This window comes from Xenia sp. Carnegie-2017, unplaced genomic scaffold, assembly GCF_021976095.1.
Source record: "Xenia sp. Carnegie-2017 unplaced genomic scaffold, XeniaSp_v1 HiC_scaffold_21, whole genome shotgun sequence".
Lineage (NCBI taxonomy): Eukaryota > Metazoa > Cnidaria > Anthozoa > Malacalcyonacea > Xeniidae > Xenia > Xenia sp. Carnegie-2017.
In genome coordinates this window covers 6852976-7131059 of record NW_025813484.1, presented here as the reverse complement: position 1 = coordinate 7131059, position 278084 = coordinate 6852976, and the positions used below count along the sequence as shown (strand labels likewise).

General features: G+C 36.0%; 24 protein-coding genes, 4 long non-coding RNA genes and 1 pseudogene across 46 annotated transcripts in view; 17 read left to right on the top strand and 12 right to left on the bottom strand.

The window, feature by feature from the left end:
• The window catches only part of LOC124443992, a 9445-nt gene extending 5262 nt beyond the window's left edge, over window positions 1-4183 (top strand). For both annotated transcript variants that reach the window (XM_046994557.1, XM_046994558.1), the window contains exon 2: window positions 1-4183. This exon is cut by the window's left edge. In XM_046994557.1, the coding sequence (XP_046850513.1) occupies window positions 1519-4044 (2526 nt within the window). In that variant the 5' untranslated portion in view covers window positions 1-1518 and the 3' untranslated portion in view covers window positions 4045-4183.
• A 680-nt stretch (window positions 4184-4863) lies between these two features.
• LOC124443994 (kelch-like protein 2) lies at window positions 4864-23247 on the top strand. 2 transcript variants are annotated; one of them, XM_046994561.1, is made up of 3 exons: window positions 4864-6279; window positions 6374-6524; window positions 22643-23247. In XM_046994561.1, the coding sequence occupies exons 1-3, from the start codon at window positions 4926-4928 to the stop codon at window positions 22806-22808; spliced, it is 1671 nt and encodes a 556-aa protein (XP_046850517.1). In that variant the 5' UTR covers window positions 4864-4925; the 3' UTR covers window positions 22809-23247. The 2 variants fall into 2 exon arrangements, with proteins under 2 accessions (XP_046850517.1, XP_046850518.1); XM_046994562.1 differs by lacking the exon at window positions 22643-23247 and adding an exon at window positions 7342-7466.
• LOC124444005 lies at window positions 14500-24042 on the bottom strand. Its single transcript, XR_006947789.1, has 3 exons — window positions 24031-24042; window positions 21674-21678; window positions 14500-14611 (listed from the first exon to the last, which is right to left on the bottom strand). It is a non-coding gene; the product is annotated as an uncharacterized LOC124444005 (long non-coding RNA).
• A 4249-nt stretch (window positions 24043-28291) lies between these two features.
• LOC124443497 (type-1 angiotensin II receptor A-like) lies at window positions 28292-29447 on the bottom strand. The gene is given in 2 exon segments (XM_046993950.1): window positions 28292-28943; window positions 28945-29447. Coding segments are annotated over 2 exon segments (969 nt in total). The 5' UTR covers window positions 29262-29447.
• A 2229-nt stretch (window positions 29448-31676) lies between these two features.
• On the top strand, window positions 31677-55762 carry LOC124443991. 2 transcript variants are annotated; one of them, XM_046994556.1, is made up of 4 exons: window positions 31677-31746; window positions 36401-37017; window positions 48200-48203; window positions 51957-55762. In XM_046994556.1, the coding sequence occupies exons 2-4, from the start codon at window positions 36409-36411 to the stop codon at window positions 55592-55594; spliced, it is 4251 nt and encodes a 1416-aa protein (XP_046850512.1). In that variant the 5' UTR covers window positions 31677-31746; window positions 36401-36408; the 3' UTR covers window positions 55595-55762. The 2 variants fall into 2 exon arrangements, with proteins under 2 accessions (XP_046850512.1, XP_046850511.1); XM_046994555.1 differs by lacking the exon at window positions 31677-31746 and adding an exon at window positions 33746-33942.
• LOC124444007 lies at window positions 34989-45310 on the bottom strand. Its single transcript, XR_006947791.1, has 3 exons — window positions 45299-45310; window positions 41040-41044; window positions 34989-35100 (listed from the first exon to the last, which is right to left on the bottom strand). It is a non-coding gene; the product is annotated as an uncharacterized LOC124444007 (long non-coding RNA).
• Window positions 41485-44248, top strand: LOC124443993 (kelch-like protein 28). The gene is made up of 3 exons (XM_046994559.1): window positions 41485-42905; window positions 43000-43150; window positions 43688-44248. Exons 1-3 carry the CDS (start codon window positions 41552-41554, stop codon window positions 43851-43853), a joined length of 1671 nt encoding a protein of 556 aa, XP_046850515.1. The 5' UTR covers window positions 41485-41551; the 3' UTR covers window positions 43854-44248.
• A 659-nt stretch (window positions 55763-56421) lies between the features above and the next one.
• LOC124443953 lies at window positions 56422-58836 on the top strand (annotated as a pseudogene).
• A 4442-nt stretch (window positions 58837-63278) lies between these two features.
• On the top strand, window positions 63279-76466 carry LOC124444525 (matrix-remodeling-associated protein 5-like). The gene is made up of 8 exons (XM_046995148.1): window positions 63279-63485; window positions 64725-64824; window positions 70755-71108; window positions 71566-72000; window positions 72406-72693; window positions 73577-73945; window positions 74646-74918; window positions 75611-76466. The coding sequence occupies exons 2-8, from the start codon at window positions 64761-64763 to the stop codon at window positions 75979-75981; spliced, it is 2154 nt and encodes a 717-aa protein (XP_046851104.1). The 5' UTR covers window positions 63279-63485; window positions 64725-64760; the 3' UTR covers window positions 75982-76466.
• Window positions 76467-78794: 2328 nt separating this feature from the next.
• LOC124443983 (cytosolic purine 5'-nucleotidase-like) lies at window positions 78795-94177 on the bottom strand. 3 transcript variants are annotated; one of them, XM_046994542.1, is made up of 26 exons: window positions 94040-94177; window positions 92618-92748; window positions 92382-92455; window positions 92012-92088; window positions 91251-91291; window positions 90652-90691; window positions 90452-90507; window positions 89520-89559; window positions 89371-89419; window positions 89216-89273; window positions 88256-88349; window positions 87575-87628; window positions 87131-87156; window positions 86763-86823; window positions 86344-86385; window positions 86187-86268; window positions 84655-84680; window positions 84453-84519; window positions 83844-83887; window positions 83612-83679; window positions 82350-82408; window positions 82222-82273; window positions 82072-82132; window positions 81712-81769; window positions 80960-81078; window positions 78795-79956 (listed from the first exon to the last, which is right to left on the bottom strand). In XM_046994542.1, the coding sequence occupies exons 2-26, from the start codon at window positions 92704-92706 to the stop codon at window positions 79735-79737; spliced, it is 1659 nt and encodes a 552-aa protein (XP_046850498.1). In that variant the 5' UTR covers window positions 92707-92748; window positions 94040-94177; the 3' UTR covers window positions 78795-79734. The 3 variants fall into 3 exon arrangements, with proteins under 3 accessions (XP_046850498.1, XP_046850497.1, XP_046850500.1); XM_046994541.1 differs by lacking the exon at window positions 94040-94177 and adding an exon at window positions 93568-93868; XM_046994544.1 differs by lacking the exons at window positions 78795-79956; window positions 80960-81078; window positions 94040-94177 and adding exons at window positions 81127-81364; window positions 93568-93868.
• A 646-nt stretch (window positions 94178-94823) lies between these two features.
• Window positions 94824-114017, bottom strand: LOC124444765 (fibroblast growth factor receptor 2-like). Of its 3 annotated transcripts, none has more exons than XM_046995418.1 (17): window positions 113901-114017; window positions 105099-105251; window positions 101013-101297; window positions 100901-100927; window positions 100665-100824; window positions 100274-100398; window positions 99701-100075; window positions 99168-99572; window positions 98769-98936; window positions 98230-98340; window positions 97789-97988; window positions 97583-97702; window positions 97391-97461; window positions 97015-97055; window positions 96234-96330; window positions 96039-96144; window positions 94824-95564 (listed from the first exon to the last, which is right to left on the bottom strand). In XM_046995418.1, exons 2-17 carry the CDS (start codon window positions 105184-105186, stop codon window positions 95436-95438), a joined length of 2508 nt encoding a protein of 835 aa, XP_046851374.1. In that variant the 5' UTR covers window positions 105187-105251; window positions 113901-114017; the 3' UTR covers window positions 94824-95435. The 3 variants fall into 3 exon arrangements, with proteins under 3 accessions (XP_046851374.1, XP_046851373.1, XP_046851375.1); XM_046995417.1 differs by lacking the exon at window positions 113901-114017 and adding an exon at window positions 112079-112217; XM_046995419.1 differs by lacking the exon at window positions 113901-114017 and adding an exon at window positions 110720-110763.
• On the top strand, window positions 107425-108131 carry LOC124444772. Its single transcript, XR_006948013.1, has 2 exons — window positions 107425-107484; window positions 107562-108131. It is a non-coding gene; the product is annotated as an uncharacterized LOC124444772 (long non-coding RNA).
• Window positions 114018-118977: 4960 nt separating the features above from the next.
• On the bottom strand, window positions 118978-123734 carry LOC124444766 (fibroblast growth factor receptor 3-like). The gene is made up of 8 exons (XM_046995420.1): window positions 123539-123734; window positions 121872-122005; window positions 121285-121569; window positions 121173-121199; window positions 120937-121096; window positions 120339-120463; window positions 119766-120140; window positions 118978-119637 (listed from the first exon to the last, which is right to left on the bottom strand). The coding sequence occupies exons 2-8, from the start codon at window positions 121957-121959 to the stop codon at window positions 119324-119326; spliced, it is 1374 nt and encodes a 457-aa protein (XP_046851376.1). The 5' UTR covers window positions 121960-122005; window positions 123539-123734; the 3' UTR covers window positions 118978-119323.
• Window positions 123735-125465: 1731 nt separating this feature from the next.
• Window positions 125466-129888, bottom strand: LOC124444770 (STAGA complex 65 subunit gamma-like). Its single transcript, XM_046995425.1, has 6 exons — window positions 129711-129888; window positions 128897-129041; window positions 128178-128308; window positions 127588-127697; window positions 127374-127495; window positions 125466-126338 (listed from the first exon to the last, which is right to left on the bottom strand). Exons 1-6 carry the CDS (start codon window positions 129863-129865, stop codon window positions 126192-126194), a joined length of 810 nt encoding a protein of 269 aa, XP_046851381.1. The 5' UTR covers window positions 129866-129888; the 3' UTR covers window positions 125466-126191.
• Window positions 129889-129973: 85 nt separating this feature from the next.
• On the bottom strand, window positions 129974-143104 carry LOC124444763 (fibroblast growth factor receptor 2-like). Its single transcript, XM_046995416.1, has 20 exons — window positions 143044-143104; window positions 139254-139387; window positions 138661-138951; window positions 138549-138575; window positions 138313-138472; window positions 137073-137197; window positions 136515-136883; window positions 135982-136386; window positions 135583-135750; window positions 135140-135250; window positions 134699-134898; window positions 134493-134612; window positions 134298-134368; window positions 133922-133962; window positions 133151-133247; window positions 132956-133061; window positions 131791-131924; window positions 131142-131660; window positions 130614-130719; window positions 129974-130364 (listed from the first exon to the last, which is right to left on the bottom strand). Exons 2-20 carry the CDS (start codon window positions 139339-139341, stop codon window positions 130221-130223), a joined length of 3282 nt encoding a protein of 1093 aa, XP_046851372.1. The 5' UTR covers window positions 139342-139387; window positions 143044-143104; the 3' UTR covers window positions 129974-130220.
• An 8409-nt stretch (window positions 143105-151513) lies between these two features.
• Window positions 151514-158538, bottom strand: LOC124444768 (protein PRY1-like). Of its 2 annotated transcripts, none has more exons than XM_046995421.1 (8): window positions 158433-158538; window positions 156375-156411; window positions 155909-156107; window positions 155698-155803; window positions 153340-153473; window positions 152691-153209; window positions 152170-152275; window positions 151514-151916 (listed from the first exon to the last, which is right to left on the bottom strand). In XM_046995421.1, exons 2-8 carry the CDS (start codon window positions 156376-156378, stop codon window positions 151773-151775), a joined length of 1212 nt encoding a protein of 403 aa, XP_046851377.1. In that variant the 5' UTR covers window positions 156379-156411; window positions 158433-158538; the 3' UTR covers window positions 151514-151772. The 2 variants fall into 2 exon arrangements, with proteins under 2 accessions (XP_046851377.1, XP_046851378.1); XM_046995422.1 differs by lacking the exon at window positions 158433-158538 and adding an exon at window positions 156504-156563.
• A 575-nt stretch (window positions 158539-159113) lies between these two features.
• Window positions 159114-166908, bottom strand: LOC124444769 (nematocyst expressed protein 6-like). The gene is made up of 7 exons (XM_046995423.1): window positions 166805-166908; window positions 161750-161829; window positions 161498-161647; window positions 161029-161220; window positions 160740-160857; window positions 160174-160355; window positions 159114-159936 (listed from the first exon to the last, which is right to left on the bottom strand). Exons 2-7 carry the CDS (start codon window positions 161802-161804, stop codon window positions 159680-159682), a joined length of 954 nt encoding a protein of 317 aa, XP_046851379.1. The 5' UTR covers window positions 161805-161829; window positions 166805-166908; the 3' UTR covers window positions 159114-159679.
• On the top strand, window positions 162962-164530 carry LOC124444771. Its single transcript, XM_046995426.1, has 3 exons — window positions 162962-163005; window positions 163372-163673; window positions 163750-164530. Exons 2-3 carry the CDS (start codon window positions 163642-163644, stop codon window positions 164099-164101), a joined length of 384 nt encoding a protein of 127 aa, XP_046851382.1. The 5' UTR covers window positions 162962-163005; window positions 163372-163641; the 3' UTR covers window positions 164102-164530.
• A 6361-nt stretch (window positions 166909-173269) lies between the features above and the next one.
• LOC124444207 (fibroblast growth factor 5-like) lies at window positions 173270-183558 on the top strand. Its single transcript, XM_046994794.1, is given in 7 exon segments — window positions 173270-173467; window positions 173650-173695; window positions 174804-174939; window positions 174942-174989; window positions 177168-177271; window positions 179867-180075; window positions 182502-183558. Coding segments are annotated over 7 exon segments (915 nt in total). The 5' UTR covers window positions 173270-173432; the 3' UTR covers window positions 182839-183558.
• Window positions 183559-184942: 1384 nt separating this feature from the next.
• LOC124444208 lies at window positions 184943-186724 on the top strand. The gene is made up of 2 exons (XR_006947883.1): window positions 184943-185032; window positions 186464-186724. It is a non-coding gene; the product is annotated as an uncharacterized LOC124444208 (long non-coding RNA).
• A 3927-nt stretch (window positions 186725-190651) lies between these two features.
• Window positions 190652-193154, bottom strand: LOC124444276. The gene has a single exon (XM_046994852.1). It carries the CDS (start codon window positions 192164-192166, stop codon window positions 191276-191278), a length of 891 nt encoding a protein of 296 aa, XP_046850808.1. The 5' UTR covers window positions 192167-193154; the 3' UTR covers window positions 190652-191275.
• A 3449-nt stretch (window positions 193155-196603) lies between these two features.
• Window positions 196604-198942, top strand: LOC124443988 (ADP-ribose glycohydrolase ARH3-like). The gene is made up of 3 exons (XM_046994550.1): window positions 196604-197198; window positions 197325-197503; window positions 198307-198942. The coding sequence occupies exons 1-3, from the start codon at window positions 196662-196664 to the stop codon at window positions 198722-198724; spliced, it is 1134 nt and encodes a 377-aa protein (XP_046850506.1). The 5' UTR covers window positions 196604-196661; the 3' UTR covers window positions 198725-198942.
• A 4068-nt stretch (window positions 198943-203010) lies between these two features.
• LOC124444414 (fibroblast growth factor receptor-like 1) lies at window positions 203011-217260 on the top strand. Of its 4 annotated transcripts, XM_046995037.1 has the most exons (8): window positions 203011-203210; window positions 203390-203479; window positions 206252-206431; window positions 211709-212011; window positions 212269-212289; window positions 212703-212981; window positions 215119-215466; window positions 216181-217260. In XM_046995037.1, exons 3-8 carry the CDS (start codon window positions 206353-206355, stop codon window positions 216747-216749), a joined length of 1599 nt encoding a protein of 532 aa, XP_046850993.1. In that variant the 5' UTR covers window positions 203011-203210; window positions 203390-203479; window positions 206252-206352; the 3' UTR covers window positions 216750-217260. The 4 variants fall into 4 exon arrangements, with proteins under 4 accessions (XP_046850993.1, XP_046850992.1, XP_046850994.1 ...); XM_046995036.1 differs by lacking the exons at window positions 203011-203210; window positions 203390-203479 and adding an exon at window positions 204507-204953; XM_046995038.1 differs by lacking the exons at window positions 203011-203210; window positions 203390-203479 and adding an exon at window positions 205061-205115.
• Window positions 217261-219785: 2525 nt separating this feature from the next.
• Window positions 219786-223997, bottom strand: LOC124444417. Its single transcript, XM_046995040.1, has 5 exons — window positions 223836-223997; window positions 223504-223566; window positions 222813-222856; window positions 222698-222718; window positions 219786-222614 (listed from the first exon to the last, which is right to left on the bottom strand). The coding sequence occupies exons 1-5, from the start codon at window positions 223989-223991 to the stop codon at window positions 222560-222562; spliced, it is 339 nt and encodes a 112-aa protein (XP_046850996.1). The 5' UTR covers window positions 223992-223997; the 3' UTR covers window positions 219786-222559.
• Window positions 223998-226962: 2965 nt separating this feature from the next.
• On the top strand, window positions 226963-239145 carry LOC124444411 (fibroblast growth factor receptor 4-like). 4 transcript variants are annotated; one of them, XM_046995026.1, is made up of 18 exons: window positions 227010-227131; window positions 229699-229745; window positions 229984-230064; window positions 230154-230288; window positions 230773-231057; window positions 231138-231164; window positions 231915-232205; window positions 232733-233107; window positions 233853-234229; window positions 234305-234476; window positions 234890-235000; window positions 235287-235471; window positions 235555-235677; window positions 235756-235826; window positions 237232-237272; window positions 238019-238115; window positions 238188-238293; window positions 238623-239145. In XM_046995026.1, the coding sequence occupies exons 4-18, from the start codon at window positions 230222-230224 to the stop codon at window positions 238854-238856; spliced, it is 2562 nt and encodes an 853-aa protein (XP_046850982.1). In that variant the 5' UTR covers window positions 227010-227131; window positions 229699-229745; window positions 229984-230064; window positions 230154-230221; the 3' UTR covers window positions 238857-239145. The 4 variants fall into 4 exon arrangements, with proteins under 4 accessions (XP_046850980.1, XP_046850982.1, XP_046850981.1 ...); XM_046995025.1 differs by lacking the exon at window positions 229699-229745; XM_046995027.1 differs by lacking the exon at window positions 229984-230064.
• Window positions 239146-239908: 763 nt separating this feature from the next.
• LOC124444412 (fibroblast growth factor receptor 4-like) lies at window positions 239909-251242 on the top strand. Of its 4 annotated transcripts, none has more exons than XM_046995032.1 (16): window positions 239909-240054; window positions 241886-242089; window positions 244760-245044; window positions 245184-245210; window positions 245527-245784; window positions 246488-246841; window positions 247762-248093; window positions 248378-248549; window positions 248651-248761; window positions 249163-249347; window positions 249433-249555; window positions 249630-249700; window positions 249825-249865; window positions 249947-250043; window positions 250127-250232; window positions 250324-251242. In XM_046995032.1, the coding sequence occupies exons 2-16, from the start codon at window positions 242005-242007 to the stop codon at window positions 250525-250527; spliced, it is 2451 nt and encodes an 816-aa protein (XP_046850988.1). In that variant the 5' UTR covers window positions 239909-240054; window positions 241886-242004; the 3' UTR covers window positions 250528-251242. The 4 variants fall into 4 exon arrangements, with proteins under 4 accessions (XP_046850988.1, XP_046850985.1, XP_046850986.1 ...); XM_046995029.1 differs by having other exon boundaries at window positions 245491-245784; XM_046995030.1 differs by having other exon boundaries at window positions 239913-240054; window positions 241890-242089; window positions 245491-245784.
• A 1056-nt stretch (window positions 251243-252298) lies between these two features.
• LOC124444413 (delta-1-pyrroline-5-carboxylate synthase-like) lies at window positions 252299-262605 on the top strand. Of its 2 annotated transcripts, XM_046995033.1 has the most exons (15): window positions 252299-252700; window positions 253183-253323; window positions 253401-253511; window positions 256387-256539; window positions 257562-257582; window positions 257890-258105; window positions 258321-258489; window positions 258660-258703; window positions 259305-259622; window positions 259708-259845; window positions 260060-260255; window positions 260371-260492; window positions 260993-261179; window positions 261262-261357; window positions 262174-262605. In XM_046995033.1, exons 1-15 carry the CDS (start codon window positions 252437-252439, stop codon window positions 262443-262445), a joined length of 2448 nt encoding a protein of 815 aa, XP_046850989.1. In that variant the 5' UTR covers window positions 252299-252436; the 3' UTR covers window positions 262446-262605. The 2 variants fall into 2 exon arrangements, with proteins under 2 accessions (XP_046850989.1, XP_046850990.1); XM_046995034.1 differs by lacking the exon at window positions 257562-257582.
• Window positions 262606-262695: 90 nt separating this feature from the next.
• Window positions 262696-264541, top strand: LOC124444416 (ras-related protein Rab-32A-like). The gene has a single exon (XM_046995039.1). The coding sequence runs from the start codon at window positions 262967-262969 to the stop codon at window positions 263666-263668; it is 702 nt and encodes a 233-aa protein (XP_046850995.1). The 5' UTR covers window positions 262696-262966; the 3' UTR covers window positions 263669-264541.
• Window positions 264542-270700: 6159 nt separating this feature from the next.
• LOC124443561 (protein DD3-3-like) lies at window positions 270701-277698 on the top strand. The gene is made up of 10 exons (XM_046994028.1): window positions 270701-270907; window positions 271956-272036; window positions 272309-272510; window positions 272596-272751; window positions 272922-273137; window positions 274041-274518; window positions 274614-274912; window positions 275405-275449; window positions 276207-276398; window positions 277274-277698. Exons 1-10 carry the CDS (start codon window positions 270740-270742, stop codon window positions 277486-277488), a joined length of 2052 nt encoding a protein of 683 aa, XP_046849984.1. The 5' UTR covers window positions 270701-270739; the 3' UTR covers window positions 277489-277698.
• Window positions 277699-278084: the final 386 nt, after the last annotated feature.

Sequence of the window (278084 nt, the reverse complement as noted above, 5' to 3'; positions counted from 1 at the left end):
CATTGAAAACCATGATATCTCGTTGTTAACTGTCCTATTACGAAATATAAGTGGTCTACCACCGCCAGCCGGTGGATTGAATAATCCTCCTTCCCTTCAGATAACTCAGTCTCAGCAAATATTTCAAGAATAAAATCTATCGGAACAAACTTTACGGTCACATAACGCAAACTGGTGTAGATGACAGTACGTTTGAGGGCTTGTGGAACGAAGTCACGAAAACATTGGTTGGTCTAAATATCAAACAAAATGAAATAGATGAATTGAAGGAAGCTCCTCTCAGTCCTGAGGAGGTAATTTATATTGATCAGTTGAAGAAGTGGTATGAAAAAGAACAAGAGTTAATTGATATTGCTGAAAAAACCAAAAAAGATGTAGGAGATATAAAAAAGGACGTAGTGGAAAACAAAAAACATGTGTTAAAAATAGAAAAGAAAGTGGAGAAAATTGAAGAAAAGATGGCAACAAAAGCTGATATAGCGGAAGTGAAAGAAATTGCACAGGACAAAACATACTCGGATGTCGAAAAGCTAGGAAAGTGTAATTTCAAAGGTGATATAGAAATACTTAATATAAAATATTTACCAGGTACTAGAGAATGGTTATTTGAAGAAGTCAACACCTGGTTCAACAATAAAAATTCAAATACTTCTAACGTCATGATCTTGATTGCTGATCCTGGAGTTGGTAAAAGTGTATTTGCCGCCGAGGTGTGTCGACGATATTATGAAAAGAAGAAACTTGCTGCTTGTCATTTTTGCAAATATAATCGATCGGACTATAAAAATCCTCGAATGTTGATAGAATCATTGGCCAGCACCATGTGTGATACGATACCAGGTTTTAAATCTAAACTGGACGAAGAATTACGAAGAAAACATTCCGAAGAATCGATTGCAGATGCATTTCGTGTTTTATTGAATGATCCATTGCGTTACTTGGAAGATCACGAACCAATGCTTTTGGTTATTGATGCATTAGATGAAAGTCAAGTCGACGGAAAAAGTGAACTATTGGAATTGATTGAAGAGGAATTCAACAAACTACCTCAATGGATTAAGGTCTTCATCACCAGTCGTCCAGAACTTCTTGTTAAAAAAAAGTTTAAAAAAATGAATCCTGTGGAAATAAAACCCCGAGATGAAAACAACGAAGAAGACCTGCACAAGTATTTAAGATACGAATTGAATGGCCGTGAGGAAACAAATGACTACGTTGATAGCATTTTCAGGTCATTAGTCTGGAAATGTGAGGGATCATTTCTGTACGCTTATCACGCACAACTGGCTTTGAAAGAAGGAAATGTTGAACTTACAATTGAGAACATTGAACGATTAGCTCCTAAGGGGTTAAGCGATATTTACACGAAGCAATTCGAGGCACTACAGATTGAGTTAAGAAAAGAAACACAAAATCCAGTTCTTTCAGAAGACATCTTTACCAAATTTCTTCAAGTGCTGGTTGCTTGTCAAAAGCCTTTATCAATAAAGTTACTGACTTCGTGTATAGGTTTTTCTGATGACGCCACCTTTGACGTCCGTAGGTAAAATTATTGGAATAATGTCTCAAGTTTTGCCATTTTACGATGGTTGCCTGACTGTGTATCACAAGTCTCTTATTGATTGGTTGAAATCGGACGGATATGGAAAGCATCCATTTACAGTTGAACGTATTGTCAATGGGCATAAGTTGTTGAGAAATGCTTGCGAGGAAGAATTTCGCTACATCAAGTCGTTGACGCGTTTTCAAGATCTGAAGATCACTGCTATGTGTACTTATGCTTTGCAAAATGGGATATATCATATGTTGGAATGTGGCGAAGATGCTGACTTTAGTTTGGTAGTAGATATTCGTATCATCTATGCCAGTTCAAAGATACTATTTTTAGTGTCGCATCTCCAATTTTGGCTGGATCGCGTCCTCCAGCAACGACGAATGTCTCTTAGGAAAGGCGTTATAGAGGAAATACATTTCATTATCGATACCATTAGTCACTTTTCACATCACTTACTTTCGAAAGAGTTCTTTTGTTATTATCTCCAATGTGTCCTAAATAGAATCCATAGCAGTGACCAACAAAAATGCTTGGCTAGGAACATGTTGCAGCAAGGAAACTCTGCTTGGTTTGAGGATTTAGACTCCACTTATGTAACAAACCATTATTCGACATTCTCCTTGCGTTATAAAATTACATCTCTTTGTTTGTCGTCAAATGAAGAACTTCTTGCAGTAGGATATGAAAATGGTGAACTATCTATTCTTGAGCTTCCAGAATTCAAAGAACGATGGTGTCTACGCCCTGGTCTTGATGATTCAAAGTCAACGAAATGGGGAAGGAAATTCAAAACTGCACCACACATTCATAAGCCCGAAAGCATCTGTTGTTGTTCCTTCTCACCTGCCGGCAACAGACTGGTAACTAGTGATAAATCCACTGAAATAAAGTTGTGGGATGTTAACAATAACCGTTTGTTATCATGTTTACAAGCAGATGGAATCATTACCCGCTGTTCTTTTGTAGATTCTGGGTTGTTCATTGCAGCAGAATTACTAGAAAACACATTCTGTCCATCTTTTTTCACGGCATGGAATGCATTCACTTTACAAAGAGTCGATCGACGCCGAAATATTATTTCTCCACCAATTCAATGCCCTGATGGACGCGCAAAAATTGCCTTCATCAACTATTGTCGTTTTATTTATGAGTTGCCAAATGCAATCGATGTTTTTGGGAATTGTGATTCTAACGTGCCTAATGCGATCGATGCGTATTCAGAATTCCTAGCCCTTCCCAATCCGGCAATAAAAAAGCATTGGCGGCAATGTGTTTTCTATCATACCAAACTCGTGCTAGATACTTCCAAAATCGCCGAGTTAATGGCAACCGTGCATCGAAACAAACACTACAAAACATATTGCAGTGAGTGCCGATGTATCCACAGGGAATTTGAAACAGTTGCACCAATCAACACGAATGGATTGTACGTGGTGCCCTATATTTCCAAATTAAGTGTTTTTAAAATAGATAGTTATTCTGAGAAGCACTTATTAAGGTGTCGGGACCATCAAATTAAATGCTGTTGCTTTTCACCAAATGGGTCTTTCTTGGCTACTTGCAGTTACTATGCCCCAGTCTACATCGACATTTGGGCCATCCAGCACTGCACCATTGTTCAGACTGTACAAATGCAACTGGATGAAGCACTAGGATGCTGGTGGTCGAACGGTTTATTGTGGATATGGGATGGTTCTGATCATCTTGCAAAGGTATTGACTTCCTCTGATTATTTTGTTGAGTCCGCTGGGTTAGAAATGATAAATATTGGATTTAAACCCAAAAACATCTTAACATTTGGCGATGTTCTAGTTTGTATTGACCTAGAAAATGTCGTTCGAGTTGTTAGAATTATCAACGGGGAAATACAATACAACGAGAGACTTCCTATCGACAATTCAGAAGTCAAAGCAGCTGTATCACCTGACAATTCTGTCATTTTAACTGTTTGCCGTAAGAATAGCATACAGATCAGTGTGTGGAAATGGCAAAATTGTGAAAGCACAGTACTAAAAAATGTGCACATTAACGAAATTCCTGTACCAGAACAAACAGATATAATTCGCTTCAATGTCTGCTTGACAAGCGATGGTAAAAAAGTGGTTCTTGTGTTACACCTTTTTGAAATAAGTGACTCGCACCGTGCGACGACTTTTGAGAGTAACTTTCTAATTGGTGTGCATTCGAACGGTGATATAGATCATTTTTCCAATAGAATCGTCTCATTACCTACAGATATTTTACTAGCTAGTGAATCGTACTGTGTTGGAAAAAACATTAAAGATGGTTTAGTAGCTGTTCATTTTGAAAATGGTCAAGAATGTAATATGAAAATACATTATGTCCCTTGGAACTCGCGTAACGTGGGTGATGATAACATCCGTATTGCTAGCATGCATCCTGGAACAGACACTGTCGTCTTGATATCTCACAAAAGACGTAAAATTCGATTTTTGAAAGTCCATTTTCCTCCGATAAATAAACATTAGCGCAATCTCATTATCAATGCTTCTGAGCTTAGCGCTTGTCAACATGTGAAGTAGATATTGATAAAGAACAGCCAGTATTTTAAAAATTATCGTCCAACATACAATGAAGAGAATATTAAAATTTATGTTTTTAAATCTCCTTGAATTGTCATTTGTTTTGTTCAAAATTGATATAAATTATTTGATTTTTTATTCTATTATTTTATTACTTCTTGTAATGTCGAATTGCTCGCAAGGACAGGAAATATTTCGATTTAAAACTAAATTTCAGTTGTTTTATGAATCTTCTTTTGGTGCTTGTCATTGCACCGTTCTTGGCCGACTGGGTCTGATTTAATTTGCGTGAAAATACACCAAAGCGAAGACCATGTCTCAAACAAGCTTTGAATGAGTATCCTTCCATTAGAAAGAAAGCAAATTCCTTTGGAATTTAATTTTTGATATTTTTATTTCACAAATAAGTCAAAAAGTTATCCAAACTGTTACGCTATTTCTGGTTTGAAACTATGCATTTTTTTCATAACTACGGTAAAACTACCCTGGAACTTCACATTCTTACCACTTCGTGTTACATTTCTTTATCTCTTCCCTTGACAGAGTCAAAATAAAATTTATTAGATGTCTCGAAATTTTCGAAAGACCTCAGCACTTTATAAGGTTTAACAGTTACCACTGGGTAAATTTTTGTTTGGTTCAACCATTGGTTTTACTCAATGGTTATACCATTATACTCATACGGAATTTCTTACGGAAATTCTAAAGTTTTATGTGGCAACACTGATTTTAACACAATTTACATTTAGGTGTTGTGAATTGTGATTGTATATTTGTAAACATTGCATATACATCGTTTTTAAACTTCATCAGCAGGAAAAGGAAAGATGTGCTCGAGAAAATACCTTTCTTGCAAGCTTTACGACAACATTTGTCGTATGTGGGAGGCAAGACAGTTATGCGACGTTGAAATCGTGGGTCGCGATGGAAATTCTATCGAAGCCCATCGTTTAATACTGTCTGCCATCAGCCCTTACTTTCGAGGTATGTTTACAGCGGACCTGTGGGAAAGTACACAAAAAGTTGTGAAACTGGAAAGCATCGATGGGGACACAATTGCTTCTCTTGTGCGGTTTGCTTACTCTTCAAAACTTGATGTTAGTAGTAGCAACGTAGAATGCCTGTTGACTGCTTCAAGTCTACTTCAAATTAAAGAAGTGGAAAAAATATGTTGTGATTATTTGCAAGAGCAATTACACACTTCAAATTGTCTTGGTATCTGGGCCTTAGCTGAACACCAGAACTGTCGCGAGCTGGCTGCATTTTCCTTCAAATTCATCTTGAAAAATTTTCCAAGTATTTATCAAGACGACGAATTTCCTTGTCTGTCATTGAATCAGGTTAAAACGATTCTCGGGGATCCAAATTTATCCATAAACTCAGAAGAAGAAGTTTTCGAAGCCTGCTTAAGATGGATTGGATCAACTGGTACAAGAGAGGTCTGCCTTCCTGATCTCTTGGATTGTGTTTTCTTGGGCTCATTGACAGCTGATTACCTCAGAAATTCTGTTTTGAAAAACAAGTTAATATGCAACAATTTAGTCTGTAGTGAAAAAGCTCAAAAAGCCTTGAGATTTTCATTTGCTCCTCTATCTGAGAAACAGAAAAGCTCATTTGTTTTGCAGAATTCCACGAGGGTTGCAGATGGCTATGGAGACCAGTTACTCACGATTGGAGGATTAAATGGTACCAATGCTGTAAATGCAGTAGAATTATATAATATGTACACAGACTCATGGGAATCTGCAGCAGATATGCCATGTGAGAGATATGGAATAGGTGTTGCTAAGTTACGAGGCATAATCTATTGTTTGGGAGGTTACACTTCCGGTGTATTTTTAGACATCTGTGAATGTTACAATACAGAAATGAATATTTGGCAAAGCATGTGTCGTATGTTGAGGCCACGAAAGTACCTCGCTGCATCCCAATCACACAACAGGATTTTTGCCATTGGAGGAACCGACGGGATTGTCAGGCAAAAATCAGTCGAAAGCTTTGATCCATGTAAGAATGAGTGGAGTTGCTGTGCACCAATGGCAACGCCCAGAATGTATCTTGGTACGGCGAGCATTGGTGGTTTAATTTATGCTGTTGGTGGTCATGATGGCGTCAGACGACTAGAAAGTGTTGAATGCTACGACGCCAGCAAAGATTGCTGGGTACCAGTGAGATCAATGGGTATGCTTTAAAAATAAATTTGATCAAATGTCAGTTCGAATGCTTTGGACTTGTTGATTGAAATATTCTTTATATTCCTCGTCGATCGCGTTAGGGAATGAGAGATCAGTGGCAGGTGTTACAACCATGGATAGCGTTTTGTACTTCGCTGGGGGTTTTGACGGTGTTAAGCATTGTAAGGATGCATGCATGTATGATCCACGGGAAAACAAGTGGACAGCAATTGCTGACATGAACGTGCCCAGGTATTTCTAAATAAAACTTATTTGAAATATAAGGAAATACATGGAAAGCTCAACAAAACGTTTTATGATGTGCTTTAAAATATATCCAGATATTTTAAAAGATGTTACCATTAGTCTTCAATAGGCATAAGAATATTTTATAATATCCATTGGTAGAGAAGAATATATTAAAAGTGAATGGTTTGAGCTCGGAATTATCGTTAAGAGTTGGTAAATGTAAATCGTCTAGGTTAGTAGAGTTCTGAGAAGGACTGTTGGTGTTGATGTTGACTGACGTTTTGACGAACTTAGAGGCAGTCATCTTCTGAGTGCATACAGTTGACTTCTGAAAAGTCGACTGTATGCACTTGGTGGTTTTAACGGTCAGTTCCTTCAATCAGTTGAAACGTACGATGCTAGAGCGAATATTTGGGAACCTGCAGTCGACATGATCATAAGCAGAGCTCATTTTGGGGCATCTGTGTTCTGATTTCTTCACGTAGCTTCATTTCATGTAAATATCAGATAGAAACTGAGGTTGTATGGGAAGGCTGTACTTTCATTTTATATAACTTCATATAATGGTCTAGCCACGAACAAAATATTTTCTCGAATGAATGAATCGGACCAAAAACGTTTTAATCCCGCTGAGCTTATGTTGTCTGGCCAACCATTAAAATGCTTTCAAAATTCATTATCATGACTAAGCTCTCGGTATGTGATTACAAAAATAATGTTCGTAAAAACATTATTTTTGTAATCACATACCGAGAGCTTAGTCATTGATGTCCATGTTAGTGTGCCAATTGATTGGTAAATTTTATACTTTTATTCCAAGAAAAGTACGCCCCTCGTGGAGATCAACCTCAGTTGACGTGGCCAGCATGTCAAAATAAAGATTTTCATTCATTTATTCATCACGTCACGAAGTAAATATAAAGATGATAACGCTGACAGATAAAAGATTTATGATAGCAGACTCATTTATTCATGTCACGTTTTGCTTGGGGATTAACAGGCCTGGTCACAATTTCTAGAAGAGGATGAGGATCGTGTTCCACGTAGCTATTGAATAAGTTTCCTTTTTTTCATACAGCTGAATGAAATTTTTCATCAAAGAAGCAAATAATGTCGTATTTCAAGACGTAACAATCTAAAAAAGTTTGAGTTTTTATCATCCATTGAAATGGTTATTCTGAATACCTAAGATACCTTTATCTACGTTACCATCATCTTACCCACGATACCATCATCTGACCCACGTTACCAACATATGACTTACGTTACCAACATATAACCCACGTTACCATCACCTTACCCACGTTACCATTATCTTACCCACGTCATCATCACCTTACCCACGTTACCATCATCTTACCCACGTTACCATCATCTTACCTACGCTAATACCACCTCACTCACGTTACCATCACCTCATCCACGTTGCCATCATCTCACCAACACGTCATATTACCTTACTCAGCATACCAATACCTTGTTGAACAGCACGAGTTATCATTGTATCATTATGTTAACAACATTACCGATGATCCTAATACCATCTCACTCACGTTACCATCGTCTCATTCACGCTACCAATATATTCATGCAATACTCGTTAAGTTAATGCCGCAGTTTGCAAGTGACAAAATTTTGTTTGGGTACCAAACCAGTTCTCAAAACGAACAACTCAGGAAACAAAAACAAAGTCGACACAAACATGGACACTCTGGTTGATGTTGTTTAACCTAAATGAGTATTTTTCTCTATTTGACTGTTTATATGGTTTTAGCAATCTAAGAGGAAAGAGGAAATATGTACGTTTTCACGCAAGAAACCATTAAAAATATTCAAAGTTAGAACTAAAGCGTTATCCTGATAACATTTTCCATCCATTCTTGTAGTATTTTCGATCGTGACCTCTCTTAACTCCATCCTAGGAAGGAATATCAAATAACATAACGCCAGCCCATTCTTTAACTCGTTCAGCATGGAAATGGTAAGAGATACAGAAACCATTCAAACAAAGGCGCCAGAACTAATAGAAATGCAGCGAAATACGAGTTAAGTAGCGTTGCTACAAGTTTGTTTTAGTTCCTGCAATTTCGTTATGTTCCTGAAAGCTACCTATGACAATTTATTTGGTGGCGTCATCATCCAAGTGTTTGGTGTCGCTTTGATCAGAAAAGCTTGTGCGCGCGCAAGGACGCTACTGAAGCATAGAAATGCATGGTTGTATTTTGCACATATTTATTTTGAACACATTGGACAATAACTGGGAGGAGCGTAAGTACACGCAAACGTTAAAGGAATGCCAATAGCACCAGATGAAAAGTCGCTTGCAGCTAAGCTTGTCAAAATGCTATTCTCACTGCTCCCAATACTACGTGGTGTTTTTCGATTTTTCACAATATATATTACAAAACCATTAAATACCACGATCAACAGTGCGATAACTATATACGCGATATTTTTCGGATCAAAGACTCGCGTTTCACTTCCATTAGCCGTAGAATTCATGTTCATTCCCAACCTTGAATAATTTGCTGATTAGAAAAGTAACGAAGCAACGTATCAGACAGCAGCTCCAGGAGATCCTTGGGTCCACAGCTCAATTGTTAACTGTTTCGTTACCTCTAGCGCACGCTATTGTGATAAACAGCGTCTAGGTCAATCTCCGGGGCTTCGGATGACATTTTTTGGCCATAGACAGCTGTGTAAATTATTATCGCTACGATAAGTGTGTTCAAGATAATTGCTTTTGTCACCAAAGTAGGAGGCAAAATTTAAGCAAACATGCTAATGGAATAATTTATCAGATTAGCCGACAAACTCCAAAACAATCTTTTCTTTGGCAAAATGTTTCATGGAATTATATTCCGAGACAAACCACTATAAGTGGCAGCTGTACGAACTCGGATAAAATGATTTGATAAGAATAATTAAAAATAACGACATCGATATATTTTCGAAACGAACGCAAAAAAAAGTGAAGAAAAAAGCGCATGGGAAGATTCAAGGTGATGTCCAATGATCCAATGTCGACATTTCTGTCGCGTGCACAGAGCCTCAGCACCTATAAAAACAGCCTAATTAGAGAGCTTTGCGTTTTCAATGTTTGAGACGTTCAGTGAATTTTTAGAATTTAAAGTTCGAAAAATTTGTCACAGTTACAGAAATATGCGATATAACGTATTTTCAAGATAAAAATTGACGCCAAATTAACCATTTGAAATGGCCAAGTTAAAAGACACAGCCATATTCATGCTGCGAGTATTTTTAGGTGGTGAGCTTTTTCAATACTCTACAAATACAAAAGGTGAAAGCACTGTGGGATGAATTAGCTATAAGTAAAGGAAATCTCAAAATGGCTACCGCAGACAAGGGATGCTTTTTATGGATACTTGCTCCGTAGTTTATAGTCACGATGGGCCAGTTCGTTCAGTTTATAAATGTAAAGAACACGAAACGGAGGATAGAACAATTACTAATTACCCTTGTAGTTCACGGCTAATTGCTGAAATATTTACAAGACAAGTAATGAAAATATCAAGAGAAATGTTTACTTCTTTTAGCTACAAAAAAGCATTAACAGCGTACAGTATATGAAAAGGATATTTTGGAAGGAAGTTTGTTTGTTTATGATGATTTTTATCATGTTTATATTAAATTATGTAAAAGATGCAGCAGAAGTAAATTGGACTTTGGTCGCTGCTGAAAACGGCGATTCAACTTTTTGCATTTTTCTAACTCACGGATGTTGTTAGTCAATATCTTACAATATTTCTTATGGTTGCAAAGTGGGAGCACTAGGAGGCAGTCAAATAATGATTAAAGACTATAGCCTGCTTTGCGCACAGCATTTGCCTGCCAAATCGACCTTTCAGTTTTAGACCTCCAAAAATGAAGCTCTTCCGCTATACGCCGCTCGTTCGTTCGACGAGGCAATACCACACCTTATTTAGTTTAATTTTGCCTGAATAGTTTAGTTTCACTTTAGTAGCTTAGATCAAATCTCGAAACAACTTCGCTCAAAAAGGTGTCTCTCTGAAGCCACACATACTTGTCAATAATTTTACACAGGCTTTACACATAGGTAGTTTCTCTATTGTCTAGTTTTTGCCTGATGACAGCTTTGGGAACAAGTGCTTGGCGGGAAAATTCAACATAGCAGATTTATATGGACATTTCAATTTTCATGACCAAGTACGATTTCATGCAATATATTATACCTCAATGAATACAACGTCAATGAGTAAGATTTTCTCGCTATGCACTTGTATTTCATCGACAGTATTTTTGACCAAATCCGTTGATTATGAGAGAGAGAGAGGAATTTTGTGTTTAGTGTTTTCTGTTTTAATTAATTCATCCGTCTTTAGTATTGTTTTAATGACTTACACCTACATTGGAGCATCAACGCATGTGAAACATGTGAAAAAGCTCTTGTTGAACTATAATGATAACTATACGAATTTACAGTGATAAGTACATAAAATTCAAATGAGTTTCCATTTTTTAAAAGAAAGCTCAGAGTATGACAAAAATGAAAGAAAAAATCTGCAGAATAAACAAATTAGCTCGGACACTGACTTGGATTATTGATACACATATGTACACAATGGTCTTGTTTTGAGCCAACCGTCCTGGAGCAGCGGAGTTGCTCAATAAATAAATTATGAAGTGAAATAATTATCAAAGCGAAACAAAGTGACTTTGATGTTGGGATGGAGAAATAGCAGCTTTTTAGGGTTTATTCGGCGAGTTCAATTGTCAATCCATTTATTCTTTAATGATATTGTAGCGCGACTCGTTTGATTTTGAACAAGGCTTTCATTGGAAACTCTATTGATCTGTACATTTAAACTTTGTAAAGTATGATTTGTGTGCCTCCCTTATTGCTCACACTTTTGAATAAATGGATTGCTCACGCATTTCAAGACTATTGACTATCATACTATCCATAACCATAGGCGTTAATCGAACTTTAATCGAGGGGGTGCCATATTCTTAAATTCTGTAATGCAAGGCTGATTTCTTTTGCAAGTGAAATTGTTGTTGAAAAGAAAATAGCCAGGCATTGAGCAAAATGTATGAATATGGTCCACTCCACCCCCAGTTAACTTAGGATTGACACTCATGTTCATTACAGCTGATAATGAATACACCTACTCTACATGAATTTGTTGGTCATCAGATGAGGTTTTCTTCTGTTTTTTTTTTGTTTCTAATGAGACAGTGATTGTTGAATGAATACAATGTCAGTGCTAATGTGACCCAAAGAAATATCTTTTATGTATGGAAACATGGATTCTCATAAAATTATAAACTTCTTGCTATAGTCTTTGAAAACTGGTCTTCCTTGTGTATATGATTTTTTCCACATTAAAAGTAATGATTATAACCCATGTAAATTCTTTTGTTTAAGCCCTTTCTGGCTGAAAATTTCAAAGTAATTCAGCTGACTAGATCATAAATTGGTCTAACACTCAAGTGAAATGCACATCATTCTAGTTTAGGTTTGGTGCATGTGAAATAACAGATAATGATTTTGGTTCAAAATCAAATGACCTTACTTGTAAATTTTTTAACTTAAAGCATTATTCTATAGTTGATTTGTCATTCCTAGTAATTTGTCTTTGTGTATTATAGCACCTGAAGGAGTTAAGTAAATTCAATACACAGATGAGAAAGAGAAATTATTTTTACCAACAACATTTAAAGAGCAACATAAATACAAATTAAGCTTTAATTACATTAAGATTTATATGATTTTCTAAACCTAATTTGATTTATAAGAAAAGTGAAGTTACTCGCATAACCTATGATTTTGTTTAGAAAATATTATTCAACAAGTTTTATTTTAATGTTTGAAATGTATTTTCTAAAATGTACAAATAGTGAAAAAGATTAGTTAATATTAGCTGTTGCAAATAATAATTATGATCACATGTTTGTAAATGTAGATCGTCCAGGTTGGTATAGTCCTGAGAAGGACTGTTTTTGTTGTTGTTGACTGACGTTTCGACAACCTTAGCAGTAGTCATCTTCAGAGTCAAATGAGGAGTAAACTTCAGGTTAGCCGTATTTGTTATCTGGTTCTTACGTCCTTGCAGCGATGGTTGAACCAGAGTTGTTGGCGTATGCGTCTGACGTTGCTTGCAAAACGTATGTAATCGTTAGCAAGTTGTTCGCTCTGTCGTCCAAATGATCGTAATAAAGTAAATGGTTTGAACCCGGGAGTATCGTTACATGTTTGTAAAAGTAGATCGTCCAGGTTGGTATAGTCCTGAGAAGGACTGTTTTTGTTGTTGTTGACTGACGTTTCGACAACCTTAGCGGTAGTCATCTTCAAAGTCATATGAGGAGTAATCGTCAGGTTAGCCGTATTTGTTATCTGGTTCTTACGTCCTTGCAGCGGTGGTTGAACCAGAGTTGTTGGCGTATGCGTCTGACGTTGCTTGCAAAACGTACGTAGGCTGCGTTTGCACTTTACCAGACTCGCTCATCACGTCATCTTCATTTGCTTTAAAGGGGCATCTGTACGGAATAACGGCTTATTAAGTTGATAAATTTGGTCTATTTGATTGTGTTTCTGACGTTGACCAAATTCACTGCCTTTTAGTACAAAAGAATTTCAACTTGCTACGATAGTAATTCGGTATAGTGTAAACGGGGCCTAAGTAATCTATGATTATGCATTATTATAAACCTTTTTTGCTATTGATAATTTTGCTCAAAGTTATGGTCATCTATGGCATAAACAAAAATAATAAAAATCATATGCCGTATCTTTGCTTTACATAACAATCTATTCTTAAGATGATTTAACTTCCGTGACACAAAATAATATGCCACGTATCGTCTCAAAAGATATACATACAGTGTTTAATTTGCCAAGAAAGTCAAATGCGAAAACTTGAAAACTTAAACCGTCAACCAGTAAAAGGTTTGTGAGACGAAATAAACTGAATCATTATGTGTGTTTACAATGTATAAATCAGTCCATAAATGTAAATTGTTTACGATCTATTAAGCTTTTTATACATTTTGAATTAATTTTAATCTTGCTATAATGCCAGAAAGTATATTTATTATAGATTACCTGAAGAAGTATTGTATAATTGTGCAATATGTGTTATTTCACTAACTTTGTGATATGATTCAATGACATATATGCTTCACAAACCGAATATATTTTGAAAGAGTAATTCTACAGCTAATGTTGAATGGTTCAAATATTTGAGTCATTTTATAAGTATAGAAATATCGACCAGCAATTTATTAGTGATATAAACTTGTATCGCTTGTTATATATATGGTCTATGAATTTGAAGATTTTCGCGATGTAGCAAATGCCTCTCGCTTCCGTTGGTTTTCGTGACAAAATCTGCCAAATGTTTTTTGGTGATTTCATAAAAGTATATGAGTTAATGAGTATATACGCACTGCAGAAACATAGAGTCCTTTTACGGGCATAAAGCATTAAAACTTACATTTTTTGCACAAATCAATCAATTTGCTCCAAATTTAAAATCAAACATGTGGAAAACAATAAAAATTATAAGCAATATCTATGCTTTATATAACAATCTAATCTTAAGATGATTCAAATTCCGTGGAACAAAATAATTTGCTATGTATCGACTCAAAGGATACATATGACGCTCAACAGTATAAACTTGAAAACCTGAAAGTTTTAACCGTCAATCAGTGAAAGGTTTGTAAGACAAAATACACAGAATCATTAGGCGTGATTTAGGTGCTTACGTACGATGTAATATGATCATTATTAGGTACTAAGTACTATTATGTTTTTATATGTCTTGTCTATGTTTTTAAACCCTGCTATCATTATGACAGGAGATATCAATGAATTTCATAGACACAGCTAAAATTTTAAATCACAAATGAACAGAGCAATTTTTCAAACAACTATGAAAATCGATGTGAATGATGACTTAAATTCGTGTCTTCACGTTGTTAACACAGAATAACTGAATAAAAGGATATTTGATTATTTCTTTTCATTGAAGTTTGTATTAAACAATGCTTATCTCACATTAATTGGCTAGTGTGGAATCAAATCATTCTTGCTTTGCAACAGACTTCATCTGAACATATAACTGTATGGGCGCGTACGGAGGATTGATAATTGTGTAGGCTAGAGATCAAATTTTCATGATTAGGCAATTTAAGCTCTTTCAAAATCCATTGTTTTGTATGCATCACAACATGCATATTTAAGTATGAGCCCTCCCCCCAAAAACTAAAGATCAACATACACCCATTTTAGTATATATATATATGCACTGCAAATCACGTCAAATGTTCAAAGTTAGCTGTACTAAGGCTGCGTTTACACTATACCAGATTCACTCATCACGACATCTTCATTTGCTTTATTTAAGTAACCTATTAAGTTGATAAATTTAGTCTATTTGATTGTGTTTCTGACGTTGAACAAATTCACTACCTTTTAGTAGAAACGAAATTCAACTTGCTACGATCGGTAAAAGTAATATATGATCAAGCGTTAGTAGATCAAGCATTTAAATGTTTGTAAATGTAGATCGTCCAGGTTGGTATAGTCCTGAGAAGGACTGTTTTTAATGTTGACTGACGTTTCGACAACCTTAGCGGTAGTCATCTTCAGAGTCATATGAGGAGTAATCGCCAGGTTAGCCGTATTTGTTATCTTACGTCCTTGCAGCGGTGGTTGAACCATTGATCATTGTCAGTAGACTGTTAATTTATACTTTTCGAATCATTTTTCTAGATTTTCATTTTAAGTTTAAATAAATGGCTTCACTGAAGATTCGACTTAAGAAAAGAAGAATATACATAAAAAGTTTGTCATATTTTGTATAACATTATATTCTGAATTTGTAGTTTGAAAAATGGCTTCACCACCAAAAAAGCTGAAGATTGAGGCAAACGGATGTCGTTTAAGTAAGCTTTTGATAAATAAAGGAACACAAGCATTGAAAACAAAATTGCAATTCTTATTAAACTCTTGCTCATCAAATTTACCTGCCGAACTTAATGATCCTTCAACAAAGAGGAAGTTAGAATCATTAAAATTCACCATCAAAAAGCAATGGGATCTACTTTATCCGTCAACTGGTTCACCTGACATTGAAAAATTTGATATCTCGTTGTTAACTGTCCTATTACGAAATATATGTGGTCTAACACCGCCAGCTAGAGGATGGAATGATCTTCCTTCCCCTTCAGATAACTCAGTCTCAGCAAATATTGCAAGAATAAAGTACTATCGAAACGAAGTTTACGGTCACATAAGCACAACTGGTGTAGATGACAGTAAGTTTGAGGACTTGTGGAAGGAAATCTCAAAAGCATTGGTTGGTCTGGGTATTCAACAAACTGAAATAGATGAATTGAAAGAAGCTCCTCTCAGTCCTGAGGAGGTAAATTATATTGATATGTTGAAGAAGTCGTATGAAAGAGAACAAGAGTTAATTGATGTTGCTGAGAAAACCAAAGAAGATGTAGGAGATATAAAAAGGACGTAGCGAAGTAAAAAGATGTAGCGGAATTAAAAACATTGTACAGGACAAAACATACTCGGATGTCGAAAAGCTAGGAAAGTGTAATTTTAAAGGTCTTGTAGCAAATCTTACTAAAAACTTTTTACAAGGTACTAGAGAATGGTTATTTGAAAAAGTCGACACCTGGTTAAACGATAAAAATTCAAATACTTCTAATGTCATGATCTTGATTGCTGGTCCTGGAGTTGGTAAAAGTGTATTTGCCGCCGAGGTGTGTCGACGATATTCTGAAATAAATAAACTTGCTGCTTGTCATTTTTGCAAATATAATCGATCGGACTATAAAAATCCTCGAATGTTGATAGAATCATTGGCCAGCACCATGTGTGATACGATACTAGGGTTTAAATCTAAACTGAATGAAGAATTACAAAGAAACCATTCCAAAGAATCGATTGAAGATGCATTTCGTGTTTTATTGAATGATCCATTGCATTCCTTGGAAGATCACGAACCAATGCTTTTGGTTATTGATGCATTAGATGAAAGTCAAGTTGACGGAAAAAGTGAATTATTGGAATTGATTGAAGAGGAATTCAACCAACTACCTCAATGGATTAAAGTCTTCATCACCAGTCGCCCAGAACTCCTTGTTCAAAAAAAGTTTAAAAAAATGGATCCTGTGGAAATAAAACACGATCCCCGAGATAAAAACAACGAAGAAGACCTGCACAAGTATTTAAGACACGAATTGAATGACCGTAAGGAAACAAATGACGACGTTGATAGCATTTTCAGGTCATTAGTCTGGAAATGTGAGGGATCATTTCTGTACGCTTTTCACGCACAACTGGCTTTGAAAGAAGAAAACGTTGAACTTACAATTGAGAACATTGAACTATTAGTTCCTATTGCGTTAAGCGATTTTTACACGAAGCAATTCAAGGCACTACTGATTGAGATAAGAAACGAAACACAAAATCCAGTTCTTTTAGAAGACAAATTTACCAAATTTCTTCAAGTGTTGGTTGCTTGTCAAAATTCTTTACCAATAAAGTTACTGACTTCATGTATAGGTTTTTCTGATGACGTCAGCTTTGAAGTCCTTAGTAAAATTATTGGAATAATATCTCAAGTTTTGCCAGTTTACGATGATTGCCTGACTGTGTATCACAAGTCTCTTACTGATTGGTTGAAATCGGACGGATATGAAAGGCATGCATTTACAGTCGAACGTCACTGTATTGTCAATGGGCATAAGTTGTTGAGAAATGCTTGCGAGGAAGAATTTCGCTACATCAAGTCGTTGACGCATTTTCAAGATCTGAAGATGACTGCTATGTGTATTTATGCTTTGCAAAATGGGATACATCATATGTTGGAATGTGGCGAAGATGTTGACTTTAGTTTGGTAGTAGATATTCGTATCATCTATGCCAGTTCAAAGATACCATTTTTAAGGTCGCATCTCCAATTTTGGCTGGATCGCGTCCTCCAGCAACGACGAATGTCTCTTAGGAAAGGCGTCATAGATGAAATACATTTCATTATGGATATCATTAGTCACTTTTCAATTTCAAATCAATTACTTTTGAAAGAGTCGAAAGAGTTCGTTCCTTATTATCTCCAATGTGTCCTAAATAGAATCCACAGCAGTGACCGACAAAGATTTTTGGCTAGGAACATGTTGCAGCAAGGAAACTCTGCTTGGCTTGAGGATTTAGACTCCACTTATCTAACAAACCATTCTCATTCGACATTCTCTTTGCGTTATAAAATTACATCTCTTTGTTTGTCGTCAAATGAAGAACTTCTTGCAGTAGGATATGAAAATGGTGAACTATCTATTCTTGAGCTTCCAGAATTCAAAGAACGATGGTGTCTACGCCCTGGTCTTGATGATTCAAAATCAACGAAATGGGGAAGGAAATTCAAAACTGCACCACACATTCATAAACCCAAAAGCATCTGTTGTTGTTCGTTCTCACCTGCCGGCAACAGACTGGTAACTAGTGATAAATCCACTGAAATAAAGTTATGGGATGTTAACAATAACCGTTTGTTATCATGTTTACAAGCAGACGGAATCATTACCCGCTGTTCTTTTGTAGATTCTGGGTTGTTCATTGCAGCAGAATTACTAGAAAACACATTCTGTCCATCTTTTTTCACGGCATGGAATGCATTCACTTTACAAAGAGTCGATCGACGCCGAAATATTATTTCTCCACCAATTCAATGCCCTGATGGACGCGCAAAAATTGCGTACACCAACTATGGTTGTTGTATTTATGAGTTGCCAAATGCAATCGATGTTTTTGGGTATTGTGATTTTAAGTTGCCTAACGCGATCGATGCGTATTTAGAATTCCTACCCCTTCCCCCCCCGGCAATGAAAAACCATTGGCGGGAATGTATTTTCTATCATACCAATCGCGTGTTAGATACTTCCAAAATCACCGAGTTAATGAAAACCGTGGATCGAAACAAACACTACAAAACAATTTTCGGAGACTGCCCATGTATCCACAGGGAATTTGGAACAGTTGCACCAATCAACACGAATGGATTGTACGTGGTGCCCTATATTTCCAAATTAAGTGTTTTTAAAATAGATAGTTATTCTGAGAAGCACTCATTAAGGTGTCGGGATCGTCAAATTAAATGCTGTTGCTTTTCACCAAATGGGTCTTTCTTGGCTACTTGCAGCTACTATGCCCCAGTCTACATCAACATTTGGGCCATCCAGCACTGCACCATTGTTCAGACTGTACAAATGCAACTGGATGATGCACTAGGATGCTGGTGGTCGAACGGTTTGCTGTGGATATGGGATGGTTCTGATCATCTTGCAAAGGTATTGACTTCCTCTGATTATTTTGTTGAGTCCGCTGGGTTAGAAATGATAAATATTGGATTTAAACCCAAAAACATCTTAACATTTGGCGATGTTCTAGTTTGTATTGACCTAGAAAATGTCGTTCGAGTTGTTAGAATTATCAACGGGGAAATACAATACAACGAGAGACTTCCTATCGACAATTCAGAATTCAAAGCAGCTGTATCACCTGACAATTCTGTCATTTTAACTGTTTGCCGTAAAAAGAGCATACAGATCAGTGTGTGGAAATGGCAAAATTGCGAAAGCACAGTACTAAAAAATGTGCACATTAAAGAAATTCCTGTACCAGAACAAACAGATATAAGAGGCTTCAAAGTCTGCTTGACAAGCGATGGTAAAAAAGTGGTTCTTGTGTTTCTGCTTTATGAAAAAAATGACCCCCGCATGACGACGTTTTTCTTGAAAAACATTCTAATTGATGTGCATTCGAGCGGTGACATAAAAGAGTTTTCCTTTAGCATCGACTTGGAAACAGATATTTTACTAGCTAGTGAATCGTACTGTGTAGGAACAAACTATAAAGAGGATTTAGTAGCTGTTCATTTTGAAAATGGTCAAGAATGTAAGATGAAAATACATCCTTTCCTTCCCAGCCCGTTTTGTACTCTTGCTGATCTTGACATGAATCACGATACTTTCCGTCGTAACGTGGGTGATGATAAGTTCCCTATTGCTAGCATGCATCCTGGAACAGACACTGTCGTCTTGATATCTCACAAAAGACGTAAAATTCAATTTTTGAAAGTCCATTTTCCTCAGATAAATAAACATAAGCGTAATCCCATTATCAATGCAGCACTGCTGAATTACAGGCATGCCAGTGTGAAGCATATTATGTTGTGATTGTGAAAAAACTTGATTTGTGTGGAGGAAGACCGCTATTTTCCAACAAAGAATGTGGTGTTACTTCACATTTCGTAAGAGAGTGTACAAACAGAGACCAAATTGTGGCTCTCAAACCTCACCAAATTAAAGACAAAGGCGTACACTTAAAACTACGAAACCGAGACTTTTTTTTGAATTGCCATGTAAGTTTTACGGCGATTAACTCAAAATAGAAAGGTTGCTGTTGTCTTTCATTTTTTGCAAGTTTGAGAATACTCGACTGGACAGATATTTTAGATACACAGTATTTGTTGCATGTTGTATATATGACGCGTAACTCAAAACAGATAACTTCTCGTATATCGTACAAAGCTTTGCTTGTAATGCATGCCACTACATATGTTTTAAATTGTTTATAATCATTAATTTGTACTATAGCTCTTTTGGAATGTGTTGTTTTATTCATATCATACAGAAAAATATGTAAATTAGATTTCACTGTCGTAACAGTCAACAAGACATTCCCAAAACGATTTTTTTATTACAAATGAAAAAATCCAACTTCATCTCACAATAATTTTTTTTAGCTAATTCAAGGATGATTTAAGTTTGTTATTTTTACATTTTTCCCATAGCTTTTTGTGTAAGAATTTGAAAATATATTTTTCTATAAGTTTGCAAATTCCTGTGAATTTTTCTAAAGCACTTCTTATAAGATTTCTCTTTTTCTATGAGATTTCACATTGTAATAGGAATCCCTGAAGGAATCGCATACCAACTATAACAAAGCAAACAACTTAATTCAATGGTGGCGAAATCGAAAATCAATTCCTCTTCAATTGCATGCTGTTGGTGTTCGTAATGGTTGTAAAAACTCATTATCTAATGACCAAATTTCGACATGTTTTGTTGCTCTGCTTTGAGGAGTTTAATCAATGTCAGCTCGTAAAGCTGTTGTTTAAATTCTGGTAAAGAATTCAAACATCAGCAGCCTTTGATTCAAGAGATGAGATTATCATTGTCTTTTACACAACCACCAACTCCATACCACAATGCTTCGTTTATTTCATGCATTAGATTTCTAAAGAATCTACCATAGTTGTAAATTTGGGGAAAAAATAGATAACATTTCCTATATATTTCGATTGCTATGTATGTTTCTCTAATAACATTTCCAGGAGAATTTCTATAGGAATTTTAATATTCATAAAGGCTTTTAATTCCCACTATTTTTTTAAAGGATTTCCAGTCGGAATTGCAAAACAAATCACCATTATGGATTCCTATAGGATTTCCTACAGGAATTCAAATATTCTTATAGGCTTTAAAATTGCCGCCATTTTCTTAATATATTTCCTATCGGAATCGGAATAAAAATGAATTCCACTCTGCCTTCCTATAGGATTTCCTACAGGAATTTAAATATTCCTATAGGCTTTAAAATTGCCGCCATTTTCTTAATATATTTCCTATCGGAATCGGAATAAAAATGAATTCACTCTGCCTTCCTATAGGATTTCCTACAGGAATCTTATATTCCTATTGGAATTCTAATAAGATCCTATTGATAATTTTCGTAAGGGTGTTTTTGAGCTTAGCGCTTGTCAACATGTGAAGTAGATATTGATAAAGAACAGTCAGTATTTTGAAAAATTATCGTCCAACATACAATGAAGAGAATATTAAAATTTATGTTTTTAATTCTCCTTGAATCTTCATTTGTTTTGTTTAAAATTGATATAAATTATTTGATTTTTTATTGTATTATTTCATTACTTCTTGTAATGTCGAATTGCTCGCAAGGACAGGAAATATTTCGATTTAAACTAAATTGCAGTTGTTTTATGAATCTTCTTTTGGTGCTTGTTATTACACCGTTCTTGGCCGACTAGATCTGATTTAATTTACGTGAAAATTACCAAAGCGAAGACCATGTCTTTAACAAGCTTTGAAAGAGCATCCTTCCATTAGAAAGAAAGCAAATTCATTTGGAATTTAATTTTTGATATTTTTATTTCACAAATAAGTCAAAAAGTTATCCAAACTGTTACGCTATTTCTGGTTTGAAACTATGCATTTTTTCATAACCACGGTAAAACTACCCTGGAACTTCACATTCTTACCACTTCGTGTTACATTTCTTTATCTCTTCCCTTGACAGAGTCAAAATAAAATTTGTTAGCTGTCTCGAAATTTTCGAAAGGCCTCAGCACTTCATAAAGTTTAACAGTTACCACTGGGTAAATTTTGATTTAGTTCAACCATTGGTTATACTCAATGGTTATACCATTATACTCATACGGAATTTCTTACGGAAATTCTAAAATTTTAAGTGGCAACACTGATTTTAACACAATTTACATTTAGACGTTGTGAATTGTGATTGTATATTTGTAAACATTGCATATACATCGTTTTCAAACTTCATCAACAGGAAAAGGAAAGATGTGCTCGAGAAAATACCTTTCTTGCAAGCTTTACGACAACATTTGTCGTATGTGGGAGGCAAGACAGTTGTGCGACGTTGAAATCATGGGTCGCGATGGAAATTCGATCGAAGCCCATCGTTTAATACTGTCTGCCATCAGTCCTTACTTTCGAGGTATGTTTACAGCGGGCCTGTGGGAAAGTACACAAAAAGTTGTAAAACTGGAAAGCATAACTCTGAAGATGACTACCGCTAAGGTTGTCGAAACGTCAGTCAACATCAACACCAACAGTCCTACTCAGGCCTCTACTAACCTGGACGATCTGCATCGACAAACATGTAAGAATATATTTAAGACCGAAAAAAAACAAAAGAAAATGAGAACGACTACCTAAACTAACGACGTCAAATTAATTATTTAAAGCTAAAGTTACTTCGTACGCAATAATCGCCTCTGTGTTCTATTCCATAGGTCAGCTTTGTGTTTGGTCGCAATGAAAAGTCGACTGTATGCACTTGGTGGTTTTAACGGTCAGTTCCTTCAATCAGTTGAAACGTACGATGCTAGAGCGAATATTTGGGAACCTGCAGTCGACATGATCATAAGCAGAGCTCATTTTGGGGCATCTGTGTTCTGATTTCTTCACGTAGCTTCATTTCATGTAAATATCAGATAGAAAGTGAGGTTGTATGGGAAGGCTGTACTTTCATTTTATATAACTTCATATAATGGTCTAGCCACGAACAAAATATTTTCTCGAATGAATGAATCGGACCAAAAACGTTTTAATCCCGCTGAGCTTATCTTGTCTGGCCAACCATTAAAATGCTTTCAAAATTCATTATCATGACTAAGCTCTCGGTATGTAATTACAAAAATAACGTTCGTAAAAACATTGATGTCCATGTTAGTGTGCCAATTGATTGGTAAATTTTATAATTTTATTCCAAGAAAAGCACGCCCCTCGTGGAGATCAACCTCAGTTGACGAGGCCAGCATGTCAAAATAAAGATTTTCATTCATTTATTCATCACGTCACGAAGTAAATATAAAGATGATAACGCTGACAGATAAAAGATTTATGATAGCAGACTCATTTATTCATGTCACGTTTTGCTTGGGGATTAACAGGCCTGGTCACAATTTCTAGAAGAGAATGAGGATCGTGTTCCATGTAGCTATTGAATAAGTTTCCTTTTTTGCATACAGCTGAATGAAATTTTTCATCAAAAAAGCAAATAATGTCGTATTTCAAGACGTAACAATCAAAAAAAGTTTGAGTTTTTATCATCCATTGAAATGGTTATTCTGAATACCTAAGATACCTTTATCTACGTTACCATCATCTTACCCACGATACCATCATCTGACCCACGTTACCAACATATGACTTACGTTACCAACATATGACTTACGTTACCAACATATAACCCACGTTACCATCACCTTACCCACGTTACCATTATCTTACCCACGTCATCATCACCTTACCCACGTTACCATCATCTTACCCACGTTACCATCATCTTACCTACGCTAATACCACCTCACTCACGTTACCATCACCTCATCCACGTTGCCATCATCTCACCAACACGTCATATTACCTTACTCAGCATACCAATACCTTGTTGAACAGCACGAGTTATCATTGTATCATTATGTTAACAACATTACCGATGATCCTAATACCATCTAACTCACGTTACCATCGTCTCATTCACGCTACCAATATATTCATGCAATACTCGTTAAGTTAATGCCGCAGTTTGCAAGTGACAAAATTTTGTTTGGGTACCAAACCAGTTCTCAAAACGAACAACTCAGGAAACAAAAACAAAGTCGACACAAACATGGACACTCTGGTTGATGTTGTTTAACCTAAATGAGTATTTTTCCCTATTTAACTGTTTACATGGTTTTAGTAATCTAAGAGGAAAGAGGAAATATGTACGTTTTCACGCAAGAAACCATTAAAAATATTCAAAGTTAGAACTAAAGCGTTATCCTGATAACATTTTCCATCCATTCTTGTAGTATTTTCGATCGTGACCTCTCTTAACTCCATCCTAGGAAGGAATATCAAATAACATAACGCCAGCCCATTCTTTAACTCGCTCAGCATGGAAATGGTAAGAGATACAGAAACCATTCAAACAAAAGGCGCCAGAACTAATAGAAATGCAGCGAAATACGAGTTAAGTAGCGTTGCTACAAGTTTGTTTTAGTTCCTGCAATTTCGTTATGTTCCTGAAAGCTACCTATGACAATTTATTTGGTGGCGTCATCATCCAAGTGCTTGGTGTCGCTTTGATCAGAAAAGCTTGTGCGCGCGCAAGGACGCTACTGAAGCATAGAAATGCATGGTTGTATTTTGCACATATTTATTTTGAACACATTGGACAATAACTGGGAGGAGCGTAAGTACACGCAAACGTTAAAGGAATGCCAATAGCACCAGATGAAAAGTCGCTTGCAGCTAAGCTTGTCAAAATGCTATTCTCACTGCTCCCAATACTACGTGGTGTTTTTCGATTTTTCACAATATATATTACAAAACCATTAAATACCACGATCAACAGTGCGATAACTATATACGCGATATTTTTCGGATCAAAGACTCGCGTTTCACTTCCATTAGCCGTAGAATTCATGTTCATTCCCAACCTTGAATAATTTGCTGATTAGAAAAGTAACGAAGCAACGTATCAGACAGCAGCTCCAGGAGATCCTTGGGTCCACAGCTCAATTGTTAACTGTTTCGTTACCTCTAGCGCACGCTATTGTGATAAACAGTGTCTAGGTCAATCTCCGGGGCTTCGGATGACATTTTTTGGCCATAGACAGCTGTGTAAATTATTATCGCTACGATAAGTGTGTTCAAGATAATTGCTTTTGTCACCGAAGTAGGAGGCAAAATTTAAGCAAACATGCTAATGGAATAATTTATCAGATTAGCCGACAAACTCCAAAACAATCTTTTCTTTGGCAAAATGTTTCATGGAATTATATTCCGAGACAAACCACTATAAGTGGCAGCTGTACGAACTCGGATAAAATGATTTGATAAGAATAATTAAAAATAACAATATCAATATATTTTCGAAACGAACGCAAAAAAAGTGAAGAAAAAAGCGCACGGGAAGATTCAAGGTGATGTCCAATGATCCAATGTCGACATTTCTGTCGCGTGCACAGAGCCTCAGCCCCTATAAAAACAGCCTAATTAGAGAACTTTGCGTTTTCAATATTTGAGATGTTCAATGAATTTTTAGAATTTAAAGTTCTAAAAATTTGTGACAATTATAGAAATATGCAATATAACGTATTTTCAAGATAAAAATTGACGCCAAGTTAACCATTTAAAATGGCCAGTTTATGAGGAGAAATTTAACTCACATCAAGACAATATTCAAAATGTATGCGCTTATTGCTGTTTGCCATGTTTAATCGTGTTCACATATAGATGTGCCACAACTTACGATTGATTAACGTACTGAATAATTGGAATACAACGTATTTTTGTTTAAGGAAGTTTTTTGCTGCGTAAAAGTGTCATGACGCACAAAATTACAGATTTTAGTGCTCAATTATCGACAAAAAAAACACGCTGTTATTGTACTAGAAAGGACACAGCCATATTCATGCTGCGAGTATTTTTAGGTGGTGAGCTTTTTCAATACTCTACAAATACAAAAGGTGAAAGCACTGTGTGATGAATCAGCTATAAGTACAGGAAATCTCAAAATGACTACCGCAGACAAGGGATGCTTTTTATGGATAATTGCTCCGTAGTTTATTGTCGCGATGAGCCAGATTGTTCAGATTATAAATGTAAAGAACACGAAACGGAAGGTAGAACAATTACTAATTACCCCTGTAGTTCACGGCTAATTGCTGAAATATTTACAAGACAAGTAATGAAATATCAAGAGAAATGTTTACTTTTGTCGCTAGCACTTAATTTACTTTTGTGGCTTGAATACATTGCCGTAGATAAACTTTCGATTAGAATTAGGGAGTGAACACAAGGGGTATTTATTCGTATATGCAATTGCGACCGAATGGTTTCATTTGAAAGTGATTTAGTTTTAGATACCCCCCTCCCCCACCCCCCAAATAAGGTTCTAGCAACGGCCCTGTGAGAATACATACATTTCATAAAAATACAGTCTCTCCATAAGACCAAACGCCACCTTTGGAAAGTTTTTAAATTATCTGAATTTGCGTCTTGCGATACAACTTATCTGCAATAAGGATTTTAACATTACAAGAACCTCACTTAGTTTGCGGTGTTTCTTAATTTAAACATAGCAACCATATCAGTTTTATCTTAATCGTTTTGTACATGACAAAACAAGTGTTTCGATAACAAGATAACGCTTGTCGACATCGGAGAAAGGCCAAGGGCAAATCACAAAAGCCAATTTTAATAAATACGTGAGCAAAAATAATCGAGCCAGGGCTTATACAATGTTTTGCATATTCCTTAATTGCTTTTGTATTTATATTCCCATGACGTACTTGTGTGGTTTTGGTAATTGGTCCACAATAAAAGCTGTGAAAAAGCTTCCTTCACACTAAAAAAATTAGCTAATGTGTTTACGCCTATACCGTCCAAAATAATCTAAATATTGGGAGCCCAGAAAACAAAAAAAGTTCAGTTTTTGAGTATTTATCAAAATTCTCATGAGGGAAACTTTCAAATTTGCAATAAACTCAAGATTTATAACTTACATTAATGAAGAAATTTTACTTATAGCTAATTAGAGGCAGTGCATGTACAAGCAACCGAAGCGAAATATTTTCCGACTGCAATCCTTTTGTCGAGAAGATTGAATAAGTTAGCGCACTCGTCCTTTCCATTTCAAACTTTTGTCGTTTTAAAAGCTTCACGAGAGCAGAACACAACACTTTTTCAATATTTTTGTCATAGAACCATGGATTTTTTCCAATACTTTTCAACAACGTTCAACTGTTCGTTGAAGAATTTCTCATATAGCTACGTTAATTATTGACAAAAGTTTCAAGTTAACTTTAGTAAATATCATCCGATTTCAGAGAAAGCGTCTAGCGAGTGTAGCGATATAGTTATAAATATTTATTATTTTACGTTTCACTATTTATTATATGTTAAGTTCCAAGTTACGATGATAAGACTACGTAAGCAAGCATAATGGAAAAAAATAAAAAGTTTTCCTGACGTGAAAACCTGCTATATAGCTTCAAGTCAAGGCCGTGACTAGAACGTTAATTGGCGTGCGGGTTTTTTTTTCGTACATTCAGTTGTGCCCGACTGAGTTCTTAGTCAATTTAGTGGCTTTCAAAAGATATCAGTCGGGCACAACAGATTATATGAATATTCACCCCCAATTAACGCTCTAGCTACAACTAACGCCCTGCTTCAAGTATAGGCGACGCGTGTAGAATATTCACCCCAATTAACGCTCTAGCTATTACTAACGCCCTGCTTCAAGTATATGCGATGCGTGTAGAATATTCACATTGGACAGACCATGCTCATAACATTTATTCCATGCAATTCCCAGCGTATGGCAAATTGTAAATATTCTTTTATTTTAGCACCCGTGCAGACTTACACCTGTATTCTAAAAGCTTGCTCACACTCACTCTCTCTGAGTGGGGCTTTAGATCTACCTGATTACAAGATTTGAAACACACCAGAAAAGTCTTTCATTAATGTAAAAATAAGGTTGCCATCAATCAGTGGGAGAGAGATTTCCGAGTTGCACTTTAATGAGTGTAAAGCCGCAAGCTTCTGGAATGCAGGCGTTGGTCGCACTATATGATATACGCACGCATGTAAAGTTGTATATTTAGAATGTAGTTAGTATAATACAATAGTATAATATAATATTAGTTGTATATTCAGAATTGCATGGAATAATAGTTCTGCTAAAAGAGCACGTGTAAGTCTAAAAACGAAACGTACCAGACTCTGTGCCGTAGAATAGTATCCAAGTTCAAATCCTGCTATAAATCAGAATTATCATTATTCGTAAAATAGGGCTCAGAAAAATTTGTGTGAATATTTAGAATGCGGTCACCACTTTATCGTCTCTTGCATTTTGATGTTTCAATTGGAAACAAGCTCAAGTGTTACTTGAGTGGCTTTTGACGACGGAAGACAGATGTATCTTCTCGAGAGACACTAGAAGAAAAATCCAAGCGACGCAGTTTTCTTTTTATGACTTGATAAATGTCCTCTCGATAAAAGGCATAGATGAATGGATTTAGAAAGCTTGTTACACAACGTGAGAATTGCACGGCAAACTCAAGCCAGTCAGGGACATCGATGTGAACATCATGAATAGATAACAGCGTCAACACGAAGTACGGTGTCCAGCACACGACAAAAAGGAGAAATATGCCAAGCAATAGGAAGAAAATTCTCACTTCGTTATTGCGAAATCGAGCTTGTTCATTGACGCTTTTAAAGCTGCGCATACTGCAAGACCGTTTTGTGAAATGATGTACGGCTATTGCGATTCTTCCCAGAAATATGCTAATAAAGAGCAGCGGAATGACAAAAAACAGCAGAAAACAAACACTTTCGTGTACGATGTATGGATTCCACGTTTCCTCAAATCCTTTATTAGAACAAACGCCGTGGACTCCAACAATCCAAACCCAGGGAACACTAGATATAAACAGACTACACAGCCAAATCCCTGTTATCAATACAATGTTGGCTTTCTTGCTTCTTTGGCGAAGCGGGTGAGCCACTGTAAGACTTCTCTCTAATAAGAGCTAAAATATGAAGAACTGTGGAAATGGACACAAATTTTATGAAGTCGTAACTTATGGAACACATTGGACAATAACTGGGAGGAGCGTAAGTACACGCAAACGTTAAAGGAATGCCAATAGCACCAGATGAAAAGTCGCTTGCAGCTAAGCTTGTCAAAATGCTATTCTCACTGCTCCCAATACTACGTGGTGTTTTTCGATTTTTCACAATATATATTACAAAACCATTAAATACCACAATCAACAGTGCGATAACTATATACGCGATATTTTTCGGATCAAAGACTCGCGTTTCACTTCCATTAGCCGTAGAATTCATGTTCGTTCCCAACCTTGAATAATTTGCTGATTAGAAAAGTAACGAAGCAACGTATCAGACAGCAGCTTCAGGAGATCCTTGCGTCCACAGCTCAATTGTTAACTGTTTCGCTACCTCTAGCACACGCTATTGTTATAAATAGCGTCTAGGTCAATCTCCGGGGCTTCGGATGACACTTTTCGGCCATACACAGCTGTGTAAATTATTATCGCTACGATAAGTGTGTTCAAGATAATTGCTTTTGTCACCAAAGTAGGAGGCAAAATTTAAGCAAACATGCTAATGGAATAATTTATCAGATTAGCCGACAAACTCCAAAACAATCTTTTCTTTGGCAAAATGTTTCATGGAATTATATTCCGAGACAAACCACTATAAGTGGCAGCTGTACGAACTCGGATAAAATGATGTGATAAGAATAATTAAAAATAACGATATCAATATATTTTCGAAACGAACGCAAAAAAAGTGAAGAAAAAAGCGCATAGGAAGATTCAAGGTGATGTCCAATGATCCAATGTCGACATTTCTGTCGCGTGCACAGAGCCTCAGCCCCTATAAAAACAACCTAATTAGAGAACTTTGCGTTTTCAATGTTTGAGATGTTCAGCGAATTTTTAGAATTTAAAGTTCGAAAAATTTGTCCCAGTTACAGAAATATGCGATATAACATATTTTCAAGATAAAAATTGACGCCAAATTAACCATTTGAAATGGCCAGTTTATGAGGAGAAATTTAACTCACATCAAGACAATATTCAAAATGTATGCGCTTATTGTTGTTTGCCATGTTTAATCGTGTGCACATATAGATGTGCCACAACTTACGATTGATTAACGTACTGAATAATATGAATACAACGTATTTTTGTATTTGAGGAAGTTTTCTGCTGCGTAAAAGTGTCATGATGCACAAAAATACAGATTTTAGTGCTCAATTATCGACAAAAAAAACACGCTGTTATTGTACTAGAAAGGACACAGCCATATTCATGCTGCGAGTATTTTTAGGTGGTGAGCTTTTCCAATACTCTACAAATACAAAAGGTAAAAGCACTGTGTGATGAATTAGCTATAAGTACACGAAATCTCAAAATGACTACCGCAGACAAGGGATGCTTTTTATGGATAATTGCTCCGTAGTTTATTGTCGCGATGAGCCAGTCTGTTCAGATTATAAATGTAAAGAACACGAAACGGAAGGTAGAACAATTACTAATTACCCCTGTAGTTCACGGCTAATTGCTGAAATACTTACAAGACAAGTAATGAAAATATCAAGAGAAATGTTTACTTCTTTTAGCTAAAAAAAAAGCATTAACAGCGTACAGTATATGAAAAAGATATTTTCAAAGTTTGTTTGTTTATGATGATTTTTATCATGTTTATATTAAATTATGTAAAAGATGCAGCAGAAGTAAATTGGATTTTGGTCGCTGCTGAAAAACGGCGATTCAACTTTTTTGCATTTTTTCTACTCACGGATGTTGCTAGTCAATATCTTATAATATTTCTTATGGTTGCACAGTGGGAGCACTAGGAGGCAGTCAAATAATGATTAAAGACTATAGCCTGCTTTGCGCACAGCATTTGCCTGCCAAATCGACCTTTCAGTTTTAGACCTCCAAAAATGAAGCTCTTCCACTATGCGCCGCTCGTTCTTGCGACGAGGCAATACCACACCTTATTTAGTTTAATTTTGCCTGAATAGTTTAGTTTCACTTTAGTAGCTTAGATCAAATGTCGAAACAACTTCGCTCTAAAAGGTGTCTCTCTGAAGCCACACATACTTGTCAATAAGTTTACACAGGCTTTACACATAGGTAGTTTTTCTATTGTCTAGTTTTTGCCTGATGACAGCTTTGGGAGCAAGTGCTTGGCGGGAAAATTCAACATTGCAGATTTATATGGACATTTCAATTTTCATGACGAAGTGCGATTTCATGCAATATATTATACCTCAATGAATACAACGTCAATGAGTAAGATTTTCTCGCTATGCACTTGTATTTCATCGACAGCATTTTTGACCAAATCCGTTGATTTTGAGAGAGAGAGGAATTTTGTGTTTAGTGTTTTCTGTTTTAATTAATTCATCCATCTTAAGTATTGTTTTAATGACTTACACCTACAATGGAGCAACAACGCATGTGAAACATGTGAAAAAGCTCTTGTTGAACTATAATGATAACTATACGAATTTACAGTGATAATTACATAAAATTCAAATGAGTTTGCATTTTTTAAAATAAAGCTCAGAGTATGACAAAAATGAAAGAAAAAATCTGCAGAATAAACAAATTAGCTCGGACACTGACTTGGATTATTGATACACATATGTACACAATGGTCTTGTTTTGAGCCAACCGTCCTGGAGCAGCGGAGTTGCTCAATAAATAAATTATGAAGTGAAATAATTATCAAGGCGAAACAAAGTGACTTTGATGTTGGGATGGAGAAATAGCAGCTTTTTAAGGTTTATTCGGTGAGTTCAATTGTCAATCCATTTATTCTTTAATGATATTGTTGCGCGACTCGTTTGATTTTGAACAAGGCTTTCATTGGAAACTCTATTGATCTGTGCATTTAAACTTTGTAAAGTATGATTTGTGTGCCTCCCTTATTGCTCACACTTTTGAATAAATGGATTGCTCACGCATTTCAAGACTATTAACTATCATACTATCCATAACCATAGGCGTTAATCGAACTTTAATCGAGGGGGTGCCATATTCTTAAATTCTGTAATGCCAGGCTGATTTCTTTTGCAAGTGAAATTGTTGTGGAAAAGAAAATAGCCAGGCATTGCGCAAAATGTATGAATATGGTCCACTCCACCCCCAATTAACTTAGGATTGACACTCATGTTCATTACAGCTGATAATGAATACATCTACTCTACATGAATTTGTTGGTCATCAGATGAGGTTTTCTGCTGTTTTTTTTTTGTTTCTAATGAGACAGTGATTGTTGAATGAATACAATGTCAGTGCTAATGTGACCCAAAGAAAAATCTTTTATGTATGGAAAACATGGATTCTCATATAATTATAAACTTCTTGCTATAGTCTTTGAAAACTGGTCTTCCTTGTGTATATGATTTTTTCCACATTAAATGTAATGATTATAACCCATGTAAATTCTTTTGTTTAAGCCCTTTCTTGCTGAAAATTTCAAAGTAATTCAGCTGACTAGATCATAAATTGGTCTAACACTCAAGTGAAATGCACATCATTCTAGTTTAGGTTTGGTGCATGTGAAATAACAGATAATGATTTTGGTTTAAAATCAAATGACCTTACTTGTAAATTTTTTAACTTAAAGCATTATTCTATAGTGGATTTGCCATTCCTAGTAATTTGCCTTTGTGTATTATAGCACCTGAAGGAGTTAAGTAAACTCAATACACAGATGAGAAAGAGAAATTATTTTTACCAACAACATTTAAAGAGCAACATAAAATACAAATTAAGCTTTAATTACTTTGAGATTTATATGATTTTCTAAACCTAATTTGATTTATAAGAAAAGTTAAGTTACTCGCATAACCTATGATTTTGTTTAGAAAATATTATTCAACAAATAATGTTATTTTAATGTTTAAAATGTATTTTCTAAAATGCTACAAATAGTGAAAAAGATTAGTTAATATTAGCTGTTGCAAATAATAATAATGATCACATGTTTGTAAATGTAGATCGTCCAGGTTGGTATAGTCCTGAGAAGGACTGTTTTTGTTGTTGTTGACTGACGTTTCGACAACCTTAGCAGAAGTCATCTTCAGAGTCAAATGAGGAGTAAACTTCAGGTTAGCCGTATTTGTTATCTGGTTCTTACGTCCTTGCAGCGGTGGTTGAACCAGAGTTGTTGACGTATGCGTCTGACGTTGCTTGCAAAACGTATGTAATCGTTAGCAAGTTGTTCGCTCTGTCGTCCAAATGATCGTAATAAAAAAAATGGTTTGCACCCGGGAGTATCGTTAAATGTTTGTAAAAGTAGATCGTCCAGGTTGGTATAGTCCTGAGAAGGACTGTTTTTGTTGTTGTTGACTGACGTTTCGACAACTTTAGCGGTAGTCATCTTCAGAGTCATATGAGGAGTAATTGTCAGGTTAGCCGTATTTGTTATCTGATTCTTACGTCCTTGCAGCGGTGGTTGAACCAGAGTTGTTGGCGTATGCGTCTAACGTTGCTTGCAAAACGTACGTAGGCTGCGTTTACACTATACCAGACTCGCTCATCACGTCATCTTCATTTGCTTTAAAGGGGCATCTGTACGGAATAACGGCTTATTAAGTTGATAAATTTGGTCTATTTGATTGTGTTTCTGACGTTGAACAAATTCAAGGCCTTTAAGTACAAAAGAAATACAACTTGCTACGATAGTAATTCGGTATAGTGTAAACGGGGCCTAAGTAATCTATGATTATGCATTATTATAAACATTTTTTGCTATTGATAATATTGCTCAAGGTTATGGTCATCTTATGGCATAAACAAAAATAATAAAAATCATATGCCGTATCTTTGCTTTACATAACAATCTATTCTTAAGATGATTTAACTTCCGTGACACAAAATAATATGCCACGTATCGTCTCAAAAGATATACATACAGTGCTTAATTTGCCAAGAAAGTCAAATGCGAAAACTTGAAAACTTAAACCGCCAACCAGTAAAAGGTTTGTGAGACGAAATAAACTGAATCATTATGTGTGTTTACAATGTATAAATCAGTCCATAAATGTAAATTGTTTACGATCTATTAAGCTTTTTATACATTTTGAATTAATTTTAATCTTGCTATAATGCCAGAAAGTATATTTATTATAGATTACCTGAAGAAGTATTGTATAATTGTGCAATATGTGTTATTTCACTAACTTTGTGATATGATTCAATGACATATATGCCTCACAAAGCGAATATATTTTGAAAGAGTAATTCTACAGCTAATGTTGAATTGTTCAAATATTTGAGTCATTTTATAAGTATAGAAATATCAACCAGCAATTTATTAGTGATATAAACTTGTATCGCTTGTTATATATATGGTCTATGAATTTGAAGATTTTCGCGATGTAGCAAATGACTCTCGCTTCCGTTGGTTTTCGTGATAAAATCTGCCAAGTGTTTTTGGTGATTTCATAAAAGTATATGAGTTAATGAGTATATACGCACTGCAGAAACATAAAGTCCTGTTACGGGCATAAAGCATTAAAACTTACATTTTTTGAACAAATCAATCAATTTGCTCCAAATTTAAAATCAAACATATGGAAAACAATAAAAATCATAAGCAAAATCTATGCTTTACATAACAATCTAATCTTAAGATGATTCAAATTCCGTGGAGCAAAATAATTTTCCACGTATCGACTCAAAGGATACATATCACGCTCAACAGTATAAACATGAAAATCTGAAAGTTTTAACCATCAATCAGTGAAAGGTTTGTTAGACAGAATACACAGAACCATTAGGCGTGATTTAGGTGCTTACGTACGATGTAATATGATCATTATTAGGTACTAAGTACTATTATGTTTTTATATGTCTTGTCTATGTTTTTAAACCCTGCTATCATTATGACAGGAGATATCAATGAATTTCATAGATACAGCTAAAATTTTAAATCACAAATGAACAGAGCAATTTTTCTTACAGCTATGAAAATCGATGTGAATGATGACTTAAATTCGTGTCATCACGTTATCAACACAGAATAACTGAATAAAAGGATATTTGATTATTTCTTTTCATTGAAGTTTGTATTAAACAATGCTTATCTCACATTAATTGGCTAGTGTGGAATCAAATCATTCTTGCTTTGCAACAGACTTCATCAGAACATATACCTGTATGGGCGCGTACGGAGGATTGATAATTGTGTTGGCTAGAGATCAAATTTTCATGATTAGCCCATTTAAGCTCTTTCAAAATCCATTGTTTTGTATGCATCACAACATGCATATTCAAGTATGAGCCCTCCCCCAAAAACTAAAGATCAACATACACCCATTTTAGTATATATATATATGCACTGCAAATCACGTCAAATGTTCAAAGTTAGCTGTACTAAGGCTGCGTTTACACTATACCAGTTTCGCTCATCACGACATCTTCATTTGCTTTAAAGGGGTAATTTTACGGAGTAAAGGCCTATTAAGTTGATAAATTTAGTCTATTTGATTGTGTTTCTGACGCTGAACAAATTCACTGCCTTTTAGTACAAAAGAAATTCAACTTGCTACGATAGTAATTCTGTATAGTGTAAACGGGACCTAAGTAATCTATGATTATGCATTATTATAAACATTTTTTGCTAATGATAATATTGCTCAAAGTTATGGTCATCTATTGCATAAACAAAAATAATAAAAATCATATGCCGTATCTTTGCTTTACATAACAATTTATTCTTAAGATGATTTAACTTCCGTGACAAAAAATAATGTAGTAAATGGTTTGAACCCGGGAGTATCGTTACATGTTTGTAAATGTAGATCGTCCAAGTTGGTATAGTCCTGAAAAGGACTGTGTTTGTTGTTGTTGACTGACGTTTCGACAATCTTAGCGGTAGTCATCTTCAGAGTCAAATGAGGAGTAAACTTCAGGTTAGCCGTATTTGTTATCTGGTTCTTACGTCCTTGCAGCAGTGGTTGAACCAGAGTTGATGGCGTATACGTCTGACGTTGCTTGCAAAACGTATGTAGTCGTTAGCAAGTTGTTCGCTCTGTCGTCCAAATGATCGTAATAAAGTGAATGGTTTGAAATCGGTAGTATCGTTAAATGTTTGTAAATGTAGATCGTCCAGGTTGGTATAGTCCTGAGAAGGACTGTTTTTTGTTGTTGTTGACTGACGTTTCGACAATCTTAGCGGTAGTCATCTTCAGAGTCATATGAGGAGTAATCATCAGGTTAGCCGTATTCGTTATCTCGTTCTTACGTCCTTGCAGCGGTGGTTGAACCATTGATCATTGTCAGTAGACTGTTAATTTATATTTTTCACATCATTGTTTCTCGATTTTTTATTTTAAGTTTAAACAAATGGCTTCACTGAAGATTCGACTTAAAAAAAGAATAATCTACATAAAAAGTTTGTCATATTTTGTATAACATTATATTCTGAATTTGTAGTTTGAAAAATGGCTTCACCACCAGAAAAACTGAAGAATGAGGCAAACGGATGTCGTTTAAGTAAACTTTTGATAAATAAAGGAACACAAGCATTGAAAACGAAATTGCAATTTATATTAAACTCTTGCTCATCAAATTTACCTGCCAAACTAAAGGATCCTTCAACAAAGAGTAAGTTAAAATCATTAAAATTCACCAACAAAGAGCAATGGAATCTACTTTATGGTACTGGTTCACCTGACATTGAAGAATTTGATATCTCGTTGTTAACTGTCCTATTACGAAATATATGTGGTCTAACACCGCCAGCTAGTGGGTGGAATAATCTTCCTTCCCCTTCAGATAACTCAGTCTCAGCAAATATTGCAAGAATAAAGTACTATCGAAACGAAGTTTACGGTCACATAAGCACAACTGGTGTAGATGACAGTAAGTTTGAGGACTTTTGGAAGGAAATCTCAAAAGCACTGGTTGGTCTGGGTATTCAACAAACTGAAATAGATGAATTGAGGGAAGCTCCTCTCAGTCCTGAGGAGGTAAATTATATTGATATGTTGGAGAAGTGGTATGAAAGAGAACAAGAGTTAATTGATGTTGCTGAGAAAACCAAAGAAGATGTAGGAGATATAAAAAAGTACGTAGCCGAAGTAAAAAATGATGTAGCGGAATTAAAAACAAATGTACAGGACAAAACATACTCGGATGTCGAAAAGCTAGGAAAGTGTAATTTTAAAGGTCTTATAGCAAATCTTACTAAAAAATTTTTACAAGGCACTAGAGAATGGTTATTTGAAAAAGTCAACACCTGGTTCAACGATAAAAATACAAATACTTCTAATGTCATGATTTTGATTGCTGGTCCTGGAGTTGGTAAAAGTGTATTTGCCGCCGAAGTTTGTCGACAATATGCTGAAAAGAAGAAACTTGCTGCTTGTCATTTTTGCAAGTATAATCAATCGGACTATAAAAATCCTCGAATGTTGATAGAATCAGTGGCCAGCACCATGTGTGATACGATACCAGGTTTTAAATCTAAACTGAATGAAGAATTACAAAGAAACCATTCCAAAGAATCGATTGAAGATGCATTTCGTGTTTTATTGAATGATCCATTGCATTCCTTGGAAGATCACGAACCAATGCTTTTGGTTATTGATGCATTAGATGAAAGTCAAGTTGACGGAAAAAGTGAATTATTGGAATTGATTGAAGAGGAATTCAACCAACTACCTCAATGGATTAAAGTCTTCATCACCAGTCGTCCAGAACTGCTTGTTAAAAAAAAGTTTAAAAAAATGGATCCTGTGGAAATAAAACCCCATCCCCAAGATAAAACAACGAAGAAGACCTGCACAAGTATTTAAGGCACGAATTGAATGACCATAAGGAAACAAATGACGACGTTGATAGCATTTTCCGGTCATTAGTCTGGAAATGTGAGGGATCATTTCTGTACGCTTATCACGCACAACTGGCTTTGAAGGAAGAAAATGTTGAACTTACAATTGAGAACATTAAACGATTAGTTCCTAATGGGTTAAGCGATATTTACACGAAGCAATTCAAGGCACTACTGATTGAGATAAGAAAAGAAACTCAAAATCCAGTTCTTTTAGAAGACAACTTTACCAAATTTCTTCAAGTGTTGGTTGCTTGTCAAAATTCTTTACCAATAAAGTTACTGACTTCGTGTATAGGTTTTTCTGATGACGTCAGCTTTGACGTCCTTAGTAAAATTATTGGAATAATATCTCAAGTTTTGCCAGTTTACGATGGTTTCTTGACTGTGTATCACAAGTCTCTTATTGATTGGTTGAAATCGGACGGGTATGAAAGGCATGCATTTACAGTTGAACGTCACTGTATTGTCAATGGGCATAAGTTGTTGAGAAATGCTTGCGAGGAAGAATTTCGCTACATCAAGTCGTTGACCCATTTTCAAGATCTGAAGATCACTGCTATGTGTACTTATGCTTTGCGAAATGGGATACATCATATGTTGGAATGTGGCGAAGATGTTGACTTTAGTTTGGTAGTAGATATTCGTATCATCTATGCCAGTTCAAAGATACTATTTTTAGTGTCGCGTCTCCGTTTTTGGCTGACTCGCGTCCTCCAGCAACGACTAATGTCTCTTAGGGAAGACGTCATATATGAAATACATTTCATTATCGATACCATTAGTCACATTTCAAATCAATTCTTTTCGGAGCAGTTCGTTCCTTATTATCTCCAATGTGTCCTAAATAGAATCCATAGCAGTGACCGACAAAGATTTTTGGCTAGGAACATGTTGCAGCAAGGAAACTCTGCTTGGTTTGAGGATTTAGACTCCACTTATCTAACAAACCATTATCATTCGACAGTCTCTTTGCATTATAAAATTACATATCTTTGTTTGTCGTCTAATGAAGAACTTCTTGCAGTAGGATATGAAAATGGTGAAATATCTATTCTTGAGCTTCCAGAATTTAAAGAACGATGGTGTCTACGCCCTGGTCTTGATGATTCAAAGTCAACGAAGTGGGGAAGGAAATTCAAAACTGCACCACACATTCGTAAGCCCGAAAGAATCTGTTGTTGTTCCTTCTCTCCTGCCGGCAACAGACTGGTAACTAGTGATTATTCCACTGAAATAAAGTTGTGGGATGTGAAAAATAACCGTTTGTTATCATGTTTACAAGCAGATGGAATCGTTAACCGCTGTTCTTTTGTAGATTCTGGTTTGTTCATTGCAGCAGAATACCTAGAAAGCACATTCTGCCAATGCCCATTTTTTTTCACGGCATGGAATGCATTCACTTTACAAAGAGTCGATCGACGCCGAAATATTATTTCTCCACCAATTCAATGCCCTGATGGACGCGCAAAAATTGCCTTCATCAACTATTGTCGTTTTATTTATGAGTTGCCAAATGCAATCGATGTTTTTGGGAATTGTGATTCTAACGTGCCTAATGCGATCGATGCGTATTCAGAATTCCTAGCCCTTCCCAATCCGGCAATAAAAAAGCATTGGCGGCAATGTGTTTTCTATCATACCAAACTCGTGCTAGATACTTCCAAAATCGCCGAGTTAATGGCAACCGTGCATCGAAACAAACACTACAAAACATATTGCAGTGAGTGCCGATGTATCCACAGGGAATTTGAAACAGTTGCACCAATCAACACGAATGGATTGTACGTGGTGCCCTATATTTCCAAATTAAGTGTTTTTAAAATAGATAGTTATTCTGAGAAGCACTCATTAAGGTGTCGGGACCATCAAATTAAATGCTGTTGCTTTTCACCAAATGGGTCTTTCTTGGCTACTTGCAGTTACTATGCCTCTGTCTGCATCGACATTTGGGCCATCCAGCACTGCACCATTGTTCAGACTGTACAAATGCAACTGGATGAAGCAATAGGATGCTGGTGGTCGAACGGTTTATTGTGGATATGGGATGGTTCTGATCATCTTGCAAAGGTATTGACTTCCTCTGATTATTTTGTTGAGTCCGCTGGGTTAGAAATGATAAATATTGGATTTAAACCCAAAAACATCTTAACATTTGGCGATGTTCTAGTTTGTATTGACCAAGAAAATGTCGTTCGAGTTGTTAGAATTATCAACGGAGAAATACAATACAACGAGAGACTTCCTATCGACAATTCAGAATTGAAAGCAGCTGTATCACCTGACAATTCTGTCATTTTAACTGTTCGCCTTGAAAAGAGTATTCTGATCAGTGTGTGGAAATGGCAAATTTGTGAAAGCACAGTACTAAAAAATGTGCACATGAACGAAATTTTAGTACCAAAACAAACAGATATAGAGCGCTTCAATGGCTGCTTGACAAGCGATAGTAAAAAAGTGGTTCTCGTGTTAGAGCTTTCCAAAAGAAATGACTTTTCTTTGTTTTTTAGAAACATTCTAATTGATTTTCATTCGAACGGTGACATAAAAGACTTTTCCAATAAATTCGTCTTAAATACAAATATTTTACTAGCTAGTGAATCGTACTGTGTTGGAACAAACTATAAAGATGGCTTAGTAGCTGTTCATTTTGAAAATGGTCAAAAATGTAACATGAAAATACGTTCTTCCCCTTACGAAAATACAAACTCGCGTGGTATTATGGCTTATATTGACAGGAATCGCGATACTTTCCGTCGTAACGTGTTTGATGATAACTTCCCTATTGTTAGCATGCATCCTGGAACAGACACTGTTGTTTTGATATCTCACATACCACGTAAAATTCAATTTTTGAAAGTCCATTTTCCTCAGATAAATAAACATTAGCGTAATTTCATTATCAATGCTTGTCAACACGTGACGTAGATATTGATAAAGAACAGTCAGTATTTTGAAAAATTATCGTCCAACATACAATGAAGAGAATATTAAAATTTATGTTTATAATTCTCCTTGAATTGTCATTTGTTTTGTTCAAAATTGATATAAATTATTTGATTTTTTATTGTATTATTTTATTACTTCTTGTAGGGTTGAATTGCTCGCAAGGACAGGAAATATTTCGATTTAAAACTAAATTGCAGTTGTTTTATGAATCTTCTTTTGGTGCTTGTCATTGCACCGTTCTTGGCCACTTGATCTGATTTAATTTGCGTGAAAATACACCAAAGCGAAGACCATGTCTCTAACGAGCTTTGAATGAGCATCCTTCCATTAGAAAGAAAGCAAATTCCTTTGGAATTTACTTTTTGATATTTGTATTTCACAAATTAGTCAAAAAGTTATCCAAATTTACGCTATTTCTGGTTTGAAACTGTGCATTTTTTCATAACTATGGTAAAACTACCCTGGAACTTCACGTTCTTACCACTTCGTGTTACATTTCTTTATCTCTTCCCTTGACAGAGTCAAAATAAAATTTATTAGCAGTCTCGAAATTTTCGAAAGACCTCAGCACTTTATAAGGTTTAACAGTTACCATTGGCTAAATTTTGGTTTAGTTCAACCATTGGTTATACTCAATGGTTATACCATCATACTCATACGGAAATTCTTACGGAAATTCAAACGTTTTAAGTGGCAACACTGATTTTAACACAATTTACATTTAGATGTTGTGAATTGTGATTGTATATTTGTAAACATTGCATATACATCGTTTTCAAACTTCATCAGCAGGAAAAGGCAAGATGTGCTCGAGAAAATACCTTTCTTGCAAGCTTTACGACAACATTTGTCGTATGTGGGAGGCAAGACAGTTATGCGACGTTGAAATCGTGGGTCGCGATGGATATTCGATCGAAGCCCATCGTTTAATACTGTCTGCCATCAGCCCTTACTTTCGAGGTATGTTTACAGCGGACCTGTGGGAAAGTACACAAAAAGTTGTGAAACTGGAAAGCATCGATGGGGACACAATTGCTTCTCTTGTGCGGTTTGCTTACTCTTCAAAACTTGATGTTAGTAGTAGCAACGTAGAATGCCTGTTGACTGCTTCAAGTCTACTTCAAATTGAAGAAGTGGAAAAAATATGTTGTGATTATTTGCAAGAGCAATTACACACGTCAAATTGTCTTGGTATCTGGGCCTTAGCTGAACACCAGAACTGTCGCGAGCTTGCTGCATTTTCCTTCAAATTCATCTTGAAAAATTTTCCAAGTATTTATCAAGACGACGAATTTCCTTGTCTGTCATTGAATCAGGTTAAAATGATTCTCGGGGATCCAAATTTATCCATAAACTCAGAAGAAGAAGTTTTCGAAGCCTGCTTAAGATGGATTGGATCAACTGGTACAAGAGAAGTCTGCCTTCCAGATCTCTTGGATTGTGTTTGCTTGGGCTCATTGACAGCTGATTACCTCAGAAATTCTGTTTTGAAAAACAACTTAATATGCAACAATTTAGTCTGTAATGAAAAAGCTCAAAAAGCCTTGAGATTTTCATTTGCTCCTCTATCTGAGAAACAAAAAAGCTCATTTGTTTTGCAGAATTCCACGAGGGTTGCAGATGGCTATGGAGACCAGTTACTCACGATTGGAGGATTAAATGGTACCAATGCTGTAAATGCAGTAGAATTATATAATATGTACACGGACTCATGGGAATCTGCAGCAGATATGCCATGTGAGAGATATGGAATAGGTGTTGCTAAGTTACGAGGCATGATCTATTGTTTGGGAGGTTACACTTCCGGTGTATTTTTAGACGTCTGTGAATGTTACAATACAGAAATGAATATTTGGCAAAGCATGTGTCGTATGTCAAGGCCACGAAAGTACCTCGCAGCATCCCAATCACACAACAGGATTTTTGCCATTGGAGGAACCGACGGGATTGTCAGGCAAAAATCAGTTGAAAGCTTTGATCCATGTAAGAATGAGTGGAGTTGCTGTGCACCAATGGCAACGCCCAGAATGTATCTTGGTACGGCGAGCATTGGTGGTTTAATTTATGCTGTTGGTGGTCATGATGGCGTCAGACGACTAGAAAGTGTTGAATGCTACGACGCCAGCAAAGATTGCTGGGTACCAGTGAGATCAATGGGTATGCTTTAAAAATAAATTTGATCACATGTCGGTTCGAATGGTTTGGACTTGTTCATTGAAATATTCTTTCTATTCCTCGTCGATCGCGTTAGGGAATGAGAGATCAGTGGCAGGTGTCACAACGATGGACAACGTTCTGTACTTCGCTGGGGGTTTTGACGGTGTTAAGCATTGCAAGGATGCATGCATGTATGATCCGCGGGAAAACAAGTGGACAGCAATTGCTGACATGAACGTGCCCAGGTATTTCTAAATAAAACTTATTTGAAATATAAGAAAATACATAGAAAGCTCAACAAAACGTTTTATGATGTGCTTTAAAATATATCCAGATATTTTAAAATATGTTACCATTAGGCATAAGAATATTTTATAATATCCATTGGTAGAGAAGAATATATTAAAAGTGAATGGTTTGAGCTCGGAATTATCGTTAAGAGTTGGTAAATGTAAATCGTCTAGGTTAGTAGAGTTCTGAGAAGGACTGTTGGTGTTGATGTTGACTGACGTTTTGACGAACTTAGAGGCAGTCATCTTCTGACTCTGAAGATGACTACCGCTAAGGTTGTCGAAACGTCAGTCAACATCAATACCAACAGTCCTACTCAGGCCTCTACTAACCTGGACGATCTACATCGACAAACATGTAAGAATATATTTAAGACCAAAATAAAAACAAAGGAAAATGAGAACGACTACCTAAACCAACGACGTCTAATTGATTATTTAAAGCTAAAGTTACTTCGTATACAATAATCGCCTCTGTGTTCTATTCCATAGGTCAGCTTTGTGTTTGGTCGCAATGAAAAGTCGACTGTATGCACTTGGTGGTTTTAACGGTCAGTTCCTTCAATCAGTTGAAACGTACGATGCTAGAGCGAATATTTGGGAACCTACAGTCGACATGATCATAAGCAGAGCTCATTTTGGAGCATCTGTGTTCTGATTTCTTCACGTAGCTTCATTTCATGTAAATATCAGATAGAAACTGAGGTTGTATGGGAAGGCTGTACTTTCATTTTATATAACTTCATATAATAGTCTAGCCACGAACAAAATATTTTCTCGAATGAATGAATCGGGCCAAAAACTTTTTAATCCCGCTGAGCTTATCTTGTCTTGTCAACCATTAAAATGCTTTCAAAATTCATGATCATGATTAAGCTCTCGGTATGTGAGATTACAAAAATAACGTTTGTAAAAACATTGATGTCCATGTTAGTGTGCCAATTAATTGGGACGTTTTGTAATTTTATTCCAAGAAAAGCACGCCCCTCGTGGAGATCAACCTCAGTTGACGAGGCCAGCATGTCAAAATAAAGATTTTCATTCATTTCTTCATCATGTCACGAAGTATATGTGAAAATGATAACGCTGACATATAAAAGATTAATGATAGCAGACTCATTTATTCATGTCACGTTTTGCTTGGGGATTAACAGGCCTGTCTCAAATTTTCTAGAAGAGAATGAGGATCGTGTTCCATGTAGCTATTGAATAAGTTTCCTTTTTTGCATACAGCTGAATGAAATTTTTCATGAAAAAAGCAAATAATGTCGTATTTCAAGACGTAACAATCCAAAAAAGTTTGAGTTTTTATCATCCGTTGAAATGGTTATTCTGAATACCTAAGATACCTTTATCTACGTTACCATCATCTTACCCACAATATCATTATCTGACCCACGTTACGAACATATGACTTACGTTACCATTATCTGACCCACGTTACGAACATATGACTTACGTTACCATCATCTGACCCACGTTACCATCATCTTACCTACGTTACGAACATATGACCCACGTTACCATCATCTTACCTACGTTATCAACATATGACTTACGTTAACAACATATGACTCACGTTACCATCATCTGACCCACGTTATGAACATATGACTTACGTTACCATCATCTGACCCACGTTACCAACTTATGACTTACTTTACCAACATATGACCCACGTTACCATCACCTGACCCACGTTACCGTCACCTTACTCACGTTACCATTATCTTACCCACGTCATCATCACCTTACCCACGTTACCATCATCTTACCTACGCTAATACCACCTCACTCACGTTACCATCACCTCATCCACGTTGCCATCACCTCACCAACACGTCATATTACCTTACTCAGCATACCATTACCTTATTGAACAGTACGAGTTATCGTTGTATCATTATGTTAACAACATTACCGATGATCCTCATACCACCTCACTTACGTTATCATCGTCTCATCCACGCTGCCAATATTTTCATGCAATACTCGTTAAGTTAATGCCGTAGTTTGCAAGTGAGAAAATTTCGTTTGGGTACCAAACCAGTTCTGCAAACGAACAACTCACGAATCAAAAACAAAGTCGACACAAACATGGACACTCTGGTTGATGTTGTTTAACCTAAATGAGTATTTTTCCCTATTTGACTGTTTACGTGGTTTTAGTAATCTAAGAGGAAAGAGGAAATATGTACGTTTTCACGCAAGAAACAATTAAAAATATTTAAAGTTAGAACTAAAGAGTTATCCTGATAACATTATCCATCTATTCTTGAAGTATTTTCGATCGTGACGTCTCTAAACTCCATCCTAGGAAGGAATATCAAATAACATAACGCCAGCCCATTCTTTAACTCACTCAGCATGTTCGTACAATCAAGTGCTCTCTTGACACTTCATCCTATCTTAGTTGGATAGGAGCTAAAGTCGGACTCATTTTCTTTTGAAGACTTGTAATCAATGTGGTGTTCATAGAAAGGACACAAACTCGTTGATATCTATTCAGTTAGCGCGATTATTCCCTGACTTGGAATTCCCGGCTCGAAAGCCTCGCCATATTTTTTGGATTTTGTCTGCCAAATCGACCTTTCAGTTTCAGACCTCCAAAAATGAAGCTCTTCCGCTATACGCCGCTCGTTCGTTCGACGAGGTAATACCACACCTTATTTAGTTTAGTTTTGCCTGAATAGTTTAGTTTCACTTTAGTAGTTTAGATCAAATGTCGAAACAACTTCGCTCTAAAAGGTGTCTCTCTGAAGCCACACATACTTGTCAATAATTTTACACAGGCTTTACACATAGGTAGTCTTTCTATTGTCTAGTTTTTGCCATATGACAGCTTTGGGAACAAGTGCTTGGCGGGAAAATTCAACATAGCAGATTTATACGGACGTTTTGATTTTCGTCACCAAGTACGATTTCATGCAATATATTATTATACGGACATTTTGATTTTCGTCACCAAGTACGATTTCATGCAATATATATTATTTCAACGTCAATGAGTAAGATTTTCTCGCTATGCACTTGTATTTCATCGACAGCATTTTTGACTAAATCCGTTGATTTTGAGAGAGAGGAATTTTGCGTTTAGTGTTTTCTGTTTTAATAAATTCGTCCGTCTTTAGTATTGTTTTATTGACTTACACCTACATTGGAGCATCAACGCATGTCAAACATGTGAAACAGCTCTTGTTGAACTATAATGATAACTATTCGAATTTACAGTGATAATTACATAAAATTCAACTGAGTTTCCATTTTTTAAAAGAAAGCTCAGAGTATGACAAAAATGAAAGAATAAATCTGCAGAATAAAAAAATTAGCTCGGACACTGACTTGAATTATGGATACACATGTGTACACAATGGTCTTGTTTTGAGCCAACCGTCCTGGAGCAGCGGAATTGCTCAATGTATAAATTACGAAGTGAAATAATTATCAAAGCAAAACAAAGTGTTTTGATGTTGGGATGGAGAAATAGCAGCTTTTTAAGGTTTATTCGGCGAGTTCAATTGTCAATCCATTTATTCTTTAATGATATTGTTGCGCGACTTGTTTGATTTTGAACAAGGCTTTCATTGGAAACTCGATTGATCTGTACATTTAAACTTTGTAAAGCATGATTTGTGTGCCTCCCTTATTGCTCACACCTTTGGCATTTCAAGACTATTAACTATCATACTATCCATAACCATAGGCGTTAATCGAACTTTAATCGAGGGGGTGCCATATTTTTAAATTCTGTAATGCCAAGCTGATTTCTTTTGAAAGTGAAATTGTTGTTGAAAAGAAAATAGCCAGGCATTGCGCAAAATGTATGAATATGGTCCACTCCACCCCCAATTAACTTAGGATTGACACTCATGTTCATTACAGCTGGTAATGAATACACCTAGTGTACATGAATTTGTTGCTCATCAGATGAGTTTTCTGCCGTGTTTTTTTGTTTCTAATGAGACAGTGATTGTTGAATGAATACAATGTCAGTGCTAATGTGGCCCAAAGTAAAATGCTTTTATGTATGGAAAACTGGATTCTCATATAATTATGAACTTCTTGCTATAGTTTTTGAAAACTGGTCTTCCTTATGTATATGATTTTTTCCACATTAAAAGTAATCATTGTAACCCATGTAAATTCTTTTGTTTAAGCCCTTTCTGGCTGAAAATTTCAAAGTAATTCAGTTGACTAGATCATAAATTGGTCTAACACTCAAGTGAAATGCACATCATTCCAGTTTAGGTTTGGTGCCTGTGAAATAACGGATAATGATTTTGGTTCAAAATCAAATGACCTTACTTGTAAATTTTTTAACTTAAAGCATTATTCTATAGTTGATTTGTCATTCCTAGTAGTTTGTCTTTGTGTATTATATCACCTGAAGGGGTTAAGTAAACTCAATACACAGACAAGAAAGAGAAATTATTTTTACCAACAACATTTAAAGAGCAACATAAATACAAATTAAGCTTTAATTACTTTGAGATTTATATGATTTTCTATGCCTAATTTGATTTATAAGAAAAGTTAAGTTACTCGCATAACCTATGATTTTGTTTAGAAAATATTATTCAACAAATGTTATTTTAATGTTTGAAATGTATTTTCTAAAATGCTACAAATAGTGAAAAAGATTAGTTAATATTAGCTGTTGCAAATAATTATGATCACATGTTTGTAAATGTAGATCGTCCAGGTTGGGATAGTCCTGAGAAGGACTGTTTTTGTTGTTGTTGACTGACGTTTCGACAACCTTAGCAGTAGTCATTATCAGAGTCAAATGAGGAGTAAACTTCAGGTTAGCCGTATTTGTTATCTGGTTCTTACGTCCTTGCAGCGGTGGTTGAACCAGAGTTGTTGGCGTATGCGTCTGACGTTGCTTGCAAAACGTATGTAGTCGTTAGCAAGTTGTTCGCTCTGTCGTCCAAATGATCGTAATAAAAAAAATGGTTTGCACCCGGGAGTATCGTTACATGTTTGTAAAAGTAGATCGTCCAGGTTGGTATAGTCCTGAGAAGGACTGTTTTTGTTGTTGTTGACTGACGTTTCGACAACCTTAGTGGTAGTCATCTTCAGAGTCGTATGAGGAGTAAACGTCAGGTTAGCCGTATTTATTATCTGGTTCTTACGTCCTTCCAGCGGTGGTTGAACCAGAGTTGTTGGCGTATGCGTCTGACGTTGCTGTCTAAACGTACGTAGGCTGCGATTACACTATACCAGACTCGCTCATCACGACATCTTCATTTGCTTTAAAGGGGCATCTGTACGGAATAACGGATTATTAAGTTGATAAATTTAGTCTATTTGATTGTGTTTCTGACGTTGAACAAATTCACTGCCTTTTAGTACAAACGAAATTCAACTTGCTACGATAGTAATACGGTATAGTGTAAACGGGGCCTAAGTAATCTATGATCATGCGTTATTATATACATTTTTTGCTATTGATGACATTGCTCAAAGTTATGGTCATCTATGGCATAAACAAAAATAATAAAAATCATATGCCGTATCTTTGCTTTACATAACAATCTATTCTTAAGATGATTTAACTTCCGTGACACAAAATAATGCCACGTATCGTCTCAAAAAATATACATACAGTGCTTAATTTGCCAAGAAAGTCAGATGCGAAAACTTGAAAACTTAAACCGTCAACCAGTAAAAGGTTTGTGAGACGAAATAAACTGAATCATTATGTGTGTTTACAATGTATAAATCAGTCCATAAATGTAAATTGTTTACGATCTATTAAGCTGTTTATGCATTTTGAATTAATTTTAATCTTGCTATAATGCCAGAAAGTATATTTATTATAGATTACCTGAAGAAGTATTGTATAATTGTGCAATATGTGTTATTTCACTAACTTTGTGATATGATTCAATGACATATATGCCTCACAAAGCGAATATATTTTGAAAGAGTAATTCTACAGCTAATGTTGAACTGTTCAAATATTTGAGTCATTTTATAAGTATAGAAATATCGACCAGCAATTTATTAGTGATATAAACTTTTAAGGTTTATTCGGTAAGTTCATTTGTCAATCCATTTATTCTTTAATGATATTGTTCCGCGACGCGTTTAATTTTGAACAAGGCTTTCATTGGAAACTCTATTCATCTGTACATTTAAATTTTGTAAAGTATGATTTGTGTGCCTCCCTTATTGCTCACACCTTTGGCATTTCATGACTATTAACTATCATACTATCCATAACCATGGGCGTTAATCGAACTTTAATCGATTTCTTTTGAAAGTGAAATTATTGTTGAAAAGAAAATAGCCAGGCATTGCGCAAAATGTATGAATATGGTCCTCCACCCCAATTAACTTAGGATTGACACTCATGTTCATTACAGCTGATAATGAATACACCTACTCTACATAAATTTGTTGGTCATCAGATGAAGTTTTCTGCTGTTTTTTTTTTGTTTCTAATGAGACAGTGATTGTTAAATGAATACAATGTCAGTGTTCATGTGGCCCAAAGTAAAATGCTTTTATGTATGGAAAACCTGGATTCTCATATAATTATTAACTTCTTGCTGTAGTCTTTGAAAACTGGTCTTCCTTATGTATATGATTTTTTCCACTTTAAAAGTAGCCATAATTTCGTAAAAGCACTATTGCTAATGCGCATTTAATATACACGACAAGTTTTTTTAAAATAGACATGTTTTGACATCTCATGATGCCATCTTCAGTATATGTGAAACAATAAATAATATAAGGTTTATATAAAAGTAATGTGATACATAAATTACAACAATAATAAGGAAATAAGATAATTAATGGGGAGCGTCCGAGCGTATTATAAACTAAATATAGTATTGAATTTAAAAACTTGAACATTGAGGTCAGGGTTAGTTTTGTTAATGTGGAGCGCTGCTTTGATTTTAAGGGAGAATGAAGTGTCGACAGTGTTGATGATTTTGAAGCAAGAGTGTGAACAGTTGGTTTTACATGAGTGAGATTTAAGAAGGTGTCGGTAGGCGCCATTTCTCCACCAGAATCAGGGAACATGCCACAACAGACAAAAACTCTCATATCTACCAACACCTTCTTAAATCTCACTCACGTAAAACCAACTATTCACACTCTTGCTTCAAAATCATCAACATTGCCGACACCTCATTCACCCTTAAAATCAAAGAAGCACTCCACATTGACAAAACTAACCCCGACCTCAATGTTCAAGTTTTTAAATTCAATACAATATTACTTTTTAATACGCTCGGGTGCTCTCCATTAATTTATCTTCTTTCCTTATTATTGTTGTAATTGATGTATCATATTACTTTTATATAAACCTTGTATTATTTATTATTTCACTTATTCTGAAGATGGCATCATGAGATGTCAAAACATGTCTATTTTAAAAAAAATTGTTGTATATATTAAAAGTAGTCATTATGACCCATGTAAATTCTTTTGTTAAAGTCCCTTCTGGCTGAAAATTTCAAAGTAATTGAGTTGACTAGATCATAAATTGGTTAACACTCAAGTGAAATGCACATCAGTCCACTTTGGGTTTGGTGCATGTAAAACAACAGATAATGATTTTGGTTTAAAATTGAATGACCTTACTTGTAAATTTTTTTAACTTAAAGCATTATTCTATAGTTGATTTGTCATTCCTAGTAATTTGTCTTTGTGCAGTTGTATTATATCACCTGAAGGAGTTAAGTAAACTAAATACACATACGAGAAAGAGAAATTATTTTTACCAACAACATTTAAAGAGCAACATAAAATGCAAATTAAGCTTTAATTACATTAAGATTTATATGATTTTTAAACGTAATTTGATTTATAAGAAAAGTTAAGTTACTCGCATAATCTATGATTTTGTTTAGAAAATATTATTCAACAAATAATGTTATTTTAATGTTTAAAATGTGTTTTCTATAATGCTACAAATAGTGAAAAGGATTATTTTATATTAGCTATTGCAAATAATAATTATAATCATTGTCAGTAGACTGTTAATTTATACTTTTCGCATCATTTTTTCTAGATTTTTCATTTTAAGTTTAAATAAATGGCTTCACTCAAGATTCGACTAAAGAAAAGAAGAATCAACGCAAAAAGTTTGTCATATTTTGTATAACATTATATTCTAAATTTGTAGTTTGAAAAATGGCTTCACCACCAAAAAAACTAAAGTTTGAGGCAAACGGATGTCGTTTAAGTAAACTTTTGATAAATAAAGGAACACAAGCATTGAAATATTTATTAAACTCTTGCTCATCAAATTTACCTGCCAAACTTAATGATCCTTCAACAAAGAGGAAGTTAAAATCATTAAAATCTAAAGTCATCAACAAAGAGCAATGGGATCTACTTTATCCGTCAACTGGTTCACCTGACATTGAGAACTATGATATCTCGTTGTTAACTGTCCTATTACGAAATATATGTGGTCTAACACCGCCAGCTAGTGGATGGAATAATCTTCCTTCCCCTTCAGATAACTCAGTCTCAGCAAATATTGCAAGAATAAAGTACTATCGAAACAAAGTTTACGGTCACATAACCCAAACTGGTGTAGATGACAGTGTGTTTGAGGGCTTGTGGAACGAAATCACGAAAACATTGGTTGGTCTAAATATCAAACAAAATGAAATTGATGAATTGAAGGAAGCTCCTCTCAGTCCTGAGGAGGTAATTTATATTGATATGTTGAAGAAGTGGTATGAAAAAGAACAAGAGTTAATTGATATTGCTGAGAAAACCAAAGAAGTTGTAGGAGATATAAAAAAGGACGTAGTGGAAAACAAAAAACATGTGTTACAAATAGAAAAGAAAGTGGAGAAAATTGAAGAAAAGATGGCAACAAAAGCTGATGTAGCGGAAGTAAAAGAAATTGTACAGGACAAAACATACTCGAATGTCAAAAAGCTAGGAAAGTGTAATTTTAAAGGTCTTATAGCAAATCTTAATAAAAAACATTTACCAGGTACTAGAGAATGGTTATTTGAAAAAGTCGACACCTGGTTCAACGATAAAAATACAAAAACTTCTAATGTCATGATCTTGATTGCTGGTCCTGGAGTTGGTAAAAGTGTATTTGCCGCCGAGGTGTGTCGACGATATTCTGAAAAGAAGAAACTTGCTGCTTGTCATTTTTGCAAATATAATCGATCGGACTATAAAAATCCTCGAATGTTGATAGAATCATTGGCCAGCACCATGTGTGATACGATACTAGGTTTTAAATCTAAACTGAATGAAGAATTACAAAGAAAACATTCCAAAGAATCGATTGCAGATGCATTTCGTGTTTTATTGAATGATCCATTGCATTCCTTGGAAGATCACGAACCAATGCTTTTGGTTATTGATGCATTAGATGAAAGTCAAGTTGACGAAAAAAGTGAATTATTAGAATTGATTGAAGAGGAATTCAACAAACTACCTCAATGGATTAAAGTCTTCATCACCAGCCGTCCAGAACTTCTTGTTCAAAAAAAGTTTAAAAAAATGGATCCTGTGGAAATAAAACACGATCCCCGAAATAAAAACAACGAAGAAGACCTGCACAAGTATTTAAGACATGAATTGAATGACCATGAGGAAACAAATGACCACGTTGATATCATTTTCCGGTTATTAGTCAGGAAATGTAAGGGATCATTTCTGTACGCTTATCACGCCCAACTGGCTTTGAAGGAAGAAAATGTTGAACTTACAATTGAGAACATTAAACGATTAGTTCCTATTGGGTTAAGCGATTTTTACACGAAGCAATTCAAGGCACTACTGATTGAGATAAGAAAAGAAACACTAAATCCAGTTCTTTTAGAAGACAACTTTACCAAATTTCTTCAAGTGCTGGTTGCTTGTCGAAATTCTTTACCAATAAAGTTACTGACTTCATGTATAGGTTTTTCTGATGACGTCAGCTTTGAAGTCCCAAGTAAAATTAGTGGAATAATATCTCAAGTTTTGCCAGTTTACGATGGTTGCCTGACTGTGTATCACAAGTCTCTTATTGATTGGTTGAAATCGGACGGATATGAAAAGCATGCATTTACAGTTGACGGTCACTGTGTTGTCAATGGGCATAAGTTGTTGAGAAATGCTTGCGAGGAAGAATTTCGCTACATCAAGTCGTTAACGCATTTTCAAGATCTGAAGATCACTGCTATGTGTACTTATGCTTTGCAAAATGGGATACATCATATGTTGGAATGTGGCGAAGATGTTGACTTTAGTTTGGTAGTAGATATTCGTATCATCTATGCCAGTTCAAAGATATTCTTTTTAGTGTGGGATCTCCGTTCTTGGCTGAATTGCGTCCTCCAGCAACGACGAATGTCTCTTAGAAAAGACGTCATAGATGAAATACATTTCATTCTCGATACCATTAGTCACATTTCAACTCATTTACTTTCGAAAGAGTTCGTTCCTTATTATCTCCAATGTGTCTTAAATAGAATCCATAGCAGTGACCGACAAAGATTTTTGGCTAGGAGCATGTTGCATCAAGGAAACTCTGCTTGGTTTGAGGATTTAGACTCCACTTATCTAACAAACCATTATCATTCGACAGTCTCTTTGCGTTATAAAATTACATCTCTTTGTTTGTCGTCTAATGAAGAACTTCTTGCAGTAGGATATGAAAATGGTGAACTATCTATTCTTGAGCTTCCAGAATTCAAAGAACGATGGTGTCTACGCCCTGGTCTTGATGATTCAAAGTCAACAAAGCCCGAAAGCATCTGTTGTTGTTCCTTCTCACCTGCCGGCAACAGACTGGTAACTAGTGATTTTTCCACTGAATTAAAGTTGTGGGATGTGAACAATAACCGTTTGTTATCATGTTTACAAGCAGATGGAATCGTTGACAGCTGTTCTTTTGTAGATTCTGGGTTGTTCATTGCAGCAGAATTACTAGAATACACATTCTGCCCATTTATTTTCACGGCATGGAATGCATTCACTTTGCAAAGAGTCGATCGACGCCGAAATATTATTTCTCCACCAATTCAGTGCCCTGATGGACGCGCAAAAATTGCGTACACCAACTATGGTCGTTGTATTTATGAGTTGCTAAACGTAATCGATGTTTTTGGGAATTTTAGTTATGTGTTGCCTAACGCGATAGATGCGTATTTAGAACTCCTACCCCTTCCCTCTCCGGCAATGAAAAACCATTGGCGGGAATGTGTTTTCTATCATACCAAACTCGTGCTAGATACTTCCAAAATCACCGAGTTAGTGGAAACCGTGGATCGAAACAAACACTACAAAACAAAGTTCGGAGACTGCCCATGTATCCACAGGGAATTTGGAACAGTTGCACCAATCACCATGAATGTATTTTACGTGGTGCCCTATATTTCCGAATTAAGTGTTTTTAAAATAGATAGTTATTCTGAGAAGCACTCATTAAGGTGTCGGGACCATCAAATTAAATGCTGTTGCTTTTCACCAAATGGGTCTTTCTTGGCTACTTGCAGTTACTATGCCCCAGTCTACATCGACATTTGGGCCATCCAGCACTGCACCATTGTTCAGACTGTACAAATGCAACTGGATGATGCACTAGGATGCTGGTGGTCGAACGGTTTACTGTGGATATGGGATGGTTCTGATCATCTTGCAAAGATATTGACTTCCTCTGATTCTTTTGTTGAGTCCGCTGGGTTAGAAATGATAAATATTGGATTTAAACCCAAAAACATCTTAACATTTGGCGATGTTCTAGTTTGTATTGACCTAGAAAATGTTGTTCGAGTTGTTAGAATTATTAACGGGGAAATACAATACAACGAGAGACTACCTATCGACAATTCAAAATTCAAAGCAGCTGTATCACCTGACAATTCTGTCATTTTAACTGTTTGCCGTAAAAAGAGCATACAGATCAGTGTGTGGAAATGGCAAAATTGTGAAAGCACAGTACTAAAAAATGTGCACATTAACGAAATTCTTGCACCAAGACAAACAGATATAACTCGCTTCAATGTCTGCTTGACAAGCGATGGTAAAAAAGTGGTTCTTGTGTTAGTTTTTTTTGAAATAAGTGACTCGCACCGTGCGACGGCTTTCTTTAGAAACTTTCTAATTGATGTGCATTCGAACGGTGACCCTAAACCTTTTTCCGATAGAATCGTCTTTAATACAGAAATTTTACTAGCTAGTGAATCGTACTGTGTTGGAAAAAACATTATAGATGGTTTAGTAGCTGTTCATTTTGAAAATGGTCAAGAATGTAATATGAAAATACATTATGTCCCTTGGAAATCGCGTAACGTGGGTGATGATAACATCCCTATTGCTAGCATGCATCCTGGAACAGACACTGTCGTCTCGATATCTAACAAAAGACGTAAAATTCGATTTTTGAAAGTCCATTTTCCTCCGATAAATAAACATTAGCGCAATCTCATTATCAATGTTTTTGAGCTTAGCGCTTGTCAACATGTGAAGTAGATATTGATAAAGAACAGTCAGTATTTTGAAAAATTATCGTCCAACATACAATGAAGGGAATATTAAAATTTATGTTTTTAATTCTCCTTGAATTGTCATTTGTTTTGTTCAAAATTGATATAAATTATTTGATTTTTTATTGTATTATTTTATTACTTCTTGTAAGGTTGAATTGCTCGCAAGGACAGGAAATATTTCGATTTAAAACTAAATTGCAGTTGTTTTATGAATCTTCTTTTGGTGCTTGTCATTGCACCTTTCTTGGCCGACTGGACCTGATTTAATTTGAGTGAAAATACACCAAAGCGAACACCATTTCTCTAACGAGCTTTGAATGAGCATCCTTCCATCAGAAAGAAAGAACATTCCATTGGAATTTACTTTTTGATATTTGCATTTCACAAATAAGTTAAAAAATTATCCAAATTTACGCTATTTCCTGTTTGAAACTGTGCATTTTTTCATAACTAAGGTAAAACTACCCCGGAACTTCACATTCTTACCACTTCGTGCTACATTTCTTTATCTCTTCCCTTGACAGAGTCAAAATAAAATTTGTTAGCTGTCTCGAAATTTTCGAAAGGCCTCAGCACTTCATAAGGTTTAACAGTTACCATTGGGTAAATTTTGATTTAGTTCAACCATTGGTTATACTCAATGGTTATACCATTATACTCATACGGAATTTCTTACGGAAATTCTAAAGTTCTAAGTGGCAACACTGATTTTAACACAATTTACATTTAGGTGTTGTGAATTGTGATTGTATATTTGTAAACATTGCATATACATCGTTTTCAAACTTCATCAGCAGGAAAAGGAAAGATGTGCTCGAGAAAATACCTTTCTTGCAAGCTTTACGACAACATTTGTTGTATGTGGGAGGCAAGACAGTTGTGCGACGTTGAAATCATGGGTCGCGATGGATATTCGATCGAAGCCCATCGTTTAATACTGTCTGCCATCAGCCCTTACTTTCGAGGTATGTTTACAGCGGACCTGTGGGAAAGTACACAAAAAGTTGTGAAACTGGAAAGCATTGATGGGGACACAATTGCTTCTCTTGTGCGGTTTGCTTACTCTTCAAAACTTGATGTTAGTAGTAGCAACGTAGAATGCCTGTTGACTGCTTCAAGTCTACTTCAAATTAAAGAAGTGGAAAAAATATGTTGTGATTATTTGCAAGAGCAATTACACACTTCAAATTGTCTTGGTATCTGGGCCCTAGCTGAACACCAGAACTGTCGCGAGCTTGCTGCATTTTCCTTCAAATTCATCTTGAAAAATTTTCCAAGTATTTATCAAGACGACGAATTTCCTTGTCTGTCATTGAATCAGGTTAAAACGATTCTCAGGGATCCAAATTTATCAATAAACTCAGAAGAAGAAGTTTTCAAAGCCTGCTTAAAATGGATTGGATCAACTGGTACAAGAGAAGTCTGCCTTCCGGATCTCTTGGATTGTGTTTGCTTGGGCTCATTGACAGCTGATTACCTCAGAAATTCTGTTTTGAAAAACAAGTTAATATGCAACAATTTAGTCTGTAATGAAAAAGCTCAAAAAGCCTTGAGATTTTCATTTGCTCCTCTATCTGAGAAACAGAAAAGCTCATTTGTTTTGCAGAATTCCACGAGGGTTGCAGATGGCTATAGAGACCAGCTGCTCACGATTGGAGGATTAAATGGTACCAATGCTGTAAATGCAGTAGAATTATATAATATGTACACAGACTCATGGGAATCTGCAGCAGATATGCCATGTGAGCGATATGGAATAGGTGTTGCTAAGTTACGAGGCATGATCTATTGTTTGGGAGGTTACACTTCCGGTGTATTTTTAGACGTCTGTGAAGGTTACAATACAGAAATGAATATTTGGCAAAGCATGTGTCGTATGTCGAGGCCACGAAAGTACCTCGCTGCATCCCAATCACACAACAGGATTTTTGCCATTTGAGGAACCGACGGGATTGTCAGGCAAAAATCAGTTGAAAGCTTTGATCCATGTAAGAATGAGTGGAGTTGCTGTGCACCAATGGCAACGCCCAGAATGTATCTTGGTACGGCGAGCATTGGTGGTTTAATTTATGCTGTTGGTGGTCATGATGGCGTCAGACGACTAGAAAGTGTTGAATGCTACGACGTCAGCAAAGATTGCTGGGTACCAGTGAAATCAATGGGTATGCTTTAAAAATAAATTTGATCACATGTCAGTTCGAATGCTATGGACTTGTTGATTGAAATATTCTTTATATTCCTCGTCGATCGCGTTAGGGAATGAGAGATCAGTGGCAGGTGTCACAACAATGGACAACGTTCTGTACTTCGCGGGGGGTTTTGACGGTGTTAAGCATTGTAAGGATGCATGCATGTATGATCCGCGGGAAAACAAGTGGACAGCAATTGCTGACATGAACGTGCCCAGGTATTTCTAAATAAAACTTCTTTGAAATATAAGGAAATACATAGAAAGCTCAACAAAACGTTTTATGATGTGCTTTAAAATACATCCTGATGTTTTAAAAGATGTTGCCATTAGTCTTCAATAGGTATAAGAATATTTTATAATACCCATTGGTAGAGAAGAATATATTAAAAGTGAATGGTTTGAGCTCGGAATTATCGTTAAGAGTTGGTAAATGTAGATCGCATTGGTTAGTAGAGTCCTGAGAAGGACTGTTGGTGTTGATGTTGACTGATGTTTTGACGAACTTAGCGGCAGTCATCTTCTGACTCTGAATTAATTATTTAAAGCTAAAGTTACTTCGTACACCATAATCGCCTCAGTGTTCTATTTCATAGGTCAGCTTTGTGTTTGGTCGCAATGAAAAGTCGACTGTATGCACTTGGTGGTTTTAACGGTCAGTTCCTTCAATCAGTTGAAACGTACGATGCCAGAGCGAATATTTGGGAACCTGCAGTCGACATGATCATAAGCAGAGCTCATTTTGGGGCATCTGTGTTCTGATTTCTTCACGTAGCTTCATTTCATGTACATATCAGATAGAAACTGAGGTTGTACTTTCATTTTATATAACTTCATATAATGGTCTAGCCACAAACAAAATATTTTCTCGAATGAATGAATCGGGTCAAAAACGTTTTAATCCCGCATTAAAATGCTTTCAAAATTCATTATCATGACTAAGCTCTCGGTATGTGAGATTACAAAAATAACGTTCGTAAAAACATTGATGTCCATGTTAGTGTGCCAATTGATTGGTAAATTTTGTAATTTTATTCCAAGAAAAGCACGCCCCTCGTGGAGATCAACCTCGGTTGACGGAGGCCAGCATGTCAAATAAAGATTTTCATTCATTCATTCATGCCACGAAGTAAATATAAAGATGATAATGCTGACAGATAAAAAATTAATAATAGCAGACTCATTTATTCATGTCACGTTTTGCTTGGGGATTAACAGGCCATGTCACAATTTCTAGAAGAGGATGAGGATCGTGTTCCGTGTAACTATTGAATAAGTTTCCTTTTTTGCATACAGCTGAATGAATTTTTCATCAAAAAAGCAAATAATGTCGTATTTCAAGGCGTAACAATCCAAAAAGGTTTGAGTTTTTATCATCCGTTGAAATGGTTGTTCTGAATACCTAAGATACCTTTATCTACGTTACCATCATCTTACCCACAATATCATCATCTTACCCACGTTACCATCATCTTACCCACGTTACCATCATCTTACCCACGATACCATCATCTTACCCACGATACCATCATCTTACCCACGATACCATCATCTTACCCACGTTACCATAATCTTACCCACGTTACCATCATCTTACCCACGTTACCATCATCTGACCCACGTTACCAACATGTCTTACGTTACCATCACCATGTTACCATCATCCATTACCATCATCTCCATTACCATCATCTTACCATCATCTTACCCATTACCATCATCTTACCATTACCATCATCCATCCATTCCATCCATTCCCCATCCATCTTACCATCATCCACGTTACCATCATCTTACCCACGTTACCATCATCTGACCCACGTTACGTTACCTTACCATTCCATCATCTGACCCACGTTACCATCATCTTACCCACGTTACCATCATCTTACCCACGATACCATCATCTTACCTAATATACCATCATCTTACCCACGTTACCATCATCTTACCCACGTTACCATTATATGACCCACGTTGCCATCACCTTACCCACGTTACCATTATCTTACCCACGTCATCATCACCTTACCCACGTTACCATCATCTTACCTACGCTAATACCACCTCACTCACGTTACCATCACCTCATCCACGTTGGCATCACCTCACCAACACGTCATATTACTTTACTCAGCATACCATTACCTTATTGAACAGTACGAGTTATCATTGTATCATTATGTTAACAACATTACCGATGATCCTCATACCACCTCACTTACGTTACCATCGTCTCATTCACGCTACCAATATTTTCATGCAATACTCGTTAAAGTTAATGCCGCAGTTTGCAAGTGACAAAATTTCGTTTGGGTACCAAACCAGTTCTCCAAACGAGCAACTCACGAAACAAAAACAAAGTCGACACAAACATTGACACTCTGGTTAATGTTGTTTAACCTAAATGAGTATTTTTCCCTATTTGACTGTGTACATGGTTTTAGTAATCTAAGAGGAAAGAGGAAATATGTACGTTTTCACGCAAGAAACCATTAAAAATATTCAAAGTTAGAACTAAAGCGTTATCCTGATAACATTTTCCATCCATTCTTGTAGTATTTTCGATCGTGACCTCTCTTAACTCCATCCTAGGAAGGAATATCAAATAACATAACGCCAGCCCATTCTTTTACTCGCTCAGCATGGAAATGGTAAGAGATACAGAAACCACAAACGCATTCAAACAACAGGCGCCAGAACGAATAGAAATGCAGCGAAATACGAGTTAAGTAGCGTTGCTACAAGCTTGTTTTAGTTCCTGCAATTTCTTTATGTTCCTGAAAGCTTTCTACATATGAAAATTTATTTGCTGGCGTCATCATTCAAGTGCTTGGTGTCGTTTTGATTAGAAAAGCTTGTGCGCGCGCAAGGACGCTATTGAAGGATAGAAATGCGTGGTTGTATTTGGCACATATTGATTTGGCCGATCTGTGACTGAACCAACTTCTGACAACTAAAACCACGACGAATAAAACTTATAATCCCATTTCCTTTTTTGTAATTATTCTTTAATAAGAGCAAACATTTCAAATGACACAGCAAGAGAATTTGACGAGGATTACTTAGCAGGTGCTCCTTCGTTAATCAATTCCTACATGCGAATAAAAAGAACAGACCGAGATGGAAGTCAGATCTCCAACTTAGAGACCGCTGTTGTAGATATGCTTTTAACTCTAACCACAACAGGAAACTTCGTCACCATTAAAAAGTGATTTTAATCACTCAGTGTAAAATTACTCCGATGTTTTCATGGCTAAGCGAACTCAAACGTAGCTCGCAGTTTATGACAACTTCCACTCAGCTGGCGTAAAAGGAGAGATGCATTATTTCGCCACGTGAATTCTGTTATCGTTAGTACGTTGCTTAGTTTACTAATGATAATTCGTGTTTCAAATGGATAATAATTGGCCCTTTCGGCTACGGATATGTGCTCGCCTTGACAAGTTCCTCACTTTTGGAAAATTGATGTTGTTCGTACAATCAAGTGCTCTCTTGACACTTCATCCTATCACAGTTGGATAGAAGCTAAAGGCGGACTCATTTTCTTTTGAAGATTCTTAATCAATGTTGTGTTCATAGAAAGGAGACAAACTCGTTGATATCTATTCAGTTAGCGCGATTATTCCCTGACTTAGAATTCCCGGCTCGAAAGCCTCGCCATATTTTTTGGATTTTGTATATTCGTTTGTTATTGCGATAAGGAATGGAATGTGCTTGTATAAAAAAATACTCTATTCTATAATTATATCAGCTGTATTTTGCATATTTCTAACAACCAGTTTGACGCACTGTTTTGACATCGCATTAATTCCATGGTGCTTTAAATTATGAGAAAAAATTAGACATTGCTAAACATTTTCTGTAAATTTTTTAGTTCCAATACCGCACCGACAAACACTTCTGTGACGTAGGCATCCTGGATGAATAAAATAATAATAATAACAATGATATTTATAATCTATCCTAAGGGGTATCAAAGCTCGTTAAAACGAAATTATATTCCACGTTAATTTGTAAATTCTCAAAGAGACCAACACATGTTAAGTATAAGTAAAGAAAGTACCAGAAGTCTACTCAACTAGTTTGTGAGATTTTTTTGCGGCTAAGTAAAGAATGAACATTAAGCAGTTAGCGGTGAAAATCCTATTTGCAGTGAGCTTGAAGTTATTCACTTTCAATAAAGAGGCCAGTGCATGAAGGTAATGTAAAACCTATCTCAAATGACAGCCTCCGAGGCACCACCACAAATGGAGGTAAGATACGAAAATGTCTTTCGAATGTTGATGAAAATGGGACTTTTTCTCAATGGCTATATTATTTCTCATTTGCTTATACCAGCATTAAAATTGGTCGTTGTTTTGAAAGCAAACGATTGACAACACCACGGATCTGCTTGATGTAACAAAAACGCGTTGCATAATCTAGAGCGAGAGGTTTTACGTGGGCACCCACCTGCCCCCATTTTGAATTAAATAGAACGTGGGTTCTAAATGTTTAAAGTTAAGTCTCCAAATTTGTATTTATTGTCAAAGATACAAGTATGTCTATAAATCATTAGATAATGGGCCACATTGTGAATAGATAACAAACCACAAACTCGACAAACATTTCATCATTATATAATTAGCTTAACTGAAACAGCATTGAAACTCTTAAAGTAAACCACAATTTTCACTCATTTTTTTACTTTGCTCGCTGGTAACACACGTCAGTGCCACGTCACGCTTATTGTCAATGCATCAACATGAACATAAACCTAATGAACGAATGCATTGGGATATAACGACTTAACGTAGCCAAGAGATTGCCATTCGGTAATTACTCGAGAACATTCACATATTCAAGACTTTATCGCCTCATTTATAGATGCATGGATCATATTTGGTAAAACAAGTCGGCACAAACACTCTGTAATATTTGCTTATCGTTTCAACATCCATTCACCAATTTGCAAATGTCTGTGCGGAGGGAAACTCGTGTCGTTGTGAACGTATACCATTCGCCTTGCTATCTATAAAATCTTGTTTGATCAGTTAACGCAGGAGATAGTGGGCATTTCCTTCTATTCGTGGCGCCATCGCGGCGCTGGACAATAAAAGTACTTGAATATTTTAGAGCGCGTGCGTGTGTGCGCTTGTGTACTGAATGTACACATTATCAAACGAAAGCAAGTTTTCCACCTAATCAACAGATGTATCTACGTAATTATATTTTACAGATTTCGTAATGAAGAGATTAGAAGCATGTTGCTCTTTGGTGTTTAAAACATAAAATCAGATTTCTATAATTCGTGCATAGGAAGAACCTCTTGATTTATCGCAAGATGTAATAACAGGAGACGTCGCATACTATGCAAAGTAGGTCAGCGCTTCAATGCGCGCGCAACATATTCATGCAATCAACGATTGAAGGTATTTGTAGTCCGGAACATATTCCGGAAAGAGCTGTATGAAATGCACTATTCGATTATTTTGAACATGTCAACACCTTTTAATACGCAAACAGTTCACTTGCATTGCCATATAAATAGCTAGAGCAAGCGCTCGAGGAAAGACTCTTTCGCATAACAGCGTTACGAAAACCCATCTGTTCCAGGGGTGGATACGCTTAAACTAATCTTCCAAAAACGGTAGGTGTTAAGTTTACAATTTTATATTCTATTCATTAATAGTTTATAATTCTTTGTTTCGCAATGTCTGACGATGGTTTAGTTTAGAGTAAGTTGAAAAATATACCAGTGGGAAAAAATTTTGTGCATTTCTATACCGAGCTGCCAAGCATGAACTACCTTTTCATGTAAAATACTGCTACTCGGCCGTTGCTCATGGCACAGCCAAATTATGATACGGCTTACTTCCCGGAGCCGGTTGCCTGGCCAAGTCAATTCGAAATCGAATAATTTTATGAAAAAGTTCACATGTTAAAATGGCAGGCAAATCGCATGGTAGCATTACCATTGTCAAAACATTTTAATGTAACTTAACACCATTTCTTACGCTGGTAGCCTTTTTTCACTCGACTTAGATCAGCTTCATACTTGAGCGCAAACGAAGGCGCATCTAAATTCAACGCAGTACGGGATATATTTTGTGTATCAACAAAAAACCCTTTTAGTATAATTTAAAATGAGGAAAACTGCAGTAAACACGCAAATGAAAAGGAATTTTGCGGTTCCAAGCATCAGTATGATCAATCACCATTATTGTACCATTTATATTTTGTAAATCATACACGTTCTTTCATCTTCTAAATGCTTTACATGCAATTATACATATTTCTAAGTGTCATGACATGTGCGATTGTCATCATTTTCGTAGTTTATGATTTACGAAGCAAGAAATCTCCCCCCGAAAGAAGGAAAATCAATGTTGCGTGTTGCTGCGTTTAGCCTTGAAATAAGTTGAAATCTTTTCTAGCTAAAAAGTCCATGTCGTTACTACAATCGCTTGATCACTCAATGACATAGAGTTTCCTGTTTTGTCCATACATGTTACCACATGGGGTCTTATATGTAGTTACTGCGCTAACATCAACTAAGTTTTTTATTCGAGCCAATCAAAGACAACAGCAGTTATACCCGAGGCTGCGTTGCTTCTTAATTGCGCGGGCGGGATATGGGTTGAGCGATGTTCTTCAAACACAAACGCATTTCTGTTCTCAAAAACTCCCTTCGATTCCAAAGGAATCGTTCAGAACACAAACATATGTTCCTTTTCCTGTTGGAAATGTCACTATTAAGGAAGATGAAGATCTTAGAGGCGGGAAGCAAATAAAATCAGGAGTACCATATAGACAGACATAGTCCAGATTACGCAAGCACTCCATGTGTAAACTTGACTAGTGAAATACATTTTTGTTAATATTTCAGGTCGTACGAGCTGATATTAAATTTTGGAAAACGAAGATGAAAAAACTTGTCGTAATTATAATGTGCATAGCTCACATGAATTGTGCAAGACAATCTTCGGGTAGGTTATCTTAAAAAATGTTGGCAACTCTGATAAACATTTCTCTTTTAACAGAGCATATTGAGTCTCGAGTAGTACTTCAACGTGTTAAAAAAACGCGAAGGTTTGTCACGCACAAGTTGAAAATTTTATTAATCACTTGTATAAGAATTGTGTGGAAGCATATACTAAAACTTTTCTTCTTGAGCGTTCGATTAATGCGAAGCTTAAATTATGCGTACAGTCACGGCGAGCAAGGCATTTTGAGCGATCAGCGGCAGCTTCTATAAATTTACACTATGTTTGGCTAACTTATTTAAAGCTATAATATATATCAGAAAGTCTCTTTAACGACTACATAACAATGACATTCCCGAAGATTATTAGCATACTTTGCGCGAGTTCTTTCCGAAGTTAAGGAGATGTGCGTTCATCGTTTTTTTGTCGGTGGCTATATTTAGAACAGAAGATTGAATGCACAGGACAATAATCTAATAAAAAGATAAACGCTTGAAAGTTGTAAAGTGTGAAATATTCATTACCATTTTGTACTTCCCCGAGATGGAAAGCGTCATTCCGATATAAAAACAACACATATTAACATACTGTGAGTAATCCTTTACGTCAAAACACGTATAGATTTACATTTTTGACAAGACCGGCAACGCAAATGTTTCAACTGATGTAATTAGTCTTCGGTACAGTGCAAAAGCTAACGTAAATAAGCCGTTTGAGAATACCAATAATGCTTAAGCCTTTTCTACACAATGATTTTTTTATAGTTTTTGTGCTCGTTGGCCTCGAGGCACTTATACTAAAAGTAGAATTTTGTTGAATAACACCTATCAGTCTGCCACAACGTTCACTGTAAAAATTCGACTCTGCTAATCAGATAGAGAATCGTGAGTAGTTAGTTTTTAACGACGTGACGAATGACAAGTTTGAAAAGAGGTAAACTTCACAAACAGTTGGTAGCTTCGTGGTGCTTATGTAACTAACCAACAACATAGTATGACTGACCAAAAAACCAATATATTTCTGCGAATCACAAATCTTCTTGTATCTCTTGTAATTACTGAAATATTTGTTGCTGTTTTTTCCATGCAAAAAAAAGATGACAGTATTTTAGTTTTTCCTTCTGGATGTTCGCCTGAAAGGGTTAAGGTTAATTTTGCGCAATGTTTAATGGCTATCAGTGGCCGGCATAATGCTCACATAATTGAAACCAGCCAGTTTGTAGCAACTGATATCTATTTGTAATTTTGTTTCCTACTCTACTCGTTTTTTTGGGAAAGTCAGTTATAAGTTCGCCACTTAAAATGCATTCTTTGCTTTTGGGGGAGTTGAATATGGAATATTTACAATCAATAATTATCCATACGCTGTTATCAGTATCGCGTGAGAATTGTGAAAAAAAAATCCCACAAAAATGCCTAAAGTGTTTCACAAATTTACGTGTTTTGAAGCACATATAATCACGCAGGGCCATTACAGGCTTATTGTATAAAAATACAATGACGACAATACCAGAGCAATCACGTTTGCATTTTCAAATGCCACAACACATAATTTGCAATCAACAGTTGAAATATTATAAAGTGGATGAATGAGGATTAGTTTACCAAAAAATGTTCGCGAAAAATCTATTTTATCATAAACTCAGCTTGCATGACTAAATTTGTGATGGACAGAAGAAAACCACTTGATCCAATTCAAGTAAAAACTAAATCCTCTTAATGCTAAGGGTGCTTCACTTTCAAGCGAAGAGTCTTCAAGACTAAATTGACTACAAAGAATTCGAGCAATTTCTTTCAAGAAATCACTGCCATCTAATGACTGATGCATTTCTAACCAAACTACATTTCAGGGATGAAGTTAATTACTGTTTTAAATTGAGCTTGGGATAAATAAGGAACGCTTTAACTGTGAAGCATAAAAGATATTTTAATGGTACAGGGTTAGGGCAAGGTTTGATGGATTGAATGGCTTATGGGACAAATAAAGAACGCTTTAACACAGTGTAGCATGACAGAAAATTTAATGGTAAAGAGTTAAAGCAATGCTTGATGGATTGATTGAAGGCACAATAGATGATACTGTTATCAAAAGTTTGCTCTTTTCAGCTACTTCTACACAAATCTAGTAGCTATGTCGTTTGGATCATCAAAAACTGTATTTTTATGGCTAATCTTTGACGTGACTTTGAAACTTTCAACCAAAACCGTTTTAAGATAAAATATTCGCCAACCCCGGAGAGCACAAAGTTTTAAAATCTTTGGCTTGTCACGTGCTAAGACTTGCAGTCATAACTTAAGCTCGACACTCGTCTGCAAATCGTACGTATGCCACCAAATATTATCGATAAAATAGAGACTTTGTCGTGGTGACAAATCTGAAAATAGTTCTAAAGATAGCAAATACCATAGTGAATGTAAAAGTAATATAATAAGTTGATTGTTCTTAAAAGAACTGTTTCAAGTAAAGAGCACTTACCCGGTAGTTCTAAATTAAACGACACGATGCATTTCGGCAGACTACTCCTCAGGTGTTAAAATGCATCGTGTTATTTAATTTAGAACTAATGGGTAAGTGCTCTTTACTTAAAACAGTTCTTTTAAGAACTATCAACTTATTATATTACTTTTACCATTCACTATGGTATTTGCTATCTTTAGAACTATTTTCAAATATTATTGAGCAATCCATCAAATCAATTCTCTTTCCTTGGACGTTTGCAACATAAGCCAACATTCCTCTCTCAGCATGCGAGAGAGCAACGATGATTTATTGTACGGAACGCGTGTTTCAATGGAAGCGATGAAAGTTAAGCCATGCATCGACTTCAGTGATTTAGATATGTTTAATGCGGTATCATCAGGTTACAGTGCACTTGAGCTATCATCAAACCATCTGTTTTTTGCTTGTATAAATGAAGGTTAATGAGAACATACTTTTGCCACAGGAATTGGCTAAGTTTTGTTCTTTTGTGTTAGTGGTAATGTTTGTGCGAGGATTTACAGGTTAGAATGTTTTTCCAAAAAACATCAACCAGAAATTGTAAGTTTCCTTTTGGCTAACTTTTTAATCCACTAATTTCATGGCAATTACAAAAAACGTCACAGGACTATGTTTATGTAAACGATTAACTTCATTGTGGTTTGATTTGTTTACGTAATCGCGGGTTTTGCTTTTTTCTTAGGAAAATTGACTTAACAGGACTCAAAATTTAAAAAAATCGCGGCATAGCAGGAAGGACACGCGTCCTCGACACCCTGATCAACTAGTTTTTTATACCTTTTTACGATAATCAACAACAGCAGTGTTATTTGCCACGAAAGTTCTCGAAGTCGTATATCCAATTGATGAATGCACATTAAAGAAATACCTGATTAAGTGCCATCACAAGTGCGCTTGACAAAACTCGCAAAAGAAATAAACATCACGGTTGTACGCGCTGACAACGTGTTAAAAGGTTTGGAATGTCAACGCATCATGCGCGCGCAGCTTGAACAACACTAATGAAAAACCGCATCGATTGCTTCATCCGCAAAACGCATTTGTAGTAAAGGCAACTTGATGGAAAAAAACCGCACAAAAAAGGGAAGGCAAGCCTCATGGCAGGGGCGTATCAACTGCGTGCTTTTCATGTAAATTTTCAGTTTCCTTAATTATTCCATGAATTGTGAAAGTGTTATTCTTCAAAATCCAATTCTATGCTCCTAGCTTACATACTCGTTGATGAAAAATTGCCTCATGCAATTCAAAAAATATCACGTCGTTGCTCGGAAAAAATTTACAAAAGGAATTTATCAGCATAACTAAATGGAATCGTAATTTTGTATGAAAATTCGGGAAAATATCTATTTTTCTTTTCTTATTCAAACATTCCATCAACAAAGTTACATTACATGCACTTCATGCTCAGCAAAGAGTAGCTTAGGGTGTATCATGTAATGATTTACGTTTGGTTTGGGTTCACATTTTAGATAGGTTTGACTTAAATCGTGACCTAGCGTAGGTTTACACTATCTTATGTTTAGCTATATTATGGTTGAACCGACACAGGGCGACGAGAAACTTTATATTTAAGACAAGAGGGCCTTAGGTTTAGCTATTTTATGATTTAACCCGCCAAAATGAAAACTTTATTCTCGGCTATAATGACCAGTAATTTGCAACGTCTTTATGGTGAAAATGTAGTGTTGGATAATCTTGAATGTATTTATAAAAGACCCTTTTAATGTTGCAAACGTTATTCCAAAGCCATCGTCAGAGAATTAGAATTCAAGTTGAATTCTCTTTTTCATGTTTCGGAATTCGTGTTGCAAACTTCTTAAATTTTTCCAAGAGAATAGTTTATAAATTTAATGACGCCTTTCCTTATGTTAAAAATGCTTGTATAAAAAGTTTCAGTTTCCCGCGGTTGACCTAAGTGTTTGGCAAAGGCATTTTTTGTTTCTTTTAACTTCATCGTAAGATTTCTCTTTAATTTACAATGAAAAATTTGACTAGATTGTTGTTAAATGTTAATTGAATTGGAAAATGTGCATTAATGAGATACAAATAGCAAATCTTCGTGTGTCATCAACCATAAAGCAAATTCAAGACCATTTTCCTGAGAACGTTTACATTAGCCGGGCAAGCAAAACAGGAAAGATGGTTAATTATGATGGTATTGTTTTCATTGCTTTATCGACTAGCGGATGAAATATCTTATTCAAACTTCTTAATTACGACAAAGAAAAGAAAGGGAACAAATGCGGAAGATTAATTTCAACCGACAAGACGAGTATTCAATTTAAAGTATATAAGATCTAACGCAGGTAAATAACGATTTCCTGATTTCAGTCTGTATACACAAGGATTAAACAGTCTGAACAGCCCTATGTTGTGATTGATTCGAGCTTTTATTAGTTTCAGGACTTTTTGTTGAATAAACAACAAACCGATAAGCGACCCATGTCTTAAAAAATGTTAAAAGTGTTGTTCTTAGAATATCAAAATACTATTTTAAAATTACTGCAATTTTTTTCTAAAACACAACAAATTTTGCAATATTGGTCAATCCAAAGGTTGAAATTCAAAGTACAGACCCAAACGACTACGACACAAATTTGAAAATGCCAAAACTCAGTGGAATCTTCTAAGAGGAGTAGCTTATCTGCTTCAATGTGATGCATTTTTTATGATCATACATTAGTTAAAAAACATCAACAGGCCAAAGGTAGTGAGCATTAAGTACGTAGTCGGATTTACAGATGTCTTATGGGATAGCAAACGGCACATCTTGCATGCGAACGATATTGAACAAAATTTTTGCCTACATTCGATTTATGTTATTTCCACGAGATCAAGATATTCGAAATATTATCAGGTGGAATTTATAGGTAGTTAAAGTTCGGAATGCACATATAAAGAATTTAAATAAATACGCCCCATCGAGCGTTCCCATCGGCTTCATGATTCAGACTTGAGTATAAAGGTTTAGTAACAGTTAGAATTTTGAAAGAACAGTGAATCGCGACTGGTAGCTTTGTGAATTTAGACTTTAGAGAGCCCTCTGATGACATATCGTCTTTTCGTTACTTATTATCTTTGATTCAGTTTTTTGATGGAGGCCATTGTGATTCATTTTGACGGTCAGCGGTTCACTTCATTGCAGCAAGTCGATTCCGTAGGCCACACAGTGATTGAGCATGATGGCCATGGTAACAAGGAAAAAGACTTTACGAAAATAAGGAAGTTGTGTTCAACATGATTCATCCAACTCATTGTATATATTTCTTGTAGGATCGATCGTTGCTAGATTTAGGAGGAGTCGAGAGGCATATTATCTATTCAATTATCTATCGCTGTGCAGTCAATTGCATGAAACATCGACGTATTTAAGAGATGGAAATCATTTCATTAGCAACCATACAGTAACCTGGCTTTTTTTTCTTCTCCTTTAGGAATACCGACTAAACAAACGAGAGAGACAAGAACGTTACAGCCAATCTTTATAAATGAGCAAGTTGGGTCGGCAGTGACGCTGCATTGTCCAGTTCGAGCATCCATTGCCAAAATGTACCAGTATCTTAGACGAATTAAATCTGGAAGGGCTTTAGATTACAGCCGGCGAAAAATGGTATCGTTACTCGGCCTGAGGTATAGGTGGTTCAAGGATGGTAAAAGAATAAAACATCCTCGTTCTGCTTGGTTCATGAAATTTCACGAAGTGAAACTTCGTGACACAGGAGTATACACTTGTAAGGTTCTCATGGCTAAGCAAGAAAGAAGTAGAAGCTTTTTTTTGAAAGTGTTTCGTAAGTTTGTTTGTAGTTTAAGTGCTGCAGAAATAACAGAAAATATTTTGAAACGCAAAGACATATCTTTCTGGGCATATAAGGAGTAGATAGCAATTTCCACAAGCACAAACGAAGAAAGGGAACCAACGTGGTAACTGATACTGAAGATCTTAAAATCAGTTTACTGTTGTCATGCAAATTCAACCTTATTTCTTTGAAGTTTATAATCTTGAGCTTTAAAAACGTACGAATCACTTAATGGAGTTCATGACATTACACGTAGATAAATAAAAAGAATAGCAAAACATGTTCTGTCTAAATGAAGTTGATATAGAAAACAGTTTTCTGTGATGAATGCACTGGACTATATATATGTCTGTACACATATAATCGATAAAATGACAGGATATATAACTGCCTTAATCTTAATTTTCAAGGGCCTTTTTTCTTATGTACGTATGATTTTCTTTCACAGACAAATTAAGATATGGCCGACCGGTTGTCGAGTCCAGCACAAAGAACGTTTCCCTGAGAGTGGGGGAGAGCGCGACATTACGATGTGTTGGCAAAAACACACGGCATCGACCACAAATCAGCTGGGTGAAGTTAAACACACCAAACAACGAAAACAGAATTCGAGGAATTCAGATGAAACACAATGACATGAAGTCGAACGACTTTCTTCGTCAGGGAAAGGGCTTCAAAATTGTTTTTCCGAAGCAAAGGACTTCCAGAACCCACTCATCAATACAAACGAGAACGCGGCACGAAAAAAATGGCGATACGTACGTGTTTCATCTGACACTAGACAATCTGAAGGAGGAAAACTCAGGAGTATACGTGTGTATTTTGAAGAACAAATATGGCAGAAGTTATGCGAGTGCATCAGTAAAAGTTAAATCTTCTGAAGGTATAACAGTATGCAATCAATATAGTTGTTGGAATGTCAATTACATATTCAAACATTAAAAAGTTGTTTCTGAACGCTTTGTTTATATAAAAGTAAAATCTCCTAATTTAAGAAAACACTTTATGTTTATTTTTCGTTATGGTAACATGCAAGGCTCAATGACTTTTGCTTTTTGCCACTGTTCAAGATGTGTTCCTTGCCTTACCTTGACTTCACACGGCAGTTAGATATCTTGGGGGACTGGATTCTAAATCATGGGCTGCTTTTTGTAAATGAAGTATTGTGCTTAAACTTTCCAAAATAGACATACAGACACAGCAAGCAATGATTTTGTAGCTACCAATCCATCCCACTTTATCAATTTTTCAAGGATTCTACATGCATTTTATTTAAATTTTTCGTTAGGTGCAGCACCCTATCCCATCAATGAAAAACTGCGCAGGAATTTCATGGCAACACCGACACATAACACAATACGACTCAGATGCCATGCGACGGGAGCCAGCCCGCTGACATTTCAATGGTTCAAAGATGGCAAGAAATTTAAACGCAGACTGCTGGGTGAAAAAGTCAACTCCACGACACCCATTTTACGTATCCGAAATATACTTATTTCCGATTCGGGAGTGTACATGTGTCGTGTATCAAATAGATATGGTGTATACGAGCATAAGATCACGCTGAAAGTACTACGTAAGTCATCTTATGTGTTACTCATTGTTACGAATGTTGTTGCAATCGGTACTACACATTGTATTGTTGTTGCTCTTCAACCAACGCAATGCGATGTAGTACTTGAGAAATTAAAGATTTTGATTGTGCTTGCATTAGCCAGTGCAAACACGCAAAAACATCTTTTGTTTCTTTTATACAATAAAAACGATGAGAAACAGATAAAACTAAAACTAATGTTTTAATTTTTCCTCTAACATGTGTCATGATTGATTTGCAAATTCTCTCTGATTGATTTAGCTCAGACTGGTTTGCATAGGCTAAGCAAACTCAGCTATCGACCAATCAGCGCGTACGTCTTATTGTTTTATTTTGTCTACGTAATAAAGTATGACGTAAATTATCTACCGTGTTTACGTCTTGTAACACATTGCTACAAATTTTGTTGTAATCTGCGCATTGCCTTCTTGTTCTTCAACTTATGCAATGCGGTCATGCAACGCGTGACATCATTTGCTGATTGCATCAAAAAGTTTAGAATCTTACCTCGAAAACGCTTCATTCAAATAGAATCGTACCTTGAAAATCCTCCGTCGTAATGAATATATATCTTTAAAACCCGCCATCCAAATGTAAATAGAAAACCTTACCTTGAAAGCTTTTCAACCAAAAGGAAACATACTATTCAAAATTCTTCAGCCAAAAAATTTGATTAGCTTTCCCCGTTTTGTGATTGTTCTTCTTCGCTGCAATACAAATACACAAACGTTCAATAGCTGCGTCTAATGCAGCCAATTAACCGAAACAAAAAAATTTTAATGCAGCATATGTTTAACGTTCAACTTTAGGACTATTTTTTTTCACAATAGTCATAACTGCAAAAACGCGTTGATTCTTTTTGCAGAGCGCGTACCATCAGGACCAATACTTCTGGACAGCTATCCTAAGAACGTTACAGCTACATTAGGAAAGACTGCATCATTACAGTGTATCGAACTGATAAGCAATCCAATGCCAGATTACAGATGGTACAAATGGCATTTGGTGCCTTCGACATATCCATTATTGGATTTCAGCAACAGTTCGCTGTTCACCGTTATTTCTCCTATTCACTACACACCGATGCAGGTGAAAATTGGAACGAGCAGTCGCTACGGTGGAAAATTGACGATAAAAAACGTCACCGAAGATGATCTCGGATTGTACTCGTGCGTTCTTCGGAATCAATTCGGTATGGATTATGGAAGCGCGTTTTTAAGTGCAAATAAAAATGGTAAGAAGAGTTCTTAAGGAATTTTACTTTTTTCTTTAAAATAGCATTCCTTCATTTGCTTTGCTAAAAACTGATTCAGAGTTTGACGCATTCTTAAGAGTTATAAAATGTAAACCGCCTCAACTTATTTATAGATAAAAATTTTATAGCTAATTACCATGAGCTGCATGTGCTGAAGAAAACTGGAAAGTAGTAATATATGTCTAGTAATATCTATATTAGTATATCTTGTAGGGTATGTAGTAGTATATGTAGAGTATATGTAATAGTGTAGGTAGTAGTATATGTTGTAATATATCTAATAGTATATCTGATGTAATCTCCAGTAGTATATCTAGTAGTACATCTAATAGTACATCTACTAGTACATCTAGTAGTACTTGTATTAGTATATTCAGGGTAGAACCATTATATTTGAATAATGTAAGCGACTAAAAAAAAATTCGACTGAACATTTAAGATTACAATAAAATTTCAACTAGTGGGCAATGTGAACAGCGTGTGAATGTGCAAATGGTCCGTTTAAATCAACATAAATTCTTTTTTCACTCAACGAGTTTTTCTGCCAACATGACAAACAGTGAAAACACTCAATACATAGCAAAGACAAAAATTATTACTGCGTACGGACATTGTTTAGTATTGACTGCTATGTACGGACATTGTTTAGTATTGACTGCCATAAATGTTGATATTTTAGGTCCAAAATTTGATTCCAATGTTCAACACTTGTCTGTTATCGAAATACCACACACTGGGCCATTAAAGCTGGACTGCAAGGCAACAGGTGACCCAAAGCCATTAGTGAATTGGTTTAAGAATGGCAAGAGACTTAAGCAATCCGATAGAATGATTCTTTCGAATTATTGGTTGGTGCTTAACAATCTTAGACCCCAGGACTCGGGAAATTACACATGTAGTGTGCGCAACATTTGGGGATTAGTTAATCGAACGTTTGACGTTAGGATCAGAGGTAAAATAATAATTTTACGTACATGAAGTACATTGACAAACTAGCTTGTCTATATGTTATAACATTTTACTTGACTTCGTTAAATGATATAAAATACTTTGAACAATATCTACAGTCAGCTGTAAGCAAGCAACCAAAGACATTTATTACAGGGGCAGATTTTCTATGGCGGGTGGACAGGGGGGTGCGCACCACCACCACCAAACTCACAAGCAACCATTCAAAGCAAAATTCTTAAATGGTATTACGTACTGTACATGATAAATATAACAGTGTTAGAGGCTCTGAAATTGTACAGTAAGACTAAGTAAAAGTAGAAGTTCTCATTTTAAAAGCAATTATACATTTTATATCGGCACCATATACCAACTGAGTTACCACCATGTACATTTTCCTTGAAACATTAAAATTGAAATAAATTACTAAAGGCACATTTATTTACTGAAAAAACATATCAAATATTTTTAAAAAGGTATTAACACTTTCATTACTACGCAAGTTTCAATCATTTGTAAGCCCCTAAAAATCCACAAAAGCCAAAACCCCTTGAAACTTAAGCTAGGATAACGATGCACCCCCATTTGAAATTCTTCACCCCTCGTGTCAAATGAGCTTCGATCCGCCAGTAGTTTATTGCGCTATTTGAATATATCGTAGCAAAAATTTAAACTGCGCAAATCACTTATTTCCAGAATGGCTTTTCACAAGACCAATCATCGTCCCTTTGCAAGAAAAATCGTTACAACTCGGACAAAGACATGAAGTGAACTGTACGATTATTTCTGAAAAAGCGATCACCGCGAGCATTTCACGGAGCCTGGGACCTAATCATCGAAACCAAGAAATTCTAACACAGAAAGCGAGGCTGACTAAACTTGATAGGAACGTCTACAGATTAAGTTTCACTATAGAAAACCGACCATTAATGATACTGGTTTATACACATGTGAAGCTCGAAACGCAATTGGTATATCACAAAGAAAATTTAAAATTCGGGTGGGAGCATGAAAGATGCTTCTATAATCATGTGAACAGTCGAATACGTCATGTAGGTGTTTCTTAGAAGAAGCGCTGAATAAGTAGACGGAACGAACTCTTGGAGAAAACTTTTTGAAATATAGTTTACAATATAAGTAATTTGTAAATAAGTGTTTATACATATATATAAACGATTGAGCTACAGAATTCTGAATGTTTTTGTACTCTCTACTTATTATTTGAGTCAGGTTTGGATGAAATCGTAATATTTTAGAAGTATTTATGCCAAAAGTCGAACTGACTTATTTGTTGTTGTAGTTTGACTAAGTCCTTGGTAAGTTTCAAAGTTTCTACCCAAGTGTGCAAGGCCACTTATATTAATGCTGTAATATGATTGGTTTCTCTAGTCCCCTGATACAAATACTGTAGTTTGATTGGTTTATCCATGAGTTCTTTAACGAATGGAAAGTGACAAAGTCACTTTCTCATTTCTTTTTCGAGTAATGTAAATAATGTCGACCAGTTCATAATAAAATTCAAATATTTTTTCTTAGATCATATAAACCAAAATCTCCTTTGATTTGATGGTATTATATGTGTTCATATGTATACTGAAACCAAAAATTGCTTTTCCTTGTGTGAAGTTGAAAAGAAATTAATCAAAAATCTGAATACACGAAAGCTGTATATTATTTACGAAAGCTGTTCTTGTAGACTTTAAAATCATGCATCGTTTGATTTTGGTTGCCCGAGTAGGAGTTATGGTTGAAGTTTAAAGGATTATGCGTAAAAACACTAATCTGGCTAAGATAACAGGAGTCAGTGTGACTGAAATCAATTGCACATTTTTTAAAAAAAGACGACTTTTTCCGGAGGTTAAAGACTGCACTGCAAGACATGATTAGTTTAAAGTAGCGAACTGAGGTACATTTATGTAAGAAGGGGAGGGGAGGGGATTAAGCAGGGTATATTTGTAAGGGATTTTTTAAATTCGGAAAATGGGTTTGCATAAGCCAGTGCAAACATGAAAAACATCTTTTGTTTCTTTTGTAAAATAAAATAATGCGAAAAAGACAAATATTTTAATTTTTCCTCCAAAAATGCATTCATGATCGATTTACAAATTCTCTTTGACTGATTGATTGTTTTGATAGATTTGATTGGTTGAGCTCAGATGTGCTTTGCACAGGCTAATGAAAACACAGCTCCAGACCAATCAGAGTACGCGTTTCATTGTGTTTATTTTATAATACTTAATAGTGATTGGCGATACCGCTAGTATCGATTCGATACGATACCGATTACTTTTTCTTAAAAGTATCGAGGTATCGATTACTAAAGCGATTACTTTCTCAATTTCGAAAATAAACGTCTGAGTCACTTGATAAAGATCTGATAACGGAATTGCTAAAGTGTGGCCTTATATACTTCAACAATACGACGAAATTTTTATTTCTTTTGTCTTAAATTACAAACTGTCTTAACATTATTAGGAGTAACGATAAATTTTCAGAAGCTGTATAAATTCGAATTGAAAAAATTGGTTACATGTTATTATTCTGAAGGCGAGATCTCGAAGTGTATTGTTTAGTAAAAGTGAATAAAATATTAAAATAATAAAACAGAAAAAAAACAACATGTTTGTCAAAACCAATAATGAAAAAGAAGACAAACTTACATAATAATAAAATTTAAAAAGTAATCGAAGTCCTTTTTCGATACCAGGCATTATCGACTACTTCCGGATTAGACTCGGTATCGGGCGGTAGCGATACCAAGAATTCGGTAATCGCCCATCACTAATACTCAATATTGAATAATACTTTGCGATAAATTGACACAACGAACGTGAAATGTGCAAGAACGCCAAAGATACACCAATATTTAACACAAACTGAAGCTAAACTCCCGAAAATCCGAAAAATTTCAGCACATGCTACACCAAATGTGACTTTGTCGAATAAAAAATTATCTAACAAGTTGTTTTTCTTGCTTACTTTATTCTTAAAAGAAATGATACGAATTACACCTAAATCGATTTGTCTTAATTGAATTTCATAGTCTTGCTGTTCGTTTAACTCAAAATTATTTGATCAAGAAATTTATAACAAGCCAATTTTATACGGGCAACTTTTTCGCAAACAATCCCCATATCAACAATGTGTTTGCCTTACATTTTCGGCGAAAATTTCAAAATGAGTTTGACTTCGTTCTCGATGTTGTCTTAAAACCAATTACATTGCCAAAAAGCTCTTATTATTCGTTAACTGTATGTTGGCCCAACTTTGAATAAATGGAATACAAACAATTGCAATTACTTACGGTATTAAATATGAATAAATCATACAAACCTCGGCCATTTTGAACAATTCCAGCATTTCTTTCAGGTTTTCAAAGTCTTCGTTTTCGCGGAAGTAACGACGGCATTGTGCAGATAAATGTACACCACATGTAAAGTTTTTAAACTCCATTTGTATAAAGTCAAAATCCAGGTAATTTATGGTGTTTTAATCGGCTAAATGGCAGTAAAGTACATAAAGAAGCTTGTGTGTCGTCAGTTTGTCCATCGAGCCGCTTTCGTGCGGACAAAACAACTGCAATGAAGCTTTTTGAAATAGATTTCATTGTCAAAGAAACTTCGGAATGACATTAATAATCTGCCACACATTCAACTCTGATAAAGTTGTTTTATCATAAACTAAAAGGTAAAATAATATCACCACATTGTAAATTGCCCGACATTTTCTTCAACATGATGGTTTCGACAGCAAGGTTGGCACGCCTCATGAAGACGACGTGTTTGATTGATTGACATCACTAAAGGTCCGTGCTATCCCTAGCCCTCCCTCCTATCTACAAAATCACAAGCGAAAGAAGTAAGGAAGTAGTAAATACGCATTAAAGGTAGATGAACGTGTTAATTATTCGTAAAATGATTCTAAAAATATGAATCTAAAATACATTAAATATGATTTAATCCATTCTGTAAATTAAATTAAGAATTTCAGGATTTTCATTGGCAAAAAATCAAAACAGCTTGTAATCGTCGGAGACAATAATAAATGCCTAATAGATTCTAAAGTGCAGTATCCCTGACGAAAAAAGACCAACTACGAAAGAGAAATTGGGCTAAAATTCAATGAAGATTTGCGTATAAAACTTGTGTACACAGGTTATCTAAGATATCTCATTTATATTCGTCATACAAATCCTTCATCATGATGGATATCTGTGGATACTTGCGTACACAAGGTGTAGATATCTTATACAACACAATGATGTATAATTGATATCAATGGATATTTGTGTGTAATTCCAACTAAAGTTTAGTACTTAAGTGGCAAAAATGCATAACTTGGCACAATTTACGGTAAATATAAACACGGTAAATATAAACACTGTAAATATAAAGTGAAACAGTGAAAAAATCTAAGGAAGATTAGACAATGTAAAAAGCGTAAACGACAATAAAGTCATTTTCTTGTTTGAGTACTTAAGCATTCAAAGTGTCTACTTATCACTTGAGCATTTCCTATTATGATTTTTGGCCACCATTTATAAGTTCAAGTGTATTTTTTGAGAAACTGTGTTATTCTAGAGCCTATATTGTGTAGATGTGCGAACGATTTGTAAGGCTTACAGATCGCAGTCATAGAATAATTAATAATGCCAAAAAAGCAGTCAAAACAAAAAAAATAATATGAGTTCTTTCTTCTCACGGCAGTTCACTTTGTATGGGCAATAGTATTTTCTCTTTGACCATTGTAAAAACCTATGAACTTTCTAGTAACATGTGCAGCCCTACTAAATATGTGGAAATTTTCCATAATCCGTAAAACTACGGTGATGAAATTTCATCCGTCGTCGACGATTGTCGCCTAAGTCCGTCGCTTCCCGATGAATCTTCTTCGTCTTCTTCATCAAGATCAAAGTCGATGGCGTTGTTTTGATCGCCATCGTTGCCATCAACGACAAAACTTTCCCACTGATACAACACCTTCGTTCTTTCCATGTGCTCATGTGGTTCATCAAAATGTTCCACAGTTGATTCGTGAGGCATCTGAAAATCATTAATAACATTTTCCAGAATTCAATGAGACTAGATTCGGTCGGATGATCTTAAAAACTCCCTCCTGTTCTGAAATTTGCAACTACATAACGCAGGTGGGAGTGTCTAAGCTCTAATTTGCATATATATATATATGGGGACACACTGCTCCAGATGCCCGTATCATTACTTCATGTAACATGCTAAGTAATGTCGAAAACCTCATGTATAGAAGAGCCGTAAACACGAGCTCTGTTAGTTGCCAAAGGGAATTTCATTGTGCAGTTGATTGTACGATTGTTAACTTTATACATGCTGTTAACAAACAGGCTAAACAAGTTATAGATGACACGCGCCGGAGTTTGGAACTGAGTTGACAAAACTACTGAGATTTGGAATAAGCCCACTATACAATGAAATAAGACATTCTTGTTTACAACAAGCACTTTCAATATTTAAACATTTAAGTCAAGTGAACTTGGAGACATGATATGATGTGTGTATACGGTTAGTATATATGTTTCGTAAGGTTTACCAGTTACATAAGTAAACAAATGAGCAACTGGTTTGCATCTGCAACTGGAACATAAATGGTTAGCATTACGAAGCTTGAGATTACACACATTAACCATGAAAATAGATGAAAGTAAAGGGCGAATGTAATATATTTCTTGCCTGCCAGTTGAGCAAGCGAACGAAAGAGGTACACAAAGGGATAATAGAGTATATTTATTGTTTACAAGTTCAGCGTGCAAACGAAAGCAGTGGCGGACCTAGTGTAAGTCAAAATATACTTCTGACAAATATTTTAGAATAAATTTACACTTCTAAGCACCTTAGAGGCAGGTCCATTGGTAAAATTATATTCTTTAGAAATTCGAAACCAACAGTTTTTTTTGAACGTTGCTACTTTGAATTTAAAATTGAACAGCTATAATTTCTTTTGACTAAAGCTAGATCTTCTACTGAACGAAAGAGGTACGTAAAGGGATAATAGAGTATATTTATGGCTTACCAGTTGAGCAGGTGAACGAAAGAGGTACGTAAAGGGATAATAGAGTATGTTCATTGGAGATGCCGCATACACATCAGCATAACGAGTTGCTTGACAAGCGAAGAAAGTTTGACGAGAGCCTGAAATAAAAATCATGGAGAAGGATATTCATTAAGTATAATATAAAACAAATTCCGAAGAAGCAAGACATCTTGAGATTGCAAAATATGAATCAAAACAAGACTAGAAGTAAACTGTCTAACTGTTTAAATGATATTCATTAAACAATAACAAATCAAAGTCTCTCTTGTCCATTATCGGGTGAACTTTTCCAGTGACAATGAGCAATATCCGGGCGCATCAACAAATAATTCTTGGTTGTGTTAGCCATGAGAAACTAAGAGCTCATGGCGAAGAGTATACACACTGCAAAGATGGGTAGAAAATTCTCATTGAAGCTACGTTACCAGAAATCTTATTGAAGGGAAAACTGTCATCAACGTTCGCAGGTATAAAAAATCACTACATATTTTCGTCTCCCATAATAAACCTCTACGATATAAAGGCGACCAGAGAATTTTCACACACAGTATCTTATCTCCCAATATAAACCTCTACGATATAAAGGCGACCAGAGAATTTTCACACAGAGTATCTTATCTCCCATAATAAACCTCTACGATATAAAGGCGACCAGAGAATTTTCATACACAGTATCTTTGTTGATTATAGTTCTTATCATCACAATGGAAACGCTCATGAGCTTTACATACCACTACGAAAGAGACTTCCCAGTTTCCCGTAGCACATTTCCATGCGATGAGTGGTTTCCTGAAACGATCACATCGAAAGTTGGCGGGAACTTGGACGTATTGAATTACGTAATCAATAGAGTCGATAATTAAAAGGGAAAACATCACGTGGACAAAGGGGTATGTATGTATTAGAGATGGGTGGTAATTACAAATCTTTTGCCGAGTACATTTATCAATTTGTGAAACCGCGTTTGACAAAATTATCAAAACTTGTGAGTGCGTCAGCCATCAACTCAGCTTCCACGGCGTTCCCAGCAGAAGTAAAAATAAACAAGAACAACTTTGGAACTTACGCCTTGCGCGAAAAAAACCACTAACCTTTATCCTTCTCTTGATGTTTTCAACGTCAGGATCGTCAGTACTGTACGCATCCATATTACTAAATTTAAAAAACACATTTTTTGAGCAGAGTTCCAAACGGATCGCTAAGATGTAAATACAAAAAGACGTCATCACATATTTTATTACCGGTAAGCATCCGCCATTTCGACATCTAAATCTTTGAGGGTGGAAAACAATTCTAAATAAAAAGTATACAGTCAAAGCTCACTTATCCACTCATCCTTAAATCCCTATGTTTTTACGACGTCTACTACTTTGTCTCTCTGTCCAAACATCCAGCTCTTTTGAAAGTTCCGGCACAACCAGGTAAGTCCTTGATAATGCAAAAATATGCCAAAATTATTTTTGCCAAAAAAATCAGCTTGTGATAATGTGATGAATTGTCAGGGAATTGGACGGTGCTGTGGTGCCTTTTTATGCCCTTACTCCACACCTCTCTGCAACCGGTTACACAGAGTAACAACAGATTGGTCAAAATTATCAATTTTTTTGGCCACGACCAATTTTTGAATTGGTCAACCTTTGCGACAATGAAAGAATTTGGTAACATCGTAAACACGTCGGGGGCCATCGCGATTGCAGTTTCACTAACTTTAGTTATTTAACTGTTAAAAGCATCCAATACTCCCAATATCAGTAACCCCCGCTGTACTGTCTTTATACTTCATTGTCATAAATTATCCAAATATCAGTAACCCCCGGTGTACTGTCTTTAAACTTCATTGTCATAAATTATCCCAATATCAGTAACCCCCGGTGTACGGTCTTTATACTTCATTGCCATAAATTATCCAAATATCAGTAACCCCCGGAGTACTGTCTTTAAACTTCATTGTCATAAATTATCCCAATATCAGTAACCCCGGTGTACTGTCTTTAAACTTCATTGTCATAAATTATCCAAATATCAGTAACCCCCGGTGTACTGTCTTTATACTTCATTGCCATAAATTATCCTAATATCAGTAACCCCCGGTGTACTGTCTTTAAACTTCATTGTCATATATTATTCCAATATCAGTAACCCCCGGTGTACTGTCTTTAAACTTCATTGTCATAAATTATCCCAATATCAGTAACCCCCGGTGTACTGTCTTTATACTTCATTGCCATAAATTATCCCAATATCAGTAACCCCCGGTGTACTGTCTTTATACTTCATTGTCATAAATTATCCAAATATCAGTAACCCCCGGTGTACTGTCTTTATACTTCATTGTCATAAATTATCCAAATATCAGTAACCCGCGGTGTACTGTCTTTATACTTCATTGTCATAAATTACAGAATTTATACGTACACCGTTCAAGTTACCACCATTTTATAGCTTTCATAAAGTACTATAGTTAAAAATAGTGAATTTCTGGGGCTTTAATAGTATTTCACGCGAAATATTTTGTACCATATTCTCGGTCTTGAAAATATTAAAAACTTCCTATTCTATTAGCTAACAATTCCCACTTTTCTCGGCAAAATAATAAAATTTGTTACATGAAGTATGGCTTATGTACGTTACCTCCAGCCACTAGTTTTCTTCGATTTAAGAATATCTCCGAAAATATGATCGCCAACATAAAGAATATCCTGAAAACATTGCAATGAGTTTGTTTTATCGTTTAGCTGACATGTTCATAAAAAATTCTTCAGTTGAAGAAATAAGACTGCCGACACACGAGCACAAACCTATGTACACAATCACTACAGAAGACTGAACTGTATACATCACATATATATTACAAAGCGCTAACTTTTCCATCCGCTCCAATCAGTTGGCAGAAGACTTCTGATGATCCTAAAAATAATTATGAATGAAAATATATGCATTTAAATTAACATACAAACACTTGAATTCGAATTTTGCTCTCGGACATGCAAGTCTGTCGTCTAAAATAGTTCGCAACAGGTACTGTCACAGAGAAAATTGACTCTAAGTAGATGTTAAACAACTACGCATCCGAAAAGCATTCTGGGAATTCTAACAAATGACGACCAATGATGGGCGATCCACGCTTATCTCAAGATGAGACTCTGTGTTCAAGGAGAATCCGTGGTATAAAAGACCAGACCGATGACCGAGAACTTAATCAACTAAATATTTCACCCCAACGAAATTCTTTAAGTAGTTATGAGTGGAGACTAGACGCCATCTTGAAAGTTGGCAAAACTCGATATGTACAACTGTAATCTGCTTGTTCCACGTGCATACGTTTAATTGTAGAGGTGATAGTCAGATGTTTGATAGGATTGGTTTTCAAAACTTTCTTTTAACTTATTTTTAATTGCGAGTTTTCCTTTTCGCGAGTTGGTACTTAATGCAAAAAAAATTGTGTAAATTAGCTCAAGTCCGAAATATCTACCTCCCGAATATATTTGTTCCTTCATCAGTTCGCCAGAATAGGAGCCAATCTTTAATGTTCCTGTCGTCTTTAGAAAATGAAACATTAATACTTATTGTAAAATGGTGAGTCATTACAAGAATGCATATTTGTGATAATCATTCCTGGATAGTCAACAAATAGTCGCAAGTCACGTGTGTACATAGTGCTGTGTACTATTTACCTTGTCAACTTCTCTGATCAGGGTTCCTTAGTAGAAAGAACAGGAACCATTATTACATAATGAAAGACATCGATAAGCTTTGTTATAAAATAAAACATAATCCGAAATAATACGCTTTGTAAACCCAAATTTAAGCTAAAAGCAAGATAAAAGTTACATTTCAATTACATACATACGACACAAAACGACACACACGTGCTATGCTCTTTAGAAGATTACGGGGAAAAGTGTTTTCTCAAAGCATGTTTCCAAAATGACGTCAGATCTGAGCTCTCGCCCCAGTTTTTTTAAGTTTTTTAATTTTAGTCACGGTCAAGCAAATAATCACCAACTTTCTGCTCCAGAGATGCACGAAGATCAAATTTTAGAATTATGAAATATATTGCCAATATGTTTCAAATCTTCTTAACTATGTACATTTCTCAATCCACCTTTCCGAGGTAAAACATGTGTCAAAAATACGAGATCAAATTATAAAATTCGGACAATCAAATGGTCGGACATAGTATTGTAGATGTAGAATAGTGGCAATAAAATAGAAAGAAGATGCTCTTGGGGCATTTTTAAGTCTTACTTTAGAAATGCAGAACGACTAATTATAAAAGCAGAAGGTGTTAGAGTAAATAAAAGTCATTTTCCGTCAAATCAAAGGAAAGCTTGGATATTACATACAATATATATGCAGATACAAAAATATAGAGAAAAATAAGAACATTTCTAACATTGTCGCGGATATTACGAGTGCCGTAACAAAGTGTAGATGAGTTTAATATGCATTTATCAAAACAAGCTTAAAAAGACAAAGAGCATGCCAAAAATATATGATTGAAAATTTGCTAAGGGCATATACACAAGCAGTAAATTCAGCGCTCGCTCTGTTACAAATTAATTGAGAATTAATCTGAGAATGCGAAATCAACTCCACCTAATCTCCAAGTTTACGGTCATGGCAACGACAAACTGCATGTACTAGTACCGATTATAGAGTAATTAGCTCGCTCAGTCACAAATTTTCAGGTAAATCATTCGCGTATGCGCTGTCTGCTCGAGCATGCGCAGTCGACTGGACGAGCTGCCCAAGTTCATGGTCATGGCAACGACCAACTGCATCTATTGGCACCGATTTTAAAGTAAATAGCATGTTTAATACCAATTTAATAGAGAAATCATCTGCGCATGCGCTCGAGCGCATGCGCAGTCTACTGGAACAATTGTTCATAGTCATAGCAACGACTAACTATAAGTACTTGCACTACATTTGTGGCAATTAGCTCGCTTAGTCGCAAAATATCAAAGAAATAATCTGAGCATGCGCAGTAGTAACTTTTATAATACCACAACTTTCGTAAGCCTTTGAATTTTTGTATATTGGCCCAATCGTACAATGCATAAAGATGAACAAAAGTATTCGCTCTTTGGATTTATCATTTCTACAGCGTATTGTAGCTGCTTTATTGTCCTTTCAAGGAAACCAATCATAGACCCTTACATATAGGGACGTGTAAATACTGACCAACGAAACATGATTTTACCTTTCCCGAAAAACAGCGGTTTTTTGGCATCAACCACAACATAGTCAAAATACGTTTTCCAGTTTCGGTGAGGCGTGTTTGGCTGTCAAAAAGGACAGTTAAGCATGAAGTAAATACAATTAATTATTGGTCGCAATACAAATAAGAGTGCGAATACCTCGGGTCCATGTGGAAAGTCAAACAGATAGGTCATGATTTTCTAGAAGAAAAAAGAATGAGTACAAATATTTAGGGAATAAACATGCCTGCAGGTTTTGATCCTGCTATATATAAATTTCAAAACATTAGCTAACATCATTCACTTCTTTAGAGACGTTCTTTGCTTTCATTGTGGGTAAAAACACAGGAAAATTATCATAGTGGGGCTAAAGAAGCGGGCAGGCAACAACGCCGAAGACATTGTACACAACCCATTTCCAAGTTTGTTATAAATAGCTACAAAGAATCTAAACTGTAAACAGATGGCACAGCACCTGTTATTAACTATCTGCTTCTTCCCGCCATTTTTACATTCATTCAATATCCTTACCATAATGCATTGCCTGGCACCATCTTGTATATTTGGGTGAAACGTACCTCGGTGTAGTTGTAATCGCTATTTGTAAGAACAAATGTTTTCCTATTGTGTTCTTTCATCCTGCAAGAGTTGACGTACAATTTATGTAGACATTCTTATTCGACCCGATTCGTGTTTGCAATACAGGTCAGTCTATACCATTAAACTGAGATACACGGAACGCTACCTGAAGCAAGTAATTGAAGTTAAATCTTATACGCATGTGTAGAGTTTCGAGATTCTCTCGCAGGGTGGAAATTGATTGATGTAATCTCGCATGTCCGGGTGTAAGATTTGGCTTCAAAAATTATTAGGCATTTCTATTACATGTAGCGTTCCATGTACGTATTTTAGTTCAATGGTCTATACTACCAGAACATACACGCACCTGTGCAGTAACTTGGGCAATCTTGGCTAAAATGAAATAAAATACATGCAAGTTGATTACATTTCAAAAATCGACCAACTCGAAAGGAATGCTTATCTTGCTAGAGATATGAAGAAAGAAATAAAAAATTTTTAAAAACTTGCATCACTAAAAAGGTTCCCTAACACGCAATACCGCCACAGCTACGTATAGTGCCTAGCTAACACTGAACTGAATGTAACTGGATAGCTACCTCATGAGAAAATTTAAATCTGGTACTTTAACTAGTCCTAGTCTTTCCATGTACTGTCCGAGGAAGGCTCATTTTAGTATGACTGTTAGTTGGAGGAAAGTTTAGCTTCATACAAGTACAGGCATGTTTATTTAGAGATAGCCTTCCAGTTATATATTTAGATCAACGACTGCTACAAATACCACTAAGGAAATGGTTGAGCATTTGCTTACATCTTTGATGAGGTACTTTTCGATATTTTTCAGTGTTTCATCTTTTAAACCTTCCTAAATAAGATAGAGATACACGCAGTGATAAATCCGCCACGGCCACAGAGAAATAATGGTGTGGAGGGAGGGGTGGGTGGGTGGTTATGCGTTTAAGAATATTCTACCATTTTTATATCTACCACTTTTGAAATCAATTGTCATTACAGCTTATAAAATTAGCAAGGCTGTACTCCCGCCTTTTAGACATTTTTGACTTGTTAACTGCAAAGCTATAGAAATTCTAAAAATGATAATTATGAAAATGCTTCAACATTAGAATAGAGAGAGTTAACTGCAGACTGGCTACGAATCTGTGATGAAATGCCACAAAACTTGCTACACTGCCTTTAGGAACAACACTAGAACCACAAATGACCACTGAGCAACTGGGTGTGTGCTAACCACGAGAATGATGCATGCACTTGTTTTTCAAAAAAATCAGTTATATATGGCTATACATACTGAAATACAAGTGACCATCAGCCACGTGAATGTCGTGTGCAAACGAAAGAGCAGTCACGAGCACGCATCGTGCTTGCGTCAAGATCACAAGTTGAGAATTCGACTGCGCGTACGTTAATGATGATTACGACGGATGAAATATGTTAACGATAACCATGATATTAAAATGAATTTTCAACATACACAATTGTGAAGATAATCCATAGCAGCTCGAACATCTTGCTGCATACTTTGATAAGATAGAACGATGTGGTCATATTTTACACCCGTGTTGATTCTAGAAAATAAGAAAAAAATACACTAAATAAAGTGTGTCTGAGATACTGAAGTAAACTAGGTAAAATGTGTAAATGTGGTGTTACTGAAGAAAACTATAAAAAATGTAAATGTGATAATGAAGTAAACTAGGTAAAATGTGTAAATGTGGTATGACTGAAAACTAGATAAAGTGTAAATGTGATATGACTGAAGTAAACTAGGTAAAATGTGTAAATGTGGTATGACTGAAGTAAACTAGATAAAGTGTAAATGTGATAATGTAGATAAAATGGAATGGACTGAAGTAAACTAGATATGTAAATGTGATAATGAAGTAAACTAGATAAAATGTGTGGAATGAACTGGAAATAGATAAAATGTAAATGTGATAATGAAGTAAACTAGATAAAATGTGTAAATGTGGTATGACTGAAGTAAACTAGATAAAATGTGTAAATGTGGTATGACTGAAGAAAACTAGATAAAATGTAAATGTGATAATGAAATAAACTAGATAAAATGTGTAAATGTGGTATGACTGAAGAAAACTAGATAAAAGGTGCAAAGGTGTTGCTGAAGTAAAAAGGTAAATGTGTTACTGGTGCAATGGGCAAATGTGTTGCTGAAGTACACTAGGTAAAATATTTAAATTTGTGACTAAGATAAACTAGGTAAACTATGCCACTCAGTTGACCGCGCAACGTGACGTAAAAGTTCATAGCACGGACTATTCATTATAATCAACGGTGGAAGCGTTTTAAACACGCAGCCCCCCTCCTCCAACCCCAATCCCCCCCCCAAGTAAAAAATGCGCCTCCGCTCATCCATTCAGTGACAATCACGGAGGAAAGCAGAGCCTATAAAAAGTAACCAAGTTTCACAAACCTTTTATACTTGGGACTGTTGTCGAAATGATGGACTAGGCAAGCCAAAAGATAAATTTCTGCAATATATATAAAAATAAGTGCAAAACTCTAAGACAAAAAAAAAAAGTAAATAAAAGAAAGATGAGAAAATGAAAGTTTTACGTGTGTACAAACCTGGAAGACTATAGACTGAAGTAAGTTTGCAATATCGTTCACAATCGGGCTGTAAGAGATGACGAACTTTAAGATAAAAATATTTGTATTTTCCTTCGAAAAAAAAACCAAATACGAAAACGCGCGAAACATACGCAAAAATAACTCACATTGACGAATTTGTTCTGGTACGACTTTCTGATATATGAACTGCATAAAAAAACAACATGAACGTATTGTAAACAAGTTTGAAAGATCGTTTGAACTCATTTTTGAAAACCTGCAAGGGCCGATAAAATCTCTCAGTCTCCCGTCAATGTAGAAAAGTTTTTCCGGTAAACGGAGATAAATACTCTCCAATCAACGGTGATAAAATCTCTCAGCCGCCAATCAATGGAGAAAAGGGTTTCCGGTAAATGGAGATAAATACTCTCCAATCAACGGTGATAAAATCTCTCAGCTTCCAATCAATGGAGAAAAGGTTTTCCGGTAAACGGAGATAAATACTCTCCAATCAACGGTGATAAAATCTCTCAGCCTCCAATCAATGGAGAAAAGGTTTTCCGGTAAACGGAGATAAATACTCTCCAATCAACGGTGATAAAATCTCTCAGCTTCCAATCAATGGAGAAAAGGTTTTCCGGTAAACGGAGATAAATACTCTCCAATCAACGGTGATAAAATCTCTCAGTCTCCAATCAATGGAGAAAAGGTTTTCCGGTAAACGGAGATAAATACTCTTCAATCAACGGTGATAAAATCTCTCAGCCTCCAATCAATGGAGAATATTGCAGTAAATGGAATGATATAGGCTCTCAGAAAAATTGAGTAGAACGCTCTGCAACTAACGGAGATGAATGCTCTGCAATTGAATGAAATTAATGCTCTCCGATCAAAGAAACTAATGCAGTTGAATGCTATCCATTTAACAGACTTGAATGCTCTCCAACAAAATAACGAGAAGGCCTTTCCACTAAAGGATTTCAATGCTTTCCAATTGAGATATTAACTTTTCACGAAGAATGTAAATTCTCAACTGTCGGTTTTTGAAGAGGCTAAATATGAAATGGGAAATGTGAAAACTCTGACCCAGTTCACTAACCTTGTACGAAATTCAAAACCATGAACACATATGAGAATGTTTCCGTAAGTGTCGACCTAAAGGAAATATTACTAAGATTGGTGGATCAGTTCATGCATGATCTGTACATTAAGCAATGCAGATACCATGCGAGGACAAATAGTAATTTATATGGTTGAATTTTCATTTTTCACCATAAAAATATATGAATATATATATACCTTCAATAAGTTACCAAGTTCAATATCAAAGAGAAGACCTCTATGTAACAATGAAATAATTGCATTCAGAGCTATTTGAGATGCTTGCAAAGTCTACAATGCAAAATGTCCTGTCTGTTCAGAGGCAGTGCAAGATCGATAATTGAGGGTGGGGCAATATTCGCAAATGTCTGTTCTACTTTAGTTGTTTCCATTGAAATCAATTGTGCTTATGTACTAACATGGTTATGGTTATGTACTAACATGGTTATGGTTATGTACTAACATGGTTATGGTTATGTACTAACATGGTTATGGTTATGTACTAACATGGTTGTGGTTATGTACTAACATGGTTATGGTTATGTACTAACATGGTTATGGTTATGTACTAACATGGTTGTGGTTATGTACTAACATGGTTATGGTTATGTCCTAACATGGTTATGGTTATGGACTAATCTTGTGCCGTCCTTGCTGTTTAAGTTGATTGACATGATCAATGAAGGTGTGCTTTTTCTGTTACCTTAACAGACATTACTGCAACCTTTTTGAATTTGTTATCTTTGTAATATCTATAGTCAGACTTCACAGATAGCACAATTGAAAGCATGCAATACCTGACAGGAAATGTTGCATCATATTTGAATCCTTCAAGTTCCTGAAACAATCATGAAAAACAGATAAAAAAATGCAACTAAACTATGTGTTTGCAAGTGCTTATCCAATACAAAGCAAGAGCAAAGACATAAGCGGGAAAAATAAACACATTGACATAATAGGCAGTGAGTAAATTGCTTCTTAACTAAGTATGATGTAAAAATGTAAAATACTTGTGTATGTAGTATACACTACACCAGGGGTCTCCAAACTTTATAGCCATAGGGCCACATGAACTTTCATCCAGCATGTTGAGGGCCGACGAACCGTATACCGCTGGTCAAAGAGCGAATATTTTAATAAAACGAAGTACATAACACAAGCTTCATTAGTTAAGAAAATAGCTCCTTCCTTAGCTCAAAAACCCTTGAAAGCACTTTCCACAACTTAGCCATCTTACTGCAGTTTAATATGGCATGTCAACAGATTCTGTCTCAGTAGGAAGTTGGGACAAAAACTGACATAAGCCACTCTTTCTAGTTGGCTTGCGTCATAACATGAACTTTCTGCACAAAATTTATTTTGTTTAATAATATTATTATTTTTTTCTTAAGTGTCTCTGCGGGCTGGATTGAGAGGCACAACGGGCGCATCTGGCCCGCAGGCCGTAGTTTGGAGACCCCTGCACTAAACAAAAATAATTATTTGCAAAATTTGACCAAGCTGTGGAGTTGAACATGGTTACTGGTACATACCAAACATAGAATCATGAATGCAGTACCTTAGGATAACCAATTGCAACAAGTCGTTTAGCAAGCAATGAAAATGTCATATCTTCAAACTCTGGTGACTTGTAGGCTAGAAAACCACAAAAATACAAGTGTTTTTAGTGTTGAAAATTGTAGAATAATACAAGTGGACCACAATAAACAAACTACAAATTATGCTCGTTGTAATAAGTTAGATTGCAGTTCGGGAAACAGCTATACTATAATTTATTATTCAAAATAATTTATAATTAGATTGCAGTTCAAGAAACAACTATACTATAATATATAATTCAAGCATAGTACCAAAGCAAGAAACCAACACAAGTGCTTATGTGTATGATTTGATAAATGTCCAATTGGACAACTTGCACATTTATGTACCTGCCAGAGTATAATCCATGTCGAAGCCAAAAAATTTTATTTTGCTAAGATTCAAGCTTCTGTTGACAAAGATCCTGTAAAAAACGGAAACTGTCAAATTCAAATCTATAATGTAAATCTAAATCTATAACTGTGTCCCAAGTTCTCGAGTCACAATAGCGATATGCACATTGTTATGCACACTGTGTACATACACATATCTATATTTATGATTAGGAAAGTCAAATACAATTTACCTTTTGTTTCTATCTCGTTTATACTGTTTGACAATATCAGTCTGGCTTTGGAAGCCATGTTGATGCTGCGGACTTCCAGTTAGGGGCATGTTGTCATCAAAGTACTTGCTACGGCTATATTTACGCTGTCCCTATTAAAATACATGTTTCATAAAAATGTCTCTAGGAAACATATGTTGAGGTGATGCGAAGAGAGTTGATCAGTCAACACTTCACTGCCTGATGGCAATAAAGGGTTTCTCCTGTTTTCATTATTGCATCAGCTATATCCCTTTCTTGGTGTGCTGATGTTTTATAAATATTTACACAGATTAATCTCCACAACCAAAGGTCAAGAATCAATCTATTTTTAAAGCAATAAAAATAGTACAAAACACTCATCAAATGCTGCAAAAAAAATTTCAACAAAAACTCATCTGGCTCGTTATATTTACATTGCATTCGTGCAAGTGTTAAAAGAATTAATTTTTGCAAGTTGTAAAAAGCCTGTTTGATCAAACAAAACGTCAATTCACAAGTACTGATACTGAGGAGAAAGCCATTAATTCGATAGTTTTTATAAACAAATATGCAAAAAAAAAACATTCGTTCATCTTTAAGATAGAAGCTCCATTTCACAAAGATACATGAAACACGTAAAGAACTGAAATAATTTACGTGTCACATTTAGTAACGTCGCCCTTTGACACATATTAAAAAAAATTATTAGTGCAGCAATACGAAATAAGAAATTAAAGGACAAAGCAACTATTAAGCATTTTCAACGAGTGAATGGGTTCCATATCGAGCCTATTAACGTATACGATAGACTTAACATCGTCATTTTAGAATTCAAGTTTTAACAAGCAAAGCCGTAGATTTGCTAATCATATGACAACTTCTGCTTAAAAGCCCTTTTAAACACTATAAGGCAATATGTTGTTTGAAATTTTTAAAGGAAGATATGATACCTTGATAGTCCCATTTATTGTGATGGAGGGCTCTGATGCATGCCTTTGTCTTTTCATGTTGAAAGCGTTCTTACTCACAAAAGGCAAGAGAAAAGTTGGCCGAACAAGAAAACAATTAGCAGTGATGATCGATCAAGAAACAACCAATATCATATTGTTTACTGCAGGAAAACGATCAGATTTCAAAACCATTTGAAGTTTTAAACTTGAATCAAAACAACAGTAGATTGGGGTAAAATGCTAAGCATTCACGATAGCGTGAAGACTTACCGGTTCCTAACTATTTTGACAACTGTTTAAATATATAATTATGGAAATCATGTATTTATGTCAGTGAATGAATGACGCCGACACGCAAACAGGCGAACACATACAGTCTCTCATTTCCTAAGATTTTTACGGCAAGTTCTTCACACACAACATGCAATCGACTGAAATTAGACGACAATAACTTAAAGGGAAACGCTCTTACCTCCTTTGAACAAAAAATACACTTATTTCTGATCAGCCTTTCTTGTTTCAATAATAACAATCACTCACAGACTCAGTTCTGTAACTCCAGATTAAACATTCAAAAGCGAGATCAGCAATTCTAACTCGGATCAACCCAACCCAACCAGATTAACCAATTTGGATTAACCTCATACGAGCACAAGTAAAAAATACGTGTACCCACCATTTGAACTAGTCTGATTTCCTTTCTACAATCTTCTTTTTCTTTTGGCTTCTCCTCTAAGAGTTCATCTATTCTTTCCTAATGTATCCTGTAAGCTAAGACCAACCAACTTCTTGTCTTCTTTTAGTGTATCCATTCCACCTCTGGGCCTATCATCTTCCATCGTTCGAGCTATTGCTCAATAGTCATAATAAGTACAAGCATGTTTACACAAAGGTATTCTTGCAGTTACAGATTTAGCTCTCCGGCTATATCCTCTATGTGCTTCCTGATTTGCTTTCTACAATACACATAAGTAAAAGCATACGAAAAGTCAGGTTCGCTTGATAAATACACGCCAAATGCAATGATAGAGCCACTGTGCTTGCGGACAGATTGGACACTCGAGTACTTTGAATAATTTATAATATAAGTAAAGTGATAAAAGGTTTTGCAGCAAGTAAAATATTATTTAAAGAGAGGATACGACCAAGCTTTTGTTGTGACCCACCCAATCGACAATTTTGTCACGCACTCACAGAGTCACACTGACCAATTAATAAGGCGAATCATGATTGCTAATAATTAATTCATCAAATCATCGATAGCGATTTCCTTTTTATTTAAGACATTATTTCATACAAAATTTTACATTGAAAAGCGTTGACAATAACGATTATAACAATAAAATGTCATTATTTACAGAAATTACATATTCGAAGTAGCTAATTTTAACCACGACAAAACATTTACATTTAATACCCAATTTGTTCTTTGGCTTGTTTCAAACATCGCATTTTACATGAGCCGAGTTCGTTTAAAACAAAAAAATGAATAATTTTATCTCATTTTCTATTGTTTTAAATGCATTCGGCGCATGTCAAATGCGACGTTTGAAACGGGCCTTTGATTTGCAATCAATCGGGCTACATCTTGCATCGTATTCCGTGAATGCAAACGCTCTATGGTAAACTATAACCCTCTCCATGATTATTTACAGCATTTAAATCCTGTTTTCTTTGTCTATACATAGCTCCCATTGCAAGGTCATGATCGTCATACATACCATCCAATTAAAGAATGGAGAACCATCAAGATTTCCCGCGGGTGTTCACGGGAATGGAGAACGGCAATGGCAAGAGCCTGAGAGCATTCCCGGCAACATTTGCGGGTCGCAGTTCTTTTCTCATCATTCATAATGGCGGCGATGCCGCTATACAGATGCATCTTTGGCACTTGGTTTTTGTTCTTCATTGCTTTCGATAACACTGCAGCCAGAATCAGATGACAATGATTCGACTTCTTTGCGCGACGTATTAGCGGGCAAAATATCCAAATATTCCTGTTGTGAAGATAAAAAACACACACTCTAAGACAACCGCCATATTTGATGAAGAGTAATTTTTCAACCCAACTCAGAACAACCATTGAGCAGCAATCGTGGAAATAGCCATAAATAGTACAGTGGTGTGGAAAGACTGCAGGTTCAATACTGCCTTGCAAGTTCAGAGCATTATTGTTATTATTCATTTCCACACAAACATGCAATGACATAGTGATGTAGCCAGCCCCAAGTTGGTCATGCCATGTAAACTATTGTGAGTGAACAGCAAAATATTTACATGGCATCGACAAAAGCGCGGGCAGACCACGCCAAACATGTTGTTTTCACAGGATTGAACAGAGAAAAATTCGTCAAAACAGAACCAAATCAGCTTGTTGTCAAGTACCGCCACAAGCAACATTTTTTTCGTACATGTAAGCTGTTTTAAAATGCAATGTTTTTTTTTGTCAGTAGTTTGTAACGGTTAAATACCTGGTTGGTAAGGCTTGATAACATCTTTTCAAGTTCACGTTCCAACTGGGCAAATGATGGTCGATGTGAAGGATTTTCACTCCACGTTTTCAACATCATTTCGTAGCTGAACAACAACACCAAATAAGGCACATTAGCTACATCCTGGTACTCAAAGAATGATCACAACAACTCCCGTATGAAATCTACACTCACATTTGATAAGGGCAATTTTCTGGTTTTTCCATCCTGTAACCGTTGTTTAAGAGTTCGAATAATTTCTCTACTGGAATCCCGGGATATGGTGATCCACCTGAAATGACAAAAAATATATCGTTTTTGAATTTTGATCGAAGACAAAAAAAACGAAAGAGGTCACTTAATTGAATACTTAAGGGTACTTATGCAGTGGCGTAAGAAAGAAGTATTTTTTCAAGGGGCACAACTCAGCATCATAGGTGGTAGAGGACTACAGATATAAATTGTAAATATAGACAAAAAAGTCAACTTTTACAACTGCAATATACATGTGTGAAACTATACCAATCAAGGGTAACGTCTCAACATATTATCCCCTTTTGGGGAGCGTACCCCCTCCACCGCTCTTACGCAACTGTTATAAAGTCAAATGAAGTATTTTTCACGTCATTTGCTGTTATTGATAAAAAGCCAGTGAACTGTAATATAGTAACTGGAAAGCTAACTCCAAGATTATGGCTGGAGGCCGTTTTGAAGCTACGTACGTACGATACATCAGCTACCTACGATGCCTTATAGGCAAATATTATCATGGCCATTTGTGCTACTTTATTTTATGTATATCACTGTTTATTTTTTAAAATAATATCATGGAACTTCTAAAAACGAAGAAAAAGAGGCATCAGTATTGGCTTCGAAGATGGCAGTAAGTGTTCCAGTTAATATAACAGTTCATTGAATAAAGCAGAATGTTAAGAAAAGTGTAAAGGTAAATGATGCCATAGAATGATGCCATTACCTAGTGTGAATATCTCCCATAGAAGAATACCAAACGCCCACCTGTCGAAAATACAATTATCAATTCATTACTTTATTTAGATTATTATATGTATTTTATGGATTCACCATTAACAACAGTTAAGATAACTAAACATAAATATGAACCTATAGCTCCCTCTCGACTCAGTAAAGATGGAAAAGGTTGAACAAATCGATATGGGTAAGTATTTTACAACATGGTAAAGAGTTCGCACTTTTACGTACGGTTCACACAAGGGTTCGCAGTCATGCTGTACATGTTTGTTTCGGGTGGGTTAAAAATATTCTTATATTAGAAATATACAAATTTATTGTAAATGTACTGATTTATTATAAGCATACTAATAAAAACTCACACATCGCTCTGTATGGTATAAACTCGGTCAAATAGTGCTTCGATGGCAAGCCATTTTACTGGCAGCCTTCCCTAAAATCAAGAAGAATAAATTGACAATGAGCGTTTGATGTACGAAAACGAATAAGTACTTCGTGTTATGAAAAAAAAGAGAGATCAGTGTCAAACGACGCTAATATTCCTTCAAACTTACGTCGGTTGTTTTTCTGTAGTAATCCATGCGCGTGTGACGAGCCAATCCGAAGTCTGCAATCTTCATGACGTAGTCTTCACCAACTAATATATTTCTTGCAGCTAAATCTCTGTGAATACACTGGAAGACAACATACGATATAAATACAACACCGTACCACCGTATTCTGTCTTGACCTAAGATTTTAATAGAACAGCACAAGTTACCTTTCTTGCAACCAAGTGTTCCATTCCTCTCGAGATTTGAAAAGCAAATGATATGAAATCTCTTGTCGTGACCGGTGCCAGATTGCTGTTAGGATCGCATGGTAATCTTGCGTTCAGCACTGCAGGTCTGCGATTTCGAAGAAACTCACGAAGATTGCCATAAGGTGCGTACTCAACGACCATGTACAGAAAGCATGCCCCTTTGGTAACAAGATACAATCATCGTTTGTAAGAGTACACGATCATTGTATGATAAGGCATTACATCACAAACTACAAACATACGGAAGATCATCTCTGTATTGGCGGATTTTCATATTTTTCTTTATTTACAGGTATATAACGCTTACCAAAAAAACATCAATGTAGATTATCTCCAGTATGTTAGTAGGTATTCAGGGATTTTATCATGCAAATGCTGCAACAGACAAAGGGATATTACCGTTCTGCGTACAACAGCCAAGAAAATTGATAATATTCTTGTGACTGCCGATCCTTTTCATTGTTTCCATTTCGGAGACGAGATCGGCAAGCTCCACTTCGGTCGCATCATCTAAGTAAAAGAGAATTTCAATTCAATTCACTTTTACCCTTATCAACAGTACTGAAGGGTTGGGTATCGACCTAAATGATCAGGGTTTATGAGGTGTAGGTTCGAAGTACAATGCGCTAAAGTTGTACTTCACCATAGAAATAATAAATCTGAAGAGCGAATAGATAGTTAATCGCTATCCTCTGATTGAGCAAATCATTGGTATTAGTTAGATTTTTGGTAAGCAAAGGATTGTGAACGCCGGTGTAGATTATGTCAGCGGTTGGCTAGAAGGGCATGTCAGCGGTTGACTAGAAGGGGCATGTCAGCGGTTGACTAGAAGGGGCATGTCAGCGGTTGACTAGGGGGCATGTCAGCGGTTGGCTAGAAGGGGCATGTTGGCGATCAGGTTGAAATTTAAAAGATACCTACAATAAGTGTGCACTCACTTTTCAACATTTTGACCGCAACTGTGTGGCATTTTGGATGTCCAGGCAGATCAAATGCGTCGGCTTTCATTACCAACCCGAAGGCTCCTTCGCCAAGAATCTCGTCCTTGATTGCAAGCTGACACTCTTCAATCTCCCATTCCTCGTCATAAGGAAGTTCAAACTCGCCTGCAAGATATTTTCAGGGGGGAAATTAACTCGTCATACAAGAAAAAGCATGTTAAAATTGCGACGAGAGAAGCTTGTAAACTGGGTGGAACATAAAGATGGTCGGATATGATATACGCCCTGCAGTGTATATTTTAAAACAAGCTTTGAGAGCTTATCTGACAATTGTAAAAGAAAAAGACCAGATATGGCGATTTTTTAAAAAGTTAAAAAGGATCAGCTTTGCTGCACCTTCGTTCAAGTCCGCGTCAATATTTGATGGCAATCTAGTTCGGTAACTGTTCTGTCTGTGCATCAAAGGCATCGTTGAACTAGTCGAACTACTCGACTCCAATCGCCCGTTCCTCTTCAGACCAAACACTTTCACCGAATCTTGCTGACCGACGAAAACACTAGAGCTTTCCTTGGATAAATCAAAACCACGCGAATACAACACCTTCTCAACAACTTTCTTCGATAGTTTCCGCTTGTAAAATACGATGCCAATGCTGACACTGATGAAAGTGATTAAGATGCAAACAGCAAGCACTGAAATTGCTATAATACTGCTCTCTCCTATCGCGTTGGAATTGCTTCTCTTTGCTGGTGCAGTTGTAGGATTTCTTTTCACAACAAACTTATCATCCCATTCCTTCTCTATGAAAACATTAAATATATGATTTTCAGAAACATGCCTATTCTTAATAAGAATCTCATTTTCAATACAAAAAGCATGCACTTGAGAAATTTAGAAGCTTAGCGATATAATGAGATAAATAGGATACCAGTGAGCACGGTCAAGTGTGCAGTTCGCCATCCCCTGCCTAGGTTGTTACTGATCAAACATGTGTACCATCCCTGATCTTTCTTTGTAACGTTGGTAAGCAATACTCTTCCACCATATTTGCCAGCCGCATTTTTAACTTTAAACGATTGGTACTGAAGCGGGCTTATCATCTTGAAGTACGTTGAATTATACGAGGAAAGGTCCTTTAGCATTTGCAAATTTGGATAGCTACCACCTTTCCAAAACAACCATCTGTAGTCCGTTAGAATTGGACTGACGAGCTCAATGCACTGAAATGTTACATTTGATCCAATCTTTTTTGTGTAATTCTTAGGATACTGATCTGATAATATAGGAGCGACCTGTGCTTTTTCTACGAAAATGGAAGTATTTGAGCAATTAGTATAAAAATTATTGTACGAATAATATCAAGCCGAAAAGCGCCACACATGGTAATATCGTGAAAAGAAGATATTCAATTGCTTAAGTGAAAAATAATTTGCTGTTGTAAAATGGATACTCATTCAGTTGCTAGTTTCCAGACCTTTTACTTATAGACATCTCAGCTTACCAAGAATTTGCACTTTGAATTTCCGACTTGCATTCCCAAGCTTGTTTGTCACAAGACACGTGTATAAACCGTTGTCAGAAAGTACGGACATTTTTATTCTCAAATACCATCTTGTACTATTGAAGCTGATAAAAAATAGAGACAAAATTCAAATGAAGACGGTGAGATTTACTATTGTATGTCAAAACTTTATCTTTGTTAATATTCAATTACTTCAGCTTATTCCACCTTTACCAAAAGCATCAACACACAATTTTAAACATAAAATCGTGGCACTTCAATGGGCCTTATCTTGTCAAAAATTATCCACGTAAAAAGCATTTGGATGGTTGTTTCAAGGATACCCATACTTATAGAAACCATTGCAACACGAACTAAACTTCTTGCTCACCTAGCATCCAACCGCCGATGTTGCAGCGGCTTTCCATCTTTATACCATTGGTATCTAAGTGGGCGTTCACCGTCGGCGGGACATCGGAGTTTTAGGTCATTTGATGCTGGCCATGCAATGAACTGTTCCTTAGGTGGGGACTTTGGGAACCAAGGAGGACCTTAAGAATAAACACAAAATGTTTACATTTATGTTCAGCTGATGAATCTGTAAATGTAAATCAGGTTTTCACCTACCCTGTCCCTTGATTCCTGGTGGTTCACCTGAAATAATGAAAATAAAATACATTACAAAACCATCTCTACGGCCAGGTCTAATGATTAGGAACTTTATCTTCTTCACACTCACCGCCAACAGTAAGATTGAACAATTGGCTAGCATTCCCAAATTTATTTTTGATGACACATTTATACAAGCCAGCATCGTCTTTACTGACGTGCTTGATTCTTAGCAAGTGATTTTTAAAACGATATTTCTTGCTATTTTTTCGGTTTCGGATGAGCGTGTTGTTCTTGTACCAAAAAACTTTCCATTTTTTCTTGAAGCTTCGTAACGTCGGCTTTAGACGAGCGGTGTCATCTGCTTCAACCTCGACAAAAATTATGCGTTCACCCTTTACACGTGGTTTCTGGCCTGTCGACAACAATAAACAAACAAGAAAAATCATGATCAACTCTTCTGGGCAAGTCTGTGCAGCAAAAGCTATGATTTTAATTGGAAAATTATTAACGAGATCAGTAAATTAAAATGTTTTTGGTACCATGTGATAACAAACAACCAATTAGATCTCAATTCATTATTATTCCGCATGTGCTGTAAATCAACATAACTTTTTTCTGGTAAACTTTCCTAATCAATACACAACCGATCGATGTAAAATTCAAATGCTTTAATTGAAAAAAATCGTTTTAAAAATAACGCTCCGAGTTGGTCAACAAAAAGCAAGAATCAGCAGGAGTTTATAGCAAAGCTACTTTACTCTTATTTCGTTATAATCCTGTTACTTTCACGCGCTTAAGACTTGAGTGCAACGAGTGCCTGTGTCTGTATACTTTACCACCCGCGTGCGGGCGTTCTTTTGAAGATTAACACAAAGGTAAAATGGTATCAAATTTACCACCTGAGGATTGAAAGTAAATTGTGTTCTTTTAACTACAAGCAATATGAAAAATAAAAAAAAACAACCATCATGTTTATCTGTTACTTTTTTCTCTGGTAGAAAATATCCTCATTGTTGTGCTGAAGGTACACAGAAAATATACGGATGAAATACTTGGATTTGTTACCCTCATGTTTCAAGGCCAGTTGACTATTCGGAGCCCTCTCTTATGCAAAGAATAAAGCAATCTTTTATAAAAAACACAAATGACACATAGAAAGGAAGGCTTAAAATTTAACGCGACTGAAACTGTTCTAATTTCTAAACTTAATTTAATGATAATATACAGAATGGCGAGTTTCACAAACTTAGTGCGAAGAAAAAATACGCGCACGAAACCATAAATTAATGTTTACTTAAACGACAAATACAAAACTTTTAAGCAAAGCGAAAGTCAAGCGTTGACCTAGTCAATATTTATACGGAAAAGGCGTGTTTGTTTGACCTTCGACTTGAGATTAGAAGATTTGTAAAAATTGGATTTACAGGAAAGACAACTATACGGCTTAGCTATGGGCGCGACACGTAATCTTGCTCCTTTAAAAACTTTTCTATTTTCTTAAGACTGAATCGCTCGAGGGGACGCAAATCGCCATTATGAAATGAACCTCCAAGGAGATACACTGTTTATTAATGTTTGGTTGTTTTACATCCCTGAAATGAACACGTACTATTTAAACTAAAATCGTTGTTCAGCATATATGATCGAACTTTAGAACATTTAGCTAATCCGGAATGGTAAAAAGTAGAAACTAACTCTCGAAAAGTCGGGCCAGCAGGCTTCAACCTACTTACCTTACTGAGTAATCTGCCTCACTGTATCTTAAACGACTGCTTAGATTCACTATTCTTAACTGCAATAGCAATAACTTAGCCAATGAATACACCGTTGTTATATCTAATGCTTTAACTCTTTCTTCTGATTCCTACGCACGAATATACCACTAAGATCAAGCATGCAAAAGTTTTAAATACTTGTAGATAAGTCAGGTAATTGTTTCAGAGTTCATTGCTTTCCTTTTAAATATATAATATATATTGTGATTTGTAAAGGAATCGCTAATTCTTTTACTTAAAATATATTTTATTCTAGCGTTCATTCCGGCAGTCAACTTAAAAGCTGTTCATCGTTGAAATAAAGCGTCTCATATCATGTATGAAATTCTCAATCATTAAAAAAGCTGGGCTTGAATAAGATTACGGTGATTACCTTTCTGCCATGATTCAGCCAAGTTTTTAAAATTGGAAAAATAATTACAAATTGCTTAATTAAGTTATTATGATTAAATATGCAATTACTGGGGAGAGTTAATTATCCTTCGAAATGGAATAATCTATACCTCGTAGTAATTTGAGCTCAACAAATGTATTTGAAGATATTTTTCGGGATGAGACTGGAAATTCAATACCATTTGGATAAAAAAACAACAAAACTGATATTAGATAGTTTCGCCTTTTGACCAAAACCATTTTCTCTACTACAACTGACACTACTGTGCGCAAAATAATACTATACTCCTTTTACCAGTAATTAATGCATCAACCTGGACTATCAATATCTACAAACATGTCAGGGCAATCCCGAGATCAAATGATCCACTTTATACCAGTAGTATCACTTTATATCAGTAGTATCACCTCGAAAGTATTATATTCTCGACTTATTATAAGGTCAGCGCGTGGTCAATTAGACGTATAGCGTTATCAATGTGAAACGCAATGGTATTTAACAAGCTCAAAGAATAAAACAAGTATAAGAAGCATATTTTACGGTATTCTCGTTTCAACGCTTGTGAGAAACATTCAGTCTTTGAAAACCTTATCTGCTCATCCGAATAACTTTATTTGGAATGCGTGATTCCATTATTGCCACCCATTCAAACGATAAAAGCACCAACTGCGAGCGTGTCAATAACGTAAGATCTTCACAAAGTAACGGCGACTGCGCTTTGTTTTGGCCATAATGCTTTGCGCAGCGTGCGCGCACTGCGTTCAAAACGTCCTAACAGCAGGCGATAAAATTGAGTGTCAAGCAGTAAATAATAACGAATTGTACAAAGCAATTTGACGAAAAGCTGCTCGCGACAGAAATTCAAAAACCTACAAATGGACGTGAAAAGATCAATTTGTCGCAAAGAAATAATCGAAATAGGGGCAGGAACGGGAGTTTAACACACGCACATGTCTATTAGCCGCAAACTGCCTCAGTTAAATGACAAACAAAATTAAATTCACAATGGCAAACTCGCGACATAACGGCGTCAGTAATACTACATGCGGTTTGTACTAAAGAAAGAAACTCTCTCAGCCACGCAGCCATTGTCTTCAATTTCATGCAACAACGTGTAATAACGGCTGATTAAATATCTTGGATTTTTTACCGCGAAGGCATTGATAAGAACACACATATAAGGCGTGTTTCCCTGTTTTTACTATCGCCAACGCCTTCCATTGCACTTTTAGATTAGCTACGTCTAAAAAGACCTATGCGTGCAGGTTTGCAAGAACGCCTGCTTTTAATCCAGCGAAACGTTTTGAGAAAGCTCGCGAGTGCTTTTGCTACAACTTCTTTGACGAGGGTAAGCACATTTCAACCGAGGGAGCAACAATTTGTGTAGATATGCACACAAAGACCTTATTTATCAACATTAAAGAATCAAGTCCAGACTTGTTTAAGTCACTGCTAAATACTTCACCGTATCACGGCTGTGGGAATATGAAATCTCTGCGTCACAAAAAAATTAAAAACCCATTACAAGTGCAAATATAACATTTAAGTATTGGTTGCTACTCATAAAACAATACACGTTAATGTTCTGTATAAGACATGATTTTTTATGAAAAAAATTACGGCAATACTGGATAACCTCTCGAAATCTCAATAAAACGTCATTTAAACTACACTCAAAACGGCTAAGTGGACGTGATAGTCGATTGTTCTTTAGGACCAAACTCATGCTGTATGTAACAGATTTGGCGCATATTTTTAGAATAGGACGCTGTCTCTAAGTGAAATAAATTCCACTCTAAATCAAGGGACCGCGCAGAGAATCTGCAGAGAATCTTACTCACAATTTTAAAATACGCGTGGTCTAAATATAAGATACAAGACCGTTTGAATGAAACAGACTATTTCAAGCGCCAAGTGCTAAGAATGTATGATACAAGTTGAAAGGTAATTGTGTTTCCTCAAGCATATCCGACAAGAAAATAACGGAATTTATACTTTAGCACGTCTTGAGACAATATTTCAACAGTATAACAGGTGTACTTACCAAAAAATCCCAATGTCAACGATACCAACATGGCAAACACGATGACTGTGAGACGTATACTTGTCAAATAACATTCACCGGCCATCATCCAGAGTCCATACAAATTATTACCAGTCCTTACGCTTGCTTAGAGTTGATCGACAAACTGTAGCGCTAAACGCGAATAAACAGTAGCGTATTTAAACAAATGAAGTGTCATGTCCACAGAGAATATTTCGTAGATAGAAGAGTTTGCTAATTCGTAACATCCGTCTGCCCAAAACGTGAGTAAATAAAGCAAACGGGCCTCTTTCTTTAACTAATGCGTAAATTAAATAATACACAATGGACCAATCGTGGACGGTATTGTTTGCCAATAAATCTACCAACGCTGAGCTAGCGAAGAAGGATATTCAATAGCGAGTTGCTACACCAATAAGCGAAACATAAAAAATATCTTCGTCTTGTGCATTAGCCAAAACAAAAGAGTCAATGACGATTGTCAAGGTGCCAAGGCAAAACTTCTCTACCTCGGAGTGTAAATTATATGAAACCCAATACATTAAAAGCAATTAACTATTTGGGCAATATAGTCCCGCCTTCGTTCTATCAGAGACAGAGGGTCAAAGCACAATAAAGCGTCATCTAGCATTATTCTTGACTTCCGTAATACAATCATCGGAAAGACGATTGGTGTAAATGAGCGCGTTTTATGACGAGGTATTGTTAAGGAAGGACCCCTAGCAGTTGCAAGTTAAAATAAATCGTCTTCGAAGTACTGTGGTCAACCACATAATGTATGTGCAAGCATCGACAAAACGAGGCGAAAGTACGACTGAAGTGTAAAAACATGTCTCATGCATGGAAATGGACAATTTACAAAGAACTTATTGTGTTAAATAAAGTTAACTAAAAAATTAGTAAACTACTGTGGAAATGAAACAGCAAACGACATACGTAATGGCAGAACAAACAGAATAAGACTCTCTTTCTTTCGTGAAATCGGGCCATGAAATATATTTTTCTGATTATAACTGAAACGATTGCGAATTTAAAACACATCATGACGACAGAAGCTTTGCATTTCTGTTTCACAATTCTTTCACTCGGAATTAAATTTGCAAAGAAAGTTCCGGACAAAAAGCTCACATAGCTTCGCCCACACAGTTCTAGCCTACAGGTGATAACATGAACGATATTACATTGGAAATTATGCCCACATGCTTCGAAACCGTTAAAAATTTGCGAGCACGATGAGCCAAATAAACAGGCAATTACTGGTATTTATGCTGAAAACATTTTCAAAGCGATGGAGGATAATTAAAGACATCAATGAAGATAGATAGTAATTAGTGCACGCCTACATCAGTTCGAACGGTTACTTAAGAAACGAAAGAAAATGGAGGCTCCTGAATTTTTTATTCTTTATGAAAATACCTGACTGTTCTTTAGTGAATCATATTTAGTGTTCGGCTACATAACTGTGCTATACAGATAATTGGCGGTGCAATTAGAAGATAAGAAAAAGATTCTTTCAGGAAAATCACAGCGATTAGCGATACTTGAAATTCCTAAGAAAAAGCACTTGGCATTCTGAAAATATCACCGTCGTTATCTATATCAATATTGCATATATTTATTATACATATATATTATATATATATAGCTAGTTCAGAAAGTGGTTTAGTCAAGATGACCAATGAAATTGGAATTCAATTAAAATATAAAGTAAGTCTTAAATGTGCATCTCTGAACTTGAAATTTTTTCGTCTTACGTAGTTATGTTATGTTCGTAACAGCAATTATTTGATTTCTAACACATCATTGTTGATGATAATAGTAACAATACGTTAGCCGTGTATATATCTATAATTAACATATAAAAGCAATGGAAATTCATAATATTTTCATAATGAAAAATCCCATCATACTGGCAACGATAACATTGTTTATAATAACATTTTATAAATTTTGTCAATGACGATTTTCATAACAACATAATAATTATATTTTAAAGCAACATAATACTAAACAACGCGGCGACTGTAGATATGCTAACAAAAACAAATTAAATTGCTACTTTTCATTGATAAATGTTATGACTACATATCCAATGCACACATACATGTTCAATTCATTGGAATCATAATATTTATAAAGTAACAAAATACTAACCGCGGCGACCATAGACGTGCTTACATACATACAATAAAAGGTTTGTCGTGTGATTATACATCATTTGAGGTATTCGTGTCTATATGTAACTAATAAACATTGCCACATATGAATTCCGACATAACGTCCTAGCTCACAGACAAACACTCTCAATAACTCCTTCTAGATTGTCGAATTCTTTGTTCAAGAAGAATTCGAAAAGGAAACAAACCTTGACTCGACATTGTTGAAGGTATCTACATATATATGTACGGAGTTTAAAAAAGATCAGAATAACTTTGTCAAATTTATTTCTGTGATTCTTCTTAGGACCGTTTTTCATGTGATACTGGGCAAATGCTTAAGAACACGTTGCACGATTGGTCATCGACATCAAGTGGTTGCCTAGCTCACGATGAACTAGAAGTCATTTCGAAATTTTCATCAAATTACGTGCACAACATTTGCTGATCCACCTCAATCGTGATTGGCCTAAAACCTAAAAGTAGCTAATTGACTACTTTAGTTTACTGCCATAAAAAGAAAAACCAGGGAGAAAAGCGCTGATGTCCATTTTCCCTTATTATCTTCAAGTGACGTAGCTCTGAAGTTCTATAAGTTTACAATCGCCACAAATGCAAAATTAATGAAATTTGAACTTGAAAGTCCTCATTGTTAAGACGTTTATTAGACAATCAACATGACAATAAATGTTCTAAGAAAGAACCTGCGAATAAGAGCAATCAAGAAAAGTTGATCTTTTAAGCTCATTACGATTATTGACACTTGCAGATGAGCATTAGGGGAAGATTTATGACAAAATCGATGATAGTTATTTCTACTATGTCTTGTGCATTGTAAGCCTTTGAAGTGTTAATTAGAAATCTTCATTTGATCGTACGTTGACATTTCTTGTCAATAAACTATATACACTACATGCATATATAGCTTTTAATGCAAAATGGCATTGATCAGAAAGTCATATATCAATTTAAATTATAACACATGCCTATTCAACCAAGTTATCTAATCCCATGCCCATGGTTTGCATGTAGCTATAATGGAAATCATAAACTTAAAACTAGGGTTTAAGACTTTTCCATGACACTTTGAGTTGAAATTTTTGTCTATCTGACACAAGAAAAACCTAGAATGTAGGAAACACAAGTACAATTAATTAAGCCATATATGTACATGGAGAAATCGATCACTCTGGATAAAACCTTATATGTATGTTGACATTGCATAGATAACAACCCATATGTACGTATGTCATTGCTATCTAAGTACTTCATACAATAAATATGTACATGCATGAAATATGTACATGATGCAGGAGTAAGATTATTGGTAACAAAAACGTAGATTATGAAATAGTTTTACACATTTCTTCGAATACAAAAAAAAAATTTTCTACACAACATCAGTATAAATATATTCAAATGTAATGCCTTCAATTAGTGAAAAAACTAAACTAAACTATTCTGCCGGTGTCCTTTAAATAATGAAATCAATAAAAGCTTTCTGTGCAAAAACAATTAAAATATGTTTTGAGGTTCTGGCCATAGACATTATGTAGGGTTTTATGTCAACAACCACGAGAACGTTATAAAATCATCCTTTTCACATGACTAGATTACGTAGAGTATTGTATGCGAATTCTTTTTTATCAAGAGACGTTATACTTTGCAACACAATATCGATTAAACACGTGAACAAAGACGATATTTAACGCTCGTGTCTTCCGAAAATGTCAAGAATCAGGGGCAATATTATCCGAAAAATGACGTCCGATTCGAAAAGGCGGCTTCAACGCAGTTCACAAGTGTCTTTCATCAAACAGAGACTACACGCACACTTTATAAGCAGCAATCTCAATATAATTAAGCGCAAAGTTTTGAAAATGATAAAGACGTGTATGTACAAACGATTTTAAAATGGCAGAGGATGAGGTACGCTTGTTTTCTTTCCTCTTTTTAGATATCAAAAATGTAAAATGCTATCGTTATCAATTTGTTCACCTTTTAGAAAATCAAAAATCCAACCATGAAAAGGAATGTATTAATAACTATCACATTACCGTGCGGATGAAAATATTTTCATTTTAATTAGCAGTACCATCAACACCATCGCGAGCACCACCATACCTCATGGATCGCGTATTTTAATGACCAAAAATAACGAAAATTAGCGCTTTTTGTTGCCTGATTCTGCGTTGAAGAATGTATTTGCGGACCAGCAAAAATCCATAACTCAATTTACACAAAACGTAACAAATTCGGCATTTATCAAAAGACTCAAAACACATTATAGCAGCTCAATTCTACAATCAAGAAATACTATAACAAGATACTTTTGGTTTCAAATCTCCAAATAATAGCATTCTACCAATGAAACTTCCTATTAGGTAACTTGAAATGTACATACATCTAAAAATGAGCTATTTTAAATTATTCGACTCATACTGTTCCCCAACCAAGTACTCTATATACTCAAGAACAGTATGCGCTAACTTTTTTAATCAGAGAGTCCGTCAAACAAAAAACGAGAATTATATTTACATATTCCAAGAAAACAGCAACTTGTTTCGACAAAACAATAATAATAGAAGTGATGAAAAATCCTGTCTTGAAAAAAACAACATCGAACTATCAACTCAATTCTGAAATATAATTAGAAAATAAATTCTGACATAAGAGGGAGATAATTCAAAGACATGGGTGCAAGGTTAGACCTGTGTGTCGACATTCATTGACGCAATGACATTGCCCTCATTTGACTCTTTGCCATACATTAAGCATTACGCATGCGCACATGCGACCTCGTCATAGTTGTTAACGTATAGTGTTAAACAGTTTCCAAATACAGATGTCTTGCTTGTCAATATTTTAATGAAAAGTTGAAATGTGATGAATAACGCACTTGATAAGAGTTAAAGTTAAGTATGCATGGCATTCAAGAGAAACTTTGTGGTTGGTTGCTAATGACATCAAAAAATAGAACGTCTATTGCCAGACGTGTGAATGTGACGATTCATTGACTATATTCAAATATTGTAAAAACAAGCACATTATGTTACAATGCATGGGGTTGATAACAAGTGTGTTCAATCATAAAGACTTCGCGGTTGCACGGGTATTTGTGCGGATACATGAATGACCCAAAGGTTACAAAAAAGAGATTTACACTAAAAATATATAAAATAACAAAAGTTCCCGTTGAGTATATACTGCATTACGTGGGAACAGCAAATATAGGTGATGTAGGAGCGCGGGCTCAAAATATTGCCACACTTTCAACTGATTGTAAAAACGATCATGGTGATTGATTCGACACGACTAAGTTTACATTTGTTTGATTTTTGCAAACAGAATTGACTGGTGTATTGGTGGTCTAATTTTGTCAACCCTGGTTAATCATAAGTCTATTGTGTTTGAAACAAATAGAGCACAGACATTATGAAAACAGAAATATAATTAAGTTAGTACCTTAATATCTTTGAAAGCGCTGTTGGGAATCGTACTTATACCATTCGCTTCACCTTGCAAACGTAACGTGCAAGATTTCCCTTTATTTTAAAAAGAGTGCATTAGCTTGTAGTTGAACGTCATAAAAACGTGCAGCTGTGAGCTGTTTCGAAAATCTACAAGCCCATCGTCTATTTTACGATAACAATGTTTACCTATTTCCATAACAACAGCACCTATAAACTGTTTCAATAAATACGTTCTCGTGAAAGAACGGTTATATTCGATTATTTCTCATGTTTGCAGACTTATACCCTTGCTATAAGACAGACCCTATCCTCTCTATAAGAAAAATGAAGCAATTGGATTTCACAAATTATTGCATTGTATAAGACGTAAAGGAAGGATTCAACTGAACACGGTGGGATCCGGTAATCCTACTTTGTTTCTCTTATCTCATTCAACACCGGAACATACACATGCGATCGATAAGGCAAAGAAAAGAACAAATGCTTCATAACGTAAAACGAGTTTCAGGCATACAGCAGTTGATTCTTGGTTATTTTTACAATGAAGAGCAGCCTTCGACGAACATGTTAAAATCCCACTCATATTGAATAGCACATCTTTAGAAAAGATTAGAAAAGCGATCACAGAACACAGTGTCGTGAACACCTGCCATGCGTTTATGAAGTTTGAAGAAAAACGAGTTTTTTCCATTAAAAGCCATAATTGCAAATGCCATAAACGCGGAGCCGATCTCAACCCAAATGGCAAAATTTTTGTTACGCCAAATTCTAGAAGTTGTTTTATCGGCTGAGAAAATCTCAATCATGAACTCGAAAGGCCCTCATTAAAGTCATAATGACAGTTTAGTATAATGCATTTGAAAAAGCTGTGGGAAAGCGACGGGCTTGGTGTTATACAAAACTAGAACAACGCACTCTCGCTGTGACAGAGCCGTCGGGCAGGCCTTTGCAATCAATGCAGAACCGTAGAAGTTGTCACAACGCAATAGTGAAAGATGCATTAACAAAAATATTCGGTATTCACTACATGAATACCACTTCGGGAATCATTTTAATCCATCTGCACAAGATTTTAAAATATGTCACTCAGTTTTCATCTTATATCTATAGCGACATCATTGAATTCCTCGAGAGTTCCGGGATTTCAGTAAGAACTACAATACAGGATGCTCAAAATCATCAAACGGAAGGATAATCGTTTACAATACTTTCAAATGAAATCAAAGTTTCGTGCAATGTAAACAAAATCTTTTATTATACACAATACATCTCATCATTTGCAAAGATATGATAGAAAGACAACGTGCCACAAACAAATCGCTACGTATTTAGACAAACCAACTTCAGTTACCTGTGGTAGGGCTGTTAGGACCTCTCCTTGACGCCAGCTATCAGTTTACTGAGAAGCGTGTTTACACGTACAAAGCATGTATATAAATTGCCCATCTGCTTTGAGTTAGAACTCCATTCGCGACTGCACGCGAGAAATCGCTAAAGTGTATACCATCATGCATATCATAAGCACCACACAAAGCAGGAATGTGTCATATATTTCTACGCATCGCCATAAATGCAGTTGCTAGCCGCTAATAAACAAAATGGTGAGCGCGCCTCGCATATTATGCTAATCGCAAACAGATGCGTACAAGCGAAAATAGAAATTTTCCGACGCACAAATCGTTGTAATAGCGCAGTGAATTGCAGGAACTATCGCCTTGATGTCGCGCCGTGAAAGCCAGCCTCGCATTGAGCGCCGCTGGGAATCACAATATCATTGTCATAATTCTATTAACGAACATAATGGAGCTTAAAATAGTCATATATAAATTTATACATATAATGAATAACAACAAAAACATCTAGCTAAGGTCGAGGCATGCTTCTAGGTTTTCTGCGGCGCATTTTTCGCATAACGCCAAGGATTATTCACGCGTCGGGCATTTCTAAAGCAATGTTGACGGAGAACTGCTTGGCAAGAAGTCAAGATGGTTTAACTTCAAGTTACACAAAAAATCGACAGCTCCCGTAATCAATCAATGCGTTGTTTGTCTTGCTTATATTACCCATTCACGTGAAGCTGTAAATAAAAAAATCGAATCCACGACCATCATAAGGCATTTGCATGCATTACAAAAGTTGAATATGATAACAGAAGACTAACCAAAGAACACGTGTAATCAGAGATTATGCAATAGTCGAACTCGTTTTGTGAGAATATGTATGGCAAATTTTGCTCAGTCTCCGGATACATGCATGCGTACAATTCTCCGTCAAATCCTATTACAAAATAAGATTTCGTTATTGTGCAACCCGCTGTACGTACATCACTGTTGCAGTTTACCCCAGACCGATCACAGCTTGTAAAAACGAATTTACGGACAACTAATTAACGTCGAACATTACGCTATTGTTCATACCGTACGTGGAATCTTTCTGATTCTACGACGTAAATTTCGCGGAATAAGTAAGTAAAGTTCGACAACATAAATAAAACGCTTGAGCATGACATCACATGATGTTCACATCGCTGTTTGCAGATTCCATATCGATGTGAATGTCAATTTCATCAATTCAATAGAGGGATATTTTAATTTGACATAAAAGGCAGAGTGCACATAAACATGCGTCGAGCATTTGCTTCTTCTCAGAAATTGCACTGTTTCAGCAGATATATATTTAGGTCATAAGTTCGAGCACCTTAAATGTGATAAGTTCATATTTCCAAACACTTCAAATTTCCTAATGTATATCATATACGCGCTTCGCTTCTACCCCATAGCCACTAAAAATGTATACAATTTCTTTCTTAAGGTTTTCGAAAAAAAGCTTACATCTGATAGCAGTAAAAATAGGTAATGACCAAAATGCAAGTCGATCAAAATGGTTGCGTCAAAGCACAAAATTCTTTAAATGTTAACAACAGAATTCTCAACAGGAATCACAGCGGAACGATTACATCTTACATTTCCTTTACACACGTAGATTGCTAAAGGAAGCATGATTTTATAAAGACGTAAATTTGCCGGGAATTTGATTAGTGAAAAAGCAAACAGTATTGGTCATAATTGAAACATCAACAACAAATGTGTCCTTTGTGTAGTTTGCCTAACTCGTTCACGCTCACAAATCGCAGGCAATTTTGGACGAAATTGTTTAATGCAAACGAAACATACCTTGTGCTCTTGGTGTTTCAAATCAACAGTAGATTGGAAAATATCACAGGTGGAGTCATACGAGGCGTGTCGTCGTCTCTCAGTTGAATAAGAGATAGGGACTTGATATCAGAGTGCATCGTTGTTATGGAATTTGGACAGCTGGTAAATTTTATCAATTTATCGTGAGATTCAGACGTCATCAGGTAATGGACTGCAAATTGAAGCAAGGTCGCTGTCAGAGGGCAAACCTGTTTGAAAGTGATACCCGATTCATACACTGGTTCATGCAATCGAGGTAAATCATTACGCGCTTCGTAATCATCACTTGTGAAACACATACACCAAAAGGCTGGTCAGCGACAATTGGGTACTGCGCATTAAACTAAAATACATGGAACGCTACCTGTAATAGAATAGCATGATAATATTTTGAAGCCAAATCTTACACCCGGATACGCGAGATTGCACCCAAACACGCGTGTGTAGTTTACTCAACTTTTACTCCGCGAAATAATCTCGAAACACCAAACACGCGTGTCTGGGTGTGAAATTTAGCTTCAATTATTTGCTTCAGGTAGTGTTCCATGCATTTTAGTTCAATGATACTGCGTAGGGGTATTGACTTTAAATTCACAGTGCATTAAAGGACATGCATTAATTGTCACATCTACACAAAAATACATGCACATTCAATCATTCTCCAAAAAAAACTACACACATGTTTCTTCAAAAAAACACACATACATAAAATCGATCAACATTCAACACCATTCAACAAGAAAGAATTTTCTGCGCTCGACAAATACATCCTCCATTGCGGCAAATGTACTTCACTATATATTTTAATGTTTTTGAACTATGATATGATATTTTTTAAAACTGTGACATATTTTTAAACTACGACAAACTACGATAATTTTTCCGCCATGAGTGCACTTCATTGGCCAAGTCTATATTTCCAAACAAAAGCAGGGTATTTTTTAAAGAATTTTAAAACTAGTGCATGGGAGGAATAAAGTGAATGGTTTAAACCTGACTTGTCTCTGAAGATGACTACCGCTAAGGTTGTCGAAATGTCAGTCAACATCAACACCAACTGTCCTTCTCAGGACTTTACTAACCTGGACGATCTACATCCATAAACATGTCAGCATGGGAGAAATCTTAGCTAGCCTGAGCTGATTATATTTCTTCGAACCCATTTCAAGACCGATGATTCACAACTAATAATCAAAAAGCAATCCTTCAGTGTGACAATACCCTTACGAAAATTTCACATTTGATTTCATGTATGGAATGATGTGTGAAACTTATGCGAAATTGAAACACTTCATATATGAAATGTGTCTATTTCATGTATGAAATTCCAGTTTTAATATGAAATCAAATGTGAAATTTTCGTAAGGGAAGAGCCATTCTAGCAGGAGTTCACTTCTGTGGTAAAGTTATGGCCTACAGCAGTAAATATCTCAGCTGAAAAATGCCCTGAACTCAATTCAGCGACACATTTGAATTTGATCAAGCGTGATGGTAGATTCTACATTTCGTTTTTGTCTTGTTGTTTTATGCCAAGCCTGTCAACAAGACAACCAACGCATTGACTAATTACGGCGGACTGCGAATTGTCCATATCCTATATCTTAATAATAACTTGGCTTGCTTTCATGCAGTTCGAAGTCCACGATAATACTCTCACATTCTATTGCTCATTGATCGTTCAATCATGTTTACATTGTCGTTTCCGTTTTTCATATCGCGATCAAATTAAACTCACGGTAAAGTACCATCAAGTTCCACAATGTTGCCTACAGTCCGAATTTACAGCATATAAAAGTGACGAGCATTTAAACTACGAAAAATACTTTTCGTGTGATTTTTCATGTAAATTTTATGCCACCCAAAATGTCTAATGTCAGTAGCAAATTACCCTTAAATAAATTTTCACCGAAATCGAAAAATTCAAAAGAAGGTACAAGATTCTGTTACAGAACACAATTAGCCAATCAGCGCTCAAGTGTGAATAAACAATTTGATAAGGCACTCGGCGAATGATAAGTTCAGCAAAACAATTGGGAAAAAGTCATCCAATTCTCACCCACATCCTTCATTTATTGAGAACTTATCGAGCGCATTCACCCCTCGAGTTAACTTATCTGTGGAAGAAATAGTCCGTGTTACATGAATCGACCAAGAAACGTGACAGAAAAGAACAGATTGAACACACGTCAAAAGAAACAGACGGTTTTTTAATAGATATGCTTAAGGTAAGTCAAAACATATGTGTCTCGATTGATTGCGTATACGTCCAGGTCGTTTTTTTCACATGCAGCCATGCTGCGAATATAAAAATTCTCCCATCTATACGAGTTCTTATTTATAGCAAGTCATGTGACAAGCTCCAAGAGCAATGCCATTGAATTTTAAAGTCGCTCAAAGACGAGCAAAGTTTTCTTGACAAATTTTTTGTGGCAAATGTCATTTGCCCGTCTGTATGGGTCTTTTTAGCAAAGTTTTCTTTGACAAAAGTATTTGTTCGAAAGCTAGCATGTCAGCACGATGTTGATACGTGCAGACGATCAAAGAAAATTCGCCCCATAAAAATTTGTCGTAAAAAGTTTGTTGCCCGTACACATGGGCTAGCGAGTATTTGTCATAGAAAATTTGTTCGTCTGTAAGGTGCTTCAACGTATAAATTCTTCGCATAAATCTCGAATTTCACCGGGAAAACACATTCGCGATCGTGTTGGGCAACAAAAAGAGCAAGATGCGTGTATTTGTAGCTAAAGTTGCGTGAAAACCACCAAAAAACTGAAATACTTTGAGAAAAATATGATACGTGATCGAAAAATGTCTGCATCGCTCATCACAGTAAAGGTGAATGGTACGATGAAATGAGTGCAATCATTGACATTGTAGGCAGCCCACGTGCTATACGACTGTCAGCCCACGTGCTCTACGAGTGTCGCTATGCATGGTACCAAAGCAAATAGTCACCAAAGCCTCCCATCTGTCCTGCGTGACCTCAGTGCCACCGAAGTTCCACAGTTTCTAGGTGCCACCACAGCATAGAAGAAAGGAAGCAATGGTAAGCTGAACTTCGGAGTAGTCTTTTCACCATACTCCATCAAAGTATATACTAACTTTGCGGAGTAAGCTTTGAATCTTCTTGCAAACCTCTTGTGGCGATTGCTTCCTCTCCATTTTGGAAATCAGATTTCTCGTCCTAAAGGAAATACGCTGGTAGTTATTTTTACATATCTTCAGTAACATCATGAACAGTTCCCTCTACAATATACCACGTGAGTTAACGACCTTCCAAACTGTATATGTGATTCATCGATATTTCTTTTGAACATATCTTTAGAAGAGTCGGTGATATTAATGGATTGTTTTTGTATTGGAACCTCGTCCTCGCTAGAGCTTTTATCGTTGTCAACATGCTTGAAATCATTCGTGTTTTCATTGGTCCAAGAGTCATCACCCAAAAATCTCGTTCTTCAACTACGGGTGTTTTAACTACGCTCAGGTGCTTCCACTACGTTCAATTTCATAAAGCTATCTTCAACCTGGCATCTTTGTTTCTCCTCTGTCATGCTTGATTTTATTTCACTGTTGGAAGTTTCATTTTGAAGTATTTCTTCTACCTCAATCCACGAATTATAATATATATGTCATAAATATTAAAGGATTGTTTATGCACAAATATGCAGATACAAAGTTATAGAGAAAAATGAAAACATCTCTAACATGGTCACGAATATTACGAGTGACGTAACAAAGTGTTGATTAGTTTGATATACATTTGCCAAAACAAGCTTAAGACAAAGCAAAGAGCATGTCAAAAATATATGATTGAAAATTTGCTAAGCGCATATACAAGCATCAATTTCAGAGCTTGCTCCATCACAAATTAATTTAGAATAAATCTGAGCATGCGTAGTCAACTCCACCAACTCTCCAAGTTCATGGTTATGGCAACGACCAACTGTATGTACTAGTACCGATTATAGAGTAATTAGCTCGCTCAGTCACAAATCTTCAGACAAATCATCTGCGCATGCGCAGTCTGTTCGAGCGTGCGCAGTCGACTGGACAAACTGCCCACGTTCAAGGTCATGGCAACGACCAACTGCATCTACTGGCACCGATTTTAAGAGCAAGTTAACAATCTAATAGAGAAATCATCTGCACATGCGCTTGAGCATGCGCAGTCCACTCGACTAATTGTTCATAGTCATGGCAACGACTAACTATATGTACTTGCACAAAATTTGTGGCAATTAGCTCATTTAGTCAAATTATCAACGAAATCATCTGAGCATGCGCAGTAGTAACTTTTATAATACCACAACTTTCGTAAGTCTTTGAATTTTTATATATATATATATAAAGCTAAAACTTCATATAGTAGATGTCAACTAGCAATGGAAGCTGGGTGCAATTAGGTATGCAGTGGCTTAGGGCCCACACTTCGGTGGCGACCGCACTCTCCCTGCGTACCCCGAGCAAAACCTATCGCAGGTGATCTCGGGGTCTGATGGGCGGAAACTTGCTATTGCATCTCCCAAGTAGGATAGCGTGGAGGGGCCGAAATCTCCTACCGAAACGTTAACATGCGGCGTTCTAGTGCCTTGAGATTAAGAAGGTATCGGGAAGCATGCACCGAAAACGGGGTTTTTTGCTTTCGAATTTTATCTTTTTCTTCTCATAAAATAAACCAAGCAATGTTTGAATCAATTCTTCTGACACTGTGCCTTTTTCTGACACTTATAATTCAAGACAACTATATCTTTCTGATTTAACTCCCTCATTTACTGTTTCTCAAGTATCACGAGCAAACCATCAATGGGCTTCATAGCAAACAAGAACACTGTAAGAACACCTAGCCTTTCCGCTTTGAGGGAAATTTCTTTTAAAGATGGCTGTTTTGCAAAAGCCACTATGACAAAAACTTAAGGACAATCCTCAGTGTTACTAGGTGCTAACAGATTCGCAGTACCTTTTTAAGCAATTGCTGGTTTTTGCCTCTCTAACACAATAAATGGTTGGAAATGATCCAGAAGGTTGAACGACCTATGTAAATTATTTCACAACATTTCGAGTAAAGAAATTTTCCGTTGATGTCATCCTAAGAGATGTAAAGTATACTTATACAATCATTACAGTATTAAGATATATTTATTACACAACAAGGTAGATTCTTTAAAAAGTTAAAAAAGATCATGCAGCTTTACCTTCCTTCAAATATGCGTTAATATTAGATAATAATCTACTTTGGTGCTACTATTCTGGTAGAACTACTCGACTTTTAACCTTCGGTTCCTTCTCAGGCAAAACAACATCACCGAATCTTGCTGACCGACGAAAACACCAGAGCCTTTCTTGGACAATTAAAAACCACATTACAACAATTACAACTGAGCTTAATATGCAAACAGCAATCACTGCTCCAATCGCCCGTTCCTCTTCAGACCAAACACTTTCACCGAATCTTGCTGACCGACGAAAACACTAGAGCTTTCCTTGGACAAATCAAAACCACGCGAATACAACACCTTCTCAAAAACTTTCTTCGATAGTTTCCGCTTGTAAAATACGATGCCAATGCTGACACTGATGAAAGTGATTAAGGTGCAAACAGCAAGCACTGAAATTGTTATAATACTGCTCTCTCCTATCGCATTGGAATTGCTTGTCTTTGCTGGTGCAGTTGTAGGATTTCTTTTCACAACAAACTTATCATCCCATTCCTTCTCTATGAAAACATTAAATATATGATTTTCAGAAACATGCCTATTCTTAATAAGAATTTCATTTTCAATAGCAAAAGCATGCACTTGAGAAATTTAGAAGCTTAGTGACATAATGAGATAAATAGGATACCAGTGAGCACGGTCAAATGTGCAGATCGCCACCCCCTGCCTTTGTTGTTACTGATCAAACATGTGTACCATCCCTGATCTTTCTTCGTAACGTTGGTAAGCAATACTCTTCCACCATATTTGCTAGGCGCATTTTTAACCTTAAACGACTGGTACTGAAGCGGGCTTATCATCTTGAAGTACGTTGAATTAAACGAGGAAATGTCCTTTAGCATTTGCAAATTGGAATAGCTACCACCTTTCCAAAACAACCATCTGTGGTCAGTTAGAATTGGACTGACGAGCTCAATGCACTGAAATGTTACATTTGATCCAATCTTTTTTGTATAATTCTTAGGATACTGATCTGATAATATAGGAGCGACCTGTGCTTTTTCTACGAAAATGGAAGTATTTGAGCAATTAGTATAAAAATTATTGTAAGAATAATATCAAGCCGAAAAGCGCCACACATGGTAATATCGTGAAAAGAAGATATTCAATTGCTTAAGTGAAAAATAATTTGCTGTTGTAAAATGGATACTCATTCAGTTGCTAGTTTCCAGACCTTTTACTTATAGACATCTCAGCTTACCAAGAATTTGCACTTTGAATTTCCGACTTGCATTCCCAAGCTTGTTTGTCACAAGACACGTGTATAAACCGTTGTCAGAAAGTACGGACATTTTTATTCTCAAATACCATCTTGTACTATTGAAGCTGATAAAAAAATAAGAAAAAAATGCACGGATAATTTTATTCGCAAGGCCTGAGGCAGGAGCAATGCTAGAAAGAATCAAATAACAGAAAAAAAGATCGCTGGGAATTTGCCTTATGAAATAGTTTAAAATTGGTATGAGTTCTGACACTAAGGGTATCTTCAAGCATTTTAGATTTTTCTCTTTTACGCATAAAAAACAAACATAGCTAGATTAAAAAAAACACACATGAAATGTTGAATTAGATGCCTTTTCGTACTGAAATTTTGCCAGCTGTAAGCTTTAGTCTACCGCCTTGCTAGGTCGCTTAATGCTCGCTCGCTGCAGCAGCAAAATGACTCCAATTAATTTATTTACAACGAACTTCCAAGCGTGGCACTTTTGGAGCATTTTCTCGTCAAAATTTGTATGGTTGCTTCAAGGATACCCATACTTATAGGAACTATTTGAAGACGGACACAAGTTCTTGCTTACCTGGGATCTAACAGTCGATGTTGCAGCGGCTTTCCATCTTTATACCATTTGTATCTGAGTGGGCGTTCACCGTCGGCGGGACATCGGAGTTTTAGGTCATTTGATGCTGGCCATGCAATGAACTGTTCGTTAGGTGGGGCCTTTGGGAACCAAGGAGGACCTTAAGAATAAACACAATATGTTTACATTTATGTTCAGTTGATGAATCTGTAAATGTAAATCAGGTTTTCACCTACCCTGTCCCTTGATTTCTGGTGGTTCACCTGAAATAATGAAAATAAAATACATTACAAAACCATCTCTACGGCCAGGTCTAATGATTAGGAACTTTATCTTCTTCACACTCACCGCCAACAGTAAGATTGAACAATTGGCTAGCTCTCCCAAATTTATTTATGATGACACATTTATACAAGCCAGCATCGTCTTTACTGACGTGCTTGATTCTTAGCAAGTGATTTTTAAATCGATATTTCTTGCTATTTTTTCGGTTTCGGATGAGCGTGTTGTTCTTGTACCAAAAAACTTTCCATTTTTTCTTGAAGCTTTGTAACGTCGGCTTGAGACGAGCGGTGTCATCTGCTTCAACCTCGACTATAATTATGCGTTCACCCTTTACACGTGGTTTCTGGCCTTTCGACAACAAGCAAGAAAAAATATCAGCAACTCTTTTGCGCTATTTTGTGCAACAAAAATTATGATTGGTATTGGAAAATCATGAAACTATGACCAGCTGAAGAGCAGAAATACTTATATCGGTATATTTTCAATAGGTGATATCAATGTCAGTAAGTAATATTTTTGTGCATATAGCTAAATAAACCAAAAATTCGGGAAATATACTTATATAGTTGGACTTGACCGCATATTTTACTAAAGCATGATCGCACTTTATTCTAGAAATTATATCAAGAGTACAACAGGTGTAGACTTACCGAAAAATCCCAACGTCAACGATACCAATGTGGCAAACACGATGAATGAGAGACGAAAACTTGTCAGATAACGTTCACCAGCCATCATCCAGCGATTTCAAGACTGGTAATCAAAGACTGCGTAATCCTTGCAGCTATAGTTCAACAAGACTGGTAATCAAAGACTGCGCTACCCTTGCAACTATAGTTCAACAAGACTGGTAATCAAAGGCTGCGCTATCCTTGCAACTATAGTTCAAACAAATGTGAAAGAACAATACTCATGGCAGAGAAATTACTGGTCAGACAAGACCTTTTTGACTAGACGCACGAAATACCGCGTGCACAAAAGCCCCGTTTTTTTTTGGAAGGAGCAGTTTTCAGACTCCTCGTGTTTCGTTTAAGAATGGAGCAGTGGATTAGTGACCATAACATCGCTATGTGGGAGTGATATTCGACATTTGTGATAATACATCAAAGCAGGTCAATCATGGAATGAAAATACTCTCACAAGAAGCTTATGTATGTTTTTTTAATCTCCAAATAACAGAATTATATCAACCAGACAGCTGCTTAGATTCTTCGAAATGTATCCAAGAATGCGCTATATTATAAATACTGGACGTACGCTACAAATTTCTGAAAATCCTGCCTTATAAAAGAGGAAGAAAAAGTTTTAAAATTATTGAATTCAATTCTAAGTTGGAACACGATTAGGACTAATTCTGACGTATGAAGAGATTATTGACGCATTAGCCGAGATATATTGTAGGAAAAGTCAAAGAGTAGAAGTAGTTTTTCTACGACAATTTTAAATAAATATAGCTCTCAATATGTATTTTTTGTAAAATCTTCGAAAATACAAACGACCGAAATGCAGCTTTTTCATTATTACTCCATTCGTACAAGTTGCCATACAACAATCACGTTTTTACGAATGAAAACATTTGGTCTTGACCCTATGCATTGTAACCTGATGTGCTTGTTTTTACAAGATCCAAATGCTGATATTGTTTAAATACAAATGCAGGTTCTATTAATATAAGTAAGTAACTTGATATTATTGAAGCGCAAATCTCATTAAACGTGGTTTTGCTTTATTTTGAAAAGAATGTTGTTGCTTGAAGTCAAACCCAGCAAAAAGAACGCTACTGTTTCAGGAACAAACAAGATCACCATGTATTTTACATCAAAAGCAACTTACTGATGCTAGTAAAAAACTAGCGAAAAAAACAAACACATTCTTGGTCAAAGAACAACTAATTTATATAATTTTCTTTCTAAACATTAAACACCGCATTAGAAAGCTCTTTCGCTCTTCAAAAGAAAATCAAAAACTTTCACAAATCATTAGATTGTAAGTGGCAAAGGTAAGAGGAACTCACATCTGCTCGGAATAAAGTGGAATCCAATAATGTTAGTTTAATTTAACGCTCTTATCAGTCATAACGCATGCAGGACTGGTCGTGCTATGTAAGTATTTATTTTTGTTAAAACATTAATAGACTTCTCAAGAAAGAAACTTTCTATTCAAACTCAGGAACATACACTTCTCCAAATAAGGAAGGATAATCGTGTACATTAGCTTGAAACCCTCAAACAATACATTACATCGTTCGCAAGATTTTAAAAGACAAAGCGCTATACAAACGAATCGTTATATTTTAAAACAAAACAATTTTAAGTACCTGTGGTATAAAGACCTTTCCTTGATGCCAGCTGTCGGCCTACTCTGAATGATCACGTTTACACACATTCCAAAGAATAAGTATTGGCTAATGGTTTGTGAGTCAAATTTCATGCATATAATGTTTCAGGAAAGTCTAAACTTTCTTTTTTAGAGCACTGTACATGAACAGAGGGAAATTTCCCTTGGAGAGGGCTATTTTGCGAAGTGACAAAATTTTAAAGAAAGAAATTTTTAGAAAATTTTAAAGATATTTTTACAGAAAGAAGAAAAATTGAAAGAAAATGAAAAATACCTCAAAATTAGATAATCATTTTCGACAGTGCGCGTTTATGTCAGCTATTAGAAAATTTATTGCATAGATCTCAAGCGAGTCTAATTTTGCTACTACTAGAAATGTAAACAAAGAAGCCAGGCGCGTGAATAGGTGCGTGATAACTAATAAGCCAAAAATTCGTCAGCAAAATGCTTTAACGCAGAATATTGGAAGGAGATGTGAGCAGTGCTGTAGAACTAAATTTATCAGATGGGGGGCTCTCTTGACATTTTGTCAATAGTGCCCTTTTAAAATTACCCATTTCAAAGGTAGAATGGGGGGCTCCTCCCCACTTCTACAGCACTGGATGTGGGGGAAAGTTTGCCAGTTTGTAGAGATTTTTTGCGAAGATACTTTGAAAAACGATTGCCCGGTTCTACCGAGTGGAAGCACTATCACACCCACAGCGCAAGAATTTGTCACGTTATTTGATCGTGTCTGTTTTCAAAACACGAGTGAAATATTTTCAATGCATCATCAAGCATGTTTGTAATATGATGATGGCGAAATGCATAATTTAGTTGCATTATGTTTGTTTGATGCTAAAAAGACAACACATTGACCAATTCCTGTAAAGTAAACTGTAAACCATCGCTGAAATCATAGAACTCAAGAGAAGGTACAGAGTTCCGTTCGACCAATCATTGCTCAAATGATGCTAAAAACAAGACAGACAACACATTGACCAATTCCTGTAAAGTAAACTGTAAACCATCGCTGAAATCATAGAACTCAAGAGAAGGTACAGAATTCCGTTCGACCAATCATTGCTCAAATGATGCTAAAAACAAGACAGACAACACATTGACTAATTCCTGTAAAGTAAACTGTAAGCCATCGCTGAAATCAAAGAACTCAAAAGGAAGGTATAGAATTCCGTTAGACCAATCATTGCTCAAACGATGCTAAAAACAAGACAGACAACATATTGACCAATTCCTGTAAAGTAAACTGTAAACCATCGCTGAAATCAAAGAACTCAAAAGGAAGGTATAGAATTCCGTTAGACCAATCATTGCTCAAACGATGCTAAAAACAAGACAGACAACACATTGACCAATTCCTGTAAAGTAAACTGTAAACCATCGCTGAAATCAAAGAACTCAAAAGAAAGGTATAGAATTCCGTTAGACCAATCATTGCTCAAACGATGCTAAAAACAAGACAGACAACACATTGACCAATTCCTGTAAAGTAAACTGTAAACCATCGCTGAAATCAAAGAACTCAAAGGAAGGTATAGAATTCCGTTAGACCAATCATTGCTCAAACGATGCTAAAAACAAGACAGACAACACATTGACCAATTCCTGTAAAGTGAACTGTAAACCATCGCTGAAATCAAAGAACTCAAAAGAAAGGTATAGAATTCCGTTAGACCAATCATTGCTCAAACGATGCTAAAAACAAGACAGACAACACATTGACCAATTCCTGTAAAGTAAACTGTAAACCGTCGCTGAAATCAAAGAACTCAAAAGAAAGGTATAGAATTCCGTTCGACCAATCATTGCTCAAACGATGCTAAAAACAAGACAGACAACACATTGACCAATTCCTGTAAAGTAAACTGTAAACCATCGTTGAAATCAAAGAACTCAAAAGAAAGGTATAGAATTCCGTTCGACCAATCATTGCTCAAACGTATATAAGTAATCGAGCAACTATCTGCAGTTAAAATAGACTATACAATCATGCGGAATATGTCAGAAAATAAGAGAAATAGATGGTCTTTTACAGATATCTAGATGGTAAGACAAAACATATGTTTGTCCATTCATTATCTATGTCCTTGTCTTTTTTTTGACATGCAGCGCTTCCCAGAACATTGATAAAATGATTGCAAGCGCGGGGGTATTCCAAAAAAAAGGAAAATATAATCTTTTTTGAAGAGGGGTTACACCGAGTTTCCGTATTGTTCCTAAGTGTCACCAAAGGTTCACCGAAGTTCCACATCGATCTTACGTGTCACCAAAGCAAAGCATCATAGAAACCATCATTGTTCCTTTATGCTACTACTGCAAAGCATCGCAGAAGCTCCAAATTGTTCGTAGGTGCCACGGTAGCAAAACCTCGAGGACGATCCTAATTGTTCCTGCGTGCCATCAAAGAAAAGCATCGCAGAAGTTCCTATGAGTACGTGTGCCACCCCAGCAAAACCTCAAGGATGATCCTCATTGCTCCTACGTATCAACAGATCAGCAGTACCATTGTCAGCCATTGCTGGTTTTACGCCCCTTCAACACAATCAGAACTTTTTAATGGTTGGAAATGATCCAGAAGGTTAAGCCACGTATATAAATGATTTTAGAACAATTTGAGTAAAGAAATTTTCCGTTCATGTCAACTTTTCATAGTCGGCTATGAGTCTTTGATCTTCCTGCTCAAGTCGAAGAGCATACTCAAGAATATTAGTACACCAGTACCGCCACAATGCATTAAAACCTCCCATTCCAGACTCTTGAAGAGCATATTCTATCACATTCTAAAAAGCAACAGACGTAGCTAGTATATCATACATCCTAAAATGCCGTACCACGAAAAAAAACAACCAATCACAACTCGAAAAAAGATAGATGTTGGTACGTTATATCTCATGTCTGGTACATCCCTAATAATCTTCCCTTCAATCCACAATTTTGCAGGAGCATGATAATCAAGCATACAAAGAAGGGTTTATCCAATTTAACATGAACTATTCTTTATTGTATTATGCCTTGACTTCTAGAATTCGAACAAAGCTTGACGGTATTTTTGTAATCATCACCACGCGCCCGCTTTACAAATGCTGTAACCAGTGCTGTGCACCGGAGTACCGGAGGCCGTAGTTAGGCCGGAGCTCCGGCTATTTTTGCCTGCCGGATCCGGATTTTGTTCATCTCCGGCAAAACTCCGGTAGGAGTTGTTTGTGCTACAAAATACTGTCAGACTTCGGTAAACGTATCCGATAAAAATGGTAAATGATAAAAGTGCATCCACCTTTTTATGTCGGAGTAGCCAAGTTACAATATTGAAAGAAAATTTCAACGGTTTTTTTTTAAAATTATCAACATCAATTTTTGCACAGAAAAACCGCGTTTGCTCTGGTAAACATATGTACACACTGTCCGGGTGAAGTTGTGTCCAAAGCTTCGATTTCGTTTTCATAAAGTATTCTGTCTATGTCGTTTGGATAGTCCATCAAAACCTAAATTTTTATTTGTGTGTATAAGGCCAAATTTTGGAACATGACGTCTTACCAAAAAAAGCACTATAGTTAGGCAATGTCACACATGAGAATCACGTGACGTCAGAAGGGCTTAGAACGTCACACATGAGAATCAGTAGTGTCAAAAATGTATCTTTTTCACGTTATTGGTGCAAATTATTTGCATAGGAGACAGGCCAAAAACCGACTTTCGACAAAACTAAAATGAGCTTCATCGGTCATATTTTGACCGGACATTTCAGCAGTTATTTTGAGACTTGCATTTACACGAAAATGCAAAACAATTTAAAACATTTCTACGTAAGAACTTACAGGAAATCTGGATTCTCTTTGTGACGCTTCGGCATCGGTTGCAATTCGTAGAAGCCTTGTAAAACGTTTGTAAAAATCACCCAACACATCACTTAATACATCCAGCGTTGACTCGTGAGCATCTTGTTGAAAATAAAAACCATGAAATGTTGTGACACATACAGTACGTGTAAAAACAAATGGCTGACGCTTGATTTCTCCACGAGAAACTTACTTTCAAAACCGCAGTGACAACAAATAGCTGCAATAGCTTTGTATGAGAGATATCTCAATGAATCGGAGTCCAGCTCGACTGGACTGTGGCCACAGCCAGTGATAAATGGACTGAAAATGATGAAGGATCAAAAACAAAGATAATGTCAACGAATAATAATGAATTTGAATCCAGTAAGGTAAGGTTTAGAACAGGTCTAGGGGCAGACTATTAAAGGAACAGAATAAAAAATTAACGAGAGGGAATAAAACAATGAAAGTTTCACAGCAGAAGAAACATAATACAAAAGGGACACTGGAAGAAAACAGGGTAAAGCTAGTAAGCTCTGACGCACCAGACTTATTTTAAAGCATTTAAAGGAAAGAGTTTTATAGGCATATGATAAAATATCGCTGGAAGAAAGGTTGGAGGACACATTGAATTAGAACAAGAACACAATGTGAGATCAAGGAACTAAGAAAGATACATACTTTAAGTCAGTTGGGATAAAAATATTTGAGTTGAAGTTGAGGGAAATTGGCTACCACCCGTTTTAGGGTATAAACCTAAATGGAATCGGGCAAAGTGCATTTTTTTATTTATGCACAAACCTTTTTTCATCAATCTCGGGAGGATTTAATAAAAAACCTCTTTGTCTTTGGGCAACATGAATTCCATTTTTACCACAATAGGATTTTGGTGGCAAAGGTGCCGCAGGTAATTGTGGAAGATTTTCATTTTTCTAAATCATGAAGAAAAGACAAAACAAGAAGTTATTTAACAGGCCTATCCTGAAGGGATGCTACAGTTTTCTTAAAGGGAGTGGCAATTAATGCTTTTACTGATCTCTATTTTGATTTATTAAATAGTGCTATAACACATGTCAAGTATGTATTCATAACAAACTGATCTGTAGAGTTTAACTGTAATAATTGAACATCATGTAAGTTGTCAATAAATTGCAGAGTGGAAATTCCCTTAAGGATTCCGAAAGGAACTTCTATATTAATGATGACTGATGAGAGTTATGTTGCATCTGAATATGAATGAGAAAAACCAACAAGTTATATATCAATATTTGGGCATATAGGAAGGAATACAGAATTCTAAAACCCTGGTTTATTTCAAGTGAAGTTAAGACTCTGATTTGATAAGTTTCTAATGATCATGAAGAATGAATTTGCAAGAATAAAGGTACATATCAATAAGTGATGTAAACACAGTATGTAGCAAATATTTTAACATTTTTATGGCAAAAAAATTCTATTGGATTTTCCACAATATACATGGCATGTGCACATCAATTTGCATCCATCACAAAATGACATACATTTCCTCCAGCCTGTTGATGCTGGGCAGCCATCTTCATCAGCATCATTTTCCTAATATGGTGTTTGAGCTCGATACTGTGAAGCAGCAAGTTCTGTCCATGTTTGTCAACAGGAGGAGCAACAGACAACTGATAAGCATCCTCACTGGATAAAATTGATAATACTTCAAGCTTAACATGTTGCAACCTTAAATTGTGAAATTTTCAAAACGGCTGCTCAAAACCCAACAAACACTATGCCTGTATTTCAAAAATTTCATTCACACTCTCACTGCGACACAGAAATTGCACTCACACAAAGTCAATAGATACCTTAATTTAAAGATGCTTAAAAAGGAATTCGTTATTTTCAAAACTTAGATCGGTTAAGCAATGTGAAGAACTATGGTGAAAATTTCTCAGTATGGTCTTAGTTGCCATTAGCTGGATTAGAGTTTATGCAGTTCTGTGGTAAGTGACTACAGAGCCTTTTTTCATTGAATGGAGAAAGATATATTGACTGCCAATTTTAGTGGATGGTTGGGGGTAAGGGGTACAAAATACATTAAAAATATTTGAAATAGTGGGAAAATTATTAGGGTAGGGGTATATCGCAGTAAATGATATTGTAACACGTGACTTTCAGCAGTGGCATAGCAAACTTGAGAATTGGAGGGTGTTGCACATATTCATACATATGTTGTTCTGATGTAATAAATTTTTTTCTAAGCATTAAAACATTCATATATGAATATTGCCCCCCCCCCCTCCCCTTCCAAATAAACGAGTTTCCAACGCCAGACTTTCAGCCAATGGACCAAATTCAAATACTTACTCATTTGTTTGATGTTCTTGCAAATAAATTTGATGAAGTTTAAAATCAGAGCATTCTACAGCTTTTGGTTTGAATAATTCTTCATAGTTTACAGCGCTTTCGGTATCATTTTCTTCAACCACATCTCCCCAGTAAGTTTCTTCGTTCAATTCCATTATACCACAGTATTTATGAAAATGGTGGAAAATTCAAAATTGAAAGTCGCACCTCGACTATTGTACATCGTCGAGATTGCCAAAAGTTTCACAATCAGTCAAAGAACGGCAATTTATATATTTTTTATTTATTCATACCAAAAAGGCAATTTTTGCCCTTCTATCCAATTAGTTTACAAGTGAAATACTTATGAAATTGTTGCTAAATGAGTTAAAAAAATGAGAACAAATTAACAAAACTACACTTTATCTACTTTAAAATATTAAGCCACGTGATAATGTCATTGTGAGTGATGCAAAAGCCGTGTGCCATAACGTGCGTTACGAAAATACATGTTGAACTCGCAGCAGATTTCTACTTCTTTGGAGGGAAAACATTTTTGTCAAATGAACCCATCATATTTCCAGCTGGTCTATAGCGACCCACAATAAAAACGCTGTTTCCATCCGGTGACTTGGCCCAGCCCATACCAACTTCCTTTGAATCTTTCCACACAACCTGAAAAGAAAAGGTATTTGTTGTTCATTTTCGTCATTAGTGAAAAATATGTCCGTTAAACGTTTGTGATTTGTTCGCCGTAGGATAGGCCGGGATTTAAATTATTTAGAATTATGAACAGCGTCTAAAAAGACGAAATGGCGTTTATCTTTAGTTAAACCATAGTTATTAAGGTAAACCTTAGTTCTTTACTTGTGTTTGAGTAAAGTCAACATGGCGTTTACGGTTAACATATGAATTAATTAATACCTGAGTAAAATGACCCGTTCCGCTTTTGAAACCTGGATTGCTGTATTTATACTTCTTTTCTTCGCTGTACCACATGTCTACTGAATCTTTGCCAATATCACCAAATCTGAAGATTTAAATTGTTCTTGCTAAAAGTTTTTGCTTAAAACTTTGTATTCCCTGACGGTCAACTGCCCCGCTCTCCCTCGAGATTTCAGTCAATAAGTTGTTTTGTCATATACCAATTTTCAAAGAGAATAATACATAAATGAAAAAATAAAAAATCCGAAGAAACTTGTATTATAAATGATAAACATGTCTGGATTCAAACATATGAATATAGAAAATAATAGTATATAGAAAATAATTTGGAAAAATTCCCGCGCTTTAGATGTCCAACTAGTGCATCCCCCCTGTTTTCGGGGCAGTAACCACTTGGGAAGAAACAGCTTGATTTCTTCACTCTCACGTGACACACTCTCGACCAATGAAACTATATGAAAAATGAACTTTAAACATCAGGCTGAAACAATGTTCTTTGGTACTAACCTGCCACCAAAATATGCCAAATTTTCACCATCTCCTTTGCGCTCTCCTGATGATGCATGTTGCATGGTATTTTTGCGGGCAATCTTATCGGCCCAAGTTTGAGCATCACGGGCAAGTTCATTGCTCCAACGTAGGTCAGGTACTTGATGTAAACGACGGTAATGATTGTGCTGCTTCAAAGCCACTTCTTGAAAAGGACCAGATGGTTTCGCATTGGCAGTGTTTGCTTGCGGCCTTCCAGACGCTTTGTCATCCTTGTCGTTGATTTGAAGAGACTTGAACTTTTTTGAAGGGTCGTCATTCTTCAATTGACTACCTGATGTTGTTGTATAAGTTGTTGTTGTTTTGACCGTTCTTGTGCCTTGTGGAGTATTTATTTTTGTTTCTTTAGCAACAACGCGTGTCTGTTGCCGTTTCCCATCATTCTTTTCGCGCGATGTTGTCACTATGCGGCTGTGTTGCTCTTCACCACGTGACACATCGATGTTTTTCACGAAAAGCGGTGGATCTTTTGATTTGCTGGATAGAAGTACGGATCAATGATCAGTGCAAGGGAGAGAGAGTGAGAGAGCGCTCTCAGTCATTAAGCATAAAAGTATTGCCTTGTGTAGCACTTAAATGGTTTAATAATTGTTGAAAAAAAACATACTTCTTAAAGACGTTCGCTTCGAAGTCTCCCATCATATTTCCTGCAGGACGATAACGAGCAACAGCATATGTGTTCTTCCCATCTGGTGTTTTCACTCTTGCCATCCCTAGTTCCTTTGAGTCCTTCCACACTACCTATGGACAACGCACAAGGAATCAAAATAAAGCGTATTTATTGTAGGCATAAGGTGTTCTATGGCGTTCCCATGTATTCACAATCGCGCTTCCAGTATTGACAGTCATTCATAGATTTTGATATTTTCGTCGTATGATCAAGTTTTGTGAAGGTCTTTAATGAGAATATGTTTAAATACAAAGTGTTCGTAGCTGTATCTATTTTTTCGTGCTCCTGCGTGTATCCACGAGTACACTACCGGTTCAATAAGGATAATTGCGATTTGTGAGTGTCATCATGAGTGACTTTTTTGAATTGCAACAAAAGGCAGTGAAACACGTGACGTGTTATGTTCACACACACACTGCAGAAACAATATATGTAGATTTCTGAAGAAACGACTGATAATGTTCTTAAATTTACATAGCAGGACTATCACACACACGCTGCAGAAACAATATAGATTTCTGAAGAAATGACTGATAATGTTCTTAATTTACATAGCAGGGCTAAACTTGTTGCCTGGCGCTACTAAATGACGCTGCTAATTGTGATTAATCGTTTTTTGAAATCTGTGATGGATATATACATTTCCAATTAAAATATGATGTAAAATGGGATGAAATTTAGCTTCTATGTGGATAACAAAACTCGATAAAAAAGACAAGGCTACATATACTCGTTGTCTTTTCAGTATATTTTGTGCTTTTATTTCTATTATTACATCGGGGAATGTTCGTTCAATAAAATTTCTTCCTTGCAAGTTCAGAGCATTATTGTTATTCATTTCTACACAAACATGCCATGACATAGTGATGTAGCCAGCCCCAAGTTGGTCATGCCATGTAAACTATTGTGAGTGAATAGCAAAATATTTACCATGGCACCGATTAATGCGCTTTGAGATACCTACACATGTTCAAATTACTTTTATGAACAGACATATCTCAAATACAAAATTTCGTGTACAAAGTGCCATATCAACATTTTTGTCGTACATGTAAGCTGTTTTAAAATGCATTTTTTAAATTAGTTTGTAACGGTTAAATACCTGGTTGGTAAGGCTTGATAACATCTTTTCAAGTTCACGTTCCAACTGGGCAAATGATGGTCGATGTGAAGGATTTTCACTCCACGTTTTCAACATCATTTCGTAGCTGAACAACAACACCAAATAAGGCACATTAGTTACATCCTGGTACTCAAAGAAGGATCACAACAACTCCCGTATGAAATCTACACTCACATTTGATAAGGGCAATTTTCTGGTTTTTCCATCCTGTAACCGTTGTTTAAGAATTCGAATAATTTCTCTACTGGAATGCCGGGATATGGTGATCCACCTGAAATGACAAAAAATATATCGTTTTTGAATTTTGATCGAAGACAAAAAAAACGAAAGAGGTCATTTAATTGAATACTTAAGGGTACTTATGCAGTGGCGTAAGAAAGAAGTATTTTTTCAGGGGGGCACAACTCAGCATCATAGGTGGTAGAGGACTACAGATATAAATTGTAAATATAGATAAAAAAAGTCAACTTTTACAACTGCAATATACATGTGTGAAACTATATCAATCAAGGGTAACGTCTCAACATAATATCCCCTTTTGGGGAGCGTACCCCCTCCCACCGCTCTTACGCAACTGTTATAATGTCAAATGAAGTATTTTTCACGTCATTTGCTGTTATTGAGAAAAAGCCAGTGAACTGTAATATAGTAACCGGAAAGCTAACTCCAAGATTATGGCTGGAGGTCGTTTTGAAGCTACGTACGTACGATACATCAGCTACCTACGATGCCTTATAAGCGAATATTATCATGGCCATTTGTGCTACTTTATTTTATGTATATCACTGTTTATTTTTTAAAATAATATCATGGAACTTTTAAAAACGAAGAAAAAGAGGCATCAGTATTGGCTTCGAAGATGGCAGTTGGCGTTCCAGTTAATATTACAGTTCATTGAATAAAGCAGAATGTTAAGAAAAGTGTAAAGGTAAATGATGCCATTACCTAGTGTGAATATCTCCCATAGAAGAATACCAAACGCCCACCTGTAGAAAATACAATTATCAATTCATTACTTCGTTTAGATTATTATAAGTATTTTATGGATTCACCATCAACAACAGTTAAGATAACTAAACATAAATATGAACCTATAGCTCCCTCTCGACTCGGTAAAGATGGATAAGGTTGAATAAGTCGATATGGGTAAGTATTTTACAACATGGTAAAGAGTTCGCACTTTTACGTACGGTTCACACAAGGGTTCGCAGTCATGCTGTACATGTTTGTTTCGGGTGGGTTTAAAATATTCTTATATTAGAAATATACAAATTTATTGTAAATGTACTGATTTATTATAAGCATACTAATAAAAACTCACACATCGCTCTGTATGGTATAAACTCGGTCTAATAGTGCTTCGATTGCAAGCCATTTGACTGGCAGTCTTCCCTAAAATCAAGAAGAATAAATTGACAATGAGCGTTTGATGTACGAACACAAATAAGTACACACTTCGTGTTATGAAAAAAAGAGAGATCAGTGTCAAACGACGCTAATATTCCTTCAAACTTACGTCGGTTGTTATTCTGTAGTAATCCATGCGCGTGTGACGAGCCAATCCGAAGTCTGCAATCTTCATGACGTAGTCTTCACCAACTAATATATTTCTTGCAGCTAAATCTCTGTGAATACACTGGAAGAGAACATACGATATAAATACAACATCGTACCACCGTGTTCTGTCTTGACCTAAGATTTTAATAAAATAGCACAAGTTACCTTTCTTGCAATCAAGTGTTCCATTCCTCTCGAGATTTGAAAAGCAAATGATATGAAATCTCTTGTCGTGACCGGTGCCAGATTGCTGTTAGGATCGCATGGTAATCTTGCGTTCAGCACTGCAGGTCTGCGATTTCGAAGAAACTCTCGAAGATTGCCATAAGGTGCGTACTCAACGACCATGTACAGAAAATATGCCCCTTTGGTAACAAGATACAATCATCGTTTGTAAGAGTACACAATCATTGTATGATAAAGCATTACATCACAAACTACAAACATACGGAAGATCATCTCTATATTGGCGGATTTTCATATTTTTCTTTATTTACAGGCATATAACGCTTACCAAAAAAACATCAATGTATATTATCTCCAGTATGTTAGTAGGTATTCTGGGATTTTATCATGCAAATTCTGCAACAGACAAAGGGATATTACCGTTCTGCGTACAACAGCCAAGAAAATTTATAATATTCTTGTGACTGCCGATCCTTTTCATTGTTTCAATTTCGGAGACGAGATCGGCAAGCTCCACTTTGGTCGCATCATCTAAGGAAAAGAGAATTTCAATTCAATTCACTCTTACCCTCTTCAACAGTCCTGAAGGGTTGGGTATCGACCTAAATGATCAGGGTTTATGAGGCATAGGTTCGAAGTACAATGAGCTGAAGTTGTACTTCACCATAGAAATAATAAATCTGAAGAGCGAATACATAGTTAATCGCTATCCTCTGATTGAGCAAATCATTGGTAGTAATTAGATTTTTGGTACACAATGGAATGTTGAACGCCGGTGTAGATTATGTCAGCGGTTGACTAGAAGGGGCATGTTGGCGATCAGGTTGAAATTTAAAAGATACCTTCAATAAGTGTGCACTCACTTTTCAACATTTTGACCGCAACTGTGTGGCATTTTGGATGTCCAGGCAGATCAAATGCGTCGGCTTTCATTACCAACCCGAAGGCCCCTTCACCAAGAATCTCGTCCTTGATTGCAAGCTGACACTCTTCAATCTCCCATTCCTCGTCATAAGGAAGTTCAAACTCGCCTGCAAGGTATTTTGAGGGGGAAAATTAACTCGCCATACAAGAAAAAGCATGTTAAAATTGCGACGAGAGAAGCTTGTAAACTGGGTGGAACATAAAGATGGTCGGATATGATATACGCCCTGCAGTGTGTATTTTAAAACAAGCTTTGAGAGCTTATCTGACAATTGTAAAAGAAAAAGACCAGATATGGCAATTTTTTAAAAAGTTAAAAAGGATCAGCTTTGCTGCACCTTCGTTCAAATCCGCGTCAATATTTGATGGTAGTCTAGTCCGGTAACTGTTCTGTCTGTGCATCAAAGGCATCGTTGAACTGGTAAAACTACTCGACTCCAATCGCCCGTTCCTCTTCAGACCAAACACTTTCACCGAATCTTGCTGACCGACAAAAACATTAGAGCTTTCCTTGGACAAATCAAAACCACGCGAATACAACACCTTCTCAACAACTTTCTTCGATAGTTTCCGCTTGTAAAATACGATGCCAATGCTGACACTGATGAAAGTGATTAAGATGCAAACAGCAAACACTGAAATTGCTATAATACTTCTCTCTCCTATCGCGTTGGAATTGCTTCTCTTTTCTGGTGCAGTTGTAGGATTTCTTTTCACAACAAACCTATCATCCCATTCCTTCTCTATGAAAACATTAAATATATGATTTTCAGAAACATGCCTTTTCTTAATAAGAATCTCATTTTCAATACAAAAAGCATGCACTTGAGAAATTTAGAAGCTTAGCGACATAATGAGATAAATAGGATACCAGTGAGCACGGTCAAGTGTGCAGTTCGCCATCCCCTGCCTAGGTTGTTACTGATCAAACATGTGTACCATCCCTGATCTTTCTTCGTAACGTTGGTAAGCAATACTCTTCCACCATATTTGCCAGGCGCAACTTTAAACGATTGGTACTGAAGCGGGCTTATCATCTTGAAGTACGTTGAATTAAGCGAGGAAAGGTCCTTTAGCATTTGCAAATTTGGATAGCTACCACCTTTCCAAAACAACCATCTGTAGTCCGTTAGAATTGGACTGACGAGCTCAATGCACTGAAATGTTACATTTGATCCAATCTTTTTTGTGTAATTCTTAGGATAGTGATCTGATAATATAGGAGCGACCTGTGCTCTTTCTACGAAAATGGAAGCATTAGTATAAAAATTATTGTAGGAATAATATCAAGTCGAAAAGCGCCACACATGGTAATATCGTGAAAAGAAGATATTCAATTGCTTAAGTGAAAAATAATTTGCTGTTGTAAAATGGATACTCATTCAGTTGCTAGTTTTCAGACCTTTTACTTATAGACATTTCAGCTTACCAAGAATTTGCACTTTGAATCGCCGACTTGCATTCCCAAGCTTGTTTGTCACAAGACACGTGTATAAACCGTTGTCAGAAAGTACGGACATTTTTATTGTCAAATGCCATCTTGTGCTATTGAAGCTGATAAAAAAATAAGGAAAAAATGCACGGATAATTTTATTCGCAAGGTCTGAGGCAGGAGCAATGCTAGAAAGAATCAAATAACAGAAAAAAAGATCGCTGGGAATTTGCCTTATAAAATAGTTTAAAATTGGTATGAGTTGTGACACTAAGGGCATCTTCAAGCATTTTAGATTTTTCTATTTTACGCATAGAAAACAAACATAGCTAGATTAAAAAAAACACATGAAATGTTGAATTAGATGCCTTTCGTACTGAAATTTTGCCAGCTGTAAGCTTTAGGTCTACCGCCTTGATAGATCGCTTAATGCTCGCTCGCTGCAGCAGCAAAATGACTCCAATTAATTTGTTATTCAGTCAGTTCAACCATTCCACTTTAACAACGAACTTCCAAGCGTGGCACTTTTAAAGCATTTTCTCGTCAAAATTTGTATGATTGTTTCAAGGATACTGTTGTAAATTGTCATGTTATGTTGTGTAGTGTGTGAATATACTGTAGGATAAACTGTAAAATGTTAAGTCATGTATTACTAGACAAATAGGAAAATACGTATATAGTTACTAAACTGTGGTTTCAGTGGAAATCCTGTACGTAAATTCAAAATACTTAGGAACACTTTTTCTACCCAATGTGGCATTGCGGTAGGATGTAGGTAATGACGGTACTCTATAAACGGAATGGCGTGTTGCAAGTCATGCAAACGCCCAAAAATCATATCCTAATAATTATAATATAAATAAGAGCTTGCAAGCGTTGGTTCGGCATTCGGAAAAACAGACGTTGTTAGACGTACAAAAGTGATAAGTTGGAAGTCGTATCGCAGGAGGCGATAGCGTTTGAATAAGTTTCAAGTTTAAAGATTGACGTTTGTCCGTAATCTCAACGTTTCAATAACATATTTGTGTCGCATAGAACCAACGTTTGGTACTCCGTATCATAAATCGTGCACAAACCACTGTAAATATCCTATCAAGTGTTAAAATTATATATTCAAAATACAGTCCCATCGTTAGTGTGAAGTTTTAGAACAGTGAACCAGCACTTCGCGCAGATTGTGCGAAAGATACCCATACTTATAAAAACCATTGCAACAGGGACACAAGTTCTTGCTTACCTGGGATCTAACAGTCGATGTTGCACCGGCTTTCCATCTTTATACCATTTGTATCTGAGTGGGCGTTCACCGTCGGCGGGACATCGGAGTTTTAGGTCTATTGATGCTGGCCATGCAATGAACTTTTCCTTAGGTGGGGCCCTTGGGAACCAAGGAGGACCTTAAGAATAAACACAATATGTTTACATTTATGTTCAACTGATGAATCTGTAAATGTAAATCAGGTTTTCACCTACCCTGTCCCTTGATTCCTGGTGGTTCACCTGAAATAATGAAAATAAAATACATTACAAAACCATCTCTACGGCCAGGTCTAATGATTAGAAACTTTATCTTCTTCACACTCACCGCCAACAGTAAGATTGAAAAATTGGCTAGCACTCCCAAATTTATTTTTGATGACACATTTATACAAGCCAGCATCGTCTTTACTGACGTGCTTGATTCTTAGCAAGAGATTTTTAAAACGATATTTCTTGCTATTTCTTCGCTTTCGGATGAGCGTGTTGTTCTTGTACCAAAAAACTTCCCATTTCCATTTTTTCTTAAAGCTTTGTAACGTCGGCTTGAGACGAGCGGTGTCATCTGCTTCAACATCGACTATAATTATGCGTTCACCCTTTAAACGTGGTTTCTGGCCTGTCGACAACAAGCAAGAAAAAATATCAGCAACTCTTTTGCGCCATTTTGTGCAACAAAAATTATGATTTGAATTGGAAAATCATGAAACTATGACCAGCTGAAGAGCAGAAATACTTATATCGGTATATTTTCAATAGGTGATATCAATGTCAGTAAGTAATATTTTTGTGCATATAGCTAAATAAACCAAAAATTCGTGAAATATACTTATATAGTTGGACTTGACCGCATATTTTACTAAAGCATGATCGCGCTTCATTCTAGAAATTATATCAAGAGTACAACAGGTGTAGACTTACTGAAAAATCCCAACGTCAACGATACCAATGTGGCAAACACGATGAATGAGAGACGAAAACTTGTCAGATAACGTTCACCAGCCATCATCCAGCGATTTCAAGACTGGTAATCAAAGACTGCGTAATCCTTGCAGCTATAGTTCAACAAGACTGGTAATCAAAGACTGCGCTATCCTTGCAGCTATTGTTCAACAAGACTGGTAATCAAAGACTGCGCTACCCTTGCAGCTATAGTTCGACAAGACTGGTAATCAAAGGCTGCGGTATCCTTGCAACTATAGTTCAAACAAATGTGAAAGAACAATACTCATGGCAGAGAAATTACTGGTCAGACAAGACCTTTTTGACTAGATGCACGAAATACCGCGCGCACAAAAGCCCCGTTTTTTTGGAAGGAGCAGTTTTCAGACTCCTCGTGTTTCGTTTAAGAATGGAGCAGTGGATTAGTGACCATAACATCGCTATGTGGGAGTGATATTCGACATTTGTGATAATATATCAGAGCAGGTTAATCATGGAATGAAAATACTTTCCAAGAATCTTATGCATGTTTTTTTAATCTCCAAATAACAGAATTGTATTAACCATACAGCTACTTAGATTCTTCGAAATGTATCCAAGAATGCGCTATATTATAAATACTGGACGTACGCTACAAATTTCCGAAAATCCTGCCTTATACAAGAAGAAAAAAAAGTTTAAACTATTTGAATTCAATTCTAAGTGGAACATGATAAGGACTAATTCTGACGTACGAGGAGATTATTGACGCACTACCTTTTCTACGACAAGTTTAAATAAATATAGCTCTCTATATGTATTTTTTGTAAAATCTTCGAAAATACAAACGACCAAAATGCAGCTTTTTCATTATTACTTCATTCGTACAAGTTGCCATACAGCCATCACCTTTTTTACGAATGAAAACACTTGGTCTTGACCCCATGCATTGTAACCTGATGTGCTTGTTTTTACAAGATCCAAATGCTGATATTGTTTAAATACAAATGCAGGTTCTATTAATATAAGTTAGTAACTTGATATTATTGAAGCGCAAATCTCATTGAACGTGGTTTTGCTTCATTTTGAAAAGAGTGTTGTTGCTTAAAGTCAAACACAGCAAAAAGAACGCTACTGTTTCAGGAACACACAAGATCACCATGTATTTTACATCAAAAGCAACTTACTGATGCTAGCCATCATCGAAAAAACAAATACATTCTTGGTCAAAGAACAACTAATTTATATAATTTTCTTTCTAAACAGTAAACACCGCATTAGAAAGCTCTATCGCTCTTAAAAAGAAAATCAAAAACTTGATTTCACAAATAATTAGATTGTAAGTGGCAAGAGAAAGAGGAAGTCACATCTGCTCAGAATAAACTGGAATCCAATAATGTTAGTTTAATTTAATGCTCTTATCAGTCATAATGCATGCAGGACTGGTCGTGCTATGTAAGTATTTATCTTTGTTAAAACATTAAAGTTGTTATATCACGAATATTAGCCCCCCTTTTTTATGAGCTTAATTAAAAATTTGGGTTATTTGAAGAAATATGACATGTCGCTGGACGTAAACAGATAAATATAAGTTGCTTAATTTTGCCTCCAAAGTCAGGTACTATTTGCGAATTTTTTACGACGCCATATTGATACTTGTGACGTAGATAGTTGAACACGTCTGTTTCCGTCAATATAATATTATATTATAGAAGGTGATTTTGTTGTCGTTTTTCTTGTCTTAAAAACAAATAATGCCAGTATTTTCAATAAAATATTAAAAAACAAGTTGTCCGGAAAGTATGGCCTCAAATCAGTGCTCAGATAATTCGAATTCGATGTCTGAATGCGTATCTGATTCGAGCTCGGAATCCGTGGGTTATGTCGAGCATTTAAACGACTTCGCATATGACGATGAACCGCTAGCAGGAGATGGTGATGAAGTGCATACTCCAGATGATCCCGATGGAATTCTCCCTGCGACATTAGAACAACGAAGTGATGGCGTAATTCCACTTGGTGAATGGTAAGTTGTTGTTTTCTCCTGTTTGTAATATACATAAAGTTACTTTATAAACCAGAATGCTCCCACGTTTCAGGTGTAATTGTCAATGCTGTCATACCAATTTGTTAGAAGGCGCATTAGAATACAGATGCTGTAAGGAAATTGGACCAGCTTTGCAGAAAATGACATTCGATGGCAGTATTGAGAAAATATCATGCATAACACAGCATGCCAAATTTGGGCCTTTAGTTCATGAGGCTGTCGTTGAAAACGTCGGGCCACTATTGAGAGATAAGAATGGACGTGCTTATCGCCGCTAAGCATCACAATCATTAAATATGTAAGATTGTAAATTGTATGAGAAACAATGTTATAATCAACATTGTTTCATCAACAATAATTAGTCCAACCTTTTTATTTACTTCAGGTACTTGAGAGGTGTGGCATACAGATGGTTGATGCGATGGTTTTGTGGGTCTATGGGATGGGAGAATACTGGCCTTTACCTGCTTGTGTTTACCACTTTATTCGGAAAGCATATCCAAGTGGTAACACAACAGGTTACATACCATCAGAGGGCGATGATGGAATAGTCTTTAACTTGTGCACTGTAGAGACTGTTGACCTTCTTTGCTGAGTTTGGAATGGTCAGGAAATATGCCTAGATGAAACCAAATAGGAGATACATGGATGCACTATATAATTTGACATGCAGTTTAATGGTTTGAAACAAGAGTAAACAATAAAAACAAATTGGTGCAACTACTGAGAGGTTAAGCTGAAAGAATTAAATGAAAGAATATCTTTTCTTCAATGTCAGTCTGGGAAAAAAGACAAAAGAAAAAATACATGGAATTAAATCATAGCATAAATGTAAAAATGGAAAATAGCAAGCCGTTCAAATGGCGAATCGTTTGCTTCCCCAGTGCATACTTAAACATGCTCAGCTTCATCACTAGTAGATGGTACTTCCTCATTGAGAGAACATGTTTCCTTCAGCGATGGCTTATGGAGAGTATGTCGAATAATCTACAAAACTTATATCGAATTTACATATGACAAAAGAAAAATTAACATAAACAAGCGTAAACTTACTTGTCTTCGCTTTGATCGGTTATTTCGTCCTGTATGGTTCAGGAATCCCAGCCACGTCAATGGTTGGGATAGCATCTTTCTTCAACCTCTTTGAGCTTGACTTGCACGCTCAAATTAAGGTCAAAACAAGAATCTTCAAAATGCGCAGAACACAGACACGAGGTAGAGGAAGCCTCAAAACCCGGTCTATGTTTACGCACAAAATTTACTCCATTTTCTATGTCTTTGCGGCTCTGTTTCTTTTTAGGAAACAGATGCATCGACATTCCTTCGGTTTTGAATCATTGGCGCAACTAATTTGATTAGGTCCGCCAGCAACACAGTTTTTCTCCGCGTTTATTAAGATTACTAGTAGAATACGCCATGTTGATATATGTGTTCAACTTTCTACGTCACAAGTCATTAGCATACCGATCAAAAAGTTCGCAAAAAAAATGCTGAAAATCGTGACTTTGAACGTCCGTAAAATCACTTTTACCAATCCAATTTCAATTATAATTGCAGATTTAAAATCACTGAAACAAGGTCTTTCAATTTAGCTAATAAAAAAGGGGGGCTAAAATTCGTGATATAACCACTTTAATAGACTTGAAACCCTCAAACAATACATTACATCGTTCGCAAGATTTTAAAAGACAAAGCGCAATACAAACGAATCGTTATATTTTAAAACAAAACAATTTTAAGTACCTGTGGTATAAAGACCTTTCCTTGATGCCAGCTGTCGGCCTACTCTGAATGAGCACGTTTACACACATTCCAAAGAATCCGTATTGGCATAGAATAGAGAATAATAGAAGGGCAACTCGCGTCGGTAACCTTTGATGTAAGCGTGGCGCGCAGTTTGTTTCGCGCATACCGGAAATGTGACGGCCGCCATTACTCTGGCCAGTAAAGTGTACAACATTAACTATGAAAATATATGGAGTGGAAGCCGTAAAGTGGGTTAAAATGTAGATTTTTTGAGCTGTTGGCTGTTTTTGGCATCTTTTTGAATGAAATTGAAATAAAAAGGCAAGTATTTTGTATATATCATGTAACAAATGCATTTATTTAATATATTTATGGCGAAATTCAGCCGGAAAGCTTGAACAGGTTCTGAGATTCACAAGTCCTGAGGACTTAAATGAACTTGGATGTATTACATGTTAAATATATTATTGTGATATAAAAAGCTTTTGTTTTCAATTTAGCTTTATAAAGGACAAAAAATTATATGCACAAAGCCCTCAAAGGTATGTGACTTTAATGTACTTTCTGTCTTTCTTTTTAGGCCTGTTTTATACGTCGAATTTCCGTCGAATTTAATCTGTCGAATTTAATGCGTTGAATTTTATTCGACGGAAATGCGACGTATAAACCGATTATCTTCAACGCGTCGCATTAAATGCGACGCTGTCGTGTTACGCGACGAACATCCCTACCGCACCAAACGCGCGACAGCAGTTTAGACGTTGAGCTTCAGACGCGTCCATTGAGTTCTATAATAACTGGAGGGGAAACGTCAACAAAATTACTATAAATTATCAGCGCGCGGCCGCATGGTCAAAAACATGGCGGATTTTGCCACTGAGTCAGCGGAAGAGACGCGGCTCATAAATGAAATTTTTCGTTTCCACCTGGATTTACAACCACAATTGCGATTATAAAATTTCATGCCGCACAAAACTTTTAGAAATTTTTATTCAACATGCTGCAAACTTGTTTGGTATGCGGATGCCGAAGTAATGCCAGAAAGGAACATTTTCATGACACAGCAACGCAAGACTGTTCAGTGTTTGTTTGTCAATATTTTGAAGTGTGATGGCATATATTTTGTGAATTAGCTCCTAAGTTATAATTTCAGTGTTTCATCCAGTTCTTATTTGTTCTTTACCATCAAGACGAGGCAAAGCAACCAGTTTATCGAGATATGCGCATATTGTTAAACTCCTTGTCCGAGTTGAAATGGAGGATTTTTCATGATATTTTCTGAAAATTACAGCTATGCCAGACAGAGCTATTGAATCAAATGCAGTGCGGATTAATTAATGAACTTTGTACATGTCGTACAATAAAATACTCAGCTAGCCTGACACGTGACAGATTAAGGACAATCATGATGATGGTGTGTAAAGGTTTCTTTTATGCAAAGTTTTATAATACCATCTGGTAGTTTCAAATGAATTGTTTGTTATTATGTAGTAAACAGGTTAAAACATCAAAATCAAGATAAAATTGATACTGTTCAACAATGTGCTAAATTTTGTTTCTGCCTGAATATTTGTTTTCGAAATGCCATGACATACATGCGAAACATTAAATATAGTTAGTATTGCATCACTGACAAAATCCATACGTTTCATTCTCAGGTGATTAAATTACATAGATTTAATGGTTGAAATGAAGCCGAATGGAAGAAGCAAATTGATGGCAAAGAACTTTTATGTCTTTGAAGAATTACGATATCATTTTAAAAGAATGTATATAATGCAGTAAAGAAGTGACATCTGTTCAACATGAGACTTTCACCATGTATAGTTACTTTGTACAAAATACCATTTTAGATAGACCGATTTTTGTCATTCACTGATATTTTTACCAAAAGACAAAGAAAATTGCGCATAATGTAAAATTAAAAGTTTCATCAGTTGTTTGAACTCAGAAAATTAGCATAGGTACAGTAATTTGTAAGGACAAGAGAAAAGTAGCAAGAAGGTTGCATTTTAGAATTAACAAGTTCTGACATATAATAGCCATAATATTATAAATGTCTCGTACAATAACAATTATATAACATGCCAAATACCAATACTATAATTATTTAAACAGGTTTGTTATGCAGCAATACAGGCAAGTTATGTCAGAGAAACAATGCACTTTAATTTAAGAAATAGTATTTTTCAATGGAATTGTGTTCTGTTCAGCAGTAGACCATGGTTGTCAATAATAACCAGTTTCTATATCTGGCTCAAAAAGCAACCAGCAACATGATTTTCGAATTTCAAGCTCTTTGCTCTCTAGTTCAAGATATTTCATAGCCTTTCAGTAGATTATCAGAATATCATAAATACCTATAAGACACCTGCGAAATCAATCCCACCGAAAATATGTCACATATATTACAGTCGACTTAAGTCGGGTAATCCTTTTCAACTCTTTGGACATTTTAACTAAGATTACCCATCTATTTGAAAGACAGTTGCACCGCCGTTAACAGTAAAACAAAACACAGTAATGCGCATGGATCATGCACAAAGCTAACTATCATTATTGACAGTGAAGAATGCGTTTGATATTTAATTTAATATAAAGCAAGCATTACTTGACAAATATAATACGAGCTTTATTAGTAGATTTATTCTCATTTAATGTACTATTTCATTGTTCCTGAAGCATTATTTTCAATATTTTATGTTTATGGTAACGTGATTGTTTTCGCTGGTTGTCATTAATATATAATAGAGATCTGGATTAGGAGCGAGCCAAATTTTCAAGTGGTTTGAAATCGTTATTATTGCCATGTTTTGATTGACAGGTCCAGGCCCCTGCCCCTCCAGGCTTACTACTGAGCCCCAAAAGACCTGAGCAAAGGGCCTGGACCCCGTGGTCAAAACATGGCGGTAATGGCGGATTTTGGCTGTCAAAACTTCCACTTTGAGAAAATTTTTAACATCTGCCCCTCCCGAATGCGGATCTCTATTCTGCGTATATAAAAACAACCAGCGAAAACAACCACGATACCGTAAGCATAAAATATTGAAAATAATGCTTCAGGTTTTGTGAAATAGACAACACATTTAAATGAGGTAAATCTACTGTAAAATAACGTATATTTTGTCAAGTAATGCTTTAGCTATATTAGAAATAAATATCAAACGGCATTCTTTACACTGTCAATGTGTTGTTGTTTAATGCATAATCCCATGCGCATTACTTGTGTTTTTGACTGTTTGTTAACAGCTTGGTGCAACTGTCTTTCTTGAATAGATGGGTAAATCTTAGTTAAAATGTCCAAAAAGGAGTTAGAAAAAGTTAGCTTACCCCTACGACTTAAGTCGACTGGAAATATATTATAAGTAGGTATGTAATTTTTTTGAGTTTTTTTTGGTAGGATTGATTCTGGGTGTCTTATAAAGTATTATGATATTCTGATAAATCTACTGAGAACTTATGAAGAAAATATCTTGAACTAGGAGAGCAAAAGAACGAAATTCAGAAATTCTATAATCATGTTGCTGGTTCTGTTTTGAGGCAAGATATTAGAAACTGGATTGTCATTGACAACCATGGATCTACTACTGAACAGAACTACATTAATTTCCCATTGAAAATACGATTTCATAAATTAAAGTGCATTGGTTTCTCTGACATAACACTTTTCTTATTGCTGCATGAAGGCAAATCTGTTTAAATAATTATAATGTAGGTGAAGATATTTAGCATGTTGTATAATTGTTATTGTACAGACATTATTTATAATATTATGGCCTTGTGTAATGTATGTCAAGAAGAACTTATTAATTCTCAAAAATGCTAACCTTCTTGCACTACTTTTCTTGTGTCCTTACAAATTACAGTTACCTATACTAATTTTTCTAGGTTCAAACAACTTGACAAATTTTGAATTTTACATTATGCCTTTGAATTTTTGTTTTTGTCTTTTGGTAAAATATCAGTGAATGACTTAAAAATCAAGTTTATCTAAAATAGTATTTTGTACAAAGAAACTATACATAATTGGAAAAGTCTCATGTTGAAAACAGATGTCGCTTCTTTTACTAGATTGCTACTCTTATTCTTTTAAATGATATCATAATTCTTCAAGACATAAAAGTTTTGCCATCAATTTTGCTTCTTACATTCAACTTCATTGCAACCAATGCATCTTATGTGAATTTTAATCACCTGGAATTGAAAATGTATGGATTTTGTCAGATGATGCAGTACTATATTTAAGTTTACATGTCATATAAGCTTTTCTTGAGCAAATATTTCAAGGTAGGAGCATAATTTGGCACATTATTGAACAAAGTAGTTTTTATCTTATTTTGATGTACTAACCTGTTTACTACAACAAACAATTCATTTACAGAAACACCAGATGGCATTTATAAAACTTTTAGCATAAAGCAAACCTTAACACACCATCATCATGATTGTCCATAATCTGTCAAATTGTCCAGGCTAGCTGTTTAATACAGGTATTTTTTATTGTACGACATGTACCAAAGAGCTCATTAATTAATCCTGCACTGCATTTGATTTCAATACAGCTCTGATCTTAATATTTGCTTCATATTTTCAGAAAAATATCATGAAAAAATCCTCCATTTCAACTCAGTTGAAACAAGGAGTTTTAAGATATGCATATCTCGATAAGAACTGATTGCTTTTGCCTCGTCTAGCAATCGATTAAGTAAAGAACAAATAAGACTGGATAAACATAACTTAAATTATAACTTAGGAGTAAAACATTCACAAAATATATGCCATCACACTTCAAGTATTGACTTAAAACAAAACACTGAACACTTTAAATAGTAAACAATCTTACGTTGCTTACCGGTGTCATGAAATGTTTCCTTTCTGGCATTACTTCAGCATCCTTATACCAAACAAGTTTGCAGCATGTTTTAAAGATAAAATTTCTAAAGTTTTGTGCTTGGCATTGATATTTTATATAATCGCAATTGTGGTTGTCAAATCCGGGTGGGCGAAAAATTTCATTTTATGAGCCCGCGTCTTTCCGCTGACTTTGACAACCAAAATCCGCCATGTTTTTGACCACGCGGCCGCGCGCTGATAATTTATAGTAATTTTGATGACGTTTCCCCTCCAGGTCTTATAGAACTCAATGGGTTTTATACATTGAGTTCTATAATAACTAGAGCGGCTATCTCAAGCGCGGCCTTAGATATCTGATGACGCCAAAAAAATGGCGGATTTCGTCCTTTGCCGCTGAGATTTACCGAAATTGACCGCTTTTCCGAAAATTTCACAATTTCCCACCCTCCTGAGGAAAGAGTGAGGAAAATGTATGTATTTGGGATTCGGCAAGCAATTTTGATGAAAATCAAGGTAAAACCTTAAATTCATAACAGCGAGTCAACTGTGGTTGTCAGTTATCTGCTCCTACGAGGATGCATTTATAACTATCGACGAAAGACCTATATGTCGGCTACATGTATGAATGCAGATGTGCGTCGTTTTCTTACCAGCGTCAAACTTATTTGATCGATTAAACTCTTTAGTCTATACAAAAAAGTATATCATAGTTCATCTCCACGGTTCACGAGAGAGAAGTTAGCTTATTTGTTATCATTGCTATTTTGCTTCTTTTCATGCAATGGGCAATGGCTTTTCGCCACAATTGTAGGATTTTTACTTGTTTCTTTAAAAAGTACATATTAAATCTCTGGATATTTACGGATTTTCTGTAATTGAGTTTCATATGAAATTTTAAAAAGACTCAAGTCTGCATAGGTTTGGTAAATGAAAACAAACAATATTGTATAGAAATTACTTTAAGTAACCTTTTGTGATGTTCTGAAGTGCAACTGCATCAAATACTTGTAAAGTTGTAGCACATTTTGATTTTGTTGTATTGATATATGAATTGGGCAAAATGCAAATAATCATCAAAACACTTATGCTTCCAATGGTGTTTATAATTCATTTGTAGTTTTAATACTTCTACCTTTCTTTTCACTTTGTTTTGTTTTTCCTATATTTGCAATAAAAAGTGCACTATAATTTGAATGATTAACACAGTTTTCACCTCAATAATAAATTTCATAAGCAGTTGGTAGTGCATTTTGTTCTCTGAGTATCCACATCTGGTGTTTTGTTCATACAAGAATGATGAAGTGCAAGTAGATGTCATAGCAAGGCAATAAAACCAAATGAATTACATACCTATAGTGTACTTTTATGCTAGAAGCTTAAAAGCTTTTTAGAAATTAGAAAGTTATTGGATTATATTACCTCTATATCATCAATCTCATGACAAGAAATAAGAAGCAAAAAATTTGTAGAAAAGCTTTGAAAAGTGAAAAACTTTTCTTTAAAAAAGCAGCAATAATGCATATGATAAATCTCCATTCTGTACTCTAATAGGTAAATAAGCTCACACTGTTTCTTAAAAAAATATAAGAAATATATAAGACATATACAGTACAATAACTTTAAAGGTTTCATCACTGAATCTTTAATGCTTCAGTATAGTGCATTAGATATTAGTAACATTTAAACAACACTCAACTAAAGTATTTTGATAAAGATATGACATGATTTAAACATTAAGTTATATAAAACCCAATGGCTTATACAGTTTGAAGCTTCACATCTGCATCGAGTCATCATCAATCTCAGTACAAATGTTTACATAGACACAAACTTTATGGCCTTCCATTTTACATGTTTGTGAATTGACATTTCATTAAGCATCAAAACACACTTAAAAGCACTCACGGCATCCTTAGTGAATCCATTATCTCCATCCATAGAATTTGACCATGATCAAATTAAATAACTCTGGATAGGGCAGACAATAAATCAATTATCTTTACAGCATTATCATTTTTTAAGACTCTGCCTGGTCAATAACATCTTCCAGTCATCTTTACTCCTTGATCTTCCCTGCATGTTGTCAGCAAATAGAACATAACAAGCTCTGCTCCAAATCATGGGTACCGTTGGGGCTGATCATTTCTTTTTGATACTTACTCACAGAGCAAAATGTGTGCAGGGTCTTTTGCTTTAGGGAAACTATTTTGCAAATAAATGGGTAAATTTACGATTTCATGCATTAACAAATGACAGAAAAGTATGCAGAATTTTATAAACAAAACTAGGAAAACATCAGTATATTTGGCGTTCAAGTCAGTCTTACAAAATACGATCTTTAATATGTATTTTATGGCTTTTCAAGTGCATGTATAATTGCTTTTCAATCGTTGACGGACTAACAAAACAAACAACTACCTCACCTGTGAGAAGCGATATGTTCCTTTTTGTGGAAACTACGACATCCAACAATTGAACGATTGAAGTGTTGGCATTATAAAAGAAATGCCAAAAAAGATATCGTCACAGAATATGGAACTAACGATATCCATATTCTGTGATATCGTGTTTGTTTTTGAAAAATTCTTTATAATTTACTATAGACACCAGGGGGAGGTCGAGAATATTATTTTTCTGCAAAGCGATCATTTCAGCGGAAATACGTCCTTTGGCCGCCATTTTTTTGGCGTCCTCGCCCCAGTAAAGTTAGCCGCTCCAGGTATATAGAACTCAATGGTTTTATAGAGCTCAATGGACGCGTCGAACAAAATGCATTAATTTTCATAATTATTTTCCATTCCCACAATTCAGCGTTTTCTGCTGCGTGTGTTCCACGAACACATAATTTCAAAATGGCGGGCAAGCATGAAACATGTGTTGAATGTGAAACAGCAACAAAATACAAATGTATTCGATGCAAAATATCTGTTTGTAATCGTCCATCGTGCTCAGTGGAAGAAAAGAACGAAGAAGTAGAAGGCTGGCTAGAAATGGTGTGCGTTGCATACTGCAACAATTGCTTTTTCAATGTGCAGTCCATCGAGGCCGAGGGTGACAAAGACGACGAATGAATGTTTTATGCAGTGCGGTGTTTTGAAATTAAATGAGATATGATCTTCGCACTTAGCTGGACAATTTAAGCAATCGTCTCAGATATGATATTGTAACACGTGACTTTCAGCAGTGGCATAGCAAACTTGAGAATTGGAGGGTGTTGCACATATTCATACATATGTTGTTCTGATGTAATAAATTTTTTTCTAAGCATTAAAACATTCATATATGAATATTGCCCTCCCTTCCAAATAAACGAGTTTCCAACGCCAGACTTTCAGCCAATGGACCAAATTCAAATACTTACTCATTTGTTTGATGTTCTTGCAAATAAATTTGATGAAGTTTAAAATCAGAGCATTCTACAGCTTTTGGTTTGAATAATTCTTCATAGTTTACAGCGCTTTCGGTATCATTTTCTTCAACCACATCTCCCCAGTAAGTTTCTTCGTTCAATTCCATTATACCACAGTATTTATGAAAATGGTGGAAAATTCAAAATTGAAAGTCGCACCTCGACTATTGTACATCGTCGAGATTACCAAAGTTTCACAATCAGTCAAAGAACGGCAATTTATATTTTTCTTTATTTATTCATACCCAAAAGGCAATTTTTGTCCCCTCTATCCAATACGTTTACAAGTGAAATTCTTATGAAATTGTTGCTAAATGAGTTAAAAAAATGAGAACAAATTAACAAAACTACACTTTGTCTAATTCAAAATATTAAGCCACGTGATAATGTCATTGTGAGTGATGCAAAAGCCGTGTGCCAAAACGTGCGTTACGAAAATACATGTTGAACTCGCAGCAGATTTCTACTTCTTTGGAGGGAAAACATTTTTGTCAAATGAACCCATCATATTTCCAGCTGGTCTATAGCGACCCACAATAAAAACGCTGTTTCCATCCGGTGACTTGGCCCAGCCCATGCCAACTTCCTTTGAATCTTTCCACACAACCTGAAAAGAAAAGGTATTTGTTGTTCATTTTCGTCATAAGTGAAAAATATGTCCGTTAAACGTTTGTGATTTGTTCGCCGTAGGATAGGCCGGGATTGAAATTATTTAGAATAATGAGCAGCGTCTAAAAAGACGAAATGGCGTTTATCTTTAGTTAAACCATAGTTATTAAGGTAAACCTTAGTTCTTTACTTGTGTTTGAGTAAAGTCAACATGACGTTTACGGTTTACATATGAATGAATTAATTAATACCTGAGTAAAATGACCCGTTCCACTTTTGAAACCTGGATTGCTGTATTTATACTTCTTTTCTTCGCTGTACCACATGTCTACTGAATCTTTTCCAATATCACCAAATCTGAAGATTTAAATTGTTCTTGTTAAAAGTTTTTGCTTAAAACTTTGTATTCCTTGACGGTCAACCGCCCCGCTCTCCCTCGAGATTTCAGTCAATAAGTTGTTTGTCATATACCAATTTGGGAATACTGATAAATACGTAAATGAAAAAATAAAAAATCCGGAGAAACTTGTATTATAAATAATAAAAATGTCTGGATTCAAACATATGAATAAAATAGTATATAGAAAATAATTTGGAAAAATTCCCGCGCTTTAGATGTCCAACTAGTGCATCCCCCTGTTTTCCGGGCAGTAACCACTTGGGAAGAAACAGCTTGATTTCTTCACTCTCACGTGACACACTTTCGACCAATGAGACTATATGAAAAATGAACTTTAAACATCAGGCTGAAACAATGTTCTTTGGTACTAACCTGCCACCAAAATATGCCAAATTTTCACCATCTCCTTTGCGCTCTCCTGATGATGCATGTTGCATGGTATTTTTGCGGGCAATCTTATCCGCCCAAGTTTGAGCATCACGGGCAAGTTCATTGCTCCAACGTAGGTCAGGTACTTGATGTAAACGACGGTAATGATTGTGCTGCTTCAAAGCCACTTCTTGAAAAGGACCAGATGGTTTCGCATTGGCAGTGTTTGCTTGCGGCCTTCCAGACGCTTTGTCATCCTTGTCGTTGATTTGAAGAGACTTGAACTTTTTTGAAGGGTCGTCATTCTTCAATTGACTACCTGATGTTGTTGTATAAGTTGTTGTTGTTTTGACCGTTCTTGTGCCTTGTGGAGTATTTATTTTTGTTTCTTTGACAACAACGCGTGTCTGTTGCCCTTTCCCATCATTCTTTTCGCGCGATGTTGTCACTATGCGGCTGTGTTGCTCTTCACCACGTGACACATCGATGTTTTTCACGAAAAGCGGTGGATCTTTTGATTTGCTGGATAGAAGTACGTATCAATGATCAGTGCAAGGGAGAGAGAGTGAGAGAGCGCTCTCAGTCATTAAGCATAAAAGTATTGCCTTGTGTGGCACTTAAATGGTTTGATAATTGTTGAAAAAAAACATACTTCTTAAAGACGTTCGCTTCGAAGTCTCCCATCATATTTCCTGCTGGACGATAACGAGCAACAACATATGTGTTCTTCCCATCTGGTGTTTTCACTCTTGCCATCCCTAGTTCCTTTGAGTCCTTCCACACTACCTATGGACAACGCACAAAGAATCAAAAGAAAGCGTATTTATTGTAGGCATAAGGTGTTCTATGGCGTTCCCATGTATTCACACTCGCGCTTCCAGTATTGACAGTCATTCATAGATTTTGATATTTTCGTCGTATGATCAAGTTTTGTGAAGGTCTTTAATGAGAATATGTTTAAATACAAAGTGTTCGTAGCTGTATCTATTTTTTCGTGCACCTGCGTGTATCCACGAGTACACTACCGGTTCAATACGAATAATTGCGATTTGTGAGTGTCAACATGAGTGGCTTTTTTGAATTGTAACTAAAGGCAGTGAAACACGTGACGTGTTATGTTCACACACACACTGCAGAAACAATACACGTAGATTTCTGAAGAAATGACTAATAATGTTCTTAAATTTACCTAGCAGGACTATCACACACACGCTGCAGAAACAATATAGATTTCTGAAGAAATGACTGATAATGTCCTTAAACTTACCTAGCAGGACTATCACACACACGCTGCAGAAACAATATAGATTTCTGAAGAAATGACTGATAATGTCCTTAAACTTACCTAGCAGGACTATCACACACACGCTGCAGAAACAATATAGATTTCTGAAGAAATGACAGATAATGTTCTTAAATTTACATAGCAGGACTAAACTTGCTGCCTGGCGCTACTAAATGACGCTGCTAATTGTGATTAATCGTTTTTTGAAATCTGTGATGATGATATACATTTCCAATTAAAATATAATGTCAAATGGGATGAAATTTAGCTTCTATGTGGATAACACAACTCGATAAAAAAGACAAGGCTACATACACTCGTTGCCTTTTCAGTATATTTTGTGCTTTTATTTCTATTATTACATCGGGAAATGTTCGTTCAATAAAATTTCTTCATAAATCGTAAGAATAATTGACAAGTCGTGCAGTTAATTTATGCAGTTCTTTAAAAGACCTCGATTTGTTGGCTCGAAATTACGGTGTGTTGAACTGCTGGAATATTCCAGACAAAAATTACGATTTGTGGAATGTTTAATAATTTTGACTATTTTACCATCTTACCGATTAATGACGATCTTTGAGATACCTACACATATTCAAATGTACTTTTTATGAACTCTGACATATCTCAAATACAATTAATTTCGTGTACAAAGTGTTATATCATCATTTCTTGTTGATGATAAGCAGTTCAGTATGGAGCTTTTAAACATATCATTCTTTAAATTAGTTTTGTCGTGTATATAATGAAACCCTAGTCGTAAAGTATAATTTACCTTTAAGCAATTGTGGATATATTCTGCACCAAGCGCCAAATATACAAAGGATTCTACTATTCTGTTTGTATTTCTGCTTTGAAGACAAGCAAATGGTCATGCATGAAAGAAGTGTTTGTGAGCACGTGATAAATCATATTTTCAAGTTTCGCTTAACTTTGTCATTTAAATTTTTCTTTCAGTTTTGCGAGGTAGCGATAATGTACCAATGAAAATGACAAAATGGTAATTTACATGTTTGACGATTTTCTCTCTGATAACATTACGAAAATGTGAGACACAAAACTGGGCAATACGTTTCCATTATTTTTTTCGGTTATATAATGAATTGAAAGCACTTTTGCTTCTCGAAAATGTTCATCCTAATAGGTTGCTCGAGTTTTTTCATTGGCTATATGAATTCATGGGATCGAGTTATTTACGAATTTTTGTTATTGTTGAAGCTGGTTAATGAATGTGATAGAATCCAGACTATGATGCTCCTAGCTACCAGCAGGAAGAAATTTTGGACTTGTATATTTTTTCAAATTTTAGTGAATATAAAAAGTTTTGAAGATTCTACTTTACTGTGCAGTCAGTGCAGTCTTATTATACACATCATCGTTCATATAGTCAGTAAATTAGCTTGATAAGAGAGAGCTTATATGTGTATGGGTGAATATGCGATGGTGCGCTTCGTCGCGTTTTGGCTATTTAGCTCCTACGATTTTTAACAATATTCTCTCTTAATTACTCACTTTAAAACTTCTTTAACCACGTACAATATAATCATCAAATATTAGTACGTAAAATATTTATAACACAATATAAATATAAGCGAGATAATACGGATCGATAAAAAGAAAAGGAAGTTTAAAATATAATGTACTGTTTTACCTGGTTGCTGTGTGGGAGTCTCTTTATCTGATGCATTATAAACCTGGTGCACAAGAAGTATACGCGGTCATTACCTGAGTAAAATGTCCTGTGCCTGACTGAAATGTGGGCATTTTGAAGTTGTACTTTTCAACTTCACTGTACCACATACTGATTGCTTGTTCCGCCGCAGTATCATACCTGCATGGAAAAATGATCGAATGTTGCACGTAGGTATTTGAGTAAAGACAGGACGACAACTGGCGAATATTCACTGTCGTTCATGTTGATGAAGATATTACTGACCTTCCAGAAAACATCGCAATGTTTTCGCCTGCGTTTTTTCGTTCGCTTTGACTAGCATGTTTCAATGTGTTGGCTCTAGCAATCTTGTTCGCCCATTCTTCAGCTTCCTTTGCCAAATCAGGGGCCCATCTCATCGCAGGTACTTGGTGCTTTTCGCGGCATTCGTTGTGACATTGTAAAGCTTTTCTCGAGAAGTCATCTAAAGTTCAGAAAAAATACTTAGTAAAACTCCTATAGCTGCATCCACAATCCAACATACTGTATTGTTTCAAGTATATGAATGCAACAGAAAATTTGATACAATTAAAATTAATCGACGTTCTAATTTTATTATTAAACAGTTCATACATGCCTTTTTGTTATTCTATACATTAATATTAGATATTATATTCATACATACATATATTTACTTTAGTAAATAATACGTAGTTATGGTTGAATATATTTTAATTCTTCGTCGACTCACCCATGATGATCACAAGTTTGTTTCTTGTCAATGAATACTATAAGAAGAAATTTAAGAAGCGAGCTGTTAAGTTCCTATGCAATTGTAGACAATTCAAAACATTTTCATTCCATTCATATTTATTCGTACAATTAAAACGACACGCAGTTTCGTGCAATTGTGTAGAGCAGCTGCAGGTAGAAAAAAATTGTGTTGTCAAGCAAAATTGGTTTGCATTAATTCTCAGCACAAAAAGAACTTCTTTATCCCGTTTGCCATGTTGACGAATGACAACAAATTAGCCAATGAAAAGTGTTTAGATATCTTTTAAATCATTAGATAGTCAATAGAAGCGAAAGTCAATAGATATCTTTTAAATCACAACATGAATTGGCTTGCGTGGTTGTGTATATCCATGACAATCGCATGACAAGATTATTTTTGTTTTTTATGAACATTTTTGGATAATAGCAAACCTTTCCATTAAAAATATAAAACGAATTGACATTTAACGTCTGGTCTTATGTTTTCAATATGAAATTTCACGACATTTTGTGTTACTCAAATGCTACTGATTTTCTTGAACGTCAACAACGTCAAACTTATTTGCGTGAATGCAACCAGTGAGGCGATCATAATTTGCTTCGTGCTGGCTGGGAAAATATTTTTAGCAGCGAGAGCTTGAAGCCTGTAACTTTCTGTACGTGTTTGTTGATGTAGGTCGTCCTGGCTGTTGATGTTGTCGCTGACGTTTTGTCTTCCTTAGCGGTAGTCATCTTCATAGTCATGCAAATGTTCTATAGATACCTCAGTCAATACAAACACCAACAGCTAGAACACTACATCTACATTATGTAACGATACTCCCGGATTCACTTTAACTTTAGTTTTATCATCATTTTTCATAAAGTTAAAAAGTTCGCAATCCTGGACTGAGTTAAGATAATATTTGCTTTATTTTTTGCCATTCGAGCCAGCTGATGCTTATTGAACAAAAAACTATCATAAGTAAATAAATTATGATCGCCTCACTGGTTGCATTCACGCAAATAAGTTTGACGTTGTTGACGTTCAAGAAAATCAGTAGCATTTGAGTAACACAAAATGTCGTGAAATTTCATATTGAAAACATAAGACCAGACGTTAAATGTCGTGAAATTTCATATTGAAAACATAAGACCAGACGTTAAATGTCAATTCGTTTTATATTTTTTTATAGTTTTTTTTGTTATTTATTTTTGGCCATTCGAGCCGTCAGCTGATGCTCAATGCATAAAAAATTATCATAGGTAAACAAGTTTTGCTGGTTTTCATCGCCATGGTTTTTATTTTGTCGATATATCGTTCATATTATTCCTTTATAATTAGTGAACGCATTTTACATGAAATAATCCCGTGAGAGAGATGGAGAGAAGGGCGTTGATACAACTATAGTTTGGCAAAATCTTTTACTAAATTTGGAAAAAGGTTGTGTGACTAACTTGTCATGACATGTAAGCGTCAAACAGATACTCGAAAATTATACTTTCATCGTAAATTAAATCGACACAACGTAGACCTTGCTGAGTGTGTGTCGCCCATTTTTTCTGCTCCTTTGGAGCTTTGCGTGTCATATACTCTCTAGTCCTTAACTGAAGTTTTCACGGGAATACCGTCTCATCAGAGAACGACGTTTTAGCTATTCACAACTCGAACAATTTAAGTGTGTTATGCAATTAAATATAAGTATTCCTTCGTTGTTTTGTTTCTCCTCACCTCTCAGCAATTATCTTTCGTTTGTGAATGTTATAGTTTTACGTCATCAAAGGCGGCAAAGAAGCAAGCGTACATGCATGTACCTTATCTCAGACATAACCAAGCTTTTAAATTGTACAACGATCTGGCTTTTCTTAGCTAATGCTCTAGACTGTGGAAGCAGCTTTGATTTTTTGATATTTTTTCATCAAGGTGCGAAACTTTCGTATAAATATCAGTATATCCAAACAATTGAATTTTCTATTCATTTGTTTGTATCATGCATCTATGCTTCACAAATACCTCATTCTCATCCACTGGAAACCTGATATTTCTCGCACTAACCTTTTTAATCCTCACTTAGAAGTTGTATGCAAAGAATCGTGTTTATGTACAACAGAATCTACGAGGATACATGTGCACGTTTTTCCCTATTTCGCTCTTGCCCGAAGATCTTCATCAATAAAAGAACCGAAACACATGTTATGTCATCCACTATTTGTCAACCAATCACAATCATTTGTCTTACATTTTATCCATAATTGAAACATCATTTGCATACATCACAAGTATGATGTCTTCAAAACCCACGATTTAAATCCGATAGTCACAATTGTTTTTTGTTATTCCATGTAGCTACTTTTTCTTTGCGTGTTCCTCTTCACTTTGTGTGGCATTATCCATATCATCATTGGAAAGTATACGTGGCTTTCAACGTGTGATGTGAATTCATTACTTCTTTTGAATAGAAAATTGCGTGAAGTGTTTTTTACCTGTTGGTTTGTGGCTTTATTGTTTTTACTATTGCATTGCAAAATTTGCATGTCAAATTGAAGTGAATGAGCATATGGCGTCTTTGTACATGCGCGCGTGCGTAGTCGTGTGCCCGTTCGTGTACAACTTGCTGCTAATTTTTGCATAATAATCGTCAAAAGATGCCGAGGATCTTCTTTTTTTTCCGATTGAAGGAAAGTAGATGGAAACTCACGGCTTCTTCCGCGTGTTTGACAGTGACCACGTAAGCAATTAGCGCAATATTTAGTGCATATAATTTCTATATGTGGTTTTGTCAACTAACAAAGTTTAGAAGGCCGCAAATTTTGGGATAAAAAGTTATATACTACAATTACATAAGCTAAACGTAAGGATTAATTTTGATCAATTTGTACAATGAACACCTGTTCATGGATGACAAATATTGTGAATTTTTTATCAGGGATTGCATCACTGTTGTAGTCCTGGGGCCGGTTGCACGGATAACACTGGATAACGTTATCCATTGAATAGCAAGAATCTTCAAACTTGTAAAAAAGGTGTTATTATTATTCTTACGACAAAGAAACTTCGTAATCTTCGGAAAAATATTTTATTTCAATGATTGCTCAGTTCGAATCTCATAGTTTTTGATTTGTAAGAGGTTTTATAAAAGTTTAAAAAACTAGCTATCCAATGGATAACGCTATCCAGGCTTCGTGCAATCGGCTCCTATTTCTTTATGTCCTTCACATCCTCACGCTTATATTATCCAGTTCTACTACTCGATTGCTATAACCACGCTGTTATTTATTTCGTCTTCATTTGTATCCTTCGTGTTATTTTTGGTGATGTTGTTTGCCAGCATCGGGTAAAGCCAGACAGCCATATAGCTTACCAACTTGTAAAATGTCCAGTTTACTTAGCCCTCTCCTTTGGCCAATCTTAGCGTGTTTTCTTTTTGGAATTACAGTTGGTTTTCTAGGCTCCTTTCCAAATATTCTTCTTGGATAATGCATCACTGAACCATAATCGTAAGCTACTTTTCGAGAATCGATAACGTGATCTGAAAATCTTTTGAAGTTCACGCGATAGCCTTTGTAAAAGAAACGTTTTACGTTTTATACGGGAAAAAAGAAAAAAGATGTCACATGTAATGATGTTTTTTACGTTTTATACGGGAAAAAAGAAAAAAGATGTCACATGTAATGATGTTTTTTACGTTTTATACGGGAAAAAAGAAAAAAGATTTCACATGTAATGATGTTTTTTTAGCTTTGAATATAATTGAATAAAGATGTAAGATCGTTAAACTAATGCATAATAATCGCACCTTTTTTTACGTTTTTCCAATCTATTTTTACAAAATCGTTTCGATCCGGTCTGGATTGCTCGTGAAAGAATCCGATCGCATGTCCTATTTCATGAATGATATTTCCTACTGCACAACTGTGCTCGTCGTTGCCGACATTGAGACGTTGCTTTCCACCTATACGCCCCACGTATGATGAACATCTACAGTAAAACGAAGCAAAATGTCTTTGGCCTTGCTGTATACTTGTACGGGATGTACAGGTCGGGGATTTCATCGAGGTTTTCCTTTAGAGGGGAAGTAATTCTTCGTATCATGGGATCGTTATAATATGCACCGATGATACGAAACCCTCAAAAGTTGACTAGAGGGGCTAATGCATTAACGTTTCCATTTGTCCATTATCAAGTTTTAAACATTTTTTATGATTTTCAAGAAGTTCTGAAACGATCTAAATAATAACTGCCTAATGCATATACCATACACAATCGTTTCCTCACTAGCATGTAAGCATAAATAGAAGGCACTTTTGGTTTCTCACGGATCAACCTGTTTCTAACGCTTTTTCTATTTCTTTTCGTACACACCCATTTCCCTGTCGAAAATCGACGTAGTCTTTTTCCTTTTTTCTAGTTTTGAACGTCAAACATGTGTTTTCCTCCCAATGTTTGATAGCTTCTTCGATTATACGTCGTCTTTTTTTATCTAAAATTGCAGAAATTTATTCGTTACCAAAAATTCATATTTATAGAGTAATTTTCCCTTTTCAATTTGATCACCTTCACTTTCTGTTTTCTAATTTCAAGTAGCTACGACGCATAGACCGTGGATGTTCAGTTTTTTTTCACATGAGAATCTGTGATACTCGCGACTCACCTACATTTTCGTTTATAGTATATAGTACGATTCCGTCTTTCCATGTCCATCTGACGTACTTGATGAGACCTCTTGGTTGAGGCTGGGTGCTCGGTTTTTCGTATGTTCCCATTATCCGATTTAGTTTGATCATTTGATCGTCTGTCGTCAAAACATCGCCTTCAAAGTAGTTCATGCCGAGATTTTCTTCAGCTGAAAAGAAAAAAAGCCCGAGTTGTCGAGTTGAAATTATGTCGGTTTAGTTTGATGATCGTGTTAACCACGTGATCATGTTTGGTGATGAGCAGTCCATCGTGACTAATCTTGTGCTTTTTATTTCAACTTGGTTTTGATTGACTCATCAAAAGTTTTTCAAATTGATGCCATGCTGCTTATCGCTCTGACATTTTTAAATACAAGCATTACATTTTTTAGAAGATATGCTTCATTTTAAATAGCCAATCAGTGATTCTATATGTTTACAGTTAACCTTTGGAAACTTCTTCATCATTATCTGTTATCGGCGGGGCACTTTCGACAGCGCTTTTCTTGTCGGTTTTTATATTTCCAATGACGTCATCCTGCACGTAACTACTTCTTGTGCTCCCGCGTTCTTTCGACGTTTTCTCCATCGATTGTCCTTCAATGACAGATCTAGTGTATGCTGAAGCACTCAAGTTCACCACAACTTCAAGTATTTTCTCAATATCTAATTATTTCCATGAAATGAATAAAGCAATACCTCTTATTATAACTGAGCACCATAAAACGGAAAGTACGTATGATGAAACATGCATCAGTCGCCACCAGTCCACCGCAACTCTGTAATGAAAGTTAAACATGTTTTCAATTTTTTGTTTTTGACATGTCCTCTATATATGCGAGAATGAAGAACCAGATAGTTTTCAGGACTTTCCGATATTCTTAAATAATGAATATTATTTCGTGATTAATGAAACAGGTTTTCGTATTGAATTCCCTTCAGCAACTCCCAATTATTTTCTGGCAATATATCGAAAAGCTCAACGCTGCTTTTGCGAATTATGCTTATCACATTTAACAGCATCAAAACAAGTATTTTTGGCTTTGTTTTCTACCACAATGTATATCTGAATTATTATGTATCTTTTCTAGAATGTTCGGCGAATTACCATTGACGTTTCTTCTGGTTGAAGTGACTGCGTTATGTTGGGCTGCATTTTAGTGGAATCAAAATACAGTAATACAGTGCAATCAATGCAGGTTTGTTATATGCATGGCTTTGAACATTACAGGGGCCACTGTTGCTCGCACTGATCAAAGATCCAGGTATTATAAGTTATACACTCGTTGAACGATATAAGAGCCATTGCTGCTCGCACTGATCATAAATCAGGCATTATAAATTATACACTCGTTGAACGATATAGGAGCCATTGTTGCTCGCACTGATCATAGTTCAAGTATTATAAATTGTACACACATTGAATGATATAGAAGGCAATGTAACTCGCACTGGTCATTGATCAGGCATTCATTTAATTGAAATAACACTTACACTTGCAACAAAACTTGACATTTGCAGTTCACATTTTAATTCATATTGGATCCAGCCATCGGTAAGGTAAAGAAAAATAAAATCATTGATATTGTGCTGTAGTATTCAAAAAACCTAGCATTGCTGGATACAAACACTCACTTCCATCTTAGTTGTGTGTTTGTAAACTTTTGTCGCTTTTTTTCATCATACGCTATTGTGCATCGTGCTATGACGCGATTTTGAGTTTTTATAATTACGAACGTTTTGAATTTTACTAAATTTTGCAACTTGACATATTTTCTGGTTTTTTCTATGATATTTTTGCGGGGGATTTCTTAAACGACATTCCCTGCAGGGAAATTCCCTAGTTGTTGTTATTAATTGCGTTGTAAGTTGAAAGTTTTCATCATACGCTTTGGCTTTAAAAAGATTAAAGTCGCTGCAAGAACACCATTCATGCTAAATGGTTTGATGAAAAGGTAAGTTTCATTACAATGTTTATTCTTTAAAAATTGACTTTGCTCCGTTAGTTTGGGCTCCTATAGTTTATCATGAATATGGTGACGCAACAGTATATTACATTCATTTAAAGATTCGTAAGTCTTATTCCCTTCACAAAATAAACTGTCTTAAACTCACATATGTTTGTGCATATACAGTTAAACGTATTTTGTTAGTTGTTGATTGTAGTTAATTCTTCATTTTGTTTTTCACCCGGTTTATATACTGTAGATAGAACTCAGACATCCAAGCGTTAAGCGTTCCTGCTATTTTTCTTTATTTGTTACCAGTCAGGTTTTCAATTTTTCAACATGGCTTGCGTGATAGAGCCTTATTCTTTTAAGAATATTCAGCATGGACATTCTCCTCTGCCTCTGCGTTGCAAAACATGGAAAAAATACTGGTGTGATAGATCTGGCAAAGAATGGCCGCGTTTCTGTAGTGCCAGGCGGTGTGACCGGGAAGCAGATGGAAGTGCGCATGTCTTTGTGGATTGTGAAGAAGATGAAGAGTACATCATTCCAACTTGCGGCTTTCATAGAAATCCCAGCGAGAAGTACTTTCAAAAAACAAACAGAAATGTCATTGCTGTCTACATTGACAGAGACAAAATTATGAAAGAACTTTTGGATAACCTCAACACAATGTGAGCTACTCAATGGCATACAATAGCTACATAATTAGTACAGTACTTCCAATAAACATAGTAATATTTTTGTTAGGTCTAACGTTGTTCCCATAAAGTCTGGAATGAGAGTGCGCAATAAATCTGGCACTAGTCTCTGTAACGCACGCTTTTTTAGCTCGTGGAAAAAGTTTTATGTTGGCAATAAAAAGAGGAAATGGCCAGACATTTGTCGCATTAAAGGTTGCTGTGAGTCAGCCAGGAGCGGAGCACACGTAGAAATTGAAGGAGATTGTCCCTGCGTTTATATTGTGCCCATGTGTGACAAGCACAACACACCCCATATAAAGGATTGGCTTCAAGTGAAAGGAAAAACTATTTTAGTGAAAATCGAATCGGAGGACTCTAAAGGTCCAGCTGGTGTGTGTTACGAAAAGAAATGCCATTAACTTTAAGCTGCTAGAAGCCGTGGTTATTCTTTGATGCAGAGATGTCTTTCCACTGAAAATGTTTGGCTACTTTTAACTTTCTAATACATTTACAAGTTTTCTTTTACTTTTTAGATTAGACAGGATTTGCACTGTTACATGTTTTACTCCAGGGACGGATCCATATGGGAAATGCTGGGTGTGTGCACCTTTACCCGAGCTCAGATAATACAATAGCTTGTCTGCGAGGGTGTTATTGTACATAGAATTTCCTATTGTACGTAGAATTTCCTATTAAATTTACCAGGATCTGCCCTTCCACACATATACATTTCTATATGCCTATTTATCTACACGAATTTCAACCAATGTGTACAAAAGTATTTATTTTAGCTACATGCACTTATACATAGAATTCATGAACAAAAATAAATGCAGTGTTTGTTGAAATGATTTAGGTAAATTTTTTTATTGCCAAATTATCGTTTTAGAAATGTTGTATTAAGAGTGAAAACTGGTCGATTTTCGTTTTGTTTTTTTAAAGAACAGGAGGGGCTTCCATTATATCATGCATTCACAAAAGTGACTTTACAAATCATGGTCTCCCCTCCTGGGAACTCGGTCCAAAATTCTCCTGTTTTGAGCGCTTTTTCCTTCTTGGATTATTAATTTCTTAATTATAAATGCCTGTTCACATATGAGCTTGTGTTTGAATAAGTTAATCTTGTGGAAAAGTTGATCCTTATCAATGAGAACTCTTTCCTTAAAACAATCGCTTTTTATTTAATTCACTTGTTTTTGCCTTTTGTGGAATTATTTGTGTTACTTTATGGATATTTGATGGCAGTAAACCCAAAAACTAGGACTTGCTTGCTCTGTACAAGGCAGAATTGATGTGGCAAATCTAGGAAGGTATATAGCCCATTTAATGTACTGCAGGTGTAAGACAAAATTGATGTGATAAGTGTGGAAAGGTATGGCCCAATCAATGTTAAAACCTAAACTATACTTGTGAAGATAGACGCCAGTACGCACATAATACATGTGAAATCGGGAGTACCCAAGAAACTGTTTGGTCCTATTTTATTTATCTGCGATATCCCTGTAGGAATTCAAAGTTCAACTAAAATTTTCACCGATGACATGAAGATATACCGGAAATATAAAACCTTGGTAGTAGCATCTTACAAACCTATTTAAATGTTATGGTTGGTTTCTTATCTTGCATTTAAATTCTACTTCCAAGTATTGTGAAGTGATGCGTATGTCTCAATCAAAGGAGCAATCATAATGTCATTATTGTCTATCAGATGAGGGGATCAATCACAGCGTGAATACTATCTGTCACATAAAAGAAGACAAATCCCGGCCTGAACACTATCTGTCAAATAGGAGGACCTATTACAGCCAGCATACTTTCTGTCACTGTCAGATAAGAGAACAAATCACAGCTTGAATACTATCTTTCACAGAACCAAGTGCACTCTCAATACTTTTTATCGAATAAGAAGACGCCTCTATGAGATAAGAGTACTAATTACAGCCTGAATGCTGTCTGTGACATCGAATTGAAGCCTGAATACTATGTATCAAATAATATGACCAATCACCATCTGAATACTATCTATCAGATAGAAGAACAATCATAGCGTGAATGCTATCTGTCAGACACCAGGAGGAATTGCAACCTGAAGATTATCTATAATATAAGTGGTCCAATCACAGCCTCAATACTTTCTATCGAATAATAAGTCCAATCAAATCCTGAGTACTATTTATCAGATACGAAAACCAATCACAGCGTGAATACTATCCATCAGACGAGACGACCATTCCAAACCTGAATAATATGTATCGAATAAGTTGACTAATCATAACCTGCATACTATCTGTCAGATAAGAGGACCAATCACGACCTGAATATTATCTGTCAGTTTAGACACTTCAAGTCTATAAGATTTGAAATTGGAAATTCAAGTCTATTATGTTGTTGATAAAGGACCTCGTGTCAATGGTGTGGTAAAAAATATGGTGTTGGGTCATCCAACAGAAAGTCTTAATTACACGTTGTTGTGAGAAGCCGTAGTAGGGCCAATCCTACAGTATTGTACACCAGTGTGATCACCGTATTTAATGAATATCCCAGCTTTTGAATCAGTTCTGCGAGGACCGATGAGCGTCGAGATATATTTAAATCAGCAGGGTGAGATGGCTTACCTTATTAACTGTTAAAATGAAATATTTTAGGAAGAAATAGAGAGTATTTGTTTCTTGTCCAATTCTTTGTACAATTCTACAACACGATCTTTGGTTGAAAAGGAGTGAAATTCGATCATATCTTGGAATTTGTGAAACGTCAGATAACCAGATCGAAGCGAAGTTGCTTTTTTGTTGGTTAAATAATGAAGATTATATTCTCTTATTTATTTTTGTGCGATTTATGAGCGCATGGAATCCCTACCTGCAAACATTAGCTACGAAAGCAACAAACTTAGGAATTTTAAATATGAATTATGTGGATAATTAGATATTAATTAAGGTTTATTTCATTTTTAGATCAATAAGTATTGCAATTTGACCAATTATAAAACAACTCAATGTCATCAAACATCTGTATATCGAGTTGCTTATTGATTTTGAGTTCAATGTTTAGGAATTATTGAATTTTCTTGAATATCCTTACATTTGACAACAACTAGTTTTGTCTTGCATGCAAACACTTACGTTCTTCTGAAGCTTTTTTTCTTGTATCAGCAACAAAATATTTTGTGTTACTTTGTTTGTTCCGTCGATAGTTGATTAAACGTAGTTTGTGAACAAAGAGCGCGAAAATGACTCTTTACTTCCACCTGACGAAATACAACGCACCAATGGATACAGTGACTTTGTTCAACTTGTTGAAGAAACCTTGCACTATACACAGTCGATGAATATTTTTTTGTGATGAAGATCATTGTTGCCGTACATTGTCGGTAGAAATTTGTCTGGTAGATGAGGGAAGGGAAATGTATCCTAGACTTTTTCATATCGTCGTATATTCTCTGGATACAAGCTGGTGCTAAACTTTTATTAGACACTTCACAGAGAGGGACCTCAATTGGATGATGAGGGTCATTGCCAGGGCAGGAATAATTATGTGCCAACTTACGTGAATCAGATAGCACATCGCATGCATTTCAGGGATTTGGATTTTCAAGGAAGCCATTCTGGGTAAGGTTGTTTTGTAGCAGAACATAAAAAAAGACTTCGAAAGCATCATTGCTAGACTTATTTTTTCACGGCACCCAATTGAAGACAAACATCAAATATGTAATGGAGATTTTATTTTTCAATCTGCTTCGTATTTGTTTTACCATGGTTTGATAGACACTTCTTACGTTAAATGTCACTGATTTGAAAGCAGTACATGTCCACATTCGTCTGGGGGTCTCAGACAGCTCATGATTGCATGGGCTTGTGATGGAAACCACTTCTTGTGAGTGTAACTTCATCTATACACGTTATCCATTGATGAATAAGTACGTGTGAAAGAATAAGTACTCAAAAAGTTCAACAAAAAGAAACAGCTTATAGCTAATGATTGAAATAAGCATATTTGTAGGACTATATAGAATGAATAATACTATAACTACAATAATACTATAGCTACAATTTAAGCTCTATATATATGTAATTCGCCTCTCTATGATGAAACATCTTCATGAAAGCTTCTTTTTTTCTTTGAATGATTTGCATTTCTCTTATAGAGATAAAGTATTCCTGAATGAATTATCTAAAGTTTGAAATAAACTTGAAAAAAATTAGCATTCGTGAAGACTTTCTAAGCGGAAGACAAGATAATGTCATTTGGTGGAAGGTTTATGTTACAAACTTTAGTATTATGAAAGAATGTTATATGCAGTGCGGTGTTTTGAAATTAAATGAAGATATGATCTTCGCACTTTGCTGCTAACATTCTTTCATATGACATTCCTTTCACGAGAAAACATGAGCCCAACAAAATTGACCTGCTCTCCACTGTGTGACTTCATAGCTCAGTTGGTCAGAGCACTGCACCGGCACCGCAGAAGTCATGGGTTCGAATCCCGTTGAGTCACCTGAATTTTTCACGTTCATGAGACAATTGCTTTAAATTGTCCAGCAAAGTGCGAAGATCATATCTTCATTTAAACTTTAGTATTGGTTGATCGCTAGATGGTATGCTTCAAAATAAGTTTTCGTGCGTAGTTTAGGGAGAGTTTTGCAAAATCTTCGGATACAAGCAACGAGCGCTTTTTGAACCTGCAATGTTATTTTGAAATTGAAAGGTGTTTATTACTATTCTTTCATTGGTCTATCGCTTTTCCGTGTTCTGCTTTTCTCTCTCTAAATTACTATTCATTCATGAATATATAAAAAGCTACTGTTTGTAACTGCACGTGAAGTTTATGTTTTCATTATGTGAATTTAATGACCACATAAAAGTTCTGACCGTAACGAGGGCCTTATTGAGAGATGTTAATTTAAATATGGATTGTTCAATTTCTAATATTGGCCACGCGCATGTTTCTCGGTCGAATTGGCCGACAACAATGGCAAACTTTCTCTGTATCATGGAATGATTCATGATACATGCTATCAGTTTGTCCATTTACGAAATCGCCGTAGTAAATGCAATCAAATTTCTTTTGCGGTGCAGTAACTTTTCTGCTGAGCAACATGCGCCAATATAAGCAGGTAGAGCATTATTTCACATGGGCGTCATTAAGGAGACCATGTTCATATATTCTGATAATTTATGAAAGTGGAATTGTTTTAAAAGTTTGTCAGGCAGAATATATGAATATGGTCTCCACTGCCCCCATCCCCCCCTCTCCAATTAATGTAGACTGATCTTTTTAAACAGTAAAAAAATTCTTAAAAAGGAAAAGTATAAGGTTTGAATGGAGCAATCTCTGCAATAAAGCATTGCTTCTAAGATTAAAAAATTTCCTTGTCGTAACGAAAATATAAACATCTTTTTGTAAGTTTGAAAATTTTACTGTCCAATTGTTAACGCTATCCAAGTCTCGTACAACCGGACCTTAGGATGTTAAATTGGCTTCTGCATCAGAGAAAAACAAATTGCTAAGTCTTAATTAATCTTTCATGATCTGTTCTCATTTCGCAAGGTATTTTTCTGTTGAATGCTAAATGATCTCCCTCAATTTTTGTAACAATTTAGTTTAATTTCTTTGGTTACTGGCTGCTGAGGCAAGGGTGTCTGCTGGTGGCATGAACCTTTCTACAAGTTAGTGGCATTTTATCTTTCTAGTTTGTATAAAAATAGAATTTCTCACTGCTAGATTTATTGTTAATTATTCTCTAACGTCCCTTCCCCCCTTCAACAATTCATGAAGAAATATCTCAACTCAGTAAAATATTATGTTTGTCAAAGATTATTAAAAAAACTGAGGTCGACATATACAAATAATGGTGCTAATACAACTACGTATATAAGTAGAACTTGATATATTTGTATCATAGAGGTAATATGTTACGATTATACACATGCATGGTGTTTTATGCGTTTTTTATTTTATTTTTTTACAAATAATATTCTTACAAATATAGAAATATACATTTAAAGTTGAAAGTATATCTTGGATCGTAAAGCGGTCGTAGCTCGCCGCCGAAGATGTTGCGAAACTCGTTCCAGTAGATTCACGGAAACCATATTTTATGTATAGAGGGTGTTGACCCGTTGAACTAAAATACATGGAACGCTACTTGAAGCAAATAATTAAAGCCAAATCTTACACCCAGACAAGCGAGATTACACCCAGACACGCGTGTTTAGTGTTTCGAGATTCACTCGCGTAGTGAAAATTGCTTGAACTACACACGCATGTCTGGGTGCAATCTCGTGTGTCTGGGTGTAAATTTGGATTCAAAAAATTATTAGGCTTTTCTATTACAGGTAGCGTTCCATGTATTTTAGTTCAATGTCAATGTGTTAGCCATACAATTTATACAATAAAAAATGGCGGATTTATTATCATGGGGATTTAGCTAGAAGCTAAATTACCATATCAACTATATTTTTAACAAACAAACTTTTTATACCGAGGTGCAGTTTTTTAGAAAACATGTTTACAAGAATAGAACCTATTAACTTATTTTCCTGGTTGGGATTCATATTAAAAACACAAAATTGACCAACATGTATTTATATAGAAAAAGTGAAAAAGTGACTGATAGTCCTATGTTTTCTCTCGCTTTTATCCCATTTAGTTTCTGTGGTTGCTAATATCCTGTTCGGTCCATGTGTTGTGTTTTGACGTGCTCTCAATGAATCACTTACTATTTACAAAGATTGTTCCTACATGATCTTGTGGAGTGAATTATTTTCATTCATTCAATATATAGCAAGCCACGATATTTCTCGTTTAAATTATATTTTGAGCCTGCTTTGAAATTCGGTTGTCTTCTGTGAATACTTTAACCCCATTCTCGACCAATATATCAATATATATTTATCTAAGTGTAGTCCTCTCCATTTTATCGTACAGCAATTGCAGCTCTGAAGTATGGTGTACTGTAGCTACTGCTCAATTGGTAGTCCAAAACATTCCCACTTTTCAAAATGCGAAGAAGATCCTTCGAGGTTAGTTTTGAAAATGAATACAGTATTAGTGCTTACTGCAGTCAGTCTTGTTATTCTACTTACGCGTAAGGCTCTGCTTGCGTGCTGCAATATTTAATAAAAAAATCAATGTTATAAGTCGTATTTACGGAACGGATAATGACTTTTCGAGATACCTTGAGAATACTGTTTTTTGACAAATTAAGAGGCAAACTTTGTAGAGTTTGAGTGTATCAGACATGTTTTCGAGCGAAATCTAAAAAATGTGATTTGTCACATGCTATTTTTAATATGGTACGTGTGTTCTTGCCAAATTGCTTTCATCTGTCTCATTAGTTTCAGCCCAAAGTGCATGCATTTCTTGTTCACACGTCAATAAAGTAAAAGTGATATAGATATGGCACTCATTAGGATAACGAAAATTATCGATAACGCAAAATATATACGAAACGATGAGACGCCTTTTGTACCCACAAGTTAATTGACATGAATGTCCTGTTTAATAATTGTAATCATATGCACATTAAGTTCAAGCCATAATATTGGGTTTCGATATTTTGATTAATTTGTTTGTATGTGTTTGTGTATAATTTGCTTAAAACTCTCTATGGGGAACCTGTTCCGATTGTAGAAGAAGTCTCATTGGAATCCTTGCATCTTTTAGGTATCTATAGGGCTTGACTTTGAGCAAAAATTTGTTTGGCAGTTTAGGAATTTCCTCATTTTACCACGACTACTCTTACACTGGCCTTAGGGTAAATATTGTATTTACATGTATACATACATATATATATATGGCGACAAAGATATATGGAGATATATATGTACAGACAGAACTTTTTTTATCATCCGATTCCTTTTTTTATGACGCGTTTGCTTTAATCCATCAATCTAAATACGAGCACCGGCTCAATCTTCATTCATCAATGGTAAATGGTTTTCTTATCAGCTGGTATGATCGACTTTGACAAACGCATTCTTTTAGAGCTATTTAAACTTTTCCCACGGTACGGCCGTGTCTAACGTACGGACAGCATGCATGATACGTACTCAATTTACATGGGAATTATATAGCTATAGGATATTACACCGATTAATGTGCCTTGTTTAAGCTTGAAAGTCTTGCTGTTTTTAGCTTATCTTTGTTTGTTGCTTTAGGTATTAGATTTTATTAAACAAACGACGTTACTTCGCTTTAATTTTTCATTCAAATCTTGAGTAAAAAATCATTTCATATAGGACATTCAAAAGCCTAGTAGTTATAAACTTTCAAAACAAAAATTAGATGTCGATTTAAAGGGCGTGAAACTTTCGAAATTTTGTGCGTCACATGTAAATGACCATCGAGTTGCGTAGCTTTTGATTAGTTCTGCATTGAAGATGTTGTTTTTGCTTTGACTATCGCGTGCTTATTTCGTGAAATCCGCGCGTCTTTGCTTGTACTTAATATCGGAAATGGTTAACTTGTAGACAAAGTGTTAATCTGCTCACAGAAAACACGAGTTTGCTGTAAGCTTTAAAATCGCCTCAGCTTATATCCCGGTCTTAAAACGATTTCGCGCCTTCAAACCTTCAAACTAATGCGCATGATAATCTCACGTGACAACGAAGTGTGTTCACAACAAAGTTGCGTCTCCTTCTGCTTGCCGGAATGATTTTATCCGACACATGTTGATTTAAAGTTATTGAAAGAATTTGCAATAAAAATATTGGTGTTTAAGACTTGGACTGTACGTTTAATGCTATGTACTTCGCGTTTTTATAATGCCATGTTTCAAGCACACGCAAAGTCAAACCCAAGATGTCTCTGTAAAGTTACTTATGAATGAAATAGCATAGTCAATCTATACGCTCGTTTTTTGCGTATGGCGTCACTGATGTTCATAAAACGTCGGGAGTGAAGATAAACAACATTGAATAAACATGTTTATTTTGAGGAGAGCAGAAATTTGGACGGAATTGTACATTGGATAGAAAGAACGATGGCAGTGTGCCATTAGCTATTTCATCACGAACAATATATCTTCAGTGACCTCTCCCAATGGTTATACAAATGACATAAACGCGATCATTTAGTTTTCAACGTATGGGGTACCTCTCTCGCGGACATCCTAATTTCGGTCTTCTTATACAACTGAAAGTTCAAGCTCAACTGAAAAAAAAATGGATCGCGGCTACATCAAACTCCGTCATAGCAAAATCATTTACTCTGGCCGGAAAAGACAGTTTGTCATTTTAGCTTACTCCTCCTTTACAGTGTTCTTATTTGACCGTAATTGAAATGATCATCGATTGTGATCGAGGTCATCCTAACATGGACGTGGTTGATAGATAGCGTATTTAAATGTCCATTAAATGCCATTTGCCGAGGTAAATTTATATTGCTTTCAAATGGGAAACAACTATGGCGATGAAAAGTCTTTTAGCGCAAGTTTAGTTTCACAATTAATTGTGGCGAGCATTCTATTTTCCTAACAACCCACAACGCCGACATCTGACAGGAGGAAATCAAGTTACAGCCATCAACACTCCAAACCAAATTACCAAAAGCCTTCAAAAGCACTTCCTTCGCACCTTAGCTCTTGCCTCAAGGTGTCGTATATAAATAACCATCAGAGCGTCCTAAAGACGCCACAATCTTACTCGTTGGGTCATAACATCTTGCTTTGTGACCTATATATACATAAGCTTGGAAGCTCTTTGGTGAAGGCTGTTCGAAGGAGGATTTGCCAGTGCGATTATCTTACGATGAATTGTATCGCCCGAAGTCTCGTTTTGTTGTTGTAAGTATCTACATAAGTTTTTACAATTGATGTTCTATTGAAACTATCAAGAAAACGCATTAATAATAACATTATTGATACTGCACGAGGGTTGCACATGGGAACTTCATTTTGCACTTCGATTAGAATTGTTTCGATTTGTAAACACGATCAAATCATGTCTATTTATGTGCTTTACATAGTGTCGTTGGAAGTTGTACCATGATTGCAAGTAGACGTTCGTCAAAGGTACGTATTTTAGAAATCACGAAAAGAAATCTTTTAGCTGCCTGCAAAAAATTGCCTTAATTGTTTCAAATTTCTTCGGGGGATTTCGCTGACATATTAATTAGCTTCTGAGTCTGCTGATCGTCTTGGAAGGAAAGCTTTAAGGATTTTGTGTCTGTAAATTTTCGTATAGACAAGGATGCATCGCTGAAAATTAATCAGCAAATCGTGTGAGTGAGTTTTTCACGATAGTACTTGTAACAGTGTTTCATCTACTGTCCTATGAGACCCTTGGAAAATGTTGCCCACGACCTGTGACGTTGTAGCAACCAACTCTATTTTGTCATTTTCAGTATGAAATGAATGGTTTGCAAAGTGGAAGATGGGAGATCTAAAATACCATTGAGAAACAACCTCAGTCGAAGGGTTTTAAGCAATGGTTTATTATAAACAAAAGCAGTTGGATGTGCTTTCATTTTTATTATTTACTTAAATGTTTCTCATCAAAACATTTCAATTTTCACTGTTAAATTTGCTGACGCTAGCAGTATGATGAAGTAAAGGCTTTTACTGTGTCAAAAGATTGTTTATTTATATAAATCAACAATAGTATTGAAACTTTATTGGAATAGATCCTATCGGCCATAAACAGTTTCTCGTTTGTACATATAGCTTGAGGTGATGTAACAATATGTTTCTGCTAATCCGTGAATCGACCATTACCAGACGATAAGGCTTTTTTTACAAATGGCAATGGTAATGGCAACCGCAGAGTTTCAATGCCGTAGATTTATGACCACACTTACATCCACTATGCTAAGTAAGTGGTTGCTGGCAGAATGGAAATCTTCATATTGTAGATAGTGATCATCAACAATAACAAAAGCCTAGTGCAGATATCTTTAATTGTGATTTCACTTAACGTAATTGCACGCTTAAGTTAATCGTTGGGATATTTTTTTGATAACGACTGACACCGGATTATTGTCCTTGAGATCTGAAGCAATTAAGGACGTATACTTTTGAAAACGCGTGCAAAGGCGATTAGTGTCAATGTAAGGGGAATATTCTCTCAAACCCTAAGTATTGGCTCTTTGGATGTATTTAAAATTGCAAATTCTTTTTTTAGGTACAAGATGTGCATAAGAAAAGTTTTGATGATTTTTATAAAAAATCTGTGGAAAGTCCGATTGAGACTGAAATTGGCTATCCCAATCGACGTCGAACTCAACTTTATTCAAGAAACACAGGGCGTTTCGTTCAAGTTTTGCGAAAAGGAAGGTTGTTGCAAAGGGAATCGATGGAAATAAATACGGTTAGTAGTTCGATTAGTCATCGGAAATTGGCGCATTAATGAGTCTTTAGAGATGCTATTAAGATTTTCTAATGAAGGAGTTGTTTTGTGGGATGGTAGGTTCTGGCGTTGCTAAATGCTGTTTGTATTGTATCATGTTTTACATACTTATATTGTTTCGAAAATAGGTTTTTTTTGTTTCGCTTTCTTTTATCCGCGTCTGCTCATAAATTATTTTCGTTATTAATCTGATAACATTGTTTACATTGGTGTGTCAGTCTGACACCCATTTGCTTTTGTCGGTGTAGATAACATTGTTTCATACATTGTTAGTGAGTTAACTGCCATTACGGTTGATAGGATATTACGACTTGTGTTGCTAATGTATGGCATACACGCAAAAAACGTTTGGTATTAGCCAGCTCATGACAATTATTTCATAAGGACAGACGATCATGGAGCGAATTCATAACTTAAATTGTAGAAATGATTATCAGCTATCGCTGAAACGTAGGCATTAGCTTAGTACAAACTCTTGAAATAAAAAAGCAGAAATCGTGTTTGGATAATGATTATACTCGAATCTTCTTTGACCCTCAATCATTGTGATCGTAAGATCTGCTTTCGACGATGATGTTTTCAATGTTTCACGAATGGATGCTGACATTGCTATCGGATCAGTTATTTCACTTGACTGTCATCGTTGAGGGATATATTATGTACATTAGTATGTTCATAAATCAAGTGTTACTTAAAGTGTCAAAAAGCTAATAAACTTTGTTTGCTTGCATGCATCTTAATCTGTTAATTAAGACGTTTGCAAGTGCAAAAATTCTAACCAGTAGAAAGTAAAACACACCGAAAACAAGATGAATTCATATGAAAAAGAATTCTACAATTTGAATACAAAAAAAGGGAAATGGTGTTTATTGCCTGCATGACGAAGTAATGATCGTCTTTTATTCTTATTTTGATTGCTATGTTTGGATATGATTATTGTCAATTCTACACTTGAATAATGAAAAAAATTCGTTATAAAGAGGGATTTCGGGGCTCTTAGACGCGCTTCCTTTGAGAGGTATTATACCTTCTAATCCAAGATTACAGAAAATCTCACCGAAGTAGATAATGTACGAAAAAGTGTTGTAAAGAACGTCCCTCTCCCCCCTGCATTCACTCTCAATGGAACGAAGTCATTTTTAACTTACTTGTATTGGGAAAGCTTAGTCTCCCTCATACATACACTTCCAATTGGAAAGTAAAAATACTCTATTTTTATTTAATATCCTTGATACAATGTAAATGGTTTGAACCCGGGAGTATCGTTACATGTTTGTAAATGTAGATCGTCCAGGTTGGTATAGTCCTGAGAAGGACTGTTTTTGGTGTTGTCGAAACGTCAGTCAATAACAACGAAAACAGTCCTTTCCAGGACTATACGAGCGTGGATGATCTACATTTACAAACATGTAATCCTTGATACAGTGGCAAATCTAGTGCAGTGCATCTGGCGAGTTTGCTCGTGCTATGTAATTTTAGATCATTAACATTTCTGTGTAAACTAGTGAGCTAGTAAAAGCATTACAGTGGTGTTTAAACTTATTTTGGAATGTGTCCTGTTTGTACTTAGCTCCTCGCTTGTACTTAGCTTAGGTGATGCAACGATTTTTTGTGCTAATCTCTGGCATCATTAATGTGCTAATCACTGCCGGTCGTGAAGGCAGCCCGATTATTTGGTCCTGCATGGTAATCTTTCTGTGTTCACTAACTGTGAAAGCAATACATTTCTAAAGAAATAAGTTATATTAATGATCTGAAATTAACATAGCAGTAAAGTATTGGGTTTTTCTTGTGTGTGTGTTTTTTTTCTCTTGGTTTTCTTTTGAGTTTTTCGGGTTTCAGAACTCTTGGGAGCTCAAAACGTTTTTGACCATTCACTATGGAAATTCCACTTTTCAAGGCAATACTTAGATTTGTCATCACGAGAAATTATTTGTTTTATTAAACCATTAGCATTGTTTGTAAAAGAATATTGAATTTAAAATTGAGCTTTAAGGTTACAGTGTGAATTCTGTTTTGTTTTTGCTGTCATGTTATTTGTATAAATGGAATAAACGTTTACATGAATAAGTTAACTTACATGTCAAGTGAAGTTAAACTCCGCTGATGTCCAATGAAGCCCTTGTTTTTCTCTTTTAGCTGATCTGGAGATACTTACAGTTTCATTTGGCCGAGTTCATATTAAAGGCCTGGCGCTGTCTTTGTATGTTTGCTTTGATAAACGAGGACGCCTCATAGCAAAGGTAACTTTTTATTAATGAAAATATCGCTGCCCATGTCGTTTATATAAGAATACTTTGATGAAACTGAAAGTGAAAAGTCAAGGCAGGATAGTTCAGGGAAATTAAGGGGTATAAGGCACAGCCAAATTATGGGGCCTCATCTCCGTGTCTCATGAATCACAATGCTCTTTTGCCTGAAGGCCTGGAGCAGCTTGCCTTCTTCCCTACTCCCCCCTCTACTCTGAACGGATTTGACTCAAAGCATGCACGAGGCAATCATTAGCTGATGTTCACATATAACTTGGGAAGCTTATCAGCTTACTGTAAAAATACAAACAGCGTATTCCCTGGTAATGGCTCATTTTGTTGGACCCATCTGGGTAGTGCAATGTGGATGAAATATTTTTTTTCCTTTACTTTTTCCACATTTACATTGAATTAAAGACAATAATAAGATGAAATTCCTCATGTTTTTGTTATAAATACATTCGGCACATGTAAAGAAACAAGTCAAATTGAAAAGAGGATTTGTCATATTGTAAAAGAGCGTTGTTTATGTGCACGCTAATTTTAAACAAACGGATGTAGCTTCATTCTATTTATAAACTTCGAAGTGTCGTTGTTTTGCGCTCAATAAATTGTACCACGCGCATACCATCGTCAGACAAAGGTACTTGTAGAATTTTTTAGTTTTTAAGGGATGTTGCACAATTTCATATAGTGTGAAGTATCATTTTCTAGTATGTTAACATATACGCATAAATAGAAAAAATCAACTAAAGTCAACAACGCAATTGGCTATTCGGATTACTCCAAATTAGCACTTGCAGAAATATTATTATTAAAAACACTCGCCGGCTTTTCACACACGGATATAGGAATGTGTGAATGGACGATATGGTGCTGTTTTGATGTGTGTTTTTCGAATGGTTTTCTATAGCTGGTTATACATACAGGGTGTATAAAAAACTAAACAGTTAGGAAAATGTTGCTTAAGTGATCAATTTTGTTCAAGATTACAAACTTTTGCGTAATTTGACCAAACCGTACACGAATGATAGGCATCCAAATCACATATTTTTATGCATTTTTCCTTTTTTAGTTACCATTTTTGAAAACATCATCAATTATTCATAAGTTCGTCAATTTAACCTCACATTTACGCATGCATTTATTCCTGTGTACATATCCCTACTGTTTTGTGTTGATCTTCCCCACGACTGAAATGATTTAGTGAAGAGGTCAAGAAAAATATTTCAATAAGAGTTGATTGGATTTTAAAACTTTATGTAAATTGGACGAAATCTTTACATCTTAATTCTTTATAATGAAGAACCCACATCCTGTGTTTATAAAATATTCGTGGTTTGTTACTGTGCTAAATGTCCTCGCAGATTGCTGGGTTGCACGATGAATTTGAAGAAAATTCATGTAACAACTCTTTCGCTAATTCTACCAAACCAGCTATTAACCTTCAATATAAAGGGTTTCTCAAAAAAAGGAACACACAGTTTCATACATGTGTGTCGAATTAATTACTGCATAAATTAAAAAGTATTTTGATGAAAGGCACTTCAGTTTCATGTATTGACAAGTTCTCGTTGCGAACTATTTTTTATCGTGTCATGTCACGGCCAGATTTACGTGTTGGGTTCAAGGGACAAGGGCCCTGAGCCACCGGCCATAAGGAGCTAGAAGGGGCCTCCCACCAGATCAGTCGAATTACTCAACTGATCATACAAGCGACGACTACAGTACGAATAAAAATAATAATGGCCTGATAATGGTGTTGAACAACGACTACTTCGAATCACAAGTGAAATATAAAACCAATGGCTTTCTTAAGATGTAAAGGATGTTCAACAAAGTACTCGTTTCAACAACCTAGAAATAATAGAAGTCATGGGACAGCCCATCAAAAATCACCACCTTCCTTTTCTATCATTCTATCAACACAACCACATTGGGAATCTTTGTGTTCTGCTTCTTGCATGGTAAAGGTCTTATCCTTTGTTTCCAATGTCGTTTCATTCACTCGCTGTAGATGCACCTCCAAGTGTTTGAGTTTATAAAATATCAAGAGTGGCCAAGCCACAGTATAGTAAATATACAGTAGAGCCAATCTGTTGAAATTTTTGTGCCATGCATATCTTATTACGCGTATGATTGTTGCAGCCATTGACAAGTAGAAATGATGAAATGGCTAAGGGCAACCATTAATCTTGTTAAATATACAGCAGCCAGGTGCATACGACTTGTGCCTACTGTACATTCCCTATATTGTTGCGAAACCACCCATCTTTCACTCCAACAATGCAAGTTTTTCATCAAAATTATTAGTCGTTTCTTTAGTAAATTAATTCCATTCGTTGTCTTTCCAAGGATAACGTCACAAAAATATAATTGCATTGTAGAATCACAATAGAATTTTTGCACAGAACATAAACTTAGGTAAAAAAAGGCCACCCACCATAAGATGGGCCCCAGGCCTCCTGAGAGGTTAATCCTGTGCTGTGTCATGTCATGTACAAAGATTACTCGTTAGACTCAATAATATGTTCAATGGGCGTCTGTTGTGGTTTTTATATCATATTGATGTTTCTTTTACCATTTTAGAGACGACCAACTTTGGGATGTGTATTTCACGAAAAGCACGGACCTGACGCATACAATGTGTACGAGTCACAACAGTTCAAGGGAAAATATCTCGCTTTTACTAAAAAAGGAATGTACAGGCACAGAGTGAAAAGCAAGTTAGGGACTAAACCTGTGCAGTTTGTGGAGCGTCCCAGGTCAACAGTTATAAGAAACACCAGGAACTTAAGGTGGGTTCGATTGTCAACTAACTAACATGACTGTTTCGGCAAATGCTGTGGGTAGAGGCGGACACCAGAGCGGGGTGAGTGATGTTTAAATCTGAAAGGTTTTACACAAAAATCCAATTTTTTAACTTAAAGACACTATGGCAAGTTCTTTATTAAAAAAATTGTACTGAACTGGCTCTATCTGTTTGCGCATTTATGTCCCAGACTCACAGTTAAGAGTTTATTTTATGTGGGTGTGTGTGAAATATGTCAATAGTGCAACAACATACCAGGGCAGCTCAAATAATCATATCCATAATTTCAAGATTATCGACAAATTTCAGCTTTATGCTGAGCGACAGCTCTAAAAAATGACAGCTTTAATCACAGCGACAACTTTTAGAATTATTTAATCAATGTCACCTTTCTCACACAAAATTTTCACATATGTCAAAACTTCTACGACACTGTCAACTTTCATAATAACGAGAGCTTTCATGGCAACGACAACTTTTACCACAATAACTAACAACAATATAGTGACAACTTTCACAAGAGCAATAACTTTCACAACAACAACAACTTTCACAATAATGACAACTTTCACATCAATGACAATTTTCAAAACAACGGCAATTTCACAACAATGATACTTTCCCAAAAATGGCAACTTTTACATCAATGACAACTTCCACATCCATGACTTTCAAAAAAAAACAGCGTCCGCAATGACTGCAACTTTCACAACAACGACAATTTCACAACAACGACAACTTTCACAACAACGACAATTTCACAACAACGACAACTTTCACAACAACGACAACTTTCACAACAACGACAACTTTCACAACAACGACAACTTTCACAACAACAACTTTCACAACAACAACTTTCACAGCAACAACAATTTCACAACAATGATAACTTGCACAACAACGACAATTTTCACAACAACGACAATTTCACAACAACGACAACTTTCACAACAACCACAACTTTCACAACAACGACAATTTCACAACAATGACAACTTTCACAACAACAACAACTTTCACAACAATGACAACTTTCACAACAACGACAACTTTCACAACAACAACAACTTTCACAACAACGACAACTTTCACAACAACAACAACTTTCACAACAACAATTTCACCTCAACGATACCTGACATAAAATATGATCGTGACAGCTACGACTATCACAACAATGGACTTTTTTTATAAATAATCATGGTAGGCATAACCTGGTGTTTTCTGTATGAAAAAGTTGCAGCTTGGTAAAGATGATTATAAAATAATCAGAATAAAATGCGAGCGGTGATTGGTCTAGAGCTGTGTTTTTCATTAGCCTGTGCAAAACACGTCTGAGCTCAACCAATCAAATCAATCAAAACAACAATCAGCCAAAGAGAATTTGCGAATCGATCATGAATTAATTTTATAGGAAAAATTAAAATGCATGTGCAACCCTCGACCTTCGGTTTCGGGCTTGCACTGATCTGCTCTTGAGTTCTCCCAAAGGTCTCCTCGGTTTGCATAAGCCTGTGAAAACACAGTAAACTTATTTTATTTCTTAAATAATGACTAAGTAATATATCGTATAAATAGAATATATCTAGTAATTACTTTTCAAAATTAACACAATAAAACGCGTGCAGTGACTGTTTTAGAACTGTGTTTGCATTAGCCCGTGCAAAACGGATCTCACCTCAACCAATTAAATCTATCATCAATCAAAGAGAACTTGCAAATCAATCATAAATACATTTTAGATGAAAAGTTGAAACGTTTGTTTTCAATTTGCCTTTTTCGCATTATTGTTATTTTATAGAAGAAGTGAAAGGTGTTTTTCGTGTTTGCACTCACTTATGCAAACCTCGGAGACGTTCGTGAGAACTCTCGAGCATGTGCAACCCTTGACCTTCGGCTTCATGCTTGCACGGATCAGCTCTGGAGTTCTTCCAAATTTCTTCTTGGTTTGCATAAGCCTGTGCAAATACAGCAAACATCTTTTATTTCTTAATTGCATACAAAGTCTACGACGTCTTTGACGAAATCTATACATCGATGACGAAATCAACGTCTTTATGAATTGATGACGAAATCAAGTACATCTTTTAAATAAATGACCAAATTAACAACAACATCATTACTTGGAAATGACAAAATCAACAATATCTTTACACATAGATGGCAAAATCAACCACATTTTACAAATAAACGATAAGGAGAAATGGCAATTTTCTCGTAAATGACAAAATCAAAGGCATCTTTGTTAGTAAATAAATTAGCTGACTCAACTCAACGTTTTTATTAGTAAATAAACAGATTCAAAAGCCTGCCCTTACTGATGGATGAAGATTTAAAAACAGGAAATCCACCATAAGCTCATTTTTCCAATACGTAAATTAAATTATGTGCTTAAACTGTCCTTTTCAGATATTACACATCTTTGCCTAAAGGCAGAAGACAGCCAATCAAACCTTGGGAGTTTGATGAACATAAACGTAAAGCAAAAAAGATGCTGAAACTGTTCAGTCAAAATAATTCTCCTTTAAATCCTGTTGTGAACAAAAGGCAAAATAAAAAAACGCAAAAGAATGCCAACAAGAAACTGAATAAGAAAAGAAATGGCCACTCGAAAAAAAATTCCAAGAAACTTGTCTGGCAAAAGGGGGCAAGTCGTCTCATCGAAAATAATCGTTTTCCTCCCAAAAATAGGCTACGTGGCAGGGTTGCGTTGAAAAAGAAATCTAAAGATAATCGAAATAATTGATCCTAGTCATTTTGGATTAAAGCTTGAGCCATCATATTTTAATGCGACGTTGTCATTTCATAAAAAGGAATTGGTATTTATCGACGTGTGGAATTACGCCATCAGAAATTTTTTCTGAGAAATTACTCTTGCTGTCTATGGCAAGGTCTTCAGGATTCATGACTGCGATATAGCTAAGATATTATGCTGGACATAAAGTCGTTAGATTTGTCGTTTCCGTAATTGATGAGTGTTATGCCGCAAACGACATTTCTACCAACTAGGGAAGTAAACAAAGAAACTGAGATAAAGATTCTCTTTCAGTCCAGCGTTAGAAAAAATCCCTTATAATTTATAGCTAGCCTATAAATATACAAAAGGCTGTTATTTATAAATGGTGAAAGGAGCTTTGTATGTATGGAGAAGTATGGATTCTTTAGCTGATGTAGTAGCTACCATCTATTATATTAAGCATCACAAATGTATTATGTAGCACAAGATATTCTTTTACATCGAAGAATTCCACCAAGCAACCAATAACGTCAAGCGTCATTAGCGAGAGAAACACAACGTTCTCCAAAATCCAACTCTTTTAAATATTCAATTAATTTTTATTACACATAGTTTTATGGCTAAAAGGTAAAGTTTTGTAACTGCATGATTATAGTCTTTCATGTAAACTATTTGACAAACATCCATGTACAAAATTAGAAATACATATCGGAAATTCATTTTCGTTAATTGTTGTTTTGAATCGCTATTTTTAACCGGCTTATACTTTCAAGCAGGATACAAGTACGTCTTATCAAAGCGCAACAATGAAACTATAGCTCAAAAATTCTTGTCGAAAATTTTTCATTGTTGTATTAAGGTTTCTTCAGCGCTTCCTCGTTGTAAAAGCAAGACATTTATGCAGAAACAGACTATCATAATGCTCTAAACTTTAGCTACATCGTCGGACCTGCTGGTGTTGACTGCCTACATTTTTCTTTTATGCCACTGATCTAGTAGTACTGTAGGCTATCACATTCTTGTTGCTGTTTGTTTGTAAACGTCAAAACACAGTAAGAGACAACGAGAACGATATTGTCTTTCTGAAGCAAATCAAGATTTTAACACGTGGAACCAATTTTTCTTACCTAAGAATGGTGAAGTAGTCCAAGTGCCCGCAATAATTCCAAATTATTGTCAGTGGTAAACTTTGGAGTGCAGCATGAACGGATTTTCAGAGAGGGGTGCTGGTGGTGTCATAAATTCTTCGCCCCTCTAAGAAACATTTTCATCCCTCAATTTTTCGCAAAAAAATCTGTAGTACAGTTGAACTGAGCTTTCTGGGCACTGTTTCAACACTACTTTTAGTGGCTACGCTATCCGACTGCCCAAAACTTTCCACCTTACCAGCTAGCCCCCCCCCTAAAGTCTTGCACCATTCCTGAAAAAATAAGAAATGAAGTGAGAGACATCTAGGAATAGGATGAGCGTTGAACATACGAAATTTCCATTCTATCCAACACATGTATAACGTTCTATATGGGAGCTTATTGTTTTCCCACTTTTAGAGAAGAAGTTTTTGTTAAGGTGTGACTTCAAAAAGACGATTCAACACAGAGAGCAAGTGTTGTTTGGAAAGAGATTTTAAAAAAGTCATTCATATTGTAACTTTGAAAACTTTGTAATTTGCTATCTTGCTCATTGAATACCGGGAAATATTTTGTGGCCACTTTCATATCTCCGGTTTTTGTCTGAATAATGACAGATTTTGGAATAATATTACCCCATTGCGCGGTCACCTTAGTTAACTGCACTATAATACAACTCATATTAACGCTAAAGAGTGTTTATGTTAGAGACGCTTCACATTTCTTTCTTTATCTCTGGAATTTAATGGTGTTGTAAAAATAAGTTGGGCAGGATGCGCTGTATGCTTAAACTGCTTTATGGAAATTTAATTTGCTGCTATTCTGTTTTAATTTCGATTGTGGACGGAAACTCACCACGATGGATGGCGACTCAATGTCTGTAACTGATTGGCAGTAATTTATATGCATGTTATGATTGAGTTTCCGGGTTAGACGAACTTAACACATGGCAAGTTATCGAGAATGGTTTAAATTTTGAGGTTGGTGATTCCACAATTTCTTTTTAATTGAATATTTGATCACATGGACGACGCCATTGGCGAGGGTATGGTCAAATTCCTTGCATTTTCCTTCAAGTACGTGGTGTATGGTTAAAACCATGTCTGTCAATGTTAAGACGTTTAATCTTGACAATAGAAATCGTTTATATTCCGCCACTTAAGATCTCTATTGACTCTTGAATGCTCAATGTTTTTCGTCGACTAAAAAAGAACGTCTTTATCTCTGCAACAAGCTCACCTTGCTACCGTAAACAAAGGGGTTTTGGATCGTCTGGCATTGAAATTCCGTCCAATCAAATACAACAATGAGTTAACCAATGACATTTGTACTGTCATTGTTGGGAATTCTAGAAAAGAAATAGCACGCGTAGAGCTCTGACACTCTGACTAACTACCTTCATCTATATCATACGGATAAACCGTTTTCAGTAAGAACTAAAGGGGAAAAGACATATTTCTGATCATTTATCAGTCCATATGTCAACGCGTGCGGTGTCTCCGTGCTTCGACCAACTCTCGCAAAGGGTCAGGTCATGACACATGTCATATCGCGTTATCTTCATTGCTTATGATAGTAAATTCGGATATTTTGATTCTGGTTGACCTAAAAGCTGTTTGATGTCTTATTCCGTGAGACGGATGTACAAAAATTTTTACGTCGAGTAAAGCCATTAAGAAGCATATTTCGATATACTCAGGCGATCATATGATATGGAACAACATCCTTCAGTATTCCCTATTCAAAATAAATGATCTTTTTATTTAAATCAAAAAATTCCCCGCAGCAACATCAGTAACACATGCATACATTCTTATCAAAATGAAAATAGATGAAGATATGCTAATTAATGCACCAGTTTTGTTGCATTTGCATGTTGGCAAAATTTTGGCATAATTTACATCTACCTCATTGATGGCAATGTTGTTAAAGATACAAATATCGCTTGAACGAACGACATATAAACTAAACCACGAGGTTGAAGGGAAAGTAGGCCTACTTCTAGCACGTGTCGATTTGACTAGGGTAAAAGATGGATGTCGCTTGCGTTACGTAAATTGCGTAATATAAACAACACAAATACAAAGATGTTTTTAAGAGATTCAAGTAACTTCAGTAGGAGAAACAGGGAGCTTTCTAAGCAGCGTTTTGCGTCCAGTGGTAATCATTAAGTCGTAGAAACCTATGAATTCATAGTGGGTGCAGGCGAAAAACTTTTCACACCACAATAATCTCGACACCATTGCTTTGTTAACTTAAAAAAAATAATTATGATGGCACACCTTGTTCCAGCCTTTTTACCCCCACTATCCAAAATTATTTTGAAATCGGCGTGTGGAATTTAAGTGGGCTTAGCCGTTTGCCTTGAACACAGTAGGGATACAAGCACTGTCGATTTTTAATCTTTACATTCAGCTACATTGATTGACTCTGGATTACCCAAATATAGTTGGAATCATAGAGTGGTTTCCGGAAATCTCATCACGTGTCTGCGTGTTTTTGTATAGGAATTGATTCAAAACTCGTCATTAGCTATCAGAAGAATGCAAGAGGTAGGAAATGCCGTGGTCGAGGAATTTTGAGGAGGCAAAGTCGATGTCTTTGCCATTGATTAGTCTGTTTTATCGTGGAACAGTTTCAATTGTACAAACATCAGACTGATATCAGTATAGTAAAAGTCATTCTGATTACATCTTGCAAGTGTGTTGGAATTATTACTTGTCATTTTATCATAGTCGAGATTTTATATAGTTATAAGCTTCGTGAAATAGGGATGTATTTCTTTAATTTCTTGTTTACAGCATTACGCTGTTCCGGTAATCCATCAAGTTTTCTTCATCTAAAATAATCCGTCTGTCGTAGTCCGTTGACAAATCAGCGTATTATTGTCTTCAAAATTCCGAGGAAACTTCATGTAATACTAGTGATAGAAAATCTTTAGCAAACATTGAATGAGAATGTAAAAACTGCAAGGCGAGAGCATTTTTCACAATTCATATCCAATATCCATGGCAATCGTGGGAAGGACTTGCGTTGCCTAAGTTTTCATTGATTGCTCACAAAAATTTACTTGAAAAATATCCTTTTCATCCTGAAGTTCTGCGTAGCTTATCTAAATGAAGTTTTCAAAACAAGCAATGCTTAATTGTACACAACATCTATTTAACAAGTTTCTATTTGAACAGAGATAATCGGACGTTCGATAAATAACAAATTTAAGTGGAATATGACACAAGCAAGGTGTTGCAGCATATATCGAATGAATAAAACTGTGGACAAAACTTATCACTTTTTGTATCTACGTATGACATTCTGTTTAGTGACGTTTATTTCTGAAACTTATAATTCTTGACGCAGCATCGGTCAAATCCCTGCAGCCCTCGCTGTGTTTTTCATCCGATTGAAATCGTAATTGGGAGACTGTTCTTAATAGGCGTCGTTGTTATTCTCTCAGAGTAACCACAAAGTAGCTATAACTATGCTGAATATCTATTTGGACTGGAAATTGTGGAGGCGTCAAGCTCATAGATCTAACGAATGTCCGTCCATTTAGTTTCTGAACTTGCATTAATTTCGGGGGTCATTAAAAACTTCGGGGTTCTATGCATTTCCGTTCAAAGTTAGACAACCTGTTGTGTGGAATAATACCGCGAATAAGAAACGGTGTCAAAGCACATGAAACAAAGAAACCAACGACTTGCACAAAACATACTTAACTTTCGTGTTTGTCGTATGATATATTAGGAAAAGGATTTTATGCGTTTCCTTTCAACGCCATCTCTTTGAAATGGTCGACGTAATGTATAAATCTAATCTCCTTGTTACGCTTTCCTTTTCTTCCAAAAAAAAGCAATGGGATTTTATTAAAACTTCTGAACAAAATAAGGCTGGATTAGAAAGGATCATTAATACAGAAATGATCGGAAATGAATATAGTTTCACTTGATTAATGATCGGTTGTTTTGTTAGTTACCCCGTGCTATTTTGGCTACTCGGTAGCAAACCACGCAAAAAATATAATCTTTGTGTCTTTTTTGGTATTGGTATTGAAGTTTGCTTATAAAAGCCTTCGAAAACATCCACATACTTGAACAGCTATGGAGATGGTGGGCGTTCATTATTTCAACGTGCAATTATATTTAATCTTCATACGTGCATGCTGCGAGTGCGGAAAAGGAACATTCTAGAACATTGAAATCCGTACAGATGTAGTTGGAGTTATTAATAAACTGCTTCTCCGTATCAATTGCTGTTATGTCACATGCAGGATTTGATAATTTATAATGAAAGGTTTTTCGAAAATAAGTTTTAAGATTTAATCGATTTTAGAGAACTTGGTATGTTTTTGATAACGTTGATAAGATCACTGACGAACGTTCAGCTACTTCCGCTGGACAGAATTCATAACGCGTAGCTAAAATTGAATTAAACATATGTTTTACATTAGACATGGAGAATTTTAGTGTTAAGTGTTCTTTCAGCTGAATGGTGCTAAGGAACTAATAGTTATTTTTTTTTAAAAAGTGAATCATCCATACAGTGAACATTTTTTATCGTGAAATGTTGATTTTGTCTTCTTTAAGACATCAGCTACTTTCATTCTAATTCTTGCAAGAAGATTATTAAAAATTAAGCTTCATTTTCTACTTGGCACGCATGTCGTGTCATTGGATTTTTCATACATTCAATATTTTTGTTTTCTTTAATGTAAATTATCAAGATTTCATTCAGGTTTTGACGATAAACAAATGTGAAAGTGGGGTGTCTTTAGTGCATTTCTTGAGTCAGACGTTTTCCACCATAATTTATTCTCAAAACCCTTCTTTCTCCAATTGGAATATCTAAAGGGTTTGGCAGTTTAAGTAATTCATTCTGCATGCGCCAAACAACTACATGTTTTTATGAATTTGAATTTAGCTATATTTATCATAAGATCTGTCGTTTTGTAAAGTTGTTGGTGATCTATGCCTATGTTCTTTCCCTTCGTGCTCGAATCCTGCTCGAGGATACCTAATTAACGGTTTGTTCTTTGGTAAAGATTTTACTCCTATTCTTGTACATGGAGCTGGCGGTAATCCATGCAGAACAAAATTCAACTCGCTATTTTCTACCTTCCCTCAGAGAGTTTCAAGCGATTTGTTTCAACGAAAAGTTGGTTTCGCTTGTCTTCAATATTTTTCTCCAACTCATTGATATCAGTGCGATTCTTTTTTGAACAGCACTGCAAACTGCTGAAGTATGTGACCGCCGTTCGAAGTCGTTGCGTGTGCATTCAACTCCCTAAAAGGACCGTAATGATATTTTAATGGTGATTTCTATCAAATTTGATGTATCTCAAAGTGTCAATCGGTTTTGTTTTCCCTCGCCATTCATGCCACACTATAAGCTTGTCATTAAAGTCATTCAGGAAAGACTATTGAATGCCAGTTAGGGCAAGCATTTCCTTTAAAGCATTTGTTTAAGTTTATCAACGTGCTGAAATGACTACCGTATAGTGCGGTTACTAATCTCACGGAGTCGCTAGTGTATGGGTTCACGTCGAAATAGTCTCGAAATGGCTACTGAAAGCACCCGTTTCCAAAAACGTTTAATCGCGAACTTATATGGTGGCCAACAAACAGCCCAGAGGCATGCTCTCAGATAGATTTATCCCGGGTGTATATCTGTCATCGGCGGAACGGCTTTGCTCCCGGATTTATAATGAAAAGGCATTCTTTACACAAATGGCTAATTATCGCCACAGCGCATCCTCTGTGTTCAATGTTATTAGTTTAAGACGTTGTATCGCTGTTGAACTTACTGAAGGGCAATTTTTGCCTTTTGTTGCTGTGTAAGTGTCGTGCACCGGTCCAACGTTTGTTTATATAGGAAATGACCGTATGCCATATAATGGTGACAAGTAACTGTCTCTTCTGGTCTATACTATACAGGCACCTCGACAAAGCCACAAAAATCTTCTGGCTTTCTTCCAAGCATCGTTCTACAGGGCATTATAGCTTGTTGACCCGTCGGCTTTTCGTGGCTTTTCTAAGCAAAACTAATGTGGATTTGTGTGTTTTGATATTTCTTTAGTAAATATTTCGTCTCCTGAGACAGGAACAATCTTTTTCAAAGAAAACATCGCACCTCATACAGAAAGTATCTGTTACACGGTTTCAAACTCCCGCCTATATGTGTGCTCACTGTAAATAGTAGAGGTGGCGTGTTTTTGTAGACAGAAGAGTAAAATTGTTAAGTTGGTAAAAGAATTTTAGTAGTTCATAAATATTTTGTTCTTTTGACTTGCTTATAGAAGTTTAGACGAAAAACGTGGGTCCTCATGTCACTCGCATGTAATACAACGTGTTTTAGGATCTCAGGTCACAATCTTAATTAGAAAACTTTTGCTTCGTTGAGAATGAGGATAAAATTAAAGTGCCGTTTCACCGAATTATAAGCAATGTTGCAAAGCCTTGAAGAAAAAGAAATCGATTCAATGTAGAGTTAGAGGTCGACCTTCTAACAATTATAGTATGACTGTTGTCGCTAATGCAAAACTTCCATGTACTATCTCTACAAAATTAACCTCAATTTAGGCCTTATCAAGTCAAAGGTTATATTTTTCAAGCGCTTGTCATTACATGTGTCCAGTTTCAAATCATTTCTAACGTTAGGGCATTTGTCGTTTTGCAAAGCAAGTAACTTTTCGTTTGTAGTTTCCCAGTGGAATTCATTTTATTTACATCGGTAGAGTATCACAGATACTTCATTAAATATATACAGTTATGTACAAGAAGGACAAGTACTATACAAAATGGCAAGCATGCTTGTTAGCTAATATATATATATATATTTCTGTTCGCTACAAATATTATCATGCCGCTCGCGCATTTGCGTGAAATAAACGCACAACTTCAGATAAATAGCATCTCCTAAATGATATATCTGAGAAAGGTGCTATGGATGAACCTTTGCAGACTTCAGGACAAGCGCTGCTTTCTAGTTAAATACAATACGCTGCTACCTTCTTTTATTTATAAACTATAAATTACTTCCAAAACGTTTAAAAAATAAACATAAATAAATTTGGCCACAAAGAAGGCAGCTAGAATGTGTTTCAAATGCCATTTGTCTTATACTTCATTGAAATTTCATTTGTCGACAACTCCGTGCATAGCTTACAGTTTGTTAAAAAGTTTAGCGCCTTGGCTATGATCAATATTCGTAGAGTTGATCCATTACGGATACCATTTTCTCATTATTACTCTTCTAAATCTTCTTGATCTCTGTGAGTTCAGTCAAGCTATCAATAGAGGGCTACATGATAAATGGGAATTTCATTATTTGCTTGTTTTCTTCTCATTTGCTGTCGTTTTTGACTCATTCACGAGATTCCTCAGCTTTTTACAACCCTTCAATGGTGGATAGCAGCAAAGACAGGGAAATAACATTGAGAACGCGCTTAGACAACACCAACGAGGTAAACATTGACTCAACGGACCAGCACACGAACATGGCTCATCAGCAATCTGTCCTTCGTCCTCGTTATCCTTTGTAAAGTGGTAGAAAGCACCTTTAACGAAACACATACATGTACAATAGTCTAAAAGCTCTTCGCTGTCTTCCCTTTTCATCAAGCTGTGCGAAGATTGTTGCGAAACAAAGCCACTATGGCCGGTTAATTTCGCCTTTTCAACGCAGTTATTATTACACACATATTCGGAAGATAGGTACGGCCGATAACTGTCCGGTTCAAATGTCATCACTCGACCCGTGTTCTGTTGCGAGACAAGATCGTTCTTCATTGCGCGAAGCATGTTCATTGGTACGAGAGTATGACGATCCCGATTAGTACTTAAAGCCGTATGAAACGGTGAATGAGAAACTGGTGGTTGCTCTGTCGTACAACTTAAAAGTTCATAAGTTCCTTCATCCTCAGCGTCGTACTTATCGACTTTCGTTGACATAGTTTTATTTAGTTTTTCGTCCTTAAACTTCGAGTGAGGTTTAGCGAACTTTCCAAATCCTGGATTGCTCACCAGCTTAAGTTTATGATCCTTACCATAAACAGTTGAATAATATATACATTCATCATCTTCGGCAAACGAGTTTATGTCTTCTTTGTATCGTCCCAACTTAACGCCATAATTCAACGGTCTTAGACTACCAATAGAACGTTGTGTAAAACCTTGCCAGCCCTTTGATTGGCTTTCAAATCTTGTTGCGGCCATATATACGTCAACACAGCACAAGCAATACTCGAAGAAGATGTTTGTATTATACTTTCTACGTACTATATTTATCGAGTTTGGTCAAAGAGAAGTTCATGAAGCGGGCTTCTGACCGTGTCTGTGATTAGGATGAAATGTCAGCAAGTAAGGTATTAATAATGGGCTCGCCTTTCTTCGTTCCTTCCTGGGTTTACACAGAACTTCCGATAATTTTTCGTTCCCAAAACTTCAACGCTCTCGAACCCGCAGGTTCTTCAGATGTGTTGTGTTGCTGCCTATGTTTCAAAACTGCTCATTTATCTTTTTATTTGTAACAAACTTGCATCGCTGATGTAGTAACTGTAGGATTACAGATTCACAGCGATAACGCTAACGTCTGAAATTCGAGTTTTATCAGAGTGGAACTGTTGAGAAATCACAGTATGTCAGGCAATATAATCTTGTCGAATGGCTCAGGATGCCCCATTCAGACTATAAGGTGAAATACAGCAGCACGCTTTCAACACTGTGTCGCCTGATCACTATACAACACGCTATATGTCTTTAACATTAGCGACCTTTCGCTTTTCTACGCACTTTGTTTTGACTTTACAACGCACCGATTTGCCATACGCGTTCACGATACACAACACTTATGGAAATCTTTGAGCATGCAAGAGCGAATAAAAGTTACTAAAGAGCATTTCTTTATCACAGGAAGTGGTGGAATTTGAAAAAGACGTTTCCGGTGTTTGGCAAATAGTTTTAGATTATATCTCATCAACAAGTCGTACCAGTGCTTGCAGGAGTCTGTTAAGTTCAACAATGTCTGCGTATTCGACCCCAAAGTGGGCCTCCTCTCACGAGACTGACCTTACGGCGTAGCAACGTAGTTGTAAGATGCTATACCGTCTACACTTTTACCTTTCAACGCTTAGTCTTTTTGTGTTGATGACGGAAAATAAGCATGCAATGCGCTTGAGTAATATACGACCCATTCTTTCGAGTACCCGGGTTTGCTTTGAAAAAGTGAGAACAACAAAGCCAGCTTTCTCCCCCCAACTAGACATGCCGCAATATCGTGGAATATTGAATATCATCTAAGGAAGCGTGCGTCACGCGTGGGCGATCCTATGTGCTCGTCAAATCTACATAGTTTACATCTGTGATGTGTGGTTTCGGCGCATGACATCTGAAAGAAACTAGCAGCGAATTGTGCAACACGTAACTGAAGCAGTATGCAAATTGAAATTCTTGTAATATTTTGAGGTTTTCTTGAGTACATTTAGGAAGTGAACTTACCAAGGTTGTGGAATGAGGAGATTAATTAAGAAAGCCTGAAATTAGGCAATGGTTTCGTAATGAAAAGTCCGGCTAATTGGATGCGAGATTTCTAATTCTGAAAAAATTTTAAGACCTGTAGTATCAAACCTTCTTACGTAGAACGGCTGACGAACGAAACGATTTTTCAGTCTTGTTAATGATTCTAACATGACAGGAAGGAAAAATGACAACAAAGCTATACACTTATAACTTTATGCGCATTGCAGTTTTCTTGATTGTCAAAACTCATAAATGCCTATTCAGGTGCTTTATTATTCACAAAATGCACCCCTGAATGAACTCAACTGATTTTCGTTTTAGTTGGCAGTCACTTACGGAAAGCATTTCGTAATTTTCTCGGTAATTTTCCTTATTGTTGACGTTTTTCCTCATCCTCCCCCACTGTAAACGACGTCAATTTACACATGTAAAGAATTCTTTCTGAATTCAAAACAAAACATGATGTTCACAAATAATTTTGTATTAATTGGCTATTGTTGTTAAATTTTCTACTGGTTTTTGTTCTTTCTTCCTGTCTTATGAGATTGTGCAGCTGGTGTTTTACAGAATAAATGATATACATTTTTATAAAATGTATATATATCCTATGGTCTGTCATTGAACTTCAACCTATGATCTGTCATTAAACTCAATACAAATTTTGAGTTTTATACAAATCAAGTGGAATGACAGATTTAAGAGTTGGCAATCTGCATACATATATTTTATTCTTTTTTGGTAATCTCAACTTTGCTTTTACTAATCTTTCCCAAGTCGTTTAAGTAATGGATTATTCTTGAGCGTATATATTAGTTGGCCGACTTGTATAAACATAATTAAGGATAGGAGAGGTGAAGAGAAGAGAAGAGAAGAGAAGATGAAAAAGCAATCTAGAATAGAGTAGACGTGTGGTAGTCAATGAAATAAAGTGACGTAAAAGAAATCATAATCTCTTGTGCCATAAACAAAACATCCTATGCTTATATGCATGTTGTTCAGGAGTCACAATTGCATTGATAAACGTGACGGCAAATTTTTATCTAAATTGCATTACTAAATATTTATATTGAATTGAAAAATTGATGAATTTATTTCTCATGAAGTGCCTCTCAAAATCACTTCCCAATTCATTCCATAGAAGCGCCACTGCATTCAACCTTAGTGTTCAAGCATGAAATCCCGGCGCACCAAGGTCATTTGAATGAGGAAACAGGATAACGGTCAACGTCAATATAACCATAAGTCATTACCGCTCATTATTATGTCGAAGCCACGAAACTGCGTCGAAGCCATCCAACCTTTTCCTTATTTCAGAAATTAGTTTTCGACTCTTAATTATTATTTAGAGAAGTGACGTCAATCGAAGACTGTTTGTCATGTTCAGCAGTCGTTTTTGAAGGCTGGGGGTGTGCTGGCATCAACTTCACGTCAGTTATTTATGCACTAGTTGGTCCCAAGCGGGGATGTAAGTTGTTGTAGAACATTTGAAGATTCCAGCATTTTTTTAAGACGCCATAGCTTTCAGGTTCCCCAACAAAGGGCAGTCGTTTAGTAGACTTTTACCTGTGGCATATAATTGAGTTTTGAAAACGCTTTTTACCACCCAAATTTTTGCCGCTTTTTAGAACTTCCTGGGGATTATTTAATGCTCAACATGATACAACTTGAATGAAATTTGTTTTCAGCGTTCAAAGTTGGCAAACCATTTTTTAACAAAACAATGTAGCACACGAAACATTGTTTTTGAAATAATCCGTTTTGACTGGTCTCGTCACTTTCAAACATGTCCACAATAACAATATTTTTATTCAATAGACGGGAAGAGTTAAATCGAGTGAAAACTAACATGCTCTATTATGTTTTTAAACATTTCCGGCCTTCTGTTTGTGATAGTCTTGTGTGTGAAATTGTCACTTCCAACGCAAAAGCATGACAAAGACTATTCCTTTTACTAACTCATGTATTGTTGAACGATTGAATATTATAATGACCGATGGAAAAAAGTTCAAAAGTTTTTTTTAAGTATATGGAGCTATTTCTTGGAATGATTTATCTATTGATGTGGAAAAAACATAATTCTGTCATTAATATTAAAAAAGTTAGAAAAAGTACGTTTCCTCATTCTTAAGTTCATGGTATGTCATGCTATGCTGTGTCATGCTATGTTGTGCTATTCTATGCTATGTTGATATTTTCGTAAGAAATTCGAGCATTTGCTTTTCACATTAAAAGAATCTTTCATGAAAATCTTTCAAATCATCTCGAATCTCATCCAATAAATAGTTTATGATTCTATGACATGTTATACAAACGTAAATTTACTAAGTTGTACCCAGTTTAAGATGAGTTAAAGCCTGTCGCCATTACGCCATTCATATTTTAACTCGCACTTAAACCTCTATAAATAAAGCACTTTTCTCTTTCTGTATCCTAATATCCCTCCCCTTACCTGTTGCCACAGGCATTTTTACCAATTACTGTGGAATCAAATGCTATGTATGCTGTGTATGTGTAATGTCAGTGTTTGACGAGCCTCTACTTTTGTTTTTAAAGAAAGAACTTTTTTCTGTATCAACAATCATAAAGTTTTTACGTTTGTTTTGACGGAAACACGCCAAAACTTGCGTTGTTATTCTTTGTCATTCATCGCTAATTCGTAATAAACAATGAAAATTTCATTAAAGTGTGAGAAAAAATAAAGTTTCGACAAATTTGAATTAAAATGTGATAGTTTCAAGCGTGTTTTCGTGACATTTTGAAGCACAAACCGAAAGTTATGATGTGATAATTTTGTCGTCTATCATGACGTGTTACTGTTGCCATATCCTGCGCTAAGTGCAATGGGAGACTAAGGAGAGTGTTGAAAGGATATCAAGATCACGAACGAATACTTTTAAAAAATTATTGCTGCTTTTTCTTAAAAAGTCTTCCGTATTACGCTTCAAAACGTTTATTGAAAGCAACACGTAGGAGTCAGTTTTATTTTCCGTCGGAGAGTTGATATGAAATGGATGTGACTGTGGGAAGTCTTCAAATCAAACAGTGACTTTTTTAAAGGCACTACTTATAATATTTGCGCTTACTTTAGAAACTTTACTTTAGTTTTGAACTTCTGAAATGTGAGAATAGTTTTAGGCAATAATACCTTAGATCATTCTTACATGAAGCTCGATAAAAGTTTAACACAATATGCATGTTCTATTACTACCGCATGCATGTAGTATTACTTGCTCATATATACAGTATGGCGGCGGTCGCGCATAAGAATATCTTTCGAAGCAAATTTAAAGGCTGTCTTTTGGGTGCTTTGTTTGGTGATGCGTTTGGTGCAGAGTTTGAATGTAAGTATTTCCAAGAACCTGTCCCGTCTGAAGAGTTTGATCGGTTTTCAAACGAAAAACTTCGCGAAATGAAAACAAACAAACTGTTTCACTTTACCGACGATTCTGCGATGACAATGGCTATCTGTCGCTCATTATTGAGGAAAAAAGCGTTTGACATTGATCATTTAGCAAACGAGTTTGTACGGAGCTTTATGGCAGAGCCACGCCGAGGATACGGTGGCGGTGTTATTACGGTATTTGATAAATTGAGGTCGCAAACGTTAGAAGATGTGAAAGCACCAGCACGAGATCAGTTCAATGGTACTGGTTCCTATGGTAACGGGGCTGCCATGAGAGTTGCACCGTTTGCATTATTTTATCAAAATGACGTTAAGGAAGTTAAGAAAGTGAGTATTTTTAGTTAGCATATTGAACATAATCAAGGGCTCTAAACCTTATTCCTGAAAATGTAAGTTTTGCTTACAATACTTATAATGTTTAGTTCAGTTATGCTGTAAAGTTATGATCTTTAGGCAGCAAGAGAACAGGCATTGATTACTCATGCGCACACTCTTGGTGTTGAAGGTGCTGTCCTTCAAGCAGTTGCAGTGTATTTATCTCTACATACACCACTTGGAAAACTTGACACCTCAGCCTATATTGACAAACTTATCTCTGTAGCAAAGGATTTGGAAAATAAGAGCAAAATTGAGTAAGTATTACTTCATGATGTGTGTGATATCATAGATCTCTGAGACGATATCCTAGATCCTTGATTTATGTGGCTCTTTGGTTTTCTTTTCATTGTTTTCATGTTGCCTTGTCAGCCTTATCTTCTTGTCTCCAATACTCTCCCCTCTTCTTGTCTCCAATACTCTCCCCTTCTTGTCTCCAATCTCTCTCTTGTCTCAATACTCTCCCTTTTTGTCTCATCTTCTTCCCTTCTTTCTTTTGATCTCTCTCCTCTGCTTCCTCTTTTCTCCATCCTTTCTGATCCGATTTCTCCTTTGTCTGATTTTCCTTTCTCGATTCTGATTCTTCTCGATCTTCGAATTCTCCCCTCTTGATCTCGATTTCTCGATCTCGGATCTCGACTTCTCGACTGATCTCTTCGATCCTCTTTGAAATCTTCATTTTCCTCGATGTCTGATTTTGTCTCGATCTTCGATCTCGATCTCTTTGATCGATGCCCTCTCGAAATCTCGATCTCGATTTCTTTCTCGATTTTGAAATCCGATGATTTCTCTCTCTTTTCTCTCTCGATTTGATCCTCTTTTCCTTTGACTGTTTTTTGTCTCCATCTCTCCCTTTTGTTCTGATGCTCTTCTTTTCTTTCTCTCCCCTTTTTGATCTCCCCTTTTGTTCCTCCTCTTTTGTCTCTCTGTCTCAATTTCTCGTCTCGGATTTCCTCCATCTCCCTCTTGTCAAATCTCCCCATTCTCGTCTCCAATACTTTCCCTCATTCTTGTCTTTAATCTTATTCACGTCAAGCTATAATCGCCATTAAACTTTTAGTGATGACATTTGTCATGTTGACGATGAAGAAGCCACTCAATCGTTCACTACTCAACTACGACATGTAAAACAACTACTTGTGGAACATGAAGACGATTCAAACCGCCAACGTGTGATTGATACACTCGGACATGGCATTAGAGCGGCAGAGGCTGTACCTACTGCTATCTACGCATTTCTTCATAAGTCAAAAACTTGCATGAAAGATGCCCTGTTTTATTCAATGTCTCTTGGAGGCGATACTGATACTATTGCCTCAATGACTGGAGCAATAGCTGGTGCCTATTGGGGGGATGAACACATACCACAGCTGTGGCTGGATGTTACAGAGGGTGCACAAGAAATGTGCGAGTATTCTGATGAAATTTATAACATTGCCTTTGAAGCGAACCATCCTCAGAATGTCGTGGATAAATAGATGTCTATCTTGATGTTTTGGGTTTAACTAATATCGTCTTAAGAGAAAAGTGTGATTATTAGTTGGTTTAGTTGTGGGTATCATTGTAATTATTTAAGTGGCGACTCTGTAATTAATCAAGATTTGATTATGTATTTTGATATTCACTATCAATCACATAACCACATACGTACATTATATTCCAGCAATTTTTTAATAAATATTATACTAAACACGAATTTGATGCAGAACAGCTTTAATTTACCGATGTATAGTTGGTATATAGGGGTGAGGGTGATCATAACCCCACGAAGCCCGTATCTTTCCATGTTGTGTGATTAATTATGCATGTCCATGACGTAATTTATGCATGATTTTGTCAGATATATGTACTTTTGGAAAAAAACTGCAAGACTTTTCTTGCAATATGATTTGCGCTTCTGAAAATATAAATGACATGGAGGCTCTGTATATTTACTATAATTATGGCGAACATTTACTTTGGTAATAACGGACCAAAGATGCAAATGCCTTCTTTCGATGACATGGAGGCTCTGTATATTTACTATAAATTATGGCGAACATTTGCTTTGGTAATAACGGACCAAAGATGCAAATGCCTTCTTTCGACTGCGACGACAGGCCTTATAACACTACAAGTACTGTCAACAAAATTGTGAAGATTACCTGAAACAAACTATGCTAGAACACAGCTGACAAACGTCAAAAAGAAGGTTATAAGATCTCATCCATTAGAACAAAATCACAAATATATCTTTCATTATTAAATAAGTGCGGTGTGTGGTAAATTATAATTGGTTCATTCATAATCACATGACTTAAAATAAATACAATGTATCCCCTCTGGGAAACAAGTGAAAAATTGTTGTCTGCTTATTTTGATATCATAAATAAAACAGCTATGGTATCGAAAACTAAGAAAATGTTACTCAAGTTTGTTAAGCGACGACATTCAACTATTAATAGAAAAAAGGGATTCGGAAAACACTTGGAAGTCGACCAAAAATGCTATGGTCACCCTTATAGTATTTTGCAATGGAAGGATCTCCACGGAAAGACGATGGTATTTCTTAAGCTGTCGAAATCTATGATCTCTGTTTTAATGTACGCTTCCTCGGGAAATGGTGAGTTTTGTTTTCTCTCGAGTCTCGCGTAACGTTTCTCTTAACTTCGTTCCAGGAAACATTGACTCTCCTGGAAAATAAAACTCAATATTTCCCGAGGAAGCACACATTGAGTGTATAATATAAAACCTATAAGCTTCTTCGAAAACTGGAAGTTTGGGTGCCAGTTATAGCTCGTGAAGCATTATGGTATTGTTTTGGAAGACGCTTGCTTACGCCCGTAGCTTATTAATATACTACGAGAAATGTCCGAAATTGTAATATATTCACAAGAATTAATTGTAATAGAATTTGCCTTACAACTAAATAGATGTATATAAATAAAGATCGTTCAATAAACATTGGTGAATTGCTTATAAGATCTGGTGGTGTTAACTATACAGAAATGTAAAAAGAGCAATAGCATTGCAAGTTTTTCTAAAGTCAATGGTGATTTCAACAGAAATCCCTGTGCTGATGTTCAGGAAAACTGGAGAATACAAATGCTTTAAGCAACAATTCACTTAATAATCTTTTTTATCTTACTTGAATGTACTGTTTGTTAATGTTTACAGTGTTTGTAACATAATTATTTGAAAAATTGTGCGTCCCCAATGCAAACAGTACCATAATCCTATTCAAGTTTTGTTTGTACCCAGACTCCCTGCAGTTTTCGAAATAGCTAATTGTAACTCTAACGTTGGCCAGAATTTCTTGAATTGCCTTGTTACAAAATCAGTGGTGCATTTATGTAAGACTTGAACCATCTTTATGTTTAAAGGCAAAGCACGACAAAGCTTTTTGAAAATAGTCTCACCCTCCCCTCCATTCGGTTTTTTAACGTAAATTCTCTTGTAAATTATGACTTTTGTCAAACACAAAGTTTGCTCAGAATTGCACTCTTATTCGGTCGTTTTTAGGTTCGCATCAGTCACGTCTATTTAACATTGTTTATCTTTATTTCTTTGAAGACTGTTTCAACCATAAGATTGTCAGTTTCAATACTGCTATACATCGTAAGTTTGCCATTTATCAATTAAGGAACGAGGCGGAGCTCTCCTTCTGTGAATAGTCAAGGAAGGAAAAACCGATCAAATGATTGTTCGCTCATTCACTCTAAGGTTTTAACATCATTCAGCGAATTTTTGCTTTTTTCTTGTTTGCTACTAATACATTATCACTCACATTCAAGCAGTGACTTGTCAGAATCAATTAGGATATGCAATATGTGTACAATAGTTTACATTTGCTGGTTAATACAAACTAATGAGAAATATAGTCAGTTTGGCGCATTCGCTAATTGGTTCCGGTTTGTCGTGCTGCTTTAATGGTAAAATAAAGCAACCTTATGTTCGTATGTAAAGTACGTCTCCTTTAACGCGAGAACTCATCTTTCGCCTATTGTGCAAAATTTCGAAGTAGATTTTGTGTAACTGACTAAATAGTTACAGCGATACGTTTTCTCGCTGCTTTTATAGCATATGGTGTCATTCGCGGATTTTGATTGGTCTTGTTTTAGTATTGTGCGGATGTTGTCCATTATCACCGCCAAAAACTAGACGTGGAAACTTTGGACCTTGGGGGTGATAAAAAGAAGACAAAAAGTGAGAATTTTTGTCAATTAGAATGTTAATTCAGTTAATAGAGAAGTATGTTCGAATTGTTTCGCCTGATTACGCTTTTGAATCGGCGTTCAGTCCGAAAACCATCTCAGTCTTCGAGCGACTGCAACTTATTGAAAAAACAAGTTTCGGCGGGAATGTGTGTTTTTTAAAGTCTAACGTCAAACTATAATTCAAATTTTTAAATGAAACTTTTTTGACTATAATTAAATCTATTTGTCCATCTAAAAACTTCGAATTGCTTCCTTTGAACTGTATCGAACAATTGATTTCATTCTTGAACCGACCGATTTTCAGCGCAAACGTAGCTAATTAGATTAATTTCACAATGAAGGCTAAATTTTCATTCGAGTCTTCTTAGATATGGAAGTTGAAAATTTTGCTTTTGAACCTCATTAAATAATCATTTGGGTAAAACTTTTAAAAGCTCATTCTCGATCCAACTCGCTGCGATTTAAAATATGCCAAAAATAGCTAACGAAATGATTTGCCTGAAAATTTATGGTGTATTCAGGGTGATCGGCTTTCAAATCATCATTTACTCTGTGTTTCCGCTTGAATTCCCATTACGTAGAATTGTCCGAGTTACTAAGTGAAGTTTTGTCATTTTTTCACCTTCTGGTTTGAATAAATATTTATCGAACCGCGGGAGAGGTCTAATGTATGAAAGAGTCCATTTGGTCGTCTGATTGATTGCAACAGCAAACAATAATGCCGTGAACCTTATGAGAAAAATTACCGTCTGCTCGTTGTTATTCGTTCAAACAGATCAGGATGTACGTTCTAGGAAATGTCTCTCTTCTCTCTACCTTTAATCTTTCATGCCTGCATTTATTTCGCCCTACCGACATCACATGACACTAGTTGATTAACAACGAATGTAGCTTTGTCTTTATTTGCACTATTTTATGTGATTTTCCGCAACTAAGGGAGAATGTAAACGCTCTTGTGGGCTAGGGCATGCAGTACCTATTTACACATGTACAATCAATAACGATGGCTGGCTTAATTGCGAATCTTATACTTGGGCATAAGGTATACAGGTTTATCACATATCAATAAGTTTCTCCTCCATACTCTCTTATTCCTTTTTCAACACTAAATCACCTGTTTCCATTCCTTTTTCAACACCAAGGGACGTTTTGTTCACGATCATAATACAATACACTATAGGCAAGCATTAATGTCGTCACGACAACGAACAAGCGATACAAACAGAGTTACAATTGTTTTTTCATTTTGCCCCACTAATCCCAAACTGCATGAAATTAATGATGGAAAACAATGGTACAGTAAATTGGATGTGTGCCTGATGTTTCCATAAAGATAATTGATGACGGGTTTGGGTAAATAGTCAATTTGTGCAGTGTCTGCAAATGGGGTCGTTTATGTTTTAGTTTTTGTGAGCGTAAATAGGCTCAATTACTTTGCGGACGCTTTGGAAAATTAAATAACCACATCAATCAGTGTACTTTGATGGCGGTTTCATCTTTCCAGTCCGGAGAACTTGCTCCTAGTGGCTATGAGCAAAATCCAAGTGTTTAGCATCTGCTGAAGACTATCTTATTTTTCTGGAGAAAGCGAAGAATTTTTTCAAGTGAAATTTTTGCTATCAGTGAAATAAAACATTTACTGTCAGTCACCTGTGCATATATTTGCTATTCACGATTAGATACAAGCTATTTTGTCGTACATTAAGTACAAATCAATGCTACGCGATTCTCGTGTGAACCACAATTTCAGATGAGCCTCGAGACCACGGTAAACAACATAAATGTGTTAGGCAAATGTGGCGTCTTTGTTATTCATTTTTAAAATGCAATTTATTTCTTGATATTTATATGCATGCGAAATAGATAATGGGACCAGTAAAACGGCCCCCCTGCTTAGTTGGACGGTGTTTTTTGTGCATATACAATAACTTGCTTCGTTATTGTTAGATTGTGTTTACAAAATTGTTTGGCGAACAACAGTTTCTTGGCTAGAGATCAACGCAAACTACAGTGCTCACTTGAACATTTTCTCGTTGGGTAAGTCATATCACTAATTGTTTCATTGATTGACACGTTGTCAATTTGAAACGTGTCCCTGTGAACTGTGAATTATGAAGATGTAACCACTGCATGACGTTTGAAAAGCGGAAAATCCATTTTGCCATACGTTTGTTCTGATGTAATGTCAAAGCCTGATAATTTTTACAGCAATTTAAAATAACCGCTGCCTACTCCTGTTGTCTTTTGCAGTGCGCCATAAGAATAGAAGCTGTCAGAACAGTGAAATTATTGATACGAGTCTTTGTCTAAAATTGACATTACATTCAAACTTAGTTGAATCTCGTAATGTTTCACAAAGCGAACATTCTGTTCCATTCTAAGCATGTCACACGACTAAATGGCAAAGTACGCCAAAATATGAAAGTCGAAACTGTTTCATGTTTCCCTTATATATTGAAACAAATTTATATGTTTTGCCCTAAGAGTTTAGTATTGATGTTTTCGTTAGACCCTTTTCTGTCGTTTGAGCATGCACATTGTGATGAAGAGCTTCGTCAACAAGGATCGGTTTACAAACAGATGATAGCGTGGTTGGCTTGTGGTTTGACATCTGCCACAAGCTACAGCACGTATTATTTTGCAACCTTGAATTTCTAATGATATTCATTTTTGCGGCTCTCTGTGATGGCTTTTAGCAGCGGGAAGTCTTACAATTTCAAATGAGATTGAAAGATGGCAATGGCTCATTTTCATTGGCTTTTGTGCAAGCGCGGCTGCTTGAATATACGTCAAACGTACGCTAATTATTATGATTAAAATGTCACAAACGCCTTTGCGCTGATTGGCTGCAAGATTCGAGGGAGTTTATTTGGTTTGGATTCGTCGTTTTGGCCGCATTCAATTGCTCTGCAGGGGCTTAGTCATTACCTCTCTTTGATCTTCCATCAGCACATGCTTGAGCTAAATGAATAAATCCTGTCCAATGTAAAATAGGTTTTGTAAATTTTAGCTGCCATGAGCTTGTGCACTAATTGAGTCGCACTTAATTGTGATTTCAAAATTGAGGCGAAGGAACGCAGATGAATTGAATGTTTAAACAAATGCAATGTTTACCAAGTTTTGAATAACATTCGCAGTTTGACACCCCCAACACACACACACAAAGGAAGTCAACTTTATAATTTAAAAAACAGAGTCGCTATAAAGATTGACTGTAAATGGGATAAATTTTATGTTTTCACAACGATACGCGTCGGCATTCATCAAGTTTGCATCGTCGTGAATTCGTGTGTAGAGTTGTACAAATGTTTATATGATCCCCACAATTACGGAAACAAGGAAAACTGACAAGCTTGCACCTTGACAGGTTCTAATTGAGCCTGTTCTGGGTGGGGATTGGATTAATCCCCGAGAATAAGATATTTGAAGCTAGTCTCTAGAAACATGAGTATATCAAACAAAATGTCACTTGGTCGTCAGCAGATCACACAGTGAGATATAGGGAATAAAAGTAAGTGTATTGTATGATATGTGGTTGGTATGATAAATACTTGTACTTTTACTATCACAAACTCGCGATCATCTTCTCTATGATGATCTTGATAATAATTATATACACGTGAGGCCTGTATGCTACTTTCTGGTAAATTATAGGATGTGGAAAATTTGAAAGGTGGGTAGCAATAGTCATAAATCAAATCAACCACTCTGCCATGTTATTTGTTAACGCGCTCTACCGTTAGCTCGCTATCGTATACGTATCGCGATTATAGCGGAAAGCAATTCTCAAATTCGTGTGTCAAATCTTGCGAGAGCGATCCTGATTGATTTTGATCGATTACCTTTCTTAACGACTACATTATTAATGCTCTTGCGCGATTAGCAGACCACGTAAAGCGTGTTGCTCGAACGCGTATAGAAATATTAACGCAGACGGATTAATTAATGGAACTTGAGACTCCCAACTAGACATGTTCCTTGGTTATTTGAAGTAATTCACTTGCGCTCTTGTGTACACTCTCAAGCCTCGAGGAATCCTATACGCGTGAGATATTTTCATCTCAGCTTTGCGTGGGTCTATATTGAAAGCTCTTGAGGCGTACTGTTTGTATTTGTTATTTCTACACAAGTGTGACATTCGAAAGCGAATATCTTCGTAGTCCGGTATAATTGTGTGTGGACGGAACCTTACAAAATACGCTGTCTTACGATGCTGACGAGCGACCATTTATGAGCGTTGCTCTCTTGGAAGAAACCGGTTTCGTTTAGAAGAAAGGAAGTTAACAAACAAAGCATATCTGTGGAAATATGGTTTCCTCATCTTGGTAATATATATTCAAGTCATGTGTTTTATACATGTTTTTTCCATTTGAGGGGACTCCAATATAGACCACATTCCAACTACCTATATTTTACTAAAACATTGAAGAAAATCGCGGCTCCGGACATCGCTTCCTGAAAATCCGAAGGAAATGCTTTCATAGCCGATGTGCAAATTGCGCCGTATTAAGCCGACTGCAATCACGCTTATTTTAACACTTGTGATGGGAGTTGATTTTGAATTTTAGTGCAAAAGTAGTGTGCTTATAAGGTATTTGATATTCCATCTTACTCGAGTGGCGCCAAGCGTTCTGGTCAAGTACGACATAAGATGAACACATTTTCAACAACTGTGGTCGCTTTAGCCTCGTGTTGACATACGAGTGGGAAGCACAATAATAATACAATATTGGAATTCCTATTAATGTAGTTGCTTCATTTTAATGGCGCTTTTCGTAAGGTTGACGTGATGTTCTTACTTGGTTTTAGGGGCACCTCTCCTCGTAATCACGTCGACTTAAAAGCGTGATTGTTCGCAAGTGGTTTGGAGAAGACAAAGCTGTCGCTGTGAGTTCTGTAAACAATTGTTAATGGCTATCGCATTGAGCGTATGGTTAGTATGTTCCTTACTGTGGATCATGCGGACATCGATATTGGTTTATTGTGTTGGTAAGAGCGAGTTTTGTAATTTTTGATGTTATTAAGTTTGAAGAGTACGAGCTATAACGTGTTGTATTTGATAAAAATCTTCATGCGACGAAATGAAATGACTTTGACACGGCTTGCGTGAAATATGATCCTCCTGTTTGTTCTCCAGCTACCAGCTATGAGCCATACACGAGAAACACCTTCGACTCGTGATTTTTGTGTATGTTTTATGCGTGCGAAAAGCCTTTGCCAAGCAATTGCTATAATTATACGTTCAATTCCACTTAAAACACCGTTTTAATGTTTTAATGAGCTCCTTTCTGATACAAAAACATTTTTGTGCTATTGCCAATATGTTTTTTTGATTAAAACATATGTTTTGCTGCCTTCGGGCCTTTCTCGCGTCTGTTGCTGAAATTTACATTTTTGCTTTTGAATTTCGACTATTTTTATTGTGAAACTGATCAGAGTCTGCGCCATTTTCTAAAGATTAGTGATAGTACGATTCATCGAATCTTCGATACACTATTCTTCCGTTGCGTGTAAGCAAGATTTATGGACTCTTGACAGGATATGTTCTGCCTCGCATCAAGTTGTTCCGGAAAATCGATAAGACTTTTCATAGCCATGCAGCAGTTCTCTCATTATACTATACCCCTCTTTCCATTTAGAAAGCATGTACCTTAGTATAGCAAGCATAAACTGTATACACAGCAGATATCGACAGGCTGACATCATACCTGCATGAAATCACGTTAGAAGATTTCATGTTTTTTATTGATTTATACGTTCTGGTCATATTTGAGTTGCCATTGAAAATAGTTTGTCTTAGAAGTATAGCAAAGATAAATTTATTGGCGTGAAGATCTAAGCCCAAGAAGTCGATTTGTTTTAGGTTCTTGTCTGCATCTAGTTCAAGTATGCAATTTTTGTCGGCAATTGAAAAAAATACATTTTATACTGTGTATACTCGGCTTAAGTTTCTGTTCAGGATAATGTTGATGAGACTTATAAAACTGTTCATTTATGCATGCTAAAACTATGAATTTAAAGTGTTCGCTAGTTTTAATCATGGCTTAGTTAGATATATGAAGACAACTATGTTTTAAGATCGTGATTTCTAAAGAGTTTTTATGTGAGCGACTGTTTTTATCGATCGTTTGTATAATGACTGTTTGGTATCTTTAAGAATATATATGTTAATGAAGTCTGTAATGAAAAATTATCTCGCCGCAGATCTATGAGGAGAGATAGCAGTCGAGCATATTGTCGAAATTTTGTACACGGAACTTGTTCATTTTAGTATATTGTAGCAATTAATGCATCGAGTTACCCTTAATTAATAGTTATCCTCAATAAAGAACATGAATTATTTTACAATCTTTCTTACATACTTTGTGACAAAAAAAGCACAACTATTACATGTTCTACTTCAAAGACCTCGTGGATGACAATACATGTCAATGCTTGCTATCACGTCTTCGATATCGACTTAAAACTTTTCTAATCTGATTTTTACCGCGGGGTAGGTCGGTCAGCTTCCTTAAAGAAATATTGACAAATGACCGAACGGCGAACTTAAATTCGTGTGTGCGTATGTTAATTTGTTGTATACATACAGTGGACGATAAACTCAATTATGCTCATTTGGAAAAGTTTTGCGTGAGAATATTGTGTATTGTTGTTAATCATATTTTCCATTAGTTCGAAATCCTGTTGTTAAATTGCACTGTACATTGTAATTAAATCGCGTTGCTTTGAATTCGGTCTTTTAAGTGGACGAGTCACCAGCGGAGGTTTTTGTTCTTGCAACGATTTACTAATGCACGCCTTTTCGTGTCTTTCTTAATAACGGGAAACCATTTTAAGTCTTAGGGGTTTTGTTTTCTGGGCTATTTTTAATTTTAATGATTTGTATAGCATGAATGCGCTAAATAATGTTCTTCTTTGTACTTTCTACCGCTTTATAACTACATTTTCTCGCCGTTTTCAGATATTTATAGTCAAGATAGAGAGATGAGTATGTAGCTACATCCTTTTCACATATTTCGAGTGACTTATCTAGAGTGAAGGGAGTAGTTCTCTTTGTATAAGGTCTGGCTACTTTTCTTACTTTTCACATATTTCGAGTGACTTATTTAGAGTGAAGGGAGGAGTAGTTCTCTTTGTATAAGGTCTGGCTACTTTTCTTACTTTTCACATATTTCGAGTGATTTATTTAGAGTGAAGGGAGTAGTTCTCTTTGTATAAGTTCTTGGTACTTTTCATACTTTTCAACTATTTTACATAATATAAATAGTTTCTTATTCCAAAGCCATCATCAGAGATTAAGCTTTTAATATTACTATTATTCAAGTATGGATTGTAAGTCTTATTATAACGGTTCTCTTTATTCTTGTATGTATGTTTATTTGTTTGCCGTTGTATTTATACGCAGTTAGCATAAAGTGTTGGGATATGTTTCTTCACACAACCCAAAATTACTTGAACTGATGACAATCGGTTTTACTAATTTTGTTTATCGAACCTACTCAGCGCACACACTTCTGTCTAAAAAATACTCACTGTAAGTTAGTGTCTGCTTCTTTTCACCCGTTAATTCAAACTAGATTGTGCCTTAATTCATTTTGACGAAAAATCCGTCTGCAAGAACAAAATCTTCACCAGTAAAATTTGAATAAAATCTAGACAATAGATCGCTTATTTGTTGTCCTTTGTAAGTGCAATATTATCTGTAGACATCTTGAAGACGTCCAGCAGCTCAATTGTTTGATTATTCTTTTGTAATGTGCTGTATTTTACAGCGATTTTCCTAATAGCAACGCGGGATTTATTCAACTTAAACAGGCCCCTATCTATAAGAAATACGTATCTCCACATATTTGCTATAGCGTAATCTTATACTTAAATGATTACTTTGTTTCTTAGAAAAACATGATACCAAGGCAGAGTCGTTAATGGTTTAATCCGTTTCACAGACAAAACAAAAAAAATTGATTCATATGAATGTTCTGCCAAACGCATTTTTTGGGCGTTTTAAGTTGTTTGTTCATGACCCGGTATAACTAGTGGGTGCTAAATAAAAACGCAGTGGGCATAAGAACTGAAAGTATTTAAATAGGATTATCACTGCTACTTTATGGGACATCAGTTGCTTTGCTCAGTTGGCTGGCCCAAGCATCTGCTTTGATAACAGAAGTTTATCTAACCTTATTTATGATACTAACGAACAACTATGAAATCATGTAACTTGTCGAGCACGTCTTTTTCTCTTATCGCTGTGTGCTTGTGAGATTTTCATACAGACTGTGACGTATCAAATGGTCAAAGCTTACAACCGTAGCCTTTGTGTATATCTTGATATTTGACTTGCACTAACTTTACCTAGCTAGACATTTCATAACTAAATGTCGAACAAGAAAACTATTTATTTTCGTTATAATGAATCATTTCATCTGTGCATTCGTCACTATTCTACGGAATACATTTCATTATATTACTAGTTGATAGTACGTAGTTGCTTCTTGGAAGAGTGGGGGTTAGCACAGAAGTGAAACACGAAATACAAAGCACGAAAATGAGCAGAATAAAACGCAAGGAAATAGTAATATTAAAAGCTTATAAGAAATTTTTACGTCATGCACATATTTTATTAAGACATCTCAAGCAGCGTTGAATCATATTGGAATTTTTGTATTTAGTGTACATCCTGACCCCATGTTGTTCTGTATAACTATTCACCATTTAGTTGATGTGTCCGATACGGCAACACATCACTCGTCCAACGTGATCTCTCGTCAAATAGTCTTGCGTAATTCGTGTATGTATTGACACACATCTACTCATTACTGTTATCTGATATTTCAGACAGCTGAAGAGGTTTTGAGTTATTCATCTGAGCTTGACAATCAATTTGTATATGCAAGCACAGTTATCTGTCCTCGCTACTTGTACGCACGTTGCTGTTGATAAACTCCTTCACCAGGCATAAAACAATTCATACATTTGTAGCCATTTTTTTTGCGAAGAAATATTTCAATAGGCGAATACACTGTCTTGCTAATCTGTTAATTCTATAGTGTTCAAAGCAAAGCCATTTTCTATGTACGAAGGATGCATTACCCTAACACACATTGTAATCCTATAAAACTATTTCACGTCACAGGAGAATCTTTTAACGAGTTGTGGCAATTACTATTTCCGTCTTTTTGGCACCGGTTAAGCTATTTGATCATGTTATTTTTTGCTCAGGCTCCTTTCTCTAAAACACCGCGGAATTCATTAATTTATGTTATTTTCCTGTGGTTTAAGTCGAAAGAAATCGTCCTATTTTATATGCAATAAAGCGCGTATTCTCGGCGATAAGGCGGAGAAGGATTTCGAAGGAAATGTGAAGAAAAAAACAAATGATTTTTATCCATGGTAAATCCCTTCTTTTTTTATAAGACTGTCTTGAAGCGGTGGTATAGACAAGATTATCAACTTTAACTCTCTCTCTCATCATTATCTATCCTTACAAAAATGAGGCAAAACGACAGATAATAAGTTTTACTCTCCACTATCAATAACTACACCATTCGTCTCCTGAGCAAATCTTTGTCAACTTTGCGCGCGTAACCATTATGATGACGACTTTCATCCTTTTTTTTGTAATGTGAAAAAGTGTTTGGAGTTTTTCACCCTCCCAGCGAGCATGTTTTTAATTACTTTTTGAAACCGGAAACCGGAATGGGAATATGAATCGTTTTATTTTTACTTTCGCTATTCTCGTGTTAAATTATCTTCTTTATTTTAGCTTGATGGATTCAAGCACTTAATAGTTAATTACATCCCTCCTTTCTTGGTATAAATGATTCTTTATTTGATTAACGTATATTGTTTTTCTCCCTTTTTGGCAGATCATGGTTTAAGATATTTAAGTCTTGTTGCATGCCAGTTAGGTGCCGGGCGAGAATCCCTGGAGCGTATGTAGCTAGAATCTCAAATGCAAAAAGAAATAAATGAATTCTATTTACAAAACATTTAAGAAAAATACTATTTTAGTATATGATATAGGGTGTATAAGATCTTTTGATCTCTGACTTTGCATTTACCAAAAATGTCAACAATTGGTTTTGGCTTTTTCTTTCCTTGTGAATCCTCTCCTTGCCATACATCAAACATTTTTCTTATGACTCCTCTCCTTACCATACATCATACATTTATTCATTTGTTACGTTCCACCCCCCCTGATTTGTTTATACGTCTATTCTCTAATGTTGTAGTGCTCCTTCAACTTTTCTCTTTTATTGCGTATAGGCCCGCCAAGATTCAGAGGTAAGCCGCGGACGCATTATAGCGCATATCTCGGCCATTCTGTGAAACTGAAATGTCCAGTCACTGGTACGAGAGATCCAATTGAAAATCGAACGTTGGTTGCTTGGCTCGACAATAATGGAGAGATTATTCAAAACACAAAGAATCATTGGTCAAGATTTCTGATTAGGAACCACAAACATCTGAAGATCGTCAACGTCAAAAAAGAGGATGCCGGGATGTATAATTGTTCTGCTTACAATTCTTACGGAGCAGCTGTTTTGTCGATAAAATTGAAAGTAAAAAGTAAGTACAGTTTTGAACCCGAGATGACTTGTTTTTGGCAAAATGTACGCATTTATCCGATTTGAGAATGTATTTCAAGCGTTTGTGAGATTAATTATCATGGTAAATATTTGATACGTCAATGATTCGCAGATTTATTCTTGAGGAAATCGTCAAGTCATATCGATAAAGCTTTTGGAATTTCTGCAAACTGTAGCTAAACAAGTGAGGTCGTCTGAAATTTGTCAAACTTACATTTTTTGTTTTCTCTCTTGTAGGCACTAGAAAACCTGTCCGAGGTAGGCATACTTTTCCCATTCTTCATGTAGCTAAGATCTTAACTAAAAATATATGAGGAGTGAACGTACTGCAGTGGTGGATTTTTTTGGGGGGAGCGGGGGTTACACAATTGTATTCACTCCTGCAGGTAATAGTGAAAAATAGCACCCTTAAATATCAACATATTAATTTTGTTGACAAAAATAGTTAGTAGTATCCACATTCAATAACAAGTAGGTTTTTTGGATTCTATTATCGAACTTTAGCTGTTCACTTAGACAAGAATCCCTCCCTCCCCCGCAAAAAAAAAGAAAATTGCTGCTAGATCCACCACTGATGTGATGACGTAATGACACGTGTGTTAACGCTTGGCATGTGGGAATATCGTATGTTTTACAGTTTGATAATGAAGTTTTGTTTTGTACGTCTTCAGGCATGCCTCCAAAGTTCAAACAAGTTCCAAAGAATAGAGAAATGTACAAAACTGGTGACACCGCCAAATTGCACTGTCACAGTGAAGGCGATCCCCATCCCAATGTGGAGTGGTTTAAGGATGGAGAATCTTTGGGAGTGAAAAAGAGAACGAGCGTTGAGGCAGATGGATGGACGTTAAATTTGAGATATCTTTCCGTTGGTGATTCAGGAAAATACACATGTCGTGTAAGCAATAATGTAGGCACGATCAACAGAACTTTCAATATCATCGTAAAAGGTTGGTTTATAAATCATGCGTTACAACGTTGTTTAATCATTGAGAGTGCCGGCGTTTGCAACAGGCATGCAAATCGGGGACGTAGGAGCTAGGGGGGTGTTGCTGACGGTCACAATTCATTGAGAGTGCCGGCGTTTCAACAGGCATGCAAATCGGGGACGTAAGAGCTAGGGGGGTGTTGCTGACGGTCACAATTCATTGAGAGTGCCGGCGTTTGCAACAGGCATGCAAATCGGGGACGTAGGAGCTAGGGGGGTGTTGCTGACGGTCACAATTCATTGAGAGTGCCGGCATTTCAACAGGCATGCAAATCGGGGACGTAGGAGCTAGGGGGGTGTTGCTGACGGTCACAATTCATTGATAGTGCCGGCGTTTCAACAGGCATGCAAATTGGGGACGTAGGAGCTAGGGGGGTGTTGCTGGCGGTCACAATTCATTGAGAGTGCCGGCGTTTCAACAGGCATGCAAATTGGGGACGTAGGAGCTAGGGGGGTGTTGCTGGCGGTCACAATTAATTGAGAGTGCCGGCGTTTCAACAGGCATGCAAATTGGGGACGTAGGAGCTAGGGGGGTGTTGCTAGCGGTCACAATTCATTGAGAGTGCCGGCGTTTCAACAGGCATGCAAATTGGGGACGTAGGAGCTAGGGGGGTGTTGCTGACGGTCACAATTCATTGAGAGTGCCGGCGTTTCAACAGGCATGCAAATCGGGGACGTAAGAGCTAGGGGTGTTGCTGACGGTCACAATTCATTGAGAGTGCCAGCGTTTGCAACAGGCATGCAAATCGGGGACGTAGGAGCTAGGGGGGTGTTGCTGACGGTCACAATTCATTGAGAGTGCCGGCATTTCAACAGGCATGCAAATCGGGGACGTAGGAGCTAGGGGGGTGTTGCTGACGGTCACAATTCATTGAGAGTGCCGGCGTTTCAACAGGCATGCAAATTGGGGACGTAGGAGCTAGGGGGGTGTTGCTGGCGGTCACAATTCATTGAGAGTGCCGGCGTTTCAACAGGCATGCAAATTGGGGACGTTAGAGCTAGGGGGGTGTTGCTGGCGGTCACAATTAATTGAGGCCGGCGTTTCAACAGGCATGCAAATTGGGGACGTAGGAGCTAGGGGGGTGTTGCTAGCGGTCACAATTCATTGAGAGTGCCGGCGTTTCAACAGGCATGCAAATTGGGGACGTAGGAGCTAGGGGTGTTGCTGACGGTCACAATTCATTGAGAGTGCCGGCGTTTCAACAGGCATGCAAATCGGGGACGTAAGAGCTAGGGGTGTGCTGACGGTCACAATTCATTGAGAGTGCCGGCGTTTCAACAGGCATGCAAATCGGGGACGTAGGAGCCAGGGGGGTGTTGCTGGCGGTCACAATTCAATTAATGTTCAACTTTAAAACAACTCCCCGAAAATTTCAGCCCGCCTTTGAAATTTTTTATTTTCAGTTACAAAATCGTTCGTTGTACCTACTGTAAAATTATGCTCATGAACAAAATTCACAGCTCTTATAGATCACTGTTAGTCGACCGAAAAGTTTACCCTAATTAACTGTAAATTGACTTTTTCCAGTCGTCTAACCCCTACCCACCCTTAAGACACTCCTATCCCTTGATGCAGAAATTCTTGATCCAAATACAAGTGCGTCAAAAGATGAGAATTATCATTCCAATTCGTTATTCCTCTCAGACTAGCACAAACATCTGTTATTTAAGAAACATTGCACCAATCTGTTCTTGAGTTTTTTCAAATGACTCCTCGGTTGACATAAGCCAGTGCTAACACGAAAAACATCTTTTAGTTCTTTTATAAAATAATAATGAATGCAAACAGATAGATTTAAAACTAATCTTTTAAATTTTCCTTAAGCACTTATTCATTATAGATTTTCGAATTCTCTTTTGATTGTCTTAATTGATTTAATTGGTTGAGCTCAGATCTGCTTTGCACAGGTTAATGCAAACACAGCTATAGACCAATAAGAGCGCGCGTTTTATTATTCTTATTTGATAAAACCCATATTGTAATGATTCTGATTTATAGCACGGCATGAAATAGCAAAATTTTATCGTATTTTCTATTCGTGATTTCGTCCATGGTTACAACAGGGTTATATGAAAATATAATTCCTTGTTTCTTTAAGCGCGATTGCCAAAGCTAGAGATGGAGGAAACGAAAAAACCAGAGCGCGAAGCAATTTTTGGCGACAACGTGAGATATGATTGCAAAGCTACGTCAGCCGGTGATGTAAAAGTTGATTGGATATGGAGAGACGTGAATACTAACAAGTCGCTTGATTTAAAGAAATCGAAGCTGTTCGGTACAAAGTATACAACAAATCTTATTAAAACGTCTCACAACAGTAAGCACTACTATTTTGATTCTCATCTCATCATCAAAAATGTGAGCAAGCAGGATGAAGGAAAGTACATTTGCATTGTAAAAAATGGTCAAAGAAGTTTTAAAGCAATCTATGAACTTCGCGTAAAAGGTAAGCTTTTCGTAAAGACTCCGAGGAGCTGTACAACAACATTGTTACAGAAAGGGGTCAGTGTTACTAAACGATACTTAGAGAAGTGTTTGTACAACATTGTTACAGAAAGGGGTCAGTGTTACTAAACCATACTTAGAGAAGTGTTTGTACAACAACATTGTTACAGAAAAGGGTCAGTGTTACTAAACCATAGTTACAGAAGTGTTAGTGCTACAACATTGTTATAGAAAGGAGTCAGGGTTACTAAAAAATAGTTAGAGAAGTGTTTGTACAACAACATTGTTACACAAAGGGGTCAGGGTTACTAAACAATAGTTAGAGAAGTGTTCGTGCAACAACATTGTTAAAGAAAGGGGTCAGTGTTACTAAACCATAGTTAGAGAAGTGTTCGTGCAACAACATTGTTATAACGAGAAGCGACTATTTATACAACGTTGCAAAGGAATGTCACTACTTTGTTGGAGACTTGGAGTGCAATCAGTATTAGTGAAACGTTGTTAGGAAAGAATCAGTTCCTAATAAAAATATTGTTCCACGGTGTAGTTAAGTCGATCAATACCATATAAGATCAAGTGCAGCGATAGCCAAACTTTTATTGTCGGAAAGTTATATTGTAATCGTGTTTCGCTCTTTTTCAGGAGTTTAAACAGGAAATATTTAGACAACTGTCTGAGTCTTAATAGTCAAATTTGTGTTGTTGTTTTTTGTTAGACTCATTTCTCGTCAAAACTCCACCAGCTGATGATGTAGCGAACGAGGAAACGGAAGAGGAATTATCCGTTTGGCTTGTGATTCTGATCGCGATATCTTTCCTCTTGTCAATGATACTTGTGGGTGTTTTTATTCTATACTGTAGAAAACAGCGTAAGCATCTCGAGAAACAGTACGTTCAGGAATACAAACCACGAGACCTGTTACAGCAGTATGCGGAACCACGTGGTAAACCGCTATCTTCTTGCTTTACTGAGATGTATTCGGCAAATGAAAGAACATTAGAACAAAAAAAATTAAGCTCAAATACTCCAAGAACTTATCCTAATTTGACGGCAGATAGACATCGTAATCTCTTTGACAGTGAATGTTACGCGCAAGTGGAAGAAAATTGTTTCTCGGAAAATTCACTTCCTGCATTAGATTCTAGTTTGTTTGTCGAGGAGAAAACTCCAACTTGCACTAACTTATCGTCATTGTTGGACAATGATGAAAGGCAAGGTCCTTCTTCACTTATTGACTCTCCTCGTAACAAGAATCCACAAAGATCAAAAGAATCTATTGTATGAAATTTATTTACAGAGAATTTTGTGATTATTTATATCTATTGGATGGCATGCATTGCCGACAGTCGATGATTGCTTTGTTGGTCGTAGAATGATCGTCGAAGGTCGCCAATGCAGAGAAACAGACTTAAGTGTGTTTAACTGCGAAGTTGGTGTGGCTATTCGAAATTTGTTAGTTTCGGTCTGTTTATTTAAACTTTGAGTTAACCAAACATGAGTTCAAGATATTTCTTTCAAATTGCTCATGTCGATACTCTTTTGTCAATAGCATCAAACACGGAACTGCTTTAAAAAATCATGGATCTTTTCCCAATTAAAGCGATTGAACAGTTTTAAAAACTGAATTTATTAGTTTTGTGTGGAACGATTGTGTATATAAAAACATAGTGTGTATAAAAATAACATTGTATAAAATATATTTAACAGTAATTGTATGTACGTGAATGCACTTTGGAAAAGAAGAATAAGATAGAGCAACGAGAGCATTTCAAATCATAAAACTTTGTCTATTGAAGAGCATCGTGAGTGATTTCTTTTTTACTCTGAGACATATTTTCGTGCTTTTTATGTTTCAATCTTGCAATATGATTGGTTGCCAAGAAAGAGTGACTACTAGACACAAAGGTAGATACAAAGGTAGACATAAAGGTAGACATAACGGTAGACATAAAGATAGACACAAAGGTAGACACAAAGGTAGACATAAACGTAGACATAAAGGTAGACACAAAGGTAGACACAAAGGTAGACATAAAGGTAGACATAAAGGTAGATATAAAGGTAGACATAAAGATAGACACAAAGCTAGACATAAAGGTAGACATAAAGATAGACACAAAGGTAGACACAAAGGTAGACATAAAGGTAGATATAAAGGTAGATATAAAGGTAGACATAAAGATAGACACAAAGGTAGACACAAAGGTAGACATAAAGGTAGATATAAAGGTAGATATAAAGGTAGACATAAAGATAGACACAAAGGTAGACACAAAGGTAGACATAAAGGTAGATATAAACTCAAGAGCAAACAGAACGCCCTGAGTGGCATTTAAAAAAGTTATTATTTCATTAGTTTAACTCTGAATGGACAGCATCAACTTCAACAATCTTGCATAGAGTGAAGAAAAAAAAATATGTTAGCTGAGTCTAAACAGACAAGACTGCATTAGATTACCTTGATTACCACATTGATTACATTTGAAATGATGAAATTATTTGAAATGACTATAAAATGATTTGAATCTTAAAAAGACAACTCCAATGAAATGGTAAGTGGAAACTTCTTTGCAGAAACCAAATTCTTTCGGAGATCTATATTAATATTATATTTATTATTATGTATGATGATAAAAAATATGGTAAATATGTCGTCTACATTTTTGTCTACCTTTATGCCAACCTTTATGTCTACCTTTGTGTCTGCCTTTATGTCTACCTTTGTGTCTACCTTTGTGTCTACCTTCTACAAAGAGACGACATAAACGACATTTTGAATTTCGAAAAGACCACATGAACGTCTTTTGAAAACACAACATGTTTAAATATAGATTGTAAAAAATAAGTCTGAACTGACTAGTAAGAAAAGGTAGACAAAGGTATGCATAAAGATGGACATAAAGGTAGACAAAAAAGGTAGACAAAAAATGGATACGAAGGTGGACACAAATGTAGACAAAAACCGCATTGGCTATATTGATTACATTGACTATATTTGAAATGATGACACTCAAGACATGGCAAGATTTTAAAATGACAAAAAGACTTGAATAGACAACTCCGACGAACTCGTAAGTGGATACTGTTCTGTAGGAGCCATATGCTTTTGTAGTAATCATTACAATATAATCATGCAAGATGGTAAAAAATATGTTATTTATGTTTGAACAGACAAGTTAAAAACTCCCAGGGCCATTAAATTGACTGCGAACATGCGCGTTGTTGTTTTGATTCACCACATGGCAATGTCTGAGATTGTGCATACTTAATTGGTCTTCCTCCTTTCTGTTATAACATTTATTCTTCAACAGTGTTAGAATTGAACAGCTATAATGATAGTGACGAAGAACAAAATAAACACAGTATTAAATGTGAGCCTCAAGAGAAATGAAAGCAATGTTGTTTTGTCAGAAGGACTTGACATGTTTTAAGCGGTTTTCCAATTCACCCGTCTGGCCGAGTGGTAAAGATGACGGTGCAGTGATCTCACCTTCTAGGGTTCAAGACCTTCTAAGGTTCAAGACCTTCTCCTTATATTTCGCTTCACATTGAAGAAAATTTAGCAAATACGCCGAAAAACATAGAGTTTTCGATGATGAGCGCTTAGCTCAACTGGCCGATGTTGGGCGCTTAGTTCGACATCACTGACCTCCTGTGCACACGATCCTTGGTTCGCCCCTCTGCTGACACACTTCGGTGTACGAGGCGGATGTGGACGAGAGAAAGTCGAATTGAGGAACAAGTGCCTCGAGGTAAGAAAGGAAATATTAGGGCGTTCTGTTTGCTCTTGGGTTTCCTGACTTTTCAAAATTTAAAAAAATAACTCCCTGATCACAGGGAGTCATAAAAAAATTTGAGCAAAAGACTTAGTTTTTTTAAGAGTGGTTTTTTGCATGGGATCCTATCTTTTTTTTTCTTCGCCCTCCTTCTCATCGGAGAGCATTTTTCTGAATTTATACTAAGTGTCGCATTCCATTCTCTAAAAACTCAGTAATAGAAATGCCCTTTTTGCACTGTTAACCAGCATTATTTCCTCATTTCTTAGCTCAACCTAGATTTAACTATACCTTATTACAGACAGGGTTTGAACCTCCACTTTGCAACCTCGAAAGGTTGTGTCTTGTAGTAGACCAGAGAGTTCGTTGGAGGCTAATGCTCAATTTAATGTGCCATTCCTGCTTTGTAATAATTAATGCAAAAAAAAATGACCTTTAAAGGTCTCGAATCAAAATCATAGCAGAACACTTCCAGCTAAAGATAAAGCAACAAATCAAAAATCATATTCGTTCTCAAGTGTTGATAAAAAGAGTGAAAGAGTAGTACAAATATATACATTTATATTAATCTTAGTTTGGTAATACATTAGCAATACATTTATAGTTACTTATGTCGTCTTTTGAAAAAGATGGAAGCAAGTATGTCTTTCAAAAGCAGCACGTTTTCTTACGGTTAAGCAATGCAGATTTGTTTTTGCGGCTGCCGTCGATCAGTGAGTGCGTTGGAAACAGATGGAAAATTTAGTCCATTTACGGTAATAGATGCTTGAAGTATGATAAAAAAAATTATTTCGTAAAGTGACAATCAAGAAAACAAACCACACATTTGTAGCATCGACTTTCAAACCATTGACATTTTCAGAACAACTCTAGAAATACATCGAAAAGCATTTCGCTGTAGGACATCATCATTTAGTGTTTGTCTGTTCACACGACAGCAATACATTAATATAGTTTCTAACCATGGGGTCTATCCTTACGTGAGACGTCAAAGAAAGTATGTCTGCACAATTTTGTTCTCTGTGCAATATTTCACCAAGGTTAGCCGGTACAGATTTGTTTCATCAGCTGTACAATACGTGTTGAGAATACAATCTATCACTCAAAACTAGACGCAGATAGAAACTGTAAATTTTCGACTTTCTTACAAAGCCATTCTTCAAATAGACGTTAACCATTTTGGCATAGCAATGCCGTGAATATTTGGGTAGACATGGTGAAGTACACAAACGATTACATTTCTTCTTTTTGACAGCATATTTTACGGTAGTATTTATCCCCTGTACTCGGCCATGGCTTCTCGATGTTCAAATATTATATTCATATTCTTCTCTAAATACTGTCCATGTGGAGCAAATTTTAACTGTTCTTTGAGAACACTTTATACAGTCATGACGGTGTTTTACAAGAACTGGTCGATTCAACATAAACAGCATGCCTTTTATATGCTTAAATATGGTGCGGTTTACGCACTGACAAATAGCTTTCTTGGTGGACGTTGTTGTAACCCTGCATTGATAGCTTGCAGTGTAAAGTGGAGTTTCGTTGAGAATCACTTTCAAACTTGACATAATAGTCGTCCAACATGCCGTCTCTCGTAAGCATCGGTAAATATTTCAGCTTGCTCACAACTGCTTCATCTCCCAAATTATCGTTTTCAAGTAAAGTTGAAAGCGCCATTCAACTTTTTCCTTTCTTCTTTCGTACATCTATTTCTTACTCTTTCAGCCATTGTACTTGCTGTTGTTCTATTAATTCATAAACCTGAATTCAACGCTACTTTTATAGGCTTTAATTTTGAAATAACCTAACATACAAGTTCATGGCATAAGAGATATCTTGAAAACTGCAGTTCTTTTGATTTAGCCATATTATAGATGGCGTGCAACCACTCACTTGGGAATTAAACAACAATAAAATATTCGCCGTATTGGATGACATTTGCATAGTACGAGAGGAAAGTCTTTGTCAAAATCGTCCAACTTGGCAGTCATGACGTACTCGCACCAACTTGCACACAGTAAGACCAATTTAGTGCGCAACTCAGACTCCTTTCATACGTGAACCGAATGCCATTAAATTCAATAGATTTAACGGTCTAAATAGTTATTCAAATTGTGCCTTACAATCAGTGTTGCGTCTAGTCCAGTATAGCACAAAAACAATCCACATGACGCACAACACAATTTATAAGGAGATGATCCTTGGTGATTTTGAGGCACTGAAAGGAATGGATCAACTTGAACAATAAAGTGTTTTGAACGAACTTGAACTGCTTACAAAGAATTTAGGAAAGCTTGACATCTTGCAATACGATAATTTATCTTTTTCACGACACTCTTTTTTGATTTAAGATATCAGGCATTCAATGATAGACTTAAGGCTAAAAATAGATTAAGCTTGTGCTTTTTGATAAAATATTTTCCCTTCGCTATTCGTATGGACGAAACAAAATAAAAGAGATTTTCTTTTCTATTTGCTTTTGTTCCACTTTACCCTTCCACTTGTGTCAAGTTGCTGTGTTTGTGTTTGACGGTTCATTGCATTCTTCTGTCTGCATATTTCTACTCACGAATGGGTGCTTCAGTCTTGGTGCATGCTACCCAAAAAGCTAATTACCAAATCATTTAAAGTTTTTGCTCTGTTCTAGCCCTTGGATGAATCAGAAGATAAAGAAATTATGTGCAGAAACATGGACCATGTCAAAATCTTCTCGATGTTCTCAGCCGACTAAGTACAGCCCGTGTTTGAAAGGAAGTATATGATCCTTTCGATATGCAATTAACAGAAGAGGAAATGTGTGAGGAGGGCATCGAGGAGCTTCTCGTTGATGGCAGCAATGAACAACTGGACGACATATGAGTTATTTTGCACAATAACTGACAAAATATAGGACTAAATAAAATACACTTATGTTGTTTTCTACGAAACCGCTCGTATTGGATCGCTTATGTTCATGAAAGCAAAGCATCGTAGAAATGTAGCCTTGCCTTGCTCATGAAGAAGTCAAGGATAGGTGGTTTGCCTGTTATGTCACGACCGCCATGTTGGTGGTCAAATACAAAAGAATATTATGTCAGTGCTATTGTGGGCACCAGTTGTCGTGGGCGAGCCACGTTGTTTGATATTTCCGTGGAGGTTCGTTGCAATCCAAAAATTAAAAAAACATGATTATTATTTTTAACAGGAAACAAAATGAAAGAAAGTGGCTAATTATAGTGATATAGTGAGCATCTTCACTAAAAACGTTTCTTTACCAAACATATATGCTGTTTTAATTTCAGTATCGATTTTTCTTACAGGTCGACTTACACTCCGTCATTTCGTTGCCGTGCAATGCATCTGATGATCAATTTTCGCTAACAAATCCAAACTACATGAAATAGGAAGAATTATATGTCAATCCCTACTGGGAAATACTGTAAGTCGTTTTGAAAGACAAAATTCTTCACTTACTGTTGATAAATCTCGTTGTACCTAGCGTCGAAAATCAATAATATATTAGTAAACTCAATGGTCAGTTTTTTCATGGGAGTATTATTGTTTTTACGGTTAAAACGGTTTTACTCACTGCGTATTCATTTGATCAATAAGCCTCTGCATTTTCTTGATATTCTATAAAAGGAATAATGAATTTTGAAGAAGTTCGCCAAGCCCACAGACACATGACACTATTCAGATTATACTTTCATTGAACATAACGTTCAACAAAAGGTCAGTGTACGTTTTCATATCACTCTTCATTCTCAAGCTATTGTAGATTACGTAATGTTTGCTTTACACACAACTTGTGACGTCACAATGAAGTCACATTGCACGAAGATTTCATGAAGAGTTAATGGTCTAAAATACTACCCGATCAATTCAAGCAAAAGTTGCTCGATCATTTCAAGGAAAAGTTGCTTTGTAACTAAAGGATGTTTGAAACTTTATGCAAAATGATGTTATAAGTTGTGTAAATCGACATTACTAAAACTTAAAAATAAAAAGTGACATGAGAACAAATATAAAAAGTGATGATAAGTGACATGCATAAACTGTTTTAGAAAATACACTGTCCTTTTAAACGTTCTGTCGAATGAAAATATAATTAAAAGTAGCAACTAAAAGTTTTGTGTGGCATGCACTATAAGGCAAAAACCTACACTGAAATACGATAAATTTCTAATAAGGTAAAAGAAAACTGTACAATAAGTGCCACAGCATAATTCTGTAACATTTTTTTGAGACAATTGGTAAATTTGCTCAAAAAGTATTCTCACCTCGTGAGTAGATTTCATTGCATTTTCTGATTGGACCAGTCGTTTTGTGGTTTGTGACATTATCTAAAAATAAAAGTATCTGAAAATAAGAGTTGAAATTGAGGTTCAATCAGTAACTACAAGTGTGAAGTCGTATTTAAACAAGTCTAAAGAATTTACAGTAAAACACCATGTTAAGGTTGAATTGTCGGTATTCAATATGTCTGTTCAGAATCATGATTTTCAAGCATGCAATTGGAACTCTCACTCTTACAACAATAACCTACGTAGACAGGCTATATCCAACAAGAAAGGAAGTCAGTAACTGTCATTTTGACTATTTCTTAACGTACTTCAGGCGATCCAGATGATTTTACCATATGCTGAGATAATTTTCCTGCCTCCCAGATGTTGGCATTAACTCTTTCTGTAAAACGTTTGCTTCGTTCCCTTTTGCGCTTAACATTCTCTGAAATCACACCGGACGGGTCTTGTGAGTGATCGGCCATATTGAATTGAAGTAGTTTGATTGTCGCATATTTCAATGCATCAGAATGACACATTAAAATACTTACGACCATTGCTCTCAACTCAACTACAAGTTCTTTGATATTTTGTAAAATATTTTCAATTTGAGGAACTTTTGTATTCGGATTCATATAACTAATGCTATAGTTGAGTACAGTTGGCTAACTTCGCCTACAACTGACCGAATCCTTGTAATTTATATCTAAAATAATTATATTTATTGCATTTAAAATAATTATATTAATTACATTTATATTAAATTATATAAATTAATTTATATTTAAAATAATTATGTTAAGTACATTTATATTCTCATAATTTCTGTGAAGTTTGAGTGAAAGTAGCTGTTCCATCTGCCCCTTTACTCGTACGTCCATGCTAAGAAAATAATTCTTATGAAAGTCCAACTTTTGAAGGTTGCAATGTGAACAAATAAAAACAAAACTAAGACAAAATATACGGTTCCGAGCGCTTATAAAAACCAACTCTAATGACTTTCGGTTTTTACGATGGTTCCGTCTTTAGGTCTTTCGGTTGTTCTATATTTCGTTGGTTCGGTCTTTCGGTGGATCGGTCTTAAACAAAGTCTCATGCCAAAGTCTTTCAACTAAGATGGAAAAGACTGCGGTATTGTAGGGGGAAAGATCCACCATCATCTTCGTCATTAGCAAAGGAGTCTATTATCCAGTTGCTAAGCATGTGGGCAATTGTCAGATATCATCATACAAAAGGTGGATCAAAGGGAAGTCAACCATTAATCAAAAGCACAAAGCATTTAAAATCATAATTATGTCCTTACTTATTCGAATAGTTCTTGAAATTCTTTGCTTTTAATGCTACATAATGTTGTAGAGTACACAAAATCTTTTTATAACTCTGTATGGAAACTAACGAATGAAGATATTCGATGCATGTGATTGTGATATCCTTAAACATGGCGTAGAGTTCGTTTTCATTACAAATTTTGAGCGTACTTCTCCATCAGTTGTAAAATTTTCTTTCCACGTTTTCGACTCAGATATTTCATATATTAGACAAGTTAAAAACACTGAAATGAAATATGATTCTGATTTACTGGTTTTTAGTCGGCTTGCACAAACAGAAGCTAGCTAACTTTCAGCCAAAAAATTCGCAATTAATTGTACCACTGTTTGGTAAATATTTCATCTTGTTTTGAATATTTTTTCATACAAATGTAGCCCTTTTGTATGTGATACATTCACTGCTATCCTTTCTTTTTTCTTCAACTGTATCAATTATTTTTCTTTTTACGATAGCAGATCTTTCCCACGTCGGTTTGAGTAAAGATGGAATCACATTATACTGCAATTGCATGTTTATAGTTGCAGATCGTCCGGGATAGTAGAGTTCTGAAAAAGGACTGTTGGTGTTGACTTACGTTTCGACAACCTTAGCGGTAGCCGGTAGTCATTTCGGAGTCAATTTTATCACATTCATTGGTCTTAAGCAGCAACTCTTGTTCGCAAAAACCAGGACAAGCAGACAATTTCAAGTAATACAAAATAAAACAAATTCCGAAGAGGGGAAAACAAGATGTCCCTCTTCGGAATTTGTTTTATTTTGATCGCAAAAAATACTTCTGTTTTTATGATAGTATTGGTTCGCTTTTGTCACACATTAATTTCGTAAGCAGCTAATGCAATTTATAGCTCAAATTTATGGCTCGGCCAGGATGATGCAAGCCACACGTTCAAAGAATTACAAAAAAAATTTATCCAAACCAAGGTAACAGTGGTGAAATTTGGTATGTAAATACAAGGTGGGCGTCGAGTGGGATCGATAAGGATACTTAGGAGCACATGAGGTTGTCCTTGATTTGAAAATGTAGATTACTATGATATAAAATTATAGAAAATCAGTATGTTTTCAAAAAGTGTTTCTGCAAGAGAATTGTCGATTTTTGAAATCATTACTATGCCTGGAAAATCGGTGCATTTTAGTATTGATTTCGAATCTGTTCGTCTTTTCGTCTAACAAGCGCTTTAAATGACGTCCTTGAGCTTGTTGGGCAATAATTGTGGACATTTATAAGCAGCCTGATCTTCCAATTAAGTCACCGGATTTTATATTACGTGTAGGGAAGTGTTTTATGTTGCTTTTGTTCATGGTATTCCTTCTTCATGTAGCTACTGAGCATCGAAGAAATATTGTTACGTGACAAAAGCAGTGTGCAGTTATTATTACGTGACAAAAGCAGTGTGCAGTTAACAATTTCAACGTAGTCACTCATTTATTCTTTGATTTATTTTGCTTTATGTTTCTACTTATATTCATATGATATATTTGAGGGTTTTAAAATATTAATAAGATTTATTTGCATTCTGGGTCCAACAGTATTTCTTGTAAATCGCATAAAAATGGATTATTATTAAGATGTCGTTGTCTTTGTTCACTGCTGCTTGAGCGTCAGAGGGTTTCAAAATTTTAGCAGATTTGTTTGCATAACAATGTTATGTTGTTTACATGCAAACAATGGTATGTGAGTTTACTTCATACATTTGTTCTATAATGAAATTGTGTAAAAAGCTTCTGTAAAGTTGTATTCTCTTGATTAAGTCATCAATTGACTTCCCCTTCTTTTCAATTTTTGTACAATTATTTTCCGTCCGGTTTTTTCAATTCAATTCATACATTGACCTAGACGGGCACACTTCTGTAAGCATTAGAAAAATGATCACTGTACGTCGAGTTGCAAATGTTGCAAATATACACATTTTCCCGCACAAGCAACCATATTTGCATCTAAAAGTCAGCGATGGTGGTTGACATTGACTCTTCGTCCTTTGAGTGCAAATATTTTCTAATTTTGTTGCATTATCACATGCATGGCGGAGAAATAAACACAATATTGCCAAGGTACTTGAGTTGATAAAAGGACACATTTGCACGATAATAGACCTGTCACTTCTCTGCTACAAGTGGCTTCATGATGTACAGCTTAATCATTTCCTGAGTATCAAAACAGGCCTCTTCGAAGTATAACCATTCAGATGATATTCGTTCTGTCTGTGACTGTACGTTGAGTCCGATGAAAAGTTGTCTTTCCTGAACTGTTTAGAACGGTGGCAATAGTGTTAATTGGTCAAAGTCATTGTGTGTGGTAAGTAGAAAGAGTGTTTTGAAAAAGTGGATAGTGTATATTTCTAGGCTTACTCTGCTATCGTTTTTAGTGTAGCGAACTTTTGCAACGGGTTATGTTGCGCAAAAATTTCATCCACGGCGAGTTTGTCGCGTACCAATCAACTATGAACTCGTTAATTGCCAAAACATGCAGTAACGGTCGTTTGACGTGTTTTTATAACAGCTCCTATAACATGCTTTCGTGATTGATTCGTGTTAATGACTGAAAAAAATGAAAACATGAACGCCACGTTTCCCAAGAAAATCACTTGTTGAAATAAAAGTGATACCAGTAGAATCGTTTGAGCTGTATTTTAAAGCGGAAATCAAACTGCATAAAGCGATCTTGTTCTTATCCCATGAGAAGTCTTGATGTTTATTCAGCACGACATGAATACGCTAAGCACTGTGGTCATTACAAAAGCCTTTATTGCCTTAGACATTTATGATTGTTCTTCTCTCCTTACTTGAGTTATTAGTCGATGGTTTATGCTTCAAGATTGCGAATTTATTGAATTTGTGTTTTGCTGATTTGGTTTTGTCTGACGATATACACACCTTAAGTCGTTTTTCTTCGACTCTTCCTCCATAACCTGGTAATAACCGTGTGTCTGTCTAAATTACTGTGTAATTTTATCTGTAAGGTGTGTGTTTGTATGTGATTGTTATTTAATAATTGGTGAATATGTAAATTTGTTGATATTGAGTCATTTATTTGATGAAATGCTCTCGGAGAGGTTGCTAGGATTGTTGATTGAGGTGCCATGCGTATGTAACGAGATTTAAATGTGCAACACAATTTATTTGTGACCTAGCATTTTATTTTGTTGTGTACATCCGAGGGCCTTCTTGCGCAGCTTTAACGGTTGTATTCCATATTGTCTCGAAACTACTTGAATATTGTTAGATTTTAATTCGCGTTCATTGTTGTTAAATTTACAACCGTTTATCTGCTGTTCTGTGGAACACCAGTTTTTTAGTTCATTTCAATGCTTGCAAAATCATGATCTCAATAGTCATTTTTTCCAGTTTTGTTGCTTCTTTTCCTTGTTTGCTTCATCTGGCTTCGTGGTAATGATAATGGCGGCTATATTTGGTGGTTAAACCAAAGCTCCGAAATTCAAAAGAGCATGTAATTTATGCTAGTCTCTTACGCAAGTTGCTACACATTATGGTAACAAGAACACTGAATAATTAATCAGCATGGTAATCTTTTTCTTACACACATCAAAACCTTGATATTATTTGTTTAGTTTCGACTCATATGCACTTCTCGTCAATTTAACCGCTCCACTAGGTCCTAGGCGTTATAATCGTGTCTTCAATGTGCAGTAGGTAGTGAAAAGCGGCAGACTACAATGAAATATATTAATATATAAATAAGTACAGTGAATCGCCTAACCGCATCATCCTTTCTGATTTCATAGTTCGATGAATTGTCGATTGTGAGTTATGTATGAAAGTTTAAAGTTTCTAGGCTTGAGTGTAACCTCATAAATCAGTTTTTTAGCACAGGACCCTTTTCACTTTTTATAATCATTATTTATTGCTGAATAGCCCTCCTGTATCAATATTAAATGTTGTTATTTATTATGATTATTATCACATAGCAGAATTAATTAATCTTGAAGATTAAAGTTGGATTGCTAACGACTATATAACTATAAGTCAATTTTATATTGTTAAAACAAATAGATGACCGAACATGCAAGAAAAAATGTACCGTGTTGTGATATTTTTCCTTTTCAATGGCAAAGCTCCAAAAATTTTATTGGATATGATTTCTTACATAAAAACACCAGTTTGAATTTACCGATAAAGACAAAGGTTTTTTTTAAGATCCATCATGACCGTATATATTAATTAGTTGACATGCGTTGTATAGCAAACGTCTTTCATTTCAGCATTCACCAACACACAATAGATAATATGATGAGGCACTACATAGATTTTAGGGAACACGATAATTTATTTAATGTATTTTGAAAATGAGTTACCGCGCCAGTATAGGAAAAAGATACTTTGTAATTTTGGTAAAATTAGTTCACTTTAAGTTGCATATTTCATAACGGTCATGTTTATTTATATATTTCTTGTTGATACATGTATTAATGTCTCCCAGCTGAAAAGACAATACTTGCCAAGAGTCTTTGTTTTTTCCAAGTTCATAATTTGGCTGCACCTTTCTATGTACACACATTTTTTGGAATATTTCATTATACGCCTTGTTGTTTTCTATTGTATTTGCACTGTCACCCAGGATGTCCCTAGGTTGGTTTCTTGATTTCTGTTTCTAGAACTTTTGTGTTTGATTGTTTGAAAAAATTTGTTCAGCTAAAAAGTTGATTTCGATTGAGAGTTATTAGTTTGGTTGCAATTATTCAACTTTATGGTTTTAGCTCTTGTTATAAATCATAACCTGGAACATGATGCCAAAAGATCCATGTTAAACACTGTTTGTCTATTTTCGTAAATAGTCAGTTCCCCCTCTTACATTTTACGTCATCTATATTGTAACTGTGTTTTGAGCCAGTTTCGTTCTAACAGGTGTAAAAATAGTGCAGGATTGCTATCTTTAACTGCGCCATTTTTATGTAAGTAACCAAAAACAATATTTTGAGTTCTGATATTTTGAGCTGCATGAGATAGTCTTGTAATGATTCTATTTTGTTGACTTATATTGATTATTGCAAAGTAAATCAGTAGCCAAATTAGATGGTAAAAACTAAAAAAGACAATACCACTAATGTTTATGCATGTAAAGTCGATGATCAATATACAGTGCAGTAACGAGTATATGCATATGTTAATATTCAAAAATCACACCCGTAGATGGCAGTTGGCAATGATATTGGTTATGCCCTTACCTCATGTGGGATAATATTTGTTGATAGAGTTTGTTTCATATTTTTGGTAGGTCATACTTATTTAGAATGAGAAATTGTTTCAAAAAAATCTCCAGGTCATATTCAATGTACTCAAAATGTGCTTACTTTATATAGAAGGGATAGTCGTGGCTTGTAATTCAATGCAAAATTCTTATGGTCATTGAGTACAGCATCCTAGCAGAATGATCTCTTTGGTAGTTCATTTGACTCTTGCTCTTGTGTTCGTTGTACAAACGACGATCAACTCAGGTATGCAAAACCAACAGTTGTGTTAACGGCAGATCTAGTGTATCGTGCAAGCGCACTATAGCACGTTCCGGGGTGTGGAGGTGATAGGTGAACTTTTTAGCCACATACTTTTATCCCCTTTATATAACTGCGATGTGCGTGTTTTTCCTCCATTTCCTAATGTGTTTATCACTGTCAAAAGGAATGCCACTATACAAGCCAACAATCAAACGCGCATTGTATTAAAAACAATGGTAAATTGTGCTATCTTTAAAACAAAAATGCGACTGACTTGTATCCAAATAAAGGTTGCTTCTCAAAATAGTGGAAAGCCATGTACGGAGCGCACATATTCCTCGATTGTACAAAATTTTCTGTTGGCAAGGTGGAAATTAAGGAACTATATCTATATAACAATTACTTCATTATAATTTAGGCATGCTAGGAAATGACTGCATGTCGTCGCATGCATACTTTTTTAGTAAACATTTCTAACGTTTTACAGCTGATGGCATTGCGCCTCCTTCATTCAAAACAAATGTTACTAGTTTCAAGTTGGAGATCAACGCTCGAAGAGCTGATATATTTTGTAAAGTGCTGAGTGAAGTAGAAAATGAGTACTGGTTTACGCGTAATGGCCATCGCATTAAGAAGAGTAAACAGTATAGGTATGAAAAAAACAGAGCGCTCAGATTAAAAAAGGTCCAATGGACAGATGCTGGTGAGTACGTTTGTTATGCTAAAAACGCAGCTGGAACGGTGAGCAGAAAGATTACAGTATCAATTTTCGGTGAGAGCTTTACTCCTGCTATGGATAACTTTACTAATTTTTGTATAATGCTGTATGTCTTTTTCATTTAATTTATTCAGATCCAGTGTTGAGCAAAACAAAAGGGGGTGAGTATTGTCCTTTCAGACTTCTTTTCAAGGCTTTTGATACAAATATCGAAATATTATATGGCGATCTTTAGGCATTATATGAAAGCATGGGTTATTTATTATAAATGAAATAATTTCTTGCGCTAAATAACGGAATTTGCGAGTTATGATGAATTTCTCGCCATGTTAGAGCAGCCTCGTGGCCTTCTATATTTATAAGTTTTGAACAATTGTTTAATCATTTCATGATTGAAGAACCTTCAATAAATGTGTCAGTTTGAGCGGCTAAACATAAGTTTATTCATTGTTACACACAAGTATATTGCTAACAGAAAACAGAAAACAATGTTTATCCAACATTAAATTTAAGAGTGATTCATACTAAAGCAGCACTGTATTGGGTTTATCACTGGTTACATGATAATTTTTGTACTCTTGCAATCAATATTAATTTATTTTATTTAAGAAATAGAACACAATAATAGCACGAAGTACGAGCGTATCCATACTATTTTGAGTTGCTAAAGAACAAGTAAAATGTTTCTATTTTCTGTATGCGCCAACCACGCAACTTGTGAGACTGAAATTCTTGTGTTTCTATATAGAGTTATAGAAACAAAGGTTTATTAAGCAATTCGATCAATCGGTTCATCAGCGCCCGTGTTTTTAAAAGCCTATTTTATAATTTTACAATAATTTAAAAGAACGTTCGATTACAAAAACCTAATATTTGATTTTTATGCCAAACACTTCTCGGTTTCTTTACAGATGTTGCACCTGTCTTTCGAGATGCATGGGAGATTTCGAGCAATTTCTTTTTTGCATATACTGGACATAGCATTAAAATAACCTGTGATGCTTACGGAAGGCCACCCCCCAAGATAAAATGGTATAAAGACGACCAACTTATGAGATACACGGCAGACGGTGACCCATTGACAGAACATACAATGGTGTTAAAATTTAAAGACTTAAAGATGAAAGATCAAGGATTTTACAAGTGTTTCGTGTGGAACAGAGCTGGAAATATTTCGAATACGAACGAAGTGCGATTGCAACGTAATAGAAAACTCTTTGTAATATCATATTTAAATTTTTTGCCTTTACAATACCAAACATCATGTTCACATAACATAACATAGTAATTGCCAAAAGACAATCATCTTCTGGCAATGGCACCAAGTAAACGTAATGGGGTTTCCTTGTGTTTGTCACTCATTCAAAACAGAGCATATAGCCTTTTCGCTATAAATTCAGATGCCCTGGGTATTAGCTTTAAAAGTGTCGGCGTGTTGTATCCAGTGGCGTAGCCAACCCATTGAACTGAATATAACTGGAATGCTACCTCCCGCCTTACATTCAAAGCCTGCAATTAAACCAGCCATAATCTTTTTTTCCCCACATCCCAAATACAGTTGATTTACAACGATAAGCTAGATTGCGGGATTTGACCCCCAGACACGTGTGTTTCGTGGTAAAATTGCGCTTCATGCAAGTTCAGACATTATATGGTAGCCTTTTAGTTATTTATTTAGTTCATTAAGCCAGCCTTCAATGTTCATGTTGTATAAATTTATGTTTTTAAGAAATGATGATAACGACGCCAATTCCTCTACCTTTGGAGAACATAACTGTGTACGAAGGTGACAACGCGACCAACACTTGTAAGGCTATGTGTGACTACGCTCCATGGTTTGAATGGTATATTTATGTCGGCAAAGGTGAAAATAAGCAACGGAAGACTTTTTATAGTCCAGATTTGGACGATGACGAATACACATGGTATGGCGATACCCCTCGATATATGGGTATTAACTTCAGAATTAATAACGTGACTAAGGAAGACGAAAAATATTATTACTGTGAGATAGCACTTGATGGATTTGGAGAGAGTTACACAGAATCAATATTTTTCTATCTGCATGTTTTACCAAAGCCAGTGACCACGTTACCCACAACAGGTTGGTGCATTTTTCTGTACGTGTTACATTTTGGACAGTTCAGTGTTATTATTATAGTTCAGATAGTTCGGTGTTATTATTTTTCAAATCTGGGGCCGGTTGCACGAAGCGTGGATAGCGTTAACTCAAAAAAGGTGTTTTTCTTACGACAAAGAATTTTGTAATCTTCGAAACAATATTTTATTTTAATGATTTTACAGTTCAAATCGTATATTATTCTCTTATAAGAGATTTTTTGAACGTTAAGAAAAATTTATCTCCAGTAATGCATCTATGTATTATTTACCGTACGGAAAAATAACATTTATTTTCTATTTTTATAAGAAATTCGCTTTGCAAAGTCACCGATGTGGCTTGATGTAGAGACTAAAATTGGATTGTTTTTTTACAAAGTTCACTTCGTCTAGATGATAAAATTCACTCTCGCTATGGTAACTACCATCTGAAAAAAATTTTCTTTCTCCTTAATAAACTTACGCAGCTTTTGAATAAAGTTTAAAAATTTGCAATTTATATAGTAAACAAAATCGCTTAAAAAACAACACTTTTGGAGCACCATCAAGATATCAAAAGTAGCCGTTCGCTGTCGCAGCCAATCAGACCGCAGGAAATCAAAAAATAAGATTAAGTCTGCACAATTAAAAAATCGAAAGACTTACGAAGCCAGTTTTGTACTACGTGAAATGTTATTGTAATCATGGTTTAAATTTGCACTTTTTGTAAAATTAATAATGCTTATTTGCAGATATTTTCACAACGCCTTTAACCTCGTCAAAATTTCTGTCGTTCAGCACCAGTGGTAGGCTACTGGAAATGAAAGAATCAGTGAACACCAAGGAATCGATCCAGAGATCGTCTTCGAAATCACTTAAGTCACTGATCATTTTAATATGCAGTGTTGTTGCTGCAATTTTCGTTGGATCAGTGTTTTTGTATTTCTTAATATACAAGTGCAAAAAACACAGGAAACACAGGCAGGGCTTTGCGGCGTATCGCGTACCAATCAATCCTGCGAATGGCAGACAGATGTTGAGTTCTACATCATCATCTATTTCGAATCGCTCGACGAATCCGCTGTTGAAGAGTTCGCGCCATGTAAGACTAGACTCGAATTTATCGCACGTGAGTATCACAATAAACGAAACACTTTTCCAAAGTTGAACACAAAAATACCACTACTTTTTATCCTTTGAATAGATCAGTGAAATGACGATACATCTTGATCCAGAGTGGGAAATTGATCGAGAAAATTTGAATCTTTTGCACGCGATAGGCGAAGGTGCTTTTGGTAAAGTGCTTAAAGCCGAGGCGTTTGATGTGGTGAAACAGAACTCGGGAAAGACTATCGTAGCCGTGAAGACGTTAAAAGGTTTGACTTTAAAGACATTATCAACGATACAAACGACTTTGGTGTAGCTTGTAGCTCGACCAAGAAAACAACAATCTATTCTGGTGAGAGGGCAGCTCTTCCAACAGTTGCTCTGTTGCATTTCGGACTTTCTTTAGATGGTCCTTTCCAACATATCTAACAACAACAAATAACACCTTTCATGCTAATAAACTAATTTCTCACGCTTCACTTAAATTTCGTACAACCATTGGTAAAGTCCAATTTTTTGTTAATCTTTTGTTTTCAACATTTCGACATTCCTCTCCATTGCTTAAATATCATGGCAAATGTTAGGTCATGATGGGAAGAGTCATAGAATATACAGTTATTGCGACGTAGTTATACTTATATCTTCAAAATTGATGGATGTAATTGTAATTTGTATCCATTAGATGACGCTACCGAGAGGGAGTTGATGGATCTCATCTCTGAAGCGGAAGTGATGAAGTGTATTGGTCGTCATAAAAATATCATAAACTTGATTGGATGTTGCACTCAAAATGGTGAGTTGGTACAAATTTGCAACAAGATTTTTTGAATTGGTCTGAATTTAACTTTCTAAAGAAATTTAGTGAGATCATACAATATAAAAACAAGCCATCATTTGATCTGACGACACGAATCTATCATAAGTAAAGTTTTAGCAGCCGAGCAAACTATTAAAAATCTTATAAAAATTATGGAGTACCTAAAGTTAACGAGTGCTTGAATGTATATAAAACGTTAACTGTAACTTCAAAGCAGTACATCGTCATTTAGCAATAAGCCATCTAACTCGTTGATTTACAGGACCGCCATTGATAGTCGTTGAATTCGCAGCGTTCGGTAACTTACGACAATATCTTCGTGAAAGAAGACCTGACCGAAACGGAAACACCATTCCAATAGAAGGAGAAGAAAAGTTGTGTTTGAGGGATTTCATCTCCTTCAGTTATCAAATTGCTCGTGGAATGGAATACTTGTCAGGAAGAAAGGTAGCTTTAGATTGAACTGTATCACTGCATAGGTACAAGCATTGGTGTGATGATTTATCCTTACACCAGCAATAATTTTATAGTGTATTCATCGAGATCTTGCTGCCAGAAATATATTAGTTAGTGAAGATAGAGTAATGAAAATTGCAGACTTTGGTTTAGCAAGGGATATTCACCAGATTGACTACTATCGCAAGACCACAGACGTATGTAATCTTGTGAAAAATGTATTTCGATTGATCTTGGTACATTGTTTTCACATTACAAACACTTTTTTAAAACAGGGTCGACTTCCAGTCAAGTGGATGGCCTTGGAAGCATTATTTGAGCGCGTTTACACAACGCAAAGCGATGTGTAAGTTCTTTTCCTAAAAACTGCTCATATCAATACCTGAAAATTTATTTATATAAGATATAGTATTTGTTTTGATTGATAATTATAAAATAAACACAATAGCTAAAACGCGTTCGGTGATTGGTCCATAGCCGTGTTTGCATGAAGACCGAACTTAAGCCGGACTTCCACTTGCGAATTTTTTCGCGCGAAGCGATAAATTCGAAGCAAAAAATTTCGTGCGAATGGGAATATCATTTCCACTAGTAATAATAAAGCCGCCAAATACAAAACATGTTAATACAAAATGGCTGAATCAAACACTGGCTATATAACTGCTACTGCTTTGAAATAGCATGTTATGATTGCTATTGCTGGAGTGATAGCCAGAACTCCCAAGAAAGTTTAAAAGAGGGTTTTTCATACGTCGTTTGACTCGTTTATAAATTGAACCGGCACTTAAAATGAGAATTTCGTCTGCTCGTTAAGAGAGCTTAGTATTTACGTCTAGGAATATATTTCCATGAGCATCATTTGTTTTGTATTTTGTGTAAGAAATTCTTTAGTCAAAATAGTCGGTCTTCTGTAGAGTAGAGTCGTTGGATAGTATTGAAAGTCTTTCACGAGCAACTAACTCCTCAACGTCCGCCATTTTGAAAACTGAATATGCTTGAAAAACATCACACATCAGAAACACTGAAATCTGATTGGCTAGCGAATTTTTTCGAAGCAAAAAAGTAGAAATCAATCCAACTCAAATTTTCGTCGTGGCGAACAGTTTATACGAATTTCATTGCTGTGTATATGTGACGTGTTGAACGTTTGCGCATGCATAAACTCGAAATTATCGCTTCGCGCGAAAATATTCGCAAGTGGAAATCCGGCTTTAGCTCAACCAATCAAAGAGATATTGCAAATCACTCGTGATAACATGTCAGACGAAAATTAAAACCCCCGTTTGAATTCAGTCTGTTTTGCATTACTTTTATTTTTAAAAAAAAAATAAAAAATGTTTTTCGTGTTTGCACTGGCTTATGCAAACCTCGTAGACAGAGGCGTAACTAGAGCGTTAATTGGGGGGTGTATTATTCATATATTCAGTTGTGCCCTACTGATTTCTTTTGAAATTCAATTCACTTTCAAAAGAAATCAGTAGGACACAACGGAATATATGAATATGCAACCCCCCCCCCAATTAACGTTCTATTTACGCTTCTGCTCATAGATGTTTGTGAGAACCCTCCAGCAAGTGCAAGACATGCACTGATCAGCTTTCGAGTTTTCCAGAAGGTCTCTTCGGTTTGCATATGCTTTGTGCAAACACAGAAACATCTTTTATTTCTCAATGAATACGAATTCGTCATTCATCATTTCTCGAAGTTGCCATTTCAATCATTGAATAGATTTCTCTTTTCATATCTACTAGATGGTCCTTTGGCATTGTTATATGGGAAATGCTAACTTTTGGTAAGTTTTTGAACAACTGGTGCATTGATGAATTTTTTGGTGTATTTTTTTATACTTCCTTATAACTTACGCATCTTGCTTTGAATAGCGTATTTGTCATAGGTGAATCACATCTGAGTGTTGTTCTTTAAAGGGCACACGACTTAAAAAATTTACTACTTAAATTATAGTTTCATTTAACAGAACTTTGAAAATGACAGTGTATTTTTTTAAAACAGTTTGTGCATATCTCTTTTCATTCTCGAAATATTGAAGCTTTTGTAATGTCCGATCGATACAACTTTCTACGTCATTTTGCATAATGCGTCCCTGCAAAGTTTCAAACATCTTTTATATTCAAGTCAACTTTTCGTTGAAATTATAATGCAATTGCTTATACCATTAACTCTTCACAATTAAGGGAACTCTGCTCAGTTGAGATAATATATCGGCAAATATACCTGCTACTTCAAATTCTCATTATGCAAAATGACGTAGAAAGTTGTATGGATAGAACATCACAAAAACCTAAATATTTTGAGAATGAAAAGATGTATGCACAAACTGTTTTAGAAAGTACACTGTCATTTTCAAAGTTCTGTTAAATGAAACTATAATTTAAGTAGTAAAATTTTTAAGTCATATGCCCTTTAAGAACTACTCAATTTCAAGTATTCAAGAACTACTCAATTTCAAGATATTCAGAGCAGTACTAAAGTTTTTAACCACAACTAAGTCGTTGTTTTACAAAAATAATTTATATTTAGGTGGCACTCCGTATCCAAGCATACCGCTCGAACAACTTTTTGATTTTTTGAAAAATGGCTACAGAATGGAGCCGCCTGTAAATTGTCCACAAGAACTGTACGTTGACACTCGCCATAATCAACGGTTCGACGTAAAATACTTGAAGTTCTACATTTTTTTTCATTCCAGTTACGACTTGCTGATGAAATGTTGGAATGAAGAGCCTTACGATCGTCCAACATTCACTGAACTCGTTGAAGAACTGGACGATATGCTGTCCAAAATGACCGACGAGGTATGTTTCCTTAAGCATAAAATGTTGCAATGGTTTGAAGCCAAAAATCCAGAATTAGTTTTACGGGTGGAAAGCTCGAAGTCATATTAGCTAGATTACAAAAATTTGTAATCTCTTCAACCCAAAATTAAAAATCTATTCGGACAATACTATTACTTCGGGATCGGGGAATTGTAATCCAAGATGGCTTCCATTTCAAGAGATTTGATTTTTGGCACCAAACCGTTTTTGACAGCGTGAGGTCTGTGATCGTCAATCGTTTTTTTACCAAACGTGTCATAACTTTAATTTATGAAACAACTGACAATGGGCATTTTCTTTAACAACAGCAATATCTTGACATTGGAGAGCTCGTTGGCCCAATGCAGCCACAGGAAACTCCGCTTCAAGAGCCATCAAGTCCAAGTGTTGAATCCACTTGCTCAAGTGTATTTTCACACATGGAAAAAGCTTTCGATGAAGATGAAAGTCAAAACACAAATCCTAATTCTGATCCTACGTCATATGAAGAAATTTGTGAGATTACGTTGAGCATTCCAGTTGCAGCCGACGTAGAATGTTGAATGTTACTTAAAAGAGACTATGATAAAAAGCATATTTGTTAAGTAGCTATTGATAGAATGAGAAGCCGAGCTGCCTGAAGTATAAATGGACGTCAACCGTCAAAGGTTAGTTGGTTAGGTTTAGGATAGGGACTAGCGTATATATCAACTAATCTTTGGTGAACAAAGAACTAGTAAACATTTAGAACCAACCTTCAGCAAACAATTGGATGAAATGATGTAAATAGGATTTATGGCTTCTAACATAGAATTGTAGGCTTTTTCTCTCATTACATTGTGTAGCTAGCTACGTATAGTGTTAAATGTGGTGAAACTGCTACTGCTAGAGGTGCTGACTTCATAGCAGTTACCACATCTACAAGGATTGTACCAGTTATCACCTCTTCGACAGTTACGTCAGTCACCACAGAGTAACATCTACTGAGACTGTGTCAGCTACTCATTGAAATAAGACGCTAAAGACTTGCATAGATTCGTCATTCAAATTTGACGATCTAGAGACTCCTGAGAACAAAATATCTGTATATCATTTGAAGTCTGGTAAATTTTACCAGACTTAAATTCATAAGTAGATATTTTGTTCTTTATTATCAAGTTTTGTGAGTTTTTTAAACTCATTACTTGCGTCATTTAGAATCGAGACATCGATAGGGAAAGTATTCAAGTTAACGGCTTTCAAACCAGTGAAAATATTTCACATATCAAATGTGTGTGATAAGTTTTAAAACTGCATGCCGTCAACGTTTCCAGTTGAAAGATACATCATGAACTAAACGACCCGTTCGCACTACATGTAGTTAACAAACCACTTCGGTCATATGCCACGACGTTGTCCAGGCAGGATCACTTGCAACATCCGTAATAGTTACTTTGTACTTCAAAGTTATTTCGAAGTAAAAATTCCTGTCATTGACAAATGCTATGCACAAAATTAGTGCAAGCAATTAATCGTTTTTCTGACGTCATGAGTATATAGCAATTAAACTAATAAAGAATGTCAAATACCACAGAAGCTATCCCGCAGCGTGTTAATTTTACATATTTTATTTGGCCATTATTTGATCGCACACATAAAGACTTTAATCCCTTAGAGTGCATGTGAAGCGGATCTTGCTAAACGATTTGTATATGTGAAAGTTTGAAAAGTTTCGACGAAAGGAAGGAACTTGAACATCATTGCTCAGTTGAAGATGTTTTGGTATGTGAAAGACGTGTGTATATATGTTTATTGCCGCCACGCTAGGCTTACTGCGTACGACCCAAGCTTAGCATAGAGTCTATCAGTAAATCACTTAGTCATTCCGAACCTAACAAATGTAAGAGCGTACTGGCATGGTTTTGGGTTTTTCAATATCAGTATCATGCGTATGTTCATAGTTATATGTTTCGACCCAAATCCTGTAATCGTATAAAGCTACTGCAATGAATACTTGGGGGCAAAAGTAAATTGTTGTCGTGTCGTAGTTCAAAATTCTTTTCTTTTGTAAACATGAACATCTAATTGTCTTTTTAACGTCGTACCACAGATTTTGCATGTGTTGTGTTAGGTGCTCATAATATATACCGGATTATAGAAAAGGATATTGCACTCTGAAATTGAATTTAGTAATATGTATCTATATTGAGAATAAGCCGTATAGCTATATATAATCATGTCGCTAGGCAAGCAATTTCTCCGTTATTTGAAACTTCTTTAACAGGATTCTGTGTAGCAAATCTTCTGTTGATACGATCGTTCCTGCTTTATCCAAACGTCGAAATGCCGCTAACAAATTTTTTTGCGTTATGCTCTTTAACCTAATGGCACGATAAAATGCATTGATATTGTCAATAAATCAATTACAACATATTTTCGCTCCTATTTCAAAACCGACAACAAGAGGCTCAACAACAATGCTTTATAAGGCACTTCACGTATAAACAAACTAAGATACGTACGTCTATAGCTAACGAGAGTACGTCATGGCAACTTACAAGTTCTTAAGTCTGTTGGATAGAAATAACATTCTTTGCTTGTGTTTGATTATACCTTTCATCGCGCACAGTGAACTATTTTGTTAAATTTTGTACTAAATACATGTTTTCATGGCCTAAAATATTGAAATATCATCACCACTGATCGATCCAGTCACTTAACTTATCACTCGAGCATGATTTCTCGGATGGAGGATTTTTCGAATTCCCATATTCCTGTACATTTATAACAAGAAAGTATCAGCTGGCTAAATTGTCACCGTTTAAATACATATATGCTACCGCTTGAACAAGTTGTATTTTGAAATTGAAAGCTTTGCGTGTTTCGACAAGAACTATGGACTATGTCTTTTTCCCAATGCAAATGATTGTATATGTGCTATTCTTAGTCCTGATTGACGCGCGCTGAATAACTGATAAAGATAAGACGTGTGAAAGTTATGTGTACATGTTGCATTTGATACTGCGTTTGAACAATGGTATCTTTAGCCCAGAGCCGAAAACTATATCCTAAGTGGCTTTTATCCTTTTTGGTACATCCTTCTTTGAAACTGAAATTGGTTGTATACGGTTAGAATGTTATTTACTGTTGTCTTTCAATAAGTTATTCGGAAGAATCGTGCTGAGCTGTTATGATAAGAGTGAAGAATTTGATAAACGAAAATATATCGTTGTGATTCGTGAATGAAATTCAATTTAAATGCTGTCTACCATGCACGATTTCATTTTCATTATGATACTATAGCAGATAAGTTATTTCGTGTATATTACAATGCGTTCATTCCATATCTCTTAAATTTGCACTTCGGCTTCCATGGGAGAATGTGTGCAGCGATACGGCAAGAATGCCAAACGGTAAATGCTCGAACAATTAACATACAATAAAGAAATAAAACAGACACTGAATACTCATATCAAAGGCTAATAATAGCTAGTTGCTATACTTCAGTGCATGTTCTGTATACATGTCATATTGCGTTCGTATGTAAAGGAAATCTGTTCATAATAATATCAATGTCACATCCGATCTAATCACGTTCCTGTACTTTTCCTAGACAGATTGGTGCTGACTTGTTGTGAACATTAAGCGTAGACTGCATCCTATAGCTGCTTTCAATCAAACAGCTGTGATATTCATAACTTAATCGTGCTGTGAGATTTGTACGTTGGGCGAATGCAACTTCGTAGCAGAATGTTCGAGTCTCGAGTTTTTTTTAATCTCTTGTTTTTCGTGTCCCTGACAATGGTGATAAATTCAGGTATGTATAAGCGAGTTCCTATTTCTGTGGACAGCAGAGTTGCCATCAAACGGATGAATTATCAAGCACATTTTGACAGGAATTTGCTATTTTAAATCTCTGCTTGATCTTGGGGCAAACACTTTAGAGGCTTATCACAGGTTCTAAAATTCGGTGAAAAATTCAATCAAGATCTTCATAAAATAATTGCGCAGCCTGTCAAGTCGACACGTTTCGCAAATGTCATCTATATTTCGAGGTTAATGAATAATATTTAGCAGTGTGGCGGGGACGCTCTTCTATGCAGATGTGATTGCCGCTCTCCGGAGTTTGTTTATTGCAAACCGATAGCACAAACAAACGATTAATGAGGGAGTAACTCCAGCGATTGGTATACTGCAGTTATTTGTTGAGCGTGTTTCATAATAGAGCACCGTTGATGTACGGAAATACCAAATTCTTGTGGCCGGAATCACTGTACCGCAATACCAATTGTGTAAAGTGAATGTCATTATCTATCAAATGGTTGCCTCCCTTCGTTAATGTTAAACAAATTTAAAAATGTGGAATAATTGGTGTGTTTTTCGACGTTTTTACATTACAGCGTTTTCTTAATTGTTTCGAATGTAGAAAGGTTAAAAACCTAGCTGAAAACTCTTTAGTCTGTTTCCACAATGAAGGTTATACGGCATACGCATGCTATAAATTGTGTAGACGTGTACACTTGAACTTCTTAAATGTCTTTGTTATTGCGAATGAAGTGGCTTCGTTTTTATAGCTGAAGGTTTTCCGCAAATATTACAACATTTGTATAGGTTATATAAACTGCCTACATCATGTATTATTTCATTAATACTCAGATCTCGTTCTTTCTTATGGCTTTGGGTAAACATTATTTTTTATATATTCAACGAGACCATGCAGGGGGGAATCTTGGGTGAGGCATAATACATTACAATAGCTCATTTTTGATTTACATTTCCAAACCATTTATAAGCAATTTGATTGGCAAGATTATATTCTTTGGAAATTCACAACCAATGGCATTGTTGTGATTTGAATATAATAAGAGCTGCTATGATTTATTTACCTAGCCTTGGACTGCTACACTACTGGACGAGATTTTCAAGACTGCACGAAATTTCCCATCTTCTTTGAAATTAAAGGAGTCATTGAGCGAAATAATGATTTTATAATATTGCTATAGTAATATCTTTTAAGTTCAATAAATATATTGGCTTAAGCTGCAGTCATGTCAGAACGAATTAAGCTGTCGAGGTGAAAAGTTTCTCGCATTACTCTTCTTCATGCCCTGCAGTTGTTTTTATTTATCTCAAACGGAAAGAAGTATGAACTCAGGATGTAGCTTTGTACGACTTTTAAAAGGCAAGCAAGTTACATTTTCTTGTTCATATTTCGAAATAATGAGCCGAAAACTAATGAAATTGTGCACGGTGTGAGAAAAACAAATTTAATCAAAAATCAAGTGTTTTGATCCGTGCGCGCTGTTTTAAGTACTTTATAATGACCCCAAGCTAGGAGTTTGCGTGGTCATGATTTCCGAATGAGTCGGCGGTGAGGACAGTTTTCTACATCTGGCCCTGCTTTGACTCATGTTTGTGAAGTTAAGGACGCTCTATAGAAGTTGTCAAACATATGGACAATGTCATACACGATATCTCAAATGCTAAAAAACAGATGTAACGGTAGCATGTACTCCTCCGTTCCTCACTTTGATGTATGATTCGTTTCAGAAATAGGCGTTTGCGGGTCGTAGCATTTGAAAAATAAGTAGATCATTATTTGAAACACACAGAATTATTATTTATCCTTTATAATAAAAAGAGCATCTGTCCAGCAGCCCGGTTGCTTTAATTTCCGGGTTTTTTTAAACCTTTGCTTGATTGATTGGTTGTTCCATTATTGCCAAAAGGGTGTGATCATGGTTGGTGTATGGTTATTATCCAAAATTATGTCGTGTGAAGAAATAAACAGCGTGAGAAAAATGCTCGGGCGCATGTTGATCATAATTGTGAAGGCTTTTTACGCTTTTTGTTGAAAAAAGACATGGCTGATGTCAACAAAAGATAGTTACTTCTCCAGCAGCATAAAAAACACCGTAATTTCTATTTATTTACTTCGTCGAAGAAGAAGGAATAGGACTCCTATCAAATCAGTGATTTTAATGAGAAAATCACCGCATTATTGCAGTGATTTTGAAGGCTGCAGTTTGAGAGCCAAACAACGCACTTAAAAGTAGAATGAATTCAACTTTGTCGCGTTGCTCTAGAGCTGCTCGAGAGCACACAAGTACTACTGACCTTCACACAGAGGCGCATGCGTCATTCAATAATAGTGCGAGCATTTTGCGCTATATAGCGTAAAATGCAGCTGCATGTAAATCAGCCTTGGCTACTTATATACAGCTGCTCTATTGGTAGTTCAAATTCCCAATTTTAGTATGTTTGGTTTTATCGCACAAAGTGGCCAAGTACTATGGTATTTTTCTTGGTAATACTAAATAATGAGAAATTCACCAGCAAATTAATATGAATTACTAAATTTTGCGACACAATTCTACAATCCAGCTAATCTTACGACGGTCTTTCCTTCTGTATTACTGAATTTTTTGATTATTATTGGAATTATTGAAATTAGTGGAAATGACGATCTTTTTCAAAACAATTTTAGCCAATAGTAAGAAACTTCCATCGTTCACAACGAACATCACAAAGGTCGAAGTTGAAAACGAGTCTCGCAAGGGAAAGATTCTCTGTAACGTGCTCAGTGTTGAGGACAACGACTACTGGTTCACACGAGAAGGGAAACGCATAACGAATAGCAAAAAATATCGTTACAAGAAGAATAGATATCTGAGAATAAAAAAGATCACATGGACTGACGCTGGTGAATACGTTTGCTGGGCAAGAAACAAGGCGGGAGAAGTGAGCAGAATAATAAACGTTGTTGTCGTGGGTAAGTGTTTAAATGCCTTCGATCCTTGACCTTCAACTTTCTTGTGATTTGTATTTTCTGGTTTTCTTTTTGAAAAAGTTCTGGCAAAGACTTGTAGTTTGTGCTTCCCTGTTTTCTTATTATGTTTATCTTTTTTGAGGCTCACGTGTAGACAAGATCACTGGAGGTAAGTGCCAAAAACATTCATTGCCACTATTTAATAACAACTTAGACTGTAAAAGCGGAAGCTGCCGAGAGTCTTATGATTTTCTGTTGCCTTAGTGACTTAGCCTGACTGTACAATCAGTTTTTCTTAGGATTGGAGATTAAAAATGTTGTAAAATTGCTTAAATTTCGTGTGCAAGAAGGGCAATCCTATAATATCGAGTATTCAGAATCTGGAGTGGCTATCATAACGACATACCTCTCTTTTGTTGACATTCATTGCTCTCTCTAAATTTTCATAGATTTTGCACCCGTTTTTCTATTTCCGAAATTGATAGAAAAGAAATACAAGTACTTTCCTGTTGGAAAACGGTTTTCAATGAACTGTGAAGCTAATGGAAGACCTTCACCAAAGGTGAAATGGTACAAAAACGGTCAACTTATGTCGTACATGCCGGATGGAAAAACCCCTCTAGCGAACGATACACAAGTATTGATATTTCACGATGTAAATCCAAAACACGACGGATCTTACCGTTGTTTTGTATGGAACAGAGTGGGAAATATCTCAACAACATACACAGTACTTGCAAAAGGTAGTTACTCAAAAAAACGTTCGTTTTATGCTTTTCCTTTCAGATAGGCCGTGGCCATGAAACCAAATTGTTTTGTTTCGTGTACACATCTAAGAAACGGAAAATTTTTACAATTTTGTACTTTTCCTCTTAGCATACACCCATAAAAAAAGTTCCCAAGAAAACTATGCGCCCAAACTCGAATTGCTTTTCAAATCTTTAAAATTGCTGGTTGATCTTTGGACGCCATCTTCAATTTTTGAATTGTGGTTGATGAAATTTAGTGAAATTCACTCTCCTCAGTCCTTCTATGAATAATTACAGCCTGAAATTGCAAAATTTGAGGGTACTTTGGGCAGCATGCAGGATAGCACACTTTCTTTAGTGACCATTATACAAAATAAAGGCGCATGAGTTTATTTGAATGCTAAATTTCTGGGTTGAATTACTTTCTAAGTTACTGATAGAAATTAAATCTTGCAGATAACATCACCAAAGCATTTTTCACGTTTTTTAATTTATGTAGTAAAATGGACCTGTTTTTTTACATCCTTTTCCGAATATTAATTGACTTATTTACCAAGCATATAACATCGGTATCTAGAGACTTTCACCAAAAAAATTGCTATGTCAAATGCTTTAATATATATCAATTCTTTCTTTAATTTTCTTCCTATTTTTTTAAAAATCGCTTACAAAAAGCATGCTAAAATCAATTTTTCAGAAGTCTTCATAACAAAGCCTATAATTACGCAAATGAAGAACATCACTGCATATGAAGGTGACAACGTGAAGGCAACTTGTAAAGCTTTTTGCGATAGTCTGCCGCACTTTCAGTGGGCTGTCGTCGAAGGAGAAAATGCAACTGTACGTGTCCTGGATCCCAACTTGAGCAAAGACGAATTTATATGGAAAGGTAAAAATAAACGATATCATGGTGTGCATATTCTCTTCATTAACGTAACCAAAAAAGACGAAAGGTACTATTATTGTGTCGTTGGCAATAACTGGGGTTATGATAAAACAAGATTCTACCTCCACGTTATACCAAGACCTATGACGCCAGTCTCCATGTCAGGTGAGTGCGTTTTTATGTTTTATTTTTCGCTCATATAAAACCATTGACGCAGTTCCGCAACCATTGCATGAGCTTATTGTCTAGTCGAATGGTTTCATTAACTTTATTTCGACTGTTAATCAAGTTACTAGCTGAATTTAACAGCGATATGGATAAAATCCTTTTGTTTTTTTAAAATTTAGCAGCGAGCGGAATCCTAGCTTTTCCTGTAGTCTCAGTGGCTGTAGCGGCCAGCGGGATTTTACGATATCTGAACGCTGTCTGGAATCCTCTTGCTAAATACTTGAGCGAAGACTTTTTCTGTTTTGTTTGGTTTTGTTTTACTCCGAAAGGAAATTATAAGCCATCTTTTGATTACAATAATCTATTTTAGATGAATTTTAAGTTTTCTCAAGTAAAATGAAGAGCAAAGTTTTCATTGTTTACTTCAGCAAAAATATATACGTTATTTGCCATTTAGATTTGCTCGGATGGAAAAATATCTCCCCTCGGTCTCAAAAATATCTCTCAGCCTGCGGCCACGGGCTTTTTTACAGACCTCGGGAAAATATTTTTCCATCCGAACCTCCCAGCGGGTAAATAACATATATATATATGTAACACTCTGACACCAATCAACGCATTGTTTTTACAAGGAGCAACAAAACTCTGAAAAAACTGCAATAATTTTTACGAATAGCGAAAAAACTTTTCCACGTGTTCTGGGCAACTGCCATAGTAGAGATTTTTACTTTATTTGAAATTTTAAGAGCAATGGATTTTAATCTCACTTCCACGATTATTTCCATAAAAAAGGTGTTATCATTGACACGTGATCTACATATGACACGTGATTTTCTGACAAAGACTGTGTTTGACTGTAGCTATTTTCGAGAACAAGGTTCGCAACAATATTTGTTTACACACATTTCTTTTTACAGCAAACCAGACTTTTTCCAGCACCATCAGTATGCTCCAGCAACAACCAGTTGAGAAGGACGAATCAGTTCAGAGTTCAAGAATTTCCCTTTACATTGTTGTATCCGTGGCTGCCATCGTTCTTGTCATAGGCTCAATTTTTGCCTACTTACTAATATTCAAATGCAAGAAACACAAGAAACGCGTGTTTAGCGTTGCCGGCTATCACCCTCGAAATTATCCACGAAAGGAGAGAGACCTGTTGAGCTCTACTTCATCATCTGTGTCGACTAGCTCGACGAATCCGCTGTTGAACAATCAGCGTTTTCGAAGACTTGACTCGGGTTTGTCAGACGTAAGTATCATCCCTGATGATTTTGAAAGTCTCTGAATGTTGAGAATACCTACTAGCTACATGCTTACACGCATAAACTATGCTTCTAAATTAAAAGGAAACACTATGAGACATATGCTTAGGCCAAAAGCTACTTCTATGACTATTGTATCTATTTATATATGATATCTCTTGACTATTGTATGATTGCTGCATGTTCAAGTCTTCTTAGATCGATGCAAAATAAACAACAGCCCATCATTATGAGTGCATTGGGCACTATAAACAATGTTTCATCCATGTAGGTCAGCGAAATGGTGATGCAATTTGACCCCAGATGGGAAATCAATCGAGAAAATTTGAATCTTTTGCAAGTAATAGGCGAGGGTGCTTTTGGTAAGGTGCTAAAAGCCGAGGCTTTCGGTGTTGGCAAACAGAACTTCGGAAAGACTATTGTTGCCGTGAAGACTTTGAAAGGTTAGCTTTGTACTTAATTTGACTTTGTGTCAAAGGATTTCAAAAAACAAAATTTGACTAAAAGGACAGGATATTCATGTTTGTCAATATGTTCACCCTAGACGACGCTACCGAGGCAGAGTTAATGGATCTCATCTCAGAAGCAGAGGTGATGAAATCTATTGGTCGCCATAAGAATATTAATAATGTTATTGGGTGTTGCACACAAAATGGTGAGTAATAAGTTAATAGTTCCGACTTGTAGTCTGCCGAAATGCATCATGTCGTTTAGTCTCATTAACAGTTCTTTTAAAACTATTGGTTTAGTTAGTGTTCTGTGCTTAAAATGCTGAGTGGTACAATCTTGAATTAAGATTTTTTATTGGTTCTTTCATTGAGATATTGACATTGATTTCGTTCATCAGACTTTAACTTATGAGTAGCATACACCCTATATTTCCCCAAGAAACAATTTGCCAAAAAAAGGTTTTTCTCTGAGTCTTCTTAGTGAGTCTGATTATACACAACTTTCCTTCTCCTAAATTTATGTTTGTGGGACGATTCTTAGCGTTCGATACTCCTTCTTCGTTGATTTACTTTCTATAAATTCTCATAATCGTTCGTTGATTCACAGGACCGCTACTGGTGGTTGTCGAATACGCACCTTTCGGCAATTTACGAGAATATCTTCGTGAAAGAAGACCTGACCGAAACGGAGAGACCATTCCAATAGAAGGAGAAGAAAAGTTGTGCTTTAGGGATTTCGTCTCCTTCAGTTATCAAATTGCTCGTGGAATGGAATATTTGTCAGGAAGGAAGGTAGCTTTAGATTGAACTATATCACTGTACAGCTATACAAGCATTGGTGTGATGATTTATCCTTACACCACCAATAATTTTGTAGTGTATTCATCGCGATCTTGCTGCCAGGAATATTTTAGTTGGTGAAGATAGAGTAATGAAAATTGCGGACTTTGGTTTAGCGCGCGACATTCATCAGATTGACTATTACCGCAAAACCACTGACGTATGTATTCTGTGAAATTGTGCCATTAATCCTGATAAATAATTTTTAAGAATATGAAAACATTTTTGCAACAGGGCCGACTTCCTGTGAAATGGATGGCTTTGGAAGCACTATTTGATCGGGTTTACACTTCACAAAGCGATGTGTAAGTTCTTTTATCATAAAACTGATTGGCGTCCGTGCTACCTGAAATCTGTTCAGTCCCCTGCATATGCAATGTTTCTCGTTGTGGTTTTGTACAAACCATTTTCTCATTCTATATTCATTAGATGGTCTTTTGGTGTTGTTGTGTGGGAAATCGTAACTTTTGGTAATATTTTAAAATGGTTTTCGAGAGTTTAGCCACTTGTTGACTTAATATACGTTATTAATAATACTTTGCATCATTCAGGTGGCACTCCATATCCGGGCATTCCACTAGAAAATCTTTTTGAACTTTTGGAAAATGGCTTCAGAATGGAACAGCCAGTAAATTGCCCAGAAGAATTGTAAGTTTTTACTTTCCACATAATGCAAGATCATGTGAGCAGTAAATATGAAAATTTCTTTAATCAAATTATTTTAACTGTAGTTACAATATGTTATTACGATGTTGGAATGAAGAACCTTACATTCGTCCAACATTCACTGATCTCGTGCAGCAATTGGACAGTATGTTATCCAAAATGACCAGCGAGGTATACCATAATTCTATACTTAGGTTCTTCTTTTATGCTTGTCACGTTTGGTCAACAAATGATGAACTTTTGACATCTTATTTACAAACAGGAATACGTTGACGTGGGAGATCTAATCTCACCAATGCAACCAATCAATGTACAGAATCATCATGTAGAGCCATCAAGTCCAAGCGACGTGTCTACTTGCTCAAGTGTATTTGAGCACACTGAACACGATTTCGATGAAAAAGCACTATTGCAAACACATGAAAACGTACATCAAAACGTGCAGAACAAACCAGTCCTCAGCTAAATGGCATCCTCAAAGCTCTAGAAAAGAGACAATGCAGCTTCGACTACAATTTGGAACAAGAGTAGACAAAACTTAAACGTGTTGGACAATTTCGAATGATTTTCGAGCATCGTAAAGCTTCGATGTTTGCATCGTCAAAAGTCTTTGAAACGAATGTAACTTTTGTTTTGTTCAGTTTTTTTGATAACGAAAAGTAACCTGTTTGGATTATATTGACTTTTATTGAGGTTATATATACTTGGATATGAACGAAGCAAACTCTAAAGTTAGTCAACGTGGTACAAGGTTTCTTCATACGAGTGGAACTTTAGTGTAAAGTTTAATATCTACGAAGTGGAACTTTAATTCAAAGACACTTGTTGAAAATACCTGGCTAATTTCAAGGGTGGATCAGAAGACACGTAGTTCAACGTGTACTGATAAAGACAAAGGGACGATTACAAGGAAAACATAAATCCTTGGGAGCGAAGAATGGAGTTTTGTTGAATGTACATACATTAGAGGCCATATCTTATTACAGTGGCGACGAGAATGCCCAAATGATCGCAGGCTTATTCTCCTTCATAACGATGTATGCATAGTTAGAAATACACATTCACTTCACATGTTAGATCTATTATTGCTTTGATCGTTTATTGTTTTGAGAAAATCGAACTTTTTTCTTTGTAAAACGAAGACTTGGTTTTGTTGTTTTACCATGATGTAATGCAACTGATATGCGTGATTGCGTCTTTTTTCATGTTCAAAACAGTTGGTAGTTTCAACCATCTTCCTTTCCCAATCAAAAAGCTCCCACTTCATTGCCTTCTTAACCTTCTCCATACATAATTCCAAACTTCCATTTAATTGCGAGGTTATAATTACCCTTCTTTCCCTCAATGATGAAATCCAATAGTTCATGAATCTCTTCCACCACACTGTCTTCATGTTCAGTTCGTAAAACAATGCCCCGTAGGTTTGGAAATGTTTTCTTGCCGATCTAATAAAAACTTCGTACTTCGTACGATACGATCGATCATATGTAGGTCATAGGATAATTGAATAAAGTTCTTTGGGTGGAAAAATTGTGCTAAGGTATTGAACGTTTTTCACTCTCCCCTGCTCGGCCACATTAGCAGCAATTACATTATATGCTATTTTCTCTCATATTTTGGAAAATTCCTGCGTGTCGCAGTATCAGTGCCAGTTTACTACGTGAGGGCTGTTTCTTTATGATTGGGTAAATTTGTGCTAAGGTCTTGCACGTTTTTCACTCTCCCCTGCTCAGCCACATTAAAAGCAATTATTTTATATACTATTATCTCCTGTACTTTGCCCCCCGGCGCTTTCTCTGTCATCATTTAATTATCTTTTATGAAGAAACTAGCTTAAAATAAATATGCCGTATTAGAAATGGACAACCAGTCTCCCTTTTTGAATGGATCATTACAATTATCAAAGATAACTAGATAAGGCTTTATAACGCGATAGCAAGGGGCTGTTGGTCAAGTGAAACAGCGTCACGTATAGTATTAAAGTTTCCCAACTTGTATTGAAATTGATCCATGCCATTTCATAACTATTCCATCAAATCCCCAAATAATTAATTTCGTTGGGAAAATTCCAGCGTGTTACAGTATTGGTTGCCATTTTACTACGTGAGGGCTGTTTCTTTGTGATTGGATAATTTCGGTCAATGATGATGAATCACTCAAAAGTATCAACCCCATTTAACTGTCGACCAATCAGAAACGTCGTTATCAACTTGGTTAAATTATTAACATTTTACAAAAACAAAGAGTCATGATAGAACAAGGTCTTTTTATCCCTTGCTTCGTCGAAAGTAAAACGTTATATATTGTATTATTTAGTGCTTTAATTTGTGGTGTTATACTTAAACGATGCTAAGCTATTCATAACCTCTTCAGACATGTATGTGATTAGAAGTCGGGCTTGCTTTAAAGCTCGCTTTGTCTTCAAAAGTCCGTATGTCTTCCAATGCTCACGATTTGTAAACTCAAATGGTAACGGCCTGACGAGTTTTGATGATTTTCACACTGGAAGAAAGGCGGCCCTGCATCGTGCCGAGTTGAAAAATATGAAAAGAGTTATGGTTAAGCTTGGCTCAGCCGTGATTACACGCGAAGACGAGTGTGGTGTTGCCCTCGGTAGATTAGCCTCCATTGTGGAGCAGGTAACATATCATGACTTGTGAATTAGAATGAATATAATTTAATGGACCATAAGTACCCTTCATGAAACTATATTGACATGTATCTTAACACCGGAGTGTTGTCGAATGTCAAACAGTGATTGAAATTACAATGCAACGTCATAGTTTTGTTGACGTTATCTTGTAGCAGAAGATTTAATTGTTTCAACAGATCTACCTCGAAACACCATGATATTGCATATTGGTGAATGAACACCATGCCTCCTTTCGGTAGCATTTATCCAATATTGTTTTCTGTATTAATATATGGTGATTCATGTAAAAGCAGCATTGAATTTGGTTTACAATTGGTAAATGGTAATTTATGTACCACACACTTGTAATAAATTTCACTTGTCATATTTGCTGAACTATAAGTATACTCTGTCTTGTTTGGCTAATGAAAATGTCTTTAGACCTTTTCTTTGTCATTCACTTGATTTTCTTCTTGTTTTCTTTTAAAGATATCAGAATTACAGCAATTGGGCCACGAAATGATGTTGGTAACAAGTGGTGCTGTTGCCTTTGGGAAACAGCGATTACGACATGAATTATTGTTATCACGTAGCATGAGGCAGTCATTACGACCAAATGACCGTTTAAAGGTGCACATTATTGATTCATGTTCTGTTTCATTGGTTTCTCAAGATTTATAACTTTTGTATGATTTTTGCTCTTTTAGGGAAACCTAATGCCTCAACTTGAACCAAGGGCCTGTGCTGCTGTTGGTCAAGGTGGACTTCTTTCCTTATATGAAGCAATGTTCAGTCAGTATGGTCTAACTTGTGCTCAGGTATGATTTAATTGATCTATTTCATCAGGCCAATTTTTTCAAGGACATATCATTCATAATGCCTTTTAGAAATGGCTCAATATTTGTAGTGACCATGTTGGTTAACATATATAGTACCATATAGAGTGATCATGTCCTGAAAAATATTACTATAATGTTTTGCAAAATGTGATCGTGTTGAAATATTTGCACCATTCTCTGAAACATGATCAAATATCAATGCAATTCTTTAAAACATTGCCACATTCCACCATCCTTTTAAATAGTGCTATGATTGTTTGAAATGTCAGCGCTGTCTCTGCTATTCCTTGAAACATCTCAGCCATTCTTTTAAATAGTGTTATGACTGTTTGAAATAGCAGTGCTGTCCCTGCTTTTCTTTGAAATATCACCACCAGTCTTGTAAATTGTGTTATGATTGTTTGTAATGTCAGCACTATCCCTGCTATTCCTTGAAACATCTCAACCATTCTTTTAAATAGTGTTATGATTGTTTGTAATGTCAGTACTATCCCTGCTATTCTTTGAAACAGCATTGCCATTGTTTTAAACAGCACGATGCCATTACTTGATGATAATGTTTTGAAATTTACATGGTAGCATAACCAAACTTGCAGGCTGGCTATATCGCCACCTTACGTTTTTTATTCTTCCTTCAAAATGTTCTCATCATCTCTTGCATGGTTGCCAACATCACTTTAGCAGTCAGTTTCATTCCTAAAACATTGCCACTATTCTTTTAAACAGTGCTACAATTACTTGAAATGTCACCAATATTCCTTATGAAGTCACCATTATTTCTTAAATTAAAATGTAACCAACATCACCTAAGGAACCAGCAATGTTCCTTGAAACATTGCCATCATCCCTTCAAATATCACTAATTTAACTTGAAATATCATCACTCTTCATTGGAATTTTCACATTCTTCAAGTGTCAGCATCATTGCTCTACAAATTGTGACAAACATTACTGAGGGCATCAGCCTCGTTTCTTGAATCATTACCACAATTCCTTCCTCTACATTGCTACTTTGACTTCAAATTTCTGGACTGAAGGCATGAACACTTTCATAAGAACTCAGACCATCCCTCAAAATGTCACAAACATTACTTAAGAAGTCAGCACCATTTCTTGAAATGTCATCACTCTTCATTGGAATTTTCTCATTTCTCCTGAAGTGTCAGCATCATCCTTGTTCCTCAAAGTGTGGCAAACACATCACTGAAGGCACCGGCCTCATTTCTTGAATCATTACAGCAATCCCTTTGACTATATTGCTACCTTGACTTCAAATTTCAAGAATGAAAGCATGAACACTACCATAAGAACTCAGATCATCCTTTGAAATGTCACTCGCATTACTTAAAAAGCCAGCACCATCCCTTAAAGATCTCTTCTTCTTTCAAAATGTTAGCACCATTCCTTAAAATGACATCAACATCTCTTATGATTTCAACACCATTCATTGAAGATTTTTTCATTTCTCAATGTGTAAGTGGAAAAATTCATGGACCGGTCAACCCCCCTGGCGGGGATTAATACTGGCCGGTATACAAATGTTGTTTGTTTGTTGTTTGTTGTCAAAGTGTAAGCACCATTCCTTGAAATGTCACTAGTATTACTTGAGAAAAGAAGCTAGCATTATCACTTGAATATTTTTTCATCTTTCTTCTGAAATGAAGGATTAGCATAAATGTCACTGGAGCAAATGAATGTTTTTGTTGTCTTGATAGGAAGTGTCACCGCTATTCCTTAAAAAGTCCCCCATTATTTCTTAAAATAAATTATGTCACCGATGTCACCTAAGAAACTAGCTTTGAAACATTACAACCATTCCTTCAAATGTTGCTTGCTAAACTTGAAGTGCCATCACTATGCACGCCATCACTATGCATTGGGATTTCCTCAAGTCTCAGCATCATCCTTGTTTCTTAAAATGTGGCAAGCCTCACTGAAAGCATCAACCTCAATTCTTGAATCATTACCACAATCCCTTTTAATATATTGCTACCTCAACTTGAATTATCAGGACTATCACTGAAGGCATGAGCACTGCTAGATGAGATTTTCTCACCTTTGCTGAAGTGTCATCATCATCCCTGTTCCTTAAAATGAACAATTATTCCTTAAAATGAACAACTAAGCATCACTGATGGCATCAACTCTATTCCTTGACATGTTCTCATTTCTTTAAGTGTCAGCACTATTCCTTGAAATGTCAACAACATCACATAAGAAGTTAGCACCGTCACTTGAACATTTTTTCCCATCTCTCAAAGGGAGAGCACCATTCCTTGAAATATCACCTTATCAATTCAGAAGCCAGTAACGTGTATTGGAAACTGTTGCTATTTTCTTCTTCTAAACTTGAGGATGAGCAGTTGATGCAAATGAATATTTGGTACTTCTTCTTATATTGGAAACTGTTGCTATTTTCTTCTTCTAAACTTGAGGATGAGCAGTTGAGGCAAATGAATATTTGGTACTTCTTCCTTTATTATCATATTCCATGGTTCAAAGCAATGTTGCATGTTTTGAGTTTTAAAGATATTTTGAAGTATTGGTAATTTTATTTATCTTTTTCTTCACAATGAGTGACAAGACTTTCAAGACAGTGCCCGTCAAGTAAATCTTGAAATTAATCTTGTCACCTCAAAATCTTGAAATTAATCTTGTCACTCGAAATTTATCAAAGATGTACGTTTGATGAGTTTATGGAAATACATTCGCAAAACATTATAAGCAACAAATTATTGAACGATATATAATGAACTTACGAAAGTCGAATGATGGTATAATGCATCAAATGGTTTATGCAAAGAGAACTTGAGGTTCGTTTGTACTCAAACGACATGTTGACTTCGAACTGTAGGTCCTTGTCACCACTCCGGATTTCAAAAATGCGGAGCTACGAGCAAATTTAAGGTCCACGATGGATGCACTAATCAAGATGAACTGTATTCCCATCATCAATACAAACGATGCTGTTGCACCACCTCCTGGGGATGACTATGATTTAAAGGGGGTAAGTCTTTGCCAAACTCCACACATGCAGTGGCATAGTAAGACTGTAGCGCGCTGCATGTATTACTTATATAAGTCAATTTGTATAGATTTTTTCATGATGTTGCAATTATCCATTCTCATGATGTCAATTAGTAATTATTGTTATCGATTGTCTCCCATTTGACGGGCCGTTTTGCTTGCGCGGTCGATCGGGCTCATCATCTTCTTGATCAATTATATCTGTTTCACAACTATTTGTTAAATCAATCTTTAGATTATTAATTTGATTTATACGCTAGTATTAAATTAATCATACGTAAATTACGACTTACTTTAATCAAATGATCTAATCAATGTGACGATCTAACCATTACAACTGTAATTTGATTAATATTTGCGATTAAGCCGCTTATTCATTGAACTGTAGTTATATTTAAAATGAAAATTTTGCTATTTATTTTATAAGTTTTATCAAACTGAACTATTAAAATGACAGTAGTCTTAAAACAGTTTATGCATTTATACACATATATATCTTTTCATTTCCTACATACTTAGTGAGGTATTTGTAACTCCAATTCCAATTTAAATTGGCTTGCTGAAAACGTAAATTAGCTGGTAATATTGCCGATAGCTGTGTTACATCTACTGGGCAAAGTTCCATTCGTTTTGAACTGTTTATGGCATAAACTTCTACCCGAGAGTTCTTAATTTTAAATTGCCTGAAAACCAAAGGATAGTTGAAATCATGAGGTGACTCCTTCATTACCACGCCAGTGGTTATGTACTCTCCTTCTCCAAATCTCGAGCTTAAAAACAGATGTTAAACAACTGTTTTAGAAAGTCTATTGTCATTGTTTTTAAAGTTCTGTTCGATTGAAATAGCAAATTTTCGTTTCTTACGCACTCAAACCCTTTACTCGACGCTGTAGCAATTGTCAGGTAAAGTGTACGACACCCATATTGACTAAGTTCACATTAAAGTTAATTTGGAGGCCTCGGGCACTGCTATTCATCATGACTATTCTATTTATTTCTTAGTGGAGAAGAAAGTCGAATTCGGTAAGTAGAAAGGTTTGAAAAAGTGATCCTTATTTTTATCGAAATCTACACTATTCTATCTGTTGTACTTGCAAGAATATATTGATGCGTGCAAACCACAAACTGTAATGGTTTTTATTTCACATTCATTAGATCATGAAACCTTAATAAATAAACGCTGCACGCTTTGGCGTTAAATTATGCCACAATCTTAAAAATTTTTTAATTAATAAAATGATTTATATCTTATATTTAAAGCTGTATTTTGTCATGAAATAAAAAGCTAGAATAACGAAGTAATTTCCATTCATATTTTTGGTAATCTTAGGTTATCAGTTTGAAGGACAACGACAGTCTTGCTGCTTTACTCGCTGTAGAAATGCGGACTGACGTGTTGGTTCTATTATCTGATGTTGATGGCATTTACTCCTCACCCCCCGGACTCAAAGATTCGCAGATCATATCTACATTTCATCCATCGGAAATCAATAACATAACGTTTGGCGGGAAGTCCAGAGTAGGAATGGGAGGAATGGAATCTAAGGTTAGGGCTTTATTATCTTTTGCATCATCATATGATCATGCCATGCCGTAATCGAAACATCCTTATTTACTGGACAGCGGTATTTCCATCTCTACATATATACCTTCTTAACCGGTGTCCGGCGCTATTCCTGTAACGCTTGCGTCATTCAATTATATATTGCAGCACTTGGATAAAACTGACGAGCTTTTTCAACAACTATGTTCATCTTTCAGGTTAAATCCTCGATTTGGGCGTTAGAGCGTGGTACTTCCGTGGTAATTGCAAATGGAGTAGGATCTGAGTATCACGCCCTTTCCAAAATTATGACTGGTAAAAAGATTGGAACTTTTTTCTCTTTGGCTGAAAAGACTGGACCTTCGGTGGAGGAACAGGCTGAAGATGGTAATATGCATGTTGTACGTACGTACGTACTGTAATTATCTGTTTTATGAAAAAATTAAACCCTTTCTTGGTGAGTATCGTTACACAGAACACCTAAAGCACTCTAAAGCACATCACGTAAACATTATAACGGTAAAGAAGCATTAGCTTACGTATTTTCTAACATTTAGCGAGAAAAGCAGGACGAATATTGCAATCGTTGGAGCCAGAAAAGGTTTGTTCTTAATCAAGTCTTTTTCCTGGGTGAAAAAAATTACATCATAACTTCCTCAACTCACTGATTGGCTGTCTAACTCAATAGCACTACATTGCTTACGACGGAATTGTCTCGTCAATCAAATATATAATTACTGAACGTATCGTTCATATTCAGTGGAGAGAATAGTGAAATGATATGCTCAAGTAAATGGAGCCAATGAACTGATCGACGTTTTGCCCAGTGAGGAAGCACGTTACATATGTTTCTTTCAAATTCCGTTTTGCCCAATGAAGAAGCACGTTACATATGTTTCTTTCAAATTTCGTTTTTCCCAATGAAGAAGCACGTTACATGTTTCTTTCAACTTCCGTTTCGCCCAATGAAGAAGCACGTTACATATGTTTCTTTCAGATTACGTTTTTGTTTGAAACACTTTGATAGATCCAGTATTCCGTACATTCCAGATTCATATCATATAATCATTAATTTGTCATACTGGGATGCACGGAGTAGTTCCAGATGACTACATTCCACTTTGTGTGACATTTTTCAAATATTTGTGGTGTTTCCATGAAATGTCATCAACATCTCAGTATTCCTGAACTTGTGTATATAGCGTGCAGACATACTGTATCGTCTTGCTGATCTACTGGAGGAAAGAACGACAGATATTCTCGATGCTAACGCTCGTGACCTCGAAGAAGCATCTTTGTTGAATGTTGCTGCCCCTTTGCTTTCGCGACTTTCCCTCACACCGAGTAAGATCAATAATTTGGCCGCAGGGATCAGGCAGATAGCGGATTCCTCGCACGAGAATATAGGACGTGTTCTACGCCGAACGAAAGTCGCTGAAAATTTACATCTTGTTCAAGAGACCGTACCAATTGGCGTACTGATGGTTATATTTGAATCTCGACCGGATGCATTGCCTCAGGTAAACTTGAACCCGAGTGTTCAAGTAACACGCTTCAACTATTTATTCTATAGGTCTTAACTTTGATTTTCTTTATATTTCGTAGGTAGCCGCGCTAGGTATAAGTACAGGTAACGGTTTGCTGCTAAAAGGTGGGAAAGAGGCGTATCATAGCAACCGTTGTCTGCTGAAGATTGTCCAAGAAGCCATTGCAAGACATGCTCCGCGCACCGCAGTTCAACTGGTAAGATGTGTTGGATGATTCTAAATTTTCATGTGCAGTTATCACTATAATTTATAACCCATTTTGCAAATGAAAAATGTCTTGATGACGTAGCATTGCCACATATTAAGCACGAACTGTTCATCTAGCTTGCAGTATTAAACTTGAAGCGAATGTTGTGTATATTAGGCTCTACCGCTTAACAAGTTTCACCAACCTGTTTAACGTGTTTAAGGTGAGCACTCGAGAAGCTGTTAGTGATCTGTTGAAATTGGAAGGTATTATTGATTTGGTGATTCCAAGAGGTTCAAACGAGCTAGTGAAACAAATCCAAGAGAAAAGTAAGGGAATCCCCGTGCTGGGTCATGCAGAAGGAATTTGTCATGTTTTTGTTGATAAAGATGCAGACCCATCGATGGCGATCCGTGTTGGTTAGTGATACAAGTAGTTATTTTATCAATGTTCCCATGTATTATTGTGTCGGGACAAAGCGTATACAATGCAATACTTTACGAATTCACACTACTTTTCCTGAAATCGTTTCAGTAATCGACTCAAAATGCGATTATCCCGCTGCTTGTAATGCCATGGAGACTTTACTTATACATCAGGATTTAGTTGGAACGCAACCTTTCCAAGATATGCTCAATCAATTAAGAGATAACCAGGTAAAAGAAGATTGTGGTGGGTTTTGTAGAATATCATTATCATATTTTATGTTTATATGATGATCATATTTTATTGCAGTCTTCTTTAGACTAAAATCTCTTATGAATGTGATGATAAAATACGATGATCATATGCATAAAATATAACAATACTCCATATGAGTCTCATAACAATCTTCTTTTAGATTGAAAAACTGTAATTGTTTTATAAAAGCATCGTTATATTTTATGCTTATGAATGATCATCATATTCAATCAACCAATGCATAAAAGATTTTTCGTCGAATAAAGTTTATAGTGGATTTCGTGGAGTAAAGTACATAAATTTATGCACTTAGAGTATAATCATAAATCATCATATTTTAGTATATGATCATCATATTTATCTTAATATGCATGAAGACTGAAGTGGGTTCAATCTCTTCAATCTCGAGAAGACTGAAGTTTCATTATATGTTATGCATTTTTTCCCGACAAATAAAATTACTGTTCTTTGAAAGGTGATTGTACATCCTGGACCACGCTTGGCGAAAGCACTACCATTTGGTCCAATGCCAGCAACTTCTCTGCAAAAGGAATACAGCGCTCTTGAGTGCACAATGGAGGTCGTTGATAACGTAAATGATGCCATCGATCATATTCATAAACATGGCAGCTCACATACTGATGCAATTGTCACCGAAAATGGTAAGTCTCGCTTTTTACTTACAGTTGCGAATTTTTTTAGTTCTAAGATTGGTCTAAAATTTATGTTTGCCATTCTTTTCAGACGAAGCAGCGCAATTTTTCCTCCAGTCAGTGGACAGTGCATGCGCTTTCCATAACTGCAGCACTAGGTTTGCTGATGGCTACAGGTTTGGATTGGGTAAGTGATTTCTTTGTTGATGTTTTTTTTTTCTTGAAAAATACTACCTCCCACACCACACTGAAATGTTATTTCTATCGTCACAGACGTGATATTCTTCTTTCAAGGAATGATTTCATGGGATAGTCCAAAGCAAGAATAATTAATCTTTCCATTTCGTGATCATAATACTCTTCTAACAATTATGCAATGATCCTTTTATAATTAATCTTTCCATTTCGTGATCATAATACTCTTGTAACAATTATGCAATGATCCTTTTTAAATTAATCCTTCCATTTCGTGATCATAATACTCTTTTAACAATTATGCAATGATCCTTTTTAAATTAATCTTTCCATTTCGTGATCATAATACTCTTGTAACAATTATGCAATGATCCTTTATAACCTTGCCGGTTATTCCCTAGACTCTTTCATTACTTTACAATAATCTTACCATCATGTCTTCATGATTTTGCCATAATGCTAATGCCACCAAGTAATGCAGTGTGGAGGCGCACCCCCCAATAACACTTGTAATATTATGTTATGATGTAACATAGGATGATACAGTTTGCATTTACATATTATAGTTGTAAAAGTTGTGACTTTTTTATTATATTTACTATGTATCATTGTTACCCTCTATCACCTGTGAAGCCAAGTTGTGCCCCCTAAAAAATAATTTCTTTCCTACGCAACTGCCTTTGTGCCCTAATTCTGTAAATTTTGTGTGCTCATTTTCAAGATCGTTTCGTGTTATGAAACACGACTTTTATCAATAGTTTACCATAACCCTTCTGGCATTTAAACTAAATATATTTTGATGCATTAGGCGCCGAGGTTGGAATCAGCACGGGTCGTATCCACGCTCGTGGTCCAGTCGGCGTTGAGGGACTCTTGACAACGAAATGGGTCCTTAAGGGACACGGACACACTGTAGCTGACTTTGCCGAAGGGGGTGATTTGGAATACTTGCACGAATCATTGCCCTTGAGCTTGGAAGAGATGGAGGCAAAGAATGAAGGCATTGAGAACGAAATAAGGAAAAATGAAGAAAGCGAGGAGACCTTTTTTGACGAGAGTGAAATTGGCAAAGAGGGCTAATAACATGTGGCTAACGGCCACCACAGAATATAATTTATTGGTTGTAGTCTTGAAGTCTTTCACGTTGTAAATTGTAATTACTGGTATAAAGATTATCTAGTTGTATGGCTCCAACTATTTGGAAAATTTTTACCACTGACTAAGAATTGTTTGAAGTTTATTAATGTCAGTAATTTTCTCGGCTCTGATTTATTTGAAGATAAAGAATTTACCAAACCAGAAATTGTCAAACCCGCCTCTACCCTCCAGCAGTTTCCTATCTGAAGCGTTGAAATTGGGGCTTGATTAAAATCTGTGTAAGCGAAAGCAATATTCTAACGTGTTGTGTTTCCAACTATCCCTTTCACTGATCCACGAAAAATTGTTTAACATCAACGCCAGTGAATTACGTAATTCCATTTCCGGCGGTTTATCACAGAATTTATTTACATGCTCCTTGTTCCCAAAGCTATTTGTAATATGTTTAAATCATGTTTGGTGAACAAGCCTTCTTGACATTCTTTTAAAACCGCTATATCAATATGGCAGAAGCTTGTGTGGTTGATGGATCAAAAGACAGTTCAAAACACAAAAAAATGGCCGACAAAGTCGAGTATAAAAACGAACGAGTTAAGTTTGAAGAAGCGGAACTGTCAACAACAAACCTCAGCGAAAGAAAGAAAACATTGAAAATAGTATGTGTTGGTGACTACTGCGGCGGTTGGAGTAAGGGAGTATATATTGAGGACTATACGTCGTCCGATGGAACGATTGTTGAAAATCCCAATAATTTCCCAGTTATTGGTGCGACTTTCGCGACGAAATGCGTTTGTGTTCAATCGGGCGAAGATATACGTGTCATTTTATGGAATACGGCTGAGAACGAGCGTTTTTTCCCTGTGAATAGGACAATTTACAGAAATGCCGATGGCGCTGTCGTGTTTTGGGGCGCCAAGGGATCAAACATGGATTCGGCGTTAAAATATCATCACGAAGTTACGCAAATCGAGCCGGATATTCCCATCGTTTTGCTGGTTGATAATGTTTATCAAATGCCAGTGAACTGGATTGGTGATGGCATGGCAACACAATCCCGCGAGGAAATGGACGCTTTCTGCGCGCGGCACGGCTTTTTTGCGTGGTTTGAAATGCAAGAACGTGCTGGCGGTGAGCAAAGTGTCTTTGCGCTAGCCATAAAGACACTTATCGATAGAATTATTTCGTTGAATCCAAAACGAGTTTAGGATAAAAGTTTTGGAAATATTTACCATGTAATTTATTTTGACTATTCAAAATAGTGATAGTTGAAAAGCAACAACCATGCCACCATGAGAAATTGTGGGCTCAGAGTTAAAATTTATTGAGGGGGGATACCTCTGACATGATTTTTAATATGTACAACTGGGGGCTCTAGGGACTAATATACCTCAAAGCAATAAAAAAACTGTAATGCATAGTCATAGGAAATATTGATAATGAAGCGGGTATTTACAATATCCATTAAGTTCCTTTGAAATTATTTTCAACAAATTATAACATGAATTTATGAATATGAGCCCCCCCCCAATTTTCAATCTTCCTACATCCATGTTTTAATGTACAATCTTTAATAAAAAAAAAACAACCCTAAATTTAATTCAAACTAAAACATAATGTGAAAAGAAGGCATGTACTAAAATCAAACATAAGTTATAAACCAAGACAAAGTAAACTTTTATATTTCTGATTTATTTCAAAACCATCATTCTGTCTGATGATGGTTTTGAAATAAACCGAGCTATTATAGTTTAAATTGTCTTTGTTTATAGCTTAAATTTGAGTTTATGAGATGTCCTCTGTTCGGAATATGTTTTATTTTGAATTTCATAAAATTGTCAACTGGTTGTAAATTTTTATGCACTACCCTACCCTCTTTTAGGGCTTGGCAACAACATATTCGATAAATATGTTGTTGAGTCCATTTGAAGGGGGGAGGGGTAGTCAGTAGACTAACAATATATCAAGCCGATGATGGGTAAAATATGTTTGCACTTACTGTTACAGTAGAACTGTATTGATTATCATTTATATGAAATACATTTGCCACAGGCTAAAATAAAATAGCAATGCATTAAAAAGTTTGCAAATGACTTTTTAAAAAGTATCTTAAAGATTATTAAAGCATGTTATTAAGATAATTAACACCATTCTCTACCCACACACCCCCTCATCCCCAGACCTCTTGTTTTACCACGTGTTTCTACAACGCGTTTCAATGTGCTTCACATCCGAAATTCTTATAATTGTATCATTTTGTGAGCGAATCTCTTTGAATTTGAGAAATTCGATAACAGGCTATATTTTTCGCTATGTTGTGTAGTTATCGCAGTGAAGTGTAATTGTCCGGAATTTAGTTCGGTAAAGTATATAATGCCATTTTGTACTTCGGTATTCAATGCCAATAAGAAAGACGAGTTACCGTTTTTTTTTCCTTTCTGAAGAAAGAGCTGGCTTGAACTGTCTCGAGGTTGAGAATTTCTTCCATTAAGAAGCAGTAATAGAATAGTTTCTGCTCTTTTCAAGTCACTTATCGCATTTGAAGCGGTAGAAAATGAAAAATACGGACGAATATTACGAAACGTTACGACCACGTTGTGTTAAAAGTTGTGATAACGGCGGGAAAATCAATCAATGGGAAATTTCATAGAAAATTTTCTCGTAAAATTTATTTTCCAGTTATTTTCATCAATTTTCATATCAAAATTGAAGAAGTGGAAGCAGCAAAAAAGAAAAACAATTATGGCGCCGAATTTAAAAAATAGTATTGCACGATTTAAAACTTTAAAAAATAGCGACAAAGACAGCTAAAATTCCTTGAACGTATTGTTATTTACAGCATTTTTTTGAATACCTTGAAGGATAAAGGTACGGCAGATGAAACTCGTGGAAAGCCTCATTCAAATTTCAAAAGCATTTACTACGATGATGGTTGATGAAATATTGCTACAAGCCACATTTTTCTGGTGAATTCCCGAACGGTGCGTTATATATATTTTATATACGATGAAACATACTCCAAAAAGCATCACCTTGCAAACTCAAGGTTCGAGTTATATTGGCATAAATAAGATTTTCAAAAACAGTTGTTCAAAAAGTCATTATCAAGCTAGTTAGCTAGCTAAGTGTTAGTAACAATGATGATTTTTAGCTTGATAAAGACTTTAAATGTTGCCTTTGAACATCTTATCACTTCTCAATTCAACACAAATCTTGACTTTAAAAAATGCTGCTTTTTGAAGTGCTTGTGTTTTATTTTATATTTAAATTATTGGTTGGTTATCGTTTTTCTTTTCTCTCCGTTTAAATATGCACATGTTACTAGGTTACTTCATCAGTATGTTATCACCTCATTGTGATGTAAATTCTGGTTTTGATATAGTTGAGAACGCTATAGAAGCTAAGTTGATGGTCAACACACTCACATATTTTGATATATTTTATTGATCGCTGTTTCACATACAGATGACCGTACTCGACAAAAGACTATTAATTACTGCCCATCCCTATTGAATATAATCTCTAAACACCCCTTAGTCACGTGATTTTACCCTGCTAATGACTAACTATATGATTACGTAATTCAAATCGTCCCAGTTCCCTGCAGTCTTATGAAATTGTGCAGCGTTGTGAAATTATTTCATAAGTCAATAAGTAAAGGCTTGTTTGATATATGGTTTTATACTGTTGGTTTTGCGCCCTGGAATTTTAAAAATGCCATTAAACAAAAGGTTTCATGACAAGATTCTCTTGCATGTTTGTGCAAATAACGTAAATCTTTACATGGTACCCTACATAATTTGTGTGCGTTTCCTAGCCGGGTAATATTCGACGGGTTTTGGAATTCCAGCGCTGAAAAAATTCTCGTATTGCTTGGTTCCTGCAGATATATATTAGCGTCAGCATTGAGCGCCGAAATATCCACCCATTAGATAAAAAAGGATTAAGACTCGTGTACCCAGCTTTGTGTACACATATGCTCTACACTGTTTTCAAAATTCACTATGACAAGCAAAGCATAGCTATTAATAGAAAAATTGTTTCTGTGTTAGCTACAAGATCAATATTTATGGTTACCTGTAAAAGCAATGTAGAGGACAATTGAATCATCAAAATTGTTCAAACAGATTGAATGTGGCAAAAAAACAAATTTTTTGCGAATTGAATTACATGTTGACAAGCATTTGAGAAATGTTACGAACTATCAATAGTCTTTTTTGTTAAATCCATGCTTAAATTTATGTAATTTAAGCATAAACTTAACAAAATATCATTTATAGTAATGACTGTAATGTAGTTCTAAGGCTTCTCTAGTTTCAAGTGTAGAAATAAGCAGTGAAGTTTGCGTAAGATTGGGAACATCCATTAGTTTTTACATTTACACTTTGTAGTTTCTATTGTTCTTTTGCTCAAATGTTTGCTTAAACGTTTAAGCCCAATAATCGCAATACCTTCAAACTGTTTTGAATTGTAATTCAAATTGCCTTCCTCTCTAAAGATTAAAAGCGCTTTTCTTAAACGTACATGAAAAGAACATAGTTACGTATGTGAGTAAACATTGCTATTTTTTAATTAAAATAGAATCTAATTTAATCCGTCGTAGAATGTAGCTATTTACAAAAACTTGTTGTGAAACCGAAGGAAAAAAGCGTCGTGCAATATTCAACTTCGCCATAAAAAGCCGTTCGGCAAAACTTTGCTTGATCAACGCCAATTGCGTTACGTTTTACTGGAAAAAAATAATTTCAAGTTTTTCTCTTCTCCTAATTGACGTCAGCACGCCCATCAAACCGAAGTAATCGGCCAAATCATCATAAAAATAGCTAACATTTAGCCTCAGGAAATTGACAAGTTGAACACTGGTAGATTTGTATCGTCAAATACGCTCTCACGCTTATGAATGTGCAATATTGAAACAGAATGCGTTCAGAATAGAAAAACCATTTGAACGGTTCTTATTAGCTGCTAATTACTGTTAGTTTTACGACAATTGTTCATTCACGTGACTGATAATTACGATCAGAATGGACCGTCGAAAATTTCACCCCGTTCTCAGAAGATTCGCAAGTGAGCATCGAAACGCTTTTATCGCGAGAAATAAGTGCGAGCAATTAAAGTTAAGTAGTCAGTGTGAACGGCTTGATCATCTACTGCAACACCAGGCTCACGAATTGGCCAATAGGAAGAAAGATGTGCTTTGCCTTCAACGCTCATTATTTTGTCCAACGTCTCAGGAGGAAAAAGTTCCCAAAAATCACGCACACGACCCGATATGGCAAACCGATGATCATGATGAACGTAGACGGCTGAGATCTTCATGCTTTTCTGCTTCAAAAACCTCTAGCAATGTGTTGAGCAATACATACAGCCAATCAAGTTCGAGTATGGAGATGCTCCATCCCATGAACGTCAAAAGGCCCTCTCGTTGTGCTCTTTCAAGCGATTTTGATATCGCAAAACAGAAAAATCGCACACTGGGCTGTTCTAAGAAGAGGGGACTCGATTCGATCACATTCAAAACAGAAGATTTATATTTAAGGAGGAGTTCAGTTCCAAAATACCTCCCACCAATTCTCGCGTCTCGGTCGAGGAGAAGGAGTTTGAATGTCATGAATGATGAAAAAAAAGATCCTTCGGAGGAGTGCTACCATCCGCCGGATGGTGAAACATGCTCCTGGAAAGACCTTGAAGATTGCAGGTATCTTCGTGGCGGACTAGATCGAGCATGATCTGCTTCATTGCTGTATGAAAGAAATCTAGCACACATTCTTTGTGTTTGGGACAAAGCTCGATAACTTAAATCTGACTATTTTTGATTGAAACTTTATCACTGCGATGGTCAAAACTTAGTTTGATTTGTAATAGGATGTTGAAACATTGGCTTGTCAGCGATACTTGTGTAGGAATTGTAGTTCTTAGTATATAGACGATCGTGTTCACTGATAAGCTAAGCCTAGTTTTGTGTGGGAAGTCATATAGAAGTGTTTATGGCCACTGTTTGATTACTAAGCGAAAATAAATATGTGAAAATGTCCCTTTTATTTAAAGACTTTATAGAAATTGACATGCTTTTATGTTAGCTTTAGCTCTTTACTACGACATTTTGACGACTCTACAGCATGGTTTATTCGATCCAATAATCGTGTACTCTATCAACCTGACATCTTCACTATTTATACTATTACTGGTACTCATGAGTACATTTTTGCATCTACGTTGCGTAGCAACCTAGACGCATTGCAGTTACTCGTAAAAATGTGTATGTGCGTTTTGGAAAAAGTGACGTCAGTCGGCTTTTACCGGCTAAGCATCGGAAAGATTTCTCATTGACTTTCGATCAATGTAATGTTAAACGTTCGCCATTTTAGTGCATTCGATCCACAATCCAAATGCCACATGTTGATGATTCCGTTTGAGTTTAATAAAAACATTCGTCTATGGGTAAGATAAACACAGGCGTTAGTTTTCATCGATATCCTATTGAACCTCATTCAATATTTCTGCGACATTTAGTAATAGTTTGAAAAGTTCCACATCACGTAGACGCATGTACGCAATTGCATACCTCTTATTCTAATTTATCTTTCTTATCTTTCTAAGTTGCCTACCTAAATTTTTCCGCTTCGTCATATGATTGTGAAGCTTTGCTTAATTCCCCGTCAGCCTTGAATGAGCTGCTCGGATTGTTACATTTGTTGGGAAAATTTGTCGCATTAAAATGCACCTATTTAAAGTTTTATTGCATGCTTGTATTATCAAGCTTCATTAGTCAACGCTGGAGGAAAAAATTGCAATGAGTTGACTTGAGAAGTTAGAATCAAGAAATTGCGAAAGTTTCTTAGTCCGAGTGCCTTGAGTCAAACAAAACTATTTTTCATTACAACATTCCTATGTGGAAGCACGCTGTTCATTGTTAGATCTAGAGATAAAAATCACGTCTAATTATCTTTTTAATATATTTGAGATTATTCACCACATACTTTAGACAGCATGTACCCTACCTGTCAATAGCCTCCAACCCTTCCCCTCAAGAGCTACGTAATGCTAACTTGCCGGCTGTTTTAGGAAAGTACGTACATATCTTAACCATTATATGTTCGAGGCTTTGGATTTAACTTATTTGAACAATGGTTTGCTTGTGTCCTGCAATTGCTGGCTTTCACATATTTCGTAAAAATTGCTTATGAACAATTGTTCATAGTTGATTGTGTTGTTTATGAAGAAGACACTAATGTTCTATAATTTAAAAGTTAAACGAGACTTACCTTAAGTCGAAGTTTGCTTGGAATTCTTTCTTGTCATCAATCAGGAACGAAGGAGTTACATGAGAAGCACGCGCGCCCTTCGATAGCCATAATTCAAATCCCATTATGCGCTCACAGGAACGAAGGAGAAGCGGGCAAGGTAAAAGATACTGCCGGGTAGGCATGTTACTCCTTCGTTCCTGACTGACGACAAGAAAGAATTCCAATCAAGCTTCGACTTGAGATAAGTCTCGTTTAATTTATAGGTTCTTTCCTGTCATCAGGCTACGTCACTACGGATTAACATGAGATTTCAAAGATGTGAGCGCATCTTAAAGAGATCTACAGACAAAACTAAAAATCTTGAGTTGAACAACCCAGATATATTCACTATTAACGAATGCAGTGTCATTGAGAAATAACAATATTATTCTACATTAAGGTCCAGCGCGAAAGTTTAACTAAGTATAATTAGTTATTGTCAAAATGAGTCAACAGAGCTTGGCAAAAGTTTGAATCGATAGGTTTATTATAATGTCGTGCTAATATGATGTCGACTGTGTCTTGGTGGAGTCCGATATCATATACAGAAATATGTTTGAGATGCTATGATTTATCGTAAAAGAAGAGTGCGAAAATAAGTAAACGCCTATGTGTGCTCTTGCGCAAGTTAGCCACTTCATAAAGATTGCTCTGTCTTTGGTTTTTATAATGTCCCAATAATAATAATAATGTCATGCTTGCGTCTTAGTCATGAAATCGCCGTCGAAACACAGAGAAAATGTAAAATACCCTTCATGACGCGCGTGTTTGAAATACTCCACAGTTTGTTGAACACAGTTCATCAACGAAGCTACATGGCGCCAAGCGTCTCATCACGAACTTCGGCGGCGGTCTCATGATAATATGCTTTGAACACCAACGCAAACACTAATCTTTTGTCAATTTTAGCTATGGACACTGCCCTCGAGTTATAAATTAGGAGCACACACAATCAAACACTCATTTTAGAGGGCTCCCTTTCAAAGACCAGACATGGCGGAGCATTTTTCACATTCGTTATCTCTGCGAGCCGTTTTTTTGCTACTTATCGTCGAATTTGTTTCATGTGATATTTATATGCACAATCCGAGAGGATCCAATGACCGGTTGGACTCAACTGGCGTAAATAGACAAAATGCAAACCGTCTCTTTGACTCGCAGGTCAGTAAGAATTTGGATATCTTGTAGAGGGAGAAAAGAACTTCGATTGGCCTTTTGCCATTTTGTTTCTCTGTGTAACCTTTTTATGTAATTATAACATTTTTTTGCTTAAAGTCAGCGAATCGCCTTATTGTCTTCATTTTGCTGGAGAAATGGCTTTGTCAGTCGGAGAGCGTAATTTTTATGTTGCACTCATGCAGTGAGTGGCTTTTAGAATACGGGCGAAGAAATGACTTTGTCAGTGATTAGACGGAGAGCGTAATTTTTATGTTGCACTCATGCAGTGAGGGGCTTTTAGAATACGGGCGTAAGAGTTGGTGCTTGTCAAGTCCTAAGTCCTAAAGGGGAGAATTGGTTCGCTCTTGACCCTTTGTAGTTCATATTTTGTTTATTGAATGGAATTTATGCTGCAAGTCGTATATGGTTTATGAAGTGTTGAAATTGATTTGTGAAGTAATGAAAATCAGTTATATAATTCTAAGAATTAGTACATTTAGAAAATTCCCGGAGGAGTCTTTTACTTTCTGTTTTCAACATTTTCGAGAACAATTCCATTCAGCACAAGATTGTAAATCAGTTTTCAGATCATGTATGCATAAACATACTCGAGTCTATACAAAATCGTATAGCCCCACCCCAATAATTTTGTTGATGAATTCGTGCAAAAGCTTGAATGACACATTCAATTTCGATGACATACGTTTTCCCACCGTTAACATGTCTACAATTATGACTAAAACCTGCTGATCTTGTTTTAACAGAACTATAACTTGACTAAAACCTGCTGATCTTGTTTTCACAGAATTATGACTTGATTAAAGCTTTCTGATCTTGTTTTCACAAAACTATAACTTGACTAAAACCTGCTGATCTTGTTTTCACAGAATTATGACTTGACTAAAGCCTTCTGATCTTGTTTTCACTGAACTATAACTTGACTAAAACCTGCTGATCTTGTTTTCACAGAATTATAACTTGACTAAAGCTTTCTGATCTTGTTTTCACAGAATTATAACTTGACTAAAATCTGCTGATCTTGTTTGCATAGAACAATGCGAAAGGTGGTTACAATGTCGGTGAGCTGCCCGATGGTGGCACTAGAGGTCGACAAGATCTTCAGTATGCCATGGTATGTTTTGTGTGCTATACCATAGGAACAAAGTTTGGATTAGCTTCGGTTGGAAATTTTTGGGCGGGACTTAAACTGCCGATTAATCAATTGAATTGATTTATATTGAGTATATACGTATTTTGACTAGAGGAAGGGGGTAGTTTTAACCAGGGGCGAGACTTTAAGACAGAGATTTTGGTCTGTAATGATTACGAAGAAAAAGTTGGTTTTATTTCATATTAAAAGGGACAGTTATGTACTTATGTGGTCACTCGCTTTCTTTTCTTCAGAAATATTTTCAAAGTGGCCGTAACTACTTGTCATCTTGGGGCAAAGCGGGAAAATCGCGATTGATCATTGAATGGACCAATCAGCACGGCTGCGGTCACAGGGATCTAAATTGTAACATCGTACTGCAATACATGTGTCAGAAAAACACCTTGGACAGTTTGGACGATAGAAAAAACAAAGATTACGATGTGATACGGAACGGTAGGTGTATCTGTTTGTGCCTAAAACAGCAGGCTTGCAAAAATGATTTGTACCAAGCGTTTTGTTATTTTTTCATTTACTGCAGGAAAAGTAGAAACTACTATTAAGTATACGAACATCCGATCTTATTCCTCAAAAGCTGCTAAAGATAATATAAAAAGAAGAAATGCAAATCTTAAATATGGAATGCACGAACCGTGGGAAGCTTATGATAAATGCCGAAAGCGAGAAAGAAACAAAGGTTGGCTCTTTTTACCCAATTCTTCTTGAAGTGTATTTTCACTTTGTGATGTGTGTCACTTGGTGGGTTATGTAAACATTTTTGTCATTTATTATTCTTTGACATCTAATGTACGCAACCCTTCCTTGTGATTTTAAAAAAGCGTTTTAAAAAACCATCACCTGTTCAAGGTTTGTTCACTGCTGATCAGAACGTGCAAGATAATGCAGGTAGTACGAAAACCAGACAGAATCCGAACGGCAACCGATATGGGTACGAATGTCCCGAAGAACGAGACTATTTCCCCTATTGGCATCCCACTGATTGGAAAGACGCTGCTGTATTCGTCAACAGTAGAAGAGAATGTTCGTATTACAGATATAACAGCTTTAACAGAAGACCTAAAGGTATGAGCAATGCTGCTAGCATACTTTATCCATTTAAAAGTTGGAACCAGTGTCCTAGAATCCAGTCTTTTAGACACCTGAGTCGGCCAAAATTATACATCAGAGCACATTTACGGTTCTGCGTCGATATAGAGTTGCAGAGGCGATAGACTTGTTTTTAAAAATTTGTGATAGAAATGGTTTTTTAAACTTTTTAAGTCAAGAGGGCTTAATCCGTATACCAGGAGGACGTGTACAGTATATGAGTCAATCAAATAGTCGTTTCATATGACAGTTAGATTACATGGGTGTGATTTGTGGTATTTGGTGCTTGGTTCTTCGACCCGTTTCAAAACGTCGCTTTTTACATGCGCCGAATACATTTAAAACAAAAGATGATGAGATAAAATTCGTTATTATCTTTTGTCTTAAACGCATTCGGCTCATGTAAAATGCAAGTCTTTCAACAATATTGAAAAGTGATGAGTCACAATCCACTCACCCCACCCCCACCCTATGTCCTTTGAAAGAGGCCTTAGTCTTTCAACATTATTGGAAAGTGATGAGTCACAATCCACTCACCCCACCCCCACCCCATGTCCTTTGAAACAGGCCTTAGTCTTTCAACATTATTGGAAAGTGATGAGCCCCAATCCACTCACCCCACCCCCACCCCATGTCCCTCTCCGTTGTGCCTGTAACTGAATCAAAGTGAGAATCATGACTTCACATAAAGTAAACCATTCAACGAGAAATTTTTATTTTACATCAATCCTGTATGTCACTGACAATGGGACCTCGGCTATTTGATATCAAATACATTTAAGCTTCATGCATCCACTGTCTTGGTATCTCCACCGATTCTCCACATAATGTACGCAAAAGCTGTTAGTTGATGTCCTATTATACTTTTTATCTTACCAGGCGAATGCTTAGACATCTATCCGAATGGCGGTCTAAAGCATTATTCAAAGCATAACAACAAAAAAGCATGCGAAAAAGCGAATAGCATTTGGGTGAAATTTTATAGCTACATTGACATCATAGACAAATACAAAAATCAATATGAATGCAGTAGAGCGTCGACCAGGAGCGTGCCGCTCGTCTGGGGAATTCCCTACGACTCGCATCGCATCGATAAACTCCAATATAATCCGAGTACTAAAAAAGTAACGGGACAGAAGTGTTTGGTTCAACCTCCCAGAATGAATTGTTTCGTCTCCCCTCTCTCGCGGCCCAATCATCTTGGCAACGTTAGACGCGCTACGCCCATGAGATACACGTGGACTATTCCGTACTTTCCTTCAAACGAAGAGAAACGTTGTGCGTTCAGGATACGTTATAACATTTCCACCGGTGATTATGACGGTGACAGAACATTTAGTGATAAAAACGGTGCCAAGTGAGTATGCGCATGCGTTGACCATGTCGTTTTCATGACGTTCTTTCTGCACGTGCGTCGGATAATTCCTCAAAACTTATCATTTATCACTGAAGGTCACCCGTGAAGAACGATCCTGCTGTCAAATTCGATACGACTTTGCCCGGAGTGAATTTCAATCTTCAACTGGCCGTAAATACGGCTCAATTCGGAAGGACATTTCAAGATCGAAGCCATGTCATGATATTGATGCCAAGAAAGGCGGCAAAAATTCCCGACAGATCGGCCATATACAATTTGAACGTTCGCGGAAAGCGAGGAAATATAGTACAGGCGTATCCAGCTGTTGAGTATGATTTCATTCCCAAAATCTCGGTGATTACGGAAAACGATATTTTGCATATACAATGGACAGGTATAGACTCTTGTTTTAACTTTTATGCTAGGATGTAGAAAAGTCATTCTGGCTGGGGTGGAGGGTATTCATACATCCATAATGTACCGCAGGCGTTTTATTAGAAACCAGATACTTTCAAGAATCAATATCACCACCTCTATATTGTATCGTGCGCAAAAGTTTTTAGTTCTTATAGAAAATTTTTAAAGTAGTTTTCTCCCCACGCCCGTCACCAACTTCCTTAGAGTATCTGTTACTTAAAAATAAAATTAACACCCTCCATATATGAATAATCGCCGCGCCCCCTCCCTCCCGTATTATCGATGTCCCACGTCCATGATTTTAAGATCTATTTCAAGATTTGTTTATCTTCCTGTTTTTCTTTCAAATTCATCCAAAATTAAAAAAAACTGTCCCAGTTTATCAGAGAATTGCGATTCGAGCATTGCAGTTATAGCTACATTCATTGTATCCTCAAACCGACTTTGTGCTCATTGTTTTTTTTTAAAGGTTCAAGTAAAAATCCACCGAACAATGCAGGTGAAGGCGAGGCAGGTATGTGATCAACGAGCTAAACAAAACGATAGAGATTTCTCGTATGTTAGATCTATGCTTTGCGTAAAGTGAATGGTGCTTTTCATACCCAATCTCTCATGATCTGTAGCTCTTTTCAACACATTAAAACAGACAATGGAGCTAAAAGAATTGAAAAACACAGAGGCTGGTTGCACGAAGCCTGGATCAGGTTACCCATGGTATCGCAATTTTTTTAACTTACATAAAACCTTTTAAAAAGCAAAAATATAAGATTCGAACTGAAAAATCACTGAAATGAAATATTGTTTCGAAGATTACGAAATTTCTTTGTCGTAAGAAAAATATAAACACCTTTTTTACAAGTTTGAAAATTTCGCTATCGAATGGATAACGCTATCCAGGCTTCGTGCAACCGGCGCAAGTACTGCATGTAGCGTTGTTGAAAGGGTCATTAACAACTTTCTCTGAAACAAACACACGTGCGTATTATACCCGGGGCAGGCATGAGATAGCAAAACCCTTCGTAAAGAATCAATGCTCTCTTAAAAAATCCCTTAATAGTTGAATATCCACATTTTTAACAAACACATATTGTCACTGTATATTTGATGCACGTAATTTTCAACAGCACGCTTCTCCCTATCTACACACACTTTTACATTACCTAATCCTTTGATCCCTATGAGCTTCCACATATTTCATTATCGTTGATTTCCATCTGTCTGCGACAGTCAAATCATACAACCATCAAAACCACGCGGATGTGTGTATTTAGGCACGGATAAAAATAATTTGGTCGAAATAGAAGGCCCTTCCAAGAATGTGAAAATCAAAAACGATGGCACGATGATTTCCAAGGCGACCTTAGTCTGGTCACCTGATAAAAATTTGAAAACCCTAGAAGATGTTAAGGTGGCTCTCGCTTCTTCTGGGTTCGATTTCTCTCGTGGAAAAGAAAAAAGGATCGGTAGGTAACGACTGCGGGAAAGCTTTAGTGATGATTATGACAATATCTTGTCAATCTAGAGGCTAGTTAAAGTCAAGCTGTCCTAAATACGCATGGGCCATAAGGTTGAGCTGGGAATTATAGAAAAAAATGAGCGGAAAATAGTACATTGTATTTAATTGAGCAGTTGCTCGCAAAGCACACAAGTTACACCTATACAGAAAACCATTTTGGTTTTTTGGTTTTTCTCCACTGTTTCATATTGTTCATGCGGAGGGAAAGCTTTCACATTTAACGCATGACGTCATTGTGCTAATGTTTACATACGTTTGACGGATGTTAAATAAAGCAACACGAATATGTCACACATGGCGAATTGATTTTTGAAAACGTTTTAAGCTTTCCATACACTTGTGCCGATTATTTTCAATGATATTTTTCATGAGGTTTTGCAATAAACAAGGTTCAATCGCCGAAGAACGGCGTGAGGAGCTGGGCACGAGACCACCTACAATTAGCACGCAGTATTAGTTAATAGGATACAGAAAGGAGTATATCACTAGACAAGTACGTTTGCAGAAGAAACAGCTTCAATGTTTTTTCGTATTTCCATCAAAAAATTGGTGTGATCAGGTGCAGATCTTTATTGATCAGGCTCTTAAGGAGGCGGTTTTAGAATGAACATGAACACCAAGGCAGTCAGCCAGGCTTTTAACCAAGTCTGCACCTAACCATCCACTCACGTAAGTATGACGTCATAATGTGACGTCGGTTATTAAGGCTAAAACTGAACTCTAAGTTACAAGACCTGGCTCAACCGAGTCTGTATCTATTAATCCACTGACGTAAGTATGCCATCATAAAGTGACGTCGGATATTAATTTTTCTTACGATAGGTCAAATTCCTGGTGTACGTCCTGCGTTTCAAAATCAACTCAATAATTCACCAGCATCCTTCTCTGTTGCACTGTCGTTTAGTCCGGGAATATACCATTTCATGTGTACCCGGAATAACAATTTCACTAATCGCAACCAAAAAGCATCGTTGATAGTCTTTCGTGGATGCAGGTGTCGTTCCCACAGGTATTATAGACGACGAAACGGCAAGTGATGACGAAATTGCTTCGAATTCTTAAAAACTCTGATGTCACTCGCGTCATACAGGCAATCAATTGATAAATATTATTTTCGTGTAAACTGTGAAACTTTCATTAGTGTATTTATGTATTATGGATAATATAGCTGCTCCATCCATTTTGCTGTTTGTCTCTTAAAAAATATGTAATATCTCTGTTGATAGAAATAAAACGAGATACGAATACTTTTGTGAAACCTCTTAAATCTTATGCGATATTTTTATAACTCGAGCTCGTTCAACATTGAAAAATACGGGGTACTTTTGCCTCAATTGCCGGTATGCAAACAACTAAAACAAATAAATTTGCCGTCCAATTCAGTATTCTGTGGAGCCGAACGAGATCACTTTGCCGAATATTTGCAACTGTAAAAGGGTAAATTCAACGATTCCTTGTTTCGCCAGTAAGGAACTTTCCTATGAGGTTACAAGGCAATGCAGGTTAGGAACTTTCCCATGAGACTACAAGGCAATGCAGGTTAGGAACTTTCCCATGAGGCTACAAGGCAATGCAGGTTAGGAACTTTCCCATGAGGCTACTAAGCAATGCAGGTTAGGAACTTTCCCATGAG

Bases quoted from the DNA above. Each gene is read 5' to 3' on its own strand.
- LOC124443994 (XM_046994561.1), top strand. From the start codon at position 4,926: ATGTGCTCGAGAAAATACCTTTCTTGCAAGCTTTACGACAACATTTGT. The intron at 6,280-6,373 runs GTATGCTTTAAA...CGATCGCGTTAG, and splicing joins GGTACCAGTGAGATCAATGG to GGAATGAGAGATCAGTGGCA. The intron at 6,525-22,642 runs GTATTTCTAAAT...TCTATTCCATAG, and splicing joins GCTGACATGAACGTGCCCAG to GTCAGCTTTGTGTTTGGTCG.
- LOC124443991 (XM_046994556.1), top strand. From the start codon at position 36,409: ATGGCTTCACCACCAGAAAAACTGAAGAATGAGGCAAACGGATGTCGT.
- LOC124443993 (XM_046994559.1), top strand. From the start codon at position 41,552: ATGTGCTCGAGAAAATACCTTTCTTGCAAGCTTTACGACAACATTTGT. The intron at 42,906-42,999 runs GTATGCTTTAAA...CGATCGCGTTAG, and splicing joins GGTACCAGTGAGATCAATGG to GGAATGAGAGATCAGTGGCA. The intron at 43,151-43,687 runs GTATTTCTAAAT...TCTATTCCATAG, and splicing joins GCTGACATGAACGTGCCCAG to GTCAGCTTTGTGTTTGGTCG.
- LOC124444525 (XM_046995148.1), top strand. From the start codon at position 64,761: ATGAAAAAACTTGTCGTAATTATAATGTGCATAGCTCACATGAATTGT. The intron at 72,001-72,405 runs GTATAACAGTAT...ATTTTTCGTTAG, and splicing joins AAAAGTTAAATCTTCTGAAG to GTGCAGCACCCTATCCCATC. The intron at 73,946-74,645 runs GTAAGAAGAGTT...TTGATATTTTAG, and splicing joins TTTAAGTGCAAATAAAAATG to GTCCAAAATTTGATTCCAAT.
- LOC124443983 (XM_046994541.1), bottom strand. From the start codon at position 93,624: ATGAAAAGACAAAGGCATGCATCAGAGCCCTCCATCACAATAAATGGG. The intron at 89,274-89,370 runs GTTTGTACACAC...TATATATTGCAG, and splicing joins TTCAGTCTATAGTCTTCCAG to AAATTTATCTTTTGGCTTGC. The intron at 86,269-86,343 runs GTATTCGCACTC...CCTTTTTGACAG, and splicing joins ACTTTCCACATGGACCCGAG to CCAAACACGCCTCACCGAAA.
- LOC124444765 (XM_046995418.1), bottom strand. From the start codon at position 105,186: ATGATGGCCGGTGAATGTTATTTGACAAGTATACGTCTCACAGTCATC. The intron at 100,825-100,900 runs GTAGGTGAAAAC...TTTATTCTTAAG, and splicing joins ACCAGGAATCAAGGGACAGG to GTCCTCCTTGGTTCCCAAAG. The intron at 96,145-96,233 runs GTGAGTGTAGAT...GTTGTTGTTCAG, and splicing joins GAAAATTGCCCTTATCAAAT to CTACGAAATGATGTTGAAAA.
- LOC124444766 (XM_046995420.1), bottom strand. From the start codon at position 121,959: ATGATGGCTGGTGAACGTTATCTGACAAGTTTTCGTCTCTCATTCATC. The intron at 121,570-121,871 runs GTAAGTCTACAC...TGTTGTCGAAAG, and splicing joins GTTGACGTTGGGATTTTTCG to GCCAGAAACCACGTGTAAAG. The intron at 121,200-121,284 runs GTGAGTGTGAAG...TCATTATTTCAG, and splicing joins GTTCAATCTTACTGTTGGCG to GTGAACCACCAGAAATCAAG.
- LOC124444770 (XM_046995425.1), bottom strand. From the start codon at position 129,865: ATGGAATTGAACGAAGAAACTTACTGGGGAGATGTGGTTGAAGAAAAT. The intron at 127,698-128,177 runs GTTTGTGCATAA...CATCATTTTCAG, and splicing joins CCCGAGATTGATGAAAAAAG to TCCATTTATCACTGGCTGTG. The intron at 126,339-127,373 runs GTAAGTTCTTAC...GTTGCTTTTTAG, and splicing joins AAAGAGAATCCAGATTTCCT to AATGTGATAGAATATGCTCT.
- LOC124444763 (XM_046995416.1), bottom strand. From the start codon at position 139,341: ATGATGGCTGGTGAACGTTATCTGACAAGTTTTCGTCTCTCATTCATC. The intron at 131,661-131,790 runs GTATGTTTTTTT...ACTTCTATCCAG, and splicing joins GAAGCGAACGTCTTTAAGAA to CAAATCAAAAGATCCACCGC. The intron at 130,365-130,613 runs GTATTAATTAAT...TTTTCTTTTCAG, and splicing joins GAACGGGTCATTTTACTCAG to GTTGTGTGGAAAGATTCAAA.
- LOC124444768 (XM_046995421.1), bottom strand. The intron at 155,804-155,908 runs GTCAGTAATATC...TTTTCCATGCAG, and splicing joins ATTGCGATGTTTTCTGGAAG to GTATGATACTGCGGCGGAAC. The intron at 151,917-152,169 runs GTATTAATTAAT...TTTTCTTTTCAG, and splicing joins GAACGGGTCATTTTACTCAG to GTTGTGTGGAAAGATTCAAA.
- LOC124444769 (XM_046995423.1), bottom strand. From the start codon at position 161,804: ATGCATGTTTCATCATACGTACTTTCCGTTTTATGGTGCTCAGTTATA. The intron at 160,858-161,028 runs GTGAGTCGCGAG...CTGCAATTTTAG, and splicing joins TACTATAAACGAAAATGTAG to ATAAAAAAAGACGACGTATA. The intron at 159,937-160,173 runs GTGCGATTATTA...TCTTTTACAAAG, and splicing joins TTGGAAAAACGTAAAAAAAG to GCTATCGCGTGAACTTCAAA.
- LOC124444771 (XM_046995426.1), top strand. From the start codon at position 163,642: ATGAAAGAACTTTTGGATAACCTCAACACAAT. The intron at 163,674-163,749 runs GTGAGCTACTCA...TATTTTTGTTAG, and splicing joins TTGGATAACCTCAACACAAT to GTCTAACGTTGTTCCCATAA.
- LOC124444276 (XM_046994852.1), bottom strand. From the start codon at position 192,166: ATGGCCGCAACAAGATTTGAAAGCCAATCAAAGGGCTGGCAAGGTTTT.
- LOC124443988 (XM_046994550.1), top strand. From the start codon at position 196,662: ATGTTCTATTACTACCGCATGCATGTAGTATTACTTGCTCATATATAC. The intron at 197,199-197,324 runs GTGAGTATTTTT...TATGATCTTTAG, and splicing joins ACGTTAAGGAAGTTAAGAAA to GCAGCAAGAGAACAGGCATT. The intron at 197,504-198,306 runs GTAAGTATTACT...TTAAACTTTTAG, and splicing joins GAAAATAAGAGCAAAATTGA to TGATGACATTTGTCATGTTG.
- LOC124444414 (XM_046995037.1), top strand. From the start codon at position 206,353: ATGGCTATCGCATTGAGCGTATGGTTAGTATGTTCCTTACTGTGGATC. The intron at 206,432-211,708 runs GTAAGAGCGAGT...TATTGCGTATAG, and splicing joins GATATTGGTTTATTGTGTTG to GCCCGCCAAGATTCAGAGGT. The intron at 212,982-215,118 runs GTTGGTTTATAA...TGTTTCTTTAAG, and splicing joins TTTCAATATCATCGTAAAAG to CGCGATTGCCAAAGCTAGAG.
- LOC124444417 (XM_046995040.1), bottom strand. From the start codon at position 223,991: ATGGCCGATCACTCACAAGACCCGTCCGGTGTGATTTCAGAGAATGTT. The intron at 223,567-223,835 runs GTACGTTAAGAA...TTTTATTTTTAG, and splicing joins AATCATCTGGATCGCCTGAA to ATAATGTCACAAACCACAAA. The intron at 222,719-222,812 runs GTGAGTAAAACC...TTTCGACGCTAG, and splicing joins ATTGATCAAATGAATACGCA to GTACAACGAGATTTATCAAC.
- LOC124444411 (XM_046995024.1), top strand. From the start codon at position 230,222: ATGATCTCTTTGGTAGTTCATTTGACTCTTGCTCTTGTGTTCGTTGTA. The intron at 234,477-234,889 runs GTTTGACTTTAA...TGTATCCATTAG, and splicing joins AGCCGTGAAGACGTTAAAAG to ATGACGCTACCGAGAGGGAG. The intron at 238,116-238,187 runs GTACGTTGACAC...TTTTCATTCCAG, and splicing joins GTAAATTGTCCACAAGAACT to TTACGACTTGCTGATGAAAT.
- LOC124444412 (XM_046995029.1), top strand. From the start codon at position 242,005: ATGCAACTTCGTAGCAGAATGTTCGAGTCTCGAGTTTTTTTTAATCTC. The intron at 246,842-247,761 runs GTGAGTGCGTTT...TTCTTTTTACAG, and splicing joins GACGCCAGTCTCCATGTCAG to CAAACCAGACTTTTTCCAGC. The intron at 249,348-249,432 runs GTAGCTTTAGAT...ATAATTTTGTAG, and splicing joins AATATTTGTCAGGAAGGAAG to TGTATTCATCGCGATCTTGC.
- LOC124444413 (XM_046995033.1), top strand. From the start codon at position 252,437: ATGTATGTGATTAGAAGTCGGGCTTGCTTTAAAGCTCGCTTTGTCTTC. The intron at 258,704-259,304 runs GTTTGTTCTTAA...TTGTGTATATAG, and splicing joins AATCGTTGGAGCCAGAAAAG to CGTGCAGACATACTGTATCG. The intron at 259,623-259,707 runs GTAAACTTGAAC...TATATTTCGTAG, and splicing joins GACCGGATGCATTGCCTCAG to GTAGCCGCGCTAGGTATAAG.
- LOC124444416 (XM_046995039.1), top strand. From the start codon at position 262,967: ATGGCAGAAGCTTGTGTGGTTGATGGATCAAAAGACAGTTCAAAACAC.
- LOC124443561 (XM_046994028.1), top strand. From the start codon at position 270,740: ATGGCGGAGCATTTTTCACATTCGTTATCTCTGCGAGCCGTTTTTTTG. The intron at 273,138-274,040 runs GTATGAGCAATG...TTATCTTACCAG, and splicing joins CTTTAACAGAAGACCTAAAG to GCGAATGCTTAGACATCTAT. The intron at 276,399-277,273 runs GTAGGTAACGAC...TTCTTACGATAG, and splicing joins TGGAAAAGAAAAAAGGATCG to GTCAAATTCCTGGTGTACGT.